General features: G+C 36.5%; 3 protein-coding genes, 1 long non-coding RNA gene and 1 pseudogene across 16 annotated transcripts; 2 read left to right on the plus strand and 3 right to left on the minus strand.

Moving 5' to 3' along the window:
- Positions 1-50,455: 50,455 nt before the first annotated feature.
- On the minus strand, positions 50,456-71,342 carry LOC149775677 (zinc finger HIT domain-containing protein 3-like). Of its 2 annotated transcripts, none has more exons than XM_089942962.1 (6): positions 71,300-71,342; positions 69,214-69,319; positions 59,484-59,515; positions 53,453-53,533; positions 51,771-51,839; positions 50,456-51,054 (listed from the first exon to the last, which is right to left on the minus strand). In XM_089942962.1, exons 2-6 carry the CDS (start codon positions 69,288-69,290, stop codon positions 50,879-50,881), a joined length of 435 nt encoding a protein of 144 aa, XP_089799088.1. In that variant the 5' UTR covers positions 69,291-69,319; positions 71,300-71,342; the 3' UTR covers positions 50,456-50,878. The 2 variants fall into 2 exon arrangements, with proteins under 2 accessions (XP_089799088.1, XP_089799087.1); XM_089942961.1 differs by having other exon boundaries at positions 71,208-71,334.
- A 197-nt stretch (positions 71,343-71,539) lies between these two features.
- LOC149775678 (uncharacterized) lies at positions 71,540-175,523 on the plus strand. Of its 4 annotated transcripts, none has more exons than XM_089944497.1 (18): positions 71,540-71,789; positions 76,246-76,362; positions 80,327-80,462; positions 83,617-83,742; positions 86,780-86,906; positions 96,169-96,342; positions 98,371-98,454; positions 104,883-104,915; positions 115,377-115,505; positions 118,890-119,026; positions 128,933-129,115; positions 134,923-135,095; positions 136,783-136,915; positions 137,787-137,917; positions 147,391-147,497; positions 149,452-149,554; positions 154,081-154,223; positions 158,354-175,523. In XM_089944497.1, exons 1-18 carry the CDS (start codon positions 71,637-71,639, stop codon positions 158,655-158,657), a joined length of 2,493 nt encoding a protein of 830 aa, XP_089800623.1. In that variant the 5' UTR covers positions 71,540-71,636; the 3' UTR covers positions 158,658-175,523. The 4 variants fall into 4 exon arrangements, with proteins under 4 accessions (XP_089800623.1, XP_089800625.1, XP_089800626.1 ...); XM_089944499.1 differs by having other exon boundaries at positions 80,327-80,444; XM_089944500.1 differs by lacking the exon at positions 104,883-104,915.
- Positions 93,624-94,860, minus strand: LOC149775679 (uncharacterized; annotated as a pseudogene).
- Positions 175,524-179,775: 4,252 nt separating the features above from the next.
- On the minus strand, positions 179,776-196,875 carry LOC149775680 (sulfotransferase 1 family member D1-like). Of its 9 annotated transcripts, none has more exons than XM_089944508.1 (6): positions 196,835-196,875; positions 194,890-195,108; positions 191,021-191,341; positions 189,675-189,778; positions 182,385-182,565; positions 179,776-180,640 (listed from the first exon to the last, which is right to left on the minus strand). In XM_089944508.1, exons 2-6 carry the CDS (start codon positions 195,083-195,085, stop codon positions 180,528-180,530), a joined length of 915 nt encoding a protein of 304 aa, XP_089800634.1. In that variant the 5' UTR covers positions 195,086-195,108; positions 196,835-196,875; the 3' UTR covers positions 179,776-180,527. The 9 variants fall into 9 exon arrangements, with proteins under 9 accessions (XP_089800634.1, XP_089800631.1, XP_089800629.1 ...); XM_089944505.1 differs by lacking the exon at positions 196,835-196,875 and adding an exon at positions 195,603-195,942; XM_089944503.1 differs by lacking the exon at positions 196,835-196,875 and adding an exon at positions 195,500-195,942.
- On the plus strand, positions 192,846-194,233 carry LOC149775681 (uncharacterized). Its single transcript, XR_016416628.1, has 2 exons — positions 192,846-192,974; positions 193,785-194,233. It is a non-coding gene; the product is annotated as an uncharacterized LOC149775681 (long non-coding RNA).
- Positions 196,876-215,921: the final 19,046 nt, after the last annotated feature.

Below are 215,921 nucleotides of genomic sequence, written 5' to 3' on the forward strand. Positions count from 1 at the left end.
ATTGTAACACCTATTTCAAATGGTCAACGACTTCTCAACATTTCTATGACTTGTCTCAAACTATTGACATTTACTGCTATTGACCATGAGTTAGCGTAGCACTCTATCTAGCTTTAACCGTTAATCGTGTGAGTCCTTCTTAAAATTAAATTCATGCCCCAAGCAGAACGTATTCCATTTCTCGCAGTCAACAATTTATGGCGACTCTTACCTATACATCAAACTTAATGTTTGTGTATCATGCCGACCACGACAGAATGTACCGTGAAATTATTCTAGAGAAATTATTCGAATTTTTTGCCCCATTACATAACAGTAGTGAAGGGGGACGATATAGGGACAATGAAAAATCCAGTCAAAAAGGTCGTGGGACGAAACAGTACAATGGGAATTTAACATGGGGAATATTAACATGGGTGGAACTATAGAGGGACAACAAGTATTGGGATTGTATAGGGACAAGAGGAATGGAACAGGTAAGGTGACGCCAAGGTACTGACGATTAGCAACAATGTAGCAAGGGGCTGACCTCAATCTGATGAAACAGCAGGGGAAAAAACATAGAACGCTAGGCGGGAACAGGACTGGCTGGACGGAGACAGAGATAACACAGACAACATACAGTATATAAAGAACTATACAACACACTATAAAAAAATTAGGCAAGAATGCAACACTTTTCGAGGCATATGAGTGGCCCTGAAAAGGGCCTTTGGGTTCTTCTATTTTCTTCAGGTCTTCCACCATTTCCTCACTATTTCAATGATTCCTTTCTTCTTCTTCTTTTCATCCTCTGGCACCCAGTCAGGATGGCTCATCAATCTAAATTTCTTCTGCACTTTCATCCAGTTTTCATTTAGTCCCTTAAACTACTCATTTTTCTTTCTGTTTTCTCTTTCCTTTCTTTACTTGGACGAACTTTCTTTTATCTTCATCACTTCTTCTTCCAGAACTTTCCTCATTAGTTCTTCTGCTTTCTTTAGCTGGTCCAGCCCCCACCTTACAAAAGACCACTCGGTGTAATTCAATATATCTTGTAGTAAAAAAAAACACCTGACTTTCATCACATTATCAATGGCCTCCTTCAGTGTTCCCACTCTCACATACTGAGGTTGAATGAAGCCTCGTAATCTCTTCACTTCTTTCTCTGTCATGTCTTTCACAAGATGCATGGCTACTTTTAGGTTTGTTACTTGTCTTATTACAAAGTCTTATGTAACTGGATACCTCCATTCCTTCTCAAGCCTTTCCACTACATAGAAGGCATCCACCAACAAGCACCAACTACTGTCCTTCAAGTTGTTGAATAAAGCGATTGTCATCTTCTTTTGATATTCCGTAGAGTGGCGCGAACGTTGAACGCTTTGACTTTATATTTGTCAAGCACGGACGTGAAGGAAAACATCCCTATCAACAAAACATACATTACCCATATGATTACCCTAAAAAACATGGAATGTGCGGACTTAAAAGAAACACTCACTCACTTTTTACTTACAAACACTAATTACAATCACAAGATCACTGATTATTTTGACAAGCTACGGAAACGAAGTGCTTATAGTCACACTTCTAACAAAGTTAAAGAAACGAGGTGCTTATAGACACACTTCTATTTTTTTCTTCTAACTTACTAACCTACCATTGACAATTGAATTAGTATCTCTTTTCTAAATATTAGGTAGCCGTGAAAGGGCTGTTTTTGTGGACGAAGAGGTATGGCAATCTTTTATTGTCTAAGATTGCGTCCTTGTCTGGCAGCAGGCTCTTTCACAGGATAGGGTCTCCTTCTTCTGAAAGAGAAGGAGAACTCTTTGGTGTCTACACGGCAGTCGACAAAACCTCTGTCTGGTTCCTGCTGTTGCTGTCGTTGCTGATGCTCTCTCTCTCTCTCTCTCTCTCTCTCTCTCTGCTGTTTCTGAAGTCTGTACTTCTCCGTCCATTCTTCCTTTTCTTAACTGATTTCCTCTATGAAGAGCTCTTCTATCAGGTCTTCAGTCACTTTCAACATTCTGACATTCTCTATTACTTCCGGTTTCGATATCAGGCTTTGCCTGACACGATGTAAATTCACGTAAGCTTCGTTCAACTTGGCTAGTCTTGAGCACATCTTCATTGGAGGACGAGTCAACAATGGATGGACAGACTGGAGACTACACCGCTTTATATGGTTCAAGCGATAGAAAACATCCCTACACTGTTTAGAGTCGGAACGGTAGGATAGTTTGATTTGAGGGTGAGGGATAGAGAGAAGTCAAAGAGCATGGATCACCATAAAAATAGCAAACAAACGACAGACGCCGTCTTTTTCAAAACACAACATTTTTATTCAAATAAATAACAATCAACAATTAACAATTAATAAATTTTTTAAATTAACAATCCAATAAACTAACAAACATTTTTTCTAATAACAAACTATTTTGGACAATGTTGACAACGTTGTGAAGTGAAGCTGGACTTCCACTGTTGGAAGTCATTGGGCCATTGATTTACACTACGTTCCCTAGCTAAAGACAAATGATAACAATAATGGTCACCAAACCATCGATCTACTTTCTCATCGTTTGTAGATGAGTGACGATCAAAATAAGTCACTAAATGTTCTAAAGAATATCCAAGACAGCGTTGATGAAGAAAATACACACAATATTATCCACACACCATGGAATCTGTGCCTTGTAATTTCACATTATTGAATCGTGTTGTCTGGGCATTTCTTCTTATAAAGTCAATGATATCGTCTTCCAAAGTGGGGGGGGGGGGGCAATCCATACGAAACAAAATACTCCACACAACCTTCTTTAGGAAAGTAGACGTCTACCCAGTGGGTTCCTGGGAGATGACTGTCGTCCGTGGTGATGACATAAGCTTGATGGTCTTGAGGTTTGCGATGAGGCACTTCATCTTTAGCACACACGACAGGATTCCAAGAAGCAGTGTAGGAACTGTGGTTCAAAAGGTAATAAAGTTCCCAGGTATCCATTTGTGTGTGTGTGTGTGTGTTTTTTTTTTTTTTGTTTTTTTTGTTCTTTTTTTTTTTCTTGTTTTTTCTTTACAGGTAATGACAAGTAACCGTTTCTTCCTTTCGTCTCTGCACTCTGAGCCAAGAGAGCTTCGATGTGATGGATCTCTAAAGTCATCAGTGGAGGAGAGGAATGATCACGCAAGTCTTTATACCACTGATGCAACGCGGCTTCTTCCGACATGAGACTCCAAGCTTAGTCCAGATACTCGTCCAGTTTTTCTTTTTGACTCAGCATCAGACATTTATTGTGTTGAATTTGACTCGGATAATCGTTTTCAGTTCCATAGCAATCTTACTTGATCAATTCGGTAATTGTTTCTGCCAGGTGTTTGGCAAAACAGGAAACTAAATGTTGTTCTTGTTCTGGCCATATGGACTTCATGACTATGTCCTTTTCGTCTTTGTCTTGGGGTTCTGTTTCCACGGTCTCCTCCCATTCCAAAGATTCTCCACTATCCAAAGAGGGATTACAGTCTTCCATAGCTTCTAATAGTCTAGAATGACTTCTCTCAAACTGTTGACTTCTATGGTATTGTCGAATTCACTGTGTGGGGTAGAGGTTTAGCAAACTCAAGTTCCACACAAGTCTGACCGGATTTTATAGGGTGGAAATGTCCCTCATCGCTGCCTTGGTCTGGAGTGAAATCAAAATCCCACAAAGTGTAGCCTCCTGCATAATTTTCGTGGTGTTGGTTCCTAACTTCATGACTATGTCTTTTCCGTCTTTGTCTTAGGGTTCTGCTTTCACGCTCTCCTCCCATTCCATCCCCAAAGATTCTCCACTATTCAAAGAGGGATAACAGTCTTCCATAGCTTCTAATAGTCTAGAATGACTTCTCTCAAACTGTTGATTTCGATTGTATTATGGAATTCGACATTAAGGATGACGTTAATCGTGTTGTTTACATGTATTGGCTTTGGAAAATGAAGTTCAACACGAATTCGGCCGGATTTTATAGGGTGAAAATGTCCCTCGTCGCTGCCTTGGTCTGGAGTGAAATCAAAAGCCCACAAAGTGTAACCTTCTGCTTAATCCGCATACGTAATGCCGTGACTAGTGTTGGTTCCTAACTGTCCGGTGGCTTCGTACAGGGACAAGTACGACCTCAAGTAATTCTTCTTGTCACCAAACTTAGGTTCGAAGGGTCGGGTACACAAGGTCTTGCCATCGCAGCTGACTTCGATCTTGGATACGTCGTAGTGATAAAAGTTGAAAGGATTTTCATTCTGGACTCCGTTGAAGCATGTGTTGCTCACGATACCAAGGATAAAACGTTTGTGTAACTGCCCTTGGAACAGATGATCTTCGATCATACAGTGCTGTCCATTGGGAATGATGAAAGTTTTCACTTCCACGCGTCATATCGGATACATGACAGTCATTCTGTTCAAAGTGTGACTGATGTCGTTTCCCACTTTAGGTAAGACGTCGTATGTAGAGTTTGGCTTCCTCGATTTTGGTTTTGTAAGCGTCATCATTTGCATCCATTTAATGGAAAGCGGTACTGCTAAGATTCAGTCTCAGGCGGACATCCACATCGTTCAGCAGATAGTTTTCTTGTAACCACATGTCCAAAAGCAAAGGGTTCCATCAGTTCTAAACTCTTGCTGTCTAGGATTTTGTTTCGTCGTTCTATAAATCCCTTATTTTGGAATTTCTTTACATCAACTTAAGTGTTGTTAAATTAACCTGGTGTATCAGGTTTCCATACCACGCAAGCATCCAGATAAGTGTTCTTGGCTTCTTTTCTGTACGTCAAGAGTTTTTCAAGGTAGGCACGATAAGGCTAAGTATCTATGCTGCTACTGACCAGTTTGTTCTTCAAGTAAAAATCCACTGAGCTGAACAACTGGCTCAGTGTCTATAGGATTTCCAGTCGGATCCTGAACTTTGACTTTCAAGTACAAGTAACTGCTGTTCAGATCGATGTAACCTTCGGGCTGTCCTTTGATTTCAAACTTGATGGGAGTTGATCCTGAGTCATTGACAGACGAAATGGGATGAAATTCGACCCATTGGGATTCTTGCATTGTTATCATAGCGGGTAGCAAGGCAAACAGATCCAGTTCCAACTTGGAACAGGCGCAAGACTCGCGGTGCTTCATTGTTTTTTTTTTAATGATTTAATAATCAAAAACGTCTATCTCTCGGAGGGTTCCTCTTTTCTTAGTCTTTCTAGCTTTATGACTATGAAGGCTTATGAAGGGGTGTTTTCTACGTCGTCTCTTTCTGCCTTGTCCATGCTGTCGCGTCAGGGAAGCAGGAATGCCTGACTCGGCAGCGTCCAGGGCATTTATTGGTATTTTTTATGTCGGCCCAAAATATCTTTGCCCGTTTTCAGCAAAACATCTTTGTCTGCTCTCAAGAATGCTTCTTTAGAGCTTTTGTTTGTCGATGATGACATTTTGGAGAAATTATTTGCCTTGCGTCAAGGCGCAGCTTTCAAGGTGTGCAATCCTCATGTCACCATCTGTTTCAAAACAGGAGCAACCGAACGAAAAACCGATTTCAACATATCTCCTAAACCATGTCCTCGCTGTCGAGCGACGCCTCGGTACACTGGATACATGACTTACGATTCATTAGAGAATCGTTTTCGAAAATGGAGTTTCAACGTGACTTTCCCTTTGGTAAATGGAATGTTTTCTCCCAGATCTCCTTTTATAGCAACGTTGACAGTGTCAAGATACGACTTGCTGACGACACACTATATAGTACTCAATAGTGACATTTTCATGGCACTGTCCAAAGCTTTAGGAAACACGACATTAAACCTGGTAGCAATCGTGCTCACCAAATATTGACCATTAAAATAATAGCCTGAGGCAATTAGGATTTTATAGATCCACTTTTGAGTTTGTGAGTCATATTCTTTATCATCATATTTTACAATGTCATGAACTTCGACCGTAAAATATTTTTGATTTTCAACGATATTTTTGATTTGTGTCGGGTGAATGATTTACACCAAAGCCACCTCCCAATGGGCTTCGTGGTCTAATTGGATGGCCTGAGTTACTTTGGCCGTGTAACAGCATAAACAGTTGTTGGAAAACACCTCCATGGAACTCTCACTGGGTAAGGTTAAGTAAAATTGGTTGTTGTCGTTCATAATTCCAGAGTTCTGCTGTCCGAGGTGTCACTGGAAGTCAAAGGAGTGTCTCCGCCCAAAATGTTGTTGTTGTTGGAGTGGTGACTGCTGGGAGGGTGACTGCCGTTGTTCCCGTTCGAGGAGTATTTCAGAGAAGGATTGGGAAGAAGGTAACCGATGCAACTGCTCAAAAAATGGTCCACAATTGTTTGTCGCCTTGTTGAAAACTCAAATTGGCAATGGCAGCACCGATGACACAATACACCACAAAAATCTGGCAGAAAAAGACGATTTGCATTTTAGGCACACTTTCGCCACACCACACCCACAAGGGTTGCTTTTGTAGATTTGGCAGAGAAGACCTGAGTGAAGGAGTGGTCACTGAGATGGTAGTGGTATCTGAGGCTGTGTGGAAGGGCATGATGGTCACTTCTTTGTATAGTCGATGACTTGCGAAGCATCGATCCAAGAATCAAAACTGGAGGATATCCTTTCCAACGCACTTTTTGATAACCCGTTTTCCTACTTTACGGGGTCTTCGTTCGAGAATGCTTTCTATGTTGTACACGTCTTCTTTTTTTGGTGACACGATGTAACTCGGGCAAGTAAAACGATTCTTTTAACACTTCCCCGTTCATGTCTTCCAATTTATAGACGGCAGGATGACGGCCATGCACTCACTCGTCCAGTGACACAAAACGATTCGATGGTCTTACTGTCAACACTCCACTTTTCTTGGGGACAGCCACTGTCGGGGACGTACCAAGCAGGCGCTCGAAAACGGTCACTTCGTTGTCGGGAGTCACTTCTGGGAGGTGGGGGCACGTCCAATGCTTCAGTGGTAAGATTGATTGTACTCTTGAACCAGGTGGGGTAAGATGTCGATGTACTTGAGAGTGTCGTGATGCGTAAAATATTTCCACATGCGTTCTTTCAAAGTGCGTTCAAAACGTTCCACGATGCTGGCTTTGGTTTCTGGATTCTCGGTGGTGAAAAAATGACACGTTTCTTTTCTCCTTTTGGAAAGTTTGCTTCAGAAATTATGTGCCTTTGTCGGTTTGCCTTCGAAGAGGGTGACGACCGCTTTGTTTCAAAACCAATTGGAGGGCTCACACTAATTCACTGCTCGATTCGAAAGTCAATGGCACGACCCAGGCAAATTTGGAAAAGAGGTCGATGACACAAAACAAATATCTGTAGCCACGATTGTAGGTGCTCAAATGAGAGACATCGGCTAAATTGGCTTGCCGTTGATGATCGATACCCTTCACTCGAGTGCGACCTTTGGAAAAGTTTCGTTGAATGGGTTTGTGTAAAGTGTACGTGGCTTATTCTTGTAACCATCGTTGCACTTGAGGTAAATGGAGACTTTTCAGTCGAGTTTTGGCAGCACGATACAATTTCTGAATTCCTCCGTAACCTGCAGGATGGGCTGGATCGTAGTAAATGCTGACTAACACCTTCTCCGTTTTTAATAAGTCACCTACTCTTCGCTGATGATACTTTGTACGGGACGAGATGGTGGTTTGGAAACGGCTTTACGTGTCCGATGTGCCACGGGAGTAGAAGTCGAAGGTCGTGGTCGAGGTGGTAATGGCTTTTTTCATTTCTGGTTTCCCTTCTTTGTTTATCACTTCAGTTCTTCCAGTTGGAGTGAGGGGGAAGAGGTCAAAAAAAGGCGCTGAAATCTTGTAGGAATGGGAGCTGCTGACGGTGTTTGAAATACTTATTGTACCTCTTCTTTCTTAGGCATTCGTGGGGCTGCGTCAGTCATGACTGTTGGGGGGGGGGTTGACGATGATGGTGATGGACTTTTCATCTAGGTCTTAAATCTTTCAGAGTGGGTAGATCTGTTTCGTCTAAAGTTTCTGGTGAAAAAGTTGCAGTCATTACAAGAGTTGACCGTACGTTTACGAATTTTCTGTTTCTGATAAGGCGTGGAGATCCATCAACGAATGCAATTAGTGTTGTAACTGGGACATCTCGGTCAAATTTAGATTGGGAGGCAAATGTGGGGTCCGTTGTTCTTGCCAATGATGGTATTCCATCCATCGTTTGTAAGGCACTATAGTTTTAGAAATTCCATTCGAGTTCAAGGATCACGTATGAGACTTTTGGACTCTAGAGGTCCCTTTTATCTTCCTGGTCCTTTTTATCTTCCTCCCACGAGTCCTCCCAGCATGGTTCCCAATACTTTTTCTTTTGACGAATGGGGATTTTCTTTTGAACTATTTGGGGAAGAACGTGATGACGTTTGGTTAAGCATTGTTTCTGGTGTTTAGGCAAAGGTATCGTGCCTTTCAAGACGTTCAAACAACATTCGAGTTTTATTCGCATGGGTGGAGAAGCTTTGGACAGGACGGACAACATGTCTCCATGTTTGACCAAACGAGGAGGCAGTTATTTCCTTTTCTTTCCTTTGGGTTTAGAGGAGGAATGGTTTCTGGGGGTGACATATTTGGATCTTCTAGAGCATAAAAACACAGATGCCCATGCTTTGCCTCAGACCTTTTTTATACTGGAACGAGTCGCCACGGATTTTCTTTACGTCGTATCAACTTGATGACAGCCATCACGTGTCGTGGAGGGGTTCTTAACGGACTAAATCGGGACTGTTCTTGCTTTGACAAATCCAGTAAACTCTGCAACATTCCCGATCTCTCTTGGACTTTGATTTTGGGAGCAGGTACTTTGTAAGCAGCTGCCACTGTAGCTAAAGAGGAAGAGGGTGTCACCGCTGGAGGCGAAGATCGTGGAGACACCGGTTTCCATTGTTTCAAATGAGGAAGAACGGGTGTCTAATTGGGGTTGGCAGACATCACCAACAACGGAGAAGTGGAAGAACATGAGGCTACTGCAGACGCGGTCACTGTCGCTGGAGGTCGTGGTTTGTGAATGTAATGTTGCGTCCTGGCCGAAGTGTCTCTCTTGCGGATAGAAGCTGTTTTCTGAGGGCTTTTTGAGGTCGGGGGGACTTTTCTTTTATTTTGTCTGTGGGTTTTTTTTTCTTCTGGGGCTGTGACCTGGTCTTGACACCGTTGCTCGTTTTCTTCTTTGGGCTTCGTTTGGCTTTTTTGGGAGTGACTTATTACTTGGGGAGAACTTTGGGGGCATTAGGATCCCATTTTAAGAGGGAACGAATGATAACACCTCCTAGAGAACCGCTCCCTCCAGGTTTCAAAATGATTTGCTTTTTGGTTTGAGAGTCGATGCGGGGATCGGCCAGTTGCATCAAGGCTACTTTGTTTCTGTCCAAACAGAGTTTGGTTTGATAAGGAATGTGAATGATTCCTTGCAGTAATTGACGTGCTGTCATCGTAAACCATCGTAAGATTTCTTTGAGACTGGTTTCTAAGACAAGAACACGTATTTGTGGATTTTTTTCGCGACTGATGCCGTACAAGGCACGAATCAATTTGACGGGAAGACGAGACTGAAGGGACGTAATGTTGACGCTGTGTGAGACAGACCCAAAGTGTTCGAGGTTTTTATAGATTTTTTTGTTAAGTCGACAACGGGGACTTGTACAGGACAGGCCCTCCGCCTTGACACCAGTGGTGAAACAGATGGGTACGAAATCGCAAATAATCGGGGGTGGGGGTTGGTGGGTTTAAATCCACGAGTCAATATGCGTGTGGGGTTTGAGTGGCATTATCGTACGCATGAGTCAGCCAAGGCATTCCTAACTGTTTGGCTAAGACTTGCACTTGCGATTTATCTCTAGGGCTTTTAAACAAGACCACGTAATGAGCATTGAGACTGATGGTGCGATGGGCTTTACTTTGTTGAAACAAATTTTGAGTAATGTAAATGACACTAGCATTATGATGATGCCCTTTGCTCGTAAACCACAGTTTAATTTCTTCTTCGGATTCTCCTAACATGTCCTCGAAAATGACCAGATGGGTTTGACTGGGGTCAGACACAGTTCCGTCTTCTTCGCTAGGAATCCCTTCCACAAACACGATGGAATCGCCTCAACTTTCTCGCAAGAGGTTGTAAGCCGATTTTCACTCTTTGTAACAGCACACGATTCGTTGAGGTGGACGATCGATCAAATGATGTTTATGTTTCATCAAACGTTTGACAAATTCGGTTTTGCCTGAGCCACTAGGTCCGGCAATGAGCATGTTAAAGGGATGGTGAAGATACAAGGCCTCCCAACTGGCACGAAGTAAGTGTTCGTCGATGATTTGAAAGTGAAGGAAGAGGGAGCAGAGACAGCAGAGGTAGCCACTTCGTGAGGGTGCACTTTCAAGGTGTAGCGTGGAGCTAGGATATATTGCAATTGTTGCATTTCAGGAATGCACAGGGTGTCTTTGGCTAGCCCCGCTTGTTGTAACAGGAGTTGTGCTGATTCTCTTTGGTGTTTGGCTCTGTTCGATGTTCGAATGTTCTCCCAGTCTCTTTTCCATTTTATCGTGTCGTTCTTGTCAGCATACGTTCATTCCACCACGATGGCAAGGGCTAAACACATCTGGTCTTGAGGGTTGTTAATTTGGACGAGACTACGCTTGATACTTTGAAGGTCGTCGATCAATAACACTTTTCTGCGTTGTCCGATCCCCTTGGGGAGAGAGACGTGGGTCATGAACAGTGTGGCTTTTCCATCGGTGATATGAAACTTGTCATTGGATTGTTGCACGTGTTGAATCTTGTCGATGACTTTGGAAGGTGTTAATTCTGCAGGGCTACTAAACAAGATCCAAACGGAAGACTTGAGACTGTCGTGATGAATGGAAAGTCTCTTTGGGTTCACATTGTTGTTTCAGTGTGGTTAACAAAGAATCCCACACCTCGGTGATAACGGTCTCTGCTTTCTCCAACGGTACGTCGGACTTTAAATCTTTTAATTTCACAGTGTACGTGTAAGCCATCGTTCTAGATTTTCTAGAGGAGCGCTTTTCCGTCTCTCAAATGTGATAGTACTTTTCAGGGTTTACTAATGGTGGTGAACTTTGGATAGGTGTAGACTATCTGGGTCTCGATTCTGGCTCACTCATGTCATCTTCAAAATCACTGGCATGAATTTGTACCAAGACTTCAGCTACTGTACCAGGCGATAAATTACGTTTCTGCCTCTTACTTTCTTCTCCTTTCTCCACGAAATGATGCGATCGTTTCATCTTGAGTACGAAAAGTCAAATGACTACATTTTAAACGCTATTATACCCATGTCAAACCATAGTATATATAAAGGATGTGTGTCTTCCCTTCCAATATTCATTTCACTCTCAAACCGAGCAGAACGATGGAAGAGCCCACAGAAATCGAACTTCTGATCAGAGCTTTGCGAGGTGTCATAAGAAAATTTTCTTCAGACAAGCCGACGGACTACTCCCCCTCCAATCGAGATAAAAGTCAAGATACTTGCTATATCTGTAAGAAGAAAGGACATTGGACTACAGAGTGTCCAGACCGTCAAAAAAGCCAGACAAGTGCTAGAAGAGACAAAAGTCAAGATACCGGTTATCATTGTCAATAAAAAGGACATTGGTCTTCAGAATGACCTAAGAAACAACAGGAGCAAGCAGAAGAGAGGGGTTCCGAACATTTTTTAAATTTCTTCATGTTCACAGGTTTTTCCTCCTCTTCGTCCTCACTTTCTCCTCGAACTTTTTAAAGTGTTGTGTTGTGATGTGAATTGGATGTAAAATTTGTACCAGAATAGACCAGACAGAAAACGTAAGTGTCTCTTGGTTTTGATTTTTAGAATATGAACCTACACTCATGCATTCACTCACTCACATCATGGGTATAAGAAAGGGCTGTTGAGTTTTAATTGATTTTGGCAATTGAAATACTATCTCTTTCCAAGATAAGTGGGTGGTCATGAAAAGGACCGTTAGGTATTTGTTTGTTCAAAAAACAAACAGAGGAACGGGACGTAATCATCTTTAACTGCCTTAAGCCTTTGCCACGCCCAAGGCCTACTTCTGGACTGGCCCCTGTCGATGATGATTTGGTGGAAATCACTAGGGGTGGTATCGCAGGCGTAGTAACAGGACTGGGTTGTTTGACTCGGGAAGGTCTTTTTCTCTTGGGTCGTAATAAAGAAGTCTAATACATTTGTTTCAGACTCCTTAACTCTGCTACAGTGTCTAAAAGTACCATTACCGTTTGGCTTTCACTATTCTCCTTCTCTCATAGACCTTGTTTCTTCTCTGCTGCTTCTTCCTGTCGTTTCCTTCTTGCCTCTTCTTCTTCTCTCTGTTGATGTTGAAGGAGAAAAGAAGAAAGAAAATCGACTAAACCCCAGTTAAAATCGACCTCTTTTAGATGTAAGCCTATGTTGACTTTGGTAGCCACTGCTATACCATCGCTTCTCGTCTCCACGTCCGGTGCACCCCAATTCATTGTCTTCTTAGTTGTTATTGGTGTGGTCCGTCCCAGAATTAATATCATTCGACGGACTCCCTAGTTCCGAATAGTTAAAGGGTTTTATGTCTGTTTGTTTTTCCCCACAATATGTATGATTATGTTGTATTGCAATTATGAAGAATTTAACTTTTAATAATTTTGATTCTAGGGTTTGTATACCGTCCTATTCTTATGTATAGATTCTCCTCAACCCTGGCTGTTCTTGGAGTTTATTTAATATACAGTGATCCTTGAAGGGATCAGTAGTGTCCTTTGTGTGATATGTGTATATGCTATTTGTTTGTATGTTATCCTGCTTAGTTGTAAGGACTGGCTATATATGAATCAGATTCTAAGAGTTGTCAGTCATTTATTGGTTCATTTGTAACTCGGGAAGTTCGCTGGTGACGTAGTTGTCATCTGTACCGTGCTTCCCGGTTTATAGAACCTTTTTTACTTTAATGTGTGTGCTTTGTAAGATAGAGATAGGTAGAGGAAAGATTGGTATAATTAATATGTTGGATATATGTATTTGCAATTGTATTTTTGCGTGTATTTATGTCTGCATGATGTACAGTGTTTCTGTGCTCGTAATGTTCTTAACTGTTCATTGTTTGTATGTCTATTCATTGATACACAAGGGTCTCAGGTATAACATTACCTAGAAATTTGCAATTAATGAATAAAGTAGTTGAAGGAATTGTAAATTAGAATTCAGTATCTTCTCTTATGTTTTTATGATTAAATTAATATATAAAGTTAATTCTTTTTATATATCTTTATCAAGAATGTTATTTGTGTAGAGTAGTTGTTTGTTATCTATTATTCCATATTTATTCTTAATTTTATCTCTTAGAGCCTGTCTTTCTGTTGAATTTTTAGGGCATACAGTAATTAGGTGGGTTTTTGAATCTATAGATTTTCCACATAATCTACATTTTGGTAGGGTATTTATTAAGAATCTAATACAGACAACTTCGCCCGTTACCCATTTATCAAGCAGGTATAGGAACAGTCTCCTTTGGACGGAGGCTGACCCTATACCTGCCCAGTTTTTCCAGATGGCCTTCCAATTCAAGTCAGGGTAGCGATATTCAATTTCTTGTTTATCTTGAGAGACTATTACGTTCAGGATTTCATAAATATTGTTCTTCCTGTCCCATACTTTGGTATTGTCTCTGTAGCTGTATAACAGTTCACTAACTCTTCTACATGACCCTGGGGGTTTTAATATTTTAATTAATTTGCTATTTTTATATATATCATTATTAAAACGGAATAAGTAACTATATATATAAATATTTATTGCTTCCCAAGGTAATTTGGGAGAACTGCTTAATTTACTAAACCTATTTAAAATAATTGCTTTTTGCTTAGTACTGAAGCTGGGCAAGGCTAGCCCTCTTTTTCTTTGGATCTGCATATGTATTTTTCTTCAAGTAGTGGATTTTATTATTCCAAATGAAGCTCATTATTTTCCTTTCAATGTTGTCGATCATGGCTTCTGTTAGTTGCACCGAATTCACTACATAATCTAATTGACTATTCATGTGTATTTTAGCAAACTGTATACGGTCCATTAAGTTGATCTTTGTGTGCGACTATGCTTCAATCTGCTTTTCTATCTTGATTAATACCTCACGGTAGTTCTTGTGAGTGGAGTTCATTCTGTAAAATATCCCTAATGCTTTTTCATGATTTTTAATCAGGTTTGGGATCTACGAGGGTGGTTGCCCCTCCAGTTTCCTATTAATAACATTTCTGTTTTGTCATGGTTAATTGCGGAACCAGAGGCTTTTCCAAATTGTTGGAATTCATACTGTAAATGTTTTAAGGAATATTCATCTCCGGTAACGTTTGTACAGTCATCTGATTGTAATATGGTTTTAAAATCATGTTTCAAATTTGGCATTTTGATTCCTTGAATATTAGTGTTTTGGTTGATATTTATGTTCAAGGATTATATTGCTATCACATATAGCAACATAGATAATGGACAGCCTTGCCTCACCGATCTTTCTATTTTTATATCATATGTGAACGCTCCGTTGATAATTATTTTGTACGTAATAATAGCATGGATGGCTTTAATCCAATTTATAATGTGTCTACCAAAATCACACCTCTCTAAGGTTTTAAATATGAAGTCATGCTCTATTCGATCAAAAGCATTCTCCTGATCGAATAGAAACATGACTCCCTCTTCATTTTTAATTTTTAAATATTCTATTATAGCTGATAGTGTGTTATCTAAAATGTTCCTTCCTACCCCTCCACACTCATTTATATATATTATTAAATTTAAACAGTTCCTTATCCTATTAGTTATTATCTTACTCAGTATCTTATAATCATTGTTTAATAAAGTTCTCGGTCTCCAAGTTTTGATTTCCTCCCTGACCCATTTCCCTTAATATAATAATGTAATCATTCCTTCCCTCATGCTTTTAGCCTTGTAACCAGTTAGTAAAATGATGTTATAGAGTAATTCTAAAAAAAATCTACTAGTTCGTTCTGAAATTTAATATCGAAGTCCGATGTGATTCCACCGGATCCAAAAGACTTCCCTTTTTCGAGACGTTTTATAGCTTTTATTATTTTCTCAGCTTTGATAAGCATATCACATTTTTCACATTCACTTAAAGGTATTTGTTTGTACGTGGTTTGCTGTAAATTTTGGGATTTATATATATTTGTGTAATAGATTTTAATGCATTCTAGTGTATCTTTTTTATCCTTGTAAGTTATGTTATTAAAGCGAATTGATTCAATCTTTTTAAAATTCCCTCTTTTTATTTCTAGTCTTTTATACAGTCCTCTTCCCTTTTTATACGAATTCGAATGTTTTCCTGCTCTAATTTTGATACCTTGGGTTAATTCTTTTTCTAAATCCTCCCATTGTCTAATAGCTTCCTTATCTTCATGTGTCAAAAGTTCATTTTTTGTTTTAATTTCAGAGTACTTCTTTTTAATCCATTGTTTATGTATTGTTTTAGTTTTGCTCTAATATGTTGTTATTCTCCTAATCTCATTCTTTATTATTTCCCAGTCTCATATTATATTTCCCACATATTTTGTTTTAAAATTATTCATATGGGTGCGGAATATATGTGTATAGTCAACATCTAAAAGGTGAGTATTATTCACCTTCCATACGCCTGCACCACATTTTGTTGTGTTTGCAATCAGTATCTCAAGTGTAATCAATCTGTGGTCTGAAATCTGCTCATCCAAAATTGCACACGTTTTAAGTACATTAATATAGCTATCTGAGATATAGAAAATGTCGAACCTACTTCCATTGTTATTTCCATACATGTACGTATATTGCCTGACACTTGTGTTACAGTATCGGTATGCATCCGTTATGTTATTTGTCTTTGTAAATAATTTAATCCATTTATGAAGCCTATTATCTGACTCAGTAAGTTGTTCACTTTTGTCCAATTCTGTTTGTATCCAACTGAAATTTCCTCCTAATATACAAGGGTCGGTAACATAGTGTTGAATATAATGATTTACATTAATAATAAAATTTACTTTTGTAGGACTTACGCTTCCTGATGGTACATATGTATTAAAATACATTCCACTTATTCAATTTAATATGAATTAAACGACCTTGTAATTCTTTTGGGTTTTTTAAGTGTTCAAAGTTTAACCCCTTGGCAGAACGCCGAACAATTGTAGCCACCCCGGAAAAGATTTCGGACGGGTGGTTATCGGTAATAACTAAGGCGTCTAATTCCTCCTCTAGTTTCTTCACCACATGCTCAGGCATTTTGTGCGTTTCTTGTATTAAAATTATGTCATAACGTTTTGATTATTTTATGATTTTATCTATTTTATTTGTAATTCCATTTATGTTCATAGTCAAGATATGTAGGTTTAATCCCTCCATATTGACTATGGACAGGTATTTTAGTTTCTTTATGTATTAATTTGTAAATTTCAAAGTGAAGGTCTTGTGACTTATAAAAGCAATTATATTTAAAATAATTTTGTTTGTTTAGTGGGCAGTCTTCTTGCTCTGTACTGTTCTATACTAATTTTTCTCCTGTCTCTGTTCAGAGGAACTGCTCTTCTCTCTTGCTGGTGATCTTTTTTCTCATTTCTAGATTCTCTGATGAATTCCGTTATGTCTGATTCTGAGGGAGTCATGGGGGTGGAGGCTGCCCTTTTCCTCTTCGTTGGAATCATAGGAGTTGATGTGTTTTTCTGCATTTGCACGGGGGGTTCTTGAGTTTCCAGATAGTTTGGACATGTAGCTCCTTGATTTATGGATTCTTCTATAATGTTACAGCGTTCCGGTGTTTCTTTTTCTTCTCCGAATTTCGGTTCCTCTATGACGTAGCATGGAATAGGTTTTTTCGTTTTGATTTTTTATTCTTTTGCCTCCAATTCTTTCTTTCTCAGAATTATCCGTGCTCTGGCTTTGGCCTTCTTCTTTTCTGCCGAGCTTGCTTGGCTGGCATCTTCCCACTTTTCTGATATATCTTGTGATGGCACTTCTGAGCTCGCTTCCAGGCTATCCTGGATAGGAGAGTTTATCACTTCTCCTATTTTGTCTTTTGTCGGTTCTGGCACTTGTTATAAAGCTTTTTCCGTGGCCTCATCGACTTTGGGTTCTTGTGTAGTATTTCCTGCTGCCGCCGCATAGGATTTTGGGACGGTGTCTTGTGTTTGCTGGTTGTTTTGGTTGTGGTTTTGGCAGTCCCTTGGAAGGTGACCCATATTTCCACACCTATTGCATTGCCTGTGGTTCTCACACCCTCTATACCATGATTTAATCATGAAACCCATGACATAGAAATATGGCTGAATCTTTTTGGCATATTCAGCTGCTAGGGTCAAGATCCTTACCCTTGTGAATACAGTGGGGAAACCCCAGTAAGTCGCCATCTGGGCCCTGGTGACTTTAACTCCGAATTTCTTGTCCACATTACTTGTTAACTCTTTCAGTGAGATTTCTAATGGAAGCCCAGAAAAGTGGACCTCCACGTTTGTATCTCCCAGGACTTTCATCAGTGGTGGTGGTGGTGGTGGGGTCGTATATCTTCACCGCTTTTTCTTTAATTTCTATTGTTTGGTTGTTCTTGTAGAGGGGTATATCTCCCTTGGCAAATAGAAGTATAAACCTCTTCCACCATTTTGCAGACCTTGAATGTTTTCCGTCTTAGTTCCTCTCGTTATTAGATATTGCAAAATTTCTTAGTTTCCTTCATGTTTGAAGGGGGCCCCGAGTGGCCGAGTGGTCTAAAGCGCTCTCCGTTATGGATCACTACCATCTCACCTCTGTCTGGGTGGGTTCGAATCTCGGATTCAGCCAATGTGGGTATGTGAGAAAGCTTGCCAGTAGCTTCTCGTGGGTCGGTGGTTCTTTCCGGGGTTTTCCCGTTTTATTCCTCCACCATTAATACTGGCCGCCATGTATAGCCTATCTTGTGCTGGAAAATTGCGTTAAACCCCGCAACAACAACAACAACAACAATCATGTTTGAAAACTGTGTCGCATGGATTGACTGATCACAGACGCGATATAGGGAATGTGACGTCACAGCCCGCTCCCTTCAGACTGGAAGACTGACTCCGTGTTGTGACTGAAATTTGTAACGCGTATTTGGATTGGTGAATAAACTCAATCCGTTTCTATCCGCACTTCCCCTATAAATAACCGCAGTTCACTGCATTCCCTTCACCTGTTCTCGTCACAAGATGTGGACAAACGTTGAATCATCTATTCTCGTATCCTCAATGCTGTTCCGTACGAACTTACCCATTTTGTCAGATCATCATGGACAATTATCAGGATCACCGATACAAGCGTTTGGAAAAGAAGAATTTATGTGGAGAGACAAGGCTGTTTGAAGAGAGTTCTCATCATCAGAAGTTTGAGGAAGAGAAGAAAACCTATGATATGCCCTCTATATTAACGGAATAATGTTAACAAAAAACCAAAGGCCCTTTTCAGGGCCACTCATATGCCTCAAAAATTGTTGCTTTCTTGCCAATTTGTTTCCCAGTATGTTGTATAGTTGTTTATAAGTTGTATGTTGTCTGTGTTATCTCTGTCTATGTCGCGCCAGTCCCGTTCCCGCCAAGCGTTCTAAGTTTATTTTTTCCTGCTGTTTGCTCCGATTGAGGTTAGCCCCTTGCTACATTGCTGCTAATCGTCAGTACCGTGACGTCACCTTACCTGTTCCATTCCTCTTTTCCCTATACAGTTCCAATACTTTTTGTCCCTCTATAGTCCCAACCATGTTATATTCCCATTGTTCCTATATCGTGCCACGACCTTTTTGACTGGATTTTCCATTGTCCCTATGTCGTCCCCTTTCACCACTCATAAGGAATGTTTGTATCTTCTTAGAATGTTTTTTTAAAATCTTTTTTATTTATTTTAATGCAGATAAATGAACTGATCCAAAGAAATGCAGAAAATGTTTCATCAAAGAGGTTGTGTAATATCATCATCTGAAAACCAAATTGCTAATAGAAACAAAATGAAACAAAAATGGCCAGTGTATTTATTTTAGACATGTTTCTACAAAAGCTTGTGACCGCTCTGGTGGCCTAGTGGTTAGAGCGTGGGAGGTCGTGGGTTCGATCCCCGGCCAAGTCATGCCAAAGACTTACAAAAATGGTACTAACAGCTGCCTCGCTTGGCGCTCAGCATTAAGAAGTTAGTGTTAGGACTGGTCGGCCTGGTGTCAGGATAATGTGACTGGGTGGGACATCATGCTACATGTCTGCGGCATGATGCCCCAGTGCTAGACATCACTATAAGCTGCCACACTGCAAGACATCGTAGCAATATGACTGAAAAATTATTAAAGCTACGTTAAAAGTCCAAATCACACACACACACAAACACACACACACACAAAAGCTTGTTCTCGTTTTTTTTTCTTCTTTTTTCTTTCTAGTCCTAATAGAATAAATATTTACTAGCGGTCTTAGCGTTCTTGGCGGGGGGAGGGATGGCGGGCGGTTGCTCAAAGCTCCAGATGTCTTGGGTCACGAAAACCATGGGCGCTAGATGTCTTGGAACGCCAACACGACACTGGGACGACATTGCCCGCCAAGAGCGCCATTTACCCATAGTGTGTCACTGTTACTGGATACAAAAATGGTGGGGCTGAGTAATGTTGGGAGAAAAGGGCGACTCTCCTTTCATCAGTCATTAGTTCAAACCAGTGACATGTTTCCGCACAGGCCGATTAGGTCAACGGCGTCGAATTTTATTGGGCGAGAAAATTTCAGCGGCATTTAACTTTTTTTAAAGCACGCTGTGGTGAATAAAAAATATATAGCGATCACAACACACACACACACAAGTAAGCAGCTGTTGAAGAAAACAAGATTCTCGATTCGCGACCATTCTTTTCCTGCTGCATCTCACCTATGTTCAAGTACGCAAGCATGTGACTTGCACCTGTACCTGTGCTCACGTGTCTTGGAAGAAAGAGAACAATGGATGGATGGCCTAAATCACCTAGAAGGTGTGAAATTAAAGACTTAAACTGAGATCAGTTCTACTTTCTCATGCTTAAAGTAAACGAGAACATCCAGTTGTTGTATATGCTTAATATTTCATACGAATCTACTCTCATGGTACCAACGAACAGGAAAATTAGTGTCAAATCAAGTGTAAGGGAGCTATTAATATATACTTTAATTTTATTCTCAGACTCTGCCCAAGATTCGAAATACCGAAATTACTAAACCATTCCTACGGCTTTGGTTCAAAGTAAAATTTGTCCATGACATGAAAACTGTTGCAGATTTTTTTTTTCTCCCTTAAAATGCTTCTTGTTCTAAGCTCAGCAAAACTCGTCGATTTTAATATACACCCTTGTGTTATTAATGTTATTTGTTTCAGTTTGTCCCATATGCTACACAACAAAACCAAAACAGTAGGTTAATTTTTATTTTCTTCTTATTTATTCGCTTGCCTTCCAGAAACATTTCTTGCTCTCTCTTGTATTTACTCTGTCATTTCGCTGAGTATATTTGAATTCACCCAGGTTATTGCATTATATACAGGACTGTGAAGCACTGGACATGGGACCTGTGTTGTGCTCGACTCGTTCCATTATTAATAGCATGGCGAAGTTAGAATCATCTTGATGGCGATGTGTTGGGCTCGCCTCTCCTCGTCATTAATAGTGTGGCGAGGCTAGAAACATCCTATTGGCGATGTGTTGGGCTCGCCAACAAAAATCCTGATGGCGAGCTTTTCCTGTGTGTCTACATACCTCTAGAGTCCGAATTCGTTATCTAGTCTTCTGGTGACGTAAAATTCCAATTTCAAATAAAATTAGTTAAAACAATGGTGGAACACGTAAACGGTGCTGAAATCCGCAGATCTGAATATGCTGCAGAAACTTTAAATTTACAAAATCGATTGTGTAGACAAAAAATTAAACTTCCGCAAAATACTACCTCGTTTTTAAGTCAGAGGAGAATAAGGATGATATCCTTTGTGTGTAAAATATTTCCTACGATAATTAAACGCATTGGATTAAGCAATGATGGGTCGCGCTCGATATACAGCTTAGGGGCGCTCGACAGATATTATGAACTTCTTAAAGAGTGTCACGTGTACCGTCGGTAGTTCGCATTTGCAACATACACAGTTGAGGGGATGTTGGCATACCTCCGTGTTACTTTCATGTAATGTGTCTGAAATTTCTTTGGATATTGTACTTGTAGAAATTGTACATGATCTAAGCACACAGCTAACCACTGCTCCCATGTGCTAAAATAATCAGCTTGCATTAGTCTAAAGTAAACTATTTGTATTTGTATTAAAATGTGGTAAACAATTCTGCTCGACTAGACAATATCAGCTTCTGAAAGTGCCATGAATGAATTGCCAAATATATAAAATGTAACCAAAAGGTATCAGTACTTTTTTAAAATACAATTTATCTCGGAAGTGAACATGACCAGGCGGAGCTAGCTGTTGTTTTTTTCTTTTTCTCTTCTATACATGCACATCTAAAGTAAGGCCAGGTCAGTAGAACAATTAAACATACACCAAAATATAGGGAATTAAAAGTTCTTTAAAAATTACCTTATGTATAAAAAAACTCTTTTTAAATAGCCAGTGAGGACAACCGGGGAAATTCTTTTTTTATTTCAAAATCTAACCCTATGGAAAATACTAAACTATAGAACGCCACCTTAATGGTATGTAATGTTAAAATATAATATCTGTCTTAATGGTATGTACTGTTAAAATATCGAATTCAGCCTAATGTATGTAATGTTATAAATATCATATGATGCAGGGAAGTTGAACTGGGTATATGAAGTTAAAGGTTTGCTACATCTTCGTTAGCGAAGGTTCCGATATGATAACCCTATATAAACCTTGGCCTATCGAGCAGATATTTCTGTGCTTCGGGTATGTGAATTTCATTGGATGCGGCGGCAAGCCAGCGCATTTAATCAAAATTAACTCGTTCAGATCTGAACACTGTTTCTACATGATCGAAACATGAGAAGCACACAACTTGAATTGACTGATAAATAAGCAGTTTTCACGTGCCGGCACGTGTTTGTACCAATACATTTCACTCAAATACACCTGTAATGGCTTCTCTCTGGTACGAAGTCATACTTTCGATGTAAAATTTACAAAATATCCTTTTTAAGTCAATTGTCTTCACCATTTTCGGCCGATGTACAATGTACCGCTGTTGCACGCTGTTGGTTAGTTTGCATCACATACTAAGGGAGGCAACTCATGAAATCAAATAAATCTCCCTCGGACAAAGCATTAAAATATCTTTTGAATCCGCCAAGGTGTATATAGGGTTATCATATCGGAATCTTGGCTAGCGAAGATAGCTTTGCTACCGAGGTACGGGCTGATCGATGCATGGTGCATGCAGGGTGTTAGAAAGAGTGAATCTTTATTTCAGCAACAGGTAAAAAAAACAACAATTTACTGAAAGAATGGACGTGCCAGGTAGCAGACTCTATTCAATTGTTTCATTGAAGAAATGTTAACCTTGAGACAGTCATGGAATTATACCTTTTGGAGGATTATTTGAAAATTACACGCACTTTCTAAAATTAATTGTTCTGTACATGATTTGATGGTGGAAAAGAGGAGACACAACAAGAATCACTTCATGAACAATTTGGTTGAGATGAATATTATGTAATTATGATATTTGCATTTTATGAAAAGTTAACAGAAAAATATTTATCAACATATTAGTGACAATTCCTAATACAAGTACATTTTTATTGTTTGATGCAAAATAGAATTAACTCGTATCGTGGTTAAATTCACGGTCTCCAAATATAATGAATTGGCGAAATAAAGTTACCAAAACAGGTATAATCGTCCTTACAGCCTGTGCGTAGAGACTAAAAACATTTGATTCAAACCGACAACGCTTGAAAAGAGACTCTGCTAACACAATGGGTACATTACATTAAAGGAGAGTAACATAAGGAGATACATCGAAGAGGCTAGGAACACATCTACAACCCTCAACAGAAATGCCCTCTTGAAGCATACCCCAACCTACCCCCGCAAAAGCCCCAAACTCATCTCCTCTGTGGTTACTTACCGCCCCCTGTCCTAAACGTAGAAAAGATCATTCAGAAGTACTGGCACCAGCTCGAATCATCCGAATGGCCGATTGACCCAATTCAATACAGTAGACTTAACCATCTCAAAGACCATCTAGCACGTGCCAAGATAACTTCAGACAGTACCACAAATGTTGGCACATATACAGCTACAAAGACAAGCGCTTGTGTATATGCAAACTTATGGTTAACGTTTGGATAAAGGAATTAACTTTGTCTTCATTCAGCGGTTATGATGTCAGGCCCAAAATGTTATCTATATTCTGACGTGCCAAATCGGTGCCATCAAACAGGTTAATCAAACCATTGGATTCAGAAAACGAATATATAACCACAAGAATTATATTCGTAACAAAACAATGAGAAACTATCAAACCACTAAATCGTAGTTTAACATTCGTTAGAGTCCTACGATGTGCTACCAGCTGAGTCTTTAACCCAGGGTGGGTCGATATAAAGACCGCACGGACGGAACGATACCTTGTCAATATTTCAGTCAGGCATCGGTTCATGACCGGATAGCAAATCTTTCGAGCTATTATCGTACAAATACTTTTGGACTCTCTTTAAAAGAAATCATCGGCGTACGCACTTGCCCTCCGCACACATGGATTTGTTACAAAATTCATTAAGCAATATTTAAATACATCTCTTTTATCCCCCTCCCCGGAAAAATTCCTGCAAACGACCATGTAAGAAACTATTATTATTATTATTATTATTATTCACAATTCCTCTATAACGCTCTCAGGACACATTTACCCTACTATCTTATCCACACAGAACTTCATCGCGGTAGACAACGTAGTACATATTGCAGCTTCAAGTCTACAATGGTACTGTTTTTCACTACGATTCGTTTACCTCCATCGTCTTTTGCTTGGAATAAGGTCAAATCAATTTGGTTCTCCGCACCAATCACATTCATTTGTGCTGCCCGTCGTATCTTTTGATTTTTGTCAATAAAATTGTGCTATTCTGAAGAAGAAAAAAAGTACACAGTAGCTGACACCGCAAGAAAAACATTGTGCTGACATTTAGAGCTTCTTGATATAAATAGGAAATGTTGACACTTTAGCCTACAGTTGACTAGCTACACCATTGATATTATAGGCAGAGAAACCTTGAGTGGTATTCCAACACGCTAACAAGATATTTATCACAGAAGTCCAGTAAACATAAAACACGTTCGATAATGCAGAAAATACATGTGCGTGTGTGTGTGTGAGAGAGAGAGAGAGAGAGAGAGAGAGAGAGAGAGAGAGATTTGGATTTTTTTACGAAGCTTTAAAAAATGTTCAATCATATCGCTACGATGTCTGCAGTGTGACAGTTAATAGTGATGTCTAGCACTGGGGCATCATACCGCAGACACGTAACATCATGTCCCACCCAGTCACGTTATCCTGAAACCAGGCCGACCGGTCCTAACACTATCTTCTTAATGTTAAGCACCTAGCGAGACAGATGCGAGGACCATTTTTATAAGTCTTTGGTACGACTGGGCCTGGTTTGAAACCCGAGACATCTCCGATCTAACCACTAGGCCACCGGAGTGGTCCAGAAAATACCTAGTGGGTTTAATAAATTAAGTAAAATTAAAATAGAAAATAAATGCTCTCCTTAGAATCTTATCATGATTATCAGTCCTACATTGGAACACATTTACTTCAAACATTAACATACAATAGTGAACAAGGAAAATCATGCTTTTGTTTTGTCTTAAATCCTCCATAAGGGTCCCCGGATGGCCGATTGATCTAAGGCACTCGCATTTACACAATTATTACATGTCACCTCGACCCGTACGGGTTCCAGTCTCAGGCTTGGCCAATCGGGTGTGAGAAAGCTTGAAGCAGCTTCCCGTGGGCAGGGGATTCTTTCTTAGGTTTCTGTCGGGTTCGTCCCCCACCAGATATAATGGCCGCCATGTATAGCCTATCGTGTGCTGAAAATGGCGTTAAGCCCACAACAACTGCAACAACAAATCTTCCAAAAACTTGGATTTTCCATCTCCGCTAGCCAAGGTTCAGATGTGACAACCCTCTATACACCTTTGTGTATCGAGCAGATATATCTCTGCTTCGGATCTGTGAATTTCATTGGATGCAACAGCAAGCAACCGTATCCAATTAAAATTAACTTGTTCAAATTTGAACACAGTTCCTACATGCTCGAGACAAGCGGAACAAGCAACTTGAATTGACTGATAAATAAGCAATTTTCAAGTGCCGGTCCGTGTTTGCACAAAAACATTTCACTCAAATACACCTGTAACGGATTCCCTCTGGTATATAATCATACTTTCAATGCTAAACTCCCAAAGTATCCGTTTTAGGTCAGTTGCTCCCACCATTTTCGGCCGATGTACAAATGTACCTCTGTCACACGCTGTTGGCTAGTTGGTTATTACGTACTAAGGGAGGCAACTCATGAAACCCAATAGCTGTCACTAGTACAAAGCGCTAATATATTATCCGCCTAGGTGTATGTATAGGGTTATCTTATCGGAATCTTTGCTAGCGAAGATGGGATTTGCCTCAGATATATTTCATTAAAAAAATGAGAACCGTCTCACAAATAGCACACACGTAAAACAATAGAAATTGTTTTTTTTTTCTTTCTTTTTGTAGAAGCAACCGTTTCTCATACAAACTCAAAATCAGATGTCCAAATTAGAGAAAAACTTTTCTTGATAAAGGAAATGGGAATCAATCATTTCGAAATAAGATTATCTTTAAAGTAGTTTATCCAATCATAAGAAAACTTGGGGAAAAGTTTTTGACCCAAATGCTGTCCTTGCATACAAATCTATAGCAAACAAACTGAATAGCAAATACACATATAGCATACACAGGACATAGGAGACCCTTGGCAAAAGTCACTTGAGAGTACAAGGGATGGGAATCCGACTAGGATATTGAAGCCTAGATCAGATTAACAACCCTTTAGTATACACTAGGGGAAAAATACTCATCAACATTTGTATTTAAATAAATTTTTGATCAAAATTATGTTGGAAATGTAATACATACACAATGCACCTTAAGGGGGATACATAAACACATGATCACACATTTATTTATTTTTGGAAACGGGGGGTGGGGTCATCTGTCTGGTGCCTCCCCACCCCAAAGAATATCTTTCATAACATCCCATTCAAACATGTGATTAAAAGGTCATAAATATAATTGTATTTTTTAATTTTCAAAACTATTCCGTGACAAATACACTGCATAAATTCTGACTTAATCCGATAGAACATCACCGTCGCTTCACAGCGACCGGACATAAATTAACGCGTGAGCGGTATATCCAACATTACCGTATCTCTTTACCTACGCTACCACATACTCGATTACTATTGCACAAAATCCACAAAATTCTAGTTCACATCAATCCCTAACTTACAAGATTATTTAAGCATTACACAATCAGATATAAGCGTATGATTATCTTTAACTCACGATAATCAGTATGGTCTTATCAGACAAAGAAAAGTATTTCATATAACCCTATGAAATCCTACACACATAAAAATTTGAATAACATGCAGTCGTCAATACTATCAATGAACTAGTAACTGTAAAATTAATAAAATTGCATAACAACTCTATCATCTACAGATTTCCATGAAATTGAATAAACGATACATAATATGGATCATAGTCATATCAAACACATTTGCACAAATCAAACAATCAAAAATAGAAGATTACGTGCAGAAATTGTGCGTCCTAGCACCAAACCCTGTCTTCTCTTAGAAGACAGCCACGTGGTCCCAATTTCTTCTTTAATGAGGAAAGCACTATTCTTTTTAGGCTTCTTCGGATCCACTGTTCCTCTCTCAGGAAATTTAAGACTAAAGAATTTCGGCCTAGGTCGTCACTTTGGATTCACATTACTTTCAAAATGTAGGCCTTAACTTACTCTAGCCAATCGTTCATCATCATCTTTATTTCCTTCCATGGAAGATTACATGATATAAGAATAAATCATCTGAATACAATCAATAAAAAAAAAAAAAAAAAAAAAAAAAAAAAAAAATGGAATACAAATTCTTACACAATATCAATCAACAAAGTGTTCGTCAACTCATAAGTTGCAAGTTTCAGTACCTTATTTACAGAAGATAGCTGCACACTGCATGACAAAGTATGCTGCATACAGGACGAATAGCTCGGAGTTTTCTTTGTCGATTACTCCTGATGGTAACCTTTTACCTAAAAGATATTGTAGTTGCAGCTCATCTTCTGCATTAAATAACGTAATGTGCAGGCTCAGGGGAAATTTATCAGTAAGGAAATCCCAGAAAGAATTTCGAAAGTTCGACATATAAGGACAACTAACACAACAATGAAGTATCAAGTCTGTATAAACATTCCCACATCTAATACACATATCAAGCTGTGTTTGTGGAACAGCAGCCCATAGTTACAAATTTACAGAGTAAAGTTCTTGTAAATGGGCAATTTTCAGATTGGTTCTCAATTGGCCAAGGAGTGAGACAAGGGGGTGTTTTGTCAACCTTGATGTACACAATATTTATAAATGACTTGCTGCTACAGTTAGAAAATAGTGGATTTGGAGCAAAGATTGGATCCTTAGCTGTGGGAAATCCAACCCTAGCTGATGATATTTCACTTTTGGCTATATATCCTAGCAATCTACAAAAGCTGTTAGATATAGCATACGACTACAGTAATAAGTGGCGATTCGAGCTTAGTGTTACAAAGTCATACATTATCATTTTCGGACCCCAATACAAGAATTTTATCAATATGAAATGGTATCTTGGCCCGTCATGTTTGCCGGTCACCGATTCGGCAACACACCTGGGTCACCGGATTAACTCAAAGCTGACGTCGCATGACGCAATACTCGATGCATGCAAGAAAACTACAGTAATAAGTGGCGATTACAAATAGTTACAAATAGTTAGCAAGATACTCACTTCTTTCGTCAGATTTTAGACAGACTTGAATCTGAACTACGGTGCAAATCAATTTCCCTTTAACAATGATAATTTGACATGTGTTCCTATCAAGCGGTTATGGTTGGTAGCTCAAATATTTACTTTCTTAGGACAGCGTTGCAATGTCCTAATCAAAGCTCAATGAGTCATAAATGCTAGCCTTTCAAGTTTTAACACTGACACGGGGGGGGGGGGGGAAGAAAGGTCAAAGTGACCCTTCACAAAGACTTTTCTGGCTTAAACATAACGGATGTGGAAATGAGAAGAAACATTTCATCATCTCTGTTGACTCAGATCTTCAATCGCCAGCATCATACGTGATCATCTTATCTCAATCGGATACTGCGTGTATGGAAAGCTTCTTCTCATTTCCATATCCATTATTTGGTGTTGACATAGCTACGCACGATTCTTCTTGGCATATGATGTACGCAAACAGTTGCAGGGTCAACTTGCACATTTTTCTCTATTTCTTCCTGTATTTTCATCAGTGTATTGAGATTAAATACAGGAAGGGAATAACGAAAACACGTATGAAAATTAAAATGCTATTAAAATGTTGATATATTCTTTTTAATTTTAAGTTTATAAACTTTTTTTTGGGGGGGGGGCATAGTAACAGACACAAAGTTGTCATCTTTACCTTGCTTTCCATATCAATCCAATAATAGGTCCATAACTGGTGATAATCCAAACCCCATTCCCATTTTTAAGAAATCGGCGAATATTCATTAAGTACATCTTTGTCTGATTATAACAATGCCACTTCATTTGTTTTCCTTGTTGACAAACGTGTTAGAATGGCTGCCTAGTTGTACAATTTGAGAAATACCGTAAATGGACAAATATGGATTGAATATGAATGTGTGAGTAAATGTACTTGGACAAAAGTATAAATTAGTCAATAGAATATAATAAACCAAACCTTTATTTATTTCGTCTTGTTTGGCTTCGATAAAAACGTGCTATGCTCACTTTGCACAACTCCAGTCCTGCATCTTAGCCTTGGTTCTAGCATGGACTTGTGCACGTGATCATTACTCCTGGATTGGTAGTTTATTTTCAGTGTTCTACAATTCCCCACCCCCTCCAATGCTATCATACGCCAACAGCTGTGCAGTCACATATATGACGTTCAAAATGTTGTTTGCATTTGTTGGACCAACCAGGGTTAATAAAAACAAGAGATCCAAGTGGCCTGCTTTCTACCTACAATCTAAATGCAATGCATTTAGCCAAAACAAATGGTTCAGCGTGGTACTTTTAATTTTTTAAACATAGATTTTGTATTGATGGTGATGTTTTGTCATAATCCACATTGAATTATGCATCAACATCATTTGCACAAGCGTAAAAATCCGTATGTCCTGATGCTCTACTTGAAATTTACTTTATTGTTGTTTAGGTGGTTTACAACGGCACTTCAGCACATTTGAGGCTATATTATGCCAAGAAAACGGGAGTTATTTGTCTTTCACAATGGCATATAGAGACAGCAGACGTGTGGCTGACCTGGGAAGTGTATCTAAGCCGCAACCATTGTATTACGAGTTCAGTGATCTACCAACTGGGATCCCTTGCTTCTGTTAAGCGGTAACAGTGGAGTCATTTAAATGTTTTCTTAATAATAGCCGTACTGAATAATCACATTCATTTGTACAAAATTAAATCGTTTTCATGCTGGAGTGCTTTCTGTCAAAGTTCGTTACATTTTCTCCTGAGCGGGTTTTGAGAAGTCATTGTAAGCTTGTTTGTTTTGTTGTTGTTTTTGTTGTTGTTGTTTTTAATAAAATTTTGTCAATATTTTTATTGTGGCCAATGGCGAATAGCCATCTTTTGCACAAATTTAAAAGGCCGTCTTGCCCGAATGTTTTCTTTCAAATTTAGACCCCCCCCCCCTTCGTACAGTGGTTTTCAGAAGTCGCGTAATGTTTTTTATTTATTTAAATATTTAGTAACGGTGGCCATGTTTGTTAGTTGATCGGCGCCATGTTTGTTAGCTGATCAGCCTAATTTGTATACCATTTAATGGCCTTGATTCATACTAGTACTCGTGCTTTCTGTCAGCTTCATTGATAACGGATTTAAATGTCTTCAAATGCATTCTGTTAAAATTTGTTAAACGCTAGCTAACATGACAATTAAATGTTTACTATTTTTAGTAACGGTGGTCACGTTAGATGGTGAATCAGCATAATCTGTATATAATTCAAAGATTTTCCTACTTATATTTGCGTAAATTGGTTTTATTTAAGCATTCAACTTAACCAGATCAGGGCCCAATTAAAACCTTGGGGGTCCCTGGTCACTTAAGACGGAGGTGTGGGTGCTTTATGGTTTAACAAAAACACTCGGAAAGCCGTCCTTAAACTGCCCTTTATACGAGTATAATTATTACAGCTATGTTAGGCTAAGTATTAGACGGTTTAGACCTATATAGGACTTATTTAATCACATCGCTTGGTGGTTCCGGGGCACGCACCCCACCCCCACATCTGACCATGTACCAGATCATGTGGGCTCAGTATAATAATAATAATAATAATAATAATGAGGTTTCGAATAACACAAAATGGCGACTGTGGAACAAATGAATGAAGACACAAAGTAATGAGATTGTTATAAAATACTTTCAAGTGAGAAGATTGCAGACGTGAATGTTGATATTTCAAAGTTGCCTGAAGATGTCAGGCTGAAGTTAGCTGAATTGGATTTGGAACTATCAGAAGGTGATATCACACAGAAGGGGTATGAGAAAAAAGAGTTCGCCTTCTTGCATCATATGCCAAGAAAAACCCAGTGCAAGGTACATTTTAGCTCTACTGGTCCTTGGCAAGAAGAGCTTATTCTTTTGTCTGTCATATGTCTGTCATCCATCTGTTTTATCACAAGTTTGTTAAATCTACTCAACCTTAACTCCTTGGATGATTGCTATGAAACATTCCACACACTTTCATCCCATTGTCCAATTCGTCACAAATAAAATTGCTGAAGGTCAGGCATCCACAGTGGCCAGTATTAAAATATTAGGTTTAAATACTACTGAATGGATGCTCATATCAACGTTTGGTTTTCCAGTGAGAGACTTCTTAGGATGTCTGGTTGGTCATAAACGAAATGGCGCTGATCTGCCCACTAATATGGCCACCACAGCAACCATCTTGAAAATTTCATTATCACAGCTCCTTCTGAACAGAATCTTATATTGACATGGGTTTTCACCAGAAGGCTTCTAGAGATCATAGTTTTGAACCCTGGCAGACATACCAAAGACTTACAAAAAAAAGGTACTAGTAGCTGCCTTGCTTGGCACTAAGCATTAAGACATTAGTGTTTATTGTTAGGACTCACTGACATGGTGTCAGGATAATGTGACTGGGTGGGACATCATGCTACATGTATGCGGCATGATGTCCCAGTGCTAGACATCACTATAAACTGTCACAATGCAGACATCGTAGCGATATGACTGAAAAATTGTTAATGCTACATTTAAAAGAAATCAAACCCCAGAAGATTTCATAATGTTTCCCGTTGGTCGTTAGTGAAAATGTTTCGGTCAGACATCTAGTATGGTCCCACATAGGGGCCATCTTGAAAATCTTGTTATCACTACTCCTAAATGGATGGCCATACCAGCATGAGGTTTTCATTAAACACTTTGATGTCTGGTTGGTCCTTGATGATATTGGTACCTGTCTGTCATCTGATATGACCATCACAGTGGACATCTTGTAAATATTGTTATCATTGCTCCTCCTGAACACAAAGACATATTATTATGTGGCTTTCACCGAAGACTTGTTAGGATGAGTATTTGATCATAAACAAATATGGTGCTTATTGGAGGCCCAATATGGCTGCCGCAATGGCATTCTTGAGAATCCTGCTATCACTATTCCTACTGAATGAAGGGTGATATTGACATGATGTTGTCACCAGAAAATGTCCAATATGTCTTATTAGTCATTAATAAAAATGGTGTTGATCTGTTGTCTAATATGATTGCCATAGTGGACTGCTTGCAAATCCTGTTGACACTATTTCTTTTGGATAATTGGTATCATAGATTTTCAATAAAGACTTCTTACCAAGTCTTGTTGCTCCTAAATTTTTAAACTTTTGTGCTAATCTGATGCCAAATAAATGACTTTGCCAGTCACATTACAGTGTCAATCTATGCATGTGATTCGGCCAGTCACAGTGCAGTATTGATCTATACATATGACTTGACCAATCACACTGCAGTATTAATTTTTTTGCATTTGATTTGGCCAGTCACATTGCATTATCAGTCTATACGTATGACTCAGCCAGTCATATTAGAATATCCTTAGGAAGCAGGAGGTAGTAGGTTTGAACCCCGGCAGTCATACCAAAGACTTAACAAAAATTGTGCTAACAGCTGCCTCGCTTGGCACTCAGCATTAAGATGTTAGTGTTAGGACTGGTTGGCCTGGTGTCAGGATAATGTGTCTGGGTGGGACATAATGCTACATGTCTGCGGCATGATGCCCCAGTGCTAGACATCACCATAAAATGCTACACTGCAGACATCTTAGCAATATGACTGAAAAATTGAAAAATTGTTAAGCTACATCAAAAATCCTAATCACACAATCACACACTCATATTAGACTATCTGTTCTTGCATTTGATTCAGCCAGTCACAGCAGCAGCATGCTGTTAGCCAATGTTTTCTTGTTACATCTACTTGCTCCATTTAGCAATCAATTTGATGACAATATGTCCATCCACGCCCTGGAAGATAACGGTGTTAGATTAAATCAGTGTTGACGTTTTCTACTTTATAGCAAAATAGAAAGTGGGATTGACAAAAAAGGCAGACTACTGTTGTATTGACTGTCAGAACTATTTGAATTATATTTTGTCTCATCTACAAAACCCTGGTGAGACATGGGTCTTTAACATTTTTTTTGTCAGCATTGGGATTATTTGTTCAAATTATATGTTCAATTCAAGTTACAACAAAAATGGCCATTTTTGTGATAAAAAATAATAAAGTTTATGCAGGTGAAAAATGTCAATTAGAGGGTAACATTTTTAATTGCAATATGACAAATAGAAAATAACATCAACATTTTCTGATTACATACACATATATTTACCATGTCACGCTTTATGCTAAACACATTTTTGCAGATGAAGTTTAATTTGTAGCATGATCTCATTTAATTATGAGACTTCAGATTCCTACATGAAATTGGCATCATTACACATTACTAGACCAATTTATAACCTGTAAGTGTCCATTTTAATACATGATGTATGCAGTCAACCTCAGATAATGTGGGCATGGAGACAAATACAGAAAATTTAGCTGCAGATAAAATTACTGTCTTTCAGATACCAAAAATGCAGATATGACTAACCTTCAGACATAGCTAGCACTGAGATGTGGCAAACACTAAGATGTGAGTAACATTTACACGTGGCAAACGCTAAGATGTGACTAACATTTACACATGGCAAACACTAAGATGTGACTAACATTTACACATGGCAAACACTAAGATGTGACTAACATTTACACATGGCAAACGCTAAGATGTGACTAAGATTTACACATGGCAAACACTAGAATGTGACTAAGATTTACACATGGCAAACACTACAATGTGACTAACATTTACACATGGCAAACACTAAGGCATGAGTAACATTTACACATGGCAAACACGAAGATAACGCTAACACTCAGGCATGGCTAATTCTAAGATGTGGCTAACATTCAGACCTTTCTAATATTAATATGTAGGTTACAATCAGATACAGATACTACTAAAATTTGGCTAACACAGACATGGCTACTACTAAAATGTGACTGACACTCAGACATAACTAACACTAAGATAAGGCTAACACTCAGACGTGGCTTTACACTAAAAGACGACTAACACTGAGACATGGCTACTACTAAAATGTGGCTAACACTCAGATGGGAGTGGGAGACAAGCGCCCCAATCCTCCAAAATGCCCCATACGGCCTGCGTCTCTTACTGCCTCTGTCAACTAAAATCCAGCTCCTGGCCTTCGCGAGTGGCTTAGATTTGAAGCCCGGCAGACCATGTTTTCTACTAACAGGAGAAGGGGTGAAGGCGGCCCACTGGCGCCTTAAAACCAGTTGCTTCGGGTAGATGGGACTCGTAAACCTTGGATGGTAGCTCATCTAGGAGAAGGAAAACTCCGATTCCAAACCTCTGCTGCCTTGTGGCTATACCCACTCATAGGAAAGGCTAAGGGAGTAAACCCCGACAGAAAATCCGGAGATGGAGTCCCTAAGGCGGTATGACATTGACTTCAACGTCATTCCGGCAACTCCTGCGACGCCGTTGGTGCCAAGCTGTATCGGCATTCGTCGTTCCCTTGGGCACACCAGCTGCGTGGAGAGGGGGGATCTGCTGCATGGGCAACAGCTGGTTCTCCATACCACCCTGCCCAGGCTTCATAGCTCCACTGGAGAGGACACTCCAGCGTCGTCGTACGGCGTCGGCACAACACGAGAAGTAGCAGTTTACCGGTTCTAAGTCAAAGCTCGATTGGCGTAGAGCTTGGCGCCAGGGGTTACTTCTGACGGTGGGAGAGATCATCAGGTCTCACTGGACAGCTACCGCCCGCCTCAAGCTGGGCAGCCCCCAGTCAGTAAGGTGCTGCCCGCCATGGCCTGCCTGCTTCACTGGGTGCGTGGAGCTTAGAGAACCATCTCGACAAGTGGGCCACAAAACTCTGCACCAGGAAAGACTAAAAGAAGAAATAAAAAGACTCCAACTCTTCGTTTTGCAACCTGGAACATCAGGACCATGTGTCCTGGATTGACCACTGACCTACAGCAGATCGACGATGCACGGAAGACTGCCGTCATTGACAGAGAACTCTCCCGACTGAGCATCGACATTGCCTGCCTCCAGGAGACCCGACTGGCTGACAGCGGCACCCTCAGGGAAGCCAATTATACATTCTTTTGGCAGGGAAAGCCCTTGGATGAACCTAGGCAGCATGGTGTAGGCTTTGCCGTCAAGAACACGCTAATCGCCTTCATTGAACCTCCATCATCAGGTACTGAGAGAATCCTTGCCCTCCGGCTGTCAACATCCTTAGGCCCGGTCAACATCTTCAGTGTGTACGCCCCAACCCTCTACTCCACCTACGAGGAGAAAGACAAGTTTTATGAGGCTCTGGATCAGGCAATATCCAGTATCCCCAACAATGAAAGCCTTTACTTACTAGGAGACTTCAATGCTAGAGTGGGAGCTGACCATGAGGCCTGGTCCACCTGTCTCGGCTTTTACGGAAGGGGCAAGATCAACGAGAATGGTCAGCGACTGCTGAAGATGTGCTGCTCCCACATCCTATGTGTGACAAACACTTTCTTCAAATGCAAGGAGATCCACCAGGTGTCGTGGAGACACCCACGTTCACGCCACTGGCACCAGCTAGACCTCGTCATCACCAGGCGTGCAGAACTGGCCAGTGTCCTCCTTACCCGCAGCTACCACAGTGCCGATTGTGACACGGACCATTCCCTCGTGGCCAGCAAGATGCGAATATTACCCAAGAAGCTGCACCACGCCAAGAAGAAGGGTCACCCACGTATCAACACCTGCTGTGCAAGCAACCCAGAGAAAACACAGCAGTTCATCAGCAAACTGAAGGAAGCCCTCACCAAAGTGACACCTGATGACACCATTGATTCCAAGTGGTCCCATATCCGTGACTCTGTGTACAATTCAGCCATCACAGCTTACGGGAAGAGGGAGCGAAAGAATGTCGACTGGTATGAGGCAAACTGGGAGGAGATGGTACCCGTGACTGAGGCAAAGAGGAAAGCCCTCCTGGCATACAAGGCTGCACCTAGCCCCAGAACACTACAAGCCCTCAGGATTGCAAGGAATAACGCCCAGAAGACCGCCCGCCGCTGTGCCAACACCTACTGGCTGAACCTTTGCAACAGTATACAGACAGCTGCTGACACCGGGGATACAAGAGGAATGTGTGAGGGTATCAAAAAAGCGACAGGCCCCCCCCCACCCCCCGCTACAAGACCGCCCCCCTCAAGTCCAAGACGGGCGAAGTCATCACAGACCAGGGGAAACAACTGCAGCGATGGGTTGAGCACTATCTCGAGTTATATGCAACCCAAAACAATGTCACTGGAACTGCCCTGGACGCCATTCCAGACCTGCCTGTCATGGAGGAGCTAGACACACAGCCCACCCTGGAAGAGCTCGGAAAAGCCATCGATTGCCTTGCCTGTGGGAAGGCTCCTGGAAGCGACGGCATTCCGCCTGAAGTCCTCAAGAGCGGAAAACCAGCACTGCTCCAGCCCCTACACACACTCCTCTGCCTTTGCTGGGAACAGGGATACATCCCACAGGACATGCGTGACGCCAACATCGTCACTTTGTACAAAAACAAAGGAGACCGTAGCCACTGCAACAACTATCGGGGCATCTCCCTCCTCAGCATCGTCGGAAAGGCCTTCGCCCGTGTTGCCTTGGCACGCTTGCAGATCCTAGCCTTCCGCGTCTACCCAGAATCCCAGTGTGGATTTCGAGCCGGCAGGTCAACTGTAGACATGATCTTCTCACTACGTCAGCTGCAGGAGATGTGTCGCGAGCAGCGGATGCCCCTCTACATTGCCTTCATAGACCTGACGAAGGCATTTGACATGGTTAGTCGGAGTGGACTCTTCAGACTCCTGCAGAAGATCGGCTGCCCCCCACGTCTGCTTGCTGTCATTATGTCGTTCCACGAGAACATGCACAGCACAGTGTGCTTCAGTGGCGCAACATCTGAAGCATTCCCAGTCGTTAGCGGAGTCAAACAAGGCTGTGTCCTTGCACCGACGCTCTTTGCCATCTTCTTCTCCATGCTTCTCCAGTACGCATTCAAGGACTGCAGCGAGGGAGTGTACATCCATACCAGGGCTGACGGCAAGCTGTTCAACATCGCCCGTCTCCGTGCTAAGACTAAAGTCACAGAGGTACTCATCCGTGAATTGCTCTTTGCCGACGATGCAGCCTTGACATCACACACGGAAGATGGACTTCAGCAGCTGGTATGCTGCCTCTCCCATGCATGTAAGGAATTTGGACTGACCATCAGTTTGAAGAAAACAAATGTCATGGCACAGGACACAGACTCCCCTCCCTCTGTCTCCATCGACGGTTACACTTTGGAAGTTGTCGAGAACTTCACATACCTCGGGTCTAACATCTCCAGCTCACTCTCCATTGATTCTGAGGTGGGCGGCAGGATTGCCAAGGCAGCAGCAGTGATGGCCAGACTTAACCAGAGGGTCTGGAACAACCCCAACCTCACGGAGAAGACCAAACTGCGTGTCTACCAAGCGTGCGTGCTCAGCTCACTTCTCTACAGCAGCGAAACATGGACCACCTATGCAAGACACGAGAGGAAACTCAACAGCTTCCACCTGAGATGTCTGCGGCGCATTCTGCACATCCAGTGGCAGGACAAGCATGTTCTCCATACTCAGCGAGAGGCGCCTTCGCTGGCTCGGCCATGTCAAGAGAATGGACCCAGGTCGCATTCCCAAGGACCTGTTATATGGGGAGTTAGCAGAAGGTGTACGACCAACTGGACGACCACATCTGCGCTACAAAGATGTTTGCAAGAAGGATATGAAGACAGAAAACATCAATGTCAACGACTGGGAGAGCTGTGCAAACAACCGTTCCAGCTGGCGTCTAGCTGTCAGGCAGGGAGTTCAAAACGCAGAGAAAAAGAGAAGAATAAAACAAGCTGAAAAGAGAGCTAAAAAGAAGGATAAGCAAAAGCGTACTTTGGAGCTATGCCATCGTCTCTCGTAGACGGATGGATGCCAAGAATAATGAGAACTTTGTATAGCGCCTAATCTTTAGAAGCTCTAAGCGTTTTACAACATTAGACAACACCTATAAGATCAAAAAGCATATATAATGATATGATTACAAACACAAACACTATGAAATTAGAAAACAGAAAAAAACATGCTGAGAATATTTAAGGCAGGAAACAATATTAGGTCTTTAAGTTTGTTCTTGCAGTCGAAATAAGTGAGTTTTGAGAGCACTCTTGAATGTGATCACTCTGTCTTTGTGTCTAAGTTCAGTGGGCAATTCATTCCACGTTGCTGGGCCCTGGTATGCAAAAGAACGCTGTCCATATGACTTTGTTTTCATAGTGGGAATAATGAGTATACGATTGTCAGAAGAGGAGTGTAAGTATCTTGATGGTGTGTACTCATGGGTGAGGTCGGATAGGTATGTTGGACTAGAGTCCGTCATTTAAACGTAGCACAGAGAACACATTTTGTGTTTGATTCTGGATCGAATGGATAGCCAGTGTAGGGTACAGAGCAGCGGGGAGGTGTGCTCTGATCGTAGTACTCTTAAGTATGATCCGAGCAGCTGTGTTTTGAACTGTTTGAAGTTTTTGGAGTAGATATTGAAATGAACCAGACAGAATTGAGTTACAATAGTCCAGTCTTGAAAGTACTAATGAACACACAAGTGTTTTAGTGGCATCAACTGAAATATATTTGCGAATGGAGCTGATGCGTCTCAGTTCAAGATATGCAGCCTTGCAAATGTTCATGACATGTTGGTGTAGTGTGAGAGTACTGTCCAGAGTAACACCTAGGTTTCGTACTGATTGTGTGAATTTAATGTTGGCGTTGCTGATATTTATTGTTTGAGGTAAAGGATGTGAATGAGAAAGTCTTTGTGTTGTGATCAGAATGGCCTCAGTTTTATCATCATTCACCTGCAGCTGGTTACATGTCATCCATGATTTCATATCAGAAATGCACCTCTCTACACCTTGGATGGTAGCATCAGCTTCAGTTGGGTGGCTAGAGTTGTATATTTGGGTGTCACCAGCGTACAATTGGTGAGACACTGGATGATGATCTATGACACTGAGAGCGGCTGAGTGTACAGAATGAAGAGAACAGATCCAAAAACAGGCCCCTGTGGAACACCACAACATAAATTAACTGGGCTGGAGTGTATTCCATTTGCATACACAATTTGTGTCCTGTTGACCAAGTAGGACTTGAACCACATAAAGGCTTTATCATGAATGCTAAATACATGCTGGAGACGATGAAGTAATATATCATGGTCTATTGTGTCAAATGCTGCAGACAAATCAAGGAGGGTGAGGACTGTAATCTTTCCGCTATCCAAAGCAGAGAGAATGTCATTAACTACTTTTAGAAGAGTAGTTTCAGTACTGTGGCAGGGCGATATACAGAGTGTACATTGCTGAAACGACTGTCTGAATTCAGATGAGATATAAGCTGGGATAGAACAAGCTTTCCTAATATTTTTTATATGAATGGGAGATTAGAAACTGGGCGGTAGTTCTTTAAATTGTTATGGTCTAGTGTTGGTTTCTTCAGCAGAGGCTTTACAATGGCAGTTTTGAAAAATGATGGGAATTCCCCTGGTGAGAGAGAGGTATTAATAACATCAGTTAGAGAAGACAATACTGGATCTATGCACTCAAGCAGCAGTGATGTTGGAATTAGATCAAGTTTAGATGACTTTGGTGCACTCTTCATCAGGATTGTACGTACGAAATCCAAAGAGACAGGTTCAGATGCTGCTCCTACCGCAGCATTCAAATGAGAAAATATGCGCTCTAAATACATATCCAGGTTTGGAAGGCAACAAATGTATCAGATTGTTTTCGATGAAATTAAAAAGGTTTCGCTGCTCAGGTTTTCTAGATTTCATATCCACACCAAGGCAAAATTATACCCCTGATGTTCTATACCAGCATAGGTGAAGGAAAATTTGTTAGAACACGAACATGCCACAGATAAAGAATGTAATCTATTTTCTAAGCGTTTGTGCTAGCTTTAAATGGATTAAGTGATCACTGTGTCATTCTTCTTATATGAAAAAACAAGCAAAAAAAGTTTAAAAAAACAACAACATGTAAACATTTAAATTTTGTCCAAACTTTTTTCCTTATTAATTCTTTGAATAATTATTATGCTGGTAACACATGGAGCAATATAATGTGTGCATTTAAAATGGATGGACCTTTTTGATCCACTCCAGTCGATTGTTTTTAGAATGTAACTTTTTCAGTTTATTTGTACTTACAACATCAGGGGTCTCAAATTCAAACCAACCCGAGGGTCGCATGAGTGCTTTTTCGATACCTCAAGGGCCGGACCACCTTTGTTATCTCTCATTACACCTTGTGACGCTAATCATTGTGCAGGCCACAGGACACGGCTTGGCGGGCCGCATGCAGCGCGCGTGCCGCGCGTTTGAGACCCCTGTCCTACGTCGTTCGCGACAAAGGTGAACTGTAAATGTCTTTAATTTTGACATAAGAAAATCTTGTAACTTCTGTATCAACTTCAAACGTCTTCATACCAGGATGCTGTCCACCAAATTTGGTTGAAATTGTTTAAATGACTTTTGAGCACCTGAAAATAGCAACTGACGATATTTTAACCCTTGAACCTGTCCCACAAAGTTAAGAACTGACCAATCACATGTCAACAGTATCAATACTACAACCTAATTAACTGTACAAGCTTTAGACACTAAAAAAATGTGTTAAAGTTTAGTCGATAGCGTACTGCTAGTTAGCACGTCACAGTTGTGAATATTATTGCCTATATTCCTAAGCTATTCAAAAACTATTTCTTTCGTCTCTGATGTCTTCCATCCATTACCTTTCTCCTAAATTATCACGCTCTTTTTTTCTCTTTTGACCCCTTTCCATAATGTCTTCTATTACCTCTTTCTCATACATAAACTTTGAAGATCAAGAACTAACAAGAATTTTCCAAAAAGACCGACATTCTAAGGTCCACAAAGAATTTTCAGGAATCCATGATAAATCCATTTCTTCTGTCCTTTTATTCTTTTTAACTACTAAGTATTGATACCATCCCTGATATTCTTGAAACACTCCATCATACTAAATTTAGTAACAAAGATATTATTGTATATTTGAGATAACATGTTCACAAGTGCAGTACAAAATTCTCTATCACACCCTTTGACCTGGAACACGATATCATTGAGAGATCATTGAGCCTGGACTCAGACAATGTCAATATGCACCTCGATGCTAGCTTTGTTTAAATCTATAATACCGTTTTAGCCATCCAAAAGTTATTCAATTGGTACCAATCAGGGTATTTCTCAGATCTATCCCCCAAAAAGGTTTGATTAAAAAAAACACATTCATACTCGTTACATGTATTCGTGCTCCCAAGCCAACACGGTTAAAATTCCGACTAAAGACATTTTACTTAAAATCCATGTTTAGTGCCGACTATCATCTTGTTTACTGTAGTCAATAAAATCTAAAGTTTAGTTATGATTCATCAATATGTGTACAAATTACTGCGTTCATCAGCTCATTGAAGTACACCCCTATGATCTGACATTAGGGTCAAGTCAATGGTCATTGCTTTCAATGACGCTTGACCTGACCTCAATGTCAATTAGATTTGGTCTTCAAACCCCTTCACCATTTTCATTCAGAACCAATTACATGCTGCAAACAGTGTTTTAGTGAAAAAGCCATGTCGTATGGGTCATCAGCTTAGAAGAATAAGTGATAATATTTTCAAGGTGGCCATAATGGCTGTCTGATCAGCCCCTATTTTCATTTAGGGCCAACCAAATATCAAGAGAAGTCTTTGAATGAAAAGCCAACCTGGCTACAAATTCTGTTCAGGAGAAGCAGCAATAAGATTTTCAAGATGGCCTGATTGGAGGTCTACTAGACAACAGTTTCTCTCAAGACTAACAAGATATCATTAAAAAAAACCTTGTTAGTGAAAACTCCATGTCACTATAACCATCCATATTTGAGAAGCGATGATAACAAGACTGATAATACTGCAGCCATATTTTAATGTCAAGTTAGCGCTTTTTTCATTTAAAACAATCTAAACAGCATGACCCTTTTAGTAAAAATCCTACGCTGATACAACCATCCATTCTGGTGAAATAGTGATAACAACATTTTCAAGATGGCAACCATTACAGCCATGTTTGTACCGTTTTCATTCAGGACTGACTACAAATTAGTATTTTTGTGAAAGGCCCATGTCACTATGGCCATCTGTTTAGGAGAAGTATCAATATGGAGATTTTCAAGAGAGGTTCAAGGGGCTACATTTTCATTTGGATCAATCTGACTCTCAGATGAAAACCTATACCAGTACTCAAGGAAGAATAGTGATAACCACACTCTACTTAATGGATGGATGGATACAGGATGACAGGTAATTGCATCAGCTGTTCTAGTCTTTGACCAGTAGAACTAAAAATTAAGAGCCAAATTTTATATGATGTATAGATTGAACTCAATATCACTGGTACTGCCACACACACAAATATCACTGAAAGGTTTTGACAGAAAAACAGTATGCTAATGAAGTAGGAAGAGTTAGTGTCTTTTGTGTGTGATAAAGTCAATTGTTGATAGACACATGACCAATGCAGGTCCATACCATTAGCTTACTTGTTGTCATAGCCAGGTGAGTTGTCAAATGACAGATATTTTATTTGTAACGTTTTACTGGGATATAATTATTGAGGATGTTATTTTATGTAAGGACCAAGTTCAAATATAAATTCTTTATTGATGGTAAAATTCATTAAAGACAAGCAGGTTTTGCATTTGATAATAAAACTGAACATAATGTTGAGTTTCCTAATAGTTTAACCATAAAAAAAGTGTAATCAGACACAACATGGCATTATAAATATGCATCAGATTTGCTGACATTAAAAATCACCGAACACCATAAGGATACTAGCCTCTTTACCATCTTTAATTCAGATTTGGTCAGAAACAGTCTCTTGAGTGTCATGAAGCTCAGCCTATCACGAGCAAGATCATCTAATTACTATGTATAAATGCTCATACATGCAGATTTTGATACTCCTTCTTGAGAAGTAAAGTCTGTTTTATCATCGGCAATGGCATATACAAAGCAAACAGCAAGAAAGTCCACCGGAGGAAAGGCTCAGAGAAAGCACTTTAACCAGAGTGTTAAGGTATATGTGCACACAAATTGTTTTTTGTCATCGTGTTTGAATTATTTTACTATTCACTTTTGCTTTTTTCAATTGTTCAATTTTCAAACTTTCTTTTGCAATTTTTGTATTTTGTATTTTTGTAGATCTTGCTAGTTGCTAGTTGCAGGATATATTTTTCCCTGTAATTAATTTTGACATAAAATCAGATTCTCTGCTTTCAATTTTTGCTCTTTGTAGTTAGTGGTGTGAGACCTTGTGAGTTACATTCACTTTCAAATTATCAGTGAGCACTACTCATACTCAATTAAAGAGATCTAATCCCACAGAGTAGAATGGAGAAAATCATAACCAGCAAAACCATGGATAGGGGTCAAAGCTATAGAAATACTGTTAGAGTAGTGAAGGGGGTAGGATAGGATTATTTAACTGCAGAACATCCAAATGGAAGTCAGCTTCTGGACTTCAGGTATGCTAATTAGTGCCCCCCCCCCCTCCCCCCGACAGTCTGATATTTTGACTGCACTGAAACTAGAGTCCAAAAAGAAACAATTGATGGAATAAATAGGGGGAAAATAGGTCTTTGACACCCCAGTGCTGCAACGCAAAGAGAAAGGTTAAAGGTTTGATAGCCTCTGTGACCAACGCACCACCGATTAAAAGAGAGGTGGAAAACCAAATACTAATAGAAAAACTTGAAAAGAAGTTCAAAGTCCAGGTAAAAGGACACAAAATGGCCCATGTCTGGGGATACCAAACCGTTGAAACGGGTATCTGAATAATATCCATAGCGAAAGACGATACAATCAAGATACCAACGTTCTAGGATTCTTAGTATCGCGGCTATGAAAGAGCATGCCCACAATGCAAAAAAAACCCCAGGGCATGCACCTAAAGAGTGTAAAGAACCTTTTGTTCCTGGCTCACATGCAGCGGCTGCAGCTCTAGTACAGGGACCCACATAGAAAAAAATTTAGTTCAGCCTTTATTAAAGATGAAGGTGAAGTTCAAAACATGGTTACAAATGATCTAGCAGCCCAAAATGAGGCTGATCAAGAAGCCCAAAGGAAGGCAAACAGTGCCCAGGCACAGGCAAGCGATATAACGGGGGCCCTGGAAGCCACAGACCTCGAATGGGAGGACTCCGAAACTCCCAGGAAAGCCTGCAAAACGGTGTCCTTCGAAAAAGAGGGGAACTACTTGCCAAAAATCCCTACTTTCTACTTCATGTAGAGGAGGGGGAAGAGACACCAGAAACGGAGAACCCAACTGAAGAAAGTCTGGTTGACTTCATAGGGATCAAACTTCTCACATCAACACCGGCACCAAAAAAGGAAACTAACCAGCTCCTCCCATCGTTCACTCGCCATAATTCTAAATTGATAATATAATTATGAATAAAATAAAAAATGATAAAAACTGGACACACGAAGCTAAAGTATACACAAGACAACCAGGATAAATTTGATGAAGTTTTTGCCATCCCTACATAAAGACTATATATATAGCATACATACAATATAGCAATAACACATATAGCACACATGGGACATAGATCTTTCTATCCTGACACCAGGCCAACGAGTCCTAACACTAATCTCTTAATGCTGAGTGCCAAGTGAGGCAGCTGTTAGTACCAAACGTTTTTGGAATGACTTGGCCATGGTTTGATCCCATGACCTCCTGCATCCGAAGCAGATGCTCTAAGCACTTAGGCCACCAGAGAGGTCTACGTCATAAGCAAGACCATCTCATTATGTGTGCAAATCATGTGCATCATGTAATCTATCCAAAATATCGATGCTACAAGCTCACATTTCATGTCTGATTAAAACTGGATCAGAAATATGGCTTTCAAAGTGCCAACATCCATGAACTATCAACTGCAAGATCACTTCATTAATATGCATGAATCTTGCTCATTATCCATGTATGATACACGCCATATTCTTGATTCAAACTGGATCAGAAATATGAACACTACAGTGATAACAAACAATTACTAACAGATGATGCACAATGGATACAAGCCAAAACCTTAAGATTACTTATTGTCAGGTGAGCTAACATGCCTAAAAAATTGTCAAGTTAGTAGAAACATTGCACAGCATACTTTCTTTCCCAAATGTATTAATACTGTATTATATTTGGTAAATTATGAAACTGTCAGTTTATAAGCTGACAACTGGCATTGATAATTCTGATATGGATACCAAATGTTAACTCTGAAAATTAGTGATAAATAGTACACCTGTATATATGGCTGTTCATTTGGTACAATTCATGTTCCAGTAGGTTACAAGTTTTTATTCTGAGAAATGTCCTATTTGTAGTGGCAAGAAAAAATGAGAACAAATTAAAACAAGATGTGCAAGTGGGCTTGATATCATTCACCTGCCTGACATCTACCAAATGTTCACAATGAAATCTGGAACAAGAGAATACTTTCCGCAAATATTTCTTCCGTTATCCTGTTGAAACAAATCTTTCAATGTTTCTCCCGTTTTGCATCTTCATCCATATCAGATGGGAAATCAGTATCATTTATCCAATACTGAAAGGCTGCTGTGCAGAATACTTTGTCAAGTTTGGCAGTTATCAAGAATTTTTATTGATTTTTTTGTTTTTAGTATCGATGACCCTATTTTATGGTACATCAGCATCGTTTGTCCAATACTTAAAGTCCTCTATGCCAAATTCTGTTTAGCAGTTGTTCAGAAAGGCAGCCATATTTGATAATGGATCTGTATCATTTCTTTAAATGTGAAAGGCCTTAGGAAGTTTTCTGTCAGATTTGGTCAAATTCTGTTAAGCTACTTTTAGCAAGGTACTTAATGTTTGGATATTTTTCACAGCCAAGCCTCTTTTAAAATCAGATTGGCATCATCATATATACTTAAAATCGCTTTATGCCATGATACTTACTGTAAGAAACCTTTTAAATAATTTTCTGTTCTAGCAATGACAGTAATATTTAGTGCTGAAGTAGCATCATCATTTATATAAATTTGAATGCCCTAATATTGCATGAAAGTTTCCTGTCGAATTTGGTCAAATTCTGCTGAGAAGTTTCTAAGAAGTTGTATGATGTTTTAATACCGCTTTTAAAATGCTGACCTTATTTGATGACTGACTGGCATCATTTGCACCAACTAAAATGGCCTTTATGCTACGATGCTGACATATTTTTAAAAAGAATTCTGTTACATGGGAAGAGTAATTAACTCTAACATAAATACTGTGTATGTGAAAATGTTTGAAACTGACTAAAAATTCTGTTTAATTCAGTTTACAATGCATCTTCAATTACTCTGTAATGTTCTGCTCCAGAGTTTCATACTTTACAAATGGCTTGATTTTAAATAATAAAAAAAATATTCTCAGAGTGATTTTGGTTTTGTAAACAGGTTTATCATAATACTGGAAATTCTCCATGAAACGCAGGGTCTACCAGATGTTTACCACATTCTATATTGTCATTTTAGTAACAGACGTTGTCAATTATAGCTTGGATTGTTTTGGAAATTAAGTTTTGTTCTGCATCCCAGTTTTCCCTTTGTGTCTTAATGTTTTTTTAATGCAATCTTGTTTATTTAGAAATTATTTATTCGTGCTATAAGATCATGAGGCAGAATCATTTGTTGTGTTCAGTGCTAAATTTTGGCTGAAATTATTTAATTCTAATTATTCTTCTCTGGACATACAAAGTGCTCGTTAATATTCTTGACTTCACTATAATATTCTTGCAAAGGGACATCAACTAGGAATTATAGTGAAATCAAACAAGGAAACCTTCGATTATATTAATGTGATTCAACAAAAGACTGAAGACACATCAATACAATTCAGGCCATTGTTACATTAGAGACTGCAGGCCACTACAGGCACATCAACACCTTCACCATTGGAAATTATTTGAAATACCACTATAGTTTATTCAGAATTTTATTCATTAGGACTTGTATTAGAAAATCTAGGATTATTTGGTTCGAATTTGCAATACTATAAGTTATATTTACAATTTTGCTTTGTATTTTAGGGAAATAAAATATGTTGAATTTTACAAAACTTGTTGGTTCTCACTCTTTTCTTGCTACTTAGTTTAAGACCATAGAATCATAATAACATTTTGGGTTAGAGATTATGCAGTCTGGGCTTACTTCAGTTGTGCATTTCTAAAATAATGGCAGCTCCACTTGGTAATTTTTACTTCCTAGACATCAGTAAGGCAGCCAATATAACACCAAATACAACAAAATATCATGTAATGCTATTGTTAACTTGGAAAACATGCATTAAAAAAGTTCAGAAGAGTGATTGAAGACAGATGCAGCAAAGAGAAAAACGATGTTCAGCTAAAAATGGTTAGACCTAAATTACCTCCAGTACAGTTTCAGAAATTGCACTTCCAAACCACATGAAGCACAGTGGCTTACTTTTTTTCTCAATTTCATGTGGTGAAAGCAATTATCTTTCCTGCCATAAGACATAATCAAATCAACACATGATATCCAATAAACACAACTGCTGTCTTTCCTGCTTTTGTTCATGAATCTGAATTCTCCTTTTCACAGTTCTGTGATGATTATTTAAAATTTTTAAGTGGCTTATTGTCCTTTTGCCTTTAAAATATATAGTTTACTAGACACCATTTCCAGAAAATACTAATAACACTTTAATCCTGATGATGTTTTGCATGAAAAAATATGTGCAGTTTCAAGCATCTAAGGTACTACTGTAAAGTTAGTCTGGTCTCCTGACCAATTCCACTGCATCTAATGAGAAACCTTTATCAAGATCAAACATGGATAAGCCAGCATCTGGATTTAACTGCAAGGATATTTTCAAAATTGTTGTTATTATTCTGTAAGTTTCTAATTCAAGGGTCATTTCAGTCAATCTTATAGTCAAATCATTAGAGTCGGCAGGTCTGTACTCTCATATTGTCTACTCTGGCAAAACTAACTTTTCCTATTTTCATAACTGCTCAGGCTAGTTACTTTGCATTAGTAAAAGTTTATTTCTCAGGCACAGGAGCAATAACTTTAACTGTTGTTTCTCAGGCTAATTACTTTGGGTCAGTAAAAGTTTATTTCTCAGGTACAGGATCAATAACATTAACTAACTTGTTTCTCAGACTACTTACATTGGGTTAGTAAACGTTTATTTCTCAGGCACAGGAGCAATAACTTTAACTGTTGTTTTTCAGGCTACTTACTTTGGGTTAGTAAAAGTTTATTTCTCAGGCACAGGAGCAAAAACTTTAACTGTTGTTTCTCAGGCTACTTACTTTGGGTTAGTAAAAGTTTATTTCTCAGGCACAGGAGCAATAACTTTAACTAACTGTTGTTTCTCAGGCTACTTACTTTGGGTCAGTAAAAGTTTATTTCTCAGGCACAGGAGCAGTAACTTTAACTAACTGTTGTTTCCCTAATATCACTTACAAAGAAACTTCTATCAAAGTACATACAAATAGCATAGTGGTACACCAACATTTTCTCCAATGTGCTTGTTGCCAATGCACAGAACTTCACCTTATACCTGTCCCTCTTTCAGAAGTATTTAATATATGAGCAACAGAACTATAACTGCACTGCTACAGACGGACATGACTCCATCTGGCAACCAAAAGTGAGATGTCCCATTTTACTTCTTCATACTTTCTGAAAAATATGTATCCAATAAAAATTCTTAATTTAAAAGAAAATTTTGTTCATTTTAAACTTGTTAAACTCCCATTTTTCTTCTGAAAAGAAGATTTAACTTGCAAAAACATGAAGACCTCTTAGTTAGGTTCCTTTATGTTAAATTTGGTCAAATTCTATTGAAGGGTGTTTCAGAAGGTTATTTAAAAGTTTTCAATTTTAAGAAAATGCATAAATATTTGATGGTGGATTGGAACAATCAGAAAAAATCTGCAAGATCTTCATGCCAAGATGCTTCCCATTAAATTTGGCCAAATTCTGTCCAGTAGTTCTTGAGAAGTTGTTTAAAGTTTGTTACAAATTTAGTAACTCTGGTGGCCATATCTGTCAGATAGGGAATTTTCGGAATGAGTTTGAAGGGATGCTTTTTTGCCTAATTTCATCAGATATTAAACATGTTTTTTGAGAACATGTAAGATGCATAAAATTTAAAGCTATCTATGCTACGATGCTTCCTGTCAAGTTTGATTATATTCTGTTGAGGTCAGTTTCACAAGTCATTGGAAAAGTCCGTCTTTTTTTCAGTAATGGCAGTCATATCTGATTGACATCCGTTTGATTTATGCAAGGATGCTTTCAATCAAACTTGGTATAATCTTCTTGACCATTGTTTGAATAAATTCCTTTTAAGAGTTTTACATTTTCAGCCATGGTGGCAGGCTTATTAGATAGCAAAGTGGCAAAATTTAAAGATGTTTGAAAAAGACCTACATGCTAGGATGATTTGTGTCAAATTTCAACAAATTCGGTTCAGCAAATTCTGATAATATGTAAATTGCATAAAACTGAAAGCCATTTATACGTGGATGCATAAAATCTTGTCAAATTTTGTTTATGGTTTTTGAGAACAAGTCATGAAAGGTTTTACTATTTTTAGTCCCATCAGCCATAATTCATGGTTGTTCTGCGTTATTTGAAGAAAAAAATTTAACAGTTTCTTTTCAGGATGCTGTCCATCAAATTTGGTAAATGTTGCTGAGTGGTTCATCAAAAGTTGTTTAAATGTTTTTCTAATTTTAGTAATGGTAGCTATATTCAACAAATTATTGATAATGCTTGAATAAATTTTAGTTTTGTGCCAGGTTACTTTGCTTCAAATTTTATTTTTAGAATGCTGTTGAACAGTTCTTGAAAATAATTAATTCTAAGCTTCATTTATTTTTAATAATGGTGGCCATATCTGAGGGTGGATTGGCATCACCTGAATAAATTTGTATGAACTTGTGCGACAATGCTTTTGGTCAAAATTGGTGAAATTCTGTTATGCAGTACTTTAAAAAAGTAATTTAAAGTTTTATATATTTACTTGAAGTAATTGTGACCAACTTCCATGGTGAATCAGTATTATATAAACAAATCAGAAAGAGTGTTATACCAGGATGCTTACTGTCAAGTTTGGTTAAATTATGTTCAGTGGATTATGAAATATTAATAATAATTGTGAACAGATGACAGCCATTTGAGGTAAAACTGCATCATACATTCATCAAAGATGTACCAGACAAATAGAAGGAATACATGATTACCATGTATACTCTGAAAGCTTCCTGCAATGATAATACATTCTTTGTCAACAACTTTCTGAGTAACCCATTTATGGCACTACTTAGAAAGTAAATGATAATGTCTCTGAGTAAAATGGAAAACCTTGTTTAATGAAAACTCAAATGTATTGTAGAAACCTTTGTATTTTATGCATATACACATTGAAAGGAGGAAGTTGAGAATCTGCATCACTTTCCTCATTACACTCTCCAATTCCAAAAATTATTATCTATTTTAAATTAATTTAATGTTACATTTCAGATATACAATGACTGAGAAATTCAATTTTTTTAATTCCACTGGAAATTAACCATATATCGACTAACCAGAGATGTAATGTTTTGATAGGACACTTCAAACAGAGCATTCAACATGTTTCTTTCTGAGAATATTAAATTCAATTAGAACACCCAACAGGTTTTGTCTGAGAATATTAAATCATTTCTTCATTCTGTGGTCAGATGAAAGCCCTATAGGATCAAGATTTTGATTCCATAAAAGGAAATCTTTCTTCAACTAGCCGCCTCTGGATTTCCAATGATGCGCAGACACTCATCTGCAAATTCCTGGAATATTGGTTCTTGCATGGCTGCCTCCATCAGCTGACCTGGGCGCTTTGTTGTCATGCCAACCATGATGTCACGCAGGTGTGGATTTTCCAGTATTGCCAGTAGTTCAGGTGATTTACCTGGAATTCATCCATAACAAAACAATGATTTATTCTGGTACAAGATAAAGTTATAACTCATATGGACAGATTCTGTTTATTTCTATTATTATTATGTCATAAGGGCCATGATTTATTTACACTTTTGTAATTAAAGGAACAAATTCACATATTGGTACAAGAGTAAATACTTTTGATTATATCCATAAAATCAAAAAGTTTCTAATCGTTACTAAAATAACTATTATATAGTATTTAATTTTTGATTTCTTTTTACTTGCTTTTTTAAAATGTTGATATTTTTTTAAACCAATTAATTAAAAACTAATGCTACAAAAGCGGCTTAATATACTGTTTTGACTTGTGGATACATCATTTTAAATTTTTACGAATGTACCAGATGCACAAAGAATAGCCAGTGAAACTTTACCCCCCAAAGCTAAGTGCTTTTTATTTTTCTGAATATGGATTAGTCAACTAACTTAAAATATATGAAACTTCTGTCAATCAATCATGAAATGTACTGTATAAGAAACTGTAATCAAAATGTTCTGGTCCAGATATAATCTTAACATTCTGAGGCTGAGTTTCCATGCCATCTAATCCAAAAACATGCTCTGAAAAGTAATATCACTTGTGATTGGCCACAATGAAATCACAAGCTCAAGAGTTTTATTTTACACGCTGTATCTCATGCTGAGAAACAACGTGCCCAATACATAAAGCTAATTATTTACCCAATCTTTCCAGGGCTTCTTGTGAGACTTTATCCTCAGTGTCAAATTCTAATGACTGCCCTTCATTACCTGGAATTAAGAAAAAAATAGCATTGATTCTAATGAAAATATGATAAGTGATAAGTCAAAAGGACTGCTTCAGTGGCCTAAGTAGTTAGAGAATCCACCTCAGATGCGAGTTTGAACCCCAGCCGACTCATACCAAAGACTTATAAAAATGGTACAAGCAACTCCCTCACTAGGTGCTCAGCATTAAGAGGTTAGTGTTAGGACTGGTCATCCTCATGTCAGGATAATGTGACTGGATGGGACATCATGCTACATGTCTGCGGCATGATGCCCCAGTGCTTAACATCACTATAAACTGCCAGACTGCAGACAACATAGTGATATGACTAAACATATTTTAAACCTCTGTTAAAAATCCAAATCACACACACACATACACACAAAGAGTCTAAGATTGAAGCCATAAGTATCATACATACTCGCTTAAATGCAACTGCAAAAACCCAGATTTACAACTGCATAATGTGCCAGCAGATCTGGGTCTATTCTGTTTGTTAGGAGTAATCAATAGAACAAACAACACAGACCCTGATGTGCTGGCACATTATGTAATGTCAGATTCCCGTCTATGTTATATGCAGTTTGACTCAACCAAGCAAGTATATACAGTAGGTGCTGTGAATTCATTACTTTGCATGATATTGTTTTTCATGGTTCCAAAAAACATTTTTTTATATATTAAATTCTTGGATTTGGTTAAGGTGTCCAACTCTTTCAACTCTTTTGACAAAAGGATCCTTACTGGTTTAGACTTTAAATTTGTACTTTATAGCAATCACAAAATAAGAAAAATTGTATCCGACAAAAAAAAGGAGTGAATTCACAGTAAATTTCAGGAAGGCAAATCTTTTCATGATTTCATAAGGGCCATGAATTTTGTACTCTTTTGGTTATTTTTCATAACTAGAAGAAAAATGAACATCTCAGTACTTGAGATAATACATTTTATTATAGCCATAAGATTAAATTGTTTCTAATTACTAAATATGAATAATGAATCATAACCAGTATTGCAAATACTTTGACAAAGTTAAATTTGAAAGACCTAACTGTTGTCATCCAATCCTAAAAAAATAATTAGAATTAACTTTAAAGTGATCACAGGCACAATTAAATGATATGGTATTTGTTTTAGTTCGCAAAATGTTTTGTCATTATTCTGCACCATACAGTACATTTCTCAACCACACTAATTACTATCATTGACCTTATTATGTAGATACTAAAAAATAATTACTTTTCCCTCTGTCCTGACAAGTTCCTTAACTAATAAAAATAAAAATAAAAATAAAAAATAGTTTGACCATAATTCATGTAATTTTGCGTACCCTCTAATAATTCAAAAACGATCTGTCCATAAATATCACAATTAATTAAATGTATAGTTGTTCACCCATACATAATATTTTCATAAGATTCTTTAAACTTTTGTACAAAAAAGCTTCAATGAGAAAATTTACATTTGCAAAAAAACATTATATTGACCAAAGCCATCGGTCTTGCAGTCGAAAAACACCAAAAGTCAATTGGACCAGTGTATAATATTACTAAAATTAAAATTAAAATTTAAATTATTTAACAATTTTGCTGTTATTTACAGAATCTAAAAATACCTTCTTGCAGCGGCTGATGACCATCTGGGATGTTTCTCAATGTCTGTGTATCTGTTTTCTGTATAGGTTGACAAGACTTAGCTGGAAAGAAAATACCAAGTCAGTCTTTTTCAGCAGTTCTAAATAAACCTCAAAAGTTGTTCAGAGTGACTTAATTTTGGTTTTAACATGCATCAGGGTCTATTCTGGGATGAAAATCATGCTGAAAAATTACAGTATGTGCAAAAGTCATTCATTATGTTTTCAAGCTCAACCTTTATTTCTTTTTTAAATTCCTCCTATAGTCAGGAAACAAACAAACTGACATTTTTCTTCAAATGGAGGGGTGCATTCCCAACCACAAATTCTGAGTTCAAGAACATACCCGAATATATATCCAAATATATTCACACACTGTAAAGTTTGTAGTAAAAAAGCAAATGGGTAAAGTCACAACAACCTTTTTTTGGTATGCAAGGGACACATCTTCACATCCACATGCACTTTTAAGTCTTAAAAGTTATATACTGAAAGACAAATTACAGTTTGGAACCAGATAAGATTTCAAAATGAGTCTGAAGGACAAGATCCAGTGTTGTGCCTTGAAAACACCACTGCACAGCATTATACAAGGATTGTGCTACCACTTGTACCTAGTACTGGCAAGGACAGAAAAAGTCGATACAAGACCACATTTTACTGGTATAAATGCTGATGAACCTATCTATCAATGCATGGTTTATCACTTGCACAAAGTTAAGAAATTTATGTTATAAACAATACTTTTAAGTAAGAAAATGAGATGAACGAGTTTCTGACTTTTACAGGAGCTGCATTTATAATGGACACTGTTACAAGTCAATGCCTCAACACTATAGTTCATTCCACACAGCATCACAAACTTTATCCTATCCATAATCAGTACATTTTCAGGTCAGCATCATTAAATGTAGCTAAAATTATATAATCATTTCACCTGAAGTATTTAAAATGCTGCATTGGGCAAACATTACCGTAATCTCATTGCAAATATTGTCACTGTCAGTCATCAACTTAATCCACACACTTTGAACAACTTTGGTTCAGAGTCCACTTATAAAGTAAATAGTTGAAGTGTTTCCATGCATCACACAGAAATGTCTAGTATTATTCACTTGGTGTGGTTGAAAGCCTTCAACTTCGATATGGCTAGATCACATGACTTAGTCATCTACAAAAAAATAAACACTTGGTTATTAATTTTCTTTTGAACCAGAGTAAATAAAAAGCACCAATGCCATACAAAATGAACTCCATAACAAAGAAATATCTCAATATTCAAGAGTCTTCAATGCAAATGGAATGAAGCAGAAAAAGTCTGTTTGGATTAATGTTTATGAAACAGAAAGATGAGTGCTTTAATTTTCGTAGCGTTTCATCTTGTATCAAATATCAAAACCTTGCAACCCATCAAAGCGATAAACCAACTCTCCTTCTGGAGCTATTTTGTTGCCGATAATCACAGATAAATATCAATGATATGGGAAAAGAAATATGTATAAGAATAAGTCAACTTCTTACAGACTTTGAAGTTGAGACAGTTAACTTTCAAGACTTAAAACATGTTTACCGTTTCTCAGTACATGAATACTGACAGCCTCATCTTTTTCCAGTACAGAGGCAAACTTTATCAGTAAAATCTGCATATACCTGTATAACAGAACCTCTGCTGCAGAAATACCCTGATACTACAAGCTTTTTAGTTTCTACTTTCACTTGTTTATTTTGTCTCCATAAGATAATGTTTTTAAGTACAATTAGTAAAGCATCTGGCTGATATGATCTTATAATTGGTTCCAATACAGTACGTAGTGATGCAACACAAGCTCCATAATTGTATGGGAAATCTTAACAGTGACGCAGTCAAGTAATAAACTTCCAGACTGGTACAGTTTTGGTTAAGTATTAGAGATTCAGCCATCACTTTTAGTCATCACAATTTGTAATGGACTCATCTATTACAAGAATCAGCATGGTGAAACAAATTTATCACTGATAATCCACCTGATTCTTTAGATGCAACATGAGAGATGCCAATCCAGACATTTTCAGGTTGGGCTGGAACATTTTTCTGAAATATTCTATGTAGATTTAAGATGCATATTTTATTTTAAAAAATCTTATATTTTATATAATTATAATACATTAGGAAGGAGTTAATCCATTTGCCCTAGAGTTGGCTTTATGTTTGGGCTCCTAACATATATGCAGCTTTGATCCCTGTGTGAGATGGGCTAAGACTGATGATGACACAGTTGTAAAGAAAAACATTTGCTACTGCATATCCAATGGCAGCAGAGTATAAAAATGTAATTATACATTTGCTGAGGAACTTGGACTATTACATTTCTGATACAGACTTTACCAGGTCAAATGCAGCCTTCCAAGACGAAAGGTCTTAGACCGAATGTTATATCAGATCCCCATCTCACTGCCTGGATGTCAGTCAGAAAACAGTTTCACTCAAATGCTAGGCTGACAGTGACTGCCTTAACCTCGTGAACAGATATATGTAAGAAATATTCTTGGATTAATATGCTGAAAGCTGCAAAGAATAATCAAGGAATCCAGGACGAATGAGCCCGAGCTGAAACATCATCGTATCCTTCTTTGATATAACATCTATCAAGATCCAAAATTTCCTTCTTTTTATCAGTTCAGAACATTTTGGGTAATGCTTCAACATTGTGATTGTTCAGATAACCTTTGGAAGAATGGTCCAATGAAGACAGTATTTTCAAAACAAAAGACTAATTTCACATCAATAAGCACCTGTTTTTGGCCAGGAAGTTATCAAATGGTGCAAAGGAATGATATTTCCTGCTTGCACCACTGAAAGACAATTTTCCATTTCACCATGAGGCCTTCAAAGTGGCAGGCCTTCTTACCTGAATGATTCTGTACACCATTTTGATTGCAAAAATGTTTTTTTTTCTTCCGAGGGCTTGTTCAGCATGTCAAGGCTGGGTGGAAAATCTGCATGTAGAAGGATGAATTTTCTTGGGTATCTCAGCAGCTAGATTTTGGAGGTCGTTTATCAAAGATTTCTCCCACTTCTTTGGAGCAATCATGATTTTTCTATACTCATGTTAAGTTGCCATTGATAAAACTTAGGAATCAGAGGGGTTGGGGAACAGCTTATGTAATGTGGCCATTCCAAATCAGTGAAGTAGCATTGACTGACTGGCCTTTTCAGTCCACAGAACAAGGAGATAATAGTTGGGAGCCGGGGAGTCCATCTCTGTGCTGTGCAAAGAGGTCAACTAGCAGTTAACACCAAATGGAACAAATTAAAATGAAGACTGAGAAATGAGTGAATATCATTGCATGAATCACTTGATTCTGTCTGACAGCACAGGTACTGGAGTAGTTATGTGGTAGAGCACTGGACTTCTAATACAATGATCATGGGTTAGCATAATGTGCAGGCAGATCGGGGTCTGCACTGTTTGTTAGGAGTAATCAGTGGAACAAATAGCATATGCCCTGATCTGCAGGCGCATCATGCTACGGCAAATCAAGATCTTTCTCGTTTGCAATCTGACTCAACTTATAAGCGAGTATATATGGTAGATGGAAAAAGGAAAACTCTATGATAAAAAGACAAATTTGGAAAGGTATTGGCCATGCCTCAGACTGACGATGCTGACTAGGAACAACCAAACATAGTAATGATGAATGACGGCATTCGTTACAAATCCCTCAAGCCATACTGAGTCTACTTTCATCTGATTTCTTTCTTGGTAAGCAACTGATATAAGCATGCAGAACTATCCATGTTATCTATGTTCATTACCAGTATGTTAGCACTACAACCACCACATTCTCAATGCACAAACAATTCAATCAGTATTTCAGTTTCCTAACTGACTTGTACCATCATTTATCTTTATGCAAAATAATCACAAAATGGACCCTTTTATGTCAATTAACATAGAAGACTTTTAACAGAGATCTCGCTAGGATTTTAAAACTAGAAGTCCAAGACTCCCATTTTGGTAAAAATAGGAGTCCCACCATCAAAAGTTGCAGTACCTTCTTTTCTACAGAATCAACACAAACGTGAGTGCATCTGTTTTTAGAAGGAGAGGTTTTCGTAATGTAATCACTCACTATAATGTAGCTTCATTACAAATAGTCCATTGACAGAATCGCAAACTTTTTGGTTTATTTATTTGTCTACGTCCTTGTAGTAATTTTAGGCAATTGTTAAATAATATCTTATTTGCTGTTTTTTCCCGTATTTTCACAAATATGTGTCTGGTCAGAAAACAGATTAGACCTTAAAGTGCATCTCGCGAATTCCACAACATAGCATTGTCCCATATGTTTCTGACCTAAATAATTTGCATTTTAAAGTAAAATCTTTAATAAAATACTACCTTGGCTTTACTTTGAATGATCTGTATATTTTTCTGAAAATATTTGCCTGATGGTTTACGAAAACAGAGAATCTAATAAATTGGTACATCCCAGACTTAGCGAAGTCCACCATTATTTCCCGTTAGGCCTACTGGTTCACTTAGAAGTTTCAAACTAATTTTATGACGAAATAGTGTAAACGAGGCAGTTAATAATCACTTTTTCTGATCTTAAAACACAAGTTTGTATGTTTTATCATTAAAGGGTATCATGCAGGAAACTGATAGTTGCTACCTTACTCGGAAAAGGGTTAATGGTCAATCAGCTATCAAAACATATGCTTGTGAATGGGCAAGAATTTGTTTGTCAACGTAATTGATATCAAAACTAGGCCTAGCTACTGATGTATTGATGAACACATTTTGCTACAACACTAGAACTAACCCGGCTAAGGCGAGCTGCATTTAAGAAAAATTATGGTCAGTCAATATATCTCTTAAATAGCTCTTGTTTGTCCATCAGAGTGATACTGAATTTTGTCAATCCAAGTCAGGACTTATTCCAAACACTAAGCTAGGCTTCACACACTTTCTTACACTTAGCTACTGTCCTACCTGAACTATCAATTCTAGCAGCTTTAGCACTCTTCTGAATCTCGTTACAATCTTCGTAAGTTTGCCAGTTAACCCCAAAATACTTATCCAAATTTACGAATGGCATTTTGTCTAAGTCTCAACATGTCTTGACTCTTGTGCACTACTTATTCCGATACATTTGGAAATGAACACAGTAACAAAAGCTAAAGTTGTTTATTTGATATACTTTTATAAATGACCACATGTACATCTCTGGGTCTTTCTCACTCTGAATTCAATCACTGTAAATAACAGTACATTTTCCCACCTGGGCACCAGTTAAAGCCTTTGAAATTGCCGCCCAGCTATTGCATCATGTTTTTTTTATGTACTCTTATAATGGCAACATGTATGTACATCAAGGGGTCTTTCAGTCACTGAACTCTGTCATTGTAAATATCAGCACAGCTAATTGATCAACACATTTTCCCACAAAGCAGGTGGCTGAAGCAGGATTGGCAAGTCTTTGAAATGTGCAGCACACCTATAACATGCGTACGGAGGACTCCTGCCTCAGGGATTTTCTGCGTCCCAAATCAAAAATTGGCATCCAAATACACGTAATTAAGCGTTTCCAAGATCTCTGTTTGAAGGTTGACTTTAATCCATAGTTTGGATGTATGTATTAATGTACAGATGTGCACATGGTTGCCAAAGTGATCAATATGTTGAGTTTTTTGACAATGCTGGTATAACAAACAAAAAGTGGAAGAAGAAAAAACATTCTATTTAACTCAGATACAGCAGATAAGATGTTATGTTACTCAATATTTAGGTTCACAGACTTCTACTAGATATTTAGGTTCACAGACTTCTACTAGATATTTAGGTTCACAGATTTCTACTCAATACTTAGTTTCACAATCTCACTTTGTATGAAATAATGTCAACATTAGGCATAGAGAACTGATGAATGGAATGGAGACACATGGAAATGTTTACAGCATAACATGCCTTCCCGTATGGTTAGGGTGAAATGTCTTAGAAACATAAAGGAAGTATAAATATTCAGCTACCTTTGTGATCCTTGTAACATCCCAGGGAACAACTGAAAAAAACATAAACAGATTCAATACTGTACGTAGATAAGGTTTGGAAAGGTTCTGATAAAAACCACAATGTTCTGTAACACTTATACTTTTACTATGAAAAACTTTGGTGACTAAAACAAATTCCTACTCAAAAAAGGAAAATTTTGAACACAATATCCTGCAACTGTATACCAGAACTAAATAAGTATACCTCTCTTTTAATAATAAAACTTCCATTACTGAGAACATACGTGCCAACCCCACCCCCAAGGTATAAACATAATTAATGCTATTATAAGTGAGAAAAAATACATAATTTTGGCAAAAAGTGTGATCTATATATTACATGCCAGAATTAGAGAACATATGAAAAAGATGAATTTTACAAACAAAATATACTTAAAAATTATTTATATTCAGCACTCACTTCAACTAGTCTACATATGTAACTTCTGCTGAATGATCATGGAACTGGAACTCTGCAATGATCATTGCCATGTGCTCAGAGTGCTGTGTTACATTACTCTCATAATTTTCTTTTAAAGTTTGTAAAGCAGTTTTGATCAGTCACTTTTTTCTGATCTGATATGTTTTAATGTTTGAAAAGATCCATCTGGTCTAACATATTCCGTCATATAACATCCACAGCTCACACTGTAAAGCATTTCACTTAACATCTCGTGTCATTTTCTTTACAAATAAAGACTGGTTCACTTTTGAAGAAACCCATCTGTTTCTTTCTTGGAAAGGTGTCATATACAGTTGCTATAAATAGCAAATAAGGAAAGTACTCCTATGCTATTAGTACGCAGCAGTCACCTTTCTAAGAATATTTTCAAATTTATATAAGTGGAACTAAAGAGATGACAATAAAAATGACAAACATATCTTTATTGCTTTATTTTAATTTTATTTTTAATGTAGAAAAAGGCTTAATCCATAAACAGTCTACTGTAGCTGAAAACTTAATTTTGGCCAAAAAAGCTAATGATTACACCAAAAGTGTAACGGCTGGCATGTATGTGATTCTTGATTCTGACAGGCTTTGTGAGATGAGGCAACTGCTAAAATTCACCTAGAAGATCAAGATTTTCTTAGAACCTACCATGGTGACCATGCATGCCTAGTGCTACAGTACCATGGTGACCATGCATGCAGAGTGTATCATTACCAATTAACTGAATAGGTGAAATCAGTTTCTATAATGAATCTAACATATACACATTATTCAATGTGAACATGGAGGTGGGTTGCACTTTGAAACTGGAGATATAAAAAAAGTCAAAAGGAACTAACTCTTCCAACATGCACAGGCATGCAATACAGAACACTGTTCATATTATCACAATGAATGTGGGGACAAATGGCAACCTTAAAAAATTTACACAAAGAATAATTTCTTAAGAGAACTGACGAGAACAAGTTACAATGTGCTAGTGTTTTCATGCAGTGACCATTAATTTAGGAAAAGGAGCCATAAGATTTCCAAATGGGCTATCACAATCTGCAATTCTGGGAAGTTAAATCAGCTTAACTGTAATATAGGAACAATTATACATTGCAAGAAAGGAAAGAATTTTTAAAGAATAACAATAAAACGTGCTGGTATTATACAGCCATCCAATAACAATAATTTTTTTCATATTTTCACACAGGCATCATTTTAATTAAGGACCAACAACATACAGTAAGAAATATTTTAGTTAGGCATTGTTATAACAAGGTTTTCAAGATGGCTGCCACAGCCCACTATACTGAGGTCTAATCAATGACAATTTTATTGGTAACTAACAATGTGTTATACAGAAATATATCATAAGAAGTTTTCTACTAGAAATCCCATGCTGATATAACCATCTGTTCAGGAGAAGTAGCAATAACAAGATTTTCAAGATGGCTACCATGGTGGACACACTGAATGTCAGATCAGTATGATTTTTTGTATGATCAACTACACCTCTTAAGATATCTGAGTGAAAACCCATTCATTCAGATGGAATAGTGTGTGTGTGATTTTGGATTTTTAATGTAGCTTTAACAATTTTCCAGTCATATCGCTACGATGTCTGCAGTATGGCAGTTTATAGTGATGTCCAGCACTGGGGCATCATGCTGCAGCCATGTAGCATGATGTCCCACCCAGTCACATTATCCTGATACCAGGCCAACCAGTTGAAGCAGCCGACAGTACCATTTTTGTAAGTCTTTGGCATGACTCAGCCGGAAATCGAACCCACGACCTCCCGCAGACTCTACCCATTAGGTCACCGGAAGGGTCAGATGGAATAGCAATAACAAGATATACAAGATGGCCCCCCATGGTGACCATATTTTCTGTCCTTGGGGTCCCATTTCATTTAGGACGAACTAGACATAACAAATCTTTTAGTAAAACCTCATCTGCTGAGGAGAAGTGATGATCACATTTTCAAAATGTCTGCCAATGATGCCATACTGGATGTCCAAGGGCACAATCTTCATTTAAGACCAATTATAACTTGCAACAAATGAGAGTGTAAAGTTTCATAGCAATCTTTCCCATAGTTCAACCCATTTTATATTGTTTTACAGTTTCAATGGCACTGTATGATAACTGAGAAATGATTCTAATCAGTGTGGTAAAACTAAGCAACAGACAAAAGCAGCTTTCACATTTACAAAAAATGTTGCATTATGAAAATTCATCGTTCAACCATTTTGTTGTCTAAATTCATCATTCGAACAGTGCATAAGCTATGCATCATTATTTGGTCAACTTCATCTAATCCATTATTTAAAATTTTATTATCACCGGAATCATCCACTTCAATATCAATACCTGATTGTCAACATTTTATTTTTCAATACTCTGGTACAGTTCTGTGGAATAAGCTTCCACTACATGTAAAATCTGCTGAAAATATTAGAGTATTTAAGAAAAGATATCATGAGCATGTATGTGTTTCTAACAGATAATGGAATTTAGTATTTTAATACCAAACATGTTAAAATAAACAGTAATTATTGCCATCTTCATATAATGTGCATTGTTATACTCTCCTTAAGAGGGCCTCAAGGGAGAATAGTCCTTGACTAATGAGTCACCCTCTATAAATAAAGCATTATTATTATTATTATTATTATTATTATTTTCAATACAAAACAGTACTATTCCAAACATGTTTTTGCAAAATCTCACATCACAGATGTGCTATGATGATTTTCTTTTTTGGTCATGAAGCACACACTACCTGTGACATATAACACGCTTCTAAAGGGACAACACAAATACATAGTAGATTATAACTGTATTTCTATGTTTAGGATAATGTTAAATACTATGAACTTTAAATCAGAATAAATTGGGGAAGCGATAAAACAAATGTTTGAACGGATGAATGGCCGTCAAATAAGATCTTCTGGTCTGTGACTAGTTGGGCCATACATAAATAAGCAAGTTGAAAACAGTAATTTTACAGAAAATTAAGTTACCAAACACATAATGCACAATGCATATTTCCATTTCAAAGGCGGAAGCCTGAAACCTAAACAGGTTAGATGCCAGGAGAGGCTATCAGGCATATAATTGAACAATTGGGAGTCTATTCAGTTTTATAATTACCATCAGTCATGAAGAAAATTACACAGTTGAGGCAATCCTTCTTTTATATGCTAGCACTGTCTTAGGTCTTCACCAGCCGTAGACGATTTCGAATAAAAAAAGAGAAAACAAAAGGAAGTGGCAGAGCCAGTTTCACAAACTAGGAACCCCATATAATATGATGGAATCATTGCTTGAAACAAATTAAGCATCCAGTGCTAAAAATCTGATAGCCCTTACACCTGGGGTCCCTCTAATTTTAGTTCAGGTCCATCCTGTATTCAAAGTGAGATGCCCGTTGGGCTTGTCAAGAAAAGTTTACCTGAGGAATCGTTGATCATGCTGATGAAATAAGTAGAGTAGATGTACTTCCAAGACGTTGACACACATGCCATAATCAAAATCAGATAACTGCTGTCCTACGTGACATTGAGATCTGATTTTAATCAAATGGAAGCTTTGTTAAAAATATGATTTTGTACTTGCAAATCAGCAAATCCCACAGTCATGTTTTGAGTCACATATAAATGGTAATCTGTAATATAACTGATATAAAACTATCCCTTGGGCAGTTTAAATAGCAGCAATTAAAGGAAATGAGGTCAGGTATAAAATTAAAGTTTCACATTAACTGGCTGAGAAGTGTTGCACGTCGCAGTGGGTGAACCCATTGTGCTAATCTGCATAGGTAGGATTAGAAAGTAAAACAACCCATCATACGTACATCGAAGAGATGATAGATGTGTGTACAAGAATAAAGTTATTACATATTGCCTTGAATGAGAATGTTTAAGCCGCTATGTATTATATTTTTGACAAGTCTGTGAACAGTGGCAACATTTTTTTGAAGTTGGATCTTACTGCATGTATATATATATATATATATATATATATATATATATATATATATATATATGTTCAAGTGTAATTCATTTCTTTTAAATGTTTATCTGACTTGTAGCTATAGCAACATTGTGTGATAATATTAAAAAAGGGGAAATTTTGGGCTTGTGGAAATTGGAGTCCAGCATACATGTCTACCTTTCAAAAGCCAAGTAGGGAGAACAGCAAATAAAATATTGAGATTTGGACCTAAAATAGGAGGTTTTTACGTGGCATTTAAATTGTCAGATCTTCCAGGTCCAATAAGGGTTAAATCCTCAAAGCAGGGTTAGTAGCATATTTCATTCAAAATTTTCAAGTTTTTTCAAGGTTCATAATCGTGTTTTTCAAGGTGCAATAATACATTAATTTTAAAGGATACATACATGAAACTGTATGTAAAAAGCAAATTAATACTTACTATTACTCAATACAAGGAACATTTCTTGCAAATTTATTTTTAAAAACACAAAATAAAACACTAAGTCAATAGTGTGATCATTGATATCATTCCCATTAATATTAAATATCCTACATCTCGGCATTAGAATAATGTAGTCACTGAACAAATTTTCATTTACTCTGTCTACACTACACTATTTACAAAGTCCAATATATTTCAGAGTGAATTTTTAAGTTCTTGTAGATTGTCATCAAGCTGTTTTTCAACAGCTCCAAGTTCGGCAATTTTGTCCTTTTCACTTTTCCTCAAGTTATTTTGATGTCATGATAAAGGAAATTTTCCTATAGATCTTTGCTTTCAATGCATAGTCATCAGCAAAGCTGTCATTGTCTCAATGTCTTTTTCAGTACCTTCCTTTCTTCTTTACTCATAACCATAAACAAAAAAAGTAAAGATATTTATTTATATCATTGTTTATTTAAAAACAGAGAATGGATATTTTAAATTATTTCATATTAGATATGTTAATATTTCTCATCTGTATTCTATATTTTTAGACTTATCGTGTTCATTGCAATTATCGTCTATTTCCACTCAATCCCAAAATAGAACCGGATTGAACTAATTTCATAATTAAGAGTCAAGACTATATACAGTTTCTGTTCTGAAACTTCAGTCTCTATGTTCACAGACATACCTCTTTCATCAAAAATGATTTCATGCTAAAGGCTTCTTGTTTTGCCTGTATTAAGCGCCATTACAAGAACTTGTTTTTTTTTCCAGCTGCATGTGACTGTGAAGCACTGACTCTCCCATTACACACAAATCAATATCCTTTTGGCATAATTTGCAATTTGCAAAGCTGTCCGAGAAAGCTCTCATAATCCAAACTTTATATTTTTCTTCATCTAGCCACCAAAGTTGGAATCGGCAGCCAGCTGTGTCGAAGCGAATAATTCAAATTTAAAACACTGCTACATCCGGGCTTGTTACAATCTGAGGTTCAAAATGTATGACTGCACAGTGGCCAGTTGTGGAAAAAATTTCATGCCGGCACAAACTTAGTGAGAGATTGTTTTTTGTGTCTTTTTCCCCCTTTTCTTTTTATTTTATTCTGTAAAATGAAAACTATTTATTAATTCCTATTGGTTTCAAGAAAATCAAAGCTTTTCAAGGTACCCAGACAATATTTTGAATTTTCAAGGTGTTTTCAAAGCCTTGAAGAAACAATTCATTTTTCAAGGCTTTTAAGGTCCCTATGGACCCCGTCTAAGGACACGCCAGAGGCGCCCACAGGAACTATTTTTTTTTGGGAAGGGACACAGTGGTCAGCCATGAAATTTTCTGGATGTAGGCCAAAACATGTTTAAAAGTGAAATGCTAGACTTAAGTACACAAACAATAAAGCTTGTGTGACTAATTAACAGTTAATCCTTATCATTGCATTTATCTTGTGAAAAGGACTGCCCTTTGGACATACTTCAAAGTAACCACGTTGTACAGTGTGTGTACATAAGCACCAGCAATTGATTGGCAAATAAACAATGCCAAATTTTGTTTTAACTAATGATGCCTAGGACTTCATTTTAACAGTTCAAATCTGCAGTCACAAATTCCATACATGTGGCAACTGTTTTTCCCACATTTTATATCACACATCATTTCCTTAGGTTTAACTCTTAAGGCACGTAACACTGTTTACTAAATACAATATTTACCTTGAATTAGCTCTTTGAGGGCACATATACTGCATGGCATATTTTTGTTTTATTCCTTCTTTTAATCTAATTATGGTAATTAAAGTTCACATATACTTTAGAGGAATGCCAGGTGTTTACTGACTTAGTTTCTGTGGCAGAAATGGAGATGTGATTTTGTTTACACAGTACACCGCTCCCCGATAACTCGCGCCTGGATAACTCGCGATCCCGCTTATAACGCGGTGTCCGTCTTGGCTCCCGATTTTTTCCAGACAAAATGTATTTAAAATATCTTTAAAATATGCTGAACATGAAAAAAATTACGATAAGAATTGATAAATTAAACCTTGATACATTGCTCGTTTTATCATCGAAAATGGTGATTAATGCCCGTAAAAATATAATCCATATTTTGCAATTTGCAAGCTCTAGAGAAGAATTAATTTCAGAGATCTCGAAAACGCTTAATTACGCGTATTTGGATGCCAATTTTTGATCTGGGACGCAGAAAATCACTGAGGCTGGAGTCCTCCGTACGCATGTAATAGGTGCGCGGGAAATTTCAAAGATTTGCCGTCCTGTTTCAGCCACCTGCTTTGTGGGAAAATGTGTTGATCAGTTTACTGTGCTGATATTTACAATGACAGAATTCAGTGACTGAAAGACTCTTTGATGTACTGTTGCTATTTCATAAGAGTACATTAAAAAAAAAAAAGTACATGATGCAACAGCTAGGCGGCTAGTTCAAAGGCTTTGACTTGGCGGCCGAGTGAGAAAATATACTGATATTTAGTGATTGAATTCAGAGGCAGAAAGACCCAGTTTTAAAATCCTAGCGAGACCTCTGTTTAAAGATATCATATATTATGTAAGTTTTTAGGATAAATAGTTGTCATTATAAAGTAAATAAACAGTCTGGTGAAATAGCGATCAATGAAAACTTGTGGTAAATGTTAACAGGTGGCAACAGAGAATGAAATAAACACCAATTAAACGACTTCCTGTGTGAAAGTCACGTTCTAATCCTTTAATTCCGTTTCAGTGTAAACATTATAATCACAACATAGTCTGTTCATTGATAACATGAAAAGAGTCAATCGACCGTCACATCGAAACCTGTGAGTACTTCTGTGAGAACCTAATTACATGTAAATGCCGGCTTTGTTTTGATCAACAACTTGGGGAAGTGTTTGTTGCATTAAAAAAACAATCGATTACAAGAGACCTCGGGTGCTGGATTAAGGGTCTTGGAGCTGCCTTTGACGTAAAGCAAAACAGTAACAGAGACAACGACGACGATAGTGACTTCGAATGTTTCAGTGAAACTGATGTCATTAATGCCGAGGCTGTTTGGGAGAAATTAGTATAGACTCATGGTCCTGAGATGGGCGTTTCTCTTGGTGGACGATTCTAACTGGAGTAACACAAGTGTTGAAAGTGATGCAGACACAGATGTTGCACCCCCACCCCTCTGCACAGGAAGCAAATATTTTGATATTGCCATAAGGTGGCTGGAGACCCAAAATGTTGACTACGTAAAGCTCGTGCAGTTGAGAAATCTGAGGGATTTTGCTCGGCGGCAGAGAAACCAAGGAGTAACACACACAAAAAAAATTAACTGATTTTTCAAAAAGTGAATTGATATTTGTCAAGCGTGGCACAAACGGCAAGTATTAACTTGTTCTAATTTACGTTGTTTTAAATTTGTAGACCAATTAAATATGTCAGTACTGATTAACTCTTGTTTTTTTTTGTTTTCCATTTTACTTCTATCGCATTCAAATCTATCTATCTATCTATCGTTCGATCGACACTGTTTCTCGAAAAGAGTCGATCTTTTGTGTATAAAAAACTTCTAATTTGGCTCAAACAATAAAACTAGAATGCATACAATTCAACATAAAACTTAGTGACGTAGTACACAATGTGTGAAGTGGTACACATGTTCAGCAAACGGAAACCACGTGGAATAATGTTTTCAATGTCAATATACGGTAATTTATCCTGAAATTTTTAATGTTGTCCTATGAGAAAATAATAAAGTACACCATTATGAAGAGATATTTATTAACAGTTAATCTCAGAACGATTATAAAGTGAGTATTCAACAGTATAATCTGCCTACCCCTCCCCCCTTATTTTTCCGTTATGTCGTCATCAATCACTTTATTGGTTTTGGGCTTATTTTATAGGTCCCTCGATAACTCGCCCCTCGCTTATAGTGCGGTCGATGTTTCTGGACCCCAATGTGCGCGAGTTATCGAGGGAGTGGTGTATTCACAGTGATCATTCATTTGATTGAAACTAATTGGTGCTAAGTTTTTTTCTTCAATTTTTTTTTTACTATAATACTGTTGTAGGGCTTTTAACAATCTGAAATTTCGGTACCTAAAAACGTTTATTCTTAACATTCTATTTCCAGAAGAAAAAAACCTTAGTTGTGTGATATTAATTATTTCATCACAACAGTATTCACAAGTGATAAAACAGAATATGGCATCTGTGGATTGCATAAGATATATATCTATTTATGTATGGGTTTTTCCCCTGAGAAATGAAAATTGACAGACATAATGTAATAAGCAGGAGTTTTCTGCAAAAACTTGGGAGATATTATGAGATAGGGAGGTAGATGTGGAAATACCCCCAAATCGAGAGGTTTTTCTCTCAGCTTGAGAATTGATAGGAATTAACTGTCTGGGCTTGTGGAATTTCAGTCAGGGCTTGTGAGTTTATTTAAGTCACCAGACCAAGGCATGTGCCTAAAAAAAATCTTTGAGCACTGACGTGGTACATCTTTTTTAAAATTCTTTTTACAAAATTCATTCAGTTACTTCACAATGCATCATGCATATTTCCATTATGTTTGCAACAATGAAGCAAGATTTTAAGGAAATGCATTAAAAAATGTAATTACACAAACTGGGGAGCGACCATATGGTAGAAAAATACAAACTAGGGACCATACAGTTGAAAGGTGACTAAAAAATAACAGAGTTGATAAAACTATATTTTTTCAAAATATTTGTTTGGCACCCTCACGATGCATAATACACATTTTCATTACATCTGCATAAATAGAATAATGTTTCATGGAAATACATTAAGCTCAAACTAAGGACCCTACTGAATAAATGACAACATACTTACTATCTGACAAGACACTGCGGGCACTTGTACTTGGATAACTCTTCTTTGCAAATTTCACATTTTGCTTCTTTGATCATTTTCTGGTCTTTTAGGAATAAAAAAAATGCTGAAAAGGATTGTTAAATCCATTAAAATTAAAATTATTCTGGTTTTTTAGGAAGAAAAAATGTCGAAAAAAGATCGGTAAATCCATCAAAATTACAATTTGGCATGATGTTCTCACTATGTAAACTCTATCTGCATGTATGTATGTATGTATTTATGTATGTGTGTGTGTGTGTGTATGTATGTATGTATGTATGTATGTATGCATGTATGTGTGTAAGTATGTAATTATCCTTAAAATACATGGGTAAAGAGTTTCTGGTTAGATATTGATGGATGTCACTTGATTGATCTAAATATAATTATGTGGGCTAAATACAGCACCTAATCTTTAGAAGTTCTAAGCATTTTACAATATTAGATAACTATACCAAAAAAATCAATTACAATGACAAGATTACCACCCAAAAAAAAATATCAAAACAACACGGTGACAACAATTGAAGGAGAAAACATCATCAAGTCTTCACTGTTCCTGCAGTTGAAAATGGCGCATTTTAAGAGCTTTGTGTCCATTTTATGGTGTGCATATGAAGTTTCAACTGTTGTTCATCTATATTCAATCCGCTTTTCTGTGTTTTGGGATGGGGTCAAATCATTCTGATTCGTTCTGTTTTATTCCCAAAAAAAGATTTTTGTTTTGTTATTGATGTGTGAGGTATTGTATCTTTTTTTCTTTAATTTATACATAACACATATATAAGATAATAACTTCCATGTAACCAAAGCTCAAAAAGTTATCTGAATTAAGCATTCTATTGTGTGTTTTAAAATGGTATTAAAATTAGTAAATTGGCGAACTACATCAAAAATACTTTAATTAAAGAGGCCTCAATCATGGGTTTCGTTCATGGTCAGATGATCCCACTATTATTGTTTGCAGTCATGATGATAATTGATAACAAAATGTTCTCAGTATTATGTGCGCTTAATCCAATTAAGCTCATTCTGATTAATGTATGAAACAGACGGTTATAATCAGACATTACAATTAGAGCTGCATTTATCAAACAGTCACAGCTGGGAAATTAGGTGCCATTGCATATCAACTCTGTCCGCATGAAGAACATTGTCTGGTAGAATGCTGTTGTTGTTGGGTTTAACGTTATTTTTCAGCACATGATAGGCTATGCATGGCGGCCAGTATTAATGGTGGAGGAAGAAACCTGGAAAACCCAGGGAAGAACCACCAACCCACGAGAAGCTACTGGCAAGCTTTCTGACATACCCACATTGGCCAAATCCTAGACACGAACCCACTCAGACAGAGGTGAGTCAGGTAGAATGCCAACCTGATACTTTAGGAGTTCTCCTAATATATCGGCAGCCTTTCCTCCAGCATCGTGCATCATGTTACAGGGAAAACCTGATATTTACAATGATGGAAACATTTTTCAAAATATAGAATGCAACTCCTTTATGAATTCCAGTCATCACTGATGCATTATCAGCTGAAAATCCCATACAGTTCTGTTAATCCACACAGCATTGCAAATTCTTCCCATCTGTAATTCAGGAAATTTTCAGGTCAGCGTCATTAAATGTACCTAAGAGCATCTAATTCGTTTCACACGAAGTATTCAAAAGACATTCGGTACTTCTGGCTACAGTTAATGGCACTAACGTGAACATTTATGGAGTTACAGGAAATTAATGGTTGTTGCTCTAACGATTTATTGATAAAGTAGGGCGATATCTCTGACAACACAAAATCACAACTGTTAATTTATGGTACATATAAGGTGATTTTGTTATGTCAGAGATTTCGTCGTACTTTATTGATAAAACATCAGACTCTTGTGTTGTGGTGGAAAGATTGTATAACATGGTTTCAACATCAACCTATGAGGCATATTCAATGAAAACTTGGTCATTTGTGTTAGAAGCACCTTTTGTTACACCTGGAACTCGATTTTGTAAAGTTATTGTTATGCGTCGTGTCTTTTCAGATCAACAACAATGAAATAATAATAATCCGTACGCAGAGGGTATCACGGCGAAAACTCGCTTTCAACATGTGTAACGTAATGCTAAAAATACTATTTCTTTTGTTACAAAAATCATATTGATGGAATTCAAGATATTTTATTTCCATAAGTATCTTTTAAAAATAAAATAAATCATTTATAAATTTTAAGGCTTTGCTTATACTTATTTTTCTAAAATGTTTTACTTTTTCTCAATTAAAATTTGTATGCTGTACATGATGTTTAAACTGTCCCGCACGAAATGGAGATTACAGACGATTTCGGGAAACGAAAGGAAATGCTTTGAATTCTGTGGATGACACTTTATTAAATCCTGTGAATTCGTTCATAATGACGAATGAATTTGTTAGCGTATTGATCCCAAGAGTTGTGGATACTAGATATTTGTTAGTAGACATAGAGGGAAAAGGTTTATGGCTTCCAACATGTCAACGGGAAGGAGACGAGAATTTGAAGTCGGCAGCATCAAAACTCGCCGAAAAGGCAAGCATCTCATAGTAGCAACCACAGGGCAATGAAGTTAATGTCTTTGTATATTTTATTAAGATATATTAAAAATATAAAAAAATATACACAATTGTCAGGGTGTGTAGGTGGTACGTTGTTAAATAGCTACTAGCAGAGGACCAGTTCCCGTCGCATGCCAAATGTTGCCGTAGTGTTAATGTTGGGCGTAGGTCATGAATAATGAAGTACCAGCAACTAAACTTTGCAATGGAGATGAATCCAAATGTTATAAAAAATCAAGTCAGAACTGTTTCTTGGCTAGTTTTTTTCAGCTGCAATGAGGTGTTCCAAAAACGCATTTTGATTATAATACAAGTCACATGGGCCATGTTATACACATTTACTCATTTTAAAATAAATATCAATTGTTCTTTTACAATTTAACACTAATTTTATTTAACCAAAGTATATTCAGTCGTGATTATTGAATGCTCTGCACCTTAACTGCCACCAAGAAAAATGCAAACGAAAAGTATCTATCTCTGTGGACTTTTACTATGGTGGCCATGTACTAAGCTTGTGTCAAAATAAGAGCATGTCGAGTGGAATTGTCGCAATCGAGGGCAGTATGAATTTGTTTATTTTTATGCGTAGCTTTCATTGTGACATCACAGCATGCAACATTCTATCCGGATTGTAGTGGATCACACCTTTAGGTTAATTTCGTCCAAACATGTTTGCATACTATAACATTGATTTTGCCGTATGCACCTCTCATGACATCTAAATAAAGACCTACCAAAGGAACATGGATGTATACGAATCCAAATGAAGTGAATACCTGCCACTTAAAGGTATGTCAAATCAAATTCTAAAAATGACACCCATTTATACTGGCTGCCATGTATAGTCTATCTTCTGCTGAAAAATGGTATTAAACCCTACAACAACAACAACACACATTGGCTGGCTAGTTTTATAAATCAAACTTTCTTTTGCATTGAATATAAATATAATAATCTCCTGTCAAGCATTTCTAATATTATAGAATATAGAATTTAAAGAGTGTCTCGGAAGCTCAACACAAAAATTTAGCTGAAATACATGCATTAAAAAAAGATAATAGAACCTGTATCTTGATATCCGTCTTGGGTCTTTTGGGTTGTTTTTGAACTGATTTGAAAATAAACTTTATTTTGATATTGTTTTAAACCAAGGATGCTTGAACAACTCAAGTTTGGACAAAGGCTGAGTCATGCCAAAAACTTATAAAAATGGTATTAACAGCTGCCTCGCTAAGCGCTCAGCATTAAGAGGTTAGTATTAGGACTGGTCAGCCTGGTGTCAGGATAATGTGACTGGGTGGGACATGATGCTATATGTCTGTGACATGATGTCTCAGTGCTAGACTTTACTATAAACTGCCACACTGCAGACATCATAGTGATATGACTGAAATTTGTTAAAGCTATGTTAAAAATCCAAAGTCACACACACACATAAACATGCTTGGATATTCTTCTGAAGGGTTCACATGATTTTGAGTTCCAATATCACAAAATTTATATTAAAATGTACTGTAAGAGCCGACCATTGCTCAGGAACCAAATTGGTAATGGAAAACAGTAAACTAGAAAGAGTTACATACCTTGACAATCCTATATCTACTCGTGTATCTCAAACAATCTTATTAAAATTAGATTTCCTCTGTCTTTCATGAAGATCTGAGAGTGACTTCTTAGGGGTCATGTTCTGGTGACTTTTAAATTAGCCAATGGAAATGAAGCTTTCAGAAACCTGAAAGTGAATCAAATTGCTTGGCTCACATTGATGTTCTTCAGCCTGCGCTGCTTAGTCTCCCAAATGTGATATAGCACTTCATTTGATTGGCTGATAAAATTTGCGATTATGGTAATAACATAGTTCACCAGAACATGACCCCTAAGTAATTGCTGCCAGATTTTCACATGGTGTAAATTTTAATCATGAATCAATGCTAAGACGCATTTGCCTTTAAATTTAAATGAACATTCTTCTCTACTTTTTGTCTTGAGGTAATTCTGTACCATTTTCATAAAGCTGTTCCTAAACACACTCTTGATTTTGTTCATCACAGAGAAAGACCTTTACAGTCTGGAAAAAATGTTGCATAAACTTTATTAGTTAATGTACAAAAGATACAAAAGTACCTGCATCCTAAGTGAATTACCAGGGACAAATTTCCAAGAGTGAAGACTGATATATTTTCAGATAATTATGACAGTATAACTAAGATAATACGTATACCTTTCCATTAAGAATTATATATCAGTGTATTTGTCATTGTTTAATTTATTCCCTGAATCAATGTCAGAGAGCTAAAATATTGGTCAAAAAAGATTTTTTCCCAATGCCTATCTAAATGACACTGGCTCCTTGATATGCACCAGAAATCATCAACTTTTGTATTCTCTTGAAAATAGTCAGTAAAGATAAGAACCTTGTTGAAACAAATATCACCACTCAGTTCTGTAGTTCCCAACTTATTTTGGATGTGAAATAGATAATACAATATATGCACTTTCTTATATTTCATTGATTTTAATTTTTTAAACTTTTTGACGATAACACGCGTTTTAAAAAACATTTTATGATGCATTTGTGTGCTAAGCTTATGTGTAAGTGTGTGTGCTACCATCAGTCTTTGGATGTAGTCATGTGACTAAAATCAATGGTAACCAAATATATCAAAATAACATAACCACCCTTGCCTGAACATAGGTTGTTTACTTGCATTTTTATTAGAGAAGTGCCATCAGAATATTTTTTTTGTCTAGTACATTTACAAAGATCTCCATTTAGTACTGGCTGCTTTATAGCATTGTTTTGTGTTGAAAAAAAAATGTTTTGACACAGCCGATGATAGAGCAACAAATCAGTTCCAAAACAGTTGTTTATTCTGATAGTTGTAATAATAGTCATCCATTTTTTACACTCAACACAGGCATTAGCTTAGATGGTGTTGACATAGTTCAAAGCAGTTTTAATGGAGACTGTCATGACATGGATGTTTTTTGTTTGCTTTTTTTTAAATAACTGAACTGAGTTCGCACCACGTCTTGTGGACATTTTGTATGAATACTTTACTGATATTATTGTAATCAATAGATGCAAGGGGTCATTTTTATTCCGTTCAAGCATTTGGCTGTCATATTTAGAAATATGTTAGACTTTGAAGGATTTATTGAACTTTTGATTGATGAATATTGTGATTTCTGTCTTGATCTTCTCAAATTGGCTTCAATTGCTGTTGCAGTATTTGTATTCAGTGTACCTTGTGAAAGTGATTTTCTCAACAAAATGTTCGAAAAGCAAACATAGAAACAGGTTGAAGCCCAAGAGGTATAATAGACTTTTGAATTTTAGTTTTTCTTGTCCCTTCCTTTCATGAAATGGATTTTATGGATATAGCTAAAACTTTTGAAGGCATAAAAATAAGGAAAAAATAAACTTGCTTATTCAGCTGTCCAATTATAGAGATATATAAATTTAAACATGTTCAGAGTGTTGCTATTTTACAAGGTTAATCTGTTTAAGATTAAGAAAAAAACAACAGGTGTTCAGGCATATCTCTTTATCTCCCATATGCTATGAATTGAGCTGTGTAAATATATTAATATACATGTGGCTAAGAGCATCTGCAGAAACAATGGGACTTTAATGTTCATGCAGATTTACATGTCTTCAGCAGCCATAAATAATCTCTCTCTCTCTCTCTCTCTCTCTGTGGATAATCTGATATATTGTATTTTCAGCTGACAATTGGCTGACAAAATTAAAATTGATTTAAATGAATAAAAACAAAACATGTCTGTTAATTTATAAGGGCAAAAACATTGATAATTCAGTGCCTTACCATTTGTTCTCTCAATGAAAATGCCTGCTGGGGTCATCACAGACTCCATGGTGGTGGTCAGTTATCCCTTGGAGAGAAAGTGCTGTGTGCAGATGTGTTCTCTATGACAACTTGTGGCAGTTCAGTTTGGATGTATGGGGAGATGGTGAAAGGACTTTTTCATAATCCTCTCCATGTTCTCTTTACCCCACCACGATGCATGGGGAAATGAAAAATTGTTTGAGCTGTTCTATGTATATCATAAAAAGGATTTTGGTTAAAACCATATTTCAATATTGCCATCGGTTTATTTTGTTTCCAAAATATTTAAATTAATAAATAGTTTACATATTTTGGAAATTAACAATTTTTTTTCTGTAGGATATTGATTTGGATGAATCATTGATTTGGATGTGTCTTTCTGTATAATTGATACATTAAGCAGTATATGTCAATATTTCTTTTTTAAAGTATATCAGTGATTTGTTGTACTACTTATTGATATTAGTTTTGAGGACAGGAATTGAATGTTTCAATGGCATTTAGCTATGACTTCAAAACTAATTTATTTTTTATTTGAATTTTTGAACGAGTTATTGATTTGCGTTTTAATTACAGATAACAGGCCAGAAAGTTGCAATGAAAGGAATATTGAGGACACAGGTCATCCGATACTCAATTACTACAAAAATTCATTTCATTTTCCTTGCTCAGCCAATAACAGCATTAGAAAAAGTAAGTACAAAAATACTCAAACCTATATATAAAGGACAGTCAAAGGATATGACATAATTAAAATGCATAGGCAGGTATCCTTTATATACATGGTCAGTACATTGCTCTGCTTTACAGTTCATACACTTATGACACCAGCATAAAATGCATACAAAAATTGCAGGGATTATAGGATTCCTTCTGACAAAAAGTTTACTGCACTATCCATAAGAATGATAATCCAGCACTGAAATTGTCAGAATACAGTAGGAGTGAAACTAAACAATCCACAATAAGTTAAAATTAAGCAAGAGCTGTACTGAAAATGTTAATGGACTTTTAATTCTTGTCATCGAAAATAGTTTTAAAATGAAAATAACAGAAGTTCTTTTAAACACAGTTAGGATCATCTTAGGATCATAGGTTGGCATGGCATCAATCGATTTCAGCACTTGGTAGTATTCGCAAAAGTAATTTTGAGTGAAATCTAAATGTAAAATTATCATTGTAAAATTATCATGTTGTTCATATTAAGATAGGTGTGTATGATATAAAGGGTATTTGTTGAAGGATTTCTGTTGGCAATGTTGAAAGTGTATGCTGTTGATAGATATACACTATATTGAAGTATCAGCAGGGCTCAGACATGACCTTTTTATCACTTACAATTCTTTGTGAGTTTAGAAAGAAAGAAAAAACTTGAAAAATTCTGTTTGCATGTGCAGTTTGTTTTGGCCAGTTATTGATATTATTTTTACAGTATTAAATGTTTATAAATAAGAAGGAAGTACGATAATTTTACTATTATTTTTTTTTTAAGATTAAAACTACATCATTTGGGTCCACACTTAGGAATAATTTGGGCAAAATAGTTGCCCCATTACATGTCATCTTGCTTATGAGATAGTCCATTATCTGTTGTCTGACTGTCAGTTAGCACAAACTTGTTATTGTTACTTCTTCTGAACTACTTGGAGGATTGCTGTGAAACTTTACACACACATATATCCCATGATCTAGTTGGTCCACCATAGTTGTTCTTAAAATGAAAGTGGTGCCACTTGGACATGCAATATGGCCAGCACACTGCAAATCTTGTTATTGCTAGATGTTCTGAATGGATGACACATCAACATGAAGTTTTCACAAATGACTTTGGATAATTGGTCCTAAATGAAACTGGTGCTGCTCTGACATTCAGTGTAGCTGCCATAATGGCCATCTTGATAATCTTGTTATTACTACTCCTGAATGAATGGTCATATCAGCATGAGGTTTTCACTGAAAGACTTCTTATGATGTCTAGTGTGTTATAAATGAACATGGTGCTAATCTGACTTCTGATATGGCTACCACAATGGCCATCTTGAAAATCTTGTTATGGCTATTTCTCCTAGGGGGCTGGTCATATTGATAATATTATTTCACAAAAGGATTTCTTAATTATGTCTTATTAGCCCTAAACAGAGATGGTGCTAATCTACTGTCCTGTATGGCACCATGTCAGTCATCTTGCAAACATTGTTATAGGTGCTTCTCCAAATGGAAATTCGTATCAGCATGACGTTTCAATTGAAGACTTCTTTTGATGTCTTGTTGGTCCCAAATGAAGTTTTGTTGGTCTTGAATAATAATGGTGCTGATCTGACATCTGCAGCAATTAATCTGAAAATTCTGTTATTGCTAACGAATATTAGAGTTGGTTTCAGCACTCAAACTGTCTTGACTTGAATTCATGGAAATACTTTCTGGCCAGTAGAGTGTTAGTCCCTTCAAGGGTCTCTTGTTCTTGTCTATAACTGTAGTTTGACTTATACACACATCCAAGTTTGCATTTTTGAACCATGTAACTTGTATGAACAGTTTGCCTCACCAGGATTTAAATTGTATGAATTAGGGACAAAAATGTCATTTCTGAATAACAGGATATTAGGTGACACAAACATCTGTGATTGTCCATACTGCAAAAAATGGTAACAGAGCATGTCATGAGATGAGATGTAGTGACAGATTATAACAAAATGAAGATAATATTGGAGAAATAATTCTGTATGTGTGAATGAATCAGTTGGGCACAAAAGAGCGATTCTGTTTTCCATCAAAAATATAGTTCACTGTGTTATCAATAAGTACATATAATACAATTGCATTAGTCTATAAGTTTTACTATTTTACAGTTAAAAAAATCAGTGCCGAAGCAAACTTCATTTTGCATTTTGGAATTATGCATGTGTGTTTTGCAGAAGTTATGTACTTCAAGGAGTTTTTCTAATGATTTCTTTTATACAATTATAAAATTTAGCACTCAAAAAAGTGCAAGAGCTTAAAATCTGAACTAGCATTTTCCAAATTTAACTGGCATTGCTGAATGGTAAATTTGAGCCCTGTATCTGCTAAGACAGGTTACGCTGTATAGATGTAGAGTAACTTGACATCTTTGGGATGAAGATGTGATTAAAGTAAGGCTGTTGGTTACAATTTCTCCAAATTTTGGAGCACAAAATGCAAGCCTAAACTTAGTCAGAAAATTTGACATTTTGTAACTGTTTAGAAATGAAGTAAGACTCTTGAAGATTTAATGATCTTCATAATTTCTCAGTAAGTATGCTGAATTTCATTTCATTTGCATAAGTAGATGTATACTTGAGGTAAAATATCAGATTTGTAGGCTTTTGAGCTGAAAAAGTTATTGAGAATATATGACCTGATTTTACAGGTGTTTTGGCAATAAGTTAATTATTAGAGGATCTTATGTGTGTACTCATTTTATTCAAATTTATGAAACAAGTTTAATAATGTTTGTCTTCTGCAGTTGTTCACAAGTAAAAGATATAAAGTATTCAACAGTTTTGATAAATTTAAATGTGGGATTCTCTTAACAGCATCACAAAAATACTAACTTATGCCTGAAAAATTGCATTAGTGAGTAGTGAAATGATCTTAAGTGCAGTAGAGAGTAGTACAATGATTTTTCAGTGCAGTGGAGTGTGCTAAAATGACTTCAATGTAGTGGAGAGTAGTGAATTGACTCCTCATTGTAGTTTACGCAAGTTAAGTGACTCTTCACTGTAGTATAGAGTAGTGAAATGACTCTTCAGTGCAGTAGAGTGTACTGAAATGACTTCATTGTAGTTGAGAGTAGTGAAATGACTTCATTGTAGTACAGAGTAGTGAAATGACTCTTTAGTGCAGTAGAGAAGAGTGAAATGACTCCTTGGTGTAGTATAGAGTACTGAAAAGACTCTTTTGTGTAGAGTATTGAAATGACTCTTCAGTACAGAATAGTGTAGTGAAATGACTCTTCATTGCAGTAGAGGGTTTGTGAATTGACTCTTCACAGCAGTATAGAGTAGTAAAATTACTTGAACAAAAGTGCCATATGGAGTAATTTCTTGAGTATATGTTTTTACTCAACATAAGCGATACACACCATGGATGTGTATGCTACATCACAGTATACAATTTGTTTATAGTGGGTATGATTCATTTGAACATAAATTACTTACGAAGAACAAAAACTAAGAAGAAATAAGAACAGTACAAGGTTAGTTTCTTTCAGTATGTTATCAAATAAGCTTTATATTTACCTACTTTATCTGGGGGTATGGAGCAGTAAATTCAACACAGTTTGTTTCATATCTGTAAGTTCTGCGACATATGATCTAGGTAACCAAATCTTTATCCATAGTTAAAAAACTCATTTATTTGACCTTGTCTCAAGATATATGCTAAATATGATATTCTTTTTCTTGTAATCTTGAAGAAAGCTTTTGCAACAAAAAATGACATTTATTTAATGACGATCACCAGACTAATTAATGCATTCATTGTTTCTGAAATTTGTTTTCTCCCAAAAAAATTTTTAATTGTTATACAGGAATAAAATTTAGATGTATTTTTCGAGACTGCATTATGGAAGCTTGTTTATATGAACTGTACAATTAAGTCATTCCAAGTATTCTAGCTCAGTATTTCTTCATTTCAGTGTAGTAATGAAGCATTTTGGTTGAATGAATCTGAGATGGAGCAGCACTTGTCACTGATATTGCCATTACTCCTTGGATTAGAACCAGTTCGCTTTATACAGCAGCTTTCAGAAGCAGGTACAAACCCTGAAGCTGGTAATTTTACAAAATCTGTATTTTGTTTGAATGTTATTAGCACTTTATTTTGCATTTGGTATGCATTCAGGATAAATTTCATTTGCATTCTGTTTTCATTCCATTTTTTTGTGTTTAGTCTAATGTCATGTCAGTTTTTATGTTTGGTCTTTGAAGGGCTTTCGTATTTTTGAATTTTTCACTTCCATCCATCATTTCCATTTGTTTTGCTCATTGAGAATGACATGGAAGTCAGGTTTTTTGTTTTTATTGTGCACAGAAGTCAAGATCACATACCAATACCAAACTTTGCAGATGGCTTTTGCTTGGAGTAAAGTAGCCAAATTATGTGGGGGTTAAGAGGTCAGAATTCATAGTCATTGCAAATGAAAGAAGATAAATGACACTTGCACAGTAAAATTAGTTCTGAATAACAGACCTAGGCTAAACTTTTTGACACTTTGCACTTCAGAGAAGAAAAAATCAGATTAATTTAGGATCAAATGGTCAGAGGTCACAGTCTCTGTTATTGAAAGAAAAAATGGTTTTTGCACAGTAACATTATTTTTACATCAGAGACCTAGACCAAACATTGTGGATGGTTTACATTGGGTAAAATAGAAGCATATTGATTTTAGGTCATGCAGTCAAAAGTCAAAGTCACTTTGAGAGAAGAAAAATGATTTATGCATAATACTTAAGATCTAGATGATACGAGACATGATGTCAGTTGGTTGAAAGTGATGCAAAGTTTTGGTGAATTTGGACATAATTTGAATATATTTTTGATTTTATGTGTAAAGTACATGTCTTAGCAGTTTCTTACAGAATCATGATAAAACCTTGAGTTTACTTAACAAATCAATTCTAATTATATTGCCATAGTGAAAAGCAGTGGGTTCCTGAAGTAGGTTGCACAAGTTTGACAACTCTTTAAGCTGTTTCCTCATGTATCTTGATAATCTGAATTAATTTCTGTTATACACTTGTTATGTGCATTTGATTTAATTTATATTTGATTTAATTGAATTGTTTTAATTTTTTTTATTCCATTACTTGCTATTGTAATGTAACTTTATTTACTGGAATAGAGTTCAGTTCTGACTGATTTTTTAAAATATTTTTGACGTAAACAACTTTATAGAAACACTGCATCTAATGCTGACCTAGTTCCTTAACTTGATTCAGAACCAGTGATAGTTTGTAGTAAACAACTTTTAATTTTTAAAAAAATTCTTTCTCAGAGTAAGATTCATAAAGTGAAATTGAGGCTATAATTGGAGTATGTGACAAATAACATGTAGCAGTTGTTGCAAACTCTGATTTTTCCAGAGGATTGACCCACAGCCAGGCATCTGTTTTGCGTTGTGGTTAGATTTATTACTGATATTTTGAGAAATAATAGTTATTCTTACCTTAACACTTGAGAAGTTTAAGTGTTTTATGTTGTGACCAGTTTTGGGCTAATTATTTTGTCTTCTTCAATTTATTTGGATTTCAAGTTTGTTTTCCCTGGAAATACTAGTGCTCTAAATTAATTCTTGGACAAAGACATTTATCATAATTTACACAGAATTCATAAACTAGAATATTATTTTCTGTGATTCAACAAGGAACTGTTGACTCATCAGGATGACGCTGACCACAACATACGTCATCGCCATCCATTTAGGATTTCATCAGGATTCAAACTCAGTTTCATTAGGACTTTTTATTACTAGGACTAATTCTTGGATTATTTTTTGGATTTGATTTGTAAAACTAAATTCTTTTTCTCTTTTTTACCTTGTTTTTCTAGGGAAATAAATTATTTGTTAAATTTCACAAAGCTTGTTGTCGTCACTTTTTTTCCTGTTTTGTAAGAGCCTAAACATGTAACACACTCTGTCTTTGCATTTGATAATCAGAATTAATTTTTGCTATTAACTATCTCTGTCTCTCTCTCTCTCTCTCTCTCTCTCTCTCTATATATATATATATATATATATATATATATATATATATATATATATATATATATAGAGAGAGAGAGAGAGAGAGAGAGAGAGAGAGAGAGAGTATCCATGATAGGTTAGATTTGTCTCAGTGACATCACAAGTGTTTTCATCGTGGTGAATTTTTTGGCCCAGGCTATAGATGTACATGTTTTGAAATTAATCAGCCAGATCATTGAAATGGTTCAGTAGATTTCTTGAGTGTATTCAGTCAAAAGCACAAATGAAAAATTAGTGTTAAAACACGAGCTCTTTTTTCTGACTGAGGAGCACATTTCTTGTGCATTTTAAAACTCTCTCATTTATTTTTGAATTGTTAGGTGTCAGGGTTAGCAAAAAATACACTCATCCATTTGTCCAGCATAGTGTTGGATGGAGAAATAGGAACATCATTTTTCTTAACAAAATGCATGAAATATTGCCACATTTGGGTCTCTTGCTCTGCAGGGTAAGTATCACAAAAAATGTTTTCAAGGCCTGATAAGGAAGATAAATATTAGACTTTCTCCTTCTGAATTTCAGCAGGATTAATATTGGTTCCTTGGTTTTATGCCATACTTGTTAAAGTGGGTTATACAGGACTAAAATAAAATATGGGATTAGGACCTAGCTCTTCTGCCAGAGTAGGACAGAAGGTGAGGAGAATGGAAAGAACTCAGAAGTAAAAAACAAATACAAATCTAGGTTGTTAGAAGTAGTTGCAACATAAATAGGACTTAACATAATCTCCAGCCTTAGTCTTGGTTGATGAAATACTTATCATGCTTTATTAAATAAGACTTTACCAATGTGAATTTTGCAGGATTCTGTGTAACTTTGTGCAGGATTCTGTGTAACTTTGTGCAGGATTCTATGTAACTTTGTGCAGGGTTCTGTGTAACTTTGTGCAGGATTTTATGTAACTTTGTGTAGGATTCTGTGTAACTTTGTGCAGGATTCTGTGTAACTTTGTGCAGGATTCTATGTAACTTTGTGCAGGATTCTATGTAACTTTGTGCAGGATTCTATGTAACTTTGTTCCTGCTTTGGAAATGAAGCATTGAAAATGGTACATTGCACAATATTTCACCATATTAACCAGATCTGTTATAATCAGTTGACAAAAAAAATGGGAGTGGATGCATAGAATTCTTTGCAGACAGCATAATACATTTTATTTTATCTACTTTTTGGCTCTTAAGGAGAAAGTCTTCAAAATGCAGTGTTTGAAATTGGACCTGAACTTGTGGATACTCATGGACAAATAGATTCTTCACAGATGTCTCCCCAAGAATTCATTATCAAGTCATCAAAGCTGGGCAGAAAAGGTACCTTTATCATGTGTATATTAGTTTTATCATATTTTTCCAACTTAAAATCATTTAGCTTTCACCTGAATACAGCTTTATGCATAGAAATAGTATTGAAAGTCATATAAAATTTAACCTGTTTAAAATTTTGAATATTTTTACCAACAGTTATTTAACATGCCAGAGTTCTGTCTGCTCCTATAACCTATTTCTCCTGAAGTGCGTGTTTTTGCTATAGGTCATGAAATCCAAGTGTCTGTGTGACTGTGAGAGAAAACATCAGATGCAGTGGGATTTTGATCAAAGCCAAGTTAATCAAAAACAGATGCATTGGATGTTATAACCCCAGTGCTGATTAGTATTCTTAGTATTAGTTCAGTTCACCGTTTCAGGTTATTTGTGCTATAAGTTTAGGATTTCTTTCATGCAATTGTATGAACTTAAATTTTGTTGATAATTTTCAGTGATATTTTGATTGACTAATTAAAATGGTTATTCAAACTTGATTGCCTAGAATAGACTGACACTGTCTTAGGTTCTCATTTTGGTTAACTTTTATAAAATTAAACATTTTTATCAATCTGCAGTCTTCTCATTATCTATTAAAGTTGCGTTGTACTGACATTACAAAATATGTCACCTTGGCTACAGTTAAAATGTGAAATAGTAGAAAATAATGAGCTGGTGTTAATTAGTACATTGCATATGTTCATAACACTAAGGGTTTAGGCCAGATTGATAATAATAGACTATATTCCAGTAAGTTGTTATTGAGTGATTGCATGTAGTTGATAGTAATATTACAGGATTCTTGCTTCCATATTTGATGTAATAATTACACTATGCAAAATATGTGTAATTTGGTAAATTTTGGGCTGCTGAAACTCTTTACATTAACCCTTTACCTCATGTAAGTGCCTTCGGATACCTCTACCCCATTCTTATGGAAGCACCTTTGGACACCTCTCCCCGATTAGAAGGAAGTGAGTTTTGACACTTTTACACCATTCTCATGGAAAATCATTTGGACACCCGCTGTAAACATCAGCCATTTTGAGCTGGTTTTCATAGCGCCACCTTTGGGTAAAACTCCCTATAAGATACTACATTCATTGATGTGAATGACCATTACGACAGATCACATAGACCCTGTTTAAGCTCTAGTCATAATCTACTATTTTAAGTAACTGGGTTAGATTTTCCACTCTCCAAAATGGAGACCGTGGATTTTGTTCAGTACTTTCTGGAATTTGCACAGTTAGAATCACAACTATTAAAGCTTTAATAACAGGTCTGATGATGATGTAGGCATCACTGAGTTTTTATATTTTATCAAATTCAGGTGATGTAGTGATGTTGACAAAGACAAAGCACTGGTAAATTTTGAGTGCTATGGTTGGTCACACAGTTTCACTGAATTGACAGTGAATGAGTTCTCTCAAGATTTTAAGTACACACTGATGACATCTTAAAGTGTCAGTATTATATGGTACTGCATACTAGAAGAGTCACCTCCCATGTATATTATGTTGTAAGCTCTCCACTTTTGAAGCTGCAGTGTCTCATATTTTACTGGTGGTACTTAACATTTTAAGCTCTGGACTCGAAAATGGTTATATCTTTTAACCTTTGATGCCACCTGCTGTTAAAATAAACTTCCATGATCATTCATATATATATATATATATATAACCAAACGAGTATAAATATTGGCATGGCCAAGCTGTTCCTTCTGTAATTTTTCTAGAGATACCTCTCCACCAATTATCTTGTATTAATCCCAACAAAACCTCATCTTTAGTCCTATAGAAAAACCTATATACTGTACAAAATTAGGAATGAGGACCAGTTGTGCACATTTTAGGCTAGTACAAATGTATTTTTGACCTTACACTTTCCACTTATGCATGCAACATGACATGATGCATTCTTGGAAACCACAGTAAATAACGAGGCAGAAAGTTTGGATATAAAGTGTAGCTGTTACTTTATTAAATAATTTACCCCTGACCAATCTTACAAAACTGTTTAGCGCTTTCTTTGGTGAATAGCTGAATAAAGTATATCCGTATTTATCTGTTCAGCTGTCCGCAGTTTAATTTCTATACAGTAATTTGAGTTATCCACCATCTGCCTTTACCTATTTTTTGTAAGTAGCTTGCATTTGGGGTAAGGTTGAAGCTTTTCTATTTTGGGTTTAAACGGTCAAAATTCAAGATCACAATGATTGAAAGAAGCAAAACTTTCCACACACTAAGTTGACTTATACTTCAGATACCTCGACCAAACTTTGTAAATGGCTTCATGGCTGGACAAATTGAATGAATGAAACCTTGTCCAAAGATTAGCTAAGTGGAGAATTAAACTTGCCTTTGTGTATTTTGAGTTTGTCTAAAAACATTAGACGCCATAACACCAAAAATATAAATTCAATATTAAATCATTACCCATTTGAGATCCTCTATATTACATATGCATAGTTCTAAGTTTCAGGTGGGTGTTAGCAGCTAATTTATTCTCACAATAAATGTTGACAGAGAAATGTATCACTGTGTAAGTTTGTTGTTGTGGGATTTAATGCCATTTTTCAGCACACAATATGCTATACATGGTGGCCAGTATTAATGGTGGAGGAAGAATCCGGGAAAAGCCCGGAAAGAACCACTGACCCACAAGAAGCTACTGGAAAGCTTTCTCACATACCCACATTGACCGAATCTGAGACTTGAACCCATGCAGACAGAGGTGATATGGCTGTGATCCGTAACGGAGAGCGCTTTAGACCACTCAGCACTCAGGGCCCCCGGTGTAAGTTTGTGAGTTTTCAGTAATAAAGAAAAAGATGTGTGCTTGTGTGGGTATTATATCAAATGCAATACTTCCTTTGAATGTTCAAAAATACTAAGTTTTATTACATTTTTCTGTAATGAAATTTCTGAACTAGAACCATTTATCTTCAAAAGAAATGTGTAATGAATATGAATTTTGCATTAAGAAAGGTCTGATATAACCATTGATATAACGTTTTTGTTCAGAAAAAATATTGTTATTGCAGAACAGATATTGTTGTTTGAGGACTTCATGGAATGGTGTCACCCTAGTCAAAGCATGAACAAGAAAGTCTTTACAGACTATATAAAAGAAAAAGGAGCAAAAGCTGAAGTAACAGATCATCTTTTCAGGTACTATAATTTTGAACTCGTTATATACTTGTTTGTATTACCAGAGAGGGTATGCTATATCCCTGTTCTTACTGCATTAATGATTACCACATTTTGTGCTCACAAATGTTCTACTCCTTGTCTTAAGACATATGTGTTTACTGCAGTATTTGAATGAAAATTATATGATCCACAGTAACTGTTGAAGAAATTCATTGATTTACAGATGGTGTCTTTTTCTCCATTCATATAACATTCTATCCATCAAGGATTAATTCAGTCTGTTGCAGAAGCACATGATATTGCTACAAGGAACCAAACTCAAATGTGGTAATGAATGAGGACATTACTTTAGATAATAAAAAAAAACTTTATCTTTTGTCAAATTTGACATGAGCTAACATCCTAAAGAGTATTAGACCTCTACTATGTTAGTTGATAACATTGACCTTTAATATGAACTGTTTCATGTTACATTTATAAACCATTCAACGAATCTGATCTTGACAATCTTATTAAACAGTTACCAGTCCTTTTTGGTCTGTTTGCAGACTTTTGGGCCTGTATAGATATTGATTACAGATGGAAGAAAATAGAAGACTTTGTTTCAAAACATAATCTTTGTCTTGCATCCTGCTTGTTTTTAGATTGAAATCTGCAGTCAATCTCCTTTCCAAGACTCTTTTTTGAGAAGTTGCAATGACCTCTGTTGTAGTGACCACTTTCCAGTATACTTGGGTAATATACTCCAAACTCTCAAATGTAAGGGCAGAGATGAAAACTAAGCAAGGCAGATTGGGAAATGTATTATTCCATGAGTTTATCAGATTTGACAATTGATCATAGAAAATACAGTGGTTTAGATATGGTCCTTGCAGATTTCTGTGCCAATCCGACAACTAAGAATTGGAATAAATACAGTTTAAACTGAGCTTGTGATACCATCAAAGAGAGCAAGAAGAAACAAGGAGATCTTATATCTCTAGGTTGAATTCTTGCTCCTCTCTTACATAAGTATGGAATCTGTTAAAAAAGATCATTGGCAAAGATTACTACATTAACATTAAAACTTCTGCCTTTAAGAAAAGATTAATATATGTTCTTTGCCAATTCAAAATGTCAGCAATGGAGTCACTCATTTTCAAAGTCAGTTCAGTGAAATCAGAGTCTCTCGTCACGACCATATGCTGTCTATACAGATGGTTTGAAAGATGTAGCTGCCATTTCAGAATCACATGGTACCATCTTGAGACATTTACCATATAAAACCTTTTATTATTATTTTTATGGCAGAAATTAATCCATGCTCAGAACTTGGAACTGCACTGAAACTGTATAGAAACCAAATTTCATCATTTTTTGAATTCCCTTTCCATACTGGAAGCCTTGCAAAACCCAAAATTTGACAACACATTAATATCCCAAATCTTACAGAAACATGATTTGCACATACACTATGAATAACTATTCTGTACTGTTGGCAGCCTTGTTACATTGCCACTGAGAATAATGAAAGAACAGATAAAACAGCCAAGGCAGTCCTGCTTTCCCATGTAACTATTCATAGACAACACACCGAATCATTAAAGTTGATATATAAATACACTAGACCCTTTTTTCAAAATAAATTGACACAACCAAGAGCATGTATGGTGCCATGTGTAATATGTGAGTGCATCTATTTTTAGAAAGAGGGATTTTCTTAATATAACCACTCACTTTTTAGCTTCATTACAACAACCCACTGACAGAATTACAAATTTATGATGTAATTTCATGACTACATACCTACATACATCATGTATTGGTTAAATATTTCCGTCACTACTATTTTTTGTATTTTCACAAAAATGAGTGATGTAAGTAAACAACCTTGACCATACAAGTTATACATACAAGTTATACTGCTTTTTAAATTTCACAATATGGCATTATTCTGTATGTTTTTACCTATATGAGTACATTTTTAGGCTAAATCTTCTATCACGTCAAATTTAGAATTTGCTTTATTTGTATTGTAAATTTTCCTTAATCTGTTTGCCCAAATTATTTACGAAAACAAACAATCTAATAAAATGGTATTTCCTAGACAGCGATGCTGCCATTACAGGTTCATTTATGGTTTTGAACTGATTTTATAAAGAAAATAATACAACATGGCATTTAAAATCTTCATTTGTTATAATTTGAATTAGAAAGTGCTCCTCACCTGTTTCTATTCTTAAAAAACAATTACTATTGACATATTGATATTTAAGTTCTGAAACATGTTGTTATCATTAAATGGTCGACCAAACATGTGGAAAATGGGCAGTGATAACTTGCTCTGGAAAGGGTTAATGGTCAGTCAGCTATTAAAACATATGCCTGTGAATATGCAAGAGTTTGTTTGTCGGCTCAGTTGATATTAGCACCACATACAATACCTTAGGCTACAGCACAACAGTCAGAACTAGCCTAAATAACTTGCTACATTGAGGGAGCATCTCAAAAGTCATAAACTACTGTCACTTATTGTATGTCTAAAAAATCACAGAGCAAAGTTGTTTTCGTTTTTCTAACCAAACAGGGCATTGTTTACGTTTTTAGGTGATTTAGTTGCCCACTTAGCCAGATAGTGTGATCCCTGGACATCAAGTAATTTTAGCATAAAATTGCCCTTTTTTTACAAGAAGTATCTTATCAACAAAGGTTCCCCTTTTGCTAAAAGTGCCCATCTTCCGCACCTCTCTGTAACACATTCCTGACTGGAACACCGTTTCATTTGTATCAACATGTGGGGTATTTAGTGAAACAAAATGCCTCAAACATCTCAAATGCTTTAGAACCCTGTATTGTACATTGACCACTAATGTCTTTAACATTTTTTTTTTATATTACTGTATATTGTTACTATAAAGGCATAAAATATTTTTTAAGTTCTTTTGAATGCACAGGCCTATGAACACTGAATTAGGCTTATAGTGTGACTCTTTGGTCTTAAAATAAGTAATAGAAAAGAGTGGGAAGCAACAAGCTTTGTAAAATTCAGCAAATAATTTTATTTGCCTTGGATACAAAGTGAAAATGTTAAAAAAAAGATAAGAACTTATGGTATTGTAATTAAATCCCAAATAATCATAGAATTACAGTCAGAAGTTCTAATAATTAAATTCAGAATAACTTTACTTTAAATTCAAATTAAATCCAACACTGGAAGTATTGATGTGCCTGTGGTGGTCTGTTCAACAGCCTTTAATTGCATCACAATAATACAATCCAAGAATATATCCTTATTTGAAATTTTACTATAAATTCAAGTCTCTATTTCCAAGAATGTTATTTTTAAAAAGCACTTTGTATCTTCCAGTGAACAAATAATTTGAATAAATACAATTCCAGCTCAAAAGAATTACTTTACACAACAATAATACAATTGATTCTGCTAAAATCTTAAAGCATGAATGACTAATTTTCAAATAAATAAGACTTATATTTTAAACTTAGGTCTAAAAATAGACCTCAAGTAAGGGTCAAAAGTTCACTGTTCTAGGAGAAAAAAATTGTTTACAAGATTGTCACTGATTTCAGACAAGGAAAGCTGCTATATACAATGTTACATTACCCACAGTATATACAATTTTTTAAAAAACAACTAACTAACAATGCAAATTTATATATATATATATATATATATATATATATATATATATATATATATATATATATATATAATGATTTGGTTTGTTTGCTGAGTTTAATTTAGTGACTTTGTAGGTGTCCTGATTTAATCTAGAGGCCGATTCAATACAGGTGCTTTTTGCCAATCTCATTTTATGAGCAAAAAATGTTTTCAAATTAGTGGGGACATCAAAGTTTAATTCTATCTAAAATATATGTTTTCATCACCCCATGCACTATTCAGTCTGATTTGGTAGCTCATACTACTGTGTTAAGGTGAGTGTCTAATAATAAATTAATATTTGTGAAGACAAGAGTTAAGAATTATTTCTGGTTAGAATACTATACATGCTCGTTTGTAAGTCAAGTCAAACAGCAAACAATAAAAATCTTGGTCTGCCATGGCATAATGTGCCTGCAGATCAGGGTCTGTGTTGTTTGTTCTACTAATTTCTCCTAACAAACTGCCCGGACCCAGATCTACCATCGCATTATGTGATGGCAAATCTGGGTCTTTGCAGTTTGCAGTTGGGTTCGTCTTATAAGTGGCTATATATGGCATCAACTTTTATGACAATATCTATGGACCTTATCTGGATCATAGCCAGTTATCTGCCCATTAGGTGGCACCACAGAAAACCCAGTCCCAATCTTTTGGAAACCTCTCAGATTTTATCATTCACCAGGGCAATCTATTGTGATTCAGTCCATTGAGAAACAGCTGTCAGAAGCTGAAAGCATTAAATTGTAAAAACGCTTGGGACATGTTGCCGTGTACTTGGCTGTCACAATAGAGGGGGACATTCGTTCGCTGAGGGAAAATGGAGGAAAGAATGGATCCATGTGATATGAAGAGGCAAGGACTCGTTTAAAGAGTGGATACCGTCATTGTCAAGAGTAGTCTGCAGAATGCACTTCACAAATGATGATTACATTCAAGAAACCATACATGGTAAGCTCAGTTTGCTTGGCTTTTGCTAATTTCTGTCGAATATAGTTGAGTCTGACATCTCATATAACTAACTATTAAATAATATAAAAATAGAAACTGTAGCTAAACATTTCCATTACTTTTATTTTCTTTCACTGCACCCCATCAATTCACTAATGAATTGGTTTTATGTCAGGTGATGTTAATGTGGGTATCTATTCACAATATTGTTGATAAGATTTGTTTATAAATTATAAAACACATTACCTTGATAAGATATATTAAGGATAACGTTTTATTTATACTTTAGGTACAATCCCTCTTTCCAAGAGACAGAAGAAAATAGCAGTACCCAGTGTGTTTACATGGACCAAGGAACCAACACCAGAGAGTTTATCATGACAGAACCATGCATCGAAATGAAGTGTGATAAGGAATATTCTTCAAGAAGTGACCAACAAATGTCCACATTATTGCTCTGATTCAGATATTAACTTTGACCTAGATGTGACAGGTTGTGGTTGACAACAATACTGACATAGTAGATGAACTAGGTACTGAGAAATCGCAGTCTACATTTGCTTCATCAGAAATGCAAACCTCAAAGCAACCTATGTTCTCAATTTTCAATTTTGAAAAGGATGACATGGACATACATTTCTATACTGGATTCCAGACATTTGAATACTTAAGATTTGTACTCTGCTTTCCTGGTCCAGCAGCATGTAGCCATAATTATGTAGTAGTGAAGGACAGTGTAATGGATCAGTTTTTCATCGTTTTGACAAAGCTGCAGAGACACATAACACATTTTGAATTCTCCTGTTTATTTGGGGTGCCTGAATCAGCCATAAGTAATATTGTGCAAACATGAATAATATTCATTTCAAAGCAATGGAGAGAAGTTGAGCTTTGACCATCAAATGAACTTTTACATTATTATGCCCCATCTGACTTTAAACAGCAATATCCTATGACTAGGATAATTTGTGAAGAGACATAAGTCAGCAGCATCACATCAACTTACAAAAACAGAAATATGGTCAAAGCATTAATTGGAGCCACACCAGGTGGAAAGATCTGTTTGCTAGACAAGATGTCACATTAAACATTCTGACTTTCTTCCAAAAGAAAAATTGAATGACTAGAGAAACTGTTATGAACAATTGAAAGTAAACATGTGCATATAGAGCATATAATTGGACTTAGAAAAACTTGCAGAACTTTATGTGAACCAATGATGGTTACTGAGTCAAAATTGTCATCGGAATTTTTTTTTCCATTTGTTACAAGCTTTGCAATTTTAGATCTTGTATTATCTCTAAGAATGCGTGATTCATATTACATGTATTAATGAAAATGAATAATGTCTTCTTTTTTTTTGGTGGAACAAATACTACATTAGCACTAGAATTCATTGAAATTATAATTTGTTGTCTGTTTTAGTTCATTTTTATTAACTTTATTTCCTTATCTGCTGATTAGTGTGGCTTAGTGAAAATGTTGAAAATGACATGCTGCATTTTACAGTTAAGTACATGGAAGAAAGAACTTGATCAGTAAACATAAAATGTGCAATTATTAGCTTTAGTATTTGTATTCACACTTTATAAGGCAATGAAATATATGCACAGCAAATGCAAAGACAGTTTCAAAATTCCATCAGATTTTTTTTATTGCTTCAAGTCCAGTATAGTTTCCTAAATCATATAACATTTTATTAACTGTCAGTGCAAAAGTGCACATAGAACCACATGACTTTATTTAGACTACTCCATGATAATTTGTCTGCTTTTCTCTCTCACATTAATGTATTCTTTTTGGTATAGGTTATGCATTAAAAAGAAAGAGAATTCACATAATATTTACCATTATCACATCAAGCACACTTGTACGTCTCTCTTACTCCATCAGATTTTTTCTCTCTCTCCCCCCCTCTTTCTCTCTCTCTCCCCCCCCCTCTTTCTCTCTCTCTCTCTTTCTCTCTCTATATATATATATTATACATATATATATATATATATATATATATATATATATATATATATATATATATATATATATATATAAAAGAAACTTTTCATTTAAATCATTTATAAAAATACTTTTCAAGGAGGACATCTTTGAAGAACTCATCGTAGAAAAGTTTTCTCCATTGTCTCTATAAATGAACTGTCCCTTTGAATTCTTAAAAAACTTGTATCGCACAAAGTCTTAACAATAAAGTCATGCTCAGTTTTATTTGCACAGTACATTTGTCCTTGTATCTGATAATAGTAGTCATGATGAGTACAGAGGCTTAAACTCCCATCCTCATTCCCTTTCAAATAAGGCACTATCTTCTCACAGATAGGTTTATCTTTAGTTCAGAAATGGCATTTTGCTTCAATTTGAAGCCCATCCAATATACTGCCATCAGGTGAGGCAGCTAGAAAAATATTTTTTTTTTTACAGAAATAAACATTCCACATCTGTTCACAATTCTTATTGTTACTTTCACACAGTTTCTGACAGTGACACCTTCAAACTTTTGTCCATGAAGTATTGCTGGTGCCCATAACTCTTTATATTCTATAAAATGTATGGGCCAATGCAATTTTGTCTGCCTTCTCTGTCAATTTACATATATGTTCATCATTAACATTTTATGAACATAGTCTTTGACACCTTTCATTCTTCCATGTTGCACTTTTACTCTGATTGCTGGTGTTTCTTTCAATTGTCATAGCTGTTTCCTTGTCTATTTACATTAAATTGTTTACCTTAAGAAAACAGTCCTCATGAGTTGAGTAATCATGGTCATGCACAACTGCAATAGCATTGGCTGGTTCAAAAAGTTGAAAAATAGTCATTTTTAAAATTCCTTTCATATTCAAACAAGTATTTGTAAGTCTTGATATCCCTTGTTATTTCAATATTCTTTAGGGCATGGATCAAAGTACAAGTTTCTCATATCATCAGCACTCAGGTCTCTACTTTTGATAGGTGATCCTTTGTACTTTTTTGTCTGATGAAATGTTTGTAATCTCTGAGTACAAGTTTCTTCAACTAAGCAATGTCTTCAAAATGACAGATCAAATACTGCTGTAAGTACAGCACCGACATGTTTGCAGTGGGCACAAGGACCCATTTCTGCTGTGCATTCATGCTGAGATTCCAGAATTAATCCCTGCTTATCAAAAGATATGTCAATTTTGTATATGACTGATTTTGACATCTCAACGCAACAAGCAGCCCTAACAAACAACACATCATTCTCTTATGTTAACTCATGTATTTCAGGAAGCATTCGTGATACAGATTTGATCATTCATGATACATATTTGATGTGCTTCTATCCAATGCCTTGTCAGATTGGCCCAAATACCTATCAGTTTCATCCATGTTCATCCTGAAAAACTTTGTATTACTGTGGACATCATGTGATACAGTTTATCATGTGGCATAGACATGCAAAACTCTGGTGCATAATTTTGACCAAATCTGTCATTTATGTCATAGGCTTCAAACTTGAGAACAGAAAGAACATTTACATTGGACTATAATACAGATATAATAATATTCGCTCAATAATATATCAAATATAATTGTTATGCAATAAATATTCAGTGAGAATCTTGAATATTTCTAAACAAAACAGTAAAAATAGTTTCTTAGGCAGTCTCAAACATTTGCCAGATTTCACCACCATTTCCCATTGTTGACAACAGTATCACTGATTACACAGAAGATATACTTACCGATCAGTTAGCTCCTTCTTTCGCCCAGATAACTTAGCTCCTTGTATTTTAACTCCTTTCTGAGTGATGGCAGTGTCCACGATCTGTAAGCTTAAGACATTGCTAAATGCATGATGAAGATGCTATCGATTCTTTGCTTGTTTGTCAAGTAGAAAGTAAAGCAGAAGCAATCTTGAACCGCATTTTCCATTCTGCCACCTATCGGATTCAAGGGAAGATAACTAGCTTCGATCCGTCATTGATAAATGAGCATCTGTGTCATGAAAGGCCTCCAGATTTTTGTGGAGTTGAACAAGAGAAGTAATTGGAAAATTGCCTATTGATTATATATAGACATGGAAAAAAATGGGCACTTTGGTCTGACCATATCTTTGTGAAATTTCTCAAGTTTGAAGCACTCTTGATTTGAAATGCTAAAGTTCACTAATAAACAAAGATGTGAACAAATTATTATTATAAATTTGAAATCTGTTTATTTGAAAAATTTCTTAACTATTGACGGTTTATTTATAAAAATGTAATTGATGTTATATAAGCTACATGAACAGTATTTAATTGTACACTCAAGTTGAGGAGTTGTGTGTGTCAGGATTAGTGTTAGAGAGTACTTACTTTTGTTGTAAAGTATTAAAAAATTAGAGATTGGCTTTGTTGTGTATATTTTTGCCCTTTCATATTCAGATACTTGAATATTAATAGACTAGATACATTTTCATGTCGATTTTTTAGTAATATAAAACTGTTCATTGTTGATCCATTACTTTCAGACTGATTTGATATGGATGCACCAGGCAACCCCCACCCCCCAAGCAAGTAATAATCTCAATTTGCTTGATCTTATATACATGCTGTAACATTCATCTTTATATTGTATTTTTCAGACACACTTTGTACCTATTCTGGTTGAGAATTCATTGTATCAGAGTCTGATTTGTAAATGATTCTTTTATAGGGCATTTGATGTTCACAAAAGGAAAATCCTCACTAGTAAGGATGTTTTGCTGGGGCTGGCAGCAATGGAGCCCTGTACACAGCATGGTGGAATGCCAGCAGAAATGAGGTGCAGATACATCTTCAGATATTATGATGAAAACTCTGATGGTTTTTTGCAGTTTGAGGAATTCAAGTAAGAAACTTAAGATTTATACATTACTGAATATAGGTCAGTTGTCCATTTATGCCAGCTTATAATTGTATTCATGTGAGATGGCATTTATATATAGGTACTTGGGAATCAAAAGACCCCCCCCCCCAAACCTTCAGACATTGAATTGAATAACCATTAACCCTTTAAGGCACACAGAATCCAAGCAAGGATCATAGAGGTGCAAACACATTATTAATGTTCTGTTTGCATAATATATTAATATTTTGCAATTTCCACCTCATTGTTTAGTTCAAAGTATGTATGTTACTTGCATGTCATTGACAGATAATTTTCCTTTTTTTTTCTTTCAGAAAATAACATTTGGCATGATATAGATTCTGTTTCATTGTAGCATACTTCCATCAGGAAATTTAATATTACATTGTTGAAACATATTTGACAGTATTAGTATCACAGTTGGAACTTTTTCTTCAAATCTTAATTTTCTTAATGTTAAAATGGCAGGTTTTAAGTTTTACTGTTTCTACCAGATGGGAAAAATTATTGAATTAGTATCTTTCCTGACCAGAAGTATAGTTATTGTGGATTCCATTGACAGTTTTTACACAGATTTGATGAGGTTACTTTACAGTTACAAGACAGTGTCATTTTTGGGTGGTGGTGGTGGTGGAAATAGAATTTTAATATAAAATATTTCATAAGTAGTAAATATCTAATCAAGTCTGTTATCTGTTGCCAAAATGGCATGGAAATGGTGCAGGGCAAGACTTTTGAAAACAGATCACACATGTATAAGAAATAAACTTTCAAAGATGAGACCGGACAAGGTACCTTTCTGGATACTCTAGATAAATCACATTTAAAGTAAAATGGATGGTTGATTGAAGGTTTGAGGCATTGTTTTCTTTGAAGCTTCATATCATTTCTCAGTCATCTCAAATTCAGAAAGATATAAACCACCTTTCATACCAAATTTTTCATTGAGTTTGTGGTATATAGAGATTTTTAAAAACAACATGCTCTTGTTCTCGTTTTTAGCTTACTGTACTGTATGAGATTATAAAAAATGGCCACATGTCCATCTTACATCTTCTTAACTTATACTTCTCTTGAGGTGATGTTTTTAATCCAGTTTTGATTAAAACTAATCAGAATACAAGATGCACAAATTTTAAATGAATAATTTGTAATTTATAACAAGGAGTAGCATAAAATAGAAATGTTGTTAGGGAAAGTTACCATTGCAGATTAACCTAAAATGTGTGGTATTTAAAAAAGGAACAGAATTCTGTACACAGTTACAGATCTTTTTTTGCAGTTAATTGTGTATATTTTTTAATGAATGTTGATTTTGCTCCAGTAAGGACATATGTGTAGTAAAATCTATGTCTTAGTTTATAAATTTATTTGCAGAGAATTATTACTGGCTTTGCTGATGGAGCTTGAGTCCACTAAGATGCAAAGCAAATGTATTTTCTGTTTTCTGTCCATCAGATGGAAGTTTTGTATAGAAGTCAACTTTTGATTACTTACCTGTTCTGATCATTGTTTGATATAACTAGTACAACCTTCTGTTTTTTTTTGTGGGCGGGGGGCCTGAGCGGCCGAGTGATCTTAGGCGCTCACCTTTATGGATCACTGCCATCTCACCTTTGTATGCGTGGGTTTGATTCTTGGGCTCAGCCAATGTGGGTACGTGAGAAAGCTTGCCAGTAGCTTCTCATGGGTCAGTGGTTCTTTCTAGGGTTTTCCCAGGTTCTTCCTCCACCATTTATACTAGCTGCCATATATAGCTTATCTTGTGCTGAAAATTGGCATTAAACCCTACATCAACAACAACAACAGCTATTTTCTTTAGTGTTATTTTAATGATTTTGAATGAAAGTTATATATACACAAGTCATGTGTCAATGTAGCAGTATATTAGATGGGTTGGATATGTCCTTTTTTTTAGGTTAGACTATTTCTTTTTTTTCTTTTCCAATGATTTCAACCTCTGTAATCTTTATTCAGATGCTAATACTTTAACACCTGATATCTCTTTAGGAAGCTTGTCCTAGACATCCGAATAAGTAAAGGCCTAGAAACAGATGATGCCTCTGTGACAGAAGATGCTCTAAAAAGTGCCAAGTAAGCAAATGTTTATGCTGTACATGCTATATGCACAAACACACATTAGTTTGTAGGAGTGCTGGTAATTGACTAGATTTATGAGTGGTGTGTTTTGTAGTACTGATTTAATATATATTATTGACACATTTGACAAAGATATAAAGCCCTGAATGCTACGCTTAGCAAACTTCCCTTGGCAAACATTCACTACAAGAACAATTCTAAATTTGTTTCTTCTGCTGTATGTGATACGTGTACAATTTTCATGTAGTCTTTATTTATAAATACACTTTTTGCTGTGGTAAATGATTTTGTAACATATGAACAGTTTTTTGCAGCACAAAAGCCTATATTCTGTTGTCTTAGCTAAACAGATTAATGTTTTCTAGGTTTCCAATACAGGTTTCCATGGTTTCCAATACAGGTTTCCTAGGTTTCTAATACAGAGTTTCTTGATTCTTCATCAGATACATTTCCAGATCATAGTGCATTAGGAGAACATCCAATACCTCACAGAACCAGCCCTTCTAAGCGAGGAAAGATATTTGCCACATTTTTTGGCCTGTTTTAGCAATAAAAGTGCCAAAATATCTGCTTGCAAAGACAGAAGAAAAGATGAGACTAGTCTTCCCTAGAATAGAATGTTTGGCACCAAATTCTATAATTTGCCACCTGTCTATTTTGACATACAATAAGTCAACCAGCACCATCATAATTATTTACTCCAGTGGTCAGTTGTGCTTACATTTAATGAATAGAACAATAAATTGATAAATCAGTAAGGTGGAGGATTATTTCTGAAATCTGTAAAAGTTGTTCGGAATTGGCTCTTTTTTTGCCATGCTTTTTTCCCCAATGCAGCAACCTCCTGCCATGTTCCTGGCCATGAATGTGTCTTCCAAAATAAGTTATAAATATTGAAAATGAAGACTTGCATCAGATTAGTGCTTTTTTGTACCTTAAAACAATTGTTTGCATCATTAGTATAGCTTTAAATCTAGTTGTGTCTTTTTCCTTCAGATACTGTTGTTATGTATTGTGTACAGCCATGAATACAAGACCTTGAGTTCCAGATGAAAGTAGATAATTGTCATAACTGTTTTAATCGAAACAAGTCTAAAGATAGGTCATTTTACTTTAGTGTACAGTTTGCATCTAACTTATTTTATATTTTGATGTTTATTTTGGTTGGGTTGATTCCTGCATTATTAGTTTTGTTATAATACAGCTGAATAAGTGTTACCACTTTAATGGTCATAGCAGGCTTGGTGATATTGGCTGTCATTCCTTATACATTACTTTGATTTCCAAGGTGTCAGGTTTAAAATGTATGAATTCACAATACATATAATTTATAATTATGCCAATGCCATCATTGTTTGATCCCTAGCTTGCATGAACAAAGACCAAAAGTTACAATTTATGGTTTTAGAAGTAGTTTCAGCGGAGGGGAAATGATAAATATGAAATTACTGTAGAGAAAAATGATAGTCAAAATTATATTCATTCTAAGCATCAATAATCCATTTTTAAACTTCATTTCTGATGCGATACTTCAGTACATCTTGGCATGCAGTCTTTCTCACATTTTATTAAGATTCTTTATGTAATTTTCACTGACATTTATTCCATTTCTTGGTGTTTATTTATGCTCAATAGATAGAGGGCAGCTGGACATCTGTTTCTTTCAAACAGCTGTCTTGGAGTGTGAGAGCCAGAAAGCAGTCTACATGGACTGCAGACACCATTAATCTTGGAGTGTGAGATCAGAAGCAGTCTACATAGACTGCAGACACCATTAATCTTGGAGTGTGAGATCAGAAAGCAGTCTACATAGACTGCAGACATCATTAATTTTGGAGTGTGAGAACCAAAAAGCAGTCTACATGGAATGCAGACACCATTAATCTTGAAGTGTGAGAGCCAGAAAGCAGTCAACGTGGACTGCAGACACCATTAATCATGGAGTGTGAGAGCCAGAAAGCAGTCTACATGGACTGCAGACACAATTAATATTGGAGTGTGAGAGCCAGAAAGCAGTCTACATGGACTGCAGACACCATTAATCTGGGAGTCTGAGAGCCAGAAAGCAGTCTACATAGACTGCAAACACCATCAATCTTGCTGCTCTGTCTGTATATTTATTTACCATTTGTGGCCAAAGCATTTTCTCACTAGATCATGACCATTTGTTCCAAGTTGTTTAATTAGAGAAGCACCCATCTCAACAATTAGACAGAACTCTCTCAGATTATGGTGGACATCCCACTGCTGGATCAACTGGAGGAAACCATGAGCTGTTCATGTACCAGTATGACTGCTTGGAGTGCCCATTTTATCCCCTGCCATCTTTTCTTTTGTTTGGGATTTTCTCAGGTGGTGTCATTGTTGACAGATCCACATTCAAGCCCATTTCATACCAGATAGAGTTAACATCCAAGCAGACTCTGTCCAGACTGAATGAACAGATTGATACAGAATGGTCCATTCACTCCTAAATTAAGTTCAAGCTGTGCCCTTTGTGGTCTATTTCTTGTAGACCTCATGGTAATAAGGTGGAATTCCAAGTTCCCGACCATCATTTAACTAGTTCTAGATCTGAAAGCCAGGTCATTTGACTCCTGTTTACTAAATGGAACACATTTCCTCCAACCCAGCATATTTCAGGAAGCAAGGGAATTCAAGTGCAGATTAATCATGACTGCTTCCATCAGGTGGAAGAAATCATTGATCTTTGATTCCCATAATCTGGTGGCAGAGATTCTCATGAAAGTCCTTCCTTCTCCTCACCTGCTGAAACAACAGTGCATGCAGACATTCCATCATAACTATAAAATGCTGACCTTCATGCTTGGCTCATATCAAACATGTCCTCAGAAATAAACCTTTGTGCAAATAAGCAGAAGACAAAATTGCTCAGGTAAAAAGGCTTGCCCACTTTGAAAGTCTATGAGGGAAAATATAGTTTTCTCTTAATGGTGCAAGCAGAAGATATCTCCTCTAATTCATAGATACCAAATTTACCTCACTTCATTTCATGGCTTTCTGAGGAGAAGTTAGATGTGATAACAATCACAGGCTCCATGATTTATAAGTCATTTAACCATCATGGATAGGACAACTTAGGCCAAAACAAATATATGTTGGGTCTTCCTTCTTTTTTTTCAATTAGGTACAATATCACTCTGGTGTATTTCCATACTTTGTAAAATTGCATTGGCAGATCAAGAATATTGTGTACTGGTTAAAAGAATATATGTACAGTGCAGTTAAAAACAGTACTTGAGTGCTTAGCTTAGTTGGATGGCCTGCACCTGTGATTTGAAGATGTCCTTTGAGGCACAATTAATTGCTGTCTGTGGCAGAGTGTTCCAGAGTCAAATACCATCTGGGAAGAAGGAGTACATGTAAATGTTTGTCATTGCAAATGGGACGGTGTATTTCTGGCTGTGGCTGCACATAGATTGTGTTGATATTAGATATGTTAATGGTACAGACGTCATTACCACCCTAGGTTGTGCTCTTCTCTCATGGAGGGTGGGCAACTGTTGCTGTTGTAGCATAGCTGTAATACTGCTAGTTCTGTGTTGATCTCCAGTGATGCACCATGCTGCTCAGCAGTGGACTGTTGCCAGTTTGTAAATGAATTCCTTGGTATTCGGGTCCCAGATTACTTCTCCATATTCCAAAATGGAACCTACCAGGGTTCTGACATGGTTGAACAAGGTTCTCTTTGAACCATGGTGTAGAGTTTCCCTGACTCATCTTTTGTAGAAGACGTGCTTCCTACAAACTCTAGACTTATCAGGCAGAATCAGTGAAATTCAAATCTTAGCGGTTGACTAATGATGGCTTGGTTGAATATGTGATGTCTCCTTCTTTCATTTCTTGAACACTTAAGGGAAATTAATCATTCCTCTTGAAACCACTGTCTTCTTTGAACCCTTTGCACCTAGTGCATCTTCAGGACCCATGATGACATTGAAGTGGTACTTGACACAAACTGAGCAAGTCAGAAGAACAAGATAACGCTTGTTCTTACTCTCAAAGAAGGAAGAGGCAATGCTTACACTCTGGCTTTTTTCCTTTAATATGTTGGGTTTTCTGTTTAGCCTACATGGAATTAACCCAAGACCTGATAGGTTTGTTACTCATATCAACTCTTACACTATCTCAGAAACCTTTTATCCCAACAAGCTAAATCTATCTCAGAAACCGGGGCCTCGAGTGGCCGAGTGGTCTAAAGCGCTGTCCGTTACGGATCACTGCCATCTGACCTCTGTCTGCGTGGGTTCAAGTCAAGGATTTGGCCAGTGTGGGTATGTGAGAAAGCTTGCCAGTAGCTTCTCGTGGGTCGGTGGTTCTTCCTGGGGTTTTCCCAGGTTCATCCTCCACCATTAATACTGGCCGCCATGCTTAGCCTATCGTGTGCTGAAAAATGGCGTTAAACCCCACAACAAGAACAACAACAACAATCTCAGAAACCTTTTATCTCAACGAGCTAAATCTGACCTGGTCTATATCAGTAGCACAACAGGTTTATGATCACAGATCATTCAACAGGTTTATAAGTGAATGGGAGGAAAAATACTACCTCAGAACTATCGACATTGATTGATCGGTGGTAAACATTTTCTGTTTTTCACTTGAGACTCAAAGCTGATTTGTTAGGTGGAACCAGGGCCAGGTATGAGGTAAGGGGATGTAACTCTGCAGATGCTACCTATTCTCCTGACATACATTGATCAGGTATTGTATTTAAAGAAACCAGTTTTTGCAGTGTAAATTATTTATTAGGTAATACTTAATTATAATATTGTCACTCCCTCCCAAGCTCATCTCAGTTTCTTACCTGGAAGAGCATGCACTTTACTCCAGCAGTAATTGACAAATCGTGATTTGACACAGTTCCTCATCCCAAGGGGGATGTCACTCTCATATTGGAAAGCAGATGAGGTTTTAGCACTTTTATTGCTGAAACAAGCCAAAGATTTGTGTAATATATTTTGTCATTTGAAACAGTTTGATTTGCAATGTAGTTGGTATTCTAACATATTATGAATGCATAAGTATAATCAAAAGAACGTTTAGTCCAAAACTTGGATTCCTTAATAAAGAAACAGTCTTAAGTTTTAATATAAGTAATACCATACCTGTCACTATTGCATAGCTGGTACTTTTCCAGGAGGAAAATACCCTGACCATATAAAGAAAATTTGTTCTCCAAATAGGGTGAACCAGATTCCAGAACACTTGTTTGATTCTGGGATTCCCCGTATATTCCTGCCCATGTGTACTGCCCCTTCTTTATTTCTATGTTGACATGCTGTAATGTCTGCATTGTTTATGTTGAAGAAGATTTGCTGTCATTTCATGCATTAGTAGGTGAATTTACTGTGCATATTCTTCATCACCCCCGATTGAGTTTATCTCTGTTAATTTAAGTTCTCTTGAGATTTATTAGCATTTGTTTCATACACATTATGTATGGCTTGAGAATTTATGGCTGTGCATTTTTATAGCTAAGGACAGGTATCTTGTTTAAATTTCTGTATCTTGCGTATAATATTGCATTTTGCAGTCTTGCCATTTTATGGTTCATTTCAGAATCATATAATTCACATTACCTTTATCATGAATTGTGCTAATTTTACATTTAGTAAACAGGAAGTTGCCCCTTTATTAATGCAGTGGCTGATTTGTTTTTCATCCTTTTCAAAGAACAACATCACTCAGTTTCTCTATTAGTTTCATCCAGAATTAAAGCACATAATATTCAAGCCATGGCTGCCTCATGGGCCTGTCTAACCCATTCATCCTTATAGGATGTGATTAAGGCCACATTTTGATGATTGCATGTTACATTCTAACCCCTTTTACCTTGCTCACTGGGCCCAATCATAGTCATTCAGAAAGTGACCCGTGCACATTCCATCCTGCACTAATATCCTGCTCTTCAATGAGGATGAGTACTCCATGTCTTTTTTTAAAAAAAAATTATTTGCCAGTTGTGGGATCATCAGCCTCACACTAAACTAACAAATTCAACTGCGCAATAGCAATGGGTAGTGTATTACTGATATCAAAATGTAGTTACTTGATGCAGGAGTGTTAAAAGTAATTTTAATAACTTAATACTTACCTGTTACTATTGTCAGATTCCCACCTCCCAGCCTACACTGATGTCTCACTAAGTTAGGTTGCTCCCCCAGAAAGAACGAAGGGATAGTATGCATTGGCAAGAATGTGTGGGTATTCTGCAATCTTCTGGCTCACTCTGTTATGAATACCAATTTTTTTGTAATAATGTTGGGATATATTCCTCCCATAAAAGTACCAGTTATGAAATAACAACAGGTAAATATGACATCATTAAAATTAGTTTTACCCCCCCCCTCCCCCAAGAACCTACCTGTTATCACAATGATTTATTGCACAATTTTCAGGACATTCAGTGATACCAATGATCCCTCAGATTTGTGAGTACTATAATAATAATAACATTGTTGATCTATTACCTGAAAGTGTCAGATCGAATCAGATTTGGATGGGCCTTTCTCAGCTTTATTTGTCTTGAAAAATTTGATATGCATGCTACTGCATTCTTTTTTGGTCCCACTGGGTGATTTTGTACTTGCAGCCTATAAGTTTGTTGACAATTTTTGTTCAAATAGAAAACACTTAATTTTTTTATGATTTTTTTCTCTCACAATAAACAGATAGGAAAGATGTTCCTTGTGTGTTTGCCTTTAACAGAAACTTAAAGAAATAAATGCACAGAGAAAATTGTTTTTAGAAACTTGGATTTATAAAAAAATTAATCACTTATTTCAAGTAACAAAGAAAAGAATTTAGTGCAAATAATCCTGTAATCTAGATGTCTTTATTCATCTGATGTGAAGAAAATTCAGCCTTTCATAATCACGTATACTGGTCCTGTGTGGTAGGTTATGTAAGAAGTTGCAATGGTGTAATTCATTTATTGATACTGTTGGAATTAAAAAAATGAGCAAGTTCCAAAAATTCTTGAGGGACACATTTTGAACATGTGTTTTGTTTGATATTGCTTCTTTGGCTTAGTGGTTAGCATGTGGGACTTGTGACCAGAAAGGTGCAGGTTTGAATCGTCAATCTGACCAGCCCAGATTAGCTGCTATGTTGTTTCCCTGGACAAGGTACTGTTCTCCAGTTGCCTGATATAACCTTGCTGCTTTCATTATACCCCTGCTTCAAGAAGCAGGTGGTATTTATAGAATTCACTGTGTCCATCTATGCATCTATCCTACTTGTCTTGGCTGTAATTCATTTTCACCTATTGCAACCAAACTAATAAAAAAGGTACATTTAGTGATGGATATGTGTTGTGCACCTGACTTTGGTGGCAGAAGTTCCTTTAAAAAAAGATGTCTCCGTTCTTCCAGTCAGGGCTGTAACTCCTATACCAATACAGTAGAACCCGTCTTGAAAAACCACCCCTTTTTCAATAATATAATGGTCTTTCATGACCAGACATAATGCTGTGTATAAACAATAAATCCATGCATTGAGAATCAGGTCTCACAAGACAGATTTTACTGTGTACCTGTGAACCTCAGACTTGCACAGTGTCAGTGAATCTTTTGGGATGAATGAATGTCTTTCTCCAAAAACTGGGTCACTGTGACCTGCTTTACAGGTGCATGAAAAATTGGTTAAATGATGTGATCCAATTTCAGTACTGTTTTGCCTCTTGCTGCAAAACTTATACAGAGGGTGCAGCTTGGGATGGATATGTTTTGTGCGCCAAAACAATGGGTCACTTTGACCTTCTTTCCATGATTTATCCAAATTTCCTGAAAAAATTATGTTCATCTTTCCTTTCAAACTGTAATGTGATAAACCTGTGCCTTTTAAAATCCAATTCACATTGTGTGTTCATCTTTCTTGGAATGAACATGTGACCATATTTTCCAGTATGCTTGACGAATTGGTTAAAAATAAGGGGGGGGGGGCGCAATAATTTACTTTGGCAGTTGCCACCAACTTGCACTAAAGGTCCTGCTTGAAACAGATGTGTGTTGAGGACCAAAATTTGGTCATCTTGACTGCTTTTAAGGATTAATCCAAACTTTCTTAACAATTTTGTCCATTCTTCCTGTCCAGACTGTAACTCCAAAAACTTCCTTAAGGGTCACCTGTATGAGGCAGTTGCCAGTGTCAATTAACCAATTTAGTAGAGTTTCCTTCAGCAATATTTTGAAGAAATTAACTTGTGTTAAACAATCACCTGTCTTAAACAGTTTTTCAAGAGCCATTTGACCAAAATATAAATGAAATGAACCTCTGTTAGTAAACTAGTCTTCTGAGGCCTCTTCCCAGAGGTGACTGATTAAGAGTTTTGTCTGTACTATTACACCTATTAACATGAAGCTTGTATCGTGGTATGAACAGGTACCATACACCAGAATTAGGTTGCAGTGACCTTTTAATAAAATATGGTTACAGTTCTGTTATCTATTTACCTACTGATCCTAAGTTTATATTAAGAGTTCATTCTGAAATAAAAACATTTCACACATCAAAACTGGGTCACTGTCACCTGTTCCATATTTGTGAACATTACCTAAAGATGGTGTCAGTGTTCTAATTTAAACATCTTTGAGCTTATTGCCACCAATCATGCATGGTAGATATCTAGAGATTAAATTACACACCAGCACTGTTCAGTCTAGAGCATGCTTTTGCATCAGTGGCCTCTTAGAAAAATCTTGCTGCCACATGATGGTTCACACAAACTGCAAGTGATGCACTCTGCAAGTGATGCACTATCAATATTGGAATAGCCACAACTTTGAAAAGTACAATTACTTACAGATCATCTGTATCAGTGAAAAACTTATCAAAATACCATGTAACATGAGCAGATTGGCTGCTTATAAAACAGTCTAGTTGTAAGAAAGTGGATCAATTGAACTCACTGTCTTACACATGCCAAGATGACCAGTAATGTGTGCGGGATCAATAATCACAACTAAAGAGATGAAGATTTGCTAAATTTTTCTGCCCAAAGTCTGCAGTATGCCTGTAGAAGATAATACATCTTACACTGCAAATTTTGAATGGACCCTCAACATTGATCATTAACCATTAACATTGAATTTTCTGAATATCAGTCAAAATCTTGTGAGAAAAGATTCCAACGTGAATTTATGTTGTATAAAAATTCACTCTGTTGACTTCATAATACTTATTCTTGTCACAGAAATTTTTTTTAACCAATATTTCTTTATCACAAAGAAATTAAAACAAATGGTTATCAGAACTTAAATTCCAATTCAGCTGCTCAGTACTCTGACATCAATAAAAAGTAATCAATTTTTCTTTTGGATTAAAATATAATTTTCTTTCATTCTTACTATATGTACAGAATAATACACCACTCCCAGGCTTTAGTGTGTTCTGGTTTCTTGCAAAACCCCCCCTAATGCAGAGGCAGGATTGGGTCCATTTTTTTAAATAGGAAAAGCAAAAAAATAGACTCCTGTTTGCTTAACGTTAAAAATTTGTGATCAGAATTGGTAAATGAAAGTTCAGTACCTTATGTTGCTTATTTTTATTTGTTGAGAATGGCATTTATTGCATTGAAAGTTTAGAACTGACATCTTGAAATCTGCATTTTTGTTAAAATACAAATATTTATGTAAATAACACAATATCTGATGAAATATTGATCTGCAGTTGAAAATGTGGGGAAATTCCTAATGTGTCAACACTAAGAAATGCCAGTTAGAGAAATCTTGTCAAGTGAAATTTGTGTTTTAATTTAATTTTTTAATTTAGTTTCAGTGTAATCATCATAAATGTGATATAACTTCTACTCAAAAGGAAAAAAGAGGCAATTGTGCAGGCAGTGCCTGCAGTTGTTTCTGTGAAAACCTAATTAAGTGTATATACAACAACAAAGCTAAGCTACATTTATGTTGACAGCTGTTAGAAACCTAATTTTCCTTTGGCTCAATGATGCAGGATACATAACAGATCGTCTCGGCTGATTACAGCACATGAAAGGTGCTGACATCTCATTGGATTGTATTTCAATATTTGCGTTGTCCTTCCCTTTCTTTTCTTTTATTTTAATCCAATGTAGCATGTTAATTGAAAATCTTTAAGATAGTGATTCATGCCATAGAAGTGTGGGTATCTTCAGCTCTTGCTCACTAACAACCCTACTTTCTTATATAAACTTCTTAAGAAGACATTCAGCTATAAACATATCTATTTGTGGATATTCATATAAAAGCTTTCTCTACTTATAAATGCTTACACTTAAAAATTTGCCATGACCTAACTGAATCATCATAAATTTGTATATAACAAAAATATAACTAATTGTAAGGTATTGCTTTTTCTCTTACAAAAAATAAATTGAGTTGTATATTACTAATTGTAATAACTGCCTATATTATATATTAAACAAGTAAATAAGCTGGTTTTGGAATTCTTTTTATATTTTGGACATTTTTTTATAAGCAAGCATATTTTCACAATTGGAAGATTTAAATCACCAGACTTGCAACCAGATTGAATAGTGCAAATTTCACCTCCCTGGGAATGATGGACCCAAGCAGGTGTATACAGGAGCTTTATCTTCTGTTTTCATAAAATGTATTGTTATCTGATTTGACAGACAAATGGAGTTAGTTTTAAGGTTAGAGGTCAGGGTCTTGGGTTTTAGTCATATGACACAAGGGGTGCAGCAATATCATTACAGGCCAGACAATAAATTTACATATTTGTGTTTGTAATTATTGGCAATTACTTTAAAATTTGGATGTAAAAGTACTTTATATGCATTCAAGGTTATGTTGTACAAATCCTTTCAAAATCAAGTTAAAGAGTTAATTAAAAAAGCCTTGAATTCACTTTTATTGTGTTCTCTAAAAAGACATTGTACCTCCTAATGCCATAAATTGAAATAAATTATTTACAAAAACAAATACAAATTCTTGGGATGGGTAGAATGTCATTTCTTCATTGGAATTGCTGATAGATTGGGTTAAGAAATTGAAACAATTACAGATCATTTAAATCTAAAATCACTTGTTTGAAATTTCTTTTAGCTCACCTGGTAAAACGTCCAGTTGTGCTTGTCATCCGTTTTATATTATTAATCTGTTGTACATATTCTGTTGTCGATCAGCATTTGACTTTTCAACATCTCAAAGACCAGTTTTAACCAGATCATTGAAAATTATACAAAGCCACCATCCAATATGGCTGCTGTTACTAAAAACAGTAAAACCTTTAACACTTTTTTCAGAAAAAGTTTGTCAGGTTTAGTCCAAATTTGACAGAAAGTAGCTGAGCTTTTGAAAACATTTCAGAATTGTTCAAAATTATGTCGATATGCCATAAAATATATCTACTTTTACTTTTAAAAAAATGAAAGCAACTCTGCCTCAAGTAAACCAATGAACAGAATTTGACCATATTTGGCAGAAAGAATCTTGTCATCAAGGCCTTTCAATATTGGACAAAGCAAGATGTGCCATTGAATATGGTTGAAAATACCAACAATAGAAAAACCTTGAAACAATTATTTTTTTTTTGCTATCAAAAGCATATGAATGTTAAATTACTTGAGAAAACATCCAAATAACCTAGACTTAAGAGTAACTGCTCTTGCAGTTGACGGTTTAACACCTACCAGTCAGGTGAGTGATCTCCAGCCCACATGGTCATCTTGTTATTACCAACACCTAGGTTTGCTGGCCTGATTCAAATACATGCACATATTCATATCTGTACACTTATGGTAATAGATGAATCAATCGTATACCACCTATACTTTTAACTTGTGATAACTAAAGAAAACTTCCCAGTGCATGCAAATCTTATTACATATACATTCTGTAATCTTTGGACTGCTTTAGATGTGAACTTGTACCACTTTTGATAAGTAAAGGCATCATTTCATGTCTTAAAGGATGTATATTCATGCATGGATAGATTGATGTATGAATGAATGGATGTATGGTATTTACTTCATCTTTATTTTTGCAGAATAAAATTTGAAATGATTAATTTGAATTTGTCTCTTGCCAATTTTATCGCCAGGTTGTTTTAAGTAAGAGAACAAACTTACTTTTCCAATGCAGTAAGCAGAATATATTTTTTTGGCAGTTTTTATTTTCAAAATGATTATTACTATTATTGTTGTTATTATTATTGAATAAATGATACACTTTAAAATGAAATTGCTTCCATGACATAAAAAAAAGTAAGGATGTTTTCTAGTGGAAATTATTTGCTCATAGAAAGTGTTTGAACAGAGCTCTTTGTAGGCTTTTAAAAATTGAAATCAAGTACAGCATTTGTCTGAACTCTGCAAACCCATTATCCAAAAACTGTACATTCAACTTTTAAAAGTAAGAATCCAGGATCAGACGCTAGATGTTTTGGAAGCAGTGACCCTGCTTGCCTATACAGAGCTCTGGCGGTGTATGGACAAAATTCATCAGCTTGAGTGTAGGTGTCCTCAGATATGCTTTGATGCATGTTGACAAAAGTTTTCATAATATGCTCATATTGAAAGACAGCATTCATCGAAATGTTGTAACTAATGAACTTGCCTGCATGTGATGATTTTGTTTGTTAAAATGAGGTTACACTTAAATTGAGAAGTTTTGTTAACACAGTTTTGGTGATGGGCCTTTATTCTTACTTTAAGAAAAATTCACTTGATGGCAACTAACCAAAAACACTCAGAAATTGTCTAATTACTTGCATGCTTTTTGTATTTCTATGCTTGTACTTGCGGTAAACCTTATTTCACACTGGAATCTGAGTACATGACAAGATAAGCAGCCTAAACTACTGTCAAGGTACCAGACCATACTGTAATTCATTCCATACAATGCTGTCAGGTTTTCATTCTGATTCCTTTCTTCTGACTTCTCCAGATCATCAGTAAATGACAAGGTCCAACATAAGTTTGTTAACCAACAGACAGAACACCTTCCATATACAAAAAGTATATCAACTTTCCTATGGTGACTACTTTATACAATGATATTTTATGTTCATACACTTGCCGGAAGTGGGTTTTCAGTAATTTCCTGTTTTGGTATCTTGTTTCACAAGTAATTCATCCATCATCAAAACAAACAGGACATTTGTTTCTATAGTGTTCAGGCATTTATAGGTCACGTCTATACAGTTAGAAGGGTACATTTACTATTCTCCTATATTAAATGCCTATTCATTTGACCCTTGTTTATCTACAGTCTTTATAAGTCCTTAAATAAGTTTTGTAAATGGGAGACCAAGATCCATTGGTTAATAAGATCATTAGTCAAACATGCCCAATAAGTGTTTACATAGAGGACTAAGTCAAACATGTCCAATAAGTGTTTACCTAGAGGACTAAGTCAAACATGCCCAATAAGTGTTTACATAGAGGACTAAGTCAAACATGCCCAGTAAGTGTTTACCTAGAGGACTAAGTCAAACATGCCCAATAAGTGTTTACCTAGAGGACTAAGTCAAACATGCCCAATAAGTGTTTACCTAGAGGATTAAGTCAAACATGCCCAGTAAGTGTTTACATAGAGGACTAAGTCAAACATGCCCAATAAGTGTTTACGTAGAGGACTAAGTCAAACATGCCCAATAAGTGTTTACCTAGAGGACTAAGTCAAACATGCCCAATAAGTGTTTACCTAGAGGATTAAGTCAAACATGCCCAGTAAGTGTTTACTTAGAGGACTAAGTCAAACATGCCCAATAAGTGTTTACATAGAGGACTAAGTCAAACATGCCCAATAAGTGTTTACATAGAGGACTAAGTCAAACATGCCCAATAAGTGTTTACATAGAGGACTAAGTCAAACATGCCCAATAAGTGTTTGCTTAGAGGATTAAGTCAAACATGCCTTGTTATTGTTTGCTTATAGAACTATGTCATACATGCCCTATTAGTGTTTGCATAGACTATTACACACTGGAGTGGATATATAATGTACTGTTCATGTTAATCTTGTTTACTAATAACTTTTATTGGTAATCTTCGCCTGTGGGGTCAGGGATATGGAATGGGACTGATGTGTCCAGGTATATATAGTGGTTAGCATACTGAATGTGTGACCAAAAGGGTGTGGGTATGAATCCTACCATCAGGTCAGCCTGGATTGGTTACCATTATGTGTCTTTGGGCACTTTGGGCAAGGCACTTTATGCATTAGCCTCACCACTGAGTAGCCTTCTTGTGTTTCTCTGCCATAAAAGAACTAAATCAAATCTATAGTTTGTATTGTGACAGAAACGTGTCATTGACAGATCTTGTTTAGGATAACTCTTGTTGACTGATCTTAAAGGTCTCATCTTAATGAAACTCACATCACTTGTCAGATACAAGTTTTTGGCAGTTGGACATTTATAAAGTCCATAAATCACCCCCAATGCCTTCATGATAATAAGAAAAACAATATAAATTAATATAAAGTATCCTGTTCTATTGAATTACAATTCTCAGATAATATTACTCATGAAAATATATAATGAAAGTAACATGAGATGTGGCCTAAACACCACTTGCATGTTTGCGTTGAGTTCTAATCGATGGATACCACATAAGAGGAATACAGATTTATAAGAGGAATACAGATTTTTTAAAGAAATATTAAAAAGCAGTAACAGTTTTTGTTAATTAGTTATAAAAAATAGTTCGTTGTTCTGTTACAGACTAAAGAGTCAGAGTATAAAAATATACTTTATATCTTCCATGGACAGTGTTAAAATGTAGGGGTACTGTATGTTGATAAAATTGGTACTGTGCACATGGTTATTGACTTAATTTTATGGGCCCAGTTCTTAATATGTGCAGAATTGTTCTCTCATTAGCGATGTAGGTTTACATTCTGATTAGCTGGGACCTTAATGAGAACAGATGTTGCCCCAGGTTCTTTTCTATCAGCTTGCAGATAAAAATGTTATTACAGAAAAGCATATTCAGAGTTTAATCAAAAAGCACATGACCATAGAATATAACCATGACTCCTGCCTTAAGCACAGGACACCCGACATTCAAATGAAGGAAGAAGATTTGTTTTTCAGGTGATTACAGAAGTATCAAAGATTTAAATATATTTCCAGTGCTGTTGCCACCCAGATTTATTGTATTTCTTGATTCTCTGTTTATCTCTTACCTAGATGTTTAAGTTCTAGAATGTATTACAAAACTGATAAAAGCTATAAAGTGTTGTTTTATAATCCATACATATGAAAAATCCACAGGAAAGCAAGCAGCAGCATGCCACTACAAAAAACTGATGCAAACTCCATATCTTTTTAACCCATAATATGATTTTGTTCAGGTCGGAAATCCTTGGTTCATAATATCATTAACTGTACTTCTCCAATGATATGACCATGCTTGATGACAATGCCACCCACTCACCCACCCAATTCCTACATTCAAAAATTATATTAAACTTTTTATGTTAGAAAGCAATAACCAATGATAAACCCACCTTCAAGTTTACGGTGAGTTTATGAAGCTTGCCCACTAGGCTTATTGTGGGAACAATTTAGTATGTAACAAATCATTAGTTATTATTTATGCAGCTGACCCACAAGGCTAAGTGGGAACAATTTGGTATGTAACAAATTGTTTGCTATTTATGTAGCTGGCACACAAGGCTTATAGTAGGAAAAATTCGGTATGTAAGAAATCTATGGCTTTTCAAGCAGCTTGCCTACTAGGCTTATAGTGGGAACAATTCATTATGTAATCAGTGATTGTTTATTTTTGTAGCTGGGCCAAAAGGCTATAGTGGGAACAATTTAGCATGTAACAAATCATTGGCTATTTATGTAGCTGGCACACAAGGCTTATGGTGGGAACAATTTGGTATGTAACAAATCATTGGCTATTTATGTAGCTGGCACATAAGTCTTATAGTGGGAGAAATTCAATATGTAACAAATCTGTGGCTATTTAAGCAGCTTGCCTAATATGCTTTTAATGGGAACAATTCAGTATGTAATCAGTATGTAACATATAATTGACTATTCATGCAGCTGTCCCACTGGGCTTATAGTAGGAACAATTGGGTATGTAACAAATCAGTGGCTATTTATGTAGCTGTCCCACTGGGCTTATAGTAGGAACAATTGGGTATGTAACAAATCAGTGGCTTTCTCAAATTATGAAAATCCATGTTTCATGGAACAAATGTGTTTCTTTGTATTACTGTGAATCCACTTTTTCTTTGGTGAATGTGCAAAAATGACTTGTTATTCATTGTTACTTATCATATATACCCACATAAAAGTAAAAGCCAACTGCACAGCGCCAGCTCTGCTGCATATAATGTGCCATCAGAACTGGGTCTATGGAGTTTGTTAGGACTAATCAGTAGAACAAGCAGATAGACCCTGATCTGCCAGTGTTTTTTCACTTGCAGCTTAGGGTCTACTTTATTCTGCAGTTGGACTCGAGTTATAAGCAAGTATACATATGATAAAATTGTTGGATATGTCTGTTGTGAAAATGAGTTCTTGCTTGTTGGGTATCTAAATTTGTGGTTTGTAACAATGATTAAACCACAAATTAACATTAACATAAATGGTACATTTACATTATTTTTTAAAAGTTCTTTGAGAACTAGTTAATAATCGAGAGAAGCTATAGTTTGGATGGATTTTAGTATTAGCTATTTTTTCACTGAAAAGTTTTGGAACCTGTAGTGTAAATAAATGAGACAACTGTCATAATTTATTCAGCGATAAAGTTATGCAGATTCAAAATATGGCTTTAAGAAGCAAAGAAATAATTACCTAAAGTTATTTTGGACTTTTGTGTACATAATATGGGCATTAAATTGAAAGCTGTGATGATTAATACCAGATTGTCATGAAGAATGCTTATACATTGTTACATGATTAATTCCGTTTTGCAGGTTGTTTGGGTCAGAGAGCAAAGACAAGCTTCCATTAGCTGACTTTTTGAGTGCTGTAGGACAACTTAAATTTCGTGGAACTTCAGTATTACTTAGACTACCACAATCATGTATGAACTCATTAAAACAGTGAGTACAGTTGTCTTTGTTTATCTTTTGCTATAATAATTTGTAAAAGATATATTTCATTTTATTGTTCATTATCACAGTCTTTTCATATGTTTATTTGTCACATCTGTGAATGGTTGTTATTGTTGTTGTGGGGTTTAACACCATTTTTCAGCAGACTATAGGCTATGCATGGCGGCCAGTATTAATGGTGAAGGAAGAACCTGGGAAAACCCCGTGAAGAACCATCGACCAACGAGAAGCTACTGGCAAGCTTTCTCACATACCCACATTGGCCGAATCGTAGACTCGAACCCACGCAGACAGAGGTGAGATGGCAGTGATCTGTAACGGAGAGCGCTTTAGACCACTTGGCCACTCGGGGCCTCCATCTGTGAATGGAAAGACATACATAACACTTTTTCAGCAGACATACCAGTGGCAATGGCAACAGCTGCATCATTGTCAACAATGTTAAGATTTTGTTGTTCAAACTTTTGAAAGTCAGATTTCCTATATCAGTTTCTGTATTCAGCATAAACATCAGTGCAATAATCCTACAGCTTTCCCTCATTATAATATGCCTCATTATGATGCAGTTCTAGATAAAATGCAGTATCACTATGGACCCCATGACCAGAATCATATCAGTATATAACAGTATGGGTTGAAAGAAAGCAACATGAAGCCAAGTGCTTTATTTTTATTTCTGTTTTAAAACACTGTTATTTAACACAGGTTTGATTATTTCCACATACTGCAGTTCTGTGTGTTATGCTATTCTCAATATATTGTGATTTCGTACATAAAGTAGTTTTCTTTATATTGCAATTTGGTGCACATTGCAGTGGGCAGTTATGGACCCCAACTTCTGCAATATAACAAGGGTGAACTGTATGTGTTTCATGTTTGTACACTGTTATTCCTGTCTAAGATGAATTAGCAAAATGTGTAACTTCATAACACAGTTCACAGGTGAGACTCTTTTGTTCCATAAAAAACCAGTGCCATAAATAATAGTTTATTACATACCCATTTAATCTAATATGGTTGATATGGCATTCAATACTGATGTTCAGCCCATATTTTTATGTTGCAAACTGAGACTGGAGCTATTTAGATGTTTCCACTGAGATCTGAACATTGATGGTCTTACAATCATTGAATGAAACTTGTAAAAAAATTCCTGTTTGTTGAATTTTACTCACATTCTACAACTTTTCAATAAAACTCTTTCATGCTGCAAAAATATAAGGATAACACAGAAGAGAGGAGTATGTAATAAATACAATGTTGCATTTGTCTTTTTTTCAAGAAAAAAACTTTGATATGGGTTTTGAATGGTCTCAGCCAGACATCCTTCATATTTTTCTACACCACATCAAAATTTGTTTTTTCAGGAGACACAGTACAATACACATAGTTCTGTGTATTTAATGTTTTCTGACATCCTTAGTCCCTTAATTTTGTCGTCAGGCTGTACTTATATTGTCGTCAGGCTGTACTTACATTGTTGCCAGGCTGTATTTATTTATATTTCTCAGGATGTGACCAACTGTAAGCAAAGTTTTGCAAGTAAAGGTTTGTGTATTGCATCATAACTAAACAGTACAAATTTATGTTTTCACTAAAAGCCCATCATGGCACCTATATATTGACTTCATTAGAACTGTGTTAATACGATTATATGGAACCTATTAAACTTACTTTTTCATACACATGGCAGCTGTAACAGATTTGACAGTGCTTTTTAGTTGCAATTAGAAGGTCTAGGTAGAGACAAAGGCATGAAGGAAAGCTGACAGTGTTCTGTTATTGCCTCTAAATGAAATATTTGACAATACGATGGCATCAAGAAGACAGTGCTTTGTTGTTGCCTTTATATGAATTAGGTGATATCGTATGAAGGGAAGTCAACCTTGTCCACTTGTTGCTTGTAGATGAATTAGGTGATGATATGGTATGAAGAGAGTCAACATTGTCCTGTTGTTGCCTGTAGATGAATTAGGTGATATGGTATGAAGAGAGTCAACATTGTCCTGTTGTTGCCTGTAGATGAATTAGGTGATATGGTATGAAGAAAGTCAACATTGTCCTGTTGTTGCCTGTAGATGAATTAGGTGATGATATGGTATGAAGGGAAGTCAGCATTGTCCTGTTGTTGCCTGTAGATGAATTAGGTGATATGGTATGAAGAGAGTCAACATTGTCCAGTTGTTGCCTGTAGATGAATTAGGTGATGATATGGTATGAAGGAAAGTCCATATTGTTCTGTATTTGCATGTATATTAATTATGTGATAATATGGTATGAAGGAAAATCGACATTGTGCTGTTGTTGCCTGTAAATGAATTAGGTGATGATATGGTATGAAGGAAAGTCAATATTGTTCTGTCGTTGCCTGTATATGAATATGGGGCTGATATGGTATGAAGGGAAATCGACATTGTGCTGTTGTTGCCTGTAAATGAATAAGGTGATGATATGGTATGAAGGAAAGTCAATATTGTTCTGTTGTTGCCTGTATATGAATATGGGGCTGATATGGTATGAAGGGAAATCGACATTGTGCTGTTGTTGCCTGTAAATGAATAAGGGGCTGATATGGTATGAAGGGAAATCGACATTGTGCTGTTGTTGCCTGTAAATGAATAAGGTGATGATATGGTATGAAGGGAAATCGACATTGTCCTGTTGTTGCCTGTATATGAATTAGGTGATGATATGGTATGAAGGAAAGTCGATATTGTCTTGTTACTTGTTGTTGCCTGTATATGAATTAGGTGATGATATGATGGCATTGGTGGAAGATCAGCAGCATGCTTTTTAGCAGAGATGTTCAATCTATAGCGCACAACCATTTTTTATCCACTTATTTGCATCTAGGGTTGACTTTAAAATTGCTAATACAGCCCACCTTGGATGAAGTAGCACATGCCTGCTTTATAACCTCATGTGGGTATTTGAAATGTTTGGCCTATAATTAAAAAGCACGGATAAAACATATTAATCATTTTTCTGACAGCATTGATGTTACTGTCATTGTAGCTGTAGGTTACATGTCAATTTCTTGCAGTAAGCTTACTTTTTTAATGAAACTGTTGCATTTACAGTCATTAAGTTTGATGGGTGTATTATTTTAGCAAAAGTTTCTTTTATATGCACTAGTGATTGCACTATGTAATTGCATTGAGCAGCATTGTTCTTGCATTTTATTTATGTATAGTCATCAGACTTAACAGCTGTTTATTTTGAAAACAAATATTCATTTACACCCACTAAAACTATTGAACTACTTTTCTTGATAAAGTGACTATTTTAAGTTTTTAAAAATCTTGCAGTTTTAGAGCAAACAAACCACACCCTCTAGGAGAAGTCTTTATATCTTGGTCTCGATTCTTTCAGCCTTAAGAACAGTTTGGAAACTGCCAAAGCCTTTATTTCAGAAGAAACAGAACCACCTTCTAAGAAAAGCCGTCCAAAAATTACAGATCCACTTAGGGAAAATGCATCTAAAAAACTTGATGCAACAAGTATGCAGGGTAAGTAACTTGATGGCTGCAGTCCTCATTTTGCATTTGTTCATTGGAATGATATTGGAAGAAAAAATCCAGCTCATTATTCTTTTAATTTTGGCTCTTTGGATGTTGGGATCTAATTGTATAAACTTGTCTCTTTCGCTTTCATTGAATCCAACTTTCTTCAGTAAGGTTAAGCATCATTGTGTAGTAATAGTACATTCAGTCATGTAAATAAATTGGTTTTCTTGTGCATTCTGCTTGTTTTATTTTCAGAGCTTTGGGCTTGTAGTAAATTCAAGCATTTGGCAACCATTAGGTACACAACAAGCACGCAATAAAAAGTTTTTGTTAGTATGAAAACCATCATATTTAGATATGCTCAGTGAACAACACTTAGATTTTCCACCTTTGTGCCTGCTACAGCTAGTATTTAACAGAATTCAGCAACAATCATCTTGCATAGTTTTTATGCCATTTCAGCTGTCTCAGATCATGCCAGAACCACTCAACAGTGATGAGTGAATGACCAATGAACTCATGATCTGACTAGATTTTAGGGCAGTTACAATTTTTGTGGCACTTTTGGACTTGGATATTTCGGACCACGTCAGGGATATAAGTGAAATTTGTATGCATGTTTCATGCATTTGTATGACCTGATTAGATCCTCATTTCGTTGGAGTAGTTTGTCATATTTTTCAGCTGTTTGACATTTTGGTACTTTGAATTGTTAATCTGCAGTGGGGACATAGTTACATGGTGTTAATTTTAGATTTGTGATTTGGTTGGGGAGGTCAGCCATTCTTCTGATGGCAGTTTTAACATCTGTACAGGGCTCTAAATAAGAATTTAATTAGGAATAACCCCCTTTGTAGAAGCCCATCATAAGGTAGAGAGTATTATGTCATGATTTTATCAGTCATCGGAAGATTACCAGTCATTCTGCATAACAGTTTTAGTTGTCGATTCATCAGCAACCACCGATCTTTGTATATGGCTTGCCCAGGGGTTAAGGAAAAGCCCTATTGAACTCAGGCTCCAAAGGTCAAAGATCAAGGGTACTTTGAAAGAAGAAAATTAGTTTCTTTCCAGTTACAGGGGTTCTGTATCATCCTTGATTACCATAGTTTCTGGATAGTTTGCAATTGATGTAAGGAAGAAATATATTTATATTCGAGTCTAAAGGTCAAAGATCAATGTTACTGTGACTGACAGAATGGAAAATGGTTTCTGCACAATAACATTACTTCTTTATGATATATGGTGTGCACTTTCAATTTGTATTATATGTTGTGTCCAGTATTTCATGTTTGGGCTTGAAATTTTATTTCATAAAATTATTGAATTCACGTGATTATTTTCTCTGGAATTACAAACATGCTCTGATAAAATTCTTGGATAGAGACATTCACTGGAATTGATAATGAACTCAAACCTAGAATTAGGTTACTGTGATTCAACAAAAGACTGTTAACACATCAACACTATAAGCTACCACAGACATATCCTCACCTTCAGTTTTTGGATTTATTCTGGACTTCTCCTGAATTTTATTCAGGACTTTAAATTACTAGAACCTGTGTCTGTAATTCTTGGATTATTTTGGGATTTAATTCGCAATACCATAAGTTCTTTTTTTCTCATTTTCACTTTGTATTCTTGGGAAATAAATTATTTGTTGAATTTTACAAAGTTTGTTGATTTTCACTCTTTTCTATTACTTATTTCAAAAGTATAGACTCATAGCAATATAAGAAGACATTTTTCACACAGTAATGTTCTACCTCTTACACTATATGTTATTTCTACGTCTTACACAATAATACTATTTCTACATCTCACACAATAATGTTATTTCTACTTCTCACACAGTAATTTTAGTTCTACTTCTCACACAATAATGTTATTTCTACTTCTCACACAGTAATTTTAATTCTACTTCTCACATGATGTTATTTCTAGTTCTCACACAATAATATTATTTCTACTTCTCACAGTAGTGTTATTTCTACTTCTCACACAATAATATTATTTCTACTTCTCACACAATAATTTTAGTTCTAGTGCATACTTTGTAGATGGCTTTCACTTAGGTAAGGAAGAAGCCTATTGATTTCAAAGTCTAAAGGTCAGTGGTCAGGATTACTCTGAATGAAAGAAAAATAATTACTTATGTGCAAACATTTCAGCCACGTACATTGAGAGGACTGTTAAATATGGGGCAGGCACATAATATGCCATTTGTGGTACTCTTTTATAGTATTGTGTTAAAACCGTAATGCAGTCTTGTGATACCAGTCTTTTATAAAATGACTATGCATAAACTTTAATCTGTCATATCATAATTAAATATTAAGCATCTTTTGTATCCATCCTATGTAAGTTGGTTGGTCCTTCATGAGTTACCCCCTGCAGGTCCGGGGTTGTAGAATTGGCCGGACGTGCCTCGCTACGTGTCGTAAAAGGCGACTAAGTAGAGGCAACCTGTTTGCATTGGGTTGCGTCCCATGTCGGGGGAGGAAAGGATCCTGGTAGTTGAGCAGAGGCTTTCCATGCAATACACTACTTTGGCCTCTACTTCTCTTAGACGGGTGGTCGGGATGGGCCCGGTTCCGACAAATTGGCTGGTCACGCCGAGCCCTAGGAGGCCTTTATTAACTTTCTCACCTTCTTTCTCTTTCTCCTTGTATCTCTCTTGATACCACCATTGCCCCTATATTCTATTCCCCTATCTTTCCCTTTTCCAAGTCTTAGAAGGCTTCCTAGAAGGCGGTGGCTTAACGGGTCAATCGGGGGGTAATTTTACCGACCTTAGAAATTGGCGACTTCAAGGTCAATCAAAGGTAATTTTATCAACTGAGTATGGCATTTGTGTATCCCTGGCACTTGAAAAGTGTCCCCTTGTTGGGCTCCTTGGTGGGTTGCGAGCACGGGTGCTGAATTTTTAATCTAGCCATCATGGGTAATTCCAAAAAAAATCAAGATAAAAGATCGAAACCCTTATCAGAGTCTGACGATGAACCATGTAGTGTGGAGTCATTTCCACGCTCCATGGTCATACAGTCAAAAGATGCCACGAAACTGCTTGCCGCACTATCTCCATTTGTTATCGAAAAGACTATCACAGGATCGATTGGCACACCTAAAAGTGTTAAAAAGTTGAAATCGGGTTGTCTTCTTATTGAGTGTGAGCGACGAGGTCAATCAGACAATATCAGGAAAATGAAAACGTTCTTTGATATCCCAGTAACCTCATTCGCTCACACCACACTGAATACGTCCAAAGGCATGATTCGCTGCCGTGACTTGGCTGGAATCACCGACGCTGACATTATCGAAGGAATGAAAGGTGAAGGTTTCACTGCAGTCCGACGAATACGTATTAAACGTAATAACAATCTGCAGGACACCAACACCATTGTACTCACCTTCAACAGGCCAACTGTACCCAAAGTGGTAAAAGTTGGCTTTTTGCAAGTAAAGGTAGAGATTTACATTCCCAACCCCCTTCGGTGTTATAAATGTCAAAAATACGGCCATCACGAAGACCGCTGCTCCAAGAGCCAAATATGTGGCCGATGTGGAGACAATGCTCATCAGGAATCTGATTGTAGAGCAACTCCGCATTGTGTCAACTGCGGAAAAGAGCACCACACAAATTCTAAGGATTGCGATACCTGGAAACAGGAGAAGGAAATTCAGAGGGTAAAATACACAAATAATATTCCCTATCCAGAAGCCAGAAAAATTGTACAGGCAAAAACAGCCCATCCTGGCCCATCCTTCTCCACTGTAGTGAAGAACAATCCTAAAACAACGAAGGATGCTCAAACACAAACAGAAGCACCCGATTCAACACCAAATTCAAACACCCCCCATTACCAAGCACAGAAAAACACAGCATCTACTCAGACTACATTTAATAATACCCAACAACCTAAATCACCAAAGAGTAAAAAATCTCATGGAAACAGGCAACAAAAGGGGTCAGATGACCCCATCAAACTTTATAACAGGTTTGGAGACATCGAGAGCATGGATGCAGAAGAATCTGCTCCATGCGTCCAAGGGAACTCCAGACCTACAAACAAAAAATTCACCCCCGTACTTCCTCCAGAGAAATAACAAAACAAATTCCCTCTGCGAAAGGTCTAACCTAGCTCCACAATCTTTCATTTAAATTTATAATGAAAAACACTATCATACAATGGAATTGTCGAGGACTTAAAGCAAATTACAATGATATTCTCCTGCTTTTAAACGAACATGATGCCTTCAAGAAACATTCTTGAAAGATACGGACGATATCACATTTAAAAACTACTCCCTGTTTAACACCTGCTCTCCAAATGTTGATAGGGCATCAGGAGGAGTTTCTGTTATTGTAAACAACAGAGCTTCTTATAGCTTCATTCATTTAAACACCAATTTACAAGCCATTGCTGTAAGCGTCACTCTACATCGAGTGATTACATTTTGCTCTATTTATTTACCACCAAACACTAACCTAGTACCAAACAAACTCGACAATCTTGTTCAACAGCTTCCCGCACCCTTTGTTTTACTCGGGGATTTTAATGCCCATAACATTTTATGGGGATCAAATCATATAAGTGACAGAGGTCACAAAGTTGAAGACTTTATTTCTAGACACGATCTGTGTCTATATAATACAAAAAACACCTACATATTTACACCCAGGCACAGGTACATACACAAGCATCGATTTGACAATTTGTTCTCCTTCTCTGCTTTGGACTATGAATGGAAGGTCGCTGATGACCTTCACAGCAGCGATCACTTCCCAATCTTTCTTGTAAATCTTAACTCTACAGTCGATGAAGTAATTCCACAATGGAATTTAAAGAAGGCCGACTGGGTCAAGTTTGAAACACTCTGTAAAACTAGGCTGAATGAGGATACAGTTTTCAATGTTGACGACACCATTCAGCATTTTACATCTATTTTAATAGAGATTGCAGAAGAATCTGTTCCCAAGTCCTCGCCATATTGTAAAAGAACCCAAAAACCTTGGGTCACTAAGGAATGTAAGGAAGCCATCTGATTTCAAAATACCATATACTGATTTTAAACCTTGTATCAGAAAGTTCTTACGTCAGAAGTGGCAGGCATCATGGAATGATGCTGTAAAAAAACAAACTTCACGCAATCAAACCAACTCTAGGAGAATGGACTCCTTCCTACAGAACCATCCGTAGGGAGGAGGTAGTCATTGCAAGAATCCGAATTGGTCATACTTATATCACCCACACCCACATACTAAAAGGTGAAGTCCCACCAGAGTGCGTTTCTTGCAATGAACCATTCACTGTCAAGCACTTTATGATAGAGTGCTTTGACCTACAACCTACACGCGATCGTTATTACATTGTGCATGACATGAAAGAACTTTTTGATAATATAAACATTACTCGTATTATAGAGGTCTTGAAAGCTGTAAATATTTACTCAAAACTCTGACTTTTATGCTATCACCTTGTGCAGTTTTATGCAATATATGTACCGTCCCATTTTAATACCTATTCATCTTTTTTACATCTCCCGTTGATCGGGAAGCTTTATTTTGCACCGTTACCATCTTCCGTTTTTAATTTCAACCATTTGTTCTTTTATATCGCTGGTCGATATAGGACCTTTTATAAGTTTTAAAAGATTATACAAATAACACTTTGTTTGGCGCTAAATAGCCTAAAAGTGCTGATGCGCCGTTAAAAAATAAACAATCAATCAATCAATCAACCTTCATGAGTTGCGTTGCTTGTGTTCTATCAAAGTCTTTAAAGGTCTTATATAAAAAGAACAGATTTTATTGTGTTTGCCGTTTTCAAAGATGTAATGATCAAAGAGAGGGGAAAAAAACTTGATTAGCTCAATCACAATCACAAAATTCATGCAGCAGGCAGCTACCTTTGCCAATGCCTTACACATGTTTTGCTTTTTAGCACTCCTTATTGTAAGGTCAAGTGAGCTTATGGAATGGCCCACTGTCTGCTCAGCAGTGTCCATTGTGCATTGCCCATCATGCATTCTTCAAAAATTGCTTTTTTTAACTTCTTGAAAACTGCACCAATTTTGACCAAATTTGGTACAGATCATTCTGGCATAAAGAGCTTTAAGATTTATAGAAATAATTCCAGTTTGCCACCAAATATGGTCACCATTACTAAGATTAGTAAAATGCCTTTGAATGGATTCTTCTCAAAAACCACTAACACAATTTAATCAAATATGTCAGAAAGCATTCTGAATGGAAGACCCTTCATATTTTTAGAAATGATGCTGATATGCTTTCAAATAATGGCCTTCATTACTAAAAATAGAAAAGTCACTGTTACCAAACTTCTCCAGAACCACTGAACAGAATTAACTACACCAGACAGAAAACATCCTGGCATGACAAACTTGCAAGTTTATACAGATTATGCCAATCTGCTATCAAATACAGCTATCTTTACTAAAACTTGAAAATTCTTTATGCATGGCATTCTTCAAAGCCATTGAATAGAAAATGACCAGTCTTGACAGAATTCATACTGTCATGGAGACATTTCATGTTTATGCAAATGATTCCAGTCCACCATCTGATATATGGCAACTATTACTAGAAAGAGAAATACCTATAAATGACTTCTTCAGAAGAAAAAAAACCACTTAGCAGTATTTGACCAGCTAGACAGGATGCTTCTTGGACTTCAAAATTGGAATCAAATGTGACAACCATTACTAAAAACCCCAAAAACTTGAAACTGAACAGAATTTGATCATATTTGACAGAAAGCATTCTAGTATGAAGACCTTCCAATGTTTTTTTACAAATGATGCCAATCTGCAATCGAATTTAGTCACTGTTACTTAAAAGAGAAACATCTTGAAATGATTTCTTTTCCAAAGATGCTGAATAGAATTTGACCAAATTTGACAGAAACCTTGTATAAACAAATGATGCAGATCTCTCTGCTATCAAATATAGGCATGTTTACTTAGAATAGAAAATCCGGTAAATGACTTCTACACCAAAACTGCAGAACAGAATTTTACCAAATTTTTATAGCATCCCAACATGGCTTTCAAATGATGATCCTGATTCACAATCAAATATGGTGCTATTAAAACTAGACAGAAAAACTTAATTAATTTTTCTCCAAAAGTACTATTTGGACTTGGACAAAACTTGATAGAAATCTTCCCAGGATGAAGACTGTTAAAATTTTACCAAAGATGGCAGTCTGCCATTATATAGAGCTACTGGCACTGACAAAAGAAAATTTTTAAGCAGCTTCTCAAAAACTGCTTAACAGAAATTTGATAGGAAAGCACCCTGGCAGAGGGCTTTCAATTTTAGCTGATGCTTATCCACCATCAAATATGGCCACCATTACTAAAAATATCACAACCTTCAAACGACTTCTTCACAAAAACTGCTAAAATGAATCTGACCCAATTTGACAAAAATCATCCTGGTATTGAGGGCATTTAATTTTATTTAAATGATACCAATCTGACATCAGATGTGGCCACTTTGCCCAAAATAGAAAGACAGTTAAATGACTTATTTAAAAGTAACTGCTTAGGAAAATGTAACAGAACTTTAGGGAAGCATCCTGGCATATAGGACTTCCAGATTTGTACAAGTGATGTCAACGCACTACTAAAAGTAGAAAAACATGTAAACAACTTTTTTCAACAACCCCTCACCCCCCCAAAAATTTGATCAACAAAATTGGACCAACTTTAACAAACACGTCATTGCGTGATATGTTTTACCTTTGGATGGATGGTACTGTTTATTTTGTCAAATATGGATGAAGATACTAAATAACTGAGAAACCTTGAAACAATGGTTGTCATAATGTGCGCTCAACAGCATTGGAAGAAATTCCAACTGACACAGATTCTTGACCAACTGCCTATTACATAGCTGTTAGCCAGTTCAGCAATCACAAGACCACTTGGACCTCTTGTTTTAATCCCAATCTAATTGGTTAGTTTTTAATAATTTTTCTGTTTAGGTAAATTATGCTTTAGTCTTTCCAATTTTGTCATTTAAAGCTGTTTTTCTTTAACATTGGTAAAGGGAGAGAGAGCTTAGGACAATATAAATATGTTCACACTGCTGAATACCAACCAGCCTATTCAGATACAAGAATTGAAATATTACTAATAATCCATTTGCCAATTCAGACAATTATTAAACTTTTTTTCTTCTCACTCAGAATAAAATCTTAATCCACCAGTTACTATGGAAATATAAACATGATGTTATGAATGACCTCAATTCAGCTGTGTAATTTATTTTTTTCATTTTTAAAATTTATTTTGTGACCATTTTAACACTAATCATAAGTAACTACAAAATTTAGTTCAGTATGCTTTCCGTTTGCTAACTGCTCTGGTGGCCTAGTGGCTGGAGTGTCTGCCGCGGATGCAGGAGGTTGTGGGTTCAATCCTGACCGAGTCATACCAAAGACTTACAAAAATGGCACTAACAGCTCCCTTACTTGGCAGTCCTCATTAAGAGTTTAGTATTAGGTCTGGTCAGCCTGGTGTCAGGATAATGTGGCTGGGTGGGACATCAAGCTACATGTCCGTGGCAAGATGCCCCAGTGCCAGACATAACTATAAACTGCCACACTGCAGACATCGTAGTAATATGACTGATTTTTTTTTAAAGCTACGTTAAAAATCCATGTCACATACACACACTCTGTTTGCTAAGTTTTTATTGGTATTGAAGAGTGAAAGCAAACTTTTGTATAGGCCTGATCAAAATAGACTTCTCATTGAAAGTATTGACTTTCCAAAAACAAAGCTGGCAATATTGTCAACAGAACATTTTTTTAATTAAAGAAAAGACTTTTTCAGTCCAGGATCAGCACTTGCCCAATCGGGTACATGATTCACTTGATTAGAAATTTTTACTTGCTATTTTAAGTTGGGTGATTTAATTTTATTTCAGCATGAAATTTGATGTGCAGTAATAACTCATAGCAATAATACCTGCACCTCATGTTGACAATGTGTGCCACTGCATCAGTGGTCCATTACAGTGCAACTGCTGATGGACTAGATGTTCAATAGCAGCCTGTATGAAAATGGCAGTGCCATTGGCCATACTTTGGAATATAACTGAGGAAAACTGAATAAAGAAAGCAATTTTTCTTTGATTTTTTTCCATGAAGGCTTTGACAGTCTTTGTTTAATGTCCCACTGAACTGAAACATATAACCCTATACACACTGAGATGATTATGTGTGGCAGTTCCAAAAAATTTAACTTCACTGCCTTTGGAAACTGCTGTTTTGATGTTGTTATTTTCTCATTTGTTAAGAACAACATTTACATAAAAGATGTCTGATTTATTTGCTTTGACACAAAATTTTTGAACATAAAAATGTTTTTTCTTGTTTGTTTTGTTTTTGTCTTCTGAAAATATCTGGCAGAAATGGTAATTGAATTTTAAGCAGTTCACTTCATCCTTTAGAGGAATTATGGCCCTTGCTCACCCATTTCTCCAGACTTTGGTTTCCCCAAGAGAAATTCCTATGTTTAAGGTCCAGTCAAGCACATTATAATGAGCAGGGCACTTTGTGATACACCGATCACTAATAGATCTAGTTACAGTAAGTATTGACATGTAGCACAAAATGTGAGTCACCATTGTTTGGACTGTAATAAAACCTAACATGTACATTTATTCCAGGTTTTATATTCACAACCATGAAAAAGGCCAATGTTCTATTTTTTTGGCTCTGGTGACTATATCCAATATTTGGATATTACCTTTTGGAAGCAGTCAGTCATATTATTCTTCAGAATTCTTGAACATTTTTAATGCATACATGTATGCATTTGCATAATTGATATTTTTAAAGTTTCCATCTAAAACCTTATTTCTCTGCATCCTAGGAACATCAGATCCTGATGTAGCTCTCAATGCAGCCACTGGTGAACAGTTTGATGCTTTCAAACAACCAGAGCGAAGACCAGTATCCAGTAAAAACAACCCAAAGTATGAATTAGCCACACATACTGTAAAGGTGCGCAGGACAGGAGTCCTCACTGATGTAATGGCAATCTGGGATCTACAAGGTTGTAATTTGTTTTATTTCAGATGTTTTAGGCAGTTAATTCCCCAGCTGCCCTCTAATTGATTTTATGTTTAGGTTATAAGGGTTTGTTTGGGAGAAGCATGATATAGTATTGAGTTTTTTCTGTTATGCAGGTTTTTATTCTGGTGTTGAGAAATATGCAGACAGAATTTTAAATATATAGCTTATTTCTGGCAGAATTTTTTTTTCTTTCAGAATAACCAAATTATTTTACTGCTGAGGTGGCCTAGTGGTTAGAGCATCCACCTCAGATGCGGGATGTTTCAGGTTTGAACCCCATCCAAGTCATACCAGAGACTTGTAAAAATGGTACTAACAGCTGCCTCACTAGGTGCTTAGCATTAAGAGGTTAGTGTTAGGACTGGTCAACCTGGTGTTAGAATAATGTAACTGGGTGTGACATCATGCTGCATGTCTGCGGCATGATGTCCCAGTGCTAGACATCACTTTACACTGCCAACCTTCAGACATCGTAGTAGTATGACTGATTAAAAAAAGAAGAAAAAGATATATTAAAAATCCAAATCACACACACACACACTTAATCCTTTATATTGTTATAAATACCCTTTTATGTTGCATGGTCTTTTATAAACTTTGAGTGAAGATCATCAGTTATGTTTACTCTTTTACAAAAGAGGATTCATTGATCTTTCCCCATGTTTTTTTATGATTTTTTTGCATTTTTTTAAAAATGATTTCTTTTGCTCAATAAACTTTGTATCAATACCCAGAGGACACAGTCACTTCTGTTTTGATTATGTTGCCATGAGATGATCTCACCTGTTAATTATTCTGTAATTTGGAAGAGTTTGTGGATTTGACCATGTTGCATGAGTAATTACAGTACTATAAATGCAGCCATGCTGGATTCTCAGGGTCGGTAGTTCTTTCCAGGGATTTCCCAGGTTCTTCCTCCACCATTAATACTGGCCGCCATGTATAGCCTATCAAGTGCTGAAAAATAGCGTTAAACCCTACAACAACAACAACAACAACAACAAATCAGAAGGGGACATTTTGCTTCAGTTTATTTTAGTTCTCTGCACTCATAAAAAATATAGGATTTTGAGCAGTGAACCCCATCCTGACTGGTTGTATTTCAGATGAACGTTTTTGCTGTTTTCATGTGGAAAATACCTTCTGAGGTTCATGTTTGTTTAAAGTCCTGTACATTCTTGAACAAAGTAATCACATTTGAAAACATATCTCCAGCTTCCTACAGTGTTGCAAACATGCATGTCACTTTCTACCATTAGTTGGCAACAAGTAAGAACACAAACTGGAAGAACTTGTGTCATAATATTATATCTGCCTGGCTTTTTTATTTTCTGCTTGCATTTTATTTTTCACTGAAGTTTATATTGGCAGTACAATTGTATTTTCATATATTTTTAATATTCTTTTTAATGACATCTTTGATCTAACTGTTTCTGTTAGTGAACTTTGGATTTTCAACTAAATTCATTTAGTTCTGTTGAATACATAAGTATCACTTGTTGGTAGGGTTATATTTCCTGATTTGTATTTTGATTTTAGTTTTAGACTTTACTATTGATATTACTTTTCTTAGTTTAATCTAAGATGGCTGCTATTGCTTAACCGGCTTGAACCAGCTGTTCTGTTTTGTGTGTGTCATTTTTCATGATGTATGTGCTTGTTGTCTGTCTTTGTCTACGTGTTCATCATGCATTGGCTGTTCAGTTTGTATATGTTTATTCATCTCCTTGTTTTGGAAACGAGAACAATTAGACTTTTTCTCAGCTGTCATGCTCCATTGCTACAGCATCCTTTGTTGTTGAACAAACCACCATCACATAATACTTGCCAGTCAACCCATTTATGCTATGATGGATCCTCATTAATTGCTTTAAATGATCACTCCTTGGCTTTCCACACTACATTGAGCTCAAGACTAAACGAACTTGGATTACATTCATCATTACATAAATGTAAACGGAAGTGAAAAAAGAAACGTTTCAAAGCTAACCAGCATAGAACAGGAAAAAGAATTCGAGTTATCTCCCTTTTGCCCTTTCCAGCTCAACAATTTAAAAATTCAGCTGTTAATTTAGATAACCTAATTCAAATCCCTATTAAATCATCAACCTTTGTGTCAGCTATCCAAGATATACCACTGCATATTGCATTATTCAATGCCCAATCAGTAGGACCACTGGAAAACCACACAGAAATAGTTAATTTTATCAGTGATCAGAATATCAGCGTCTTTTTCCTAACATAAATGTGGCTAAAAACACAGGCAGTGAGCCCAAGTGTGTGGATCTAACACCCACCAGTTACTCCATCAAGTCTTTCTCCAGCCACTCTCACAAAGATGGAATTGCTGTCATTGCAAAGAACTCCATGATCAAACATCTTAACCACACCACAACCTTCAGTTTATACCACACATTGTTTGAACTAGCCCAAACCACACTCTCACTGGAACAAAGGTCATTCCATTTTTTCTGTCTCTACTGCCCTCCTCCTAGTAGAAGAAACAAGCTGACTGAATCTCACTTTTTGGAGCAGTTTCTGAATCTCCTTAAGTATGGAAATTTGATAGGTGGCAACCTGATTATTCTTGGAGATTTCAACTTTCACTTTGACTGTCCTGGAAACCCATTCACCTTCAAACTCCTAGATTCCATTCATGTTTTCAACCTCAAACAGTCAGTTAACCAACCCACCCATAAACATGATCACATTTTAGACTGGATTCTTCATAGACCTGATGATGATATTCTATGGTCCTCCATGGTATCCCATGAACTTGCATCAGATCACCTCTGCATTATATGCCATCTTGACTTATCAGTCCCTAACCCTCCACCTTTATTTGCTACTAAGAGAAACCTCGGTATGATAAATAGAACCAAACTAATGCATGACATCCAAGCAAAGCTAACAACTTGCTTACCTCCTACAGCAGAACAACTCGAAAACTGACTGCGTTCATTGCTTGACAAACATGCCCAAGCAAGTGCAGAGTATCAATTCAGAAGTGTTCTCCATGGTATAGCAGTGTTAGGGACCAGCTTCACACTGCTAAAAGAGACTGCCGTAAAGCTGAGAGGCTTTGGCTTTCAACCAGACTCACTATTCGTAAGCATTTCTATGAAGCTGCTAAGAGGAATGTCACAAACATAGTCCATGCAGCAAAGCCCACTACAGTACTATGATCACGGAGAGTTCCAGCTGCAAAGAGCTTTTCAAGATTACTAACAAGCTAATGTCAAGGAACAAATGTACACCACTTCCAACTACCTTTTCTCCAGTCGACCTTCCAGACCTGATTGCAAATTTCTTATGTGATAAAGTACAAACCATTAGAGATAAGCTTGACAACACAATTTCAATTAACTCGTCATCACCATACAGTTGCGATACAGAATTTCTGTGGCAACTTTTAGCGGCATTTAAACCTGTCTCTATGAATTTAGTACGTACAGTCGTGATGAAGAGTGCACCAAAGTCATGTGAACTTAATCCAATTCCAACATCACTGCTGCTTGAATGCTTAGATCCAGTATTGCCTTCACTAACTGATGTTATTAATACCCCTCTCTCATCCGGGGAATTCCTATCATTTTTCAAAACTGCCATTGTAAAGCCTGTGCTGAAGAAACCAACACTCAACCACAACGATTTAAAGAACTACCACCTGGTTTCAAATCTCCCATTCATATAAAAAAAAAATCTTAGGAAATGTTGTTCTGTCTCAACTTGTATCTAATCTGAATTCAAACAGTCTTTTTAGCAATGTACAGTCTGCATATCGCCCTTGCCACAGTACTGAAACTACTCTTCTAAAAGTAGTTAATGACCTTCTCTCTGCTTTGGATAGCGGAAAGATTACAGTCCTCACCCTCCTTGATTTGTCTGCAGCATTTGACACAATAGACCATGATATATTATTTCACCGTCTCCAGCATGTATTTGGCATTAATGATACAGCCTTACTAACCAAGTCCTACTTGGTTAACATGGCACAAATTGTGTCTGCAAATGGAATACACTCCAGCCCAGATAATCTATGTTGTGGTGTTCCACAGGGGTGTGTTCTTGGACCTGTTCTCTTACTTCTGTACACTCAGCCACTCTCAGATGTCATAGATCATCATTCACTGTCTCACCAATTGTACACTGATGACACCCAAATATACAAATCTAGCCACCCAACTGAAGCTGATGCTGCCATCCAAGGTGTAGAGAGGTGCATTTCTGATGTGAAATCATGGATGACATGTAACATGCTGCAGATGAATGATGATAAAACTGCGGCCATTCTGATCACAACACAAAGACTTTCTCATTCACATCCCTTACCTCAAACAATAAATATCAGCAGTACCAACATTAAATTCACACAGTCAGTACAAAACCTTGGTGTTACTCTGGACAGTACTCTCACATTGTGCCAGCATGTCATGAACATATGCAAGGCTGTATATCTTGAGTTGAGATGCATCAGCTCCAGTCACAAAAATTCTGGTTGATGCCACTAAAACACTTGTTAGTTCATTATTACTTTCAAGACTGGACTATTGTAACTCAATTCTTTCTGATTCACCTCAGTATCTAATCCAGAAACTTAAGAAAGTTCAAAACACAGCTGCTCGGATCATCCTTAGAGTACCACGATCAGATCACACCTCCTCTCTGCTCTGTACCCTACACTGGTTATCCAATCGATCCAGAACCAAACACAAAATTTGTTCTCTGTGTTACGTTTTGCTGACGGACTCAAGTCCGACGTACCTATCCGACCTTTCCTATATGTACATGCCAGCAAGATACTTACGCTCCTTTTCTGACAATCGTATACTCATTATTCCAACTATGAAATCAAAGTCATATGGACAGTGTTCTTTTGCATACCAGGGCCCAGCAACGTGGAATGAATTGCCCACTAAACTTAGATACAAACACACAGTGATCACATTCAAGAGTGCTACTAAAACTCACCTATTTTAACTGCAAGAACAAACTTAAAGACCTAATGATGTTTCCTACTTTAAATATTTTCAGCATGTTTTCATGTTTTCTAATTTCTTGGTGTTTGTTTTTTATAATCATATCATTATATGTGTTTTTTGTGTTATACGTGTTGTTTAATGTTGTAAAGGGCTTAGAGCTTCTAAAGATTAGGCACTATACAAAGTCCTCATTATTATTATTATTATTATTATTATTATTATTATTATTATTATTATCATCTTATGCAATTATGACTTTTCATTTAAAGGTTTCAATCTAAAATGAGGATTATAACTGAAGATTCTCCCCAAGTCCTAAAAAATCAGTGGGAACAGGAATGACCCCAACATTGAAAGTTTGGAGCCTCATTAGTTTTATTATGTAGCAGTTATTTGTGAAAATTTTGGACTTAAGGGCTCGTTGTAATATTTTGTAAACTATTATTTAAATATTTTTTTTTCACTTATGTTGCCCCCTTTTCAAAAGCCAGTAACCTTCTTGCAGTTTGTATTTTTCAGCATCATGATGTTTTCTACTTTTAAACATGAAAATAAAATGTTTTGTTTCAGCAGAAATAGATATTCTTTTCTTTAGGTTGCTTCTTTCATTTATTGACCCAACCCTGTGGGTGTTTTTTTATGCAGCCAACTATTTGTATTTACGTGCAGTGTTCCATTTTTTGAGCAAAAGTTTAATTTTGAAGGATGACCTGAGCATAATTTATCATATGAGAGATGGTAGATATACCCCACAATAGCCCAGGAAATGTTTTTAATGAAGAATTTATTTTTATTTGCTCAATAGGAACTGGTGCTATAACAAACACCACAGTCAGTCATCTTGAAGGGGAAATAAATCGCTTCCAGAGGATGTCCTCTATTGACTCTTTTAACCAAAGATCACACTCAAATGAGATGTTAACAGGGCTACGCTATTTTGAAAGACCTATCAAGGGAGACAATGGCAACATTGCAAAGGTAGACTCATGTGCAGCAGTAGTAGCATCACCATCATAAGCAGCAGTGGCAACATTGTAGTAGGAGGAAGTGTAGTAGTAGTAGTGGAGGTGGTTATGGTAATAGTTATGGTGCTGGTTGGGATGTTAGCAACCTTCGATTTTTCTTGTTTGATTTTCTTTTTATCCCCAACCCATATGTAATGGGGAGGGGTGGGGACATAGCTATTGCTATATCTGTCAGTCTTACCATAATCTATATATCCCAAATGTAAACATGTTCATTTCTGGAGCATAATTCTCAAACTGTTGACTATATTTCAATCAGACTTGGTACATATGTCAAGCTGAATAGAGGTGTCTTTTCATGTACATAATTTTCACTTTCAGCAATTTAATGTTGTCATTGAAGCAAAGTGTAGCATAAGAAGTATAGAAACCAGTTATCTCCAAAAAACACACTAATTTGCCACATAACTACTGATGTCCAAGCCTATCTCACCATAATGCCATAACACTATAGAAGAAATTATTTGCATTGAGAATCTGTTCTCTCTAGACAGGTGGTCATCCATAACTGATATTTCAAGCCAGGTTTTACTGTAAAACATCTTTAATTGAACAACTCTGCAATTCCCAGAATAGGTTATTTACTTGTTAATAATAAAATAGTTCTCATTAAAAAAAACATGCAGTTCCAAGAATATAATTTATTAGATCTTGATTTTTTTGTGGCATCAACAGATAATAAGACAAGGATATTACTTTTATGCATTGTCAATGTTGTTGATATCATCATGGTGATGGCTTTTTGCTAAAATTTCTGAAAGTTATTTACAGGAAGTTAATATTACTACAATATTTGTAGACAAGACAGTGATCGAATTGTCTTCACAATATGTGCAGTGGATCATTTTGTCAGTGTGACTGGCCTTGAAACAGGTAATTTTCCAGTGAAATAAAGTGGAATATGAAAGCAGTGCAGGCAACAGGCATTTTAAACAAAACAGGATGCAAATGCAGATTGACTAGTGATGCATGAAAATGGAATTAGATGTGATTACATTTTATAAATGGATTTGAAAATTGATAAGTCATGATCACCATCCCTTTTTCATGATAAACCATGATCATATTCTTTTCATTGAGAACCATGACATTTTTTTTTTTGTGAAGGCAGAGATAAAAACAGTTGCCATTAATGTGGTGACTTTCAGTGGTTGTATTGAAATAATCTTTATTTGAACAAATTGAAATAAGAAATAAAATTTGCACACAGATATTCAATCTATATTTTATACTTTTTGAAGTCGTGATTATGGTTTTGATTACTGTATATTCTTCTGCATTTTATCCATCTGATTTTTTTTATTGAAGAAAACTTATATTAAGACAAGGTATGAAAGCTTCAGTTCTATCCCATTAACACTCAAAAACAGAAAACCTGAATTCAGTAAATACATTTCCATTTTATTCCAAAGAAGCAAAAATGAAAAGAAGTTATGGATTAAAGCAATAAATACAAAATCTGAATTCATTTATGAGACCTTAAATGAAGAAAAAAAAGATGGATTTATGGATCTAATCCAAACATGAATGCCATTAGGACTTAGCATAAATGGAATTCAGACAAAAATGCAAACAGAATGCAGATTTGGTCAAATTACCTGTTTCAGGATCTGTATAATGTTTTTGTAATATTTTTTCAGACTGCTTTTAATTGGGGTCAAGTTGACATGAATGCACTTGCAAAATGTTTGGTGACAGTATGTAGGCAAGTCAAGGAGGTGTTGAAAGAGGAAGCAAGGTTGCTGAGACTTGGGTCTCCCACCTATATATTAGGTACGTTGGACAAAAACATTAAGTATGTATGTTAATCAAAGAATTAGATATGTATGTAAGAGCATTAGGTGCATACATTAGAACATTAGATATTTATGTTAGAGCATTAGATACGTACATTAGAGCATTAGGTGCATACATTAGAGTATTAGGTATTTGTGTTAGAGCATTAGATATGTATATTAGAACAGTAGATATGTACGTTAGAGGATTAGGTACATTAGAGAATTAGTAAGTACATTAGAGTATTAGGTACATAGCTTAGCACATTAGGGACACACATTAGAGCATTAGGTGCATATATTAGAGAAGTAGGTATGTTTGTTAGAGCATTAGGTATGTGTTAGAGCATTAGGTACATACATTGGAGCATTAGGTGCATACATTAGAGCATTAGTTATGTATGTAAGAGCATTAGGTACATGTGTTAAAGCATTAGGTATATTAGTCAAAGCCCTGTTCATCAGATGCATGAGTTAATGGTTTTCTTGACAAATTACTCTTACATATCAAATTTCACATCACTTTCATGCCTTTCTAATATGTTTTGAGATTGGTCAATCATACTGGAATATTGTACATTTTAGCATTAAATTTTGCTTTATCAAATTGTTACACAATTCCTTCTTTAGTAAAAAGTTTTGGGTATGATTATACAAGGTTATTGGAACTGCACAGTTTCTCAGTTTTTACCTGAGATTTCTTAGTCTTGTTTAGTGGTTAGGGATGTGAAGGGTTAGAGTGATAATTAATAAGCTGATTTAAGCATGAGCTTTTATTCTTGATTTATGCATTCCTCAAGTTAGAAAAAATTTAAGCAAATTTTACCAGAACCTTGTTTTGTTTAGAAACAAATTTTCTTCATTCACAGGTGATATTCATGGGAATTATGGAGATCTAGTCAGTTTTGAGAAGGCCCTATGGAGAATGGGACCTCTGCTCACTCCAGCTAGTTTTCTGTTTTTAGGGGACTATGTCGATAGAGGTGAATTTGGAGTTGAGGTATGTATGAAGCTGTTTAGTTCATTCATGTATCAGCATACCTTGTATCATTTGTGACTGCATTCGTGGCTTAAATGGTTAGAGCTTCTGCCTCAGATGTGGGAGGTTGCTGGTTTGAACCCAAGCTAAGTCATGCTAAAGACTTATAAAAATGGTACTTGGAGATATCTCACTTGTCGCTCAGCATTAAGAGGCTAGTGTTAGGACTTGTCTGCCTGGTGTCAGGATAATGTGACTGAGTGGGACATAATGCTGCATGTCTGTGACATGATGCCTCAGTGCTAGACAGTACTATAAACTGCCAAGCTGCTGACCTGATAGCAATATAACTGAAAAATTATCAAAGATACATTAAAAATCCAAATCACACACACACAGTGTTTTATTCCAGTTATGGCATTTCTCCTTCAAATACATTCCCCGATCACATTAACGTTAGGGATATAAGCCGGCTACCTCTCGAATCCAGCCCTACTAAAAGACGAAAATTCGTCTTCTCTGTCTATCTCATATAGACCAAAGGGCAATAACTCTTGCCCCTTACCTCCCCTTTCCACCGCCAGGTGTCACTAGCTTTTAAGCTTCGCTTGTACTGATAACATGTACATTATACCTCCAACAATCCAAGCCATCTTAGCGTTAAATTGGACCATCCGAAGTTAAATTTGGATTTATTGCGTTGGACAATCATTCTTCTACAGGTTGTATACATTATTTTAAGAATTTTTTCAAAATTGAGTGACTTTGTCACCCTTACGGATTTCGTCTACTGAAGACCATGTTACACACGCTATTGCTGAACTCGTGTTGTCAATTAAGAGTTAATGTGACACTGACTAATTTCGCTTATTCCATTAGTAACGGTTGTGGTATTAGCGAATTAATAACATGCTGAATTGCTGATTTGTGCTTTGTTTTCTTTTCTTGTGTCGTTTCAGTAGAAATGTCAACCAAATGCATGAAATGCAAAAAGTTCAAAGCAAAAGAAGACAACCATGACTCTTGTATTGTATGTACCAAGTGTACATCATCTATACCATGCAGTGTGTGTAATACTTGGACAGAGCAAATGTGGGCTGATGTAGTCCAGAAGGAACATCAGCGGCAGTGGAGGAAAATAATGTTGACAGGGTACAACAGTCCACCTTTGAGCAGATGCGTCGTTTGGTCCAGGAAACGACGACGCAGCTATTGACATCAGGCCAGATATTACCCTTATTTCCCTCGCTCGCTTCCACAGCTTTTTCTGACTCTTTGGGGGAATGTTCCCCCAATTTTAGGCTGCCCAGTGGGCGTAAGTCCCCCCGCATGTCCGAGCATGGCCTTTGGGCCTGTAAGTCAGGACGCATGGGGTTTTTACCGGATCCATCGGATCCATTTCATTATACAACCTCTATGTCACTGGCTGTCCAGCTGTCCCAGCATGGGGACCCTATTGCTAAAACGGTCCGACCAAATATGATTTACGGGGATCTTAGTGATAAATCCGTCTGTCAAGCTGTACTGCCGGCAACATACCAATACTATGGCGGAGATTTTAGTGAGAAATCTGTCCATCCAGCCAGGCCATTGGAGCAGCCGGTACCGGTGATAGCAGGACCATCGCCAACATTCAGGCCGACCACAAGCCAGACAAGCCGTCCGGCAGGGCTGTCCGTCCATATGTTCACGGCTTATCCACAAGGGAGAGTTAGTGACAGTGTCAAGGATGACGGAATCACGTCATCTATGCCACCTGGTATGCTCTATCCAGAAATGCAAGCTATTCCAGAACACGACTCGGCACACAGTGAGGGTGATGAAACTCCTGCAAATCAGCCGTACACAGATCCAACCATGGAACGGACTGAGTTTGGCTTCAAGGCGGCAGTGGAAGAAATTTATAGGGTGTTGGCAACTTCAGAATGTCCTCCACCTCCTACCGCCACTCAAGACTACAAAGTTAAGGCGTCTGTAAATTTTGACGGGGAGGAAGAGATGCCGTCCTTCCGGCTCCTTCCCCAGTTGGCAAAAATTAAGGAGATCAGTGATCGTCTATCAGGATGAATAGGTGATCCGGGGAATGCTAAGGTGTTCTTTTCAGAAAGCCAAGTACCAGCGACGTTCTCGTGTCGCTGGTACAAAACTCATTCAGACGCCTTCAGTACGGATCTTCCGGCCCTGGACAAAAATATGGCAGCAGTTCACATGTCCGCTCCACTGTTTTACAAAGTGGACAAAAATGTGTTCCATGCCACATCAAAGCTAGTCTAGAACGTAGTCGCTACGTCTTCAATGTTAGACTTGGCTTCATTAGCCATTTTCCGACTCACAGAAAAATCCGACATTGACCACGCTTGGGAGGTGACGGCCCAGATTGCTAGAGTTATTAACAGGGCAGCTCACCATTCCATAGCTAATGCGTTGACTGTTTCTGCCAACTTAGACCTGATACAACGTGATGCATGTCTGTGGCCCACGTCGCTCAAGCCCCATCATACTCTGGCTTTACGGATGACTCCGTTTGGGTCGCCTTTACTCTTTGGAAGAAAAATTGAAGAAGTTCGGAAGCAGGCAGCTCAGGAACTGCCCCTCTAACTCGCCGCCCAACCCTCGTAGGCGTTTAGAAAAAATCCCCTGCCACAGTGGAGGGATGATTGGCGGACCAGGGACAAGGGATCCTTACAATCAAATGTGCAGTATTGATCCCAACCCAATGCCAGGAGACAAAAGTCTAATCAAGCTAGGAGGCAACCATACAGAGGCGGTAAGAAACAAAGTTTCTCTGTCTTCAAGCCTCATAACTCTAAAAGTTGACATACCCTCCCCACCACCCATGGACAGCCTACCTGTGGGCGGCTGCCTCCTGCAATTTCAGGACCATTGGACCACCTTTTTTCCTCAGAACAATTGGGTGATCCAGGTCATTTTGGAGGGGCTTTGGATTTCATTTATCCAACCCTCTCCCCTGTCCTCCTCTCCCCTCTTCACGGACATACCGTCCGATCGGGAGAAGGATACCTTTCTACAACAGGAAATACGGTCGCTCATAGAAAAACGGGCAGTGGAGATTGTGACCCCCCCCCACAATTGCCGGGGTTTTATTCCAGGCTGTTTCTTATCCAGAAGGAAAACGGCAAGTTGAGGCCGATCATTGACCTGAGTCACCTCAACCAATACATTTTACCACCGAAATTCAAGATGGAAACAGCGAGATCAATCCGTCTTTCCATCCGACGGGACGAGTATGCCATCAGTCTAGATATGACCAACGCATATTTTCACGTCCCTATCCACCCCGTGTCACGGAAATTTCTCTGATTCGCTTACCGCAACGCGGTTTATCAGTTCCAGGTCCTACCCTTTGGCCTCAACATCAGCCCTTGGGCTTTTACCTAGGTTATGGATTGCGTTGTCACCCTGTTCCGGTCGACTTCATCTACAGGGACGGCAGTGTACTTGGACGACATCCTCCAGAAACATATGGTAAGTTCTATTCTGCTCAAAGGCAGAAACGATCTTTTAGCACTTTTAGATCATCTAGGTTTTCTCGTGAACTGGAAAAAGTCCAATCTCCGTCCATCCCAGAGTTTTGTCCATCTGGGTATGGAGTTTCTCACCAATCTGAATCTGGTACGGCATCCTCGCGCTCGCGTAATCCGGATTGTTGAACTCGTTGAGTCCATTTCCAACAGGATGTGGATTTCAGCGAGAGAATTATTGCAACTCCTCGGATTATTCAATGCGGTGGCGGACTTGATCCCGCTTGGCCATCTTTTTGTGTCCCTTACAAATGACGTTACTGGCACAAAGGCACCCCTTTTCAAGTCCTCTCAATCAGACAATAATGATCACGCCCGAGATATGATCATTCCTGCATCAGTGAAACAACCCCGGTTGGCTGGCCACGGGGATTCCTCTGGAGATGCCCCAAGCGGAGATAACGGTATGTACCGACGCCAGTACCTATGGTTGGGGTGCCCACCTGTTGCCGGACTTCACTACAGTCAGCGGCACGTGGGAGCCAGGGGAGAGGCCTCTCCACATCAACCTTTTAGAAATGAGGCCTGTCATCAATGCCTTTCATTTCTGGAAGGATCAAGTCTCAGGAAAAACTGTCCTTATTATGTCAGACAACTCTGTGGTGGTGACTTACCTCCTCAAACAAGGGGGCACCAAATCACCAGACCTGTGCATTCTGATCTGGCAGTTTCTACATTGGTGCGACAACCTCCACATCAACGTACAAATCAGACACATTCCCGGCAGACTCAATGTCTTGGCCGACACTCTATCCAGGAAAGGTCAAGTCATTCACATGGAATAGTCACTCCATCAATCAGTCTTTCTTCGGATTTGCACACTTTGGGGGCGTCTGATGATCAATCTTTTTGCGACAAGGTGGAATCGCAAGTTGCCCATCTTCGTCTCTCCGGTTCCAGACCCAGAGGCTTGGGCTGTGGACGCTGTGTCAATCAGCTGGGAGGGGTTGTGGGCATTCGCCTACCCTCCCACGGTTTTGGTACCGAAAATAATCCAGAGGTTAAGGGGTCAGAACTGTCGGATGATTCTGATTGCCCCTCTCAGATGGAACAAGTCCTGGGTCACCGATCTACTCGATCTAGTGATAGATCTACCCAGGAAGATTCCAACCAGCCCAAATCTTCTCAAACAACCGCGGTCACAGGTGTTCCACCCCTGCCCAGACCGTTTTCTTCTTCATGCTTGGCTCTAGTCCAGACAGCCTTGCGAGACAAACAATTTAAACCTTCGATTGTGGAGAGAATCTCAAGAGCAAGAAGGCCCTCCACTCTGCAGGCTTACGAGGGAAAGTGGCGTGTTTTCAGGGACTGGTGCCATATCAATAAGATCGTCCCATTGAGTGTCTCAATCCCTCAACTGGCCGACTTTTTTCTCTGGCTTTTCGAGGAGAAACAGTTGGCTCCAATTACTATCAAAGGCTACCACTCCATGATATCAGACACATTCCGCCATCATGGTAGATGTGATATTGGGCATAACAAAGATCTATCAGATCTTTTAGCCAATTTTGATTTCAATCGACCAAAATCCCTCACCCTGTTTCCAAAATGGAATCTCTCTTGGGTTTTAACATGGCTCAATTCAGACAAATTTGAACCTTTAGCCCACACTTCGTTAAAGCTACTATCATACAAAACATGTTTCTTGATAGCCTTAGCTTCAGCATGCAGGGTGAGCGAGTTACATGCCCTTTCCAGTGACCCGAACTTTCTTCAGTTCAGATCAGATGGTTCGGTGGTCCTCCTGACGCAACCAGGCTTTGTAGCCAAAAATAGGTTATCATCCATTGGCAATCAAAGAATCGTCATTCGCTCGCTCTCTTCCATAGATAAGTCAAGAGCAACAGCCATGCAAGATCCTGTTCGTGTACTCAAGCACTATTTAAAACGCACAGAGGCATGTCGGGACACACGTAAGTGCCTCTTTCTTCCAGTCAAAGCTGGTAAATGGGATATCACCCCTCAAGCCCTTGCTTCATGGCTGAAGTGGGTTATACGCTCAGCGTACTCTGAGGTCTCACAAGATCAGAGTCGCCTCATGAAGATTACAGCTCATGAGATTAGAGCAATCTCGGCAAGCCTTGCATTCGAACGCAATGTTTCGATCTAAGATATAATAGAAGCTGTTGGCTGGCATGCAGAGTCAACCTTCTTCAGTTTTTATCTCAGAGATTTGGCTTCGCAGAGGCAAACCTTGAATCTGGTAGGTCCGGTGTCGGCAGCCCAGATGACCACCAGACCCATTTAAAACAATCAGCACAGCCTATCAGCTTCGCTGGATTCGCCAGAGAAATTTGTAGGTAAGAAGATTTCAATAACTATCTTCTTAACCGTATATAGGGGTCACATATCACGGGACCCTAGGCTGTGTTGCTGATGAAATTAGGAGAACGGGTTATCTTTCAAATGGGGAATCCAGCCATCATTCCCTAGAAGGTACCCAGGGTGGAGGTAGGATGCTCAGCATTCACTCCTCCTATTACCTATTCTCCTAACATTAATGTGATCGGGGAACGTATTTGAAGGAGAAAGCAAATTTTTAGTAAATTGTTTCTCCGAGAATACTTACCCGAACAAATAACTTAAAAACCCTTCCAACCACCCTGCTATGCGAGCATCCTCGTATAATATATATCGCTCAGCTTAAAAAACTAGTGACACCTGGTGGTGGAAAGGGGAGGTAAGGGGCAAGAGTTATTGCCCTTTGGTCTATATGAGATAGACAGAAAAGACGAATTTTCGTCTTTTAGTAGGGCTGGATTCGAGAGGTAGCAGGCTTATATCCCTAACATTAATGTGATCGGGTAAGTATTCTCGAGGAAACATAATTTACTAAAAGTTTGCATTCAGTTTTTTTGTAGCTGTAAATATTTTGATACAGTTATGAAATAGATGTGAAAAAGTCATAAGAAGCATTTTAGATTCATTGTGATTTAGTTTTGCAAAATTATTGGTTCCCTCTTTTTGTTGAAAATGGGAGGTAGTTGGTGGTCTGGTTTGGTGCTTTATGGCACAGCAGCACAAGTAGGTTATTTAGTGCTGAGACAATTGGTATAAAGCGCCTTGCCCATGGACACGCCACGGTAGCTGACCCAGGCTGGTTCAATGGTCAGATTAGATCCTGAACCCTTTTGGTTGTGAGTCCAGCATGCTAACCACTGAACCATGGCAGATTCCAAAATGGGAGATATTGTAATGGGCTGTCCATCTTTCTGTCTGTCTGTTATGACAGTGGTACTGTATCACAATCGTTAGAACTACATGTAGCAGTAAAAAAATTACCACCCAATACCAAAATCTGCTTGTGTGCCATTTTACGACCTTGCCAGGTGCAGTTGGTAAACTGCTTTTAAAAACCAGATAATCAAACAAAGCATCTCCTGGCTCACTTGCAGAAAATGATTTATTAGGTGCTTGATTATAGGATTGTTGAAAAAATGTTGACAAAAGTTGTGATGGATGTTTTTGTTAGACACAGTGGGATTGTTTAAGATGTTACAGTTTGACACGATATCCTGTTGAAAATTCAGGCCTATATTAATTAATTCAGCTTTTCAGCTTTTTGTAAAACCTCTTGTGCCAGCATGTATGAGGTTCCTGAGAACATTCCCTTTATGGAATATTGTTGTCAAATAGTACTTTTCACATCAATTTATATCAGTATGTTTTATGTATTATCCAAATCCAAGTCGACGTATTTGTTACAGAAGTAATGTTTATTCACATCAATTTATATCAATGTGTTTTATGTATTCCCTGAATCCAAGTCTACACATTCTTCTTTATTTAACAAAGACAAGATATTTGTTAATAATATGATTTTTTTACATGAAAGGTGTCTAAATTCACAAAAGTAAGCAATTCATGAGCAAATTAAAAGCAAATTTGGTTGTACCTTACACAACAGTTATATTTATTGATACTAAAAATTTTACAGAATATATAACTATTTTTCTTATTTTTACTTTAGTTGTTTATTCATTGACCCAATCATATGTTCAAAATCATCATTTTATTATAATTTAATTGATTAAATGTAGTTCAAGATGTACACAATGCATCCTTCTCTGGCCCCTAGCTGGGCTCCTCTTTGTCTACAATGGTTTCTCTTTCCAGACATGATGTCATTGCAGCCAATATATGTTAATAAGCTAGTAACTAAACTTAGATATGTTGTCATGTTGAATGAATCAGATGACTGAGTTGGAGCATGTGATCAAACATTTTGTCAGTTAGGGCCATAACTGGGATGCCTGTAGAGATTTATTCTTCTCAGTATATATGCTGCATTTAACTTAACATTATTTGTGGAAAGAACCACCTGGCTCCCCCTCCTTCCACCATTTTATTTGGGAAATTTCTTGCATGGCATACCATTCCTGCTCTGTTCTGGGATGTGTGTGTGTGTCCGATGCCAAGTCAACTGATGTTTGTTATCATAGCAATCCTCAGGATCAGACTTACTGAGTTTTGGTTATCAGTGTCCCTATATACCTTGTATCAGTCTTGCAGTTCTGTATACAGGTGTTGGACACTCTTCACAACCCTATAAACTCCCCAGGTCTCTCTTTGCTAAGCTGGGCCATTGCCATGTTTCATGCATTCACAACTTTTATTTTTGACCCCCAATTTGTACAAGTCCTTAAATGTACTCAACTATTATGCCCATATACTTCATACCCGCTTCCTTTGGTTTATGTATGAAGTATTGGCAGGATCAGACTTATCAAGTTTCTGTTATCAATGTCTATATATATTGGGTGTTATTTAAATGTTAGGTTTTTTTCCTTCATTTTATGATTTAATGTGTTTTTTCTTCAAAACTTAAAATCTAATTTAGTTTATTTAGGTCAGTATGTCATGCATAACATCCATGTTGATCTTTTTTAAATTTTATTTTGAGGGTTCATGACTTTTAAGTATTTTATTAGACCAGAAATATGTCTTGTAAGAATTACACTGCAGATTCTGTGATGTTAAGATTGTGTTAAACTTTGTATTTATTTGCATAAAATGTAAAGTGATTCATTTCCTTAAAATTAGGGCTGTTTCATTTAAACATATTAGGTACTCTGATTACTCAATGAGTTTTTATGAAAATGATACAAAATTCTAAATTGCATCTGTGGGCTGCAACCCCATGTTGAAAGTGCCCTCCCTGGTTCCCAGTTATGTTTCACTAGAAATGTCCTCAATAACAGAACAGATTTTGGATTAAATTTGTAATTTGGATTGGAGTTTAGGATTTTTGTGTGTTCATAAATGGGTTTAAAACAATATTTTGAAATGGGATTGAAGTTTCCTTTAACATTAGTTGCACGTTTTAAAAAAAATTATATTGCAATTAAATTCTGTTGTGTCACACTTGCATCACAACCACCACCTATGAAAATATTGAAATCACCCCTATTAACTGAACAAACTGTCTTTACACATGCACAGTAATAAATGATGCAGTACTACTTTTGAAGGGGCCCCAAGTGGCCAAGTGGTCTAAAGCACTCTCTGTTACGGATCACTGCCATCTCACCTCTGTCTCTGTGGGTTCGAGTCTCAGATTCGGCCAATGTGGGTATGTGAGAAAGCTTGCCAGTAGCTTCTCGTGGGTCGATGGTTCTTCCCAGGGTTTTCCCAGTTCTTCCTCCACCATTAATACAAGCTCTCTCACATACCCACAATGGCAGAATCCGAGATTCAAACCTACGCAGACAGAGGTGAGATGGCAGTGATCCATAACGGAGAGCACTTTAGGCCACTCAGGGCCCCCATTAATTAAGTAAATGTAACGAGAATTATTTTTTCATTACTTGTCCAAGAACAGCAGCAATATGTTAACTCTGAGCTTAGAGCAATTTTCCTATGTGAGGGATGGATGATTGCTGCAGGCTGTTATTCTAGTCGGAATAGCTTTCAGGTTTTCTTCAGTACTAACAGTTTATTTCTCTATTTCAGGTAGTGTCATATCTGTTTGCCCAAAAATTGCTTGCTCCAAACAAGTTTTTCCTTCTTAGAGGCAATCATGAATTGAGAAGTGTACAGGAGATGTTTTCCTTTAAGAGGTAATTGCTTGAATAATAGGTTTTGCCTACTCAAAAAGGATTGCCTCTTTAATTGAATAGTATTTTTAATTGCTTGAACAGTAGTTTTTACTTACTCATGAAGGATTGCTTTTCAAAGATCTGGTTTCTTCCACATTGTCATTGTTCCATTAGTTAGCACTGCATAATGGTAAATTATTATCAAATAAGAATGAGCATGGTCATACATTTTTTAAACCTGATGGGAAGCATTATATGTACTTCAAAAAAACTTAGTATAATGATAATGTAATTTTCAAATCCATGAACTAATCTCGTTTGTTGTGCCCAGATGAATGCAATTTTTCTTGAGTTTTTATAATTAATGTTGTAATTTGTTTATAGTAAGATGTGATTACATTATTTCTTCCGTGTTAAGCTGAGTGAGTGGGGTTGGGGCACCTTGTCATTGTCACAAAAGAACATGGATTGGCCATATTAATTAAAAAGGCTGAAAAATTTACCAATATTTTATTATAGATAGGGATGGGCTTAATATCAAGCATGGGCTTGTCATTAGAGAAATATGGTATGTTTACTGCTTGAAAATTTAAGTTGTCTATCATTATCTTTCATGATATAATACTTATTGTAAATATGTTTTTGCACTTGTTTCCAACCATATTGTATGTTGACACTCCTAGTGAAATTTGCAGTTGAAATGAGTGAATTCATTCACCTGATGACAATTTTGAAAAGGTTATGTAATCACAGACCACATTTGTACATACATTTTTACAACTGATATACAGTAATGTTCATCAAGGCAGTACTCCAGAAGTATGCTGTTGTTGTTGTTGTTGTTGTTGTGGTTTTTAACGCCATTTTTCAGCACATGATAGGCTATACATGGCGGCCAATATTAATGGTGGAGGAAGAACCTGGGAAAACCCTGGAAAGAACCACCGACACACGAGAAGCTACTGACAAGCTTTCTCATATACCCACATTGGCCGAATCCGAGACTTGAACCCATGCAGACAGAGGTGAGATGGCAGTGATCTGTAATGGAGAGCGCTTTAGACCACTCGGCCACTCGGGGCCCCCCAGAAGTATGCAGAAATATCTATCATAGCAGTACTCCAGAAGTTGTTGTTCGATGAAGAACCTGTATATCACTGTTAATAATCTTACAAACTGTCATTGAATTCCATAAAATGGATCTGGAGATATGTTGTCAGTCAGACAAAAACACGAGAAATAGCAGAAGTGGTTTTGCAAAAACAGTCAGTCTAATAAAGTCATCTCAGTTTAGATGGTACTGATGGTGCAGACAACTGCTAATTCAAACTGGTGGCATAGATTTAATATAGTGACAGAGATAATTATATTTTAACATAGATATTGTAATATTTTTAGGAGAGAAATGAGTTATATTTGCTAAAATGCAGCAGATTACCTCACAGAAGGGGATATAATTTGAATATCTCCGCTGTAATTTGAATATCTCTGCTATAATTTGAATATCTCTGCTGTAACTTGAATATCTCTGCTATAATTTGAATATCTCTGCTGTAATTTGAATATCTCTGCTGTAATTTGAATATCTCTGCTATAATTTGAATATCTCTGCTGTAACTTGAATATCTCTGCTATAATTTGAATATCTCTGCTGTAACTTGAATATCTCTGCTATAATTTGAATATCTCTGCTGTAGTTTGAATATCTGCTGTAATTTGAATATCTCTGCTGTAATTTGAATATCTCTGCTATAATTTGAATATCTCTGCTCTAACTTGAATATCTCTGCTGTAATTTGAATATCTCTGCTGTAATTTGAATATCTCTGCTGTAGTTTGAATATCTGCTGTAATTTGAACATCTCTGCTGTAATTTGAATATATCTGCTGTAACTTTGAATATCTCTGCTATAATTTGAATATCTCTGCTGTAACTTTAAGATATTTTAGAGTGCATTTTCCAATCTTTTTTCAGTGAGTGTATTTCTAAGTTTGGAGAGACGGTGGGTAATCAGATTTGGGAAGCTATAAATGACTGTTTTGATGTGATGCCAATAGCAGCTACTGTAGATGACAGGGTAAATAAATTTTTGATTCTTCATTTTTGTCTCACACTTTTAAATTAAAATTGGGTCTGTCTTTTTATCTTCTGTTCTTCTTTCTGTCCATCCTACTTTTGCTTCCACATGATACTTTCTTTAATTAAAATGGATTTAACCAAATCTGGTATGCACCTAGATATGGATGAGATATATTCTGAATTTTGTTGTAAACATTCTACATCCTTCTTTAGCAGAGTGATGGTCTTTTTTGGATGCAACCATTTTCATTCCCACACAATAACTCCCTTTAAATAATTTTGGATCTCAAACCAAATTTGATACTAAAGTTCATGTTGATGAGACTTTGGCTGAAATTATCATCCTTCTGCATCATTGTTTAGCAAAGTTTTAGACTCTGATTGTTAGACCCACCCACTTTTCCACACAATAAATCCCTTGATTATGCCATGGAGATGGGGGCATCTGGTATTTCCATTGTCTAGCTGAATGTGTTTGTGGGTGAGTCTGCACAGTTTTAGTTCGTTTTTTTTCCAGCACTTGAAGATCAATAACTCCTTAACATGATTCCCTCCATATTTGGAATACAATATCAATATATACTTCTCTTCTCTCAGTACCCATCCTGCCCCCAGGTGGAGGCCATAAGACACATTTGTTTTTTTTCCCCCATCATTTATATTTTCATAACCAGATACCCACATTCACTTCATATTTGAAGTATAAAATAACTACGTATCTTGTCAGAATATCACTCCTCATCCTGGGTTCTACCCCTGGGCTCAAGAACGATAATGGGGACACATTTGGTTCAAGTTTTATTGAAGCACTTAAATTTCAGTAACCCCTTAAATAGTTCAGTTTTTATTATCACATATTTCCCCATTCTCTCAGTACCATTTTTTTGCCCCCAGATGGGGTCATGAGATGATGGGGACAAGCACATTATGTTCAGCCCAATTTTTCAAGTAAAAATATATGTGTAGCCAGTCATGTGGTGAAAAATGGCATTAAATCCACAAAATCAAACTAAATCTGAATAAAAAATTACTCTTCAGATATAGAGTTTGGCCGCCCAGTGGCCATCTTGATAGTCTTGTTATCACTCGCTCTCCTGAATGGAAAGTCATATTGAAATAAAGGTTTTCTCCACAAGACTTCATATGATGTTGGTTCTGATGAAAATGATGCCACATAGGTACTCAATAGCCTCCACAGCAGCTATCTTTAAAATGTTACCACTAGTTGTCCAGAATGGAAAATCATATTGGCATGGGGTTTCAACTGCAAGGCTTCTTATGATGTCTAGTTGGGTCTAAATGAAAATCGTGCTGTTCATACACCTTGTTATCACCAATTCTTCTGAATAGAAAGTCAAATTTACATGGGTTTACCCCTGAATTTTTCTTATAATATGAAGTTGATCCTGAAAGTAAATGGTGCCAGTTTTATCGACAATATGACTGACACGATGGACATACGGAAAATCGTTATTTCTGCTCCTCCAGCATGGATGGTCATATTGACAAGGGGTTTACCAAAACACATATAATGATGTTGTATTGGTTCTTAATGAAAATGGTCCCAGTTTGACATTCATTAGGGCAGCCACAGTGGCCAATTTTAAAATCATGTTATCACTCAAGAATATCAAAGTTTCAGCAGTCAGCAGTTAGAAAGAAGAAATGGTCTTATCTTGGATTTCTAGAAATTCTTTATAAACAGTAGAGTGTCAGTCCCTTCAAGGGTCTTATCTTGGATTTCTAGAAGTTCTTTATAAACAGTAGAGTATCAGTCCCTTCAATGGTCTTATCTTGGATTTCTAGAAATTCTTTATAAACAGTAGAGTATCAGTCACTTCAGTGGTCTTGGATTTCTAGAAATTCTTTATAAACAGTAGAGTGTCAATCCCTTCAATGGTCTTATATTGGATTTCTAGAAATTCTTTATAAACAGTAGAGTATCAGTCCCTTCAAGGGTTTTATCTTGGATTTCTAGAAGTTCTTTATAAACAGTAGAGTATCAGTCCCTTCAATGGTCTTATCTTGGATTTCTAGAAATTCTTTATAAACAGTAGAGTATCAGTCACTTCAATGGTCTTATCTTGGATTTCTAGAAATTCTTTATAAACAGTAGAGTATCAATTCCTTCAATGGTCTTATCTTGGATTTCTAGAAATTCTTTATAAACAGTAGAGTATCAGTCCCTTCAAAAGACTCTTGGTTAATTTTATGACACAAATTATTGCTTTACAAAAGATGGCTTCTGTTATAGCTGTAACAACTTTCAAGTGATGGAAAATATGAAGAACATGAATTAAAGAGTTTCAGAGTCAGATAAATAATTGAAATATAATAGAAATGATTTAAAGGCATGCATTTGGTCAAAAATCAATATCTTTAGTCATTTAAAAAGGTATGATGAGAAAACCTTCTTGTGGCTGCCTATGTCTTGTCAACAGAAAATGATATTTCTGAAAGTAAATTCTTAGTTAAAAGTTTCATTGTTCTCAAATATCAGGAGACAATACAGACCTAAAAAAATTCAATCAGTACTGAAAACCATTTTCTACATTTTCACATGATTGTAATGCTGTTCATGGAAAATGTGAGTCACCAACTTATGTTTGTTACACTGTGTACTCCATGATTCATGCTGAGTGGTCAATCCCAGACTTGCCAGAGGGTCAGTTGGAGTGCATTTCTATTGTAAATCTAGTGCATAGAAAGGTTTCATTGAGGCACAACTCTATGTAGAATGTTAGTTTGGAATTCATGACAAGCATTTCAAAATACAGGGCTCGAAATTAGCGGTAGTCTGCTAGCCCGAGGCTAGCAGATTTCCCGTTGGACTAGTAACTCTCATAATGGTAATAGTCTGATGGGCTAGTAAGTTTTGGTTATCAATAGTCAGCATTTGTTTACGCCATTCCCTAATAAAGACTTGACTTAGCAGATGTTCTGTAGAATCAAAGCAGTGGCCATTGTAAACACTGTCCTAACATATTAGCATGAGAAGATGAAGTCAATTTCTGCCTCAGAAATGTGCGTTTCTATAACAAGAATCCATTCAAATTTGTGCATTTCACTTAACAGCTCAAATTATGGTCCCATCTAAACAACAGAAGTTTGGTAATTGATCCTAATTAATCTCATAACGAATTAAATGAACAAATGGCGTGGTATCACACTTTATTCACTCGACCACAGTAACAAACTACAAAGCGGTATAACACACAAAAGAACACAACAAAAACTATTCAAAAAAATTAGATTGCACGTTTTTTTGTTTAAGTTTTTTATTATTATTTTGTTTGCTTGCTACCCAGACGCTCCAACAGTCACAAACAGTTAACTACATATTTTACATTTCCATCGAAATAATTATAAGAATTACATCAATTTATTACGATTACGTTATTGATACATTCTTTCCATACAACTACTTTTTCTATGATGGTAAGAATAGTTTTTATATTTTTCCCTTACAAGAATGAACAAATAATTGAATACATATGGATATATCCAAGCAGAATGCTGTACATTTGTTGGGAATTAAAATCTCTGAGCATGGGCATCTAAGATTTGAAAATTTTCCGCCTTATTATTAATTTCAACAATACATTGAGGTTCGATTAATTTGGAACAATTACCAAACTTATGACTTATGATACCATAATTGGAGCTGTTAAATACAACGGGCCGAGTGTCAGATGGCTTCGCTTGATGGGAACACACCTTTTCCAAACTGAAGCTAACACTATCTTCTGATGCTAATATTTTATAGCAGTGTTTACAGTAGCCGCTGCTTTGATCATGCAGAACATCTGCTGAAGTTAAGTCTTTGTTAGGGAGAGTCCATTTAGTTGTGGGAGGGGGCAAAGACACATGTTTAGAAACGTGTTTCTTGCTCTGTCTTTCTTATATAAAGGACACTGTACCATCCCTTTTCTTGCTTTAAATAATTCGCGTCAGCTATACTATAACATATCATATTTCAAAACAAGGCACAATTTCCTCTTTATAAGACAGACAAAATGTGGCATTTGATAGAAGGTGTTCAGCCACCGGGAAAAAAAAGCAAAAGTTGAATGAGAATGATGAGGAATAATTCTTATGATAGGGAAAAGCGTAATGGAAGTTTCAGAAGAAATGGACAAGAGACAAGGAATGGCTGAATTATGACGAGGAAAGGAACGTTATGTGGGGTTTTCAAACTTTAAAACTGAATCAGTAACGTACAGAAAAGCTGTTTGACATTGTTTTGTGAATGGGACTGGTAAAGATTTGGCAGGACTAGTAAATTCCTCAATATACTAGTCCTTCTGGCTACAAAGAAATTTGTGTTAAATTCGAGGCCTGAAATACTTTGAAATCTTTAATAAGAACTCTGCTGTAGTGGTTGCTGTAATGGATTTTCTATTGCTTCTGTTCTCACCATTTTATTTGCCCTACTGAAGCACATTTGTTTCATCTGCTCAAATCCAGAATACAATGCATTTAAATTTGCTGCGTTCATGAATTGTACTTGTATATATTTTCCAGATATTCTGTGTACATGGTGGAATCCCAACCCAAGAAATAGAAGGTGGTCACATCAGTGCCATTAACAAGATTCCTGTCCTTTTGAGTGATCCAGAGACACAGAGTCCATTGGCATGGGACATCATGTGGAGCGATCCTGCCAGGTACAGTAATGATTTGACTCAGATTTTGTCATTCTTTGAGAACCATTTGATTCTGTAACCTTTTTATGGTCATGTTAGTGTTGCCACTGTTGCTTATGATTTAAAAATTTTTTCTACCGTTTGTGCATGGTATGCCATTCTTGGTTAATCTAACAATCAGACAAGTTCATTTCCATTCATTTACAATGATTATTAAGAAAGGATAAAATTACTTGTTTTTTTAATGTAAATTGATGCTAAAATTGCTGTTCATTTTCATCCAGTGTTTCACCAGTTGTATGCTGATGACACCCAAATGTACAAATCTTGTCAGTAACTGAAATTGATGCTACCATCCGAGGCATGAAGAAGTGCATTTTCGATGTAAAGTCATGGATGACATGTAACAAGATGCAGATGAATGATGATTAAACTGAAGCCATTCTGATCATCTCAAAATGACTTTCACATTCACAGCCTTTACCTCAGACAATAAGTATCAGCAACACCAACTTTAAATTCAAGCAGTCAGTATGAAACCAAGGTGTCACTCCTGACAGTTCTCTCTCACTGGACCAGTATTTCACAAATGTATGCGAGGCTGCATATCTGGACCTGAAACAATCCATTCACAGTTTCCTTTTTGTTTATGCCACTATGTGTTCTTTAATACTTTATAGACTTGACCATTGGATACTCTTCTATCGGTATAGTTTAAAACACTGCTGCATGGCTCATCCTTAGAGTACCAAGAACTGAGCACTCATCCCTGTGCTCGATAACCTCAGTTAGCTGCTTTGTTACTCCAGACTCGAACACGAAATCTCTTCTCTTTGCCAACAGTCAGTAACACTTATCTGACCTCACCATTGTGTACACCTCTTCTAGAAACTTGTACTCTTCTTTTGACACCAATTTTCTCATTCCAACGGTCAAAGTGAAGTTGTATGGACAGTATTCTTTTTGCATATCATGGCCCAGCCACATGAAATGAAATGCATGTTATTCTTGGACACAATGACACCACAGTCTCAGTCAAGAGACCTCTATAAACCTCACCTCTTTCAACTGCATGAACATTCTTAAGACCAAACAAAATATGTATGTTTCCTGTTGCACTGGTTTTAAAATTGGGGTAGGCAGTTTTATTTTATTGTGATTTTTGTGGGTTTTTTTTCATCTAGGTCATTGCCTAGTAATAAATGAATACCCATGATGGGTAAAGACAACAGTCTTCCGACTCCTGTTTCCTTAGACTAAGTCTGATGACAAATTTACACAATGGAGAGGAACATTAATAAAGCTGTACTCTACTTCCTGAATAAGAAACCTCTTATTAGAAGAGGACTACTCAGAAAAAAGACAAAGTACCTGATAATAAAAGACTCTGAGAAGCTCCTGTGACCCTTAAAATGTTAATAGGGATGGGATTGGCTGAATGTCTCATGAGTGATATAGAACTCTTCGACATGAATGGTTCATAATTCTCCGTAATAAAATCAAACTGGGGTTTATTAGACCCAACAAATGTATTGCTTTCAATACATGACCATGACCTTGACCTCTTAGAAATAAGAGCATTTGGAATAGGTGTGTCCTGATTCTGTTGCTTATTTTTCAGTTTGTAGTAATCAGAAATAACATGTCCTTTTTTCTTGCCATAGGTACACGTATGAAGAGATAAGGATTTCTGATCATTCTTATCAGAAACTTGATTTTTAAAAGTTGTGCCAGGTTGACATTTAGAAGGGCTTTTATATTAGGCTGAAATACTTTTCTACCAGAAGAATGCTGAGTGGAAGACTTACTTACAAAAGAAGCTTTATGTGCTAAGGAATACTCATCAGCAGCATGAACAGCTTTTTCCAAGGTTTTGACCTTATGCTCATCAAGATAAGTCTTAATGTCACTATGGACACAGTTCTTGAACTCTTCAAGTAATACGAGTTCTCTGAGATTTTGGTAAGCTTGATCAACTTTCTTGGCTAAGCACCACCTATCAAATAACTGCTCTTTTTCTCTTGCAAATTCGACATAAGTTTGTCCAGCTTCTTTTTTATAGTTCCGGAATTTTTACCGATAAGCCTCAGGACTAACTCATAACGCTTTAAGATGCATTCCTTAAGTAAATCATAGTCAGCACTCTGCTGTACTGACAGGGATGCATAGATGTCTCAGGCTTTGTCAAAACTGCACTCTGTAATAATAGAGTCCAATGCTCACTCAGCCATTTTGAATTTTCAGCAATTTTTTCAAAATGAAGAAAATATTTGTCTGCGTCTTTTTCTCTAAAAAGGGGGCACTAACCCATAACATCAAAACTTGAATTTGTATGTAAAGTGGGAATGTTTTATTTACTTGCCAGCTCTAATTCTCTTATTCTAAATTGATAGTCCCTTTCTTCCTTCTCACTTGGCATATACATTTGCATCTGTCTCTCTCTCCTGTTTCTCTGATTGTAACTGCATTTGTTTCTCTCTCCCTCTTTCTCCAATAATATTTGTTTTCTTTCTGTAACTGCATTTGTTTCTATCTCTCCTCTTTCTCCAACTGAAACTGCATTATCCTCTTTTTCCTCTTTATCTAATTGCATTTGCTTCTCCTCTTTCTGAAGTTCAAGCTTTCTTAAATCCAATTCCATCTTGTATTTTAATTCCTTTACTTTCATGTTAGTGTCTGATACAGACTTACTGATCGAAACCATAGCACTTTTATCCAAAACATTCTTTTCCACCAAATACTAGACCTAAATATTTTTTATTTCTTGCTTCATTATAAAAGCTTTTGCCTCAGAAAGATCATATTTTCTGGCAAGCTGAATCAATTCATCTTTTTTTCAAGGAATCTAACTGTTCCTGGGTAGGATTTGAAAGAAAGATCTCCACTTTGGATGACATTTTAAAAAAGCCTGTTGATTTCATTAAAGATTTCAAAAATGTGAAATAATACTTGGGATTTTAAACATTCTGAAACTAGAGGAATTTAAATTTCAAAAACGAAGTTTTCTGAAATATTTTATCCAGAATTCCTAATGGAAAAGAGTGAAGACAACAAGTTTTTTTAAAATTTAACAAATAATTTATTTCCCTAGAGTACATAGTGAAAAATGAGAAAAAAATACCTTATGTTGTTGCGAATTAAATCCAAGTTGTAATCCAAGAAGTAAAACACAAGTCATATCAATGAAAAGTTCTAAGTCAATCTCAGTTCAAATCCAGATGAAATTCAAGATGGAAGGCGATGACATCAGTAATAGTCAGCATTGCACTGATGTGTCAACAGTCTCTTGTTGAATCACAGAAAATGTTATTCAGTTTTGAATTCCGCATAAATTCCAGTGAATGTCTTCCAAGAATTATGTCAGAGCACTTTTGTATTTCCAGGGAAAATAATCACTTGAATTCAATAATTTGAAGAAAATAAAATTCAGTCCAAACTGGACACAACATAATATAACTTAATGTGTCAAATGTTTTAAGCCCAACTGAAAGAATTTTTATCAAAACACCAGTTATATGCCTAACTAAGATGCAAAACAAATTCCTGGATGGGGGTCAAAAGTTCATTCTTCTGGAAAAAATAGAAGTTTGTTTACCAATTAATACATGAAATAAATCACATGGTTCATGTATGACCATGACTCAACTTAATGATTCTAACTTTGAGAAAGATAATAATTTTTTTATATAAAAAGTTGTTTACCAAAACTTTCACTGATTTTGGAACATGGTCAGAAACTAGATACAAAGTTTCTATTACTAGTTGTTTACATAAAAAAAGAAACTTCAATTTTAAAAAAAATAACAAATTTTTAACAATGTCAAATCCAGTAAACAATGTTACATTACAATAGCATGTAATGGAATTTTAAAAAATTAAACAAACAAACAAACAATTAAATTAAATATACCTAGCAAAAGTACAATCATAACTTATAAAGTTTAGAAATGTACTTGTTGACTTCAAAACAAAACTTACAGAAGTTTATTATTTTTACTTTTAAATATTACAATTTGCACTAATTTAATATGAAATTCTTGACATGGGTTAATGTCATGGTTTTGCATGTAAATTATTGAACTTGTTTAATAAATTTCATAAACAATTATGTGAGATCTTAAATTTATTTCCTACCAATTTGTTCTTTTCAGCCTAGAAGTGTTGACTCCAGAGACTTTAAAGCAACTGCAAGAGAATAATGGATTTACGTTTAACACTCGAAGGGGGACGGCTCATTTCTTCAGTTGTGATGCTTTGATGTCATTCTTGGACAGGAATGGACTGTCTCATGTTATTCGTGCCCATGAGGTGCAAGAAGCAGGATTTCAGGTGCAGCAGCAGGGAAAGCTACTAACAGTATTTTCCTCCTCGCATTACTGTGGTGGATCTAATGAGGCAGCATGTGTTCTTGCCGATAATTTTAAACTGCGGATGATTCGGATCGACACATCTTGAAGAATTGGACTTGCATATTTGTAGAAATGGTGGAATTGAAACATCATAGAAAAGATTCTTTCAAGCTAAAAATCAACCATGACAGATTCAGTCTACTTTTTTTTAACTTTAAAAAATGTTGCTCCAAATTTAAAATCCTAATTAAAAATGTGAGTTGTATCTGACTGAAAATACTATGGATAATGGTTCAGAAAATGTTATAAATTCATATTGTTACCAAAGATTTTTTACTGAGTCAGAAGTCCACAACATTTACAGAAAATTGTAAATATGGTAATTTGAAATGGCTCAGATTTTATTCTCCCAAAGTTTTTCTATTCTTTGATGCTAAGTGTAAATTTGATGCAAAGTGTTTAATTTGAGTCATCATCCAAGAACTGCATGTAGATTGCTTGTTGTATATTTATACATATTTGTGTAATTATCTATCATTTTGCCACTTACAAAATTTTAGCTCTACTGGTAAGAGACCAGGAGAACTTATGGGATGGTGTGCTGTTCATTGTCTGTCCATACAATAACACAAATTTGTTATCAGTTCTCCTTCTAAGCTGTCTGGAGAATTGCTATGAAACTTTACACGCATTCATTTCATGGTCTAGTTGATTCTAAGTAAAAATACTGCAGCTTTGACTTCAAATAGGGTTAACATAGCAGTAATTTTGAAAATCATTTTATTACTATTCCTGAAAGTCATATCAAAATGGGATTTAAGCTAAAAGACTTATGATGTCTAGTTGGCTCTGAATTAAAATGGTGCTGATCTGATGTCCAATATGGCTGCCACAGCAGCTGCAGACCTGCCAACCCTTATGATTTTGCCAGAAGTCTTACAGAAATTACCCTTAAAATACAGATTTAAGGAATAAAAGCACAAATTACAGAAATTCACTTGTTTGTGGTAATATCTGGATACTAGCTTGTCCTTGTTTAATTCAGTTTCAGGTTTTAAATTAAATTGAGTGGAATTGGTCATTGAACTAGACTAACTTTACCAGAGTACCTCAGGCACTTTAAATTGTCATGGGACTTTAACCAGAAATATAGTTGGCTCTAAGTGAAAATTATGCCAATCTGATGTCCAATATGGCCACCAAAGCAGCCAGCTTGACAATCGTGTTATTAATGGTGATTCTGAAAGGGGTTGTCATATTAACATGGGGTTTTTGCTGAAAGACTTCTTGTGATGTCTAGTTGGTCCCAAATGAAAATGGTGATAATATGGCATTCTTTCCTCTTACGTTGATCAATATTATCATTATTTCAGTGCACAGATCCAACTTTGTGGCCATTTGGTCATAAACACTAAAGAATCTTGTCATGGAAATTAAGAAATATGGAAAAGGCATTGATCCTAAATGAAAATGGTGCAACTCGGAACAACCAGTATGTATGCCACACTAGTGATCTTGAAAATTTGTTATCACTACACCTGAATGAATGGTTGTATCAGCATGGAGTTGTCATTAAAAGACTTCTTATGATGTCTAGTTGGTCATAAATAAAACTGATGCTGATCTGACTTCAAATATGACTGACGCAATGCTCATCTTGAAAATCTTGTTTTTGCTACTATTTCTTGATGGCTTGTCATATCAGCATTGTGCTTTCATCAAAAGACGTCATATGATGTCTGATCCTTAATGGAATTCGTGTTAATCAATTATCATATATAGCCACCATGAAAATCTTTTTTATCACTACCACTTCAAAATGGAAAGTCATATCAATATAGGTTTTCACCATAAGACTTCTTTTTATGACATCTTTGTAGTTCTAAATGAAAATAGTGCCTGTTTGACATCCAATATGTCCACCATTGCAGCTAATTTGAAAATCTTATTATCACTATAGAATATCAGGGATGGTCTCCACACTCAGCAGTTAAAAGGAAGAAATGGTCTCATGTTTGAATTCCTGGAAATTCTTTTCTGTCAGTAAAGCGTCAGTTTCGTCAGGGCATTTTTGTTTTAGTATTATGGAGAAAATCATCTCTATCTTTATAACATTTTTTGTACATACCAGTGTTTTTTTTATTCAACAGTCATCTTTTGTGTACATTTGTCTCCCAGTAATGATGTGAATTTTTTATTATGCTGTAAATTGTTTTAAATTTGTTGGTGTAAAATTTCATGGCTTAGTTACAAAATGCATATTCTAGGATACTTATTTTGATGGAATTGTCATGTTAAAACAAAAAAATATTAAGTGTTAATATATATATCTCTAAAAAATATTATTCTCCTATACATTTCTAAACAGACCACTCCGATGGCCTAGTGGTTAGAACATCCACCTCGGATGCGGGAGGTCTTGGGTTCGATCCCTGGCTGAGTCATACCAAAGACTTACAAAAATGGTACTAACAGCTGCCTCGCTTGTCACTCAGCATTAAGAGTTTAGTGTTAGGACTGGTCGGCCTGGTGTCAGGATAATGTGACTGTGTGGGACATCATGCTACATGTCTACGAAATGATGCCCCAGTGCTAGGCATCACTATAAACTGCCTCACTGCAGACATCATAGCGATGTGACTGAAAAATTGTTAAAGCTACATTAAAAATCCAAATCACACACACAGACACACATTTCTAAACAAACAGGCTTATAACCTGTAGTAATTAGGTTTTGGTAAGTTATTAATTGCTAACACTTAGCATAAATGCAGATCTGTATCTAAAAGAATGTTGACATCCTGGTGCACAACATCTCCTTAATTATTATGAGAAATATAAATTGCATAAAGTAGGGGAAATATAATACAGAAAACTCTCCACATGCATTATTTGTCAAGGATTTGGCGACATTGAAAAGTCAGTGAAACCTGGAGCAAGTCAACAGACATAAATGATTTCTTATTTACTTCTGCCCAAGATGAACACTGTGTCATATACATTTATTGTGTCCTAAATCTGACATACATAAATGTTTAACAAAAATGATTACATTAAACATTTCATTAGCTGGACACTGATTATCTGGATTATTTGCTTGTAATACTAATACCATATCTCCCAGAATATTTACTTATTACAATGTACATGTATCTAAAAATTGAACTAATTTGCCTGTCAGAATGCAAACATAGAGCAACAGAAATCAGAAACACAATTGAAATAATCTCATAGAATTATAATTACAGTAGTATTATGAAAAACTAAAGGCAGGGAGAAACTATTGTTTGGTTCGTAAACACCTGGTTGCTGGCATGTAAGGCAGGTGACCATTATGAAAAGGATATATATACAGGGATGGTCCTGGGTTTTAAAAAGTTGTCGCCAAAAAAATCGCCAACCTCAGTATTTTGTCGCCAATTTTCAAAACATTTCATTAGAACAAGTAGTGAATATTTTTCCAAGTCTATTAATGTAATAGGCAGTGAAAATTGAAAAAGATGGGATAGTTATTACTTTATTGACAACAAGCAATACATCCATAGTAATACAAAATAAATCATTACATGACTGTTTTGCACTACTTCCATGGTCTTTGCATCTGCATCACCATTAGTGCATATGTATAACTGTTGTCACCTGAAATAAATGCATTATCAAATGTAAAATATCTACTTTCCTGACATCTATAGTCTCTTTTTTTTTATAAATAGAAACATCAGGTATTGAACAAATCTACATTATGTATATTATTTTCCAAATAATAGTTTTGTAAAGAACTTGAGTTAATGACATATTAATACTAAAACCCTATGATCATACTTTGCAATGTAAGATAAGTGACATATAATGTGACCGTTGATTTCATGCATTCAGTAATTAAAGCCCCCCCTTAATGGATAGCTTCACAAAGTACATCTCCGTCAACCAGGAGTTCAGACATTTTTTTTGCCACGCTTTACATGCTTTGGTTGTAGTGAATTGCTTCCTAAATCCCAAGAATGATCACTGAATGCTGTAGATTATTTTCTCGACAAGCAAACTAGGATCACCATTCCCACCAGTGAAACTTACATGAGTCAACACCTGGCATTAATGTACCGTATATATAAGCATTAATTACCATCATTAAACTAAATGAAGCAATGAAGAAACATATCACAGAGCATATGTGGTCCCCCTAAAAATAAATCAGAATAAATATGTTATTTAGTAAACAGTGTTATATGCATATACGAGTTAACAATAAGGAAATAAGGTTGGATATTAAATGTGGGAAGTAGTTAATTCCATTTATGGTAGCTTGAGACCACATTTGAACTGTTAACATAAATTCACACCCATTTTAGGCCTTGTTAGTTATAACAAAAAGGGGCATGGTTTATTTGTCAATCAGTTGCTAGTGCTTTCACGCACTGTAGAACAGGTGGTTTCTTTTGAAGTATGCCAAAGAAGCTTGAGTCTAACCTTTAGCTATTGTGCAGTTTGGGCACAGCTGATTAGAATATAAAATGGGGGTATGTTGGGAGGGGGGGAATAATGCATTCCATAGTGAGAAACGGCGTGTCTTTTGAGAATTTCACATGTATTGGACCCAAAAAATCTGTGAATATTGAGTGAAAACATGCTTAAATATGCCGCAAAAAACATCCTGATGGTAGGTCCCAATCTGCATGTTTTCGGATTCAATCTATTAACCTGGTTTTTTAAATGATTTATTTTTTGCATGACATGCTAGAGTAACTGATCAGTATTAACTAAATTTATTCAATGACTATTTGAATTCTTTGGAAATCTTTCTGTACATTTGAAACTTCAAGACTGAAGGTGCATTTTTCTTTGGAACATATTCAGATTTCTTGGAACTATTGGAATTGAAAGGACTTTTAAGAAATAGGAATTCATTCACCATGCTATAAGTTAATTTAATTCTTTCACTCCTGTAATTTGAGAAATGAATTTATTTTGCTATTTCTTCTTGCGTAGTTTAAGTCCCTGGAGTTGTAACACAGGATTGATGGCAAAAGTAAAAGAGCAATGAGCAAAATTAACATATATTACTTACCCTGCCTGGATTCCTGTTTGGTGACACACTCCTTCTTCAAAACATCACAACCAGTTATAAACGATTTGATTTGTGCCTTGATACATATATCACAGAACATCTGATTTTACTTTGTATCACATCTCTGCCATGAACGCCCAAGTTTCCAGCTGTCGAGAAATTTTCTGGAACTTTTGATCCGTTCATCATGATGTGGCATTGCACTTGATGCATTACAATCACTTCATGTAGATGATGTTGGACTGTCAGGTATAACATCAGGTTCAGTGACTGTGTTGTCTGATGAATTTGCACTAAATCCAAATGCTATTAATTCTGCTAACTTACTCTTTGGATGACAAGCAACATCTAACTTACATTTACCCATGATAAAGTTGCACTGTTGACAGTATATAATTCTGATTGAGATTTTTTCCATTTGCTTTGTATTTATACACAGCAATCAGTACTTCAAAGGTAATAAGTTTTCTCTGAAGTTTCAGCAAAATTATTTTATTGGTATATCTTTAAAAAAACCAACACAAGTATAGCCGTTGTTCAGTTTATTGTAGCTGTTTCTGTTCATGTCTTCAGAGGTCGGTCGATTGTAGGTATAGTCTGGTAGCATGGCTGAGTATCACTGCATACAGTACTCAGGCCAGATGTCAACATAAGTGGATTATGATGTAACAATGCACTGTAAAGATGGGTTTGTCAGTAGGAAGAAAGGATTTGTTTAGGTAACAGATTCCAGTGCATTGTGTATCCAAGTTTGTGGCTTCCTTTCATGGTCCCTTTGAATGTCTTCACCCCAGATCCATGATTGTATGTACAAATTAAACAGACAAAAAGGTTGTCGCAAAAAAATTGTCAGATGGTATATTTTGTCGCCAATAAGGAACAAAAATCGCAATTTGCGACATTGGTGAAGCCCAGGACGATCTCTATATATCTACAATCCCTGTATATATATATATCTATAAATAAAGATACATATATATATATATATATATATATATATATATATATATATATATATATATATATATATATATGAAATTTGTTTGTGGGTAGTGGGATGGATTTTGGATTTGGAATGGCTATGATAAACAGGTAACAGCTCACTAATGATGACTGTTAGGACAGGTGTGTGTGTGTGTGTATATATATATATATATATATATATATATATATATATATATATATATATATATATATATATATATGTGTGTGTGTGTGTTTCCCAAAATATGGATATGATACATCTGTTATGAAAGTTACAAGGAAAGGGAGAATGAAAAGCAGCGAATATTGGAGATTAATGAAGGAATCTACTCTTTGTAAATTTTGAATGAAATGTGAAAATTGTGCATTATTCAAGAAACATATAGCATTATGTATGCATTAATCATGGTAATAAAAGATGTATCTTAGTAGTATTGGGGATGTATCTTCACATTAAAATATTTACTATAGTGTAATTATTTTATTATTATGTTATTTAGGTATGTCATTCAGTTTTGCAACTTTCTAGTGTATTGTTTATTTTGCCTAATCCTTTCTTATGCTTTATTATCAATAACTTAAGATGGATTACATTATCAGGCATTCTTTTTATGAAATAAAAGATTATAGGTATTTTCCCTTATTAATTTAGTTCTCATGCAGCTGCAATAATTTATGTTTTCAAAGTTAAAAAAAAATGTTTGGTCCTTTTTTTAAATCTTGTTCAGCCATTTAGGTTTCAGATCTAGTGACCTTGCAGTTTTATTTCTTGAATGTCATCTAATTAATTTTTATTTGTCTAATTAAATGTAATTATTTATTTCTCTATTACTTAGTAAGATTTGTATCTCCTGAATTAAAAATTTCTTTATTATTCATTTGTATTTCCTTTAAAGAAAAATAAGATAACCTTTTTGCTCAGATCTCTATTAAAAGAATATACAGTACTGGTCATTTATCATGAACTGAACTTCATAATTTGGAATATCATTAACTTCATCATTTGGAATATCATTAACTTCATCATTTGGAATATCATTAATTTCATTTGGAATATCATTAACTTCATCATTTGGAATATCATTAACTTCATTATTTGGAATATCATTAACTTCATTTGGAATATCATTAGCTTCATCATTTGGAATATCATTAACTTCATCATTTGGAATATCATTAACTTCATTTGGAATATCATTAACTTCATCATTTGGAATATCATTAACTTCATTTGGAATATCATTAACTTCATCATTTGGAATATCATTAACTTCATCATTTGGAATATCATTAACTTCATCATTTGGAATATCATTAACTTCATCATTTGGAATACCATTAACTTTGTTTTGATAGTAAGTATTCAACAAGTGTTATATCTGAAAAGATACTTATTACTTGTTTTATAGGGACCCACAGTGGTCTAAAGCACTCACCGTTATGGATCACTGCCAACTCACCTCTGTCTGCATGGGTTTGAGTCTTGGGCTCGGCCAATGTGGGTATGTGAGAAAGCTTGCTGGAGCTTCTCATGGGTCATTAGTTCTTTCCTGGGTTATCCCCGGTTCTTCCTCCACCAATGATACTGGCTGCCATGTGTAGCCTCTCTTATGCTGATAACTGTTTTTCCTTTGTCATTGTTTCCAATGTTGTATAATAAACATATAAGAGATTAACCCATTCTAAATCCAGATTAATGATTTATATGTCCAGATTCAATACGTGCAATATTAATATATGTAAGCACATATTTGGAAGGAAAAATAGGATCCTGATAGTTTATTTCTACCTCTGCAGGTATATCTTTCTTTTCTCCACAAATTTCTCTCCATACATCAAAAGTCCAAATTTGTTAGTAACATCAATAAGCTTATCTCTAGTCGGGTATTATTCACCTTAACATATATCACTGTGTTGGACTTTGACCAGATTAAAACCTGTCTCAGTAATTAAGAAATTATCATGATAATCAGTTAAATTTGCCTTTATTAATGAAAAAGGGGCCCCGAGTGGTCGAGTGGTCTAAAGTGCTTTCCGTTACGGATCACTGCCATCTCACCTCTGTCTGCATGGGTTCGAGTCTCTGATTCGGTTAATGTGGGTATGTGAGAAAGCTTGCCAGTAGCTTCTCGTGGGTTGGTGGTTCTTTCTGGGATTTTCCTGGGTTCTTCCTCCACCATTAATACTGGCCGCCATGTATAGCCTATTGTCTGCTGAAAATGGCGTTAAACCCTACAACAACATTAATGAAAAAATTTGGTACATTTTATATAGGCCATATATAATAAACGAATGTTTTTATTATACATGTTCAGATCTAAAATCATATTTCCTTTTGCATTCTTTTTAATATTCTTCAGTTTAAATTCAGGATGTCTGCTGAAAAAAATTGCCACTCAAATTATACTTAAAATTGCTTTTTATAAAATGCAAATATCACCACTAACTGCATTCTTCCTTGTACAAAACATGTATTTTTGTTAAAAGTAGAACAGAAATTTTGTTTTTGTTGTAGGAAATTTAGGATACAATCTCCTCTCGGATTTACCTCCTAAATCCATGACAGTTCATAGATGCAGTAATGTTGTCAGCTGTTATTGAGGATTACAAATTGTTTCAGGTAGGAGACTAACCTGAAGCCAAAACATGTGGTTACTCATTATTACATGTGGCAAATACTTTTATTGCAAATTTGTGGAATAAAAACAACGCAATGTTAAGCATTCTGAAAGCAATTATTACACAAAGTTTGGATGAGTATTCAAGAATAAATAGAAGACAGAAAAAGAACAGCGATGTAAAGAGAGGTATGAAATGTTACCTCCCTCACTATAAGAGAGCCATTTCAGTAATGCATATAGGCTAAATTTTATTTGTATGTTTTTGTTTTCATTTAACTAGATTGGCAAATAATAGTTACAATAATAATAATATATAATAATAACTATCAGAATATAAATATATACACTTTTGATCCTGCAGTTAGACAAAATATACTTTAAACCTTATTTTGTCATTTGTTGATGCATATAGCAGGTTTAACAATTAGAATGTCTACCTTCACCAGGAGTGGACTTAAAACAAATTGCAGCAAAATAATAATTTTATGAAGAACAAACAACAAACTAACAGTATGAGAATTATACAAACATTCCATATTTTACTAGAAGGAACATAGGAAGTTCAAATTATGAAGCAGCTTAAAGAATAAACAAAATAAATTATAACCTGGCACAAAATAACCAAGTATAATTAATTCATTACAACAGAAATTGATAGCAAACAAAACAGTTGTTATGTAGCATACATATAACACTGAATGAAGACAAAGGAGATATGCTATGCATGTAGTAAGTAAAATGACATCATCATCTATATTTACCACTCTGGTGGCCTTGTGGTTAGAGTGTCTGCATCGGATGCAGGAGGTCAAAGGTTCGATCCCTGGCCGAGTCATACGAAAGACTTACAAAAATGGTACTAACAGCTGCCTCGATTAGCGCTCAGCATTAAGAGGTTAGTGTTAGGACTGGTCGGCCTGGTGTCAGGATAATGTGACTGGGTGGGACATCATGCTACATGTCTGTGGCATGATGCCCCAGTGCTAGACATCACTATGAACTGTCACACTGCAGACATCATAGCGATATGACTGAAAAATTGTTAAAGCTACATTAAAAATCCAAATCACACACACACACTCATCTTTATTTACTAATTGTTGAAATGATAACTGTAATTTACCTGAACAAGTTTCAAAATTTGAGATGAAAATTTGACAAACAGTAACTTAGAATTGAACTTGTACATTCCATAATATGATGTGATATGAAGGGAATTCCGGATTCAGACACTTCAAAAAATGTAAAAAGTATGGACAGTTTCTAAATACCAGTCAGTATTACTTTTTTTAATATATTTATGGAAACTATCCAGCAATTGAGAAAAAAGTCTCACACTGAAGAATTTTTTTTAAAAAGTTCAATATTACCATATTCTTTTCTGCCAGTTTTTATTTGGTTATTAAACATGGAAGTTACCTTTGATGGTGTATAATATATCCTTGCTTATAAGTCGAGTCAAATTGCGTACAACAGAGATCCTGATCTGCCATATAATGCACCTACAGTTCAGGGTCTATGATGTTTGTTCAACTGATTACTCCTAACAAACTGCACATAACCAGATCTGCTGGCACATTTTGCGCTGGCAGACCTGGGTCTGTGCAGTTTGCAGTTGGACTCATAAGTGAGTATATACAGTCTATAAATTGATGTAGAATCAGTGGATTCCAATTATCAAATGCATGATATATGTATATGCTATTGTATTATATTATGTGATGTAGAGGATGTTTTATATACAAAAAAGACATTTAATATTTTTAGTATCATACAGTGTGTCATGTCAACCAAATTTTACAATCAGTCATCCAAAATGGAGCTTGGATCAAACCACAAAACTCTTTGCGGGGTGTAATGAACAAAATATATGATTGCTTCATGTTACGACAAATGAAATCATACAACAAGCTCAATTCACATTCAGGAAATTTCTTTGTTTTGTATTGAATTAACAGTATTGTAGAATCCTACAGTGTGCCTAGTTGCCGATAATCTTGCCTTGTTTTTTAAAAGTCTTAAATATTATAAGAAACATCTAACCAGAAAATGATTGTTGTCTGGCAGTTTTAGTACAGAATAAGATATGCTATGTTCATTTTTCCTTGAATCTTTCCACAGGGCATAATTTTACCAATTTGATTCATACTTGTTCACATGGGAAGTGTTGGAATTATTTAATCTATGTCTGGCATCTAGGGGTATGGGAAAAAATGTGTACCATATACATTGGGTTTTTTTTGGATAGCATTAATAGGTATTGCCCTATTTATTGTGATATGGTGGAACAAAGTAGGGGAAAAAAGTGACATTATTTTTCTCAGTCTGGACATATCAGATCTCAAAGTTTTTGTAGATAATATGTGTACTGGTATGTTAATTATCAAACAGAGTTTGCCTAATCACGTGATTGTTCATATAGTGCTTAAGGATTTGTGTTGAGTAAACCTTTTTTTGTTAGTAGGTTTCTTTGACAAATACATGCACAGTGCAAAATGAACTTGATCATATGTAGAAGTTTCCCATGCGAGAACAACAGGCTGCGTAAAAGATTGTTTAATTGCACCATTCTAGTCTGAGTCACTAATTCCATATATCGCCTAAAGGGATAAAGATAACACACAGCCATAGCAGCCAAATATTTTGGTGTGATCAGATTGGAATCATCTTTGGCCTTTCTTGACTGGAATAATGTCATCTTGTCTGCATGTTTTGTTTATGCTCACAGTTTTACCAGATTTGTAGTTTATTCACTTTTGAATTGGGTAAAGTTATAATTAATATTTTTAGCCTTGAAAATATTTCTACACCTAAACATATAGTCAGAATTTATATAAAAAATATACTAGTGAAATGGCAGTTGAAAATTATTGTGTAAAAACAAAACCAACCCCAAAATAGGCAAGACTTTTTGAAAATGAATGGCAACTTTGCCACTGACAAGTCATGACTGGTGGCAATGGAATACCATTATTCATCAATGATCTGCAACACTTTTATTAGTCACAATAAAGATTGACTTAGTCCCGTTGTGTAAATCATTGACCCTGATATGTATGATTTGGTGGGGGGCAATTTTTTTCTCTATTAATACTTTATGCTATGTAGCTCTGTTTCAGTTATGTTGTGAGGGGAAATGGAAGCCATGTGTTCAAATAACATTTTGTTTATTTTGTGCTTAAGCCAATTAGCATCTTAACAGGATCTTTGCAATCCATAGATGAAAATCTGCTATGTTTCACCCTTGGCTGCCTGCAACAAGATTTACTCATTTCTCATGAATATACATCAACAAAAATATGTCAACAACACAGTGATACAAGCTCCTACACACCAATGAAAATGCCTTTTTATTGATCAGAAAGTGACTGTTTGGAAGAGAAACTTTGATTGGACTACAAGAATTAGTTGAGCAGGTTTATTAGAAATCATGAAATGTTATAACAAGCAGCTGATTTTAACCCATGCTTGCTTGTGACAACGAATATTGAATACTTTAAGTTAGATTTCAGGTGTTGAATTTTACAACAGTGTGTTGAATGTTACAATAGTGTGTTGAATTGCCACTATGCAGTTTTTAAAGATCATTGTAAATCTTGCTGCTAGTCTTTATTTTTCCATTCACATAAGAAAGCTTGTATTTGTAACAAGAGCTGGAAATCAAATTGTAATCAGATACATAGATAGGTGGCTTGATGAGTAGACAATTTTATATACTACTATTCAGGGATTTTTCTTCTTCCATACGTCTTATGACCAAAATTATGCTGATTTTTAATACATGTTCAGCCCCCTAGGATAGTTAACATAATCTGCTTTTTATATTTCAGTCAGTGGACTTGTTAATTTTTTTAGATCATGTAAACATGTAATATGATCGACTTTGCTAAGTTCTTAGTAATGAAAAAGACATTGTATCACTACTATGCTAGGTGCATATACCATATATTTACAAAACTAATTTTAAAGAATAGTAGTAAAAATTTGCATAAGCTTAAAATATTGTAAGATGAAAGAGAGAGAGAGAGTGAAAGCACTGTTAAGAATATACTGAATATTTTCAAGAGATTTTTAAATTTTCAGGCTTGTATCTGTCATGAAAAATATTTGAAAAGGTACATATGTTTATTTTGAAGCTATTCATTTTGGAAAGAGGAAATTGTACATATATTTTATAGATAATTGCATATTGTACAGTGACATATTTTGCTGTATCAGTTATTTGTTTCTAAAAGTTCAGTTGTTGTCAGTAACTCTTTATCATTTATAAAAATTACAAATTATGTTGATGAATTAGGGTATTTCCAAGTCAGATTATTTAGACTATGTGCTGAACAAAACTTCAGAAGCATGGAAACCAGGCAGAAAGCTTGGCATCTATCCATTCTAAAAAAGACATAATACAGGCAGTTAAAGCAGTGACAAAATAAATGTTTTTAGAAAGAACCAAATTTTCCAATATTTTAAGAAATAATACTACTTTTAAAAAATGTAATATTTTTTACAGGTGCATTTTTTTTTTAAATTTGGCTTCAAATTCACTTTAATATAGGCTATATGATTTACCACTGAGAATTTATTTATGTGGGTATATATTTATATATTTTCATGGTTTGGGAAAAATCACATTTTTTGTGGGTACTTAAATTTGTGGATTAAGGAAATGGTCATATTGTTTTCACCAAAGGATTATTGTTCCTTGGATCTTTATATAAATGGTTTGTAGCAGTCATGAAATTTAAAAAAAATTGGTATTCCATGAAAAATAGTGAATTCATTGTAATCACTTACGTCAATAGCATACATCGTTTGAATCATAAAACTGACATAAACTTGCATTATCATTTGCAAATAAAATGCATGTGAAATTCAACTACTACCAAAGCCTACACCTGAATGTGGGCTCAAAATTTTAATTGTGATTTCCTCTCTTTCATGTATATGTTAATTTTAAGGTCAAAACTGTTTTTGTTTATTATGCTAGAAATTTGGGGGGATTACTACTGTTGTACCACAATTCATTAAGGAAATGTAACGTGTGCATTTGCTATATAAAAAGCTTATTGATTACACCTGCACCACATTAATTGGAGACAACTCGACTGGGAAACATGCAGACTAATCAGTAAGTTTCAAGGCTGTTTTCATTGTCTTTGAAATTGCTGTGGTGGTTTCAACAGTGTTAAATATGACAATCAGCCAGCAGGGTATGACTGTTTAAAGCTTGAAAAATTTATGTACATATCAACATTTTATATTATGGTATCCTGATTGCAAGTTGAGGGACATGGTGGTGTTAGTAAGTAAAAAATAATTAGTGTAAGTAAGTAAAACATAATTAGTAAGTGAAAAATAAATAGTAAGTAAATTCATTGCTAGTCAGAATACTTGTATCAAAGTTTTGATAATTAGAGATCATTCAAAATATCAGGCTGGATATAGATGTATGGCCATTATTTTATTTACTTACATTTAAGATCTTTAAGTCTTGTGCACAAAGGAATGTTTATGCTGAAAACAATCAAAATTGTACACAAAAACTAAAATTTTAGCTGTTCATTGTTTCATGACACAAGGACACAGTAAATTCTGTTTTGAAAGACCACTCTTATGAGAGACCACATGTCTTCATACACTATGTTTTTAGCAGAATGGTGGTCTTGCAAGACAGGTTCTCCAGTACTTTATATTTTTTGCTCATGACCAACTTTGGAGATTGCATTACTTACATCTTCAGAATATCATGTCGAATATATAGTAATATGACAAAGTACAGTTCAGGGATTCTTTAACAGTTCACCAACCTTTATATCAAACGAGTTATGGTATGGTTCTACATGCCATGTGCCCCTAAGTAATAATTACCTCTTTAACTTTACAAAAAATGCTGATCTGTCAAGAATTTGGTTGCTCTAAGTCAAAATAGTAACACAACTTATAAATAAACATGCAACCAGATTTGAGAGAAAATGTTCTTGTATCAGTACCCATTTTCTAGAAATGTCAACAATCCACACTGTATATGGTCATATGCAACTAACAATAGAAAATCAGTCAATGACTACTCAAAAGTCACTTGACAAAATTAAACAAATGTTTCAAAAGAACATTCTAGCAACAACAACTGTTAATTATGGTATACTTCAAATGTAGACATCATTACTAAATATAGGAGAAACCCTGAAACAACTTTTTCTAATAAGAAAATCATCGATCAGAAATCGAAATGAAAGCATCTTGTCATCAAGCCTTACAAGTTTGTTTGTTTATTGCTATTGTAAGTGGCAAAAAGCATAATTTGGGCATAAAAAAGTGTAATCTGTATATTACATGCCAGAATTAAAGCATGCATGAAAAATATACATTTTTACTATTAATCCGATTCTGCATGTGGTCCAAATTCTTGTCACAAAGGGCAAAATCTATATGGATTAGAGCCAGAATACAAACACAAGATATACTGAAAAATTATTTATATTCAGCACTCACTTCAACTAGCCAACATGTGTAACTTTCGCTGAATGATCATGAGCTGGAATTCTGCAATGATCTTGATCATGTGCTCAGAATGCTGTATTACATTACTCTCATATTCTTCTCTTAAAGTTTGTAAAGCGGTGTTGATTTGTCATGTTTTGAAGTTTGAAAAGACCCGTCTACTGACTTACATTTGCCATCATATAACATCCACGACTCACACCATAAAGCATTTCATTTACATCTGGCACTATTTTCTTTAAAAAAATGTAGACTGGTTCACTAACTAGCTAGCTTATCAATAAAATGAATCTGTTAGAAGAAACCGCATCTGTTTTCTTGGAAATGGGTCATAATATAAATAGCAAATAAGGAAAGTATTCTTAACGCTATTCTTATGCAGCGGCGATCTTTTTATTCCCATTTGTTTGACTGATGATAATATACAATCAGTTAATGTAAATATATTTGACTGTTGGATCACATTTTAATCATCGTTTTCCTTTGCCCACATCTGTGCATCAGAGCACAAAATTTTTAATTTGACCCCCAATTCTGATACTAAGGATTTGGGTTGGCTTTTCTTTACTCATTCTGACCTCCTCTTCTGATATCAAGGTGATTTTTGACTCTAAATGATTCACTCTTAAGGGAAACACTGATATAGTCTAGTATATTCCATGAATTGTATCAAATTATATGAATATATTTTTCTGTAAATACAACTCTCAATCAAACAAAACTATAATTAACGTGAAAGTAAAAAGTATATATATGTAATTGAGCTGAAAGCTGCATTTTAGTTTTGATGCTAAGAAATAGGTACAGGACAGTTACCATCATGACAGTTAAACAAGCATACTGTATTGTATGTAATTTTTGTACCTTATGATTTTGGTATACACAATCAATCCATGATAATAAATATGAAAATTGTTTGTTAGGTAAGTTTTGGTACAGAAAACTATTTTTCATGCTAATATTTTGCTAAACCTTAGATACCTAAGAAAGTGATTATCAACAAGTACTGTGTCATTAATTATGTCATTAATTATGTCATTAAATTAGAAATGATGATAAACACTATTTAATCAAACAGATGTTTGAGTGATCATTGGAAACATTTTCAGTACTGTATTTCATGTAATTTTCATACACAAAAACATAATTATTAATTTCAGTTTACGAAAAATTATTTGTAAAAAAAAAAAGGGATCGTACCTGAACAAGTTCTATGGAACATACACTACTCGACAACCTAATGGTAGAAACTAAACATATATTTTCTGTCTCATTCTGCTCTCAAATCAGAACTCTAATTACAATAAAAAAAGTACTCAAAAAGATTTTTGTTGTTATTAGTGAGAGAGAGAGGGGATAATGTCTTAGTGTGCAAGCTCGTCTGCATTTAGAGCATATGTAGCTGTTATGTTGTGTAATGTTGGCAAAATGATTAAGATGGTTTGAACATGTATTAGTTATGGGTATTATTTATTGGTAAATTGTACGCAACGATATGAGACCACATTGTCAAAAATTTAAGTGCAACTTGCATTTTTACAGCAACAATAATCTCATTATCAAATTTCATTACAAAATACAGAACTTGAAATCACGTTTTAGTTATTGCGCGTGCACGTGTGTGTGTGAGAGATGAAACAAAATTTTGTCAGTCTACAAGACCACATTTATTCAGGCTGGTTTTTATTTGTAGTTTTTGCAAAGAGAAAAAAAAGAGACTATTTTCAATTACCTGATGATTATGATAATCCTCATGTATTATGACCCTACTATGTTCCATTATCAATAAACACTGCTAAATCAACCATTCTTGTTTTAATTACAATGTACATTGTCACAACAACCACATGGCTATGCAGTGTTATTTACACAGTAATTAAATATGCTTAGTGCATTGGTTATCCAGTTGAAACCAGATTGAGGGCAAGAATGGACAGAAGAGGTCAAATCAGCGAGGCTGCCAGTAAGGAAATGAGGCTCTCTTTAGGGAAATGAAAATCTGTCAATGTGCTATTGAAGCCATTGTCCATACAGCAGATGTTATAGGGGCATTACTTGTTATTCAAACTTTCCAATAAAGATAATGGGGTATATCGTAGAATAGATCTGCAATAAAATGATAATTATATCCAAGTCAAAAAATAACAAGCACTTAAAAGATAGTATATGTTTATATATGAATCGATTTAACAAAGTCCATGACTTTCAAATTTACAATGGAAAATTACAAGGCTTTTATATTTTATGTTTGTACGAATATAATGAAACAATAAGATTAGTTGACCAATGGTCTGTGGTCTTCACGTTTGCATGTACTGAGATGTAATTTTTGTTGGATAAGAAAATGTCCAAAGGCTTCTGAACTCGTTTTAAAATGCACGTGGCGTTTTGTTATGGTTACGGACTTAATAAGGAGAACTAATTAATGATAATATTTGAAGGTATGGTCTGTGAAGTCCTTTGTCCATTTGTTAATAAACACCAGTAGATATTGTAATGACAATAAGAGAGCAGCTTATGCACATGGGCACCCGCAGGATTGTTTGTGGGGGTGGGGGGGCAGTCAGTCATGGCCAGGAGAGTTAGTACATTAAGCAGTCTGAAACTAAAGCTGATATTTACTAAGCATTTCGAACTGAATCAATATCTGCAGTATGATTTGGGGGGGGGCTCCCCCTTGACTTATGCTGCAGGTGCTCATGCTTATGCATCAATCATTGTATTTTCTCACCAACAATTATTGTTTTTGTAAACGTAAATCTTCTTAGCAGAATTTTTATGTCTGATAATTTAATGGTTTTTTTCTCAAAAAATACAAAGTGATATTACAAAAAATTATGATACATTTAAATAATTATTATTTTGATAAATGGAATGTGTACGAAAAATTAAAGGGTACGAAAAAATACATGAAATATGGGGTGTGTGTGGGTAAAATGGTTAAATGTGCATATTTTTAAAAACGTGGACAGGAAGTGTCTAACACATTTTCTTTAAACCCAAATATTTTTTAATTATAATAAATGTATATAAAATTATAGAATTTAAGAACATTGTTTATTTAATAAACTATTAAGCACATACCGATTCATCTTACACATTGTATACAACCCGTTCTTTTTAATATTTTGGTCATTTTTTTTACAAAATTCCCCACCTCTACCTGTTGCAGGGAAAACATATTTCGAATTGTGACTTTATACATCTTAATCATGACAATAACATCAAGTGCAAAGTACCATATCATTCATGTTTCACTGATGTCCAATTAATCATGACAATACCATCATGTGCAAAGTACCATATCATTCAGGCTTCACTGATGTCCGATTAATCACGACAATAACATCATGTGCTAAGTACCATATCATTCATGCTTCACTGATGTCCGATTAATCGCAACAATACCATTATGTGCAAAGTACCATATCATTCAGGCTTCACTGATGTCCGATTAATCGCAACAATACCATTATGTGCAAAGTACCATATCATTCAGGCTTCACTGATGTCCGATTAATCATGACAATACCATCATGTGCAAAGTACCATACCATTCATGCTTCACTGATGTCTATTAATCACGACAATACCATTATGTGCAAAGTACCATACCATTCATGCTTCACTGATGTCCAATTAATCATGACAATAACATCAAGTGCAAAGTACCATATCATTCATGCTTCACTGATGTCCGATTAATCACGACAATACCATTATGTGCAAAGTACCATACCATTCATGCTTCACTGATGTCCAATTAATCATGACAATACCATCATGTGCAAAGTACCATATCATTCATGCTTCACTGATGTCCGATTAATCACGACAATACCATCATGTGCAAAGTACCATATCATTCAGGCTTCACTGATGTTCGATTCTCGGATAATACTGCTTGCAGTGAAACTTCATTTTGGATATGCCTAATATAACCCATGGAAATGGCATATAACTCCCATCTTATTGCCTGGTTTGTCACAGATTTAGTTTCCCTGCAATAACGTTTCAATAACTTCACTGACAAATTTAGTTTGATCCTATCTAAATATGTACGGTAGACTGATGCCAGTTAAATTATGCTGAGAGGAAATATAACTGGACAGTTATAATTTGCTCTTTTAACCCCTACATTATGGCAGAACATATTGTGTTATGATGTCCAGTCAGCCATTAGCTATTTACCAATTTGGTTCTTGAAAATAACTGCAATTGTCCACCATCTACAGTTACCAAACTTTATGGGTGATTGAGTACAGAAAAACCATCAATTTCAGGGTGATAGCTCAAGGTCACAGTGACTAAAATAAGAAAGTTGGTTTCTATAAGTCACTTACTCGATTTGTCCACCATGTACAGTTACCAGACTTTGTGGATAGCCTCCACTTGGGTAAGGAAAAAACCCCTATAAATTTTGGTGTGAAAAGCCATTATCACTGGGACTGAAAGATGATAAATGTTTCTGCACAATAAAATTAGTTGTGCATCCCATACCTGGACCAAACATTGTTGATGAATCTCACTTGTGGCAAGGAAAAAGCCTATCCACCATGGAGTAAAAGGGTCAAGGTCACTAGGACCAAAAGAAGAAAAATGATTTCAACACAGTATCATTATTTCTACACCACAGACTTAGACCAAACATTGTGGATAGGTTGCATTTGATAAAATAAAGAAATCTATTGGTTTTGGGGTCTAAAGATCAAGGTCACTGACTGAAAGAAGAAAAATGGCTTTTACATTATAACTATTTCTAGACCATGTATTTCGTATCTTGACCAACATTTGAATACTCGCACTTAAGGTGTGGAAGAGGCCTATTGAAGGGGAGGTGGGGTAAAAAGGTTCAAAGGTCAAGGTCAGTAGAGCAAAGAAAAATGGGCTTTGCAGAATAAATTTTGTTCAAGAGCAAATTCCTTGACCAATGTTCATGGATGACATGTGCTTAAGAGAGAAAAAAATATGCAGATTATGGGGTCGAAAAGTTAGAGGTCATGGTCATAGCAAGTCGATTACAAACATGGTTATTGCACATTAGGTGTAGTTTAAGACTTTGTACCCTAACCAGAGATTGAAGTCACTGTTACCAAATGGTCATTAATCTCCAAATTCAACCATACCTTATTAGTGACTATTAAACACTGAGTGGGCATATAATAACTCATTCTTGGTACTCTTGTTTCAATATGATATCAAGCTGTCCAATTGGTCAGGTCCTTCTGAAGTCACATTTTGATGTTTTGTATGAAATTGTGACCTAAAGGACATAATCTGTCAAGCTGCAAGTGCAGTCTAAATAGAATATGTGTAGAATTCATGAGTAATCACTTTGGCTGACTCCCCCTTTCTTAAAGAGTGGAAGCTATCCATACAGCTGTCAAAAGGTTGGCCAAAAACACCAGCTTGTGTGATAATTCTTAGAGAAATGCTGAATGTGCCTTTTAAAGATGTCAAGGTCAATAAACACTGATAAAATTGGGAAGTAAAACCTTAACTGGATGAATTGAAATATAAAAAGTCTAACTAACCCAGATAATTCTTTCAAAAAGAAAGTTTAGCAGGAGTTTTTTAAATGAAGTTTACAGCCTCTCCCACCCCCTCTCGTTTCACATATCAGAAGTACAATTAATTAATCAGTTTGAGCTTTATGCAGTCATTTGATTTGTCATTTCATCAGGTAACTCCGGTTTGATATTTTTAAATTTGCTTTTTTCTTCTTCTTGAAAGAAATTATTTTTTATTGATAGTACACATTCAACTCCCTTCCCTTTTTTTTGTCTTAAAAGTGGCTTGATAATGATAATTTTATACTGAGTATGTTTATTACTTCCCTTTTTATTTAGGACAGAATATAATGGCAACAATCTTTTTCTCCCTCTTTGTATATATTTGTGCCATCCTGCTAGGTACATGTCATTTTCATGAACCATATACTGAACTTTGTCTAAACAGTATTTAATTAACAAAATTACCATATGAGAATGGTCTCTTATACTGCTATCTGGTAATGTGTACTTCTCAAGTCAACAGTTGAAGGATAAAAAAGGAAATAAGATTTGTCATTTTAATTCCTGAAATTTTTCCAACAAATGATACCCTCTATTTCCAGCCTCCAACATGGACACATTTTTCTATTCCCACATACAGCAGCTGTAATACAGTTGCGGTGTTATTGCACTTAAGATTCCTTATAGGAAAGCTTGTTATTGGAATTGTGATTTTCCATGTAAACCCTCTGAAACACAGCCTATTTAATTAGAAAAACTATATATGTGGCATTTAGTCTCAAAACTTGTGACATGATACAGCCATCCACAGAAGTCTACAGTATCTAAAAGTCAGGAACAGTTAAGCATTTAGCCTTGAAACTTGTGACTCCCAAAGTCATGAATAATGTGGCATTTAGTCTCCAAACATTAGTCTCCAAACATCAGGAACAGTGCAGCATTTAGCCTTAAAACTTGTGACAGGATAAATTGCCTCCAAAAGTCAGGACTGAATGTACATTGCATTCATCCAATTTAAGAAATAAGGATCTCTTGCCAAAGATGTTAATTACAATGACTTCCTTTATTTTCATAGGATATCAATGTTCATGGTTTTGGGTAAAATTACATCTCCATCTGTACTTTAATTCACTGTTTGGAAACAACTTCTGTGGTTACCACAGAATAATTGTTATGTGTTTAATATATGGTTGATAGCGACCTTAAAATCCATGAATACTGTTTCCCCACAAAAACAGTGAATTCACTGCAGTACCATAGTACATAAAGTTTTAGAATACTACATGATATGTCTGTTACAAGGAGCTTCTGAGTCTAACACTGGACTCTTTCATTTCCTTCTTAAAAGTATCTTCAAACCGATAATTCTGGGAAACTGTAAAGTAGTTCATCCAGTCATCACTTTCCCCTGAAAATATGAAATAAGTAATAATCAAAGTATCAATATTAATTGTGAATGCAAGCCAAATATGTTGATTAGGATTGAAAAAATGAAATTAAATTAAAAATTTAAATAAATTGATGTACAAATGTCTTCATATAGAAAATAATATTGGCCTGCCTGCCTGCCTGTTGATTTGTTGGGTTGTGTAGGGTAAACCTGCAATTTTAACTGTTAATTGGAAAATTAAAAAGTAATTTGTTCCTCTCTTTTTTTCTTCTGTCAGACAAGGTGGAATGATCAAAGTATACAGTTAAAATCTGTTTGTCTGTTGAAGTTTACATGGAACAATACTAGTGTATGTCTCAAATGTCAACTTTCAGACAATGGAGATTTGATAGCTTGCACTTTAAAATAAAGTAGTGCATCGAAAACTTGAAATGCTGCAGGTCAAAACGTTAAGCTCACATAACCATAAGGTCAAAAAGCTTAATGTATGTTCATGTGTCTGGCATGTGTTGTGCAATGTCCATAAACAGCTCTCATTTTGAATTTCTGAACAACCACTATGCCAATTTCAACCAAACTTGGCAAAGGGTATCCTGGCATGATGAGCTTTCAAGTCTGTACCATTGATGTCAATTCACCATGAAATAGGGCTACTTTTATTACATGTAGAAAAACCTTTAAATAATTTCTTCTTGCCCCCCACTCCCGAATTTAACTAATTTAACAGAAGCCTCCTGGCATGAAAACCTTTTAACTGTTTGGAAAGAATTGGAAAGAAAGCACCCTGTCCGAAAAGCTTTTCATTTTGTACAAAATCAACTAATCTGCCATCAATGTTGCTTCCATTCTGTAAATATAGAAAATCATTTCCACATCCTCTGAATAACCAGCAAGACTGAATTTGACCAAAAGTTTGACAGTATACCAACATAATAGGCTTTTAAATTTTGTAAAATGATGCTGATTCACCATCAAATATGGCCACTATTATGAAAAATGGACAGAGCTTTTACATCTTAAAAACCACTTATTAACAGAATTGGACCAAAGGACCAAATGAGATCGAGGCCTTTTTCTGCCCCATTTTTATGGGGAAAAAGGTTCTTTTTTATTTTTATGTTAGTCAATATACAAATCAAACTGTTTTACACACATCTGTTTAAAGACCTTTTTTTATTACAAAAGCAATAACAAAAACAACACAACAACTGTTGAACATGGGTAGGTGTAATGGATATAGTAGAATACATGCTCAGTAACTCCAAATCAGATATAAGCAGAATTACAGAACTGTTATGAGTACAGAAATATAACTGCAGCCACTTCCCATTTCTTTATTTTATTCCCAACAGCAGTTCTGCAAAAAGAAACTAATTCAGATTGCCTTGAACAGTCTTACTGATGGATAGAGTTCCCATCTGCTGTTATAAACACACCACCATTTGTTTACGTTAACCTAGTGGTTAAGATTATTTACTTTAACAATAAAGTAAATTCCTTTGAAAGTTTTGCATTGATAAAACAATAAAATCCAAGAGTTCCAAATATCCTTACTTATCAGTGTCAGCAACAAGTGTCCTGTCACATTATTGTCCCCTGATGTGATTACCATTATTGCAATTTTTACATGCATAAAAAACTTTTTTTTCTGACAAAAACAAAACTAAATTCAGAATAAAACCCTTTTGGACAGAATCAGGTACTTTTCATCGATAAGTCTACAATTTCAGGACTCTTAATGATCTGTGCAAACCCTGCTTACCTTTTCTGAAGAAAGGGTATGACTGTCCTTCAAAGAAAGCTCCTATCTTCTTTTCTCCAAGTTTCCCCTTGGAGCTTTTTAAATTCAGGATATTTGTTGCCTTGGCAACAGAGGCATAATATTCATTATCTTTGGATAGCCCTAAAAATGTCCCCATCTTAGCAATCTCATTCACAGGATCCTAAATTAACAAAAATACATGTAATAAATAAATTAGTTACCTAGCTATAGTGAAAAATCACTCAGTCATGGCTTACCAGTTGTTTATGTCAGTGTACCTTACCTGATTCTCATATTCTGGTGACACTGATCTTGCAGAGAGTAAATATTCTCAAAATTTCTTTGCAAATTGAGATTTTGCATCATTTTACTTATGAATTCAGACAGTATCAAACAATTTTTTTTTGTCAAAAGCTGAGATAGTGGAAAGGACTCAAAAATGCTTTTAGCTTTATCATTTTCATAACTCATGCAATAAAGCATCTATCTAATAAAAAATTACATTGTTTCCATAACTGCATTTGTGAGAATTTAATCAATTTTTCATCCATGAGCAAGTAGTATTAAAATTTTCATTCTGCAAAAGCAGTTTTGCATTTATTGCAACCCCATCTCTTATATTTTTCTGAAGTCTGAATATACCTCCCCGTTTGTTGTATCCCTCCTACCTATTTAAAAAATGAAAAGCACAAATGAGATAAAAGATGCACAGAACTTAAGTCAGTTCATTTATTGATTTATAATTTCAAACCTGATTATGCCCATGGGGACCATAACACTGTTTTCATCTGCGTGTTTCACTCCAAATGGAAGTTTTCAGTGTAAAAGACAACCATGCTCACCAGTCCTTTCCAGTTCCTTGACAAGTCCATTTTCAGTGAAGGGTGTATACACAACTACACAATGCTGTATGTACATAGAAGGAAACTACTATGTTCTCTGCTTCCAATATTTACAAAGTCAAATCAAGCAAAAGGAAAAGAATGACAACAATACAATTTCCCTTTCATGTGGATTTAATAAGCAGTGTAATTTCTCTATTCATGTGTGCAAAGAGATATAACTAAACTCTCAACATTATGGTAATTTACAGAATTATCTGCCAGTTACTGAATAGGATAACTATGTTATAATGTTGTCTGAGGAAAAGAGACTTACACATAACGTATGCAATATGGCGACGTGTTAGTATGGAAAGTCCGTTAAGCAGGAAAGGCAAAGAGGATCCAATTGTTAGGGCCACTCTGGTCACAGTCAGGTTAGAAATTATAAATCAGTGAACAAATTGACTATATTCTGTGCACTTTTTATCACATTCAAGTTTTCCATTACTGAAATTGGTAGGAGGGTACAAACATACAGGGAGGTATAGTCAGACTATAAATATTTGTAACTTTACACCGCTTTACAATGCGAATGAAATTCAAAACAAAACAAAATGGGATTTATAAATGTTAGACTCAGTGTGTCTAAGTCAACTGATAACACACACTGAATAAAACATAAATGGTTCCAATCGGGCATGATATAGAGAAATATCGATTTATTTAACACCCATCTTGAATTCAAAATGAAATGAGTATGCAATATTAAATATTAGATGATATTAAAACCTTTGTCTTACTTTTAATTAGGGTCTTACACTAAGATGTGGGAGCCCTATAAGAACGACCTTTTTAATAGATCTGTCTCTCAATACCTTTTGTAAACAACGATGCTTAGCAACCTTTTACCAAACTTCAGTGTCAGTTTGCGGGTTAACTACTTTATGCACAGATGTGTCACTGAATGACTGGAACCCTGTAATACTTACATGCATAGTTGATTTATAAGGGCAGCAGCTATATAGGAGCCAGGAACCTGGCTACAGACTTAAAGGTCTTGTCATATCCTTTCCTATCTTCACATGGAAGTGGCTTGTACCCAGGATAGCTCAGGAACCACTAGGCATATCCTGATGCAATTTGACAAGAATACACTCTTTCTACAAGCCGATGTGCCTTTTGGGGAATTCATCGCTGTCATTACATGGGCCTTGTTGATCTAATTTAAATTTTGCACTGGAGGTTGACTTTTTGATCCCCATCACATTTTATTGTTGTTTATTATGCCAACTATCTCTTCATTTCAGTTTGTACACAGTTATGCCCCTTTATTACACTGTGTATGAACATGGGCCTTTTATGTTTCTATCACTCATTCTTGATCTTTTTTTGTAATATGCAAAACACAATATGGGGATAATAAAAGGTCTGATGTGTACATTATATAAATGTTCCTAATATGTTAGAGAATTAAACTTTACAATTTAAAAGAAATCCTTGTCACTCTAAGGAATCATTATCAAATGAAAATATTTAACTGGTCCTATGTGGTGTATTTTTAACCTTTGCTCATAGAAAGAGCCATACATACATGACATAAGCAAAGGTTTATAACTCTATTGCTATACACACACACACAAACACACACACATTATATATATATATATATATATATATATATATATATATATATATATATATATATATATATATATACCAAGCAAGCAAAGTGTATCCATGCATATATGGCTTGAGCACAGTGCACTATAGCACATAAAGACAAAAAAAGGGCCTTAAATAAATATAAACACACCAAAAATTCTATCTACTTCCAGCAATATAAAGATAAAGAAAAAGCACTAAAACAAACTATAAAAACTGCTAAAATTAATCTATGGCAAACCTTTTGCTCTAAACTGAGTCTAAAATCAAACTCAAAACAAATATGGGACAAGATAAAAGCCATAAAAGGAAAAGCAACTACCTCAGCCCCAAAAATTAAAAATGCCATAACAAATAAAGATAAGGCAGACCTCCTAGCAAAGCATTTTTCAAACATGAGTAGCAACAATAATCACACCAGAAACTTCCAAGAACACAAAAAACTAATGGAGGGAACCCAACCTCAAATGTTTCAAGACCAAGGAACAAAAGAATCTCACCTAAATAGCGACATCACAGTACATGAATGGGAGATAGCCCTACGATCCAAAAACGAAACATCCCCTGGTAAGGATCAGTTAGGTTACATTATCTACAAAAAACTACCTATCAATATAACAATAGCCATGATCAAACTCTTTAACAGGATATGGGATAAAGGCCAACTACCCACCAAATGGAAACAGGCCATAATAATACCAATCCCCAAGCTAGGTAAAGATCCCAACAACATAAATTCGTACCGACCCATCTCCCTTACAAACAATATTTGCAAAATAATGGAGACAATAATCGCAAATAGGTTAAAACACCACCTAAAAACCAATAACCTGCTCTCCATAAATCAATGTGGCTTTCGGAACAAACGGTCCACCACTGACCAACTTCTCAGATTGGAAACAGACATCAAACTCGCTTTTAACGCACATAGGAAAACTTATCGCAACCTCATATTTTTTTAGGCCTAGAAAAAGTGTTCAACCTAGTATGGACCAATGGACTAATGGCCAAATTAAACCAATTTGGAATAACTGGACGCTTGTTCAACTGGATTGGCAATTTCCTCACAGGCAGGAAAATTACCACAAGAATAGGCAACACCCATTCGGAAGAATTTTCACTTGAAAATGGAACACCGCAAGGCAGTGTAATAAGTCCCTTACTATTTAACCTAATGGTAAACAACCTTGACCTCAATGCAGCCTCCGCAAAAATAAACTTGTCACAATTTGCAGATGATAGTGGCATATGGAGGAATGGAAATCCTGCCAATAACACAGTAGTTAAAGAAATCCAGCAGAGCCTAGACAACATAGGGAGAGGGGCGGACAAATGGGGTTTCAAAATATCTCATGAAAAAACTGTGGCAATCATATTCACCCCCAAACGAAATAACAACCTAGTCTATCCAAATTTCTATATACAAAAACAATTAATCAAATACGTAACAGCAGTAAAATTTCTAGAAATGTTCTTTGACCACCACCTCACATGGAAACAGCACATTGAACAACTCACCCAGAATTGTAACAAAGATCTCAATTTACTCAGGAACATCACAGGGACTGATTGGGGATCCAACCAGGAAACCCTCCTCACGATATATAAAACCCTAATTAGATCAAAACTGGATTACGGTTGCCAAGCATATAACTCGGCTAAGCAACCTGTACTACAAAAACTTGACACTATCCAGAGAAAAGCCTTACTATTATAAACAGGAACACTCCCCTCAACATCATCAGAAGAACTACAAACACTAAGAGGAGAACTACCCTTAAAATTACGTAGGCAAGAACTGCTCCTCCGATACTCCATTCGATTAGATACCCACCCAGACAACCATCCCACCAAAATAGCTATAAATAAGTGTAAAGTTGTCTTCAAACCCAAAATCATACCCACCACACCAAGTGGCAAAGTAATCCTTGAACTAAGAGAAAAGATATCTCTACTAAAAAAACAGGTACAAACAATACAGACCAGAACAAATCACCATGGTTACAAAAACCACCAAGGATTAACACTGAAGCTACCAAATTAGGCAATAAAGAAGGACAAGAAAACTTACTAAAACCTGTACTGGTAAATGAAATCAACCAAAAATACCCAGACTATGTTAAGATATATACCGATTGATCAAAAACAAACAACCCACCAAGAACAGCAGCAACAATAGTCATCCCTGAATTCAATATACAAACGGGATCCAGATTACCTGACTATGGCTCCATTTACACCACTGAATTCTGGGCTATACCTGAATCACTACAATGGATCAAAGACAACCAAATACCTAAAGCAGTCATTATAAGCGATTCCCTAAGCATTATCACATCGATCCAAAATCGCAATACACACTCTAGGGAACAATTCCTCGACAGAGCATGCCAATTAATAGACGATATCACCACAGCACATCAATTAGTCGAGCTCATGTGGATACCATCGCACACTGGAATCTCTGGCAACGAAACAGCAGACAAAGTTGCAAAAACCAAACTAGGAGATCAAAACTCTATCAAGCTTAACTATAGCTCTACAGAAGCACTAAGCTTCGCGCAAACATATATAGACCAAACATGGCAAGATTTTTGGAACTCCTCCACAAAAGGTAAAAAGCACCATGAAACCCAAAAAACTGTAGATAGGAACATACAGCTACCTAAGGGTACATATTTAGAATAGAAAACCATCAACAGGATAATAACTGGAAAAACTAAACTAGTAAGCAGTTTTGGAAGGTTTATAGGCCCCAAACCAGCAACCATTAACTGCTTTAACTGCCACACCACCGAAGATCTACACCACGTATTCAATATATGCCCAAAATATCAACCCGCTCGGAAAATATTTATCAAAAACCAAAAAAGAGATTGGATCACCACACACATACCCAGAGTTACTTATGGACTCTAATAAAAATAAACAATCAGCATATAAAAATATAAATCAATTCATAGACTCAGCAGGACTTAGAAACAAAATATAATTACTATCCCCACAAAACCAAAAGATCCAGTAACTAGCTAAATAAATTTAGAAGCCACCACATAAAAACCCATAACATATCATTCAATTTTATAAAAGTATTAATAAATAATTCACTTATGAAGCACCTATAAAAACTAAGGAAACCGCAAAATAGGATGTCCTAGATGTCCTTAACGAACCGTGTAATCGGCTAGGACTCCGGTCTCTTGCTAAATAAAGTATAAATAACACTCAATCTCTAAAAACATTAATTAATAAATAACTTAAAGAGGCAATATCTAAAAACTTATAAATAACATAACGTAGAAAGCACACCCTAAACACCTCGACTAGTAATACCATAATAACCTTGAAAATCTCTCTTCATACATGATTTCTACGAAGAACCTCTATAAACAGCATAGAACATTCCCCCCCTTTTAGAACATTTTGAAGAAGAAAAAAAATTGAAAAAAAATAAAATCGCAAGAGACACCAGGCAAATGCAACAAGAAACCAGCGATGTAAAGCAAGCAGGACCGTTCCCGAGCTCTCCTTCCCACTAATGACAGCCAACCATTCAACTGTAAGGGACCTTTATGGACCCACAGATTGAGGCCAAACTATTAGGGTTCCTTGAATCCATAAAAGCCTGGGGGAGGTGGCACCATTCCCTTCCCCAGGAACAACTAGCAGGCTGCGGTACAGTCAGAAAAAAAGTGGCACATGCACAATTGTGCACATGCCACTATAATTAAACTCAACAACAACAACAACAAAGGTTTCAAGTTCTATTGTTATACACATATATAACAAGCAAGCAAAGTGTATCCATGCATATATCGCTTGGGCAAAGGTTTCTAGTTCTATTGTTATACACATATATAACAAGCAAGCAAAGTGTATCCTAGCATATATCGCTTGGGCAAAGGTTTCTAGTTCTATTGTTATACACATATATAACAAGCAAGCAAAGTGTATCCATGCATATATCGCTTGGGCAAAGGTTTCTAGTTCTATTGTTATACACATATATAACAAGCAAGCAAAGTGTATCCATGCATATATTGCTTGGGCAAAGGCTTCTAGTTCTATTGTTATACACAGGTGTAAAATACTAAAATTTATCAGTGAATTTTTTTTCCTATTTTTTTTATTCTATATGATCACATGTGAAAAATATAATTTTTGCACATGTAAAAATACAAAATTTCCCATCATTACATGAAATGGTTGATTCTGTGTGCTAGTAGAAGCAATATTTGCAGCAAGAGAAACAAGGACTTTGTGATCGTGAGCAATAAATGGAAACTGCAGTACCCCTGAGGCAATGAAATAAGTTTTGACAGAAGATATCTTCATCAACGTTTGCTTTTGTACAAAGTTGTCCCTTTTACTTGCTTAACAATAGTGTGAAAAACCCGGTCTGTTGCATTCCTCAATCAGACTTGATTTTGTGGTCCGATAAGATAAAATGTGATTTACTGCAAAAGGTAAGTTTATCCCAAATCAACAATTCTCGTGAATCACTGACTTTTTTTTTATAATTCACCAATAAATGCAACTGAAACTCAAGTGAACACACATGGGTGGGGGGGGGGGGCAGAAGAGTGAATTAAATCTTTATAGCTTTGATTAAGAAAGTGCCAGAATATTGGTTTATATACAAAACTTAACCAGACATAGAAAAGGATAACAAAATTATATGGTAGGGCATGAAAGTAAACAATCATGTAGGCACTCTAAAATCTAAAACTTTATAAGTATTTCAGATTCAAATATCAACTTATACAGTTGATATGCATGGTTTGGCTATCAATTTAAACTTTACCCTTTTCAAGTCTTCGTAATGTACTACATGTATTGTGTTGGAATACCCTGTCTTGATGAACTTCTCCCAACTTTTGGTATGATCAAACCATGAATTATGGGCAACTGAAAAAAATAAAAATGTAAATATCTGGTGAAAGTTAACACTATGAAACAAATTACGTCTCAGTCAACCTGAATAAAGACATGATACAAGAAAGAAGAAGATCAGAATAGCATAAACATAAAAACGAGATGACTTGTTAAACAGATTTACACGCTTATAAGTAGAGTCCAACTGCAAACTGTACAGACCCAGATCTGCCACTGCATAATACGTTGGCAGATCTGGGTTTATGCAGTTTGCTGGAGTAATCAGTAGAGCAAACAACACAGACCCTAATCTGCTTTCACATTATCCAATGGCATTTCAGGTTCTATGTTGTCTACAGTTGGTCTCAATGTATAAGTGAGTACATATGGTATCTAATTCTGTGGTTTTGAGTTTGATATTGAGTTTCATGGTCAAAATATTTTCAGAATGTGAGGCCCAGGTCAACACTTTTCGAAGGCAGGAAAACATTATACACCAGCAACAACTTTATTGGTAGCTATGATAAAATTTTCACTTAAAATCAAAGCAAAACTAAGTACTAATTAAGATCCTCACATTTTGAATTCTGACAAAAGCCCCATTTACATGCATGCCTTTATAATATTTCACGATTTCACAAGAAATGAGAGTGTCTCAACTCTTTATCAAATAATCAAAACAAAATATAGGATAAAAAAGAAATAAACTTATTTCTCAGTGATTTTCCAAAACAGTTAAAAAAAATATATAAATTGAAATTATAAAAAAATCACTGATATAAAATCCAATCAGGTCACTGACATCTGGATATAAAATAAAGCGATCAAATTTCATTTTGATCAAATTTCATTTGCCTACTTCAAGTGGTTTGGGCTTAATTGTGCTAGCAAGGATTTTATGATTAAAAATATCCAAGTAAAAAAAAAAATTTAAAAATGTGTACAAACTTGAAAAATTGCTGTAATGGCCTGAAAATCTAATGATGTTATCAACTTATGAACACAATGTGCTATTGAAATCTGTATACTTTGAGTATTTTCTTGTGCAATCTTACTAACAATCTTCTCGTGACTTAAGTACATTTATAGGTAGCATCAAACCATGAAGCATTGGGATAAAAATAAGTATTTTACTGCTAGGTATATGAATTTAACAAAATTAAACAAATTCTTCAAACTGTTAATGACAATGACCACAACTGAACAATTACTCTGGTATATGTATTTTTCTGCTAACACAAAAGTGATATCTACTTATTGCTCTCTGCTACACACCTTGTCCCCTGAGAAAAAGATGTAAGAAATCCTCCCATGTTCCAGAAAATTGTCCCATTTTAATTTTCTGGTAATGCTCGTAATAGGCCACAGCAACTGCTCGTGGATCTCGAAGGATCAAAATCAGTTTACATCCATATTTCTTTACACTATCTGGCAACATCTGTGCAGGTATGTGGGTTGTAAGTGTCCTTGGAGATCTCTGAGCTTCTATTTGCAATGCGGGAACAAAATCTATCAAACTACCCTCCATTAAATGAGAGCTAGGTGTTACATCTTCTCTTCGAAGCATTGTCACAATTTCCCACACCCAATGTAAGCCTATAAAAACATAACACAAGAAAGTGAATACAATTTTACATGCTGAATAAAAGAATGATTAAAAATTCATTTTCTATGTATCAATTTCCTGTAATTACTACGCAAACAATAAATGAGAAACACTACTCATGGATGGTGTTTGTTTTAGGGCATCAATTTTGCTTTATAAAAATCCATTAACCTAATCATTAGAAACAATTGCCTTTTATTTCCTAACACATATGTAGCAGAAAACTCACAAGTTATTTAATTAGCAATTATCATTTAGTCATCTTGAAAATGACAATATGCATCAAAACAAACTAGATGACTTTTATGAGTTGGGAAGCTCAGCACATTCGCTGGATCAAAAGTCTGCCAAGCAGTTTCATTGGCCAGCATAACGATTAGCAATTCAATGCCTGTGGATGGGTGAGGACTTGAAAGTCAGCAACTCCTATATACTTACTAAAATGTAACTAACAAAAACTTAAAATAAATACTTATTATCTATTTCTCAAAACTTGCTCAAAATAGTAAGCATTCACATTATCATGCCTACAAAAGGGAATGAGTGACCCTGACATTCACTAAAAGATGGAAGCAACAGACTTTAACAGTTTATCATGAAATAGTAGACTGACAGATGAATGAAATCATGAGCATTTATGCAAGTGTTCTGAGCATAAACTTACAGAACATACAGCATTATGTACTGAACATGTCTCTCCCACTGATTCTTTTCAACGTGCCTTCAGGCAAGACACCTTCCAAACCTGAGCTTTCACAAGCCAAATTTGAGCACGTCCAGGGCATTGGGCAATGGAAATTGTCTGGCCCTGTACTTGTTCTTCTTTAAAATCAAAAGCAAATAGCTTAAATATCTGGCTATTACAAAGCAATATGCAGCAACAAACCTATGGCTACACTATTTTCAGTGTTATATATGGTATGTACTGGCAGCCTTCCTTAAGACGTGTAGCACTTTCGACAGAGCAACGTAAAAACGATCATCTTCTACCAGCTATATCGTCATTGTTAGATGAACCACCAATATTACAATTTATGCTGAAATAAAGTTCATTTCTTGCTCTTTTTAACTGTTTGTTTGGTTTGTTGATAAAAGTAAGAGAATGAACAGTAATTTTCATTTAAAAAAAAACACAGTTTCATTGTTGGGCACGATTCGGTCAGCTGAGCGCCTCACAGTGAAAGCAAGAAATATTGCCTTCGCTAGGGAAATTCCATTTAAACTCCGAAGTCACCGGGTCAACACCTAAAAATAGCACCACATGGTAGAGCAGCGAACGGTCTTTGCTTTCATATAAGTTTGAAATATGCATGTTTAAATTAACTTTTCTTGGTAAGCATTCAAAAAATAGGTTCATTTTCCCGGCTAAATATCTCGGCCATTTTTAAAAATTGATATATGATACCTATATGCGCTGGAAAGCCCAATTTTCTCTGAATTTAATGATATGCATGGCTTCCAGATCTTATTAAAGGCAGCCAATCGCAAGCGTGTAAACCGCAAGGTCATATTCAAATATCTCGAGTCACGCCCTGTGAGGTGATTCCGAATGAAATGGCTGACCTCTCATCGACAGGTGGTCCAGATTTTGGTCTCGTTTGTGAGAAATTGCAAAGCACATTGGTAAGTATTGTTTTTCTTGCTTTTCCAAACATTCATGAATATTTTTATGCATTTCTTTTATTTTAATTTTAATGGATTAAATAAGATACTCTTCGATAAAATGCGTGTATACTGCGACAGGAAGTTCACAATTACCGTATTTTAACCTATCTTGCATTCCGAGACTGCGAGAGTGATTTAATTTTAATAAATAGTAACTACCTATATTGATTCGATGAATTAGTAAAATGAGTGAATAATTAATCATTCTGTTCATAAATATTTTGTTTTTTTGCTCATTTTCTCACAGTTATTGGACGTTTATAAACCGGAAGTAGGTTTCTGTTACGATGTATTTCTTCGTTCTGTTGTTTTCATCCCAATATTTTTCTTGGTCGAAGTTTCGTTGTTATTTTTAGTTGGTCTCTCTGGGAAATCAACACTTTTATACTGTTATCATACACAAATAGTAATTAATCTCTGTATGTCTGTCTGTTTCTTTGCTATAAAAATAAATAAAAAACACATTTCCATCCTCCCAATCTAGCAATCAATCATTCAATGTCATGATTTGGTATTATGTATAAATATATCAAAACGTTTTTTGGTAAAGTAAAATAAAACAAAATATGCTCACAAAGTTAAACATTTAAAATTCTACCACCTGAATATCTCAATCTAGAATATACACAAAAAAAATATTAAAAGTTTGATAATTTTTGTTTGCAATGTTTAAGTTTCAAACTGTGGAAGAAAAAAAATCAGTTTCCCAAATCTTGCACTGATAAAGGTCTTATAAATTAATAACTGTGCTGTTTTGCACTTTTACAGAGAATGAAGAATTCCACCGTATGTCTACATGGTTGATTAAAAAGGGCAAAGGAGAAAAATAGCCCTTGAGCATCAAGAGCAAGACGTCATCACCTTCAAGTTTTTTGATCCAGCTCCATCAGCTTAAAAGTAAATTTCCGGTCACTTCTAATCAAATTAAAGAACTTTTTGAAAAGATTTGCTCAGCCTCATGTCAAGATGATTTTAGGCATACAAATTTGCAGAAGGAGATGCATCATGCGCTGACAGCTGCTGCAGAAGCAAATTTAGAATCAATTTCTGAATCAGATGTTTTGTTGTTTCTTAAAGATTTCCTGCAGTATTTGTTTTATTGAGATTTTGATATTATGCAAAGCTGACTGGGGATTTTCCAAACAGACACGACATTTTGATATTGAATTTGTTATATAACATGAATTTTTATATTTCAATAAAATTTTGTTATTGGTTGTGCAGATTTTACTTTTTTGTGTGGTTGTATGTTGACGTCATGTAAGTTCTGCCCAGGGGGTAGGGAGATGTTTTTTTTTAAATTCTTTTAAATCCACGGAATATAGAATCATTAGATAGATTACAGCAATCTGAACACAATACACCTTAAATTTTAAAAATTGATAAATAAATGGCCAAGATATTGAATTTTTAATATTTGCGGCTGTATTTGCCGCTGACCAGTTTAGTGAAGATCGTTAATTTGGGGGGTCTGCTACATTGTTATTTCTGATAACTGAGTTCCCAAAAAAATTGAGCAATGTCTCTGTATAGAATGTAAGAGATCTGGAAAGTTCCAGACTTAAACTGCAATTAGTTTCGATAATATCAACTACTTAATTTGGCCATTTATGCAATTTGACAAATTTGAAGAAAATCTCTGCATTTTATGGAGAATATTTTTACCCATAACTTTTGAACCAGACGAGGTAGACATGTAATCTTTGTTTTGTTCTTTTAGTTTTATAAAGATCTATCTATTGGTTATAAAATCCACACAGAATTTCTAAGTTGAAATTTTGGCTGCCAGTACATATATATGGGTAGATATAAAATGTATATGTAACTCAGTAAGTAATAAAAATGTGTAAGTAGATTTATTCTCATACCTCACCTGATTTTGGATAGGAACAAATAAGGACATCATCTGACAGTGCCTTAAATAATTCAATGTCTATAATCCTCTGTTCAGGACCTGAGACATTTTCCATGAAGTAATATCCTTCCACATCATTCACCGTAATTTCTCCACCCTTTGGCCCTATGAACGTCCTCTTCCTTACTGTATTTGTGGAATTGTTGAAGTTCATGACTGAATGTCAAAAAGACGTATCTGATAATAAAAAAAACATGTGCAGGACATTGAATATAAATTATGCTGTAAATTAAAATATTTTAGCATCATTAATTTTTCATGAATACAGTTGATTCTTCATGCTAATCATAGCATTAAATATTCACTGCTTTATCAAATTATGTTTGGCAAGAAATATTTAAGCAGATATAGTTTTCTTGCCAAATTAAATCTACTACATTTTTGTGCTTCCTAAGATTGTGTGGTTTGCAAACATGTTGCCATAGTGTAAATTAAATGTATACTGAAACATTTTTAAATTAATTGGTATGTATTGGCTGCAGGCTGATCATAAAAATACACCTGATAGTTCATTCTGTCTCTTCTTCTTCTTCCAATAATGTGCTGGGTTCCTCTGGAACATACTCACACATGGTATGAATTATGTACATGTATGTGGTGGGAGGTCCAAATGCAGCTTAAAACAGGTTAAAAATGTCCTTAGTCTGGAGCTAAGCAATCCCCATACAAACCCCTGCTCTGAAAGCATTGATGGAACTGGCATTGACTAGAGTGGCTAGTAAGAAGTTCCACAGGTGGATTCCTGATGGGAAGAAGGAGTCTTGGTATGCATTGACTCCGGTGAAGGGGATGATAAATCTGCATAAATGTCTTCTACTATCTGTTGGAGGTATGATGCTGTTTAAATTACATGCTCTATATGACTGTCATTGAATTGTGTATCTTGGCTGCATGGTTTGTAATCTCTCTCTATATTATCAGTTTAACCTGTTTAGTTTGCCTTTTTTTTTTATAACCGTGTATGTCCTTTTAGTTTTTGCCACAGCTAAGACCGGAAAAGGAAGTAATGTCCATAAAGGCTGACTGGGTTAGGATAGGTTTAATCAACAGGTGCTGTTTTGATGGTGTAATGAGTATCTTTTTCATACACTGTGTTTGCAGGTGCTATCATAAATGTATTATCTTAAATATTAAATATTACATTAGTCCTACTATGTAAGACATAGCACATGCTGTTTTTGTTTTAGTGCTATAAATATCATGTGCCGTTTATATTGCTTTTATGTTGGTTATTGTTTTGTCTTGTCTCAATATTTGTAAAACATGTTGGTTATACTAAAAACATTGTTTGATACTACTACTACTACTACTACTACTCAAGTCACGTAATAATATAAATGGAAGTAACTTTATGTATGTAACATAGTATATACAATAGTCACAATTGCGAAACCCACTGAGGCAAAAAAAAAAAAAGCAAGCAAAACTCACGCAAATGACATTGTCATTGTTTAAATTATTAATTAATAAATGACAACTATATCATTTTGTTTGTCATTTATATGTAAGAGATTCAATTTATTACCATAACGTCGGATGTGTATTCAGAATTTCAGTTGGCCTAACCTATTTTCGATGCAAATTTTCCCGTAACGGGTCAAAAAGGGCCGGTACCGAAAAGGACCGGGTTAAAAAGGCCTGGTCCATAGAGGCCAGTAACGGGTCAGAAAGGACCTGGACGTAAAAGGCCCGGGCTAAAAAGCAATGTTTAAAAGACTGATTAATAATAAGAAGAAGAAGAAAAAGAAGAAGACAGCTTTTCTACAATACACATATCTATTCACTTCTAAGTCAATGCCATTTTTACATATATTGCTAAAACACTGAGCTGCAAAAACTGAAGCACTGGCCAGTGAGGATGAACACCAAAACTAAAATAAAGCACTGATAGCAAACAGCAGACCTTTACAGATTACACGGATTGTAGTACCGATATCTGGAAAGAATCGCGATCGCATTGTACTTTTCACACTCCCTTTACTTGTTTTCTCTCGCAGATTTATTTAATATGTTAGGAAACTTTGATAATCACAATAAGACGCGAATACAAGTCTCTACAATCACAACTCTTTCCCATGCCTCCAGTCTCAACAAAGCTTGATGTTTGATACGATTTTAACAGTTTTTGTAGCGATTACTGAGACACTCCTGACTGATCTGTAAACTTCAGGTGTACGGTACTCGTGCCTCTTTCTTCTCTTCACTCATAACATTTTATTCATCATCATTTATACTTTTTTCCATTAATTTATCTATTAGTGAACTTTCCTTATTTTACATTTTCTGATATTTTCAATATCATCAATGTGAATAATTAATTTATTTTTCAAAATTATTGTGACTTTATCTAAGGATTAAGAGTAGTTAAGTGGGGCACATTAGGGACAATGGGACTTAGCATTAAAAAGACCCCTGGGTCAGATTAGGGACAATGGAAATTTAACATGGAGAGAAATCGTGGGTCACTTTAGGGACAATGGGAATTTAACATAGAGTTTGGGTCTGTCTAGGGACAAGGGAAATTAACATGGGGAATAGAGTTTGGGCTTTTGGGATTTTTTTTTTTTTTTTTTTAAATTTTTTTAAATTTAAATTTAAATTTAAATTTTAAAAAAGGGTAGGCAATGGAAAGGCTATCTCTTTTCGAGAAATATGGCTGGCCCTGAAAAGGGCCTTTGGGTTTTCTTCTTCTTCTGCTTCTAATTTCTTCTTTTTCTCCACCAAGTTCTTATTTTATCTCCAACACTCTTTCTCTTCTTCTCTTTCTTTTTCTCCTGCTCTTCTTTCTTCTTCTTCTCTTCCTCCTCTTCTTTCTTCCTCTTCTCATTTTCTTCTTCTTTTTCAATCTTTTCGTTCCATTTGCTTATTCTTATTCTTTCCTCTTCATCCTCCTTCTCCTCCTTTATCTCTTTCATGACACCACTAATCTTGTCCTTTACCTTTTTTAAGTTATTAATTTCCATCTTTACACGATGGGGACTATAGGAATAATGGTCTTCAACCAGTCTTATCAACATCTGCTCCATCATTCCTAAGTTGTCTAAAACGTCTTGTAATGTTTGTATTTTGTCCATTTGGTTAGAAGCCATCTTCTTTTTTTATTCTTTGCAGAATGGTTTGAACGACGAATACTGTGGGTTCTTATACTTAAAGCGCGTACGTGAAGGAAAACATCCCCCTAAAACGTAAAATTGATCTTACCTAGATCATGACCAAACAACGCGCGAACGTGAAGGAAAACATCCCCCTACTTTTTCATTTCATATAATAAAACCCAAACTATACTTTCTCATTTCATATAATAAAAACCCAAACTATACTCTCCACATACGCTAAGAAACAATAAACAAAATCCATAATCTACTATCCACACAATCTTACGTGAGCGCTTACAAAACCCAAACTATACTCTTCACATACGCAAAGAACAATAAACAAATCCATAATCTACTATTCACACAATCGTACGTGAGCGGGTACAAACACAAACACACAAACACAAACACACAAACACATACGCTAAGAAACAATAAACAAATCCATAATCTACTATCCACACAATCGTACGTGAGCGGGTACAAACACAAACACACAAACACAAACACATACGCTAAGAAACAATAAACAAATCCATAATCTACTATTCACACAATCGTACGTGAGCGGGTACAAACACAAACACACAAACACAAACACATACGCTAAGAAACAATAAACAAATCCATAATCTACTATTCACACACTCGTACGTGAGCGGGTACAAACACAAACACACAAACACATACCCTCACACTATCTTAAAAAAGAGTTAGTGTTTATATTCACACTACTCTACCTACACATTGGCAAATTGATGGTTATTTCTTTTCTAGAGTATTGGGTAGCCCTGAAAAGGGCTGTTTTTTTGGAACTTCATGGACACCTGGTTAATGGTGGCACCTTCCAGGCCTGGCGCCACATACACATCTTATCCCCCAGTTACTTTTTACTTTTTTGGGGGAGAGAGCAGAGGCAGGATATGTCGCTTCAGAATCCCAATTTTCGCTCTCTGGGATTCTGAAATTTATTCTTCTTCTCTTCTTTTCCTTCTCCTCCTCCTCTTCTTTGTTTCTTCTCTCCTCCTCTTTGTATCTTCTTTCCTCTTCTTCTTTATATCTTCTCTCCTCCTCTTCTTTTTTTCTTCTTTCCTCCTCCTCTCTTATCCTTCCCGCCTCCACAATGGCTTCCGCGGCCAGTTCATTCAACAGGCGCCTGGCATATTCCAGATGCACATGAAGTTCCAACAGTTTAGACAGTCTCGTGTTCATTTTTGGTGTTGATCAATCAACAAGGGTAGCTAGACTGCCCAGCGAGTTTCAATTTATAGTGAAAGCGCGGACGTGAAGGAAAACATCCCCCTAAAAAAACATAAAATTGATGTTACCTACATCATGACCAAAAACAACAACGCGCGGACCTAAAAGAAACACTCACTCACTTTTTTATGCTACCCATCACTATTTTAAATTTTTTTATAAATCACTTCATTAGACTATCCACATACGCAAAGCAATCCAATCTAACTCCAAATATACACCTCAAACACCAAAAAAACATAATTTTAATCTACTATTCATACCAACTTACTTAAGCACTTACTAACACACAAACACATACCCTCACATTTTTTAAAAAAGAGTTAGTGTTTATTTTCACACTACTCTACCTACACACATTGGCAAATCGATCGTTATTTCTTTTCTAGAGTATTGGGGTAGCCCTGAAAAGGGCTGGTTTTTTTTGTTTGCTATGGCATTCTTTTTTAGTTTCTAAGAATGCGATGTCCTCTGAGGATAGACTTTCTGGCGATAGGTCTGCTTCTTCGGAAAGAAAAGAAGAACTCTTTGGTGTCGATACGGCAATCGACAAAGCCTCTGTCAGGTTCAGGTTGCTGCTGCTGCTGCTCTTGTTGTTGTTGTTGCTGCTGTCTCTGAAGTCTGTACTTCTCTGTCCATTCTTCTTTTTCCCTGTTCATTTCTTCTCTGAAGAGCTCTTCTATCAGGTCTTCAGTGATTTTTAACATTCTCACATTCTCTATTTCTTCTAGCTTCGGTATCAGACTGTGTCTGACCCTATGCAAATTCACGTAGGCTTCGTTGAGTTTAGCTAGTTTGGAGCACATCTTCTTAGGAGGATGAGTCGACAATGGATGGTTAGACTGGAAACAACCCGGTTCTTAAAGTTAAAGCGCGGACGTGAAGGAAAACATCCCCCACACGGTTTTTGAGTCGCAACGTTTAGTGAGTGTCATGAGAGGGATAGTAAGAAATGAAAGAGCATCAATCCAACATTCTTATAGCTAAACAAAAGACAAAGGCATTTTTTTCAAAACACAACATTTTTTATTCAAAAATCACTTAACACTAAACAACAACTCTAACATTTTTAACAATAATCCAACAATATAACATCAAACAATTTTTTTCAAAACACAACATTTTTTATTCAAAAATCACTTAACACTAAACAACAACTCTAACATTTTTAACAATAATCCAACAATATATCATCAAACAATTTTTTCAAAACACAACATTTTTTATTCAAAAATCACTTAACACTAAACAACAACGAACTCTAACATTTTTTAACAACAATGTAACACTAAAAGTTTCTCCACTAGGTAAAGAGGGATAACAGTCTTCCATGGTTTCTAGTAATCTAGGATGACTTCTCTCAAACTGTTGATTTCTATGGTATTATCGAATTCTGCATACAGGATGACGTTCACCGTTTCATCAGGGTCTCGGTCTTTAAACTGAATTTCCACACGAATCTGGCCGGATTTTATAGGGTGGAAATGTCCCTCGTCGCTGCCTTGGTCTGGAGTGAAATCGAAAGCCCACAAAGCGTAGCCTCCTGCATAATCCTCGTACGTAATACCGTGACTGGTATTGGTTCCTAACTGTCCGGTGGCTTCGTACAAGGACAAGTACGATCTCAAGTAATTCTTCTTTTTAAAGTCAGGTTCGAAAGGTCGGGTACACAAGGTCTTGCCATCGCGACTGACTTCGATTTTGGACACGCCAAAGTGTTGAAAGTAGAAAGGATTTTTTTCGGCAGCTCCGTTGAAGGCTGTATTCTCGACGATACCAACGATCAAACGTTTGGGTAACTGTCCTTGGAACAGATGATCTTCGATCATGGATCGCTGTCCCTTGGGAATGGTGAAGGTTTTCACTTCCACGCGTCGTATGGGATACTTGGCGGTCGTTCTGCTCAACGTCTGACTGGTGTCGTTTCCCACTTTAGGTAACACTTCCACACGGCGTACGTAGAGTCTGGCTTCTAGGATTTTGGTTTTGTAATTGTCACTATCAGCCATCAAATGGAAAGCGGCACTGCTACGATTCAGTCTCAGGCGGACATCCACCCCGTTCAGCAAATACTTTTCTTGCAACCACATGTCCAAATGCAAACGATCCATCAGTTCTAAACTTGTGTCGGCTCCCGTGATTCTCTTTCTTCGTTCTACAAATCCATCATTGTTGTCTTTCTTTTCATCAGTTTCCAATATTTCAAACTTGGTAGGTTCGTCAGCTTCCCATACCACACAGGCATTGAGATGAGTGTTCTTGGCATCTATTCCGTACGTCAAGAGATTTTCCAGGTAGGCACGATAAGGGTAAGTATCCATGCTGCTACTGACCAGTTTGTTATTCAAATACAAGTCCACTCCACTGAACAAGGAATGCATGAAATTGTTGACGGGAGCTACTGCTTCATCGTCTATAGCACCTCCAGTCTTATCTAGAATTTTGACTTTCAGGTACAAGTAACTGCTATTCAGATCGATGTAATCTTCGGGCTGTCCTTTGATTTCAAACTCGATGGGAGCGGAATCGGTCAGTGAGGAGACGGGGTGAAATTCCACCCACTGGGATTCTTGCATCGTCATCATCGTGGGGGGCATGGCAAACAGATCCAGTTCCGACTTGGAACAAGCGCAAGATTCTCGGTGCATCATTTTTTTGTCTCTTTTCTCAATAATCGAAAACGTCTAAGTCTCGAACGGTTCTTCTTTTCTTGGCCTTTCTAGCTTGAAGTCTGGTGAAAGGGTGTTTTCTTCGTCGTCTCTTTCTGCCTTGTCCTTGCTGAATGCCTGACTCGGTAGCGTGCAGGGCATTTATAGGTGTTTCTCGTTGGCCTAAAATGTCTTTGCCCGTTTGCAGCAAGACATTTTTGCCTGCCCTCATGAAGGCTTCTTTAGGGTTTTGTTTGTCGATGATGACATTTTGGAGAAATTCTTTGCCTTGCGTCAGTGCCGCATCTTTCAAGGCGTGCAATCCGCGTGTCACCATCGGTTTCAACACCGGGGCCACCGAACGAAAGGCCGATTTTAACATATCTCCTAAGCCGTGTCCTCGCTGTCGAGCAACCCCTCGGTACACTGGATACATGACTTAAGAGTCGTGAGAGAACCGTTTTCGAAAATGGAGTTTCACCGTGACTTTTCCTTTGGTGAATGGAATATTTTGTCCCAGATCTCCTTTTATAGCAATGTTGACCGTGTCCAAATACGACTTACTGACAGGCAAATAGTGAGGATGGACAAATTCGCGGTGGACGTGGTAAGTGTTTCCACCTTCCTCGTCAGTGTTCGTGGCAGAATCTACTTTGAAAGGAATGACACGCAGTAACGGTACGGAGGTGTGTCCCACCACGTTGTACTCCACCACATCGGAATACACGAACATCAAATTCAGTCCTTGGTTCAGTTCTACCGGGGCACGAAATAACTTGCTAAAAGACTCGTTGTCGTAAACGATGGGTAATTCGTTTTTCTTGATCATGGTCTTTCTCATGTCCATGTCTCCGCCCAACATGTCAAACAATTCAGGACAAAATAAAATGGACAGGATTTTACTCCGTTCAAATTTCATCAAGAAGCGACGAGCTGCTTTGTGGTACTCCATGGTGACATTTTTGTTGACATGCTCCAAAGCTTTCAGAAACACGACATTAAACCTGGAGGTTATGGTGCTGACCAAATGTTGACCACTAAAATAATAGCCTGGGGGAATGAACAAGTGATAGGTGGTGTACTTTTGTGTACGGGTTTTCTTGTCATATTTGACATTGCTATCCATCCACTGTTGCATTTGCTCGTCATGAACTTCCACATCAAAAAAATTTTGATTGGGAAGGACATTGAGGACTTGGGTCGGGTGAATCATTTCTACTAAAGCCACTTCCCAATGGGCTTCGTGATCTAACTGGATGGCTTGAGGTAATTTGGCCGTGTAACAGCACAACGTGTTCTTGGGAAACACCTCCATGGAACTGTCACTGGGTAAGGTTAAGTAAAATTGGTTTTGGTGACTCATAATTCCAGAGTTCTGTGGCTGTCCGAGGGGTTACTGGACGTCAGAGGCGTGTCTCCGTCTAAAATGGGGTTCTGGTTGTGATTGAAGCGGTGACTGGCACTGGCACTGGACACAAGGTTCCCGGGGTTCCCGTTCGAGTTGAATTTCAGGGAGGGATTAGGAAGCAGGTAACCGATGCAACTGCTCAATAAAATGGTCCACAATTGTTTGTCTCCTTGTTGCAAACTCAAATTGGCGATGGCTGCCCCGATGACACAATACACCACGAAGATTTGGCAGAAAAAGACGATTTGCGTTTTAGGCACACGTTCTCCACACCACACCCACAAGGGTTGTTTTTGTAAATCTTGCACAGAAGAACTAGGTGAAGGAGGAGTGGTCGACGTAGCTGCGTCTGCTGTGTGAAAGGGCATGATGGTCACTTCTTTTTATAGTCGATGACTTGCGAAGGGTCGATCCAAGAATCAAAACTGGGTGGATATCCTTTCCAACGTACTTTGACTTCTTTGATACGTCGTTTGCCCACTTTACGGGTTCTGCGTTCGAGAATGCTTTCGATGTCGTACACGTCGTCTTCTTTTTTGGTGACACGTTGTAACTCGGGCAAATAAAACGTTCCTTTGAGCACTTCTCCGTTCATGTCTTCCAATTTATAGACGGCAGGATGACGGCCATGCACTCGTCCAGTGACGCGAAACAATTCGGTCGTCCAGTTAGGTAAGTAACCTTTGTCGAAAGTGCGTTTGGTTTTGCCAATGCGCACCCAATCTCCTATGGCCAACACTCCACTTTTCTTGGGGACAGCCCTCGTCGGGGACGTACCAAACAGGCGCTCAAACACCAGCACTTCGTTGTCGGGAGTCACGTCTTGCGGGGCACGTCCGATGCTTCGATGGTAAGATTGGTTGTACGCTTGCACCAGGTGCGGTAAGATGTCGATGTACTTCAGAGTGTGGTGATGCGTAAAATATTTCCACATGCGTTCTTTCAAAGTGCGTTGAAAACGTTCCACGATGCTGGCTTTGGTTTCGGGATTCTCGGTGGTAAAAAAATGAATGTCACGTTTCTTTAATTCTTTTTGGAAAGCTTGGTTCAGAAATTCGGTGCCTTTGTCCGTTTGCCATCGAAGAGGGTGACGACCGCTTTGTTTCAACACCCGTTGCAGGGCTCGCACTAACTCGCTGCTCGATTTGGAAGTGAAGGGTACGACCCAAGCAAATTTGGAAAAGACGTCGATGACACAAAACAAATATTTGTAGCCACGATTGTAGCTGACCAAATGAGAGACATCGGCTAAATCGGCTTGCCATTGATGATCGATGCCTTCCACTCGGGTGCGACTTCTGGCAAACTTGCGTCGAATGGGTTTGTGTAAAGTGTAGGTAGCTTGTTCTTGTAACCATCGTTGCACTTGAGGTAAACGGAGACTTTTCAGTCGCGTTTTGGCAGCACGATACAATTTTTGAACTCCTGCGTAACCTGCAGGATGGGAGGGATCGTAGTAAATGCTGGCTAAGACTTTTTCCATTTTTTTGTGTTGGTTGGTGTGTTAATAAGACACCCACTCTTGGAGGATGCTACTCTTTTTCTCTTGGGGTACTTTCTTGGATTGCAATGCTTTGCGTGTGCGGCCAGCAATAGGTGTCGAAGAGGAGAAGGATGTCTGAGCGGGGGATATCGGTTCTTGTTTCACTTCTGTCTTCACTTCTGTCTTCACTTTCTTTTTCTCTTGTGAGGAAGAAGGGGTGGCCATCATCTTTTTAATCCATCCAATTCTGGAGGTAGGTGGTGTTGTTAACTTGCGTACTTTTTCTGGTGGAGTTTGAAACCCTTCCTCTTCTTCTCCTTTTTCTGTCTTGGTCACGGGTACTGGTGGTACTGGTACTGGTACTGGTACTGGTACTGGTGCTGGACTTTTCATCAAGGTCTTAAAATCTTTCAGAGTGGGTAGAGCTGTTTCGTCTAAAGCTTTCTGGTGAAAGAGTTGCAGTCGTTGCAAGAGTTGACCGTACTTTTGTGATTTTTCTGTTTCGGACAAATCTTGGCGATCCATCAAGGACTGCAATTCGTGTTGTAACTGGGACATCTCGCTCAAATGGGGATTGGGAGGTAAATGCGGGGTGTGTTGTTCTTGCCACCGATGGTATTCCATCCATCGTTTGTAAGGCACTAAAGCTAGTTTTCGTCCTTCCATGGGGTTGTCAGGGGTCGATTCTGAGATCTTGGAACTTCCGAGGCCTTTTTATCTTGCTCCCACCAGTCCTCCCAACATGGTTCCCAAGACTCCTTTCAGTATGGGGCCTAACAAGAGAGGTAAAATACCTCCACGTTGCACTAACATCTTCTTTTTTTGACGAATGGGAATTTTCTTTTGAACCATTTGGCGAAGAACGTGACGACGTTTGCCTAAGCATTGTTTCTGGTGTTTGGACAAAGGGATCGTGCCTTTCAAAACGTTCAAACAACATTCGCACACGGTATCGATGACCTCTTTGGAGGCTGTTTGAATGAGTTTTTTTCGTAGGGGTGGAGAAGCTTTGGACAGGACAGATAACATGTCCCCATGTTTGGCTAAACGTGGTGGCAGTCCTTTCCTTTCCTTTCCTTGGGGTTTTCTGGAGGGTGACATCTTTGAGTCTTCAGGAGCACCAAAAAACACTGATACCCGACTTGGTCACAGGCCTTTTTTATACTGGAACGCGGCGCCACTGATTGTCTTGACGTCGTATTAGTTTGAGGACAGGCATGACACGTCGTGCAGGGGTACGTAACGGACTAAATCGAGCCAGTTCTTGCTTGGACAAATCCAGTAAACTTTGTAACATGCCCGATCTTTCTTGAACTTTGATTTTGGGAGAAGGTACTTTGTGAGCATCAGCCACTGCCACTAAATTGGAAGGTCCTGCCACTGGGGAAGTTCTTTTGGGGGTCATCAACGGATAAGTTCTTGGTGTGATCAACGTCTCCAAGTACTCTTCAGTTCTGGGTGTCATTAACGGAGAAGTGGACAAACGTGAAGCTGCCGGAGACGCAGTCACTGCCGTGGCAGGTCGTGGTTTGCGAGTGTAAGGTTGCGTCCTGGCCGAAGTGCCTCTCTTGCGGCTAGTTTTCTGTGGACTTTTCTTTTTCTGGGGGCTTCTTTTCTTTTTCCGGGGTGGTGGTGGTGTCTGGTCAGAGGAGGGTCCTGCCACTGGAGAAGTTCTCCTTGGGGACCTGGTCTTTTTCTTCTTGGGGATTCGTTGGACTTTTGTCTTGGGTATAACTTTGGGGGCATTAGGATCCCATCTTAAGAGTGCGCGAATGATGACCCCTCCTAGAGTACCGCTCCCTCCAGGTTTCAAAATGATTTGTTTTTTGGTTTGAGTGTCGAAGCGGGGATCGGCCAGTTGGACCAAAGCGACTTTGTTTCGATCGAAAAAGCGTTTGGTTTGATGAGGAATCTGAATGATTCCTTGGAGTAATTGACGTGCCGTCACCGTGAACCATCGTAAGACTTCTTTGAGACTAGCTTCTAAGACACGACCTCGTGTTTGTGGATCTTTTTCTCGACTGATGCCATACAAGGCACGAATCAATTTGACGGGAAGATGCGACTGAAGGGACGTCATGTTCGCACTGACAGTGAAACAGACGAAAAAGGGTCTGAGATTTTATAGATTTTTTTATGGGGAGTGAAATGAAGTCGAGGACGGAGACGTGTACAAGACATGCCCTCCGTCTTGGCACCAGTGGTGAAACAAGTGGGTGCGAAATCGCAAATCCTCGGGAGTCGTAGGTTTCAAATCGACGAGTAAATAGGCGTGTGGAGTTTGAGTGGCATCGTCGTACGCCTGAGTCAGCCAAGGCGTTCCTAACTGTTTGGCTAAGACTTGCACTTGCGATTTATCTCGAGGGCTTTTAAACAAGACCACGTAATGCGCATTGAGACTGATGGTGCGATGGGCTTTACTTTGTTGAAACAAATTTTGGGTGATGTAAACGACACTGGCATTACGGTGATGCCCTTTGCGCGTGAACCACAGTTTAATTTCTTCGTCGTCTTCTCCTAACATGTCGTCGAAAATGACCAAATGGGTTAGACGGGAGTCAGAGACGATGCCGTCGTCTTCTTTAGGAATGCCTTCCACAAACACGATGGAATCGCCTTGACTTTCTCGCAAGAGGCTGTACGCCGATTGCCACTCTTTGTAACACCACACGATTCGTTGAGGGGGTCGATCGATCAAATGATGTTTATGTTCGATCAAACGTTTGACGAATTCGGTTTTGCCTGAACCGCTAGGTCCAGCAATGAGCATGTTAAAGGGATGGCGAAGATACAAAGCCTCCCAACTGGCACGATCTAAGTGTTCGTCGATGACTTTGACAGTAGAGGAAGAGGGAGCAGAGACAGCAGAGGTAGCCATGGTGTGAGAAATGTCACTTGTGACACGAAAAACAAACAAGACAAGAGTTTATATACTTTTTCAGAACACGTTTATTGAATGTTTCAAACATGAATACGAAAGACAAAAATGCATAAAAGCCAAAGGCTTAAGTACAAGAATAAAAGGCACATGATAACCATGAACGTGGAATAAACACAAGTGTCTGTACAACATGTTTTGGGTAAAGTTCTAACCAGTTCTATAGTAGGGGTAAGGTCACACAAGTGTCCTCCCGAAAGGGTCTTTCAGGCCCGTCCACGACAGTCCTGTCCTGGGTGACGGGTTCTTCTGGCACCGTCACTAACACAGGTTGAAAAGTAACTTTTTTCCTTGAATAACTCTCGTGCATACTGGGCCACCTCTTGTGTCCAAGCCTCAAAACCCTGGTCTCGGTGATGTCCAACATTTGACTCCTAACCAATCTGGTTTCTTCTTCGTCAACGACATGGTAAGTTACTTCAATGAACAATGAACTATCGATCTTGCCTAGGGTTCCTTTTCATATACAGACCAATACCGACGTGACCGTACGGTAAGGTGAAGTGATTGGGAAGTCGCACTCGCTTCTGGTATACAATTTGATAGACTTTTTCCAAGGGTCGACTGACGATGTGGTGAGTGGGTAAACGTACAATCTTGTTCGGTTGATAGGTGGTCACTTTAAAGTTTCCATCCTCTCCCGATTGCAAGGCTTCTTTCAATACTCCAAAGTTGACCACTCGACTGGTACGATGATTCAGAGTCAGTCCTTTCACTTTGCACATCGTGTGCACTTCTCCTTGTTTGTCCCGGTATTCGTAGCCGTAATTTTTGGGACCACCACTGACGAAACTTAGAATCTTGTCGTCGGGATGCTCGTCTGTCCAGGCTCCTAAACGGTCTCCTTCGATGTCAGGGTGCTGTTGAATCGGGTGATGGATGTAAATGCAACTGTCCGTGTCAAAGTACAGGACGCGTTCTTCTAACAGTTCTAAAGCTTCGTACAATTTTAAGCGAGCATGAGCTGTCACGTAAGCCGCAATGATGACATTTCCAAAAGGGTCGTCTTGTACAAAGTCCAGATCTTCTTCGTAATTGACCAAGATCAAATCCTCTCGAACGACGTCCACGTGTTTCATGTATTTGGTTTTGTCGTGAATCATCTGGAAGTAGCGGGAAGGTTCTGTCAAATATTCCGTCTTGGGTAAACACGGTCGTTGTGCCATTTTACCCCACAAGCAATTTAACATCACTTTGGCAAACGATCGCCTGCCTTCGTTTTTTTCGATGTGGTCTAAAGAGATGCCTTCTTGTGCGTAGTATTTCTCCTTGAATTGTATTTGGTCTTCGGGAGTGTGACACCAGGAAGGATAGCCGCTGGCTTCTTGTTTCAGTTTCAAAAAGGCATCCACGTAGTCGGCGAAAATGCCTTTCTGAGTAGGGTCACCCTTGTGGTACTGTTGTGTCTTGGGAAAGTGGCAAATTTCGTACACTTCTAACAGTTGGTATCCCATGTCCAGAGCTTTGAACAATTCCACGCTGACCCAGGTTCCCGTCAAGGCACGTTCTTCCTGGCTGTGATGGCAAGGTTGGTCCTGGTTGCACGTTTCGGCACAAGTACGGCACAAGGGAAACATCAGTTTGCCTTGACAATGGTGAGGTAAGACGGGATGGTATAGGTTCGTGGGAGGCAAAACTTTACACTTGATCAAGCCTTCGTATTGTCGAATGTTTTTCAGGTCGATGTGTTCCGTGAACAATTGCGGGTGCCCTACAGGAAAGCGACAATATTTGCACACGTAGGGATACAGCGAACACACGTCCAAGTATTTGATTTCTTCTCCTTTCTCTTCGTCGGCTTGGTACAGCAAACAGGTGGCATTGGTCCTTCCTCCGTACAAACTATCCCTCGGGTTCAGCGGGTCCATGAACTGGTAACTTTCCACGAGGCGTTTAAACTCGGGATCGGTTTTCAAACGGTGATCGTACTCGTGTTCCCACATTTCCACCACTTGGTATCCTTGCTGTTCTAACTTTAGGCGTCGCTGACAAGTGTCCTGGTACAAGTCTTCCATGGTTCGTTGCAAAAACTGATTTTTAGTGTCACGGTCAGGGTAACAGACGGGACATCCGTGAAATAAGCAACCGTTAAACTCGTACACGATCTTGGGGTTTTCTAAGTCCCAGCCATCTACCGAATACGTTCCGATGGTCTTTTCGCCTCCTCCGTTTCGGGCATGCTGAATCCATTTGTCTTCCTTGTCGCACAAGTAATGTAACCAACGTAGGGCTTTGACCGAGTATTGAAGTTTGACATAGTGGGTCGTTTGAGGACTGATGACAGCCACGGTGTTTTCAGGCATGAATCGTTGTCGATACACTAAGGAACACGCTTTGGCAATGGTGCAAGCTTCTTTCAAAGGATCGACCCCTCCGTGTTCCATGAACAGTTCTCGACATTTTCCACAGCAACGTCGTAAAATGTCCACGTCGGAACGACAATGCTTTAACATTTCTTCCTGAAAGTCGAAGGGGTCAGAGGCATGAGCCTGGTACCAAGCGTAGAAAGCTTCTCGTTGTTCGGTACGCATGTTGTCGGGGTCGTAATAGTGAGCCTCGGGCAAATGGGGTAGAACGGCGTGTTGATTGGCTTCCGTATTGAAAAGTGTGGAAAGTACCCTTTAGCCATTTCTGTCATTCCAAACGTTTTAGGCATTCGACTCAAAGGCATGGCCAAGTAACTCATTGAATCTTTAAACTGCACTTGTCCCACTTGCATGAAAATGATTTTGGCTCCGTTCAAAATCACTTTAGGACGTTCGGTGCCATGTTCCGTATAGTACCTCAAAAGAAACTGTCCATCGTATCCGGAGAAATTGTGAGCCATCACCGTGGCATGACGATGACAATCTCCGTAACGTTCGATGTCCTCTTGGCTCCACGTCTTGTCGATGGGGTTTAAGACCCATTGGGCAAAATCGGCTAACGTGTTCGGTCCCCGAAAGATTTTTTCACGCCCTCCAGGAATCTTGCTGCAGTGAGGGCAATGACTGAAGATAGGTTCTTGAATGCACTTCTCGCATGCTCGATGAGCCACGCAGAAATTAGGAATGTGAATGCCAGTCTCTTGCATGCATTCGAAATCGAAAAAGATGAAATTGCCTTTCTTCTTGTGACCGTCCTCTTTCTCTGGTGGGGGTTGGTATTTTTGCACGTAACATTCGTGTTCCAAGTCCACGATGTGGTGACAAATGTGACATTTTTTCTTTCCTCGACATACGTGTGCCTTGGCATTGTTGGTAAGTATGCCTTGTCCACACGTAGGGCACAATCTCAGGAGTTGACAAGCACATTTCTTCTGTGAACCTTGTGTTTTCAAATGTTGCTGGTAACAGGCAGGGCTGACAAACGTGCGCAGACAAGTCGAACAAGGCACTGGTTCTTCGCTCAGACAGGGTGGAGAGGCCAAACATCCTGGGCATTTCAATCCACAATTCTTGTGTTGCTCTCGATTGTTATAACCATAATCACATTTCTCACAATAATAACTGTATCCCAGGAATCCGGTGATACTGGTAATGGTATCGAAATGGTCATCGTGATAATAAAGGTGAATGTATTTTCCGTCCTTAAAATACTGGCCTCGAAACAACAGTGACCCGCGCATTTCTTGAGGGTGCACTTTCAAGGTGTAGCGTGGAGCTAGGGCATCTTGCAATTTTTGCATCTCAGGAATGCCACAGGGTGTGTCTTTGGACAGGCCAGCTTGTTGCAGCAGGAGTTCTGCTTCGTTTCGTTGTTTGGTTCGGTTCGATTTTCGAATGTTCTCCCAGGTTCTTTTCCATTCTACCGTGTCGTTCTTGTTGGCATAGGTTCGTCCCACCACGATGGCACGGGCTAAGCTCATCTGGTCTTGAGGGTTGTTAATTCGGACGAGACTCTTTTTGGTGTTGCGAAGGTCGTTCACCAGTAGGACCTTTTTGCGTCCTGTCCCTTGAGGAAGAGAGACGTGAGCCATTTTCAGTGTGGCTTTACCATCGGTGATGTCAAACTGGTCATTAGATTGTTGTACGTGTTGAATCTTGTCCATGACTTTGGAAGGGGTTAGTTCTGCGGGTCTGCTAAACTCGATCCAAACAGGGGATTTCAAACCGTCGTGATCTATGGATAGTGTCAAGCGATCGTCTTCTTTGGGTTGACATTGTCGCTTGAGTGCGGTGAGCAAAGAATCCCACATCTCGGTGATAAACACTTCTGCTTTCTCCAAGGGTACGTCGGCCTTGAAATCTTTAAACTTCACCGTGTAGGTGTAAGCCGTGGTTCTAAATTTTCTAGAGGAGCGCTTTTCCGTCTCTCGAATGGAATAGTACTTTTCAGGGTTGACTAAGGGTGGTGAACTTGGTTTAGAGGGTTCGGATTCTGGTTCACTCATGTCCTCTTCAAAATCACTGGCATGAATTTGTGCCAAGATTTCGGCCCTGGTACGAGGCGATAGATCACGTTTCTGCCTCTTACTTTCTTCTTCTTCTTTCTTCTCGAATGAATGGGATCGTTTCATCTTGAGTGCAAAACGTCAAATGACTCAAGTTCAAACACCATAGACTAATTTATAGTCATGGCAAACCAGCGTATATAAAAAGTTTGTGTCTTGTCCTTTCACTATTCATTTCACTCTCAAACCGAGGAGAACGATGGAAGAGACTACCCAGATGGAACGTTTCGTCAGAGCTTTGCGAGGGGTCATTAGAAAATTCTCTTCAGACCAGCGGACGGACTACTCTCCTTCCTTTCGAGATAAGAGTCAGGATACTTGCTATATCTGTCAGAAGAAAGGGCATTGGTCTTCAGAGTGTCCAGACCGTCAAAAAAGAAAAAAAACAGGGGCTAAAAAAGACAAAAGTCAAGATACCTGTTATTATTGTAAAGAAAAAGGACATTGGTCTCCAGATTGCCCAAAAAAGAAACAAGAGGAGTCAGAAGAAAAGAAGGATTCTTCAGAAGAAGAGAGGGATTCTTCGGAAGAAGAGAGGGATTCTTCGAAAGAAGAGAGGGATTCTTCAGAGGAAGAAGAGGAAGAAAGAAGACAATTCTATTTAAAAGAAGCAAAGAAACAGGAGAAGAAAAGAAGAAGGGAAGAAAATGAGGAAAAAACGGTGAAGAAATTCAAAAAACAGAGAGACTAAACAAGGAGAAAGAAGAAGTCAATGAACTTTTAATTAAAGTGTTCTGTGGTGAATTGTGAATTGGATTGTAAAAAATGGATAAAAGAATACATGAATGATATAAGGTAAGTGTCTTTGAGTTTTGATTTTAAAATAAGAAGCTACACTCACGCACTCATACACAGACACGTACTATAAGGGTAAAATGGGTGGGGTTTATTTTTGAGTTATTGGCAAATTGAAATTGTATTTCTTTTCGAGAAATGTGGGTGGCCCTGAAAAGGGCCTTTTTATTTTGGTGTAGGGGTGAGTTTAACCAATCAACTTTAACTGCCTTAAGCCTTTGCCACGGCCAAGGCCTACTTCTGATGATTGGGTTGAAATCACTAAGGGTGGTACGACAGGCTTAGTCACAGGGTTGGCGTGTTTAGCTCGGGAAGGTCGTATTCTCTTCGGTCGTGATAAAGAAGTCTGATACATTTGTTTCAGACTTCTTAACTCCGCTAAAATGTCCAACAGTACCGTAGCCGTTTGATTTTCACCCTCTTGTTTCTTTGCTGCTACTTCTTCTTGCTGTTGTTGCTGTTGTTTTTTTCTTACCTCTTCTTGTTGCTGTTGCTGTTGCTGTAGGAGAAAAGCTTGTTCCGCTTCCTTTTGTCGTTGCATAAATTTCTCCAATTCTTCTTTCTGTCTCTGTCTAAAATTCTCCACTTGCGGTAATGAAGAAGGTAACGAAGGTTCCGGAACAAATTCTTGCGAGGTAAGAAAATCCACAAAATCCCAATGTACCTCTTCTGAAAGTAAGTCCGGGTTCCCTTGGGCAGTCTCCCCTGCTGGTGCACCCCAATGGATCGTTTTCTGAGTTTCCGTCATGTTGAATCACTGTCTCATAGATTGACTGCACACAAGCGCTAGCGAATCTATATAGACCAACTGACGTCACAGACTACTCTCTTCGGATTGGATGCGGGCTGACTGAATTTTGTAACGCGTGTTTGGATTGGTGAATGAACTCAATCCGTTTCAATCCTGCCTCTACCTATAAATAAGCGCAGTTCAGTGCATTGATTCACTTGTTCTCGTTGCTTCAAGATGTGGACCGATGTGCAATCTTCTACGCTTGTGTCTTCCATGATGTTCCGGACGGACATACCCATGTATGTCCGATCCAAGTGGACCGTTGTCCACAGGACAAACACCAGCCTGTGGATACGTAGGATCTACGTAGAAAGACAAGGATGCCTGAAAAGAGTGCTGATTTACGGACCAACAGTGAGACGTAGCCTAAGGACAAGAAGAAGACCAATGCGGTGCCATTTATGTTAATGAATACATTAACATAAACCCAAAGGCCCTTTTCAGGGCCAGCCATATTTCTCGAAAAGAGATAGCCTTTCCATTGCCTACCCCTTTTTTAAAATTTAAATTTAAATTTAAATTTTAAAAAATTTAAAAAAAAAAATAAAAAAAAAAAAAAAAAAAAAAAATCCCAAAAGCCCAAACTCTATTCCCCATGTTAATTTCCCTTGTCCCTAGACAGACCCAAACTCTATGTTAAATTCCCATTGTCCCTAAAGTGACCCACGATTTCTCTCCATGTTAAATTTCCATTGTCCCTAATCTGACCCAGGGGTCTTTTTAATGCTAAGTCCCATTGTCCCTAATGTGCCCCACTTAACTACTATTAAGATTTTGAAGCTACTGACCTTGGATTACGTACTTATATAAAGAAATCATTGCCATTTTGTTTAAAAAAAGAGAAAATGTATGAATGTGCAATGTTCATAGATCTCACATTATAGTTTTTGGACCCAGAGAGACATGTTCGATTGCTTTCATGTCATTTTCTTACAAATGTTCAATTGCGCCATACATTTCTGTAACAGTTGTCAATACAATATTGCAGTAAATTGAAATATAAATTTGGCCCTATACTTAGTATTAAATCAAAATATTTGAACTTTGCGTCACACGTACAGTTCCATAATTTAACTTTTCTTTAAGCATGTAGTTACGATTTTGTATGGGATTGTTGTCTTTTCTTGAATGTCCAATAAAATCATATGTTCCATTGAGACTTTCTGATTGCCACATATTTGATCTCGAGTTGTAGCACCGTGTTTCAACATTATTTTCTACCCAGCTTTTTTACGTTTTTGTGGTCTACACTAAGAAAACAAAGGCTTAAATATCATGAATTAACATTGACAGCTACTGTGTGTAATTGTGGGGTGTTGTAAGTTTTTTTGTTGAAAAGTGAATATCTATGTATGCATGTTTTTATAGTTCGGTTATTATTTGTTGATGTTATTGTAGAATTGTTTACTATATTTTGCTGTTAAATTTATTTGACAGCCATTATGAGCAATATTGTTGGAATATTTTATATTAGATTTTAATATTCATGTATTAGCAAACATTCTTGTTATTATTAACAAATTTATAAATCTGAAAGGACATTAGCGTCTGTTTGTCTTTTGCTGCTTATACTAGTTAGACATGATATCGTTTCTTCTTTTTGTCTTGATGGGATGGGATACATCATAACAATTTTTGTTGTTGTTATTTTTTTTTACCTACCTATAAATATGTGAGAATATAAGGTCAATGGGACGAAGGTCAGCTTTGTATAACACAAGCTTTGAGATTAGGCCACAAATATCAGTCGCGGATAAATAAAAAAAAAACAGCTACAGAAAATAAGATTTTATTCAATCTAATCAATGGGAGTAATTCCGACCACGTCGTGGATAATTCCGTCCACAGCACCCGGCTAATTCCGATCACAGAATGATAATTCCGACCAGCGTGCGGGTAATTCCGACCGGCATATGGGCAGTTACTACCAATGGGCAATCCCGAGCATCCATGTAAAACATAATCCACATACCTTTTTATTCCATTATTTAATTAGATTCCGAGTAATGTATTATTATCACAATAATTCCTGCAATTATGCTAGATAGTTATAAATGTATATTTTCTATGGTTAGTTATAAATGTATATTTTCTATTCTTATACACACTCCATAGTAGCAAAGAATGTATATCAGCTA

Source organism: Sinohyriopsis cumingii, chromosome 19 (assembly GCF_028554795.1).
Source record: "Sinohyriopsis cumingii isolate HCF-2022 chromosome 19, ASM2855479v2, whole genome shotgun sequence".
NCBI classification, from domain to species: Eukaryota; Metazoa; Mollusca; class Bivalvia; order Unionida; family Unionidae; genus Sinohyriopsis; species Sinohyriopsis cumingii.

Excerpts from the sequence above, each read along its gene's own strand:
- LOC149775677 (XM_089942962.1), bottom strand. The coding sequence starts at position 69,290 with ATGATCAAAGAAGCAAAATGTGAAATTTGCAAAGAAGAGTTATCCAAG. Across the intron at positions 51,840-53,452 it reads TCATCAGCCGCTGCAAGAAG|GTAATGAAGGGCAGTCATTA; the intron begins GTATTTTTAGAT and ends TCTTAATTCCAG. Across the intron at positions 51,055-51,770 it reads AGAAGCCCTGGAAAGATTGG|GTAAATCACCTGAACTACTG; the intron begins GTAAATAATTAG and ends GATGAATTCCAG.
- LOC149775678 (XM_089944497.1), top strand. The coding sequence starts at position 71,637 with ATGACGAATGAATTTGTTAGCGTATTGATCCCAAGAGTTGTGGATACT. Across the intron at positions 76,363-80,326 it reads CAATAACAGCATTAGAAAAA|TGTAGTAATGAAGCATTTTG; the intron begins GTAAGTACAAAA and ends TCTTCATTTCAG. Across the intron at positions 83,743-86,779 it reads ATCAAAGCTGGGCAGAAAAG|AACAGATATTGTTGTTTGAG; the intron begins GTACCTTTATCA and ends TTGTTATTGCAG.
- LOC149775680 (XM_089944502.1), bottom strand. The coding sequence starts at position 195,493 with ATGTTCCAGAGGAACCCAGCACATTATTGGAAGAAGAAGAAGAGACAG. Across the intron at positions 195,088-195,432 it reads GAGACAGAATGAACTATCAG|TCATGAACTTCAACAATTCC; the intron begins GTGTATTTTTAT and ends TTTGACATTCAG. Across the intron at positions 191,342-194,889 it reads TTGTTCCTATCCAAAATCAG|GCTTACATTGGGTGTGGGAA; the intron begins GTGAGGTATGAG and ends ATGTTTTTATAG.